Below are 254,246 nucleotides of genomic sequence, written 5' to 3' on the forward strand. Positions count from 1 at the left end.
ATCTGGTTTTCTTGCTTTGGGCGGGGGGAGGGGGGGGTGGTGGTCACTGTTCTTTTCACTTCAAGTTCCTCTAACAATCAACTTTGCCTCCTTAAACGTCTTTTCTAATTAACACTCTTTTGGCTGCAACTAACAAAAATTGCTTGAGCTCCCTTCAGCAGACAGAGAATCCACTGTTCACTATTCAGAAGGATAGTGCCCTCTCCAACCCCAGCTGGCTCATTCCCCTGCTTCATTCCTTCAGCCCTCAGATCATGGATCCCCTACCCCAGGAAACCTCTGGGGGCCCTGCTAGGCTCCACCTCTGTGCTCCCATTGTGTTCTGCACAGTTAGACTATGAGCTCCTTGAGGATATGACAGGAACTATGGCCCCCTGTCTCAGAACTCTGCATGGCTGGCCTTGGGAATTTGATACATGTCTGTTGGACCCTCGTGGCGAGCTGGAGAACCTTAAGCATTTGGTGTTGCTGGTGCATAGACAGGAAAGTTAGGGTGGTGCCAGAGGAAGTGGGCAAAGTAGCAAGGACCACAAAGGCCTTAGACTCCATCTATCGGTGACAGGAAGTCACAGAAACACTTTACACACAGGAACTATGGGGTCAGATTTCTGGGCATTGTTAATTTTTTGTTTTAATTTTAGAAAATTCTTGGACACATGTATGAATTATCAAGAAGGTAAATTCTTGCTGGTGACCTATGTAATGGTTATTAATCATTGCCAACCTCATTTTTTAAAAATTCTTGAACAGCTGTTCTTGGCCCATGGAATCCTATTTCTCAGCAGTCAATGTCAATCAATTTCATAACATCTTGCCTCAAAAGTCTCTGGCACCCTCTCCTCTAGCAAAGCAGATTTTCCATCTGAATTTAGGGTTGCTCCATTGATCAACATTATGTTACTCTGGAATGGAAGGCCACACTCATTATTGTGGACTGGATGTTATCTGGTGACATGAACACTTAATTAGACACTACCTCATATGTTTCAGATCTCAGGATGTTTTTCTTGAAAGACTGAAGTTAAATGCTATGGTTGGCAATTACTTAAATAACAATAATAAACACCTTTTACAGAACCGCACTTAAGTAGCTAGGATTGGGCTAAGCATTTTACACGCATCATCTCACTTTATCCTCACAGCAACCCTGAGGAATTATGGCCATTTTATAATGGGGGGATTGATATCCAGAGAGGTTAAGTGACTTGCTCAATATGACGCAGATGGTAAGTGGTAAAGCCCGCAACCAAGGCTATCAGATTCCAAATCACCCACAGGTCACATCCATGCATGCCTCCAAAAATGATGGACTGAGCATGGATGTGATGAGCACCCAAAGGGTGGTGAGAAAATTGGCTAAGAACAAGTGACTGTGTTTCATTATGTTCCCACGCAACTTTTTTGTTGCCCTAAGAATATTTGTTTCTTTCATTATTCTCTTGTTATGTGTCATAAAGCTGGAAACTGGAACCCGAGGCTAGGAATGATTGGGAGAGCATTATTTCTCACTTCTCCACTGGAATTTGACATAAAACATATATCTAAGACCACATTAGGAATCTCTTGAAAGCAATAAGTTTGCAAACTACATTACCAGCAGCAAAGCAAACCACCTTGGGGTTCATGAGGTCTGCATTCTCTGAGACTAGAATGCAACTATGAATCACCGAGATGTATGAGGATAAGGAAGGTTCCACGAAGGCTCCCTCTGGACACAGTAGACAGGGGCAATGTTCTCTGCCACCCACCTGGGCCTCCAATGGATACGGCAATTCTCTAACAAATGTCCAGTGAAACTTCCATTCAGATTGAATGACATAAAATGGTCAAAAAACAAGCATATCTGGGTCTGAGCATACATCTGCTTGACTGGTTCTCATCAGGGTAGATTTCTCCATTGGGCCAGGAAAAAAAGTTCTAAAAGCGCTGAGTGCAGGTGTTTTAAGTGGATAAAAAGAACATATCAAAATTTAATGGTGGAAAACAGGTCAGCTCCTATTTTTCTTCCAGAAACAAGTCTCAATGGTAAGGCCTTGAATGTGCCACACACTGAAAAATATTGCCATTAGAGGAATTGCTCCTGAGGTCTAAGAGTTTCCTCCATCTTTGACTTTCTGTCTCTATAAGTGACAGGAAATGTGGTTTATTTGTAGAATTTTGTGCAGATTCCTTAAGGAAAGTTGACTTGAAAGAAATATTGAAAAAAGACAAATGTTCTGTGGAAAGCAAGTACACAAATGAGAGGAAATGTCTACATTCCACGGAATTACGGATGATTTTTTAAAATGGTAGCTGTGAAGCGAGGCAGAGCTGGAAATATTACTGTATATTATGCCTTGTCTAATTAATCTTGAGAACCAAAGTGAGTTAAGGTGAGAAAGCAGAGCCATTCCAGGCTTCCCCACTGACTTGTCAATTAACAGGAACTTTCTTCTCTGTCTCCCATAGAAGTGTCATTATTGTTTTGCTGTGTGTACCATGGAATGACTTCCAACAAAGAACGCCACCATCGTATGAGTTGCCACATTAATGTCCTTTCCTCTTGTGTACCATTTACACATATCCCTAGAGGCAGAATGCAGACTGCTGGTTGCCAGGGGCGGAGGGGAGAGAACAGACAGCAACTATTTATTGGGCACAAGGTCTCCTTGTGGAGTGCTGAAAATGTTTTGAGACTTGATAGAGGTGGTGATCGCACAATGTTGTGAATATACTAAATTTTTCACGTTAAAATGCTTAATTTTATGTCCTGTGAATTTCACTTCAATAAAAAAAATTTGCAATAAGACATGGCATTTATTTTATGTCTTAAAAAAAAAAATGCCAGGGCGCCTGGGTGGCTCAGTCGTTAAGCATCTGCCTTCGGCTCAAGTCATGATCCCAGGGTCCTGGGATCGAGCCCCGCATCGGGCTCCCTGCTCCTCAGGAAGCCTGCTTCTCCCTCTCCCACTCCCCCTGCTTGTGTTCCCTCTCTCGCTGTGTCTCTGTCAAATAAATAAATAAATAATCTTAAAAAAAAATAAAAATAAATAAAATTTAAAAAGTACTATATGGAAATGTTAATATGAAAGTAAGAGTTAGGACCGTGTGATAAATGCTTCTAATAAAAACAAAATTATGAGAGCAGGCATCCCGTCCTCCACAGCACTCAAGAGTGAAGCATAAAATCTTTCCGATGGGTCATAATCTTCTGAGGAGAAATGGATTCAATCAAAGAACTGTGGGTTTCATTGAGTGGGGAAAACTCCCAGTCACAATGGTCTACCCACCACCCGCTATGCAAAAAAAAAAAAAAAAAAAATTGCAAATGACAACACCCCTCAAGGTTCTTACTTTCAGGGTGTGATTTGTTATGTCTGCCTCGTGTTGAACCCTCTGGGGGTGGGAGATCAAAGCTGTCCCCCCAACCCAGATGGCTCCCCGGGTTCACGGAAGCTCTGTACTCCAAGGCAATCAGTCACCAGCTTATCTGAAGGCATAAACCTGTTTCCATACTCAGAGGCCAACCTCCCAACAGAGATAGACCTGAGTTTTGTTTAGTTTTTTTTTTTTAAGATTTATTAATTTGTTTGAGAGAGAGAGCACGCTTGTGGCACCTGAGTGGGGGAGGTGAGGGGCAGAGGGGAGAGAGAAGAGTGAGAATCCTCAAGCTGATCCCCTGCTGAGCCCAGAGCCCAACACGGGGCTCAATTCCACAACCCCAGATCATGACCTGAGCCAAAACCAAGAGCTGGAAGCTCAACCGACTGAGCCTCCCAGGCGCCCCTGAGATAGACCTGAATTTTAACCAAACCAGGGAAGGTAACAACACTAGAAAGTTGACCTTGCGCTGTTTTAGGATCCGTGAGATTTGCCTTATTAGCTTGCCCTCACAAAACCTTAATCTGAGAAAAGTGTTAAAAAGAAACTATAGCTACGGGCGCCTGGGTGGCTCAGTTGGTTGAGCAACTGCCTTCGGCTCAGGTCATGATCCTGGAGTCCCGGGATCGAGTCCCGCATCGGGCTCCCTGCTCGGCAGGGAGTCTGCTTCTCCCTCTGACCCTCCTCCCTCTCATGCTCCCTGTCTCTCATTCTCTCTCTCAAATAAATAAATAAAATCTTTAAAAAAAAAAAAGAAAGAAAGAAACTATAGCTAAGGACCACCAGGACTTAATACCTAACCTAACTGTAGTTTCAGCCTTTCCCAGGAATGGAATTTTAAACACATCAGTCTGGAATTTCTTGCTCAGCACTGGTGAGGTTATCTGCACAAGACCCCTGCCCTCCCCACTAAGGGAAGGTGACGTCGCCTGAAACAATCCTTCTTATACAAATAACTTCCTTGTGCCGCCCCATTTCTGCCTATAAAAGCCTTCTATTTTGTACAAGTCCTCAGAGCATGCTTCCGTCTGTTAGATGGGGTGCTGCCTGATTCATGAAGAGTTGAATAAAGCCATTTAGATCTTTAAATTTACTTGGTTGAATTTGTGTTCTTTAACAAAAGATACTGTAATGAGTGCTCTATCCATTTTGAATCCCAGGCCATTTCTCCATCCCCTCCTGTCCCCAGAAAATAATATCCTAGAATGTGAAACTGCTACCAGCCAGACCCCAGGGCCGACCTTTACAGCTCAACTGCTTGTAACCACCGACCTTTGTCCCACATTTTTCCTTCAGCTCTTCTTTCCAGCTTATCTCTTGACTCAGGCAAAAGACCTGAGGGCCTGAGGGGCATAACATCCCAGGATGGAAACCCAAACTACCCCCCAGCAGTAACAACTGCCCCGACAAAGAGTTCTGGTGGGCCCAGACCACCCAGACCAGTTTGAAGTCAACTCCCAACTCACGCCTCCACAGATGGACCATGGAGCAACCCGCGGAGTGACCAGAGTGACCAACAGTTACGTTTACCTCATTATAATACTAAAATCTCCACCCAAGGAGGATCACCAGCCTCATTTACATAACATATGATGTATGTTCGGGCATGTTTCCTTAAGGCACATATGCAACCTTATGCCAGCTTCTACATACAGTGATAAGGCTCCCCTATCTAACTCTTCATCCTAACCCTAAATAAAGGGAACCCATTCACCCTTGCTCGGGGAGTCGCAGCTTTGGAAGGTATCTCCCCCATGATCTCCTTCTATGCTGCAAATAAAAGGAAACTTTACAACTCACCTGGTGCAGTCTCTGTGATTCACCAAGGAGTGAACTCACATTATAGTTCGGTTACAAAACGGCTTGACTCGTAAAATGATTTATCGAAACATGAACATAACTCTGCTGACCATAATCAGAACGGCATGGAATTGGCTTAAGCAAGGTCAAAGCCGCATAGGGGGTAGAAACAGTGAGTGCATTTCCTAGTGCAGCTCTTTCCACATGGGATGATCTAGGAGCGGCATCTGAACACATCGCCATTCCTTTCACCTACTCTTTTCAAGTTAAAAATTTGCACAGGACAGTGGCTGGAAAATACGTGTCTCTGAGTGCACATAGAAAGTAATCCATGAGCTATTATTGTCCTCTAAATCTGCTCTAACTGGATTCTGTCTCATCTCACACAAACCCTGGAGGCACGAGTCAGATCCATATGGGCACCATTCAAAGAACCAAGTTCCAGCACAGAGAATGCAGTTGCAAGTCCTGATCCTCAGGGTGTAGGTCCCACAGAGAGCCCCACTCCCAGTCCCAGTGTATTTCTCTGGTTGGCTGCTGAGAGATTATCTAGGACTTAAAGATGTTCCAGTTCACACAGAAAGCAAGGAGAGCCTGATGGGAACTGGGCAATACTGCAGTTGCAAACCCCACACTTCTAGCCCCAGGCTATTCTGGAAATGTGCCATCCCATGTTACAGATAACAGAGGTACATATATGCCCATACAGCGACTCAGTCATTCAGTGTTCTTCCCATTCTGATGACGGATAGTTGGAAGAAAGGCAGGCAGGGACAAGGGCCCTCCCCACCCTAAAAGGAAACAACCCTTAAAAGGATTTTACACCACCCTGGAAGGAGTCCTCCACCCTTTCTCCTGTGATAGGTAGATGGAAAAAACCTGATTGGGTGGCAGGCGAATGGAGGGTTAATCAGATTAAAACCCCTAGACTTAGAAACTCAGGTGGCAACCGTCTCAGGTCTCCTCCCTCTTCGGGAGCTTTGTACTATCATTCGGTAAACTTTGCTTTACTGTAACTCAATAAACTGCTTTGTTGCCCACCACTCTGTCTGGTCTACCTCTTCGTTCTTTGAAGAAGAGGCGTGCCCAAGAACCTCGGGCACTAAAGGAAAAGAAATCCTGTAACAATTCCTCCATAACTATTAAACCTAGCAACGAGTCATCCCTCAGGCAAAACTTCCAGATCAGCCCTAGGCAAGACAGTGAGGCGGGCCACTTGGGGCTTTTCTTCCCCTCACCCCATCCAATCCCTCCCCTTTCCACTTCTCCACCCGCAGTTAACCATTCTCCGGGAGCCCCTTCTTAAGGCCAGCCCACTGGCCCTGAACCTGCTCCACCCCTCCAGCCCCCCACCCCCAACACCGTGTCCCTGAGGAGGGTGCCTTGGGGCATGTTCTCTGTCACTTCCAGGGGCAGTGGAGATGTCCTCCACAACCAGCCCTTTTCCCTCTCTCTCCCCAAGTAGAATGTGTGCGTCTTCGCAGTGACCCTCGTATTTGCTTCCCAATGGAAAGGAGGGAGGGCGTGGCGAATCCCCTCCCTGCCTTTAAGCCTGGGTTCCAATCTCGCTCCTGCCTGTCTCTCCTTCGCCAATCAACACTAGGTATCAGCTCCTTTTCCTTCTCTGCCGCAGACCCCGCTCCTGAATGGAGACCTGCGCAGAAAGCAGCAGCACGGGCAGTGGGGGCAGCGAAGCTGGAAGCCCTCCAAGGGGACAGGCTCAGCAGGGTGGGGAGGTGGCACTTCCAGGGCCGGTGGGGGGCAGCGCCAACGCCCCAGCGGCCTGACTCCCCGCGGCCCAGCGCTGTCACCCCTGTTGGCAGGCACCTGGCAGAGTTTTGCCTCTCATCAGACCTGCTCCTGGGCCAGAAACACAGGTGACAAAAATAAAAAATGAAGGACAAACCCCCCACCGCCACCAAAAAAAAAGAGAGAGAGAGAGAAAGAATGCAAACCAAGAAACAGACTCCTAACTGTAGAGAACACGCTGACGGTGACCAGAGGGGAGATGGGGGGGGGAATGGGTGAAACAGGTGATGGGGATTAAGGAGTGCACCTGTTGTGATGAGCACCAGCTGATGTATGGAAGTGTTGAATCACTATATTGTACAGCTGAAACTAATATCACACTGTGTGTTAACTGGCTGGAGGGGAGGAAAGGACTGTACCCCAAAGAAGGGAGAGGGGCTCCATTACCAGGGGAAGGGGTAAAGGGAGCTGGGCAGACAAGTATAGCAGCCCCTACATTAGCACACACGGGCACCATTTCTTAGCGGTAAAGAGAAAGGAATACGGTTTTGCATTGCAGAAAATATTTATTCCTTCTTCAAAGACATTACAGATTCCTTCATCCAAAGTCAGGAATTTATAAGCCACTACAATTTGAACAGTTTCATTCTTTAAATAAGGACTGAAATAGCTTAATTTGCCTTGACACTCAGGGAGCTCATGGATTCATTCAGTTGTGCAATTCTGCTGTAAGAAATGTTTTATTAATTACACCAAGGTACATAAAAAATTAAAAGTTATGTTCCTGTGAAGCACATATTCAATTTCAGGTACCTATCAGATTTAACCTTTTATCTTGGCCATAAAATTCAAATTATGCATCAAATATAATAAAGATCTATTCCAATGAATTGAAATTAGTTGTCATTTTAACGTGCTTTTAAACTATTTTTAATTGATAACATGCTTTTATTAAATGGTCAGCTCAAAGATGTAAAAGTGTTACTTATAAAGAGTAATCTTTGAGCAGACACTATCAGATGGCCTTGTATTCAAAGATTCTATTTCAAGGCAAGTCCTGCAGTTAGAATTCTAATGAACCACACAGACAGAATCCTTTAACAGCTTGGGTAGAAAGGAATGTTCTCCACCACCATACTCACTTTTAAAGTGCAGAGCTTGTAAGAGAACTAACATTAAAGGTTAGGGAATTAGCCGTGTGAATATGCATTCAAATCAGTCAGCAAACTTTGAATCTACGGAGACCTTACTCACAGTAGGGAATATGTCATGTGTCATGTGCTTGCCGTATATACTCTGCAGGTACCAACCAAGGTAATTCCCACGACCCCCTGTGGGGTGGGTACCATTATCCCCCATTTTACAGAAGTAAACTGAGAGAGAGGTTACGAGATTTTTCCAGACTACCTAGGTAACAGAGTGTGGAGCTCCAAGATTCTAGCGTAGACCAGAGTCCATGATCTTCACCTGCCTGGGACACACAGACCTGATCTGCCTTTGAGGGTCTCATGAGGCCTTTTTTTTTTTTTTTTTTTTTAAAGGTTTTATTTATTTATCTGACAGAGAGATAGAGCCAGAGAGCACAAGTGGAGAGAATGGCAGAGGGAGAGGGAGAAGCAGGCTCCCCACTTGAGCAGGGAGCCCGATGCGGGGCTCGATCCCAGGACTCTGGGATCATGACCCGAGCCGAAGGCAGACGCTTAACCATCTGAGCCACCCAGGCGCCCCGAGGGTCTCATGAGGCCTTTGATGAGATAAAACCTTTCCACACGAAATCATAGTCAACAGTGCTTGATGGCAAACAGTGAAATGGTTCATACAGAAGTCAGTCCTACCAATCGGCGAGGTGTTTGACGACCACCACAGTGGGCAGGTAGGGTGGGAAAGGAGGGCAGGATTGGCCTGGAAGAACCTGGAGGACAGGATTGGGTTAAGGTGAGCAGGATTTGGATGCTGCTCACCCCCCAGAGAAGAGTCACAGTTTTTCTCTTCTTTGCCACAGGACAGAGTCATCGGTTTCCTTTTTTGTAACTAGGTCCAGAAGCCACAGGTCACAAGGAAACATGGCAAAACCACCCAGATGAAGAGCTGCAAACCCCTGTAACTAGGGTCACCAACTCATCCTGGTTGTTCTCGATTTTCCCAGTGTTCGCACTCAAGTCCCAAGTCCCAGGGACCCTGTGAATCCCAGGCAAACCAGGATGGTTAGTTACCCTGCTTATTAAATTCAAATAGGAGAAAGAGCTTTTTCCAAAGAAACAGTTTAAAACAAAGCTTATGCTATGCACATATTACACTAGATAAGATGACCCCTCGAAACACTAAAACGTTTGAACTTGAGCTCCTCTGGACACTGCTATATAGAGGCTGTGGGATCTTAGGACAGTCACCCATCACACTGGGCCCACTTGCCCTACCTGTAAAATTAAAGGTTTGAAGTTAGGCGCTTTTTAAGGTCAATTTCAGGGCTAATAACCAACCTATTATTCTTTTTTTTTCCCCAAAGATTTATTTATTTGAGAGAGAGGAAGAATGTGAGTGGGAGGGGGCAAGGGGATGGGGCAGAGGGCAAGACTCTTCAAGCAGACTCCCTGCTGAGCACGGAGCCCCACGCAGGGCTTGATCCCACGACCCGAGCCGAAACCCAAGAGTCAGATGCCTAACCAACTGAGCCACCCAGGTGCCCCCAACTATTATTCTTGAGTCAACATCAGTGTTAGGAAAACCCCCTAACCATAAACATACCCATACCTATACAAGTACACACCTATGCACACCTATACAAAGTTTTCTAATTTAGGGGAAAAGATTTCATGTTACATATTATCTTCCATTTGAGATGTGAATTAGTTGGAAATATACTCAGATAAATTTACTACTTGGAGTTGTTTTTTTTTTTTACCATGATTCGTCTAGATTTTTACTGTTTCCTAATTTTACTGTCTCAAGGAAACAATGGAGGGAAATGCCTTCAGAATAAAATAATCGATAAAAATCAGAAGACTTTTTTTTTTTAAGATTTTTTTTATTTATTTATTTGACAGAGAGATTGACAGCGAGAGAGGGAACACAAGCATGGGGGAGTGGGAGAGGGAGAAGCAGGCTTCCCGCTGAGCGGGGAGCCCGATGCGGGGCTCAATCCCAGGATCCTGGGATCATGACCTGAGCCAAAGGCAGACGCTTAACGACTGAGCCACCCAGGCGCCCCAGAAGATTGTTTTCATGAATAGTAACCCCTGTCTCCCAGACGTGTGCCTTAGGAAGGCCAGATGAGCTAGGAATGGAGAGAAGAAACAACAGAAGCCCTCTGGCTCCAAACAGTAAGGCCCTGTTAACAGTGCTACCACATGGCCACTTGAAGGCAAGGGTAGAATTTATGTAATGAGTGATTGGTGAGGAAATGCAGTGTAGACAATACAAGTCAACAGAAATCTATTAGCATGTCGGCCAAAAAGAGACGTGGCTTAGCAAATCTAAGTATAAGCAACTCAACTTTAATATGTGTAACAAAATGGTTGTAAACTCCCCATTTTCCATGTTGATGTTGGGGAAAGGGACAACCTAGGTTCAGATAACTTGCCAAATAGTATACAGCACGTGACCCACTCACCTTTTCCTCTGTGCTTTGCTACGACTCTACTCTTGCTCAGTGTTTTCCAAAGGATCACAGGGCCAACTTGGTTAATCATGTCTTTGTCTCCTGAAATAGACCATAGGCCCTGGGAAATAGATTCGGACTATGAACAGGATACCCTTCTGACCTGACTCAGCTTTGTACTCAGCCCCTGAGTTCAACCTGCTGCTGTGGAAGGCAGGTGGCAAGTAAACACACAATTATGTTGTCCTATCCACTGAAACTGGGATGCATCACAGGGAGGGTCACACTGTCAATCAAAGACAGCAGAATTGCATTTTAGGCATCTGGTAAACCAAGCAATAAATATTTTTACTTTTCATATCAGCAAGAGGAGTACCTCATCTTTCTTTACTTGATAAGAATTCGTTCTGCAAAGAGATTGCAATTTAACTCCTGAAGTGCCATCGCTGATGGGGAGCAAGCACTAACTCCCCGCCATTTTATATCTCCAAGTTCAGTGTAAGTGTCCCCTAAATACAGAGGTACTTCTGAGTGTGGCTGTCACAGAGCATCCTTACAGAAAACTTAACTGAAGGTTTAATCCCAGCCTAGAAATTCTCTTTACTGCAAATGGCATCATCAGTGTGATGTGGGATGCCCCAAAATACACACTTGCCACAAGCCATTCTTTCATTGGAGTTTTATTTCTGAGACACCTGAGGCTTTTTATTCCCCTAATACAGAATCTTCCCAAATGTCAGTCATTTAAGACAACGTGGCATTTACAAAAGGATAAACATAGATAGCAATGAAACAGAATACTGTTCAGAATTAGATGTACACAGATATGATCAGTTGAGTTTTAACAAAAGTGCCAAGGCAATGGGCTAAAAAACAATCTTTTCAACAAATGGTCCTGGAACAACTGGTTATCCATACAAAAAAGAAAAAAAAATTTTCTACTTCAAATTTTACCTCAGAAAACAGAGAATAAAATAACTCAAAATTGATTATAGCCCTAAATATGAGGACTCATATAATAAAACTTCTAAAAGAAAATATGGAAGAAGATCTTAGGGTTGAGCTAGGCAAAGATTTCTTTTTTTTTTTTTTAAAGATTTTGTTTATTTGTCAGAGAGAGAAAGAGGAGAGAGAACACAAGCAGGGGGGAGTGGCAGGCAGAGGGAGAAACCGGCTCCCCACAGAGCAAGGAGCCCAAGGTGGGACTCTATCCCAGGACCCAGGGATCATGACCTGAGCCGAAGGCAGACACTTAACTGACTGATAGGCAAAAATTTCTTAAGTAAGATGCAAAATGCAGGAAGTATTTTTAAAACTTAATAAACTGGACTACATCAAAATTTAAATATTTGGCTGTTTAAAAAAAAAAACACACTGTTAAGACAATAAAAAGGCAAGCCACAGACTGGAAGAAAATATTTACAAAATTCAAACCTACCCAAAATATATAAAGAACTCTTAGAACTCAATAAGACAAATGGGCAAAAGATTTGAATGGACAATTCATCAAAGAAGATATATGGATGGCAAATAAGCACATTAATCATCAGGGAAATACAAATTAAAATCACAGTGAGATGGGGCACCTGGGTGACTCAATCGGTTAAGTGTCAGACTCTTGGTTTCAGCTCAGGTCATGATCTCAGGGTCGTGAGATCAAGCCCCGTGTTGGGCTCCATGCTCAGCTTGAAGTCTGCTTGAGATTCTCTCTCTCCCCCTCTGCTCCTCCCCCTGCTCATGTTCGCTCTCTTGCTCTCTCTCTCTCCCAAATAAAATATTTCTTAAAAATAGAGATAAATACATACATACATACATACATAAAATCATAGTAAGTTACCACTACACACCCACTAGAGTCACTGAAATTAAAAAGACTTGACGATAACAGGTGTTGACAAACAGGTGGAGCAACTTGAACTCTCGTGCACTGATGGGAGAGTATAAAAGGATACACTTTGGGAAAACAGGCATTTTCTTATAAAGTTCATGTACAGCTACTAGAAGACCCAGCAATTCTACTTCTAGTTACTCATGCAAAAGAAATGAAAACATATGTCCACACAAAACTTGCATGCAGATATTCAAAGTACCCTTATTTATAAGAGCCAAGAACTGACAAATGTCCAAATACCCATCAATAGGTGAACAAAGTTTGGTATATCCATACAAAGGAATACCAGTCAGCAATAAAAATGAATAAACTACTGATAGACACAACAACATAGTTGACTCTCAAAAATATTACACACAGTGAAGGAAGCCAGGCACAAAATACATATATCCTGGATGATTCCATATATTTGAAATTCTAGAAAATGCAACTACATTCAGTGGTCAGTGGTTGCCTAGGGCTGGAGGTAGAGAGGTGAAAGCAAGTTGGGCATGAAGGGAGCCTTCTATCTTGATTGTGGTGGTGGTGATTTGTATACATTCATCAAATTCACCACACTTAAAATTGGTGCAATTTATTTGATGTAAATTTACCTCAATAAAGTCAGTTTTTGAATAAAAAGGCGGGGAGGGCGGGAATTTCCAGGAAGAGACATTAAAATACATACCAGCAACAAACTGAAACTTTTTTCCTGAGCTAATCAGAGAACTGAAAAGAAATCAAAAGAGGAAATTTCCCTTATTTGAATCAACGTCTTCAATGTGAGAACATAGTGAGAAACATTGTCCTCTGTAAATTCGACTATCTCTGGAAAGACCTTCCCTTAAACCCATTTTTGGTTCAGATTTCAATGATCAGCTAATGATTTAGCAGGCATTCATTTGCAATCATTTAAGAGGGCAGGCTTTGCAGCCATGAAATGGAAGAGAGGAGAAGGCTATGGTTTCACCAAAACCAAAGAGCACCCCCAGGAGCAATGGCAAAGAGGGAAAGGAAGAATCCAGGGGAACAAAGAGAGAGAAGGCAGAAGGGTCCGTCCTCTTAGGGGCTCAGCCTCTTGGTCATGCTCAGAGAGTTGACTCCTTTGGTTTCCTGTGGGACAACCTGGACACATCGGGGTAGAGGAAGGAACAAGGCAAATGCATAGGGGCGAATAAGCAGCCTTGGCGGCCAAAGATGGTAATATTTTCAGACCCTCCCCTTACACGGATAGGGCTTCAGGCTGCGAGTTCCCACTGAGACTCCTGTTCTTTATGCCAAAACATTTAAAGTTATAAATCAAGCTATCAAACTGCTAAATGAAATGTACGTTACCCCCCTGCTATGACAAGTATATCTTCACAATGACAAAATCTAAAATACTCATAAAGTTAGGCTTTTATGTAATTGAAAGTTGGCAAACTGTCGAAACACAAGTGGAGGGATGCCTGGGTGGCTCAGTCAGTGAAGCGTCTGCCTTCCCTTCGGGTCTTGATCTCAGGGTCCTGGGATCGAGTCCCGCATCGGGCTTCTTGCTCCACGAGGAGCCTGCTTCTCCCTCTGCCTGCCGCTCCCCCTGCTTGTGCTCTCTCTCTCTGATAAATAAATAAAATAAAAAATCTAAAAAAAAAAAAAAAAACCACAACTGAATTTAGGATTGCATGTGTCCGGGCGTTTGGTCAGTGGGCTAGTGCTGTTTGATAAGTAATCAGAGATGCGTCACTCATAGATGATATTTATTTCATAACCTCTGTGTTTCTGGACATCATTTCAGGAAAATCACAATTATAATGTTACAATTAAGATTTTCACATAATTTGTATGTTTGTGATAGCAATGACCTAAATGCTTAAATAATCAAAATGTGATAATCTTCAACATGTACAAAACTGGAAAAAATTCTCATTAAAAATGTCAGTTAAAAAGAAAACTTAAAACTTAGAACTTAAAAATTAAAATGATTTTGGGGTGCCTAGGTAGCTCAGTTGGAAGCCTCTGACTCTTGATCTCAGCTCAGGTCTTGATCTCAGGGTCGTGAGTTCAAGCCCTACACTGGGCACCATGCTGGGTGTAGAGCCTACTTTAAAAAAAAAAGATTAAAATGATTTTTATGCTTTCAAATAGGTTATTTTCTTCTAAAACATTCCAGAGTGTGTGTGGAGGAGGGAGTATGCATGGGCAAAATAAAATGTTTAATGAATGAATATAAAATTTTTAAATCAACAGTACTTAAAACTGATGTTTAATTTTTTGAAAAGGTAATCATAGCTTATTAAATATATTTTATAGAAGCAAAACTATTCATAAGTTTAGCATTCAATTACCATCTAGTTGCCTGTATGAAGAACAAACATCACACTTCACGCATGCTATATTTAGATCCACATATATACAAACTGAAGAATGGTATGCATTATCTTAATATTGCAAAATATTGCTCAGCTGCTGTGTTTGCTACTGCAAACACCGTGCTAATTTATGAGTTCCTCTGGAACCAAAAATTGGAACACAAAGAGAAGCCGGAAAATGAACACTTGGCACCGCTGGGAAGCAATAACTCTTTCTACAAGCATCTATTGTAAGTTAATTAAAGATAAATTAATTAAATTATCTTTTCTTTACCTTAGTGCTCTGCTGCTCAAATCACTCTTACACCCCAAAGCAGCTCCAGCACAGGCAGCCTCACGACCACGACCCATCCAGGGGGCAGCTGCCTTTGGGTCAAGGACACGGACCGAGACATAAAGCATTTCTCCAGGCCTGAACACAGCTACTGACAAAAGCAGGTATTTAGGTTTTAAATTAGCATTTAAACTAGTGTTAAATCAAACTATTGCCGTGTTGAGTATGAGTTCCTCTGTGACAGAGCTGCCCACTTGTTCTTCAGTATGTGGTATGTAGGGTGGTGTGGGGTTGTGTGTGTGTGTGTGTGTGTGTGTGTGTGTGTGTGTGTGTGTGTGTGTGTGTGTGTGTATGCAAGACTCTCAAGCATGCGGCTCAGGCCAGTGTCCCCTCTGTCCGGATCCAAGAGCAGCACGGCTTGGGGTATCTCTCTTAAATTTTTAGTCTGAATATATCCACCTGTTTTTTAAGGATCTGTTAAATTAATTATTTTTACTTTTTTTCCTAAGTTTTTATTTTAATTCCAGTTAGTTAACATGCAGTGTTATGTTAGTTTCAGGTGTACAAATTAATTTTTAATTATACAGGTAATTTGTGAACGTATTTCTTTATTGCAAAAATATTTTAAACATTAAAGGTAAGGCTAGGGCGCCTGGGTGGCTCAGTCGCTTAAGCGTCTGCCTTCAGCTCGAGTCATGATCCCAGAGTCCTGGGATTGAGTCCTGCATGGGGCTCCCTGCTCAGCGGGGAGTCTGCTTCTCCCTCTGCCCCTCACCCTGCTCATGCTCTCTCTCTCTCTCTCTTATTCACTCTCTCTCTCAAATAAAGAAAATCTTTAAAAAAATAAAAAATAAATAAAGGTAAGGCTAAAATCCAATTCTTTCATCCCCTCATCCCACTGTTCTAAGTTTGGCTATAAGTTCAGTACAAATCGTTCCAAATGGGTTACATCATGGTAATAGCTAACCCTTGTGACATAAATTTACATAGTACTAGACATTGTTCTAAGCCTTTTACACCCATCATCTTTTTTTTTTTTAAGATTTTATTTATTTATTTGACACAGAGAGAGAAAGCACAAGTAGGCAGAGAGTCAGGCAGAAAGAGAGGGAGAAGCAGGCTCTCCACTGAGCAGGGAGCCGGACATGGGGCTCAATCCCAGGACCCAGGGATCGTGACCTGAGCTGAAGGCAGCCGCTTAACCGACTGAGCCACCCAGGCACCCCTACACCCATCATCTTTTTTAAATCCTCACAACAACCTCATGAGAGAGCTACCTACATACATTCATATATTTACTTACAGAGGATCTACAGCTCTGTGGTGTGTGTGTGTGTGTGTGTGTGTGTGTGTGTGTGTAACATAAAATGAATCCTACTTAAGGTTTAGTCTTGAAACTTACTTTGTTTTTTTAATAGATCTTGGAGGCCCATTCATGGCAGGACATTTAGATTATACTTTCCTTCCTAACAGCAAGAGGTGCATGAAGCAAAATTTGCTTTGGGAGGGAAAACAAGTTTCCTAAAGTCCTTCGGAATGTTCCATTTGCTGAGAAATCTAATTTCTTGATTTCTAATTAGTTTCAGCTTCTGAGATCCACAGGCAATTAGCCACCAGGTGAAAGGTAAGCTGCACAGCTGGCCAAGGCAAAAGCTTCCCTGGGCAAAAACTCCAGTCTGCTGGGCATCGTTTTTCTCCCCCTAGACAGCTCTATAAATGAAAGCAGTCCCACCAGGCTATTTCAGGATGACTTCCTAATAAATAATAGGAAGGAGCAGAAAGGGTAATGTCCATATAATTATTCCTTAATTGAAAGGCTCCTCCTCCCCCAGACTAAGCTACTAGAGAGCCCAAGGTAATCTCATCTTCCTCTTCGCCCTCCCAGCACCAGGCACCAGCGCCGTGAGCAATTCTCTCTCCAGCCCTGGGCTGTCAGAAACTTTCCCTAACTCCCATTTTGTTCTCCACCTCATAAATCGATAAATCTCTCCCTAAATGTAACTTTCAACTTGGTATTGGAGGAAAATAATCTAAGTATTTCACACTAATGAGTGAGTGGCTGATACCTGCCCCTTGGAACTGTCCAAAATATGTCTTGTTTTAATCCAGTCTCTACTTAGGAAATTGAGGCTCTTTGGGGCAGACATTGAGGGACAGAGCGAACCCTCAGATGGTTACTCCTCTTTATTGTTGTCAGTAGGAAAGACAGATGAGCTCATTAGTATTTACAATGCATCATACAAGCCAGAATCAGGGAGAAGTGCAGAGCGGGGCTGAACATAAAGTGAGCATCATGAACTAACCAAGGCTGTTGGGACCATAAACCTGTGAGCCAGGGACGAAAGGAGGAATGGAGCAAAATATGCAGAGATTTAATGAAAACGGATATGTTTATCCTTTCTTCTTTGCAATAGCAAAGTAGAATTCAACTCCCTTATAAATCAAGGGCTTGGTTGTTAGCATGCTAGAACTTTTCTGTTTCTTCATAAAAATAAGTACCAGGATAATTTTTCTAACACTTATTTGCCCCCAAATTCTCACTAGGGGAGTTTTCCACCATCACCCAGAGTCAGGAAAATAAAATTCTTGCACACCTGGGCCATCAAGGTTCTGTCTCTAGATAATTCTCCATGGTTTTAAGGCTCTCTCCCCCTTATGCATAAAACAGCTTTGTAACATTCACCCCAGGCAGCTCTAAAACATAGATCCAGTACATTTCACGCCATTGTGCTGAGTTTAATCAGCAGAAACGTGATGTGCACAGACTTTGTGGGATCAATTTTGCCAGGGACACCCACACCCCTCCCACAACCACTCTGGCCACCCCTCTTCCTAGAGATCACACACCCCAGTTCTCTGCCTGGTCCTCACTATTTGAATGAACCCGCTGGCTTTGGTCCCCCATGGCCTAGGCAAGAAGGACATGGGTCCATGCTGGCCTGCTTACAGACAGACCAGACTTGGCAGTGGAAGGGAATCCCCCACTCCCTCCAGATGGCTGGATTAGGTGAAACCTTCAGCACTCCGTGAATGAGTGCTGCTCATTATCCAATCAGCAGACAGTCTGGGCAACTAGAACCACAAAGCATCCTTTGATGAATCAAAGGCCCTGTATTCCTGTATCTGGGCCATGGCCATGGGGTCTATGCTAGAAAATGTGATAGGGGGTGGAGGAGGTACATTCCTAAGGTCCTGGACTCCAAACGCAACTGGTACAATGACAAGAGGAAGTATAGCCTGGAGGAGAGGTCATGACCCACAGCACTTCCAGAAGGAGTGGTCAGTTTATACAAATAAAACCCAATTTAAAGGCTAGGAGTCTTCCTAGTCCCAAGTGCCTTGGTCTGTCTTAGAGGCACTTACTGGTGTTTAGGCTGCCTCCAGACAAGCAGGTTCAAAGCAGCCTCTGCCTGGAACATGAAAGGGAAATCTCCTGCCCAATTCCCCCATTCCTACTGGAAAGTGTGTTTATTTTGTATTTAAAATATTAAAGAACTCCTCCTGAAATCTGTGCTTGGGATGCAGGAATCTAAATTATTGGAAAGATGGTGCTCTATAAAAGCTCTTTTTAAAATTCCCTAGAAAAAAATAAAATAAAAAATAAAAAAATAAAATAAAATTCCCTAGAGCGGCGGTCCTCAGACTTGAGCAAACACTGAAATTGCCTGGGGATTCCAAATGCTGGTTCTGAGACACCTCCAAGATTCTGAGGTTGGATCTGCATTTTAACAAGGACTCTAGAAGATTCTAAGCCAAGGAGTCCATGGGTCATAATTTTGAAAACACGTTGCCATGATTCATTAGAAATATCTGAAAAAGCAGCGTATAACTAAAATGTGTGTGGATTTAGTAAAAAAAAGAATCCTTCAATGTGTAAATCATAGAACTGTTACCTAATTATGACAAGAATTTCCATGGTTTCTGGGTGGGGAGGAGATGAACTCTACTGAGTCACCAAACTCTTAGTGAAGACTACCACGTGCCAGAAACAGGGCTAAAGGCAAGAAACACAAAGGTGAGTAAGATGCAGTTCTAGCCCTCAAGAAGCTTGTTGTCCAGGGATGGAATTCAGTTGGGGGACGCTGCTGAGTTATTCACACTTTCTTCCTCACTGAATCTAACTCCAGCGAGCTGGGAAATCTTGGACAAGTTGTTGAGCTTCTCTAGGGCTCCGTGGGAGAGAGAGAAAATAGGAGGGAAAGGATAACTTGACAATCCCTTGGGTTTCTTCCCACTCTAAAAATTCTGTGATTCTATATACAGCCCCACTTAAGTAACTACAACCAAAAACTCTTCCAAGTAAGTGTATATAAAAGAGTTAATTGCAAAAGATTTCATATCTTACAAACCTTTTTGAGAATGAAATTGTATCCTATTCAGGTGGTACTACACAGAATGGAAAACAAAAACTCATTTCCAGGAGTCTTTACCTAGAATCCCCTCTGAAAGTTTCCCAGGAGAAACATAGTTCTTTTTCTGGATACACAAACTGTCATCCTAAAGTATTCCACATACGGCTTGGAATATATGCCTTTGAGAATACTGAGGTAATTTACACTACCTTTCAAACGAACTTTCTTTATGCTAAATCATAGTGAGGACCAGTGAAAAGAAACCCCTTTCAAGCCTTATGGGACTTAAAGGTTTTAAAAACAACCTCACCTTAAACCCATTCCATCCTAAAATACAGCCTTTAAAGCAGTACATTTCCCAGTAATTATTTGCTTCACAATGGGACTCACCAAGTATTTCTCTTAAATAAACTCTTCCCTGGCAACATAAATGAAAGGTCACACATAAACCATGATCTTTACACAATTTTTCAGAGATACACAATAATAACAGCTCATATTTATTCAGTGCTTCATCAAGTGACAGCCTAAATCCTGGATGTGTTTTGGTTTATTAACGTTAGAAAGAAACTCCCAAGCTCGGTACTATTTTTCCCCATTTTATAGGTGGGAGAAATAGGTCCAAAGTGGTGAAATAACTTGTCTGAGTTCACACGACTGTACAATGGGGGAGTCAGGAGCCTAGAGCCTATCCTTTCACAGCAGATGCCCCATAAGAACAGAACCTAAAATACAGCAGATGCTAAAAAGGGAAATTAAGATCAACAGCTGATTTGACATGCTCTTCAGGCTCGTCAAGATGTTGAATCCTTGGGATTATCTATTTTGACCTTTGAGGTCCATCTAATCCTAACCTGATTGACATTTTAAAGTTAAAAACATAGTATCACTCTGACAGATGCAGTCAGGCTCCATTAAATTCAGAGCTGCCCCGGCGCCTGGGTGGCTCAGTCGTTAAGCGTCTGCCTTCGGCTCAGGTCATGATCCCAGGGTCCTGGGATCGAGTCCCACATTGGGCTCCCTGCTCAGCAGGAGGCCTGCTTCTCCCTCTCCCACTCCCCCTGCTTGTGTTCCTGCTCTCACTATCTCTCTCTCTGTCAAATAAATAAAATCTTTAAAAAAAAAAAAATTCAGAGCTGCCCAACCTCTGTCGTGTCTGTACCCGCGCTACAATTTTCGCCATATTCGTGTTATTGCCCAAACTACTTCATACTTAATTTTCCTTAATATTTCCATTGAAATCATCTACTTTATTTCAAAAGGATCATTTCATATCTTTGAATTCACTGGCTTGGTGCGCCAGTTATATTTTTTCCAACTAACTTTAAAATGAATATATAGCCACTTAAATTCAAAACCCATTCTGAGACGGTTTCTTATGGTACTGGTGGCAATATATACCATGGGAGAGACACACTGCCACACTGTGGCTTCTTCCAGAACAGTGTGAGTTAAAAGATATCAATGACAAGGTCTTTACTGGAAGCCAGTAGGAACCTTGTATTTTTTTTTTTAAGATTTTATTTATTTATTTGAGAGAGAGAAAGAGAGAGAAAATGAGTTGGGGGCGGGGAGCAGAGGGAGAAGTAGACTCCTCGTTGAGCAGGGAGCCCGATGCAGGACTCGATCCCAGGACCCCGAGATCATGACCTGAACCAAAGGCAGACACTTAACGGATGAGCCACCCAGGCGCCCCAGGGACCTTGTATTTATGAAAATGTCTTTACCGATAGAGACAAATGCAAGCACAAGTTTCCCCAGCCATCTGTGCCTTTTAAACTCCAATCAGTTGTCATGAAGAACTATGAAGAAATAAATATGCTCCCAAGGAACAGTATTTGTGACCCTCCAATGTACAGTTTGTCTTCACGTTAAATGTAATATGGCATATTATGAGGAATTAGATCTTATTACACTCTATTCCCCCCCCGCAAACTAGCATTTTTTTCTAATTGTCAGATACTCGGGATGACTTTGGAAGGAAAACTCCCACTGTTCAATGGAAGGCAGGGTTTTAAAGTCTCCACTGGTCTGGGAACTAAGTTACTGACACTTGGAGCCTCCAGATTCCTGTGAAAAGCAATTCCCATCACAGAAATGGCTTTTACCGTACTGTGTCATCCCAGCGACAAGAACATGAAACACTGAAAGCAGCAACTATGGCCAAATTCCATTCACTCATTTTTCTTATCACCATTTTTTTTATTTAAAAGATTTTATTTATTTATTTGTCAGAGAAAGAGAGAGAGCACAAGCAGGGGAAGTGGCAGAGGGAGAAGCAGGCTCCCTGTAGAGCAAGGAGCCCGATGCAGGGCTCCATCCCAGGACCCTGGGATCATGACCTGAGCCAAAGGCAGACACTTAACCGACCGAGCCACCTAGGCGTCCCTTTAGCATCCTTATAGAATCAGACTTATTCATAGTTCCTAGAGTCCTGAGAGCTGGTTAATCCCTGGAAAGAAAAAGGTGATGAGCCAGAAAATGGATGAATCACTAGTTAGGGCTGATAGCCATGAGGCCACATTTCCTGTTGACCTGGTAGGCAATTTTAGAATGTACTGAAGAAGCAGGAGAAAGCTATGTATCAGGGAGGATAGGGCAAGCATCTGATATTTTTCACTATAATTGTCATCTTTATTTCACATTTTAAAAAGGAATTTTGGACTCTAATAATGGAAAAAGGAGCTGCACAACCTTTTAGTTTTATAATTTATGCTACCATTTTACTCTGTTTCAGAGATAAATGACATCATAACTTTCTTAAATCAATTTAGGCTTAAATTTATGTTAGGAAGGTAAACGTGATCACTGATTATTCCATAGTAAGTTTAATTTCCACTCAGCCTCTCTTTACAAGACCACAGAACTCATTCCTTAAATTGAAATCCCATTAGCATCCGTTAAAATTACATCCAGAAGAACAGTCACCTTTTGCTTTAAGTGTTTTAAGTCAGCCTGTCAGTACAGTTGGGGGGTAAGCTCAAGGGAGTTTAATATAACTACTCGGCAGATTGGCCCATAAATCACATGATGTAGGCAAAATAACGACTTTGGGATTTCAGAGATAAATTGTAAAAACCTAAGGAAAGGGGCGCCTGGGTGGCTCATTCGTTAAGCATCTGCCTTCAGCTCAGGTCATGATCCCAGGGTCCTGGGATCGAGCCCCGCATCGGGCTCCCCGCTCTACGGGAAGCCTGCTTCTCCCTCTCCCTCTCCCCCTGCTTGTGTTCCCTCTCCCTCTCCCCCTGCTTGTGTTCCCTCGCTCACTGTGTCTCTGTCAAATAAATAAATAAAATCTTTAAAAAAAACAAAAAACCTAAGGAAAGACAATGTAACCTGATGGATAGACAGAATTTTGCCCCCACCTACAGTGCCAGAGATGCCAAATGTAGCCCACAGAGTGGTTTTTTCCCACCTGCATGGAGTTTGGGAAAATTGAGTTCATTGCTTGCATTTAAAAATTGGGAGAGTTCACAGAAAATGTGGGTTTCCACCTACACTTTGTTGTTGTTGTTGTTGTTGTTGTTTGGGCTTTTTTGTTTTTTAAATTTTTTTTTTTTTTGAGAGAGAGAGAGGGAGAAGCAGACTCCCCACATAGCATGGAGCCCAACTTGGGCTCGATCCCAGGACCCCAAGATCATGACCCAAGCCAAAGGTAGACTCTTAACCGACTGAGCCACCCAGGTGCCCCTCCAGGTACCTACACTTTGAAAACACATTTCTGGGGGCACCTGGGTGGCTTAGTAGGTTAAGCATCTGCTTTCAGCTCAGGTCATGGTCCCGGAGTCCTAGGATGGAGCCTGAGGCCAGCTCCCTGCTAAGCAGGGAGCCTGCTTCTCCCTCTCCCTCTGCCCCTCCCCCCATTCATGCTCACTCGCTCTCTCTCAAATAAACAAACAAAATCTTTTAAAAAGAAACACACAAACATTTCTGTCAACACTGAGCCCACCTCCCACAATGTCAAGGACAGAGGGAGCCAGAGAAAGACGGCAAGTCCAGCTGGTGACAGAATTAAGAGAGCCCCTGGGAAGTCACCAATTCTGTCAGTGGTCAGACCAGTGCTCATACTGGCCACCATCCTTCTTAGGAGATGGGTAATGTTTGCAAACAACATGTTGCCAGATTAGATTGTCCAACTCTCCCGCACTTGCAGACACCACCAAAACTTTTCAAACAAGTTAGAAGCCAACTCAGAAGCTATCTTCCAGAGTTCCTGAGAGGCTGTTCAAGGGCAAGTTGGGGACACGTACGAATGGGCAACTACAAATGCTGAGATTCGAGACACACCATATCTTTCACTTCTTTAAATCAACTCAAACGCATGTAGCACCTGCTAAGTAAGCACCATCACCACACGGAGTATCTCTGTGACAGAGTAGGAATTTTCAAGCATGATGACAGTGCACGGGGTGGCGGGGGGACCAACCTTGCCCAGAGGTCCTCTACAGATATCACCATAAGTCCTCTCTCCCAGGAAAGAAAGTGGACTTTTGCTCCCATCTGATGTCCTGGAAGCCATCCCACCCACATTCAGGGGCCACCCAGGGGGACTGCCATCATGGACTGTGATTCAAAAGGGCATTAGGTGGGTATTGAGCCAGTGGCCTCGGCCTGTGTAGCATAGTGAACTCATCAACTAATCAGGCAGCAGCACAGGGAACAGGAAGGAGATATTGGAAATCTATGGCCAAGGGCTGTGGGAAGGAGAACCGAAGTGAAAAAAGCAACTTGCAGAGAGTACACGTGTGAAGAAAGTATCCGGAAGGAGGCACACCAAATGTGAACACTGACCCTCTGGGAGGGGTCAGGGAACACAGAGGCATGAAGACAGCAACTCTGGCTCACTATGCGAGCTTACCCAGTCTGTTCGGCTTCAGTTTCCTACAGCAAGCATGCATTGCTTTCATAATTATAAGAGCTTTGGGGCACCTGGGCAGCTCAGTAGGTTAAGTGGCTGACTCTCGATTTCAGCTCAGGTCATGATCTCATGGTCCTGGGATCGAGCCCCGCCTCAGGCTCTGCACTCAGCGGGGAGGCTGCTTGAAGATTCTCTCTCCTTCTCCCTCTGCCCCTCCCCCTCTCTCTAAAAAAAAATACATCTTTTTTTAAAAAACATTATTATAAAAGCTTTTTGAATAAAATATTTATAAAATATCAAGTATAAGATATTCTTATATAATACATGCTGTAGGTAGGAATATAGGCATTAAAAAAAGCTTATCTCTGGGTGGTGGAATGATGAGTAACTGTTTTCTTCTTTATAATTATCTATATCCTCCAAATGCTCTACTTTTATTATCCATAAAAAATAACAAACATTAACAGTAAATTTGAAGATAAATTTTGTATCTTAAATCATCCCTCACCTTCATCCACTCACCCCTAAAAATTGTAAATAAAACAGAAAGCTCCCATTGGCCTCCCTACCCCACCCTGCTGATTTCCCATATGTTGTTCCCCCCCAACACAACATTTTGTCACTCATAGCTGTCCATCTCATGACAACATCTGTTGACATGGTCAGTAAGTGACATTTCAAACAATCTCAGCGTTAAGACTGGCTCAGAAGAAAACCTGTAGAGGGAGCAGGCTCCAGTGGGCCTCATGTCCCAATGTCTACGAGCAGGTCAAGTTCACTGTGCTCCCTCATTGCCCCAAATGTCCACATCCACTGTGTTGAGACGAGCTTCCACTCAAAGCACATGTCTTTGACTCAAAGCATCGACCATAAGCATATGAAGATGAATACAGACCATCCGGTAAAGAGCAATTCCCACCCAAGAAAAGTCCTATTTTTCTATATTCCCAGACTGGGGCTGTTGGAGCTTCCAATAGCTTTATGTAGAATAAATTCTGGGTAAAGATTGTACAGCAAATCTGCACGAGACAATGAGGCCGAATAATGCACCACCCCAACTCATGAAACTTATTACTGGGACTTGTCCTAAATCCTATAAACCTCTCATGAATGTTCTTGATATGAGTGGCCTACAGGTGCTTGGGAAATTTTCTCAAAAACTCTTAAACTCAGAAAAAATCACATGTGCTAAGTCCAAATGGTTACCAAGTAACAGAAACATGGAGTCACAATACAGTTTCTGTACAAAGTTGTGCAACTTGGTGGAATCTGTCTCATCACTTTAAAGATACATGAGGCAAAGGAAGGATGCAAACACACACACACACACACAAGCTCGTGCAAACAGGTCCCCAGCAAAGAAATGCAGCAGAGTGACATTGTGAGATAGAAATCATTGGAGCCCCTGGGTGGCACGTGTCAGTTAAGCATCCAACTCTTGATTTCAGGTCATGATCTCAGGGTCATGCGATCAAACCCCTCACTGGGCTCCATGCTGGGCGTGGAGCCTGCTTAAGATTATCTCTCTCCCTCTCCCTCTGCCTCTCCACCACCAACAACCACCTCCCTCCCCACACACTCATCCTCTCTCTTAAAAAAAAACAAAGAAAAGAAAAAAATCGTGCACTCTGGCCCCATCCTCCCTCCACCGACAGTCCCTTTGGATCATGAAAAGTGGGTCTCATGTCCCAAGGTCTGTGACCAGGTCAAGTCCAGAGAAGAGAGTCAACAAATTATTTGTTTCTAAGCTCAAAAGGCACAGTTCAAGTAAAAGACAGAAAATATCTAAAAAGAGGTGCCATCTGGCAGAAGCAGCTCCCCATCCTGTGCCCTCCCCAGCCCGCACCCATTCCCTTACCCCAGAGCTAGAAGAGGAAGGAGGCAGAGAGCAGAAGGGGAAGGGAAGGGGCTGAAGCAGTCTGTCTTTGGGCCCTGCTCCCAGAAGAGAAGGTGTGAAGGCTGGTGGCAGAGACCCAGATGCATCGGAAATCCCAGAGTGGAAAGGATCAAGCATCATCTGCCCCACATGGAACCCTATGTTGTCTCTTGTGCCACAAAGACCAGGAAGTAACAGCACAGGGAGGACAGCAAGGATGGTTTGGAACGAAGAGGGTCCTCATGTCCCAACCATCCCAAAGCCCCAGAAAGTCAAGAGAAAGAGAACCATTCTTTCAAGGAACTCCTGAAATGTGGGGTCAACTCAGAGCCCTCTTCCCGACAACTTCAATGCCCGCCCCCCGGTATCACAAGACTGGGTGTACCCCACTCCGGCAGACACCGCAGTAAGAGTTCTACTCTAGCTGAGGAGCAAAGGGAGTGTTTGTCCTTAAAGCATTGAGAAATGACCAGGACCTGGAAGATCCAGCGGGAAGAGCCCCCGAGGGACCACCACAGGGTCTAGGGTTTTCTGCTTGGGGAACATCCGGGATGATCAGAGGCTGTTGGAGGGGCACGGGGCTTGCCAACAACTACAGGTGGGAGGGATCTCTGGGGAGGATATGCCAAGCTCCCATCCACCCCTTGTTTGGCTCCTTGGCCTTCCTGCTGGCACATAAGCCAGAATGGGATTGCCAGGGAGTAGGTACGGTAAGTTCTGGATCTGCCACAGACCGGCTAGGGGATGCTGGACAGGTAAATTACCTTCTCTGAATCACACTTTCCTGATGGTCAGAAAGGACACAGTCACCTCCCAAGGCCTTGGTAAAGCACATAAAAGACCTCAGTAAGTGGTAGATACTCCTATCCCTCTCCCTGACACCAGCTAGAACTCTCCTTCTCTTCGCAGCAGCATCCTCACGAAGACAGCTAACACAGCGGGGCGGAAGGGCCTGACACTTACTATTTGACTTATGCCCACGGCTTCTTCCCTCCTCAAGTCTGCATTTAACAACACGGCACATAACTCTTTATTGGCCTTAAAAGTACATAGGCCATGTGTGGGGAAATACTTTTTAGGGACTTACATCAAAAAGCCCTTAATTATTTATTGACCCTACTGTTTACCAGGCATTTTTGCAAGTGCTTTATAAATATAACCTTATGGCCCTAAGGGGTCCTCATTTTATAAACAAGGACAAGGAGATAGGATTAGGTCTGTTTTATGCATAAGTAAATTCAAGCCATTAAGTTACAAGAAGTTAGGTCCTTACAAACAACAATAATGGGTAATATTTATTAAATATTTACTATACACCAGGCACTATTCTCTTTACAGACATTAAATAGACATAAATATGTATGTGTACCTGGCACATACTAAGCATGAAATGTGTGTTGATGGCTTCATGTATCAGGAGTTCTCACCTGATTTCACCAACAATCCTAACAAGTGGGTAATATCCCCATGAGGGAAGCAGGTCAGACAGGTGAAACCTGGTCACCTGGTTCCTTAGTGGTAGAATGAGGAGTTGAACCCAAAGAGCCAGATCTCAGCTACTACTTCTGCTGGGTCTCACAGCTGGCAAGAGGTAGAGGGAGAATTCAAACCCCACGTCTGTCTGACTCGAAAGCTCTCTACCACCTGATAATTTGCAAGAGCCATGTATCATGTACAGAGAGAAAATTCAGTCTGGTGGGGGCTGAGCCCACATGACCCCCACACACACACTCCCAGGCCCTCTGGAATATTCGTCTGGTTATTCCCAAGTCTGAAGGTGGCAACTCTGTGTCAGACAGACAGACAAACAAGGTAAGCCAGGCAGTTAGGATATAATATCCATGACCATCAGGCTCTAGGCTAATGCTGCTCTCAAAATTCAGACCTCCTGGTTTCTAAAGCAAACCTAGTTCGCTCTCCTAATGGATGTGAATGCTCCCTCCTCCAAACCCGCAGAGCATTTACTGCCGTCTCTCATGGAATTGCTCATATTGTGACTGGCATTATGGTTATTTGTAGAGTCTAGTGACTCGAGAGCTGTATGGTTAAAGATGGACTGGCTGCTGTGTAAGAGCCATCTCCAAATAACAGTGGCTTAGAGGAGGTGGGAGTTAGTTTCTTGCTCACACGATGGGACAGGGGCAGAGTGCAAGGGTGGAGGGTGGCTCTCCTCCACTCCGCTGCTCAGGGATCCAGGCACCTTCCATCTGTGACTCTGCCATCCTCAGAGGGCTGCCTCTAACAGTCTACAATGTGCCAACACCTTGTCTACATTCCAACCCATAAGAAAAGGAAGGAAAGGGGTCAAGGAGAGAGCAAACCCCTGCCTACTAAAGGCAGAACCAAGTTAAAAGTTCTTTTACCATCGAAGAAAGGGGAAGCATACAGTGAAAGAAAATTAGCCATCTCAGGTGACCATTTCGTAGGAAATACATTCAAAACAATGCTGTATGCATGCAGACAATATTTCTGCATCCAACAAAAATGTAGAACATGCCACCATATGTCAAACACTGTCCTAATCGTTGGGAATCCAGTGTGAGGCCTCTTACGAGCATTGGGATGAATAAATGAATGAGCCCTTTTATGGAATAGCAATCGGGAGGTAAGGCCATGAAAATTTCATGAAGGTAAATAATTTAAAATATGGACAAAAGTAAATTCTTCCCATAGAAGGTATTAGATAAAAACAGACATATTTAAAGCTGAATTCTTTGTGGCTTGCTAAAAAAAATATGGAAAATCAATTACAGAGAAAATAAACAAACAGACCTGATTTATTAGGCTGTACTGCCACCAGCGAAATATATGACACAGTCCCAATCCTGAATTTTTGCTTTAATGACTTTTTTTTGTATTTTACTCAAAGACACATTTTTACTTTTTCCCTATACAAAATAAAACAAAAAAATTGTCATTTACAGGATAGATAAATATACAGGTCTAAAATTGAATTCTTTCCTTGTCTTCTATAAGATAAACATTCAAGGGATTTAATCTGGGAGAGGATCCAAAAGTCCAACTCCAATTTATTATTATTTCTAAATTATATATAAAGCACCACATAAAGCCTTTAATAATAATGTCAGTGGCACTGAGACTGGAATGCATTATTGTTTTCAGACATACACGTCACCAACTAGGCTTTTCTCATTTCCCAAATCCCATTAAGATGGAATTTCCCAAATGGTGCCATCACCCCCCTCCACCTCTCATCACCATAAAAAAGTCCAACGAATGACCCACACTTCGCATTTTAACTGAAGTGCCACTGTAATATGAATAGTAATATTAAAAAGTGAAACGTTTCAAGTCAAATTAAGAGAGGCATGAAATTTTTGCACTGAATTAAAATGACCTTATATTTAATTAGTATAAAGTTTTCTGAACCTCGGCTTTAGGTTTCAAAGAGGTAGAGGTATTTGCATTTTCTTCCCTCGTGTTGTTAACTTGTGATGTTTTTCTCTGCACGCACTGCTTCGGAGAACCTGACAGTTTTTCCTTCCTCTCCCTGGCACCTGGACACTGTCCTTACACAGCGTTCCATTTCTGACAGCAACAGCTGGGTCCATTCTGATAGCTTTCTTCCCTCAAACTGCTTTAGACTTGACTCGAGTAATAATAATTCCTATGCACTAAATAAGAGTGTCTCATCAAGAGGAGGCAAAGCATTGTCTCTTAGAACTTTGTAATTCTCACTTTACGTAACTGAATTGTGTGCATATTTATTGAGCTAGTGTAGGGAAACTATTTGGCGGCGTATCTGGCACATAGTTACCGTCTGTTTAGGGCTTACTAAATTAAGGCACAGTTCTAAGTCCTGTGAGGAATACTGAGACTCATTCATTCATTAAAAATACTAACGGATCATTAACCATGTATGTGTACTTACATATATGGACGAATATATTCATTCAACATATATTTATGGAGCAACTACTATGTGCCAGGCATCAGTCTAGGTTTGCAAAAACAAACATAGTCCCTACCTTTCATGGATTTTACAGGCTAGTAGGGAAGGCAGACAGCCAAGAACATGCACAACGTGCACAGATAAATGTAAAACTAATTATCGAATGGGATAAGTGTTGCAACCCTTCTATTATAAAGGGTGGGTTCCTGTGGTTCAATTTTGTGGTGGTGTCACAGTCAGACAAACACACCCCAACAGACAGAAGTCATTTCAATATAGCTAAGATCTCTGTCAAGGTAATGAAGACAAGGAAAGACGGAGAAATGATCCAACCAGGAGGCTGCAGAGGTATGATAATTAAATGCAATGTGGTGCCCTGGTTGGGATCCTGGAACAGAAAGAAGACATCAGTGGAAAAACTAGCAAATCCAAATAAAGTCTAGAGTTGGATTAATGGCAACGTACCAAGGTCAGTACTATGGTGATGGAAGGTGTTAACAACAACAGAAACTGGGTGAGGTACAGGGAAACTTTTTCTGCTGTCTTTGCAACATTTCTGTAAATCTAAAAGTATCCCAAAATAAAAAGCCTATTTTAAAAAATCGTTCACATCTTTACTTGAATTCTCAAGAACTTGAAATGATATCTAAATACAGTGATAGTTAACACTTCTAAAAATCTCCATTTGTGATTTACTTCTTATATTAGCTATCTGTTGCTGCGTAACAAGTCAACCCAAAACTTAGGAACTTAAAACAGCAAATATTTATTAACTCACACAGGTTCTGAGGATCAGGGATCTGAGAGTGGCTTAGCCAAGGGAATCTTTCTCAGGGTCTCTGATGGGGCAGCAGTCCAGCTGCAGGCTGAGGCTACTGTCACCTCAAGGCTCAGCTGGGACTGGAGAATCAGATTTCAAGGTCACTCATGTGGTTGTTTGAATGCTTTAGTGTCTTGCTTCGCTATTGGCTGAAGGAGTAAGTTCTTCACCACACCAGCCTGTAAATCTAACTGTTCCAAAAAGAAAGTATATTTAAAAAGAAGAAGAAGTAGCTAGATTCCCTAGATGCTCTCCTCAACTTCATAGTCAATCATGCAGGCCACCTAGGGGTGCGTTTTATCCCCTAAATAGGGAAACTCCCCTTCACACAGGAAAGTGATGCTATCTGATGGAGTCAGTGTCTTATTTTTACTTAAATTTGTGTTTTTCTGATTGAGGTTGAGTACCTCTTCATACACTTATCATTCATTCAGTTTTCTCTTTTGTAATTTGCCTATTCATATAATTTTCCTTTTTTTCCTAATTTGTTTTCTAATTTTTTTCCATACTGATTTTTAGATATTTGTCTCTGCATCCTAGAAAGTGCTTTTTGTTTTTCAGTCATAGATGTTGCAAACAGATAACCAGCAACCAGATTACCACTTTTAACAGTGGTCCCTAAAAGTCCATTTTTAATGCATTCAAGTCTATCTCTTCCTTTATTGTATACAGTTTAAGGGTCCTGTTAAGAAATACTCCCCCACTCAAGATCACAAAGAATAATCTACATGTTTTTCTATAGTGGGGCAATTTTATCTTTAACTTTAGGTCTTTAATCCACCAGCATATGGTATGAGATGAGGATCCAATTTTGTTTTTCCTCCCGATAACAACCCAATTTTCCCAAGATTATTTACCAAATCCTCCATCTTTTCCCTATCTCTATAAAATATCAGGTTGCCATATATATAAGGTCTATTTCTGGATGCTCTTCTGTTCCATCAGGTCTGGGGTTTTTTGCCTCATTCTGTAATACATGTTACTATCTGGTATTATAAGTCTCCCTTCTTTGCTCCTTTTTTTCCTAAAAATGTCTTAACCATTCATGAAGCTTTATTCATTTATCAAATCTGTAGACTCAGTTTATTAAGCCCCCTTAAAATACTCTTGGAATTTTAATTGGAGTTGATTGCATTTATAGACTACGTGAAAATCAACAGTTTTATAACGTTGTCATCTCCTCCCTAGCTCTTCATTTATTTACATCTTATTTTATAGCCCTTAATAGAGTTTCAGATTTTTCTTCGTAAGGGTCTTGAGACTTTTTATTATGTTAATTCCTAGAAACTGTATAGGGTTGTGGGGCTTAGGGTTTTTTTCTATTTTAATTGGTATCATTTTTAATATTTTATAATGAGTTATTTATAGAATATGTGTTAAAATCTCCAATTATAATTCTTGATTTGTGCCTTTTATCAGCATGTAACACCTTGCTTTGTCTTTGAGATATATTTTTTCCCCTACATTTGTTTTGTCTGATACTAAAATTGCTACTTGAGCTTTATTTGCCTGGTGCATCTCTTTTCATCTCTTTATTTTCAATTTGCCTGTGTCCTTTTGTTTCAATTGTGACTTGGTAGATAACAGCAAATGAATATGTCTCTGGATCTCAGGATTCTCTCAGTAGCCCATCCCAGAGTCCTTGACCTTTGGCAGCCACCCTTCACAGAGTTCCTGCTCCTCAGATGTCTCCTAACTGTTCTGGGTTCACCTTACTCCCTTAAGTCTGACTGTTCCTTGGCTGGTGATAGCTCTCCAGTAGAAAGAAGAGGCCCTACCTGTGCCGCTTCGGGTGAATTGGGGTATGGAGACAAAAGTCCCTACCTAGACTTTCCAGGTTCAAGCAATTCCTGCCCGGATACCCTCTGGGGTGGGCAGTGATAGCAGCTCTGGTCTCATGGAGGTGGGCACTCAGATCTATCAGTGTGTCTATTTGTCTGCTTATTGATGAGCTGCCCCAGATTGTAAGCTTTTGAGCAACCCAAGTTCTGGTCCAGCCATACAAGCTAAGCTTTGCTATTGCACCGGGGAATGCCTCCCAGCTACCCACCTGGTTCACCCAGGGCAGTGTGAGGAAGGGAGAAACCCCCCTATAAATCTCAGTCCTAGTCCATCCTGGCTTTGGTTTCTTGCCCTGCACAACTGCAAACCCCATGCCCTGCACCCAATGTTCCCCTTTCTCCAAAGAGTTTAGGGTCCGTTGCTGAGTGAGGCTCTGAGTACTACCCTCTGTCCATCTCCTCTTGGTCATCTCCAGGGGTAGGATCAGAAATTGTTGGTTTCCTTGACCAGAAGACAAACTGAAAAGCCTGTAAGAGATGTATTTTTTTCTTGCAAGAAATGGTGCAACTGTTTGTTGCCTATAAATCAACTTAATTTAGGTTTCAAGCCTATGGTCAGGCTAGTGGGAAAATACAAGCCCTTTCTCTCTTTATTTTCAATAGGTGATATATTTATATGGCTCAGAAATAAAATATATATAAAGTAATGCTGTGAAAATCTCCTTCCTACCCTGATACATAACCACCGATACTGGTTTCTTACGCATCTTTCCAGGATTTCATTATATATATATATATATATATATACACACACACACACACACACAAGCAAGCATAAGAATGCACTCGAATGCGTCCGCGCGTGTACACACACACACACACACACAATTCTGATTTGCTCCCCTTTTCCACAAAATATGGCATACTGCACAATCTACTCATCATTTTACCTTTGTTATCTCCCTTAAAATATCTGTAGATATTTTATATTTGTAGATCTTTCTCTACAGAGAGGTTGGCCATTCTTTTCTGCTATCCAGTATCCCATGGCACGGAGGACTGGGGTTTAACTAAACCATCTCCCACTGACAACCACTGAGGCTGTTCACGAACTTTTGCCATGACAACGATGCTGTACTGAATAATACACAGAGTTTAAACAATGAGGGGAAATGTAAAAACCAGCCTAGGCATTTCATTATGTGTTTCCCAGTGATTTCTTTCTCCCGCTGATGTTTCTTCCTGCTGCATTTTTCTCTTCCTGGAAGCCAAATGTTGATGCTTTATTGCAGTTTGCACATGGCTCAGGGTCATTTTAGCAGTTGGAATTACACAATAAAATAGAAAAATGTATATTTGTGGAAGTCCTAAAAGTAGCGACAACAGCAGCAAATGTCCCACTTGTCCAGCATTTTCTGCAGCCCTGAGTGCTGATGGGGCAGGCCGGGGAGGACAGGGAGGCTCAGCACACAGGCACACAGTCAGATGCAGATCCCTCCATTCTGTCCCAGCAGCCTAAGAAGCCCAGGGTGTACCAGTCCGGCTGCTCTTCCCACGGCCGAGGACCACCCAGAAGGCACCCAGGAATTTTTTCCTCCACCCACTGATGCAGAGACTGAAAAGAATGAAAAGCAGGGACTCCAACTGATACCTGCGGCCAGTGTTCAACGCAGCATCATCCACAATATTCAAGGGGTGGAAGCAAGCCCCGTGTTCCCTGACCAGTGAATAAATAAGAAAATATAGCATATGCATACAAGGGCATGTCATCAGCCTTTTTAGGAAGGACATTCTGGCAAATACTACAATAGGGATGAACCTTGAGGGCATTACAGTACATGAAATAAGCCGGTACAGAAAGACAAATACTGTGTGAGTCCACTGATGGAGGTACCCAGAGGAGTCACACTCATAGAAGGTCAGGTGGCATGGCGGGCAGCTGGTGGGAGGGAGCAGGGAGTTACTGTTTGATGGGTACAGAGTTTCAGTTTTACGTAAAAAGAGTTCTAGAGATGGATGATGGTGATGGTTGTAGAATAATGTGGATGTACTTCATGAGACTGAATTGTACACTTAAAAAATGGTTAGGATGGTGAGTTTTATGTGTATTTTACCACCATTTAAAAAAAATGTTTAAGAAGTAAGGAAAAAAAAAAAAACATTGGCAACCCCTTGATTGAGGTCAGTCTTTGTGGAAGCAGCTGTAAAAGGGAGCCTTTTCCAATCAAATCCTGATTATTGAATATAATTGAAAGGAAATTCCTTTTTACTTTTTTTTAACTTGAGCCCTTCTAAAGCTATGTGGATCCTCTGGCCATATTTCTTGTCTCCACAATTCTCTGGAACCACTCAGGAGGCACCTTCTCCCCAGGTCCCCCCTCTGCTTCCAGCCCCTGGAGCCTCCTCCTTTATATAATGCACCGACTTACCCCTTCTGATAACAGCTTCCCCTTCTCTCCAGTCTGGCCGTTCTCTGCCCAGACTCAGAGTTAGCCTTACACCTCTTCTCTCCCACCCAAACCCAATCTCACTGAAAATCCTCTGACCTCTACCTTCAAACTCGGTCCTCAGGCTAAAAGTCAAAATCCTAATCATGGCTGCAAGGCCCCAAACAATCTGCCGGTGACCTCTCTCTCCCTTTGCTCCCTCCCTACAGTCTCCCCAGCCTCCCTGCTGGGCTGGATATGCCCCACCTCGGAGCCCTTGGAGCCTTCCTTCATACTCATGTGCTATCTGCCCGCCCGGCTGTGGCCCAGCTCCCAGCGAGGCTCATGCCCTCACCTCCCTCTGGTCTCTGCTCAGCCATGGCCTGTGTGTGAAGCCAAGTCTGACCACCCTTTCAAGGTAGAACACTCCTCCCAGACTGTTCATCTCCCCTAGCCTGCGGTTTTTTCCACTGTAGTTACCATATTCTAGAATACTCTATATCTACCTATCACTTATTTATTATGTTTATTGTTTATTATCTACCACTCCTCCCACCAGAATGTAGTTCTCAAGAGAAACAATCTCTGTTTTGTTCCAGGCTGCATCTCGTGTGCCTAGAATAGAGCCTGGCTCAGACTAGGCTTGAAGCAAATCTTTGCAGAATGAACAAGTGAATGAATCCAAACCTGCATCACAGGAGCCTAGATTCTCCCCAAAAGGCAACAGCAGGGCTCTTATGTCAGTCTGGGAAAGAGGAGTATATCTCTCCCAATGACTTTTATCCCAGCATATGAATGCACTCTGGGGCATCTACCTTATAACACAAGTCTACCTAATAAGTGAAGATTATACCTTGTAAGTGAAGGAGTATCACCAATTTCAGTACCCAATTGATATCTCTATTAAAATCATATTTCTGCCTAGTGAAGAAACAGAGAATAAAAGATGCACTTGGCCCAAGGGAATGGCTTCCCCAGGTTGTTGCAAGGATGAGGTGAGAGCTTGCATGGCGATGGCTTCTTCTGGTGCCTGAAAGATATTTAGTGCTCTCTGAAAGGCAGATTTAGTTAATTCTTTCAGTTCTCCTGAATGCTCCTCAGTGCTAATCCAGGGAGCACCAAAATATCAGACAGGTTGATGCTAATGGTAGATGGGTTTAGTCTTTGATATTAAACAAAATTTATTTTCCGATGTTCTGCGATGTAGCTAAAGTTACAATATAAATTGTATAAATATGCATTTACCTAAGGAGAAGGAGGAATACATTGTGAGTAAAATAAATTGGAGTAAGACACTAGTGTGTGCATGGGTAAATAATTACATGAATATATATTTTTTTCAATGCATTAACCAAGAAGTCAACAGTAGTCAGGTTAACAGACAGTTGAATCAGGAATACAAGATTCAACTAATGGAAATTGTTATTAAAGAATTTTCTGATAGAGAGAATGGTGCATTCAATGCATCAATTTTTCTTAAAAGGTAGAACTAGGAAGCAAATTTAAATGGGTGAGGGTAGTAAGAGCAGTAACCTTTACTATAAGAAAAAAATCCTTCAGCCAATCCAGGTGGTTTATTTGATCCTATCCAGGTGGTTTATTTGATCCTATCAGGGTCTGATTTCTCTGGCTTTTTGGAAACTTTTCAAACTTTAATGTTCACTTCTTCCTTTGAAGGATGAAGTTCACCAACTCTTGTACATACTTAAAGAGATTAATTTTTAAGCTCTCTCCTCTGATCTAAAATGTACACCACCTCCTCTCCTTTCATGTACAGTTCCCACAGGGGCACAAAAGGTTTGAAGAAGCCTCAGCTATTATTAAGGAAGAAATATATGGCTGCTGATCAGGCTAAAGAAATAAATGGGTCAAGAAGATTTAAAAATAAGCCCATCCGTTAACTGTCTTCTATATGTCAGACACTTTACATCCACGAGCTCATTTAGATCTCTTAACAACCCTTAAAAGTGTAACTGTTATCATCCTTACTGTGCATTTTGGGACACGAAAGCTCCAAAAGGTAAGATTATATGATGACTAAGTGGTGGAAGGAAGGAGGTGAATGAGCATAGCAATCTGTTCCCAGAGCCTGTGCTCTCAGCCATGACCCTGCGTACCTTCCAACCCCTCAGGGAAAGGCCTGCCCGGGCAGATGAGGCACTGAGCATTTCTCCCCTGGGATCAGGGAGAGGAGGAGCACACCAGCCCTGGGTGCACAGGGACCTCACTCAGGGTAAATGCTGGTGCTTGGAAAATGTTCCCCCCAAAGAGAGATGTGTCTGGTAAGACTTCTAAAGGCAAAGGTGTGGAAGCAGTTGTGGAAATGCATAGCAGTGGGCTTGCCCATGTAGGCGAAGGTCTCTTCAGTAGAAGACATTCTTGCCAAGTAGTGACTTGAGTGATTTAAAGCCACTCAGCATTTTCCATGATGTGCCTTGTGTGTGGTTTTCTCTGGATTTCCCCAGCTAAGGGTTTATGATGCTTCTTGAAACCATTGTCAGTTTTGGCAAGTCCTCCTTATCTCTTCAAATACTGCTCCTGCCCTAGTCTCTGTCCTCCTTGCCTTCAAGGACTTCAAATACACGTGTTAGATCTTTCATGATATACCCTATGTGTCTCAGACTCTTTCCTGTGTTTTCTATCCTTTTCCTCCATGTGCTTCAGTCTATTTCTTTCTAACCTAACCTTCTAATTCACTATTCCTCTCTTCAGCTACATCTTATCTGTTATGAAACCAACTATTCAATTCTATATCTCCAATTCTCTACTCCAAATTGTCATCTAATTTCTTTCTTTTTTTTTTTTTTTAAGATTTTATTCATTTATTTGACAGAGAGAGACCCAGTGAAGAGAGGGAACACAAGCAGGGGAAGTAGAAGAGGGAGAAGCAGGCTTCCTGCTGACCAGAGAGCCCAATGTGGGGCTCGATCCCAGGACCCTGGGATCATGACCGGAGCCGAAGACAGACACTTAACGACTGAGCCACCCAGGCGCCCCTGTAGGTGTGTTTTTTAATTTTGGTTTTCAGTCATGCAAATTGGACATTGTAAATGAAAAATTACACAGAAAAACTGAAGCTCTGGGTGATAGCATCTTCCTTCCAAAAGGACTTGTTTTGCTTCTTGCAGGCCATTGACATGGGGGCAAATCACCTTAACACAATCAGGGATTAAGCAGATTTAAATCTTCAGGGGTGCCTGGGTGGCTCAGTCAGTGGGTGTCTGACTCTGGACTTCAGCTCAGGTCATGATCTCAGGGTCTTGAGAGTCGGGCTCCGCACTCAACGGGGAGTCTGCTTGAGATTCTTTACCTCTGCCCATCCAGGCCCCCGCCCCCACTCTCCCTGCCCCCCCCAAAAAAACAAATAAATAAATCTTTAAAAAAAAATCTGGCTTCAGTCTTTGTCAGGGCTGCTCTACTTCTGGTTCATCCCTATCTAAAGGAAATCCTGCACTTTTTATCAGAATCCCTCCTCCTTGGTGTGCTGTAAACTCTAATTTTGCCCCCACGGTCTCTTAAAAATGCCGAGAGCTCTGCTGTCACCTTAGCAGTATCTCAGCCACCACCTGCTGCTTTGGCAATTACTTCAAGGGGAGAAGTGACACCAAGTGTCAGACTTACTTTGCTGCACTTCCTTCTCTCTGGAATCTTGGTCCCTCGAGTCCTTGCTTCTTTGGTAGGTCTCTGCTACTGCCAGACATTATTTTCTATATATCGTATTTTCTAGTTGTTTTTAGTAGGGTGGCCGGTGTGCAATAAGCTAGTCCATCATTACTGAAAGTGGAAATCCCCCTCATGCCACTGTAACTGAAAAATGTGATGAGTTGGGCACTGAAAATGGGGGAAGGGAGAGCAACAAGGGAACAAGTGTATTCTGGAAGACAAGATTGTTCAGCAAGAGGAAACACTGGATGGGCTACTCTGCTCTCCCTCTTCCCCTCTGATGTGCATAATTTGGATTTAAAAGCCTCTGGAAGGTAGATTAGAGAACCTGGACAGGTTCATGAGGAAGCAGTACCTACAGCCAATAATTGTATTTTCTGAAATTAGAGCTGTACATTCAAGGGCAAATTTCATTTTTAAATAAGAGTAAATAAATGAAATGCCACAGATACTACAAAAGGAGTTTAAAATGTTGTTAACACTGGCTACATGAATCAGACCAAGTACTAAATCTTGATTCACTTGAAGGAAAACAAATGAATGCAACATAAATCATATACACCACACACATGGGATAACTAAAAACATTCTGAAATATAAAGCCTTTCCAGAAGATTTGGAAAGGCTCAGAAACTGTATCATGAGGCTCCCATGACCATATGGGCAAGTCACATTTAAATGATATCCACCGGTCAAAACAGTTTGTGGATTTAAATACAAAATGGCACCTTTTGGTAAACATATCCCTTCTAGGTGAATCGGACTTGGAAGTCACTGTAGGTATGTTAAATGGCCACTGGGTTTAACAGAGGAATGCCTTCTAGAATTCACATTTCCCACAACTGTCTGTTTCACTTTTTTTTTTTTTTTTTTAATTTGGTTCTTCAGTAGAATTAATTTTTGGCTTGAAAATAGAAAACCACTTCACTACCCAGCTAAGTAGCTGAGGTTTAAATCTACAAGTAATGTACGGTTTTGGTGGATACCAACACTGCTGTTCACGGAACAGAATCTTGAGGATGATTTTAAACCTTCAAAGAGGGTGTACAAAGACAAAGTCAAGTGAGGAACGTCTTATTTCCTGAGCAACTTCCTGTTTCACCTGGCCTTAGAGAAATCTTACCTGTTCAGTGATTGAATTTAAAACTTCCCTCAAATGTTCACAAAACTTTCTTTGAAAGGAGGCTCATCAAAAGGTTGATCTGACATGTCTGTCTTTCTATACACACACACACACACACACACACACACACACACACATACATATCTATTTGGAAATTTGGAAACAATTCAAAAATCATCTAATATGGGATTAGTTAAGTAAAAATTGATTTAATTTTATAGAATATTTTTAATAACACAGAAAAATTCAAGAAATAATAAATGAAAAAAGCAAGTTCTAAACGTTATCATGTGATTCCATTTTTATAAGGAAAAAATGGTGTGATTTTTATTTTCTCATTTATGCTTCTCTGCATTTTCCAAATTTTCTAATCCAACACGGTAACAAGAGCTACTTCATATTTATACATTTCAGGGCCAAGCAGAGTTGCCAATAATATATTGATATAAAATGTGTTTCCGGGGCACCTGGCTGGCTCATTGGTTAAGCATCCAGCTCTTGATTTCAGCTCAGGTCATGATCTCAGGGTTGTGAGATTGAGCCCCACATTGGGCTCTGTGCTCAGTGGGGAGATTCTCTCTTTCCCTCTCCCTATGCCCCTCCCCCCCCACTTGTATGCTCTCTCTAAAAAGAGAGAGAGAGAGAAAGAGAAGAGAGAAAAGGAAAAAAATCTTTCCAAGGAGAAGCAAATGGTGCCACAGAAAGAGGTGTGGTCTAGCATGGGAAGACGTGAGTTCCAGTCCCAGCTTCATCACCCACTCCTGAGTCACTGTGGACAGGTCACATGGCCTCTGGGAACCTCGATTCTCTCATCTATAAAGATGGAAATGATCACCCCGTCCTGCCTTCCTCCCTTAACTAGCACAAAGATCAAATGCAGTGAAGTTCATGAAAGCATTCTGCCACGGGGAAAGTGAAAGCCAAGAAAAGAAATAATTGCAACTTTATTAAAGATGTTCTTAACATTCTTCTGGGCCTGACTGAAGCTTATAAAGTTAAGGCTCTGTATTTTACATCAGATAAGACATCCATCCCTACAATGCACCTGTTCCCTCAGATATAGACATGGGATCCTGCACAGAGCACCAAAGCGGGGGACAGGTAGGTAGCACCAGCCAATAAAGAAAAAAAAAAGATATTTACAAAACCCACTAAAGTGAAGAAACAGCTGTCCCTGGCCCCAGTAGCACATTATCAACAGTTACATGAGGAAGGAAAAGGTAAGAATATTGTGGGAGATACATCCACATATGAAGGATAGGATAATTTTTTAGATGACTAACATACTCCTCTCCCTTCCAAATCCACTAAAAAAAAAAAGAATTTTTGATCAACACTTTGAGAGATTTGTCCAAACATGGGAGGAACATAAGAAAAGCCAGAAGTAAAATCTTGAACTTTCATCTCATTTTTCCATTTTTGCTTTCTCTACTCCGACAGATCTACCACTCAATCACTGTGTGATCTTAGACAAGTCACTCCACTTTCCTAATCTCAGTTTCTTTATCTATAAAATGGGCCTGTGCCATTCCTATGCCACAAACACTGAAGTGATGTATGAGGCTGTCATTCAGTTTTTGGGTTCCAGATGGACACAAATGGACTTGGACTCAGGAGACAGGGCTCTAACGCTGGCTTTCTTGTTTTCTGCAACCATGACCAAGCCTACCCCCACCCCCCACAATGCTCAGATTAGTTAGGACTGGTTAGGAGGATCCTGAGTCCCCAACTCCAGCCATGGTTCAAGCTACACACATCCTTCGTCCACCCAGACTGGTTTATATATAAGTGACCACCCAGCCTAACACCAACAGGGATGCACATGGGTTGTTGTTGTTGTTTTTTCAAGGTTTTATTTATTTATTTGACAGAGACAGAGACCACATGAGAGCACAAGCAGGGGGAGCACCAGCAGAAGAAGGAGAAGCAGGCTCACTGCTAAGCAGAGAGCCTTGCGGCTCCAACCCTGGGATCATGACCTAAGCCGAAGGTAGACGCTTAACAACTGAGCCACCCAGGCACCCCAACATGGGTTGTTTTTATACTTACAAATATAAACACAGTGCATTAAAAGGATTATTCACCACAACCAAGTAGGATTTATTCCTGGGCTTCAAAGGTGGTTCAACATCCACAAATCAATCAATGTGATACACCACATTAATAAAAGAAAGGACAAGAACCATATGATTCTCTCAATAGATGCAGGAAAAGCATTCGACAAAATACAACATCCTTTCCTAACAAAAGGATAAGGATAAAGGGGACATACCTCAACATCATAAAAGCCATATACAAAAAACCCACAGCAAATATCATCCTCAATGGGGAAAAACTGAGAGCTCTTCCCCTAAGGTCAGGAACATGACAGAGATGCCCATTCTCACCACTGTTGTTCAACATAGTGCTAGAAGTCCTAGCCTCAGCAATCAGACAACAGAAAGAAATAAAAGGCATACAAATTGGCAAAGAAGTCAAACTTTTGCTCTTCACAGGTGACATGATACTCTATGTAGAAAACGCAAAAGACTCCACCCAAAACTTGCTAGAACTGATACAGGAATTCAATAAAGTGGCAGGATATAAAATCCATGCACAGAAGTCAGTTGCATTTCTATACACTAACAATGAGGCAGAAGAAAAAGAAATCAAGGAATCATTCCCATTTACAATTGTACCAAAAACCATAAGATATCTAGGAATAAACCTAACCAAAGAGGCAAAGGATCTGTACTCTGAAAACTATAGAGCACTTATGAAAGAAATTGAGGAAGACACAAAGAAATGGAAAAACATTCCATGCTCATGGATTGGAAGAACAAATATTGTTAAAATGTCTATGTTACCCAAAGCAATCTACACATTCAATACAATTCCTATCAAAATACCATCAACATTTTTCACAGAGCTGGTACAAACAATCCTAAAATTTGTATGGAACCAGAAAAGATCCCGAATCACCAGGGAAATGTTGAAAAAGAAAAGCAAAGCTGGCGGCATCACAATTCCGGACTTCCAGCTCTATTACAAAGCTGTCATCATCAAGACAGTATGGTTCTGGCACAAAAACAGACACATAGATCAATGGAACAGAATAGAGAGCCCAGAATTGGACCCTAAACTCTAGGTCATCTAATCTTTGACAAAGCAAGAAAGAGTATCCAGTGGAAAAAAGACAGTCTCTTCAACAAATGGTGCTGGGAAAATTGGACAGCCACATGCAGATGAATGAAACTGGACCACTTTCTTACACCATACACAAAAATAAACTCGAAATGGATGAAAGACCTAAATGTGAGACAGGAGTCCATCAAAATCCTAGAGGAGAACACAGGCAACAACCTCCGTGACCTCGGCTGCAGCAACTTCTTGCTAGACACTTCTCCTAAGGCAAGGAAAACAAAGGCAAAAATGAACTATTGAGACTTCATCAGATAAAAAGCTTTTGCACAGCAAAGGAAACAGTCAACAAAACTAAAAGACAGCTTACAGAATGGGAGAAGATATTTGCAAATGACTTATCAGATAAAAGGCTAGTATCCAAAATCTATAAAGAACTTATCAAACTCAACACCCCCAAAACAAATAATCCAGTCAAGAAATGGGCAAAAGACATGAACAGACATTTCTGCAAAGAAGACATACAGATGGCCAACAGACACATGAAAAGATGCTCAACATCATTCAGCATCAGGGAAATACAAATCAAAACCACAATGAGATACCACCTCACACTGGCCAGAATGGCTGAAATGAACAACTCAGGAAACAGATGTTGGCAAGGATGCAGAGAAAGGGGAACCCTCCCACACTGTTGGTGGGAATGCAAGCTGGTGTAGCCACTCTGGAAAACAGTACGGAGGTTCCTCAAAAATAGAGCTACCCTGGGGCACCTGGGTGGCTCAGTCGTTAGGCGTCTGCCTTCGGCTCAGGTCATGATCTCAGGGTCCTGGGATCAAGCCCCACATCGGGCTCCCTGCTTGGCGGGAAGCCTGCTTCTCCCTCTCCCACTCCCCCTGCTTGTGCTCCCTCTCTCACTGTGTCTCTCTCTGTCAAATAAATAAAATATTAAAAAAAAAAAAAATAGAGCTAGCCTATGACCCAGGAATTGCACTACTAGGTATTTATCCAAAGTATACAAACATAGTGATCCAAAGGGGCACATGCACCCCAATGTTTATAGCAGCAATGTCCACAATAGCCAAACTATGGAAAGAGGAAGTACAGATTGATACTCCTATTAGCAATGTAAGAAGTTATGTGCCCATCTTTTTTTTTTAATTTGCCATTATGAGCGGTTAAAAAAAGGTCCTACTTTTTACCTTCTAATTTGTATTTTTGAGATAAGTAACAAGGATGAACGTTTTATTTCAAGTGTACTAGTCTTTTTTAGTGAATTATCTGTTCATGTCCTTTTCATATTTAAGTTGCTAAAAGTTCACCATAAGAAAATCTGTGAAGCAATTTCTTCCATAGCTTAAAGGGGTGGGAGACTTAATTTGAGGCAGGAAACTAAAAAGTGACCACTTTCTTTTAAGTTGGTTGGGATTCACACTGTGCAAAACAAAACAACATCTATAAAATAAAAACGACTTTAAATATTCATTTCTCTTTGAGGCTTGGCCATAGGAATGTAATTCCAGTTTTCCGTGCATGATCATTCTTGCTATTCAAGAAAGCTTTCCTGGGGCGCCTGGGTGGCTCAGTTGGTTGAGCATCCAACTCTTGATTTTGGCTCAGGTCATGATCTCAGGGTCATGAGATCGAGCCCCATGTAGGGCTCCACACTTGGCATGGAGTCTCTCTCTCTCTCTCCCTCTGCCCCTACCCCCACTTGTATGCACCCTCTCTTTCTAAAATGAATGGATGAATCTTTAAAGAAAAAAGAAAGAAAGAAAGAAAGCTTCCCAGAACTTTAAGATATGCCAAGAAGACTGTTGATGTTCTCTCAGCACCAAAGAAAGCAGATGTTCTGAATTCTGACCAGCAGACTGGATTTCATTCTCTGCATAAGATGCAGCACATGTTTGACTAGAGATGCCCAAGGATCAGAAAACTTAATCTTCATGTTTTTTTCTGGGACTGAGACTTAAAATCACCAATTCAGAACTCATTATATTTGACAACAGTTGAGGTGAACTATCATTTTCAAGTAACAAGACATTGTCATCTTATAGAGGATGAAACTCCAGAGGGCGCAGGCGACAGAAAGTGGTGACAGAGGAAGATAATGATACACAGTCGTCATCGAGAGCCCACAGCTGTGCGAGATGCAGGTGTTGACAAAGCTGATTTGGGAAAAGGGAAAACAACATAGGGCCATCTAAGGTTTGATTCTGAAACTTGCTGGAAAATAAAAAGTGGCATCAGAAAATGAATTTTGAAGAAAGTTCGGAGAAAGGTGTTTGAGCTAAAAATAAATAAGGCAGGCATAGTCTCAAGGGGTAAGAAAGCAAGTGTACATTACAGCCGTGTTTCAAATACAAGACTAAAGAGTTGCCTGCCCAAATGCTGAATGAAGTAACAAAATCCCTCCCACTCACACACGTGACCAAAACATGACCTAAAGGAAGCTCTCAAGAGAATGACAGAAGAGGAACACTTCAAAACAGGCAAATGAAGGAATTTCCAGATGGCATCCAGAAAAGTCTACCTAGCAAAAGGGATCATGGGTCCCACTTAAAGAAACTGGTTTTGACACCAGATGATACCTTGGGGGCAAATTTTGTATCTTTTCACAGGGAAAAGTTTCCTCTGTATTCAGAGGAACCCAACACATTAAATCCAGATCCTTGGAGTGAAGGTGAAGTCCCCTAACAGGGACACCTCATGGGGTAACTGAATTTAGAGGTTGCACCTGTGGCTCTGAGCGGCTCGCTGACCTCCCCTCGCCAGGTGATCAGCCACACATGAATGCTGGAGAGCAGAAGGTAAAGCCATTTACCCTCCCTTCTCTTAGCTGACGGATGTTCAGGTGAGAAGCCATACTTCTACCATTGCTATTGTGTCTGGGGCGGGGTGCCAGGTCGAGGACAATGTGGCAGAGGCTGCAGGTGCCAGCAAAGAGGAACAGAGAAGGGTCTGCATTTCTGTTTGCCTCCCTTGAACATCAGTTGAGGGCAAAGGATGGAATCCCGTTAGTCACTTCCCCCTGTTGAACTGTGCTTTTTGAATAAACACCTGAGACCAAACTGAGGCACACAGGCTCAAGGAGGCAGGACCCAAATGGGGCGGAGGCAGGTGGGAGCAGGTGGGATGGGGCTCTGGTTCCACACAGAGGCGGGAGGCGCAGCTCAGGGCAGCACAGCCCACAAAGGAAAAGTCACTGAGGGGAATGAATAGCTGGCTTGGTGCATGGAGGGAGAGAAGGCAAAGCCGGAGAGAGGCTGGGGAAGATGACCAGGAGGACATGAGATTTAGAACGAAGGAAAGGCCCTCGGTGGGACGGGGGAGGCAGGGATGGCATTTGAGGACAAGCTGGGATGGCCAAGGTTTTGGGATGGACTGCGGAGCCAGGGCAGTGTCCAGGTGGCCCCAGGCAGAAGGAAAACTGGTAATGGAAGCAAGAATGGAGAGCCAGCCCAAGGAGGGTCAACCAGGCCATGGTCACTGAGAAGCTCAGGGTGGGCACACAGACTAGGCCACTTTCTCCACGCTAAGATCAGATAGACCATCTTGCATTTATTCCTCCCTTCTCAATTCAGAGGGGAGTTGTGCAAACATCTATGTCCTACTTAGACCAAGATTTGGGAATCTTCATTAACAAGAGGTTTTTAGCCCTAAATCAAAGAAAACAGCACTTCAGGAGAAAACAACAAAGCAAATTATAATCCACAGCCCCTAAAACTTACCTTTTTCTTCCATAGGTATCGTTTCAAGATGTTTTGGCTTTTGCAATAATAATGAAATAAGCCTCGTGACTGCCTGGGCATTTCCAAACAGAGGCAGGCAGCCAATCCGCAAGTATTTGAAAGGACTTCCCCTATTTTTATTTTTGAGGTTTAGATGCACTTTTTTCAGCCTTGCCACTAACTGTGTGGCCCTGGCAAGACGGCTCGCTTCTAGAAGCCTCAGTTCTCTCATCTGTAAAATGGGGTGGATAACACCCACCTCCAACAGGCTCCTGTAAAGACTACAGGAAAGAGCTAGAGCGTGGACAGCACGTGAACCGCAAGGCGTCCACACCCCGCAAGTGCCCACCCCAGCTCTAGGCCGGGGAGGATCGTTCAGAGATCCACAGCAGCCTCGTGCACCTGACGCTTCTCCAGCAGTCAGAAGTACCCTGCAGAACCTCACCAATAAAGACACCCTGGGAAGAGAAGCAAGCGGGTCTCCGAGAAGCAGCCGGCTCGGATCTGAGAGGCGGGGGAAAGGAATACAGTTGAGCTGGGAGCGAGCATTCGCCAATATTCCAGACTGTGCTGCTTTCAACAGGAGTGAATGCTATTAAATCACTACAGGAAGAAAAGGCGCCCCGAGAATGCTGTCTCTAAAACCACTGTAATGAAAATCATACTCAACACACTCATGTAGCTCTTTTTGCGCCTTTCACGCCTAACAACCTAATTTCTTGCAGCGCCCCGCGCGTGCGATGCCCTTGCCCACCTGACATCCTCCCACATGTCCTGAATGCACTCCCCGCCCCTTGTCACCTGGCTGCCACCACTTACCTGTCCATTGGGCCATCTCCTCGGGAGTCCGTCCCTGACAGCCCCCTGAAGCGAGGGGAAGCGAACGCGGGGACGCATTACACCATTCTCCATACTTCTGAGCATGTGAAAACTTCCAGGACGCCTGGGTACCTCAGTCAGTGAAGCATCTGCCTTCAGCTCAGGTCATGATCTCAGGGTCCTGGGACGGAGCCCCACGTCGGGGTCCCTGCTCGGGCGGGGGGAGCCTGCTTCTCTCTCTGCCTCCGCCCCTCCCCCTCCCCCTGCTCATGCGCGCGCTTGCGCACTCGCATGAGCTCGCTCACGCTCGCTTTCTCAAATAAATAAAACCTTAAAAAAAAAAAAGAAAGTTTCCATAATACAGTCTCTTAAAAGTCACTTTTTAACATAAGAAATGACAGAAAAACACGGTGGGCCATCCCAAGTATACCATTTCCACCTGTCCATGAACCCGAACTGCAGCTCACCCTCTAACCAATCTACTAGCTCATGGCTGGGCCCTCGAAAATCCCTGGTGTGTTTTACGTGTCATCATACAGCTTCAGACATGCTGAACATATTTTAGGGTAATTTCCTAGAATACTAAGCATGTATACTGTCCAAATTCGCTTCCCTTGACCTGAGACTAAAAGAAGGAAGTATAGGGGCGCCTGAGTGGCTCAGTCGTTAAGCGTCTGCCTTTGGCTCAGGTCATGATCCCGGGGTCCTGGGATCGAGCCCCACATCGGGCTCCTCGCTCCGCGGGAAGCCTGCTTCTCCCTCTCCCACTCCCCCTGCTTGTGTTCCCTCTCTCGCTGTGTCTCTCTGTGTCAAATAAATAAATAAAATCTTTAAAAAATAAAAAAAATAAATAAAAGAAGGAAGTATATTATCTCATGAGCTCCCACTGGTGTTAATGTGAAGTCATTTTCTAAGAGTTCTGTGGGGCTGATGGGTTTGGGGAAAATCTAAAAGGGTTGGTGTTTTAAAGCAGGAAAACAAAATGTCAGGGAGAAAAAGAATTAAGAAGGAAAGACATGTTTTCTGGATCCTTATCCCAAAACGAGCTTAGAGAATCAGGGCATGCAGAGGTTACACACAGGCACCAAGCGAGCTGAGCTGCGTGAAGCAGGCAAATCAGCACCAGCACCCCCGCCCTGCCATCCCACCCCATCCCACCCCGACTGGCTCCACCGCCCCTCATCCTCCTTCCTAATGACCGCCACCTCTTCCAGGCTGCCACACTTCACACACCCGCGGAAGCCGCTAGCAGCCCTCAGCTTGGAGCAACCTGGCCCAGGGACAGGAAGTGGCAGCGAGCCGGCCACCAAGGCCTGGGTCTACCTGAGTGCTCCTGGTGACACGACAGTAACAGCGATCAAACAAGCGGCATTCTGGGTGTGGCTACGTGCCTGGCGCTGTCACACGCACGTTACTCATATTGCCGTTTGGTCTCACAACTCTGAGGTCAGGGAATTTCATGGCAGTGAAAATGGACAAAAACCAAAAAACACTTTGCCTGCCGAGGCATTAGGGGGAAAATGTCTTGCACAAGGAGCCACAGCTAAGAGCCCGGACATAAAGAAAGGCAGGTGGGCACCAGAGGTCTTTATGATGCTATCAACGTTTTATCAATTTAGAGGTGAAATGCCAGGACAGGGGCTCCTGGGTGGCTCAGTCGGTTAAGCAGCTGCCTTCGGCTCAGGTCATGATCCCAGGGTCCTGGGATCGAGCCCCGCATCGGGCTCCCCACTCAGCAGGAAGCCTGCTTCTCCCTCTCCCTCTGCTCTGCCTACTTGTCCTCTCTCTCTCTCTCTCTGTCAAATAAATAAATAAATAATCTATCTTTAAAAAAGAAAAAGAAATGCCAGAACAAGGCTGATAACCTGCCGGAAGGAGGACAGACATCTCGGGGAGATGCTCTGCAGGGAGATGGACAACAGCAGGAACACCGTGTTGGCACCTCAGCTCCTCAAGGAGCTAAATTCTATCAACTCCTCTTAGAGGACCCACCTGCGAACTGACTACTACAAAGCCAGAAGGCCAACCTACCAAGTGACAAGAACTATAACTTCAAAGAAAACCAAACACTCAGGGTCTGCAGTTCAGTTCACCCTCCTCCCAGATGGCAAAATCTACACGGGAAACCAAGTCTCCACCCAAGTATTGTTTGGTGAACACTGAGGTAGTGGGATGCCTCACGACACAGAAACCTAAAGCAATGGCAAGACAAATACCAAGGCCAATCATCCTGGGTTTCTGGACAGTCCTGATCACCAGCACCCTACTTATGGTCAGACCGTATGTCATGAGTGACTAACTCAGCACATGTGATCTTCCTGCCAGGATGGTGGTTATCTACCCTCTACCTCATTGCCAAGGCTCTGTGTGGATCACATCTTTCCAATAACATACTTACCTAAAAAATCAATATAACCTGTGTAGTTTGTTCTAATTATACTCTGGTTTTGAGAAAACACCCTTACTTGGTAGACTCAAGAAACACACAGGTCTGTCAGAGCTGCAAAGTACTTTCCCCTTGTTACACGTCAAGTTAACCAGCCACGTTACCATCATCAGTGTTGTGAGGACTCCAACCACCAACTTCAGACCCGGATGCTTTTTTTGTCCCATACTTCGCATATGAAACCCTTTCAGAAGGAGAGATTTGACCTTCCGCACCTAGGGAAAGTGAGGGTGTTATCCCAGATTAGGGCCTGGAGTGGGAGGTTCCAGGAGGGGATAAGCTCTTCCTGGGGAAAGAGGGAGGTCAAACTTGACTCAGATGCTCACATCTAGATTATGTTCTGGAATTTGGTGAAAGTTCTCACTTGAAAAAGGGTTCTGCTGCTTTTTAAAAGTGAAAAAGTTTTTTTAAAGTTTAAAAGTTTAAAACCACTGATCTGGATGGTCTTCCAAGGTCTCTTCCAGGTGTTAGATCATGTTTTGATTCTTAAAATTCTCTTACTCAGAAAATATTTGGAAAGTGCCTTCCTGTGTAACAAGACTGTGCTAAGCATGGTGGTATCAGTAGTGAACAATATGCTAACAAGTGCAGATTCTGCCCTCATGGGACCTACTAACATTTTGCTTTTTTGTTTTGTTTGAAGAAATGGAAGAGTAGGGCGCCTGGGTGGCTCAGTGGGTTAAGTGTCCGACTCTTGATTTCGGCTCAGGGTCATGATCTCGGGGTCGTGGGATTGAGCCCCGAGTCAAGCTCCGTGCCCACTTGAGATTCTCTCCATCTCCCTCTGACACCCCCTGCCCGTGCACGTGCTCTCTCTAAATAAATAAATAAAATCTTTAAAAAAAAAAAAAAACTGAAGAGGAATATAAATTCATGTCCACAGGCAGAGTCACCAAAAAACTAATTTATGTTTCAAGTGTTAAAATAAAATTCCACGATTCCTGAAACTCAGCTGGTATACATTTCTTCTTTGGACATTGGCTCAAGTATTTCTTCTCCTCTGCCCACAATACTCAGAAGACATAGGCTGAATGATGCTGCTGAAACCAGCTGTAAGTTGAAAAATCAAACTAGACTGGATTTTATTAAGTATATATAGATAACGTTCATTTTTCTTTATTTCATCACTTTGGGTTAAGTGGAAATGAAGTGAAAAGCAGTAGTACTAGGTGTAGAGACATGAAGGCCAAAAGGGAGTCAGTGAAACTGTATTCCAGCCCAATCTGCCACTAGATCTGCAGCCAGAGAAAGGCAAGCACTGTTGCGTCCTCAGCGATCGAATGAGGTGGCTGGCATGAATTATGTTGCCTGAGATCACGTGCAGCTCTAAAATTGTTCTGTCCTAATTCAATTATTAGGAGCAAATGCTACGAATTAACTATATACAGCAGGGACTCCCAGTGAAAAGTAAATGAACGCTGAACTCACAGGCATATTTTTAAGGAAGACGAGAAACGTTTGCTGCTTTTTAAAAATGCAATTACTATTTTATTCACACTAATTAGAATATATACACAAAAAATGTGTATCATATGTTGCTTTCAAAAAATTCTATGTTCCATGAGAACTATGTAATAAACAGTGTAAAATGTTTCTACCGCATAACAAAAGAAGAAAAATCAGCATTCCCATGTATTAGGAAAATATTTAAGATAATTTGAAGTTATAATAAAACAAAGTGAAATATTACAGAACAGTCTTTTCAGGAAGTAGATTTATAGTCTAGAAGCAATACATTTCATACTTTGAAACACTTTGGTATAAGTGAAATTAATACAAAGCAAAAAAAAAAAAGAAAAAGAACAACAACAAAAAAAAACCAAGAAACTCTACTTTGGTTCTCACATTAATTGAAAGTTTAGCCACGAGGCAACTGCACAGCTAACTCAGATGACAAAATGGAAAGCCTCCCGTTTGCCCCCCCACGACCCCACGAGCGGACATGGATGTGCCAGGAGGGCACCTCCCAGGACTTCTGTGCTGCAGGAGCATCTCACCTCCACAACTACAGGCTCAGCGAGCGCGTGAAAGGCTTCATAAGGCCTCAGATTCAACCTGGAATATAAGCAATCTCGGCTCCTTCCTTAGACACAAATGACCCCTCAGTAAAGCAGCTGGGAACTACAACTCACATTTAAAGTAGAACATAAATTTTTGGAAAATCATATAACTATGGTTTCTCAAGAAGTCCATACTTGAATAAAAGAACATACTACATTAATAAAAAAAATGCAAGTTTAATAGCCCATTGACAATAGGTCTTTAAGAAACAGAAATAACCGTCTGCATGCCACAAGTATTTCTTCATTGATATCACGCATTACTTTGACAGCTGTACAACTAACCTGATCTGAGGAATTTTTAACTGCATCATTTTTAAAATTACATTTTCTTATCTATACTGTCCAAACGTGGTACTGATTTTCTTCATTGTCTTTTTGTTCTGTAGGTTTTCTTTTAAATGACTTCCTACTTGTGAGAATTCTTTCTGAGCCAATGTTGATGAACCACTTTTCTGTCATCCATCACAGGAGCAAAGTGGGAATGTCCTCTGAGAGTTTTCTCAGCAATGTAATTTCTACTCCAACTTTCTGGAAAGACAAGAAAGTCTTTAAGAGAAAAAAAGAATCCTTGGTGAACTTTGCAAACTTATAGTAATAATACACGATGCACTGTTGTTCCTTCCTGAAGTAAAAGAATATTCTGTCAGGTGCTCAGCTTTACCACACCTGCACCATTAACTGCCTCCGAAGAACCAGGCCTGTGAGCACAAGGCCTCGGGGCTTCTGAAGGGACAGAAGTGCGGCTGGGAGTGTTCAGTGAGATTAACTAGTGTGGTAGATCTTCAGAACAAAACGAGTATAGAAAGTGAAAGAAAAAATTTCTGTCAAGTTCATGTGAGGCTTTTTAAAGAACAATTCTAAAAAGGACTAAGGGAGATAAACATAAAGAATTATTCAACAGAAGTGCTCTCCATTTACACGAACCATGCATAGAACTGTCGATATTCTAAATTAATTATTTTATACTATTAAAACAGTATCAGGAACTTAAGTTCTTGCCCAAATTTTATAACCAAGTATAAGAAGAAAGAAAACAATGAACAGTGAACAATTATGTGTGAAATTAAAGGTTCTTAGTTTTCTTATTAGGTGATATTAAAATCCTAGAACTACACTGTTTGGGTTTTGTTTTGCTTCTGTTTTGTGGAGAGAGACTGTCAGGGGTACTTGAGTCATTTCAAAATTCATTTGGAACAAGAGCCAAGACTTATGGTATACTGACAACTTGCACTGAGACAGTAAAATCTATCAAGTGACAATCACTAAAACACCGTATTTCACTATGTGTAAGACACCATCAAATGTAAGATGCACCATTATTTTATGTACCCATGCGAAGAAAAGGAAAGATGCTCAGGATACAGAGTCTAAAAGGCGACAGAGACCACCTCAAAAAGTGGGGACACTGGATGGCTACAGCCTCAATGAGGGGTAGAAAAAAATAACCCTTCCTCTACAAGGGACAGCAAAGAAGTCTGCACACGTCTTCCCTGACAATGGGAAGAGGGGGAAAAATATTCCTTGGTATTTGAACTGGTCCCCCAGCCCTGCCAGCCCACAAATTTTGTGGTCTGAATTCACACTAGCAGCATAGTCCAAAATATGTCAAGCAGAGAAATTAGTTTAAGAAGACCCAGGTTGGTAATGACCCCTCCCTCCCGCACCCCCCAACCCACCCCCCCCACCCCAGTAAATGGCAGAAAAAAAATGCAAATCATCTCGGGAAGAACTCAACTGCCATTCAGGCAACAGCTGATTAGAGGACGGAGTCCAAATTTAAATATAAAATGTGGAATTTATATGACTTGAAATCAGTGAAATATGGTAGGCAGATAAATAAGTCTATAGAAGAGATGTCCCAAAGCCCAGAAAACAAATACTGGGTACACTTATCGTGATGAGCACCAAGTTATGTTTGGAAGTGTTGAATCACTACATTGTACACCTGAAATGAACTTAACACTGTATGTTAACTACACTGGAATTAAAAATTTTTTAAAAATCAATTTTCCCATCAAAAAAAAAAAGAAAGAAAACAAATACTAGGCATATAAAAAAATGTCAAACCAGAGCATTTCATAAAAACATCAATGACAAAAGGATACATTTCAATATATGGCACAGGCAAAAAAAAAAAAAAAAAAAACTAAGAAAAAAGTTAAATCCCTCTCTATTCTTCTAAACTATATTCTTTTAAACTTTAAAGTTAAGTGAAAAACAAAACCATTTAAGAACAAAAAAATTTAACCGTAATTATTGAAATAATAAAAAAAATTTTTTTTTAAGATTTTATTTATTTAGTTTTACAGAGAGAGAGAGAGAGTGCGCACAAGCAGGGGGAGTGGCAGGCAGAGGCAGAGGGAGAAGCAGGCTCCCCACTGAGCAGGGAGCCTGATGCGGGGCTCGATCCCAGGACCCTGGGATCATGACCTGAGCCGAAGGCAGTTGCTTAACCAACTGAGCCACCCAGGCGCCCCAGGCCTACCTATTTTTAAAACATGCTCTCTACCCACCCAACCCCCAAAAGCCAAAGCATAAGCAAAAATAAAAGGCAAATGTCAAACTGGAAAACAACTCTGCAGTGACGAAGCGTTAATACCCTTAAAATATCATAACTATAAATCAGAAACAAAAATACCCTACACCACACCTCCACACCTTTTGCTCAAAGGCCAAGACTAGACAACTGACAAGAAAGACAAATGGCCACCAAAATATACCAAAAATGCTCCATGTCACTAGTGACGGAAATATAAACTAAAACAATGATAAAAATTCATGGCTATCAAATCAGCAAAATTTTAAAAAATGGTAATACCCAATGTTGGCAAGGATACAGGAAAACCAGCACTTATATAGACATGAAAATTGAGCAACCTTTCTGAAACACAATTTAACAACAGGTGTAGATCAAAATCCTTTGCAAATGTGCAATATTCTTAGATTCAGCAATGCGACATGTAGGAATTTATCCCAAACAGATATGTGCAAAAGGTACATGCAACTATATGTCAGATTTATAATAAAGTTGGAAAAACACTAAACACCCAACAATGGTAGAAAACTTAAGTACTTTAATAAATAATAGAACTATAAAATGGAATACAATGCAACTATTAAACATCATGTATCACCAAAGCATTGTTTGTATTAGTAAAAGATTAGAATAACCTAAATGCCCATCAACAAAGAACTGCCTAAAAAAACTATAGTGCAGCAGTCAATGGGATACTACACAATCATTACAAAGAATGAGACAGCTCTTATGTTCTGATAGATCTACTTCTCTCGGTCTGAAATGATCTTCTTTCCCCAGATACCCACCTGGCTTACTTGCTTCAATGACACGTTACCAGTGAGAGTATCCCTCACCATCTTATATAGAACAGCAACTTGTCCCATCCCAAGTGCGCTCCCTCTCTCCCTTACCCTGCTGCTCTATTTGTACCACCTGGCACACTGCAATGGTTTGTTTACTGTCCATCCTCCCCCAGGGGAAAGAGGATCCTATCTGTATCAGTGCCCATACTCCCCTCCTTCATCCGCCACCGGGAAAGACGCATCCCTGCTCCTTTCTTAAGGCTAAACGCTTCACTTGGCCTTGGCCCCTTCCCACACTACCTTTTCAAGTATTTCCCTCCACACCTAGCCCCTTTTACTCTTTCCTTATCAATTTCACCCCTAATACTGGATCATTCTCAGTAGCAAACAAACACACCTTAAAATCATAAAATGTCCCCATCTTATTTCTATTATCCTTCACAGCAAAACTCTTTCCTCTCTGACCCTTACCTCTCCTCCACCCACTTTACCTCTGCCATGACATGAAAACACCTTTGCTCTCAAGGTCACCAATGATATCCTATGTTTGCCTCAAGCCAATGGCCAAGTCTTGGTCCTCTTCTTCCTTAGCCTCTCTCTCAGCAGCACTTGGGACACTGCTGACTACTCTCTCTTGAAGCAATCTTCTCTCAGCTTCCCTGAGATCACAAGCCCCCAAATCTTCTTTCACTTAAATGGCTCCTCCTTGTCCACCAGACCTCTTCTCTTCTCCACTTACACACTCCAAGGTGATCTCATCCTGTTTCTGGTTTCAAATGGCCACATATATGCTGATAACTGATTTTAAGGTCATTACCTTTAGCTCTGAGCTTCAGACCATCAGCTCCAGGACATCAACTACTGACTAAACAGAACAGAACTACAGATCCCCATCCCCACATCTCACAAAAAAACTATGCTCTGTCCACAAGCCTTCTCAGGAAAAGGTACCATAATCCACCCAGCTGCTCACATCAAAATCCTAGGAGTCATCCTCAACTTCTTTCCTTCCTCCTTCATGATGAGCTTATCTGGAAGTCCCGGACTTCCCTCCCTCCAAAACATACCTATGCTCAATCATCTCTCACCACCCCTACCACTAGAGCACCAGTCAATGTCACCACCAGCCTCTTAACTATTCTTCCTTCCTCCCACTTGCCCAGCAGTCTGCCCTCCACCCAGCACTCAGAGCATTCCTTCTGAAGTCTAAGCCAAGTCATATCACTCTTCCCGTTAAAACCCTCCATGTTTCCATTATACTTTGAGTAGAATGCAAAGGCCTTGCCAGCTTCCTCATAATCAGACCCACCCAACCCTCACTCCTCTACTCCTGTGTTCCTCTTCATTTATTACCCCCAGCCATACTGGCCTGCTTTCTGTCCCTCAAACGTGACATGTCTCTTCCCATCTCATGACCCTTGCAGGTGCCCTTCCTTCTGCTTGGATCGTTCTCCCCAAATCCTCAGATGTGCACCTCCTTCTCATCTTTCTAATTTCAACTCCAGTGTCATCATCTCAGCAAGGTCTTCCCCAGAAGCAACCCATCACTCACAATTACCTTCCTATTTTATCTCCACAAGACCTATCAATATCTGAAATTTACTTACGGATTAGAGCACAGGTGCACTATTGATCTCCTCCCGGCAGAAGGTAAATTCTTTAAAGGTGAGAATACTATCTTATTTTCCACTTATCCACGGCATGAAAACTGGTGCCTGGCACATAGTAAGTACCAATAAATATTTGTGGACCAAATGAGAGACTATTTTGTAATTGAAAATCTGAACTGGGGCAGCTTTTGACATTACCTTTAATTTATTTTAGTACTGTAATACCAGAAATGGTGAGAACAGATAAAACTGTATCAAGAGTCTGATTATAAAATGGCTTTTCAGACCTCTTACCTATCTGTTGACTAAAACTCCCTAATATACATTAGGAAATGATCTAAGTGTACATTAATGGAAAATCGGCTAAAAAAGATGGAATATAGCCACATTACATTACTATGTAGCCATGAAAGAGAATGAAAAAGATACAAGCCAATATGGAAAGCTGTGCAAGTTATAAGGCTGATCAAGAACATCAAGTTGCAAAATAATACGTTCAATGAGATCCCTTTGTTTTTATGCGCACGTACATTTAATTGGATGTACATGGGGCAATCCAAGGAAATCCTACTGAAAGTGGTTATCTCTCCAAAATAAGAAGGTGGAGGCTGAACTTAACATTTACTATTTGAAAATTAAAAAGTGGGGCGCTTGGGTGGCTCAGTCGTTAAGTGTCTGCCTTGGGCTCAGGTCATGATCCCAGGGTCCTGGGATCGAGCCCCGCATCAGGCTCCCTGCTCAGCAGGAGGCCTGCTTCTCCCTCTCCCACTCCCCCTGCTTGTGTTCCCTCTCTCTCCGTCTCTCTGTCAAATAAATAAAAATAAATTCTTAAAAAAAAAGAAAAGAAAAGAAAATTAAAAAATGCCAGGAACGGGGCACCTGGGTGGTTCAGTCAGTTAAGCGTCTGCCTTCGGCACAGGTCATGATCCCAGGGTCCTGAGATCAAGCCCCACGTCAGGCTCCCTGCTCGGCGGGGAGCCTGCTTCTCCTTCTGCCTGCCGCTCTCCCTGCTTGTGCTCGCTCTCTCTCTGACAAATAAAGAAAAAAAGATTTTATTTATTTATTTGACAGAGAGAGACACAGCGAGAGAAGGAACACAAGCAGAGGGAGTGGAAGAGGGAGAAGCAGGCTTCCCGCTGAGCCGGGAGCCCGATGTGGGGCTCAATCCCAGGACCCTGAGATCATGACCTGAGCCGAAGGCAGACGCTTAACGACTGAGCCACCCAGGTTCCCCAAGAAATAAACTCTTTAAAAAATAAAATAAAATAAGTAAAATAAAATAAAGTAAAATAAAATAAAAAATAAAAGGATTAGATATAACTGCCAGTGTCCTTTCCCCCTTATTCGTGTCTTAAATGTATACACAGTGCCTGGAACCACAGGAGCCATCTTATAATTATGGATTAAGAGCCGACATGCAGATAAAAAGATGCCAACAATGTGTGAATGTCCAATGACATCATTCAACAGATGAACCCTTCCCGTTACACAAGAAAAATAAACCTCTATTCATTTAAGGTACTGTGAGTTGGATTCTGTTACCTACAACCAAAGGAATTCCTAACTGATATTCCTGGGAACATCTTTTAGAAAAAACCGAAAATAAAAGAACTCAAAATTTTATGCAGAATTAGGAAGAAAACTGTAACATGTCAGAAATATAGCTTGCAAACCAATTTCCCTCTTTAATGTCTCTATTCTGAATTTTTTTTAAAAAGAAAAAATAAACACTAGGAAGAAACAGAAAGAAGAGAAAATTCTAGTCAACATCAACTCCATAAAAAAGACTTCAGAGGGGCACCCAGCTGACTCAGTCGGTGGAGCGTGTGACTCTTGATCTCAGGATCATGAGTTCCAGCCCCACGTTGGACACAGAGATTACTTAAAAAAGAAAAAAAAAAAAGATTTCAGAATGAAACATTCAGATTCTATGCACACAATAAAGATAAACTTACACAGTGACACTGAAGTCCAATCAATGCTGGGGCTGTTCTGGACTAATGTTCATTGTTCGATAAATTTCTTTAAGTAACAACAGGGCAGTATCTTCAGATTCCCTATCACAAAGAAAAGAACATTTTTACTTAAGAGACCTCTATGCATAAAGGTGGAAAATGCAGACTTTGTTCTATTCAACCCTCACTAAGAAAGGCAAATGACAATACAGTTAAGTGTAGTTTTCAAGCTGTCCTTATAAACTGGATGGATACCGATCAGCTACAAAACAGCTATGTTGCAATCCTCCATTGGTGACAGGATGGCTTTTCAAAGTCCCTACCACTCCCACTCTGTGAAAGGTATCCCTACAAAATCAGTGTGCGAGCACCAAAGGCCTTTGGTCAAAGAGAGATGATACACTGCCATCTTGTGGATAATAAAGGGGGAAAATAGATTTTGAATATATGGCAGTTGTAATTAATATTCCATCATAAATGATAAATCAGTTAAAGAGTCTCCCTAAAACTGCTCTATGTGCTAGCACCTAAAGGCTATATGAATGTTATCAAAGAAGAAACCACTTACCAATAGCATAAATGACTCTGAAGAGCGAAAAGATATTCATTAAAACTCTCTATTGGCTTTTCTTGAAGAACGTAGTCAATTCGGCGGCCTCCGTTTAGCATTCCAACCTTTCCTAAGTAGTCCTCATCCTTGGAAAAATCTGGACTTTCAACAATCTTTTCTGCTAGAATTTAAACCATTTCAATATCAAAGTCAATCACTTAATCATTATCCTTTGACTTTAGCTGACTTTCTGGGCTCAAGAGAATATCGCTTGACACACGTAGCAACCTGGGGAACTACCAGGCTCACTTCCCATTCCTCCAAAGAGCCAGGGGAAGGAAGAGGGGCTGGTTACCCGAGAGAGAGGAGAAAGAGCCAACGAGCTGAGAGAAGTTTTGAAGAAAAGGGGTGAGAGAGCATTGTAGAAAGAAAGGAAACAGAATTAGAATCTGAAAGAGTCAAAAACATCATGGCACAATGACCTAACAACGCAGATAAAGTCTATAATACAACAACACAGGGAAACAACAACATCAGGAAGATAACTTCTTACAGTGGGTCTTTAAAATGCTTCAATACAAGCTTAGCTCTCAACACTGATATTCCACTTTGGCCTTGGAAATCTCAACAAAAACTTAAGATTGCAGAGTAAAAAGTCCAGCAACTAACAGGCAAAAACCCAGAAAAAGACTGACATGCATTTTGAAGTAGTTTATCCTAACAGATTTTCCTTTATAAAAGAACCTCTACATTTTAACAAAAAAGACCAGAAAGGAAAAGCATCATTAAATAATTCATAAGTATTATGTTTACAAATAACATTTGTACTAGAAAATGCGTCAAATGTCAAATTTACCTTCAACTACTTGTTTTTCTTCTTCTTCTTTGATTTGATTGGCCACTTTTTCCAGTTCTTCTTGTAGCTGAGTTGAAGAGGTGTGAGCGCGGGCAAACTCGTTTAATGTCTGCCAAGCACTTTTCAGGGAGCTAATAAAACCCTGCTTCAAATCAGATCCCATACGAGAGAGACTGTCTTTCAACTCTAAAGAGATTAAGATGACACATCAAGTCAGTTAGTCACTGGATAAAATTCTGTACCACAAAAATTAAAACAAAAGTTAACACTCTTCTCAGACAGGATAAGTCCTCTCTTAAAAGCCAAACACACAGAGTTTCTCAGCCAAGAACTCTCAGCATATTAAAATGTTTTGTAGAGGGACGCCTGGGTGGCTTAGTCAGTTAAGTGTCTGCCTTGGGCTCAGGTCATGATCCCAGGGTCCTGGGATCGAGCTCCACATCAGGCTCCCTGCTCAGCTGGGAACCTGCTTCTCCCTCTGTCTGCCTCTCCCCCTGCTTGTGCTCACTTTCCCTCTCTGACAAATAAATAAAATCTTTAAAAAAAAATTTTTTGTAGAGTCTTATTCTGTCATTTTTTTTTAACAACTAAAGCCAAACCACCCAAAATGTATAAATTTCCTCTCCACAAAAGGGAAAAAAAAAAAAAAAAAAGGGTGGGGAGGAGTTCAAATACCATAAAAATGTAGGCATATTCATGTACTTTTTTCCTGTAAGTTAAAAAATATGTGCCCACAGGATTAAAAAGATGACAACTCTTCTAATCTGTAATGGTTTCGACAATTTGAGATTCTAATACAACCACGATATAAACTTCTGATTTAAAAATGAAGAAACCCCTGCCTTTTCTACTTTTGTCTAATAAATCCTATTCGAATTCAAGGTACTTGAGCATCAAATTTCCCATTTTAACTCCAAAAGAGTTAAATATTTTTTAAAAGCACGATGTAAGAAAAAAAAGAAAGGAAGGAAGAAAGAAAGAAAATCCAATTTTCAATAAAAGGGTATGATCAGGGGCGCCTGGGTGGCTCAGTTGGTTAAGCGACTGCCTTCGGCTCAGGTCATGATCTTGGAGTCCCGGGACCGAGTCCCGCATCGGGCTCCCTGCTCAGTGGGGAGTCTGCTTCTCCCTCTGACCCTCCCCCCTCTCATGTACACACTCTCTCTCTTTCTCGCTCTCTCAAATAAATAAATAAATCTTTTAAAAAAAAAAAAAGGAGGGGTATGATCACTTTCCTCCTTCTTCTCCACTACACTCCCATCCTTTCTACCCAAACCTTTAAACCTATGGAAGATACATACCATTAACAGGCAAAAGAGAAACATAAATCCCACTTGGAATTATTACTGATCCATTATGTTTAATGAACATTTTTAATTGGGAAAGTTTATCTAGTTAACAAGGAAGTAACAGCTCATTTGACTTAGCATCAAGTTTATTTCTTGTTGGTCCTTAGTTCATGTGTTACTCTGCTTCCCAACTCCAAACATTATGACGAAATTCTATCAAAATCCAAGCATCTCATCACTTTAGTACTGACTTCCCCCATTCCTAAGTATCTCAACCATTAGAACGCCTTATCAAGGAGAAAGTCATCAAGGAGAAGCAACTCATTCAAAACTTTCTTTATAGCTCTTCTGAACATTTAATAAACAGGTTCTAAACACATCAGGCACTTAAATAACATTAATTTTGTCAGAAAGGATCTAGTGTTAAAATTTTCATAATTCAATTACAAATGACAGGAAGGACATAATTCATTAGGACTAACAGATTACAAAATGAGAGGAAGGAAACAAGTTATTATAGTATTTGCTTCTTACCTAAATGAAGTCTTTTTCTGCCTTTGTGATGTGGAATGAGAACCGCTTTCAGGTCCAAATCTGGAACAATCATAGGCTCTAATCTATACGCCACTGGATCAAGCTGTAAAAAAAAGAATTGTAAATTTAGCAAAAGCTCTTTTATCTTGAGTTATGTATCTTGATTGGGCAACAAAACAGATAACTACCAAACCAGAGATTTTTATTTTTTTCACAAGTTATTCAGCTACTGGTAATTATAAGACGACTTCTAAATTTGTGAGTAAAATTACTTTGCAAGCAAAGCAATAGAATTATTTCTTTGAACAAAGGCTTTCTGGTAGAAAAGTTTATTGGACAGTATCAGACTATTCTCTGTTAGGACAAAGAGTTGAGTTGTACATCAAAATCAGAGTTAGTTCCTAAGAAATAAGAATCTGAGAATCTGGGGCTCCTGGGTGACTCAGACGGTTAAGCGTCTGCCTTGGGCTCAGGTCATGATCCCAGCGTCCTGGCATCGAGGCCCACATCGGCTTCTCCCTCTCCCTCTGCCTGCTGTTTCCCCTGCTTGTATACTCTGTCAAAAATAAATGAAATCTTTAAAAAAAAAAAATCTGAGAATCTTAGGATTTACATAGGTTTCTATGTAGGTATTTAATCTTCAAAATAAAAAGTAGTTCAAGTCACTCACTGGATGATAAATATTGAAGAATCCTTTACACGTAGGAAGCCTGTAGTTCTCATCTATCCTATCCACTCCTCGAATAGTGAGAAACATACCAATTGGAGATCCCAAGGCAAAGAAAATCTCTGGTTCAAAGTCTAATGAGTTGTAAACAACAGAAACCTAGAAAGAATCAAAAAACAATATAAGATCATCATTCCAATGTCATATAACAAAAATTCAAAGTTCAAGCTGGAACTGCACTTAATTAAAAGCATCTCAACACAGAGGAAGCCACTCCAGGTGTGTCCTATAATGCTTATAATCACTGTCAGCTATTTCAATGGGAGAAAAAATTTCTCTTTAAAATCTTCATAGACTATTACATCCCCTGTCTATACTTTTACTTGTTGTCCAGCATAATATACATAGTATACAGTAAGCATTATATTTATTATAATCATAAATACCATTAAAACTGCAGACTCTAGATTCAAACTGCCTGGGTTTGAATCCTGGCTCCACGCCTTACTGTGTGACCTTGGGCAAGTTTCTTAACCTCTCTTGCCTCAGCCTGATTCCTCATCTATAAAATGGGGATCATAACAATGCCAAACTCATAATGGGGTTGAAAAATAAATAACCTAATCCACATATAGTGCTTAGCACAGAGCCTGGTGTATTTTAAGCATTCAACAACTGTTACTTCTCTTATAACTACCATCTTTGTTTGTTCAAGCAAGTTTCTTTCCAGTAGAAAAATGCTTTGTCCCAAGAAAGCCTCTGTTTTGGCAGCTTGCATGTAGCCCCTCAGCTCACTGACAATTGCCTAGAGTAAGAGAAAGCACCTACATTCGTGGCACTCTAAAGTTTACAAAACTCTTGTTTCTTGCTCAGTGGCAGGATAGAGGTCTTTGTCACTTGAGTATCCTGAGAATGAAGAACAATGAACGGCATAATCCAAGAGCATGACAGAAGTCCCCTGAAAGGGGAGGTACAGCAAGATTATCATGTCCACTTCTCATATGATGACACTGAGGCTCAGATAGATGACGTCACTCACCAAAGAGCACTCAGCCAGTGAATGACAGAATGAGGACTCCCAAATTCCAAATCCAATGCCTTCTACTACACTAGGCTGCCCCTTCTAACAAAGTCTAGACTGTACATCCCTTGGCTTGCCCTCAGATTTGCAAATTCAATGGTTTCTGCTACTGATGAGGGCCACACAGGACACGCTCTCAAGATTATGCATTTCCCCCAGCTCCAGATTAAAAAAAGAAGAAGAAGAAGAAAACACAAAGAGAAAAATTACCAACTGGAAAAGGTATTTACAACATAGATGACAAAGAGCTAATATCCTTAACATACAGAAATTCTTAAACATCCGAAAAGAAAAAAAGAAACTCAGTAGAAAAGTAGGTAAAATCAACACTTCACAAAAGAAAAATGCCTAGAAGATATATGAGAAAGCATCTAACTTCTCTAATGCTCAGGAAGACAGTGAGACACCATTTTCCCTACAAGGTTATCAGAGAGATAAATGAAGTATTAAAAAGAAAGTAAAAATCTTCTGTTTCCATGAAAAAGTCATTTCTTCAGAAGAAAGTGATGAAAGTGAGAACACTACCTATCTGTAAAGGAGAATGATAGCACCAGTGTTAGTGAGGAAAGAGAGGGGTCAGTCTTATAAACTGCCTACGAGAGTACAAACCGGCACAACTTTTTCGGGGGCAAGTAGAAGTAACTACCAGAATTTTCGTGTATACATTCTTGGGCCCACCTATCCCACTTCTACTTATTTAACTGAAGGAAATGACAAAGAATGTGCACAGAAAATTGGTTTAAAAGTGTTCAGCACTGGATTGCTTAAAAGAGTGAAAATCTAGAAACTGCCTACATGTCCAACGTTATGGGTGAAACTGTGTCCCCACAAAAAAGACACACGTACCAGGACCTCAGACCTTATTCAGAACTAGGGTCTTGACAGCAGTAATCAAGCTAAAATAAGGTATTTAGGTGGGCCCTGATCTAACACGATTGGTGTTCTACAAACAGGGGAAATCTGGCCACAGAGACAGACACACAGAGGGACGATGATGCAGACACAGGGAGGAGCACGTGAAAACGGAGGTCTGGAGAGCTGCATCTACAAGCCAAGGAGTGCCTGGCAAACCGCCGGAAGTGGGAAGGGACCAAGAAGGGTTCTCCACTATAGGTTTCAAAGGGAGCGTGGCCCTGCTGGCACCTCGCTCTTGGACGTCTAGCTTCTAGAACTGAGACAATAAATTTCTGTTGTTTAAAGCCACCCAGTGTGGGATACTTTGTCACAGCAGCCTGAGCAAACTAATACATCCAGTAACAAGTAAATGACAAATCATTATCTGTCCAAACAGTAAAACAAAGCAGTCATTACAAATGACAGAAATATTTACTGACATGGGAATATATGCATAACACGGTATTTGAAAACAGCAGTATAATGTTTTGGTAAAACATTTTATGTAGGATTTCCCCATTTTTGTTAAAACATATAAATACATGCTTAAATAAAAGTCTAGAAGATCTTGTTCAAACAGTTCACAGGGGTTAGTTCTGGCGAAGGAGAGTATGATCTTTTCTTTTCTCTTGCTTAGGCAGCTTCTTGGCTTTCTGGCAATGAATGATGCACACAGGCTATTATTTACACTGCCCCACAACCCTCTGGGTAACAGACCCTATTTGCCCACACTGGCCTACCCACCGTGGAGGTGGCATGTGACTTGGGCTGGCTCAAACAACCCTGTGCCCCATTCCCCAGGCAGTACAAATTGGCCAAAATGGACCTGTAACTCAAACCAGGTCAAGCATATTTTCCTAACTAGACCTACCAGGGGAGATTTCTGTTCCTTTGTGGTCATAAAGCTATAAGGAGATGAGCATACAGACAATGACAACCATGATTCCAGGTTCATGGAGAAAGCCAGCTCCCGGACAGGGACACACAGTGACAGTGTCCTGGTCACACGGAGCCCCTGGCTCCACAAATCCCATAAATCTCCTTCTATACTCTGATCCTTCACAGTTAAGCGAGGAAATATCTGCCCTTTATTTGCTAAAGTATGTTCAAGTTGGGGCACCTGGGTTAAGCATCTGCCTTCAGCTCAGGTCATGATCCCAGGGTCCTGGGATCGAGCCTCACTTCAGGCTCCCTGCTCCATGGGGAGCCTGCTTCTCCCTCTCCCTCTGCCTGCTGTTCCCCCAGCTTGTGTGCACGCACATGTGCTCTCTGTCACATAAATAAATAAATCTAAAAAAAAAAAATGTTCAGGTTTGCTCGTATTTAAAAAGAAAGACATTTTAAAAATGCAATCTTTATCAATGAATTGGGTTTAAAAGCTTGAACAGACTATTACAAACATCCTGTTCCATTTTCTGCCTTCTTTAAATCAGTCATGAATTCACTTAGGATAATGGAACCTTACAGACACAACTATAAATATACTGAAAGTAACAATGTCTAAAAAGATTTTAATACTTCTAAGCCATTGAGATATAAGTGTATTAAAGTATATTATTAAATGTAGCACTGTCGACTCCTTGGTCGATTTTTATAGAAATCTTTCTGAAAAAGAAAACAAATTTTTTCTTCAAGGGGAAGAATTGTGAATACTAAAAAATGTAAGGTAAGTGAATGCAGCAAGTTTCTCTCACAGAAATTTAAGTATATAATAGTCCCCCCTTATCCAAGGGGATACATTCCAAGATCCCCCGTGGATGCCTGAAACCTCAGATAAGACTGTATTCTATGTACTTTATCTCTGCTGATACGTACCTACCTATGATAAAGTTTAATTTATAAATTAGGCAGGGTAAGAGATTAACAACAACAATAAAAAAAATAAAACAATTACAATAATATACTATAATAAAAGTTATGTGAATGTAATGTGTCTCTCTTGAAATGTCTTCTTGTACTGTACTCAGCCTTCTTCTCGTGATGATGTGAGATAGAAGGCCTACGTGATGAGATGAAGCAGGATGAATGACATAGGCTTTGGGATGTAACGTTAGGCTACTACTGACCTTCTGACCATATGTCAGAAGGAGGATCATCTGCTTCCTGACCACAGACGACCATGGGTAACAGAAACCACAGAAAGCTAAACAGCAGGTAACTCGGGACAACTGTGTTCACATGATTTTCCAACTATTGCCACTCTGTTGCTAGTAGCTATGAGAGACTAATGTTATAAAATAATGAGTGGTGGAAAAAATAAATTTCAAAATAAATATTTTTTTATTGAGAGAAGTATACAATCTTACTGAGAGAAAATGTTTTCTCCACCCCCCCATAAATGTTGACTATTTAGAGCCAACTCCAATAATAAAGATATGTGATTCCAACATAAAATATGCAACCCTAATCAACATGTCAACTTACCTGTCCAGTGCCAACTTCAAAAGACTCATAATCAACATGCACAGAAGACACATAAGCACCAACTGGAAGTTTCCTCTTGGACTCATGAGATTCTGAGGGGAGGGAAGCCATTTCTTTAGCTTTCTGAGCACTTTCCTCTTGTCCCTTTGTCGAAGCGGCCATCACTGCCTTCTTTTCTAATGCTGCTTTTTTCTGTTCCTGTGAAACACCAAAATTTTGTAACACAACCCTGAGGAAAAGTTAATCAGCTATCTCTATGGAACATGCTATCTCAATGCTAAGGAATGATCAGTAATTTCTTAGGCAGTGTGGTGATCAGAGAAATAGCCTTCTAAATATTTAGGGAAGAAATGCCATGATTTCTACTATTTACTTGAAAATTCTTAAGAAAAAAAAATGATTAAGAGACTAAGGAAAAACAGAAAAACAGCTACAGTTAAATCTAAATACTGGCTATCATTACACTATTCACTCTACTTTTCTATATAACTTAAAATTTTAATACAAAATGCCAACTATCTTCCTTTATGAACTCAACTTTAGACAGATTAAAGTACCATATAATTGTGAAATACATACTTCCTAGAAAGATGTGAATTTGGGGAGAAATTTCATCATTCAACATGTTTACACCCGTTATGTCTGCTGGAGCCACTGACAAGTCTTCCTCAGAACCATTTTGGGAAGAACAGACGAGCACACTGTGGTCAGAGTCCCACAACGGGATAACGACTCAGAAACAGAAAGGAATGGACTGTAAATGACACAATAATTGGATGAACCCCAAAAACATTATTTTGAGTAAAAGAAGCCAGATACAAAAAAGCACAGGACGCTGATCCCATTTATATGAACTTGCAGAACAGGCAAAACTCCACGGTGACGGAAACCAGAGTAGGAGTCGTACGGTGGGAGGAGCGGACTAGAAAGAAGCAGGAGAGAACCATCTGGTGACAGAAATGGTCTAACTCTTGTTTTAGGTGGTGATTACGCAGGTGCAAAAACTTTCAAAACTTACTACGCTGAACACTTAAGATCCATGTATTTCCATAAATAAGGAAATAAACCAAAGTTCTAGGAGCCTCAGTGGAACAGGTGTATCCCTGCAATAACGAGATCAAACCCACCCCCACAGACCACAGCCTGACACGGCAGCCACTACGTGAGGGGAATGTGACCAGCTGCCACGGGTGGACTTCCCCGTTCGCCACAAGCCCTCACTTCAGGGTCCTCACTCCCCACACTGCGGGGGACTGCGTCGTCTCGGTTTGAACAGTCACCCGTGGCCCCTGAGCAGAACAGTTGGCCAAACCGGGCTGTCTACTAACGACTTCCAAACACTAGGCAATCAGGGAAACAAGTCTAATTGTTTAATTCAGTAGACAATAATACAGAAGAAACAAAATTGTCTGCCAGCCTTCTTTTCCACTTCCTTTTATACCCCCATCACCTCTCACTGAGTCACTGAGTAATCACAATGAGTGCTCTGAGACTGCTAACAGCCTCTCAGTGCCCCATTGCCCTGCGGCAGTGGTTCTCAAACAATGTCCCCTCGGAAACTGAAGCAAGAGGTTTACTGCGCTAAAACGAAACTATGGTCCAATTCACACAAAAAAAAATTTTAAATTAATTCAATTAAAAAATGCACAGAGGATTTGAATAGACATTTTCTCAAAGACATACATACACATGGCAAACAGGTACATGAAAATATGTTCTACATCATTAATCATCAGGGAAATGCAAATCCAACCCACAATAAGGTATCTATTACCCAACACCTGTTAGAATGGCTATCACCAATAAAGGCAATAGATAACTAGTGTTGGAAATAATGTGGAGAAAAGGGAATGCTTGTGCACTGTTCATGGGAATGTAAATTGGTGTAGCCACTACAGAAAACAGTATGGAGGTTCCCCCCAAAATTAAAAGTTAAATATACCATATGATCCAACAATTCCACACTTCTAGGGGTAAAACCAAATCAAACAAAATCATTGTCTTGAAAAGACATCTGTGCCCCTAATTTCATTAGCATTATTTACACAATAGCCAATATATGGAAATAACCTAAATGTCCATTGATGGATAAATGAATGAAGTTTTGGTGTGTGTGGATGAATATGTTTGTGTGTGTATGTGTGTATACGTACATACACACACAGAGGAATATTATTTATCAATAAAAAAAGAACTCTTGCCATTTGCAACATGGATGGACCCTGCGGACATCATGCTTTGGGAAATAAGTCAGAATGCTCTATGATCTCACTTAAATGTGGAATCTAAAAATCAACAAACATAAAATGGAGAACAGATTGGTGGTTGTCAGAGGTGGGGTTGGAGGGTATAGGAAATGGGTAAAGGGGGTCAAAAGGTACAATCTTCCAGTTACAGGATTTTAAACAACTTTTTGTTTTTTTTTTAAGTAGGCTCCATGCCCAGAGTGGAGCCCAACGTGGGGCTTGAACTCACAACCCTGATATCAAGACCTGAGCTGAGATCAAGAGTAAGATGCTTGACCACACCCAGGCACCCCTAAAAAAAAACCTTTTTAATCAAGTTAATAAAATTGTCTCAATTTTAAGCTTAGCACCTTTTTTTTTTCCTTTTTGCCTCTAGCACTCCGTATCAGCCAGTAGGCCCTAACCAATAGCAAAAGAAAGCAAATGTTAATGGGAAAACCAGGAAGGAACCAATATGTTCAAAAATTCATTTATTATAGACACATTTGCTCATGGCTGAAATTTTATAATGTAGTTTATTGCACATATTTTTAAATTTTAAAATTTCTAAAGTTAAAATTGAGACTAAACAGATGATTTGGTACTAAACCGTAATTTGTGATAGAATAATAAGCAGGTGAGCATTTCACAAGGTTTGTTTAAAAGCACCATGACTCTAATGGCCATAAAAACATTCTTGAGAACCACTCCCTTACAAGAGAAAATACAAGCTCCTACACCTGCCATTCCAGCCTCCGGGACCCCTTGTCCTACCCTATTCCCAGCTCACCTGCTGTTTCAGCCATAGGTAAACACAGCCCACTCCTGGAAGGCCATTTCCCCTGATCCTACTTCTTTTTTTTTTTTTTTTTCTTTTTAAGATTTTATTTATTTGACAGAGAGAGAGAGAGAGAGAGAGAGGGAGAAGCAGGCTCCCTGCTGAGCACAGAGCCCGATGTGGGGCTCGATCCCAGGACCCTGGGATCATGACCTGAGCCAAAGGCAGATGCTTAACCATCTGAGCCACCCAGGCGTCCCCCCGATCCTACTTCTTCAAGCTCAAACATCAACACTTGGGGGAGTCTTCTCTGATCCTCCCCGGCCCCTTCTCCCCAGGCCAGAACTGCCACCCCTCCCCTGGCTCTGGCAGCATGGACAGCACTCTGTTACAGGACCGATGGAGTCACCTGTAGTCCAATCTCTGCCCCTAACTAGACTACATACCCTCAGTTCATCTCCAAATCCCAAATACTGACATCGTGCCTGAGCCAAAAGATACTAATAAAATCTTAAATAATTCAACTGCTTAAGCTAATCAAAACAAATCAGTCCCAACTTTATAGTCCTTTACATATAAAGTGACATATGCTAAGTTGTAAATACATAACACAAATAAAAGAACCACAGAAGTTCAAAAGATGGATCAACAAAGACCATGTTAACAACAAAAAATAAAGTAGTCACCCTAAGTACTCATATTTCTAAGTACTTAGAAAATCTCTGTAAAATTAATTCGATTAAAAAAATAAAAATTAGGGGCACCTGGGTGGCTCAGTCGGGTAAGCATCTGCCTTCGGCTCAGGTCATGATCTCAGGGTCCTGGGATCAAGCTGCAGAGCCTGCATTGGACCCCTGCTCAGCGGGGAGTCTGCTTCTTCCTCTCCCTCAGCTCCTCCCCTCCCCCTGCTCATACTCGCTCTCTCTCTCTCTCAAATAAATAAAATCTTTAAATAAATAAATAAATGAAAATTAAATGAAACAAGTGAGTTTTTCCCAACTGCTCTATTTCTTTCTACATGCTTTTTAGTTGTTGCTTTGTTTTGTATTATTAAGAATTTTTGCTTTTTGGTTATTATTTAATGAGATTTTAGTGGCTCTATTCTTATCTCTTTAGATGGTGAGGACTAAGAAGGGAGCAAATGAGCTAACATTTACCGGGGGCTAAGCCTACATGCATTAATCCAACCCTATAAGGAAGGTAGCATAATTCACATTTTGGAAATTAGGGAAATCAAGGATCCAAAAAGTTGAGCAAATTGCTCATGAATAGGGAGTTAATAAGCAGTTGAACTGGGATGACCAATTCATCTACCTATCCAGGGCTTACCCAGTTTTTACACCAGGAAATCCCCAAATACCAATTTTAAAACTGAAAGTCCTTCATCCTGGGAATTCTCTTCAGTCCCAGGAAAACCAGGATGGTCAGCTACCCTAATGGGATTGGAATCCAGTTCTGGCTGACTCCAGAGTCTGCACTTCCGGCAGCTCCACCACTGCGCCCTTGACTAACCATACTGGCATTAACAAAAACTTCCAAAATATAAACAAGCTAGTAAAAGATGAGTTTTGGTTTCTGTTTTTAGGGCACAAATGAACTTTACCAGTTTAACTGCTTTCTGTTTTACAAAGTTAGCGATCTTCTTTCTGGGTCCAAGGGGTATGCCCATTTCCTTCAGGTCATCAACTGTACACATAAGCTTTAAAAGAAAACAAACAAACAAGCACATTAGTTAATCGGTCTAATGATCGATAAGTGAAACTGAAACCAGGAAATGATAAAAAGAAACCATACCATCAAAAGCAAGCTAAGATCTAGTCAATTTTTTAAAAGTTAATTTGCTTTTAAATCCTGGATTAATTTAGGCTGTAAAATCTGAGCCCTCCACATCTAAACCATTCTAGTCATGTTTGGCAGAAAATATATGCATGTTGTACAAAATTCAAAAGCTACACAATCAAGCAATGAAGTCTCTCCCCTCCACTCCCGTTCCAACCACCCAATTCTCTCAGCAGCCACTGCAGTGTGTTCTCGTTCCAGAGACACCTTCGGGATACACAGCACCGACATGGTTTCCCTGTGTGTGCAGCCTGCTCTGCAAATGGGACTGAACTGTGCTCTTCTCACGTAACGTATCTTAGAAATCATTGCCTACCATTATCTCTGACACTGCCTCATTTATTCAACAGCCGCATTCCATTACATGCATGCACCATAAACTATTTCACTGGTACCCTACCAGTGGACACAGAAGGTGTTTCTAAGGTTTTGCTATCATAAACAGTGCTGTAGAGAGTATCCTTTTAGATACTCTTGTGTGAGTATTTCTATATTTGGAATTACTCCTGGCAAATTGCTGTGGCAAAAGATTCTTGGTATTTTTTGTATTTTAAAAGGTATTACCATCTTAACTATAGGGAACAAACTGAGGGTTGCTGGAGGAGAGGCAGATGGGAGGTATGGGGTAACTGGATGATGGGCATTAAGGAGAGAACTTAATGTTATGAACACTGGGTGTTATATGCAACTGATGAATCACTGAATTCTACCTCTGACACTAATAATGTAGTATATGTTAAACTGAATTTAAATAAAAAATTTTAAAAATAAAATTTCCAACCCTACTATCATTTTAAATAGACTAAAATCTTCATCAAAAAGAAAGTTAATCCTCATTAAAAAGAAAAAAATAAATAAAAATTTTAAAAATAATAATAAAAGGGATTACCAAATTGCTTTCCATAGAGGCTGTACCAATTTACAGTCTTACTAACAATACGTAAACCATGCCCACTTACCCTCATCCTGGCCCCATAGTATATTAACAAGCGCCTTACTTTTGCCAAACCGAAAAGTTATAAAAAACTCATTGCACTTTCAATCTGCCTTTTTCTCAAGAGTTTTCATGTGACAAGAAGCCATTTGTTATTTCCTTTTCTGTATATCATCTGTTCATAGTCTTCACCTATTCTACTGTGTTGATGGTCTTTGTGTAACTAATTCATAGGAGCTTTGAATAATAAGGAAATAAGCCCCTTTGTCTCTAATGTGTGTTCCAAATATTCTTCTTAATCTATCACTGGCCTTTAGATGTTGTTTAAGGCATCTCCTGCTATGTAATTTTTCTTTTATGGCTTCTGGGTTTTGTGCCATACTTAGAAGCCCTTCCAGATGATACTAAAAAACAAACAGGGCGCCTGGGTGGCTCAGTCGGTGAAACGTCTGCCTTCGGCTCAGGTCATGATCCCGGGGTCCTGGGATCGAGTCCCACATCGGGCTCCTTGCTCAGCAGGGAGCCTGCTTCTCCCTCTGCCCGCCACTCCCCCTGCTTGTGCTCTATCTCTCTGACAAATAAATAAAATCTTTAAAAAAACAAACAAAACTCCTGTGTTTTTCAATTTTTAAACATTTAAGTCTCTGCCTTATCTGAAATGTATTATGATAGAAGAGTATTCAAATGATTCTTAATTTTTGATCTTATACACAGGAAAAACAATTTTAAACGAAAATGAATCAAACTGGGGCGCCCAGGTGGCTCAGTCAGTTAAGCATCTGCCTTCGGCTCAGGTCATGATCCCGGGGTCCTGGGAGCCCCGCATTGGGCTCCTTGCTCTGCAGGGAGCCTGCTTCGCCCTCTCCCTCTGCCTACTGTTCCCCGTGCTTGTGCGCACGCTCTGTCACATAAATAAATAAAATCTTTAAAAAAAAAAAAAAGAAAATGAATCAGGGCAACCCTCTCAGGTCCCCTTCCTCTTCGGGAGCTTTGTACTATCACTTTACCATCACTCAATAAACTTTGATTTGCTGCCCACCAAAAAAAAAAAAAGAATCAAACTATCCTTAGTACCAGAGATTCCATATCAATCTTTTCCTTTTCAAAAGTGCTAACATATTCAGAGAGGCTAAGTGCTTCCAGAGTTTCCTGCAAACTTAGGACTTCTTCATTTTCAATGTCAAGGTCACAAGACTCATCCAAAGTCAACTTTGGCTCGTCAGGCATCTTAAGGAAAAAGAAAAGAAAGTCAGGGGAACACTGCAAACCTCAGAAAAACTACCATAAAATGTCTCCTGATCTACAGCAAATCTTAAACAATTTTGTTCCACACAAATCATAACTTTAGGTAGCTTATCATCCAAAATCTGAATATTCTAAAAAAGTATATCAGTTGAAAAATAAATCACTCTTGCTCCCATTTCCTACAATAATTTACTTAGCATTTTTTTAAATAATAAACTTTCTCTCACATTTAAATTTATAATCCATAAGGAAGACAAGTGAGAAACTCAAAGAAGTTAAATGATTCTATCACACATATAAACCTCAGGGTACTTTGATTTATAAAAACATTTCAGGGGCACCTGGCAGGCTCAGTCAGAAGGGCATAGGACTCTTGATCTCAGGGTTACAAGTTCGAGCCCCACATTGGGTGTAGAGATTACTTACATAAACTTAAAAAAAAACATTCAGGAAACAGTTCAGACTTTAGAAAACCGTTTGACTTCATCTCTAATCTAAATATGTAACCAGGCCATACCTGCTTTTCCTGAAAACGTGGCTGCTTCACAACTCCATTAGCAACAGCAAAAGCCCCAGGAGACTTTGACAAATTCAAATCCTTTTGATTAGACAGGATGTCAAACAATATTAAAGAACCTAAAAAAAAATTATATTTTGTTTTATAATGACTAATACTTTTATAACACCAAGTAAATTCTCCTACTTTTTTCCCCAAAGTCCCTAGGCAGAAGTCATACAAAAGTTAAATGTCAATCAAGATCTGATCATCAATATTCTTGTTTTACCAAAACAGCAGAATAAATTAAAATATAAAGCATTCCTAGGTAATTGAAAAGCAAAGGCAGAACCTAAATGCATTCATGTCTACCCTTTATAAAACTTAAAATCCATAATTCTAAATCTTGTACTAACAATGTCACCCTCACTAAAAGCAGCGATTACTCAACAAAAATTATGTTTAAAATGTGGATATTTGGGCGCCTGGGTGGCTCAGTCGTTAAGCGTCCGCCTTCCACTCAGGTCATAATCTCCAGGGTCCTGGGATCGAGCCCCACGTCGGGCTCCCTGCTACGCGGGAAGCCTGCTTCTCCCTCTCCCACTCCCCCTGCTTGTGTTCCCTCTCTCACTGTGTCTCTCTTTGTCAAATAAATAAAATCTTTAAAAAATAAAATAAAATAAAATGTGGATATTTGACAGTTTTACCTAAACTGTGACCAGCAACAGAGACTCCTCCTTTGAAGTCTGGATTCCGACTCATAAAAAGTGCATGCAGACGGTTTATCTCCATTCCCACTTTTTCCACGATTGTCTGACAGTAGGTGGGGCTATTGTAAAATAAAATATCTAGCAAGGTCTCATTGGTAAAATGACGAAACCGACCAATACTTGGTAAAGTGATTTTCTTAATATTCCTGTTTTGGAAAAAAAAAAAAAGTATATTCAGACCTAGCCCCCTTACATCTACAGACTTTTTAAAAGTTTAGATAGTGACTTCTAAATATACAATGAGTATAGGAATCCCACAGACTAATTATGAGTTGATTCTATAGACAAAGTTCTTATAAATGAATCAAGCAAAACAGTCTGTGTGCTTACAACTGTACTGTGAGTCTGGGGATTCTCCGAAGAGTTATCACATAAAATAAGGCCTATGTAAAAATTTTTATTTTTATTTTTAAAGATGAAAGGCTGCTTGTCCATTTTTCTTCTACTTAATTGGAAAGCAGGATACCTGACCCAATTCTTGGACAACAGGGAATATAGCAAGGAATGAGAAAGGAGTTTCATGCACTGAAAATCTTCCTTGATTTGAGAATGGATATAGTCAAGTTCACGAACATCCACAGAGAAAGATCACCCTCTCATCCTAACAGGACCTACCATGGAATAATATACGGAATAACACAGAATGCTATTTGTAGAATTAGTTTTATTAAACCACGTGCCCTGAAATATTATGATCTTCACTAAAATCCAGATATGTTATTAGCCCTGTGTCCTAGAATAAGTATTATCTAAATCTGTGTTTCTCAATTGGGAGCATTCAAAATTGAGTGGAGCACTTTTGGTTGTCATGGTGCCTACAGATGTCGCTGGCCTTTAACAAGGACTGGCGATCTTTTTGGCTGTTGGGGGTTTGGGGTGTTGTCCAGTGGGTAGAGGCCAGGATGCTCCTAAACATCCTACAATGTACAGGACAGCCCCCTGTCTAAACTACTATAGATTAAAACAGTATTCTAAAACTGGCTTACACTTCTCAGATGCCCTTAGATATTTATAACAGGACTGCAGACACAGGCATGCACACATGTGCGCACACACACATGCACGCACAGAAAAGCAGCATATGAACGTTAACAGCCAGTGTTTAAATCATACGTCAGAGCAACTGTATCGTTTAAATAAAGGAATATATTTGTTGAACACATTTGTTGAAGTTACAACAAACTATTTCATATTATGGCTTAAATTTTGAATCTAAGTCTGACTAATCTGAACGAGCTGTCAAAGTCCACACACCTGTCAACACCTGTCGCGTCCCCACCCAGGGAACTATGCCAGGGAACCGGAAGGAATTCCACTCTGCTTACTTTCCGGTCGTCTAAAGATTTCTTGAAATGTGTCTGCAGCAATTTCAGGGAAACCACCCTAAAATCATCCACTTAAAAAAGAAAAATCAGAGAAGACAAATTAAATTGATTAAATTTCCTGGTTTGATGGGTAGTTAGTAATTCCCTCAAATACGCTAGTACTTTTTATATAACAAACTTTCTAAGAAAAAAAATAAGAATGACAAAATCAGTCCAAAAAGGAAAAAACCCAACCTTTAGGAAGCTCTTTTTTTTCAATGTTTTAGAGGAATGTATAAATGACTGAAAAACATTTAACTACCATTCCTGGAAGGCAGCTATGGGTACAGACTCTGGAATCAAACTGTCTGCCACAGGACCCCTGCTCGAGAACCCACAGACCATGATACAGGAGAGGTTAACTTATGCCTATGGACTTCGGTACCTCACCTAGTAATGGGGGGAACAGCGACAGCACCTATACCCCCAAGGTTTATCGCCAAGAGGTGAGTAATATGCCAAGCAAAATGCCTAGCACAAATCAGGTATTCAATAAATATGAACTATTATTATACAGATATAAAAATAAATTAAAAATAAAACTTCAAAAATTTAAGTAAACCAGGCACATTCATTGTTCCATTAAACAACTTCTTTCAACTAATTCACTTTAAATCAGTTCAATGCACAGGTATACCTAGTTGCCGCAAGTGCCTAGGCAGAGGTTGTCTGTCAGAAAAGCTAAATTATTTCCAAGATTCCTTCTAATCCTTCAGTCTAGGATTTTATGAGTTACATACATCATAAGAGCAAATCAAGTATAAATTATTTCCCGGTGACCATTTAAATCTCCTCTTACAGTTCCTCAGCCAGTAGTAAACATCTGGAAACTATCTTAAAAATGAACATTTAGAAGTTCTTCTATTACTTCTCAATTCATTCCACGAAATAAAATGACTAATACTTACCACATTCAATAATGCTTCTAAAGCGCAAGTCACACACTGGTCCAATACCATGTACCATGAACACCAAATGATCAACCCGAGGCATTTCCCCTACAAAAGAAATACATACATGCCTACATGCACACATACAAGCTGGAAAATTGTTTGGGTTTTCATATTTAAATAGCAATATTCTAAATATCCCTTTTGTCATCACAAACTAGGTAAAGAAATTTAAGACCCTTCCAAGCTAATAAGCTTCATTATTCTCTATGAAATGAGAAGAACAAAGCTCAAGGTCCATCTTGCCAAATAACAGTGAACTAGACCAAGAGGTGGAGGAAGCACAACACCTCTGGGATCCCAGAGGCTATGAGCGTATGATAACCAGCAGTTTTGTACCTACTGAGGCTCCATAACCTTTGTGATTTCTTCAGAATTCCCCAGGAGACTAAGCCCCACATGGAGAAGCAATATGCCAACATAAAACATTAAAATATTTCCCGCAATAGGGCGCCTGGTAGGCTCAGTTGGAAGAGCATGCAACTCTTGATCTTGGGGTTGTGAGTTCAAGCTCCACATTGGATGTAGAGATTACTTAAATAAATAAATAATGAATGAATAAAATATTTTCCCCAAATCCTTCCCTTTCCCTATATAATATATATTCTACATACTGGAACATCTTCAAGTTATATATAGGAAAACCAAGTTAAATCTATTATTTTACTCTGGCATACAGAAACAACTACAAGTTAAATCTGCTATTTTATCTGGTTATTTTGTTCACATTCATAATATGAGAACATTAATTTATATTTGTAGTTTCATAAGACAATGAAACAAAAATGAAGTATGTAATCGTCAAAACAAAATCTGTATTTTCAATGGTGTAACAGGAGAACCAAAGCACATACACTGGAGCAGGGGTTGGCCAAATAGGCCAAATCCTGCTCACTGCCTGGCTTTTATAAAGCTTTACTGGAACACAGCTTTACTGGAACACAAACTATACACACCGTCAGGTATCTCATCAAGGTTATCATCAATTCCACGCTTTACAACCCTGGGCCTTGTCTGTCCATCTTGTGTGGTTCCCCATTCATCTGGCACTGACGAAGGCTGGAACTGAACAATAACCTTCAAGACACGACAGAAGGATTATGACAGACCTCATGACCAAGTTCATTTCCACTACAGGCTAAATAATTTATTTCAATACATAATAAACTACTTCACAGTATCAATAGTTCACAAATCAAGTACTAGTATTGTTCTCCCAAAACAATTTTATAACAGTCCTGCTAGTGTTCACATTAACCATTAAAATTAGGCAAATCAATACCATTATTTCCAATGTTTATACTGGAAAATACTACAACTAAATCAGAAGTAGTACACCTTGATTTTAAAAATGTAACATAAAAATCCAGATTTACATATAAGAAATTAAGAAAAATTACCTAGAACGGAGGAATCTTCATCTTAGAAAAATATTTTAGGCATAATTCTTTAAATAGCAAGATTCCCAATTAATTTACAAATTCAATTTCAATTCCAAAAACTGATTTACCCACCATTTTTTAGGAAAACATATATTCTGTTAAATCAACTAAATTTAGTCTTATGTTACCCAGAAATTTTTCTTTAAAAAAAAAAAGGAGGCATGCAAGATAGTATGCAAAATTTCTGTGTTTGCATCAAAAACAAATGAAAAACAAAAGTTAAGAATAGTTACCATCAGGAGAAATGGAAAATGCAGAGGTAAGAGGCTTTTATTTTTGATTTGACACCTTTTTATACTGTTCAAATTTTGTTGGCATATAAATGTTTTTATTTTATTTCAATATCAATAAGGACTACAGAAGTGATGAAAGTAAAATTATTTTTGTTTTCTTGTACACTTCTCTTAAAATAAATACCCTATGTTCTGAAAAATTACCATATGCCAAGCACTATGCTGGATGTTTTTGTATAAATTACTTCATTTTATCTCAAATATGACCCTGGGAGGTACTTACTACAGGTGAAGAACCTGGAACTCAGAGGGATTAACTATGGTAAATGAAAGAACACCTCTAATATCTTAAAAAAAACAAGTTCATGGAGACAATACAAATAAGAAAAGGAAAGACATATTTTTAAAAGTTGAAACAAACCACCATCAAGGGCAGGGTGGACAAACTATGGCCTGTGAGCCAAATCTGAGCTACCACCTTTATAAATAAAGTTTTACCACAACAGACACACCTACTGGTTCATATAGTATCTGCAGCTGCTTTCAGGCTACACAGGCAGAGCTGAGAGCTGCAACAGAGATCACACAGCCTACGAACAATTAAATATTTACTCTCAAGCCCCTGACAGAAAAAGCCTGCCAACCTCTGATCGAGTGCAAACGTTTATCAAATAACTTCAATGGTGCATACTAGGCTTCAGCTAACATGCTGCCCTAAGCAGAAACTTCATGAGAAAAATTACATTTTATTTTTGTTTCTATGATCAATGTGAACAAACTACAGTAAGCTTTTAAAAACAATGCACCTCTTATAAATACATCCCTACAGAAGTTAATTAAAATGAACATTTATCAACCACACTCAGCAAAATAATTATTAAAATGAACCTAACATTTTAGTATCTTAAACTATAACATTACCTTTGGATTGTGCATAACGATTGTCTCTCCACTCGGGAACTCTAACCTACGGTGCCACTGATTCGTGGTTACTGCTTTTTTATATTCAGCCTAAAATAATGGAAACATACAATCCAGCAAGATAAATTTATACCACATTGAGAAAGTGTGGAACAAAAGTATAACTACGATGATAATAAAAATAATGTAATAGAGGCTCTCATTTACTAATTAATTACCACACTTGTCAGTCCCTTTATATACATTACCTCATTTAATTAGTTACTCTCAATCACTCCTAAATAAGATTATCCCCATTATATAGAGGAGAAAACAAAGGTTTACACAGCCTATTAGTTTCCTAGGGCTGTGGTAACAAAGTACCACGAACTGAATGGCTTTACAAACAAATGTATTGTCTCACAGTTCTGGAGGCTAGAAGTCTGAAGTCAAATGTCAGCAGGCCATGTCCCTCAGAAACCTACAGGGAACTCCTTCCTTGCCTCTTCCTAGCTTCTGGTGGTTTACCAGCAATCTTTAGTGTCCTTTGGCTTACAGATGCAATGCTCCCATTCTCTATTTTTACATGGTCTGACATCAAGTCATACTGGATTAAGGGCCCACCCTTCTCCAGAATGATCGCATCTTAATCGTATCTGCAAGCATCCTATTTCCAGGTAAGATCACATTCGGAGGCACCAGAGGTTCAACATATTTTTTGGAGGCTAGAAAGGACACAATTCAACCCTCAGTAGACATTTTAAGTTCACAGCTGCATGAGATTACACTGTCAAGCTGCAACGGAAGAACTGCAGTTCACTCCCACCCTCAACTTTCTGACTCCAAAGACATGACTGCTGAGGGGCGCCTGGGTGGCTCGATCAGTTAAGCATCTGCCTTTGGCTAGGGTCATGGTCCCAGGGTCCTGGGATCGAGCCTTGCTCAGCAGGAAGCCTGCTTCTCCCTCTCTCACTTCCCCTGCTTGTGTTCCCTCTCTCGATGTCTCTCCCTCTGTCAAATAAATAAATAAAATCTTTAAGAAAAATAAAAATAAATTAAAAAGTAAAAATTAATAACAATGATTATTTGACAATCGTGTCAAAATAGACGAGTTTCTTTTTGTCTCCCGGACAGTGATTGATTAATGATTCCTCTCCGTCAGTCTCTATCCCTTTGACTCTTCCTCACTTGTCTTTTTATAATTTTTACCATATTTATTTATAACTTTTAAAAGCAAGATTACAGGGGCGCCTGGGTGGCTCAGTCATTAAGCGTCTGCCTTTAGCTCAGATCATGGTCCCAGGGTCCTGGGATCAAGCCCCGCATCGGGCTCCCTGCTCAGCGGGAAGCCTGCTTCTCCCTCTCCCACTCCCTCTGCTTGTGATCCCTCTCTTGCTATGTCTCTCTCTGTCAAATAAAGAAATAAAATCTTTAAAAAAATAAAAATAAAAAATAAAAAAATAAAAGCAAGATTACAAATAAAAATGTTTAAAGAAAGAAAAGTTTCACCATCTTAAGAATTATTTGCACTTTTTCATATTCCCTTTCAACCCATAGCTTTAGAATAAATGTTGTCTGGTACAGCAAGTTTCCACATGCCATTCTTCTAAAGGATCTTGGTTATTCTTGACACTTTGACCCTCCATATAAAATTCAGGAGCAGTTTGCACATTGTACCTTAAAAACCCAATGTAATTTTGATTGGGATTACATAAAATTTATAAAATAATTTGGGAAGAACAGAAAACTGTGCATCGTGAACATATTTAGCTCCATTTCTTGAGATCATCTTTTATTTCCTTCAATTCTGTTTTATAGTTTTCCTCCACAAGTTCATATAGGTATCTGTCAGACTTTTTGCTACTTAGCCTATAGTTTTGTTAGTGTTACAAATAGCATCTCTTTTTTATTATGGGTGCTAGTTATTTCTCTATTTTTTTTTTTTTTAATGTAGGCTCCATGCCCAACGGGGGGCTCAAACTCATGACCCTGAGATCAAGAGTCACATACTCTACCAACTGGGCCAGCCAGGCACCCCCCCGCTAGTTAGTTATTTCTATTATACAGGAATGCCATAATTGGTATATGTTGATTTTATATCCACAGACTTGCAGTGCTAATGGTATTTCTGAAAGTTCTCCTGACTTCCTATGTACATAATCATGTCATCATCAAAAAGAAGGTGTTTTCTGTTTCCAACTCTCCTGTTTTGTCTCAGTGCTCTGATAGTACGGGATCACCTACACAATATTGAGAAATATGTCTGCTTCTCTTCTTCTCGTTCGCTTTCTCATTTCCTAGCCTCTTCTGCATCTTCCCTGATCTGGTCTAAGCATCATGAAAGATGCTGAAGAGGAGCTAAGATCTCCCTAGATTAAGAACAGTCGTGTGCTGTTGAGATGGTCAGTACGTGGACAGCTATCCCACCCACAAAGCCTGTGTCATCCATTTATAACCAAATACAGTTGAGATAAAGTGAATACTTTCAGATACTGCTTAGACTTTATACTTAGACTATGTGCCTTAGCTTCAAAATAATAGGACTAAACTTGGGATGTTATACCTTCAGTAGGGTCCTACCAAAGATACCAAAAATTATGGTATACATTTGCTTAATAATTTCAGTCTAAAATTAAGCAATCCTTAATTTTAGATACCAGCATTCCTTTACACATTTTTTTTCCTCATTCAAGTAACTAAAATTATATTTTAGGAGACTCGTGCCTCCTGTACATGATATTTCCAAGAACAAAATTAATTTTATGCCTTCTTTTCAGTCTTTGCTCTTCTTAACTGTGTTCTGACTCTGTTCTAAATCAGTATTTTTCAAACTGTGGGTGATGACTAGTAATAAACTATAAAATCAATGTTTCAAATGAAATAAAAAATATCAGAGTGGCACCTGGTAAGTGTAAGTAGTGTTCCACGGGCCTGTTTTCAGTGGTGTGTGAGAGCAGGCCCACGCCAGCTCACGAGCGCACATCACAACTCTTCCCAACTGTGTCTAGTAACATCCTGTTGATAGCTTAAAATTGGCCATGGAGGGAGTACTTATATCATGGAAATCAGCAAATGCTATAAATCAGGGGCTTTTATTCCCCAGAGAGTCAGTTACCACACACCACTATTTCTAATAATTAAATATATGTTTGTGTGTATATGTATAAAATGTGTGTACTAAATTTCAATGTCAAATGTATTCCTTAATAGGTTGAAATGAAAAAAATTTGAAGCCTGTGCTCTCAACAAGCTTCTTTTCCAAATTACCTTCCCCACTGTCCTACTTTAGGCCAACACTTACCTTTCAGTGTCGATTTGGTTATAAAATTATATTTCATAGTCACTACTATAGAGATTAGTTGTTTCCAGAACAAGTACAATTGGTAATACCTAAGAAATGCATTTACAGGGGCGCCTGGGTGGCTCAGTAGGTAAAGCATCTGCCTTCGGCTCAGGTCATGATCTTGGGGTCCTGGGAACAAGTCCCACGTCAGGCTCCCTGATCAGCAGGGAGTCTGCTTCTCCCTCTGTCCCTCCCCCTGCTCATACTTTCTCTCTCTCTCTCTCTCTCAAATAAATAAAATCTTTCTTAAAAATGCATTTATATTTTTTTAAAAAAAGCAAAGTATACTACAAAAACTCTGTACTATTATAAATGTTAGAAAAATACATATACAGATAGATAATTGTCTAAGAAAATATTTTTTAAATGTAGAGGTTCAATTTGAAAGGATGACATGATTTGACTTAATTTTTTTATCTCTATTAAATATTACGTTCTCCGAGCACAAAAGAAATTTAGTAATTAATAGTTAGCTGTTAAACTTGACTGTCAGCTCCTAAACAAAACATAAGGTCCAGTCCTTACTTGAAGCTATTCAAAATATGAACTAGGGAAAGTTAACATTTTAAAGGCCCCTTTCACCGGTAACATAGTATTGTTTTAATGTTTTCTGTTAGCACTGGTTATCCAAGTTTTAATAACTGCAACATTAAACAACAGTAACTACAGTGTTCTGTATCTCATTTCCATGTATGCAAATTGAATTCATTTAACTTATTTCAAACATTTAATTCAACCAAAAGTAGAGTAATCATAAGAAATTAACACAAGTACATAAAACTTTACCCAGCAGTTTTAGAATGGCTAATAAGTCTTGAGACATTTGTTCCTATTCTGTTTTCTATTTATTTTTCAAAAATCAGAGGTTAATCTCAAGCCTTTTACTGAACAGTAATTTGAAAAGCATCCATAGGCTTGGAATGTGCTGTTAACAACAGATCCCAGCAGACTAAGATGATTTGAAGGTTTGCTAAAGTACCTTTTTAGATTTGTGATATGTCCCCAAAAAACAGTCTACCTTCAGACACGGAGGCCACGATTATCATCTCATGAACAATGGCACCACTTAGAAAGCAATCCTCTTTGTGAAAGGATCAAAACAGGCTCTTATAAAGCTGGCTCTCAGGGCGCCTGGGTGGCTCAGTTGGTTAAGCAACTATTTCATGACTTCAGTTCAGGTCATGATCTCAGGGTTCTGGGATCAAGCCCCAAGTCGGGCCCCGCGCTCAGCTTGAGATTCTTTCCCACACGCATGCGTGCACGCGCTCTCTCTTTCCCTCTAAAATAAATAATTCTTTAGAAAAATAAAGTCGGCTCCATTGTGAGTGGTGTTATACGGGGCTCCGATATACACAGGGCCTATGTTTTTTAAAGAAACAGGTAAAGGAATAAAGCCCACATACCTCTAGTTTTTCACTGAACTCCTCGGTATAGGGAATAAATCTGCTGTCTGTGTCACCTTTATAAAACCAAGTACAGCGTCTCACTTCAGCGGGCTCCTCCTCCCAGTACACAGCCTTCCTCACTCGGTCATAGAGATACACGTCATAGCGCCCTCCATCCGTGCCTAGAACCACGCTCTCAGGGTCTGGCTGGACTGGAGCACAAAGTCCACATTTTAACCCAATAGTAACAAGGCATGTTTAAAAGTAATAAATAATGAATATGGTGACTGGATGATCCTAAAAGACAAAGAACTAAATTCATTTTTGTTTAAAAATAGAATTTTAAGATTAATTTGTGCTGCTCAAAATTAGGACTCTTCTTAAGTGAAGAAAAAACAGCCAGAACAAAGTTTTAAAACATAATCATTTAAGGGGCTCCTGGGTGGCTCAGTCAGTTAAGCGTCTGCCTTCGGCTCAGGTCATGATCCCAGGGTCCCAGGACTGAGCACTGCATCAGGCTCCTTGCTCAGTGGGGAGTCTGCTTATCCCTCTCCCTATGCCCCTTCCCCCTGCTCATGTGTGCACATGCTCTCTCTCTCTCTCTCAAATAAAATCTTAAAAAAAAATGACCATTTAAAAAAATCATAATTCAAATAACTGATGTTTACTTTTTTTAATCAAAGCAGCAATGCTCCATAAAGTATATTTCTAGGCAGTACGAACAAGTGATTTTTAAGTGCCATGATGAAATATCATCAGGGTAGGGATGCCTGGGTGGCGCAGTCAGTTAAACATCTGCCTTCAGCTCAAGTCAGGATCCCAGGGTCCTGGGATGAGTCCCGCATCAGGCTCCTTGCTCAGTGGGGAGCCTACTTCTCCCTCTCCCTCCCACTCCCCCTGGTTATATGCGCAAGCGCGCTCTCCCTCTCTCCGACAAATAAATAAAATCTTAAAAAAAAGAAAAGGAAAAGAAATACCATCAGGATAAATACAAACACATATTTCTATACTCTAATTCTCAGAGGCTTAAGACACTACAGTGCACTATCTCAAAAGGTGAATGGGATTAAATCACTTCCAAAACTCACCTGACCACAGAACACTTTTCAGAGCATCTTCGGGAATAAGAGTTCCAAAGAAGATATTTTATAAGTGCCCATTAGCTACAAATGAATAAGGGAAATAGAAAAACTGACACCCACATTATATGAACTACTCTATTTCGCTAACTTAAAACACCATTAAGCAAAGAAGAAAATTATTAAAACATTTCTTTAAACACCTTGCTCAAATAACTCAGGACTTACGTTAGTATCACTGTCTTAAGGTGCAGAGTCTGGTGAAGTCTACAAGGCCTAAGGAATTTGACATTCACAAAAAGTAAGCCATGGATAAATACTCTTTATTTCTTCTCTTCCTAAAATCAGATACAAACGATGCATGATTAGTACTTACCTGAATTATAGATTTCTTCAAGATTCAAAGAGTCAAACATACTGAAAGGCATCCATAGTTGTTTGTATTCTACCTCCTTGCAGTAAAACCAGTGGGGCTGAACAGGTTCGTATTGGTTTTGAAGTAGAAAAGGAGGTGGCACTTGCACAGAGGGACCTGCAGGTCTAGCAAGGGCCTGCTGTTGCGTTGGAGGGGTCAACCCTGATGGCACTGAAGAAGGAATCTGGAGGACACAAAAAAGTTAGAGGACTATGATGTCTGTCCAAAAAAACAATTCCACATATGCCTCAGACGCAAAGTGACATTAGTAATGATTATCCTACATGTATTTCTAGACAACTGTTTAGTTTAATAACTAGGCCTTAAAGCAACTAAAATTTTTTAAAAATCTAACAAAATTCAACATCCGTCTTAAAAGTAAACTGGGCTTTCTCAAACTGATGGCAAAGTAAACTAGCACCTTCACAGAAATCAATCTAGCAGTATGTCTTCTATGATTTAGTTAATCTTTAAAACTTGCACATCCCTTGACCTGGCCATTCCATTTCTAAGAACTCATCCTAAAGATGTAATTAAGAAACAAAAATTTACCTACAAAGATGTGTACAAAAGGTCATTTATAATAGAAAATCACTGGACACAATCTAAATGTCTAACTGAGACCTGATTAAATAAATTATGTTACCTAAATGCTAGAATTCTCTAGAGCCATTAAAATGTTTTAGAAAAAATCTTAACATCTAAAAAGGGTTCACAGAAATGTCTGTCTAGAAAAAATTTAACAAAGACATATAACAAAATGGAAAGAGCGGTTACCGAGGGACAATTTTTAATCATTTGACTATTCTGCATATTTTAAATTTTCTGTACTAGAAATACTTTTAAAATCAAAATACAATTATTTTAAAATTTTTTAATTGAAAATCATTTTGGAATGTATCAATGTTAAAGTTACCAAGGTGTTAACTGTACTGTGGTTATGTGAAAGAACTTTCTTATTCTTAGGAAATATGCACAAGGGGCGCCTGAGTGGCTCAGTCAGTTGAGCGGCTGCCTTCGGCTCAGGTCATGATCTCAGGGTCCTCGGATCAAGCCCCACATTGGGCTCCCTGCTCAGCAGGGAGTCTGCTTCTCCCTCTGCCTCTCCCCCCGACCTGGCTTGGGCTCTCTCTCTTGCTCTCTCTCAAATATATAAATAAAATCTTAAAAATAAAATAAAATAAAATAAAGGAAATATGCAGGAAAATATTTAGGAGTAAAGAGTCATCAGGTATTCAACTGACCAAGTGTTTCCCAAAACAACTGCACACATACGTGGTGAGGAGAGAGAGGGTGCCCAAATGCATGTGAGTGCACACATGCACAAGTGACAGAACAGGGTAAGATGTTAATGACGGATAAATATGGGATAAGGGTACTGGGGTGCTGTTTGTGCTATTTTTATTTTTGCAACTTTCTCTTTTTTAAGCAGGCTCCATGCCCAGTGCAGAGCCCAATGAAGGGCTTGAACTCCTGACACAGAGATAAAGACCTTAGCTGAGATCAAGAGTTAGACGCTTAACTGCCTGAGCCACCCAGGCACCCCTGCAACTTTAAGTCTGAAATTACCACTTTTAAAATTCTTAATTAGATACCTTTTCAAAAATTTAATCAGCAAACTAGTATGTTAACTATACTGCACACTGTGATTCCGTTTACATTCCAATATGCTGAAACCTAACATTATCAAGAGTTTGTATGTTGATAGGATTTAAATTAAACAATAAAACAGAGCCCATTCTCTATCCCCAAGAGAGAAGTGAGGTTATACCCTGACTATAATACCACTATCCCTGCCACACTGGGTGGGGTTCTTAATTCTTCCTTTTAATCATTTCCCTTTTTTTGATTCAGTTGATTTCCCTGTGGAAGTCAGTTGAACAATTAGCTGGGAAAAGAGCATAGGGAATTTCATAAACTTTACCCAATGCAAATGTTGTTCCATCACCCTCCTGAGATAGAGTTTGACTGTCTAGACCCAAACTTCATAATGTAAATAAAAGAAATTATTGGAGTAATCAATTTTAGTCCCTGTAATTGAGTATTTTGATTGAGTAGGATAATTAAAAAATGAGAAGCTGGCAGTCTGTTAATAAATGCTTCAACTCTCACATATCTCCAGATGACATTTATTATTGGTATCTTACACTAAAATCTGGAAATATTGACATGTAGTTAACTCATTAAAATCAAGTACTACTAAAAAAAAAAATCAAGTACTACTCCCATAAACTGATAATATAAACTAATATATGAACCATTTGATGAGCTACCTTTGAAAGAATGTTTACTTCAAAGCATGTAGCTTACAAAGAAGGGCCTCTGAAAATAATTTGTCATCACAGTGATTATATTTTTTTAGTTATTTTTTTATTATGTTATGTTAATCTTTTTTTTTTTAATTTTTTTTTTCATCACATTGATTATTAAAAGTGCAGTGTTTTTAAAAACATAGGCTAAGATGACAGAGAGATAAAAAATCAGAGTGAATAGCTAGGATATAAAAACATGTCTCATACCGGTGGCAAAGATCCTCCAGGCATCTGGTACATCTGAACAGGGGGCCCAGGGTGGGGAGGATGGGCGGGATGGCCTGGTGTTTGGCACTGTTGCAGCTGTGGTGGTGCAATATAAGGATTGGCCCTGCTGCTCACAGGAGTATGACGATATGGATTGTGTCCTTGTTGTGGTGTTCCCTGTGGTGGGCTCCCAAAATTGGAAGGAGGGAGACTACTCGGCTGAGAAGGCAGGTAAGTATTCATTCCCATCTGTGAAGAAGGTGGAGCACCATACTGAGTCTTCGAAATGGGTGGTGAACATGCATTCAACACATCTTGGGATCCAGTTGTAAAAGGGAGGTCAGCTGGGGACTTGGAGAATGCTGAGTGTCCAGCTGACGCTGCCACTGTTGTTAATGGTGACTGTCCAATATTCCCAAAAGGATCACTACTGCTTGATACCTGAGAGAAGTAACTAAATGTCTGTGGGGTAGACGTGTGAGCAGAAGTCTGACCGAGAAAGCTGTCCTCCTCACCAACATCTGTGGAATCCTCTGAAAGGGAAGGGGAGAGCAAACGGTTTAAAGGATAGTCTATTGCTCTGCAGATAGGATCCTATATGGCAGATCTAGCAACTGCACCTCTTGTTTTCTTGTCCTATTTCTGCATTACAGAAAAAAAGGTGAAAACCTTTTTTTTTCTTTGAAATGAAAAACCAGAAAATATGGATAAGAAACAACAAAAGGAGGGAAAAATGAGAATTCATTCATAAGCCCACCTCCCAGAGACAATCACTGTTAACATTTTGGCACACGACCTTTTATGTTTTTTGAATAAATACAAATAGTTAAGTATTTATTTTGTAAATATACATAGATTACACCTATTTCTACAAGAATGTTTTCAAAAATAGAAACAAAATTTGTATCTACCATTTTTACATTTCATTTTGAACTTTTTCCTGGTAAAAAATAATTCAAATATTATTCCACTACCAAATTACACATAATTCTATTTCTACAGTAATAAGAAACTTAAGTACAGATATGACTCTGTTGACAAGAAGGGTGTGTGTCAGGGCTCTTACCTACAAGGCATTCATTGTACAAATGAACATGTGGTATTTGTATTCCCAAGGCAAAGTAGGTCAACCATTAATTGCCATCCCTAAAATCACATAGTATCACATCCAGATAACTAGTCATTAGAGAATGCCAAATCATGAGAAAAGTCATTTTCTAACCAAAGGAAGTTCTCTTTACTTCCCTTGCCAAAAATGATCTTCACTGCAGGTATTATCAACCTCAAATTATCCTCTCTTCTGCAACCAAGCTGTAAAATAAAAGCATGTTCCCTGGGATGCCTGGGTTGGCCTTCAGCTCAGGTCAGATCCCAGGGTCCTGGGAGGGAGCCCCACATCGGGCTCCCTGCTCAGCAGGGAGTCTGCTTTTCCCTCCCTCTCTGCCTGCCGCTCCCCCCTGCTTATGCACGCTCTCTGACAAATAAATAAAATCTTAAAAAAAAAAAAAGAAAGAAAAAAGCATGTTCCCTCTACACAGCCTCAAAAGTCCAGCCTACTTCTCCTTATTAAGTTTTTTATAGCCCTTAGTTTGGAGAAACTTTCCTCTTCCTAATCTTTTCCTTCTCCAGTCTCATTCCCTCTTACCTCCTGCTGCGGGAGGCACGGAGCCCAACAGAGGACCCACACCCAGCACAAAGCACGCTGTGATCCTTGCCCCGAAGTGGACTTTCAAGCTCCAGGATCCTTTTTGACCTCTGCTGAAGGAGGCCACCGGGCTCACAGAGATTCTGGCTTGAGCTTCTAGGTTGTTCCCACTATATTTCTCACACATCAATTTAACTAAAATACTCCAATATTCAAAATACTCCCCTCAGTTGTTTCTTTGTAACTAAAAATAAAGTATCACCTCCTGCACAAAGCCCTCTGTGTGCTGGTTCTAATCTCCTTCTCGGATATATTTCCAGTTCTCACTCTCTCTTTTCAGCTGCCTGGACCTAACCTGTCTGTATTTCTCAGTTCATCTCTCAACAACTAAAAACATGGAATGGAGAAAGCCCCCGTGGTATCCTTCGTCTTTTAAGACAACTTGGGATCAACGTGATCCAAGAAATTCTCTGATTAGCATCAATTGTAAATGAAATGCTGATCCCAACGTGCTGCCAGCTCACCTCAGGGGCACTTTCTAATTACATGTGGACACATTTGGTAAAGACACCTACAACTTTAATGAGCACTTGTACACTTATGACACTCCCAACTCTGTCTCAAACCGAGACTGTTCTCAGGTGTTCCAGAACCTATTACCCAAATGCTTCCTCAACACTTTTGGCAGACTTAGCCACATACACCTCAAACTTAGTAAGCCTGAAAATGAATTTATCATCTTAACCATGTCCCTTCATGTGCTCCTTTTACTACACTACACTATCTCAACAGATGTTTGCCAACATCCATCCAGACACTCAAATCAAAACATTGTCTCTTAGACGCCTCCTTCCTCCCCCCACCCCTTAATTTCTCAATCCCTTCATTTAATCATTCAGACACTCATTCAAGAAATATGTACACAGTATCCATTATATGCCAGTTAGGGAGCTAGGCCTTTGGGCTAAAACTGAATGAAAAGAAGTGTGCTGACAGAGCTGACAGTATGGCCTCCAGTGAGTCACTAAGTCACTACAATTTATAGACTAAAAAAACCTCTCACCTCTCACCCCTGCTCTTCATACCCAATACGGCTGGGGAGGGCTAGGGGGCCATCCACTCGTACCTGACTCCCAGTGGCCTCCAGACTGACCCCTCTTGCTACAGTCAATTTCCTCTGGGGCAATTTCAGAAAACTCCAGTCTTTCTGAAACACACCTCTAATTTCACTGCCTTGTTAACTTAAAATCTACCGACTACGTGAGCCACTCTTCTAGCACATACTCTAGCAATAGCCACAAACTTCAAGAAGCCCACAGTCCAAACAGAGAGGCAGATATGATTTCACAAACATTTATATTACACCAGGTGCCAGACACTACACTCAGTGCCTTACAAAAATCAATTCACTTCTCCTTAACAGCCTTATGAGGTTGTACAAATATGGAAACTGAAGCACAGAAAGGTAAGGTAAGGTGCCTGAGGTCACACAGCAAGCTAATGGCAGAGCCAGGGCTGGAACACTGTCTGTGCTCCTAAATACCATGCTCTGGGTTATACCACACAATCATTAAAAAGCAATACCCCTAGACAATAATAAATAAGTGAAAGAGCTAGGGTGAGCATAGGAGTGGGGGGCAAGAAGAACAAGAAAAAGCTTCTTAGACAAAGTGAAGCACTGTCTTGAAAGATGAGCACTGCATTCTGTACCTCTACTTTCCAAATATTACATGTCTATCCCAGGAAAGGGAAGCTGTCTATCCTAGGAGCTATCCCACCGTATCCCAGTTGAGAAGCACTAATTTCTTTGCATTCCCTAGCACACCAATAGGTGTTCGACAAAAACCTGGGTAATGTCAGTGCCAGTGTGGAGCGTCCAGCCCTCGGAACAGAGGGTTCCTTGGACGAAGACCAAGCCTCCTGATCTGGCCCCCGCTTCCGATATCTCAAAGCCCCCGGGCCATTCAAACCTGGCCACTGATGGCCCTGGCAAGCTACCCAGAGAGTCGGATCGAGACAGAAGGAAAACCTCCCATCCGACCCTCGTCGCCCCACGTCCCCCGCCCGCCTCCCCACACACACTCGTCCCACCAGATCCCCCTCTCCCTACTACCTCCGGGCAGGAGCAAGGAGGCCGAGGCAGCGGCGGCTTGGGTGACTGGGATGAAGGGCACGTTGAAGCTGAATTCCGTGGCCGAGGAGGAAAAGAGTAAGTTAGTGCCCGATGAGGAGGTGTTGGCGGCACCGCCGCCCCCGTTAGGTTTCCTCTCGGCCATGGCTGCGGCCCACCGTCCGTTACACGTCTCCTGGCAGCCCGGGCAGCACCACCGGCCGGAAACCGGTCACACTCGGGGCCAACACACTTCCGCACTTGCGCACAAAGCCCGGAACTCCGGAAGGCTGGTCTGCGGCCTTCCCCTTCCCCTGGAAAGCGCCGCCAGAAACCAACATGGCGGCGCTGGCTTCAAGCCCGAGTCCTAGCACGTGACACTCCCAGGTGCTGCCGGGGCCGAGGCTTGGGCTGGAGTGTGGGAGTGGCAGTGCCGCTGGCTCTGAATCTAGGCGCGAGCTGACGCTGAGGGTCACGGATTGCGTGGGGCGTACTGGGCTTCCTAAAAGTACGCACAGGAGAGCGTAACTGGAAAAAATTTTGAAGGAACAGCGGAAGCCTGCAGGAGCAGACAGCAGAGTGCTACCCGCGTTGGGAGGGAAGAAGTGGTGTGTGAGCCATTTGTAGCCAAAGCTGAGCCCGGTTCACCCACGCTCGCACTCACATCCAGCCCGCCCACGTGTCTTTCTGGACTGAACTGAACTCTTTTTGTTGGCCCAGAAATAGAAATGGCAAACATTTTTGAAGTTTTTAAGCCGTGTTTAAAAGAGGATCCGGGGAATTGAAATTTAGAGGTTAAAATAGCTTTCTATATCTGTCTGCAGTAATCTGATTAGTTGAATCCCGAAATGCACTGTGGGTGATTTGGATGTAATTGTCATCTTTCATGTAGTTAGAGATTATGAAATAAAAAATAACAGATAAGTAGCTTTTTGGAGAGTGGGAGAGGAAGACAGACCCCGAAAGAAGCTTTGAAATAATGAAACTCCTTCCCCGCAGCTGTTCACACTCCTGTATAGAACCTGTTTAATTCAGTAACTATTTAGTGTGCTTACTGTCAGAGATAAACAAAGCCAGACACTGGCTAAAGCAGTAAGGATAGATTTTACTCAGTAACAACTATTACAACAGGAAAGAGGGTACATCGTGAATTGAACTGAACTTCCCCAAAACAAAAGACTGGAGACTTTTTAAAGACTGGAGTGCTAAGGGAAAAGCACTGAGAGGTGCCAAGGGTGTTGGTCCATGTGACTAGACCACCTGGGCTTGTTAATTGGCACTTATCTGGAGGAGAAACAAACTTCTCCTATCTTTATGATAGGCAGTTATACAAGTTAGAGCAATACACCACCAGGCTGGGAGGAGATGGGCCTTGAGAAGACAGTTCTGTGTGGCAGATTTGCATCTCAAAATTATAAGGGATTTATAATTGCAAGTTTTCTAAAATAACTACACTGAAGGGGAGCTCAGGGCCCTATATGCCTAGCACCAAGTTTTGGCTGGAACAAACAAATTCTCCTGGCAGTGTTGAGCTTTCTCAGGGCAGGCATTTTTAAGGAGGACTGGAGTCATTCTAGGGACATGACCTTAAACTGCTAGAAGGCATGCTGAATTTGGTCAAGGAGAGTATCTTTGTCATTCCTATGGGGTGGGAAAGACGGTATACTAAACACTGGTGTATAAGATAGACACAAGACCCTTCCTTCTTAGAGTTTATACTTCGGTCGGAAAGACAGAAAACTAAACACATACTGACAGTAAACTACAGTGTGATGAAAGCTGTAATGTAGAAATTCCCAGAGTGTGTCATGTGGAATATTGACACCATCAGGGGAGGGAGGTCTAACCCTTCTGTAGGGAAAGACAGCAAATATTTAGACCAATCAGACCATCAACAAAGGACCTGCATAGTGCTGAGTGACATGAAAAGCTTCCTTGAAGAAGAAAAATTAAAGTAGAGACCTGAAAGACAATGAGGAGAAGTTAACTGGAAAATTTGGTGGGGAGGGTTTGGAGGAAGCCGTAAGAGATCATTTCAGTAAAGTCGCAGTAGGTAGGGATACCCTGTGATGCCACATTTGGGTGTGAAAAGACACATGGGTTAGAGTCTGGCTGGAGCCCAATGAGCACCTGGGAGAAAGTTGGAAGATGAGAATGAAAAGCTCAGCAAGGCCAGATGATGCCGGTCTTAACAAGTTAAGAGCAAAAGGGAGTCAAAGAAGAATTGAAAGGAGGGTGGAGAAATAACATTTGCTCTGTAGAAAGTCCACTCTGACTTCAGTGTAATAAAATAGATAAGGAAAGAGCGAGCTGGAAGTAGGAAGAGCAGTTAGCAGGCTGCTACAGGGGACCAGGCAAGCAGTGATGGTGGCTCAAGTTAGACCAGTTGCAATAGGAATGAACAGAAATAGGAGTTACTTTGGAGGAAAGACGTCAGATTGAACAGAAGTGTCTTCATTTTTTTCCTCCTGAAGCCCTATTGAAAACACAAATAGGTGGGGGCACCTGGGTGGCTCAGTCAGTTAAGCCTCTGCCTTCAGCTCAGGTCATGATCTTGGGTTCCTGGAATCGAACCCCACTTTGGGCTCCCTGCTCAGCAGGGAGCCTGCTTCTCCCTCTGCCTCTGCCTTTCCCCCCTTTTGTGCTAGCTCTCTTGTGCATTCTCTCTTTCTCTCTCAAATAAATAAATAAAATCTTTCCCAAAAAAAGCCACTAATAGGTGTGTTTGTTTTTAAACCCATAAGGATGAGGAGGATGGGAGAGGATTTGACAGCAACAAGATTTTGCATACACACAAAAAATGGACCTGGAGTAGGTGATTTAGCAAACCAGTAATGGGAAAAGCGCAAGGGCAACTTTATTTGCATCATTAACCATTTTAAGGTTTAGGGCCTGATAACCTTAGGCACCTCAGGAAGTAGCAGAGAAGCTAGAGAGAGGTCCTGTAATTAGGAAGATTGGTTAAAACTGTTGGAGAAGAAGTTAGGTCCCTTCCCCCTACTCTGAGTAACTGGACCACTAACCATCCCCCTTCTAGAAAAAAGACTTAAGTTTTCCCTCTGGAGTGGGTAACAGAAGGAACATCAAGCAAATATGTGCTTACTGAATAATCAAATAATCTCTCTGACAACCCCAGTCCAGTTTCTCCACTCAGCTCCAAGAACACTGGCTGCCAGGTCTTCAACCTCTAGGCAGAAGATTAGAAGAATCTTCTTTGGGGCATGGGAACGAGAGATGTAGAGATGCTGAAGTCAGGATTCCCCAGGAAGACAGTCCAGCCAGATCACTTCATAATTAAGCTCACAATTGACAAGCCCTATTTATATGTTCTGAGCTCCAATCACCTTGTTAGTCCCCATGATGTGCAAAACAAAGGCAGAAGGAAATGTAGATAAAATTAAATTTCCTTATAACCTGCAGACCACTGACAAATACTTGAGATAGGCAGATTATAACATTCCTCCAGGATCCTAAGTCTTCTTTAACACGTGAAAGTCCTTTTGGAACTTCCTTTATCATTACTTCTCCCAACCCCAAGGTATAATCAGTTGCTCCTCACAGTCCTGGGGAAGCAGAGAGTAGCAGACAGCAGCTCCTTCTGCCCACGGGTCCTGTCCCTGTGCTTTAGTAAAACCACCGGAGGTATCTCAAGAATTCTTTCTTGGCCATTGGCTCTGGATCCCACCAACAACAATATTCAAAAAAACTACATCACCCAAACTTTATTTTTTCATTTTTATTTTTGCTAAGTATGCTCTATGCCCAATGTGGGGCTCAAACTCACAACCCCAAGATCAAGAGTTGCATAATCTACCAATTGAGCCAGTCAGGCACCCCGAGTCCCCACACTTTAAATACGACCACCACATAGTTGAGAAGATCCTTTAATGTGAAAGAGACACAAAAGGAAGAAATAGCAATTTAGAAGGAACAACCCACACAGGAAGAAAAAGACTTACAAAATCTATCAATAATATCCTCATGGGGGTAAGAAGGTCTGTAACCAAGAAACAAGACCAGGGTGTTATTTTAAAAACAAATGTTCAGGGAACAAACAAGAAAATCAGTAGAAGGAAGATAAATAATGAGGAAATTTCCCGAAAAGTGAAGCAAAAAGACAAACAGATGGGAGCTAAGAGAGAAACATAAGAAAATTTGAGTGCCAGGCAAGGAAAGCCAATATCTGTATATTAAGAGTTCTCCTAAGAATAGAGACAGAGAAAATGCAGGGGAGGGAATCATCAAAGAAAAAAAATTTTATTCCCAGAAGTGAAGGATACAAGTTTCCAGATTGAAAAGGTTGAGAACCCAGCACAATAGTTGAAAATAGATACACACTGGAACACTAGAAACAAACAGAAGATCCTTAAAGATACCAGAAGGATAAAAACAGGTCAAATGCCAAGGAATTCAGCTCTCAAAATACTTACCCCCCAAGCACACCTTCTAAGAAAGCAAATGGAGGAGGTGCTCCACCAAAATAAAGGAATAAGCTAAGAAAGTCTTCCTATGTGGGATAGAGGAAACACGGTGTCCAACACAGGTGTACAGGGGAATGTAAGGTGTTATAACAAAAAGACCCAAAAATGCAGTGGCTCAAACAAAAGTTCATTTCTCACTCACATAAGAGTACATGTAGGTAACGAGCTTTTCACCTTTAACATAAGGCTTCCAAGGCTGCTCTCGTTCTTACCAGCTACAGCAGCAGAAAGAGGTCAGAGGAGTTCAGGCACAAATGTTTCATTTGGGGGCGCCTGCTTTTCCCTCTGCCTGCCTCGCCCCGCTGCTTGTGCTCGCGCTCTCTTTCTCTCTTTCTGACAAATAAATACATAAAATCTTTTTTTTAAATGATGATAATGGGGCGCCTGAGTGGCTCAGTCGTTAAGCCTCTGCCTTCGGCTCAGGTCATGATCCCAGGTTCCTGGGATCGAGCCCCACATGGGGCTCCCTGCTCAGCGGGAACCTGCTTCTCCCTCTCCCTCTGCTGTCCCCCCTGCTTGTACACTCTCTCTCTCTCTGTCTTCATTCATTCATTCATTCATTCCATCCAAAATTTACTGAGCACCTGCTCTCTGCAAGTCATGGTGTTCAGTGTCATATGGAGGACAGGTCTGTCTCTTTCCATGCCATTCTCTGTGCAGCATTTCTGACATGTACCTCTCTCCAGTTGGAAGCAGGCTATCCCTGCTCCAGACTCCACATTACTTTGATTGGAATCTTTCTTCCAAAAGGCAGCATTTCGGGGCACCTGGGTGGCTCAGTCGTTAAGCGTCTGCCTTTGGCTCAGGTCATGATCTCAGGGCCCTGGGATCGAGCCCTGCATCAGGCTCCCTGCTCTGTGGGAAGCCTGCTTCTCCCTCTCCCACTCCCCCTGCTTGTGTTCCCTCTCTCACTGTGTCTCTCTCTGTTAAATAAATAAATAAATAAAATCTTAAAAACAAAATGTCTCATCTTAACAAATGAGGCAGCCCTTGCACGAGATGCTTCTGTTCACATTCCACGAGTGAGAACTTCAACAAAAGGCACTCGGTGCAAGAAGAGCTAGAAATAGCGTCCCCACCTGAGTAGCTACATCCTAACTACAATTCTGTAATTGTTCTGTATGGAGTAAGAAGATTTTAATGGGCACATGACCGTCACCACAACAGTCTGTCCCTCTGGCCACCAAATACCAACCAATCTTCCCAAAGGTAGAACATACTCACTCCCCAAAGGAAGCAACCAGCAGCATCCAGCTTAAAACCCCAGGATCTCTGGGTGCAGCTCAGCCTTTTCCATGAGGTCTGGATGAGGCTCCTCCTGAGCTATGATGATAAGGCACAATAGACAGATGTGGAGCCCAGCAGGGTAACTGCCGTGGAGACTCCCACTGTCACACAGAAATGATTAAATCCTGCTAGGCAGAAATTGAAAATACTTCCTGCCCTGATAGTGCAGAATATTTATGATTAGTCCTGGCTGCCTCTGGTTCAGGGCTCTGGAACTATTTCCCCAGTCTACAGTCTTCCCTGGCCTCAGCTTTGCCCTCAGGGAGGTTTCTCCTTGTCCTGAATCTTCCATGGCCATATCTGAAGTGGAATTGGGAAGCATGTCCTCTTTGGGAGCCATACAGCTTTGGTAGCCCACTTCCTGCTCGTATGAGTGCTGGGCCTGAGACTCGCTTTAAAGCTTGACCAGTTGCAGACTTTTTCAGGCCAAGCTCCTGGTGTTTTATTCCTGATAGCTCCGTGCTCTTTACTTTCTTGTCTGACCTGAGCTCTTTTTCTGTCAACCTAATAGGCATAGGTGGGAAAGCTACATCCTTGATCTGACCTTTGCCATAAGGCTAGATTCTTTAGTTTACCTGAAAGATCTTATTTTTTTAATTTTTTAAAAAGATTTTATTATTTATTTGACAGAGAGAGAGCGAGAAAGCACAAGCAGAAGGAGCAGCAGAAAAAGAGGGAGAAGCAGGCTCCCTGAGCCGGATGCAGGGCTCGATCCCAGGACCCTGGGTTCATGACCTGAGCCAAAGGCACACACTCAACTGACTGAGCCACCCAGATGCCCCCACCTGAAAAATCTTAAAAGACCCTTGAAAATGCCTTTGAGCAAGATTCTTTTTTTTTTTTAAGATTTTATTTATTTATTTATCAGAGAGAGAGGGAGAGCGAGCACAAGCGGGGGAGCAGCGGCAGAGGGAGAAGCAGGCTCCCTGTTGAGCAAGGAGCTCGATGCGGGACTTGATCCCAGGACTCTGGGCAGATGCTTAACCGACTGAGCCACCCAGGCATCCGTTTGAGCAAGATTCTTACCTCCTGTGATCTGAAAACAGAAGGCCCTAATTTCTCCTGTGCGGCCTAATCTGGTCGCACTGGCCACCTGTGACTATTGAGCAGAAATGTGGCTGTCTGAATTGAGATGTGCTGTAAGTGTAAAATACACACCAGATTTCAAAGAATCCGTTTAAAAAAAAAGAATGCAAAATATCCATTAAAAATCTTCATATTGGGGTACCTGGGTGACTCAGTCGTTAAAGCGTCTGCCTTCAGCTCGGGTCATGATCTCAGGGTCCTGGGATCGATCCCCGCGTCAGGCTCTCTGCTCAGTGGCGAGTCTGCTTCTCCTTCTCCCTCTGCCTCTGTAATCTCTCTCTCTCAAATAAATAAATAAAATCTTTTAAAAAAATCTTCATATTGATTATTCAAATTATAGTATTTTGGATATGTTGAGTTAAATATACTATTAAAATTAATGTTATCTGGGGCACCTGGGTGGCTCAGTCAGTTAAGCCTTTGACTCTTGGTTTTGGCTCAGGTCATGATCTCAGGGTCATGAGATTGAGCTCCACGTCGGGGTCTGTGCTCAGCATAGAGTTTGCTTGAGTTTCTCCCTCTCCTCCCTCTGCCCCTTCCCCCTTCTCTCTCTCTCTAAGGTAAATAAATAAAATCTTTAAAAAAAATGTTATCTGTTTCTTTCTACTTTTTAATCAACTTTATTGAGGTATAATTTACATGATAAAATGCATGAAATGTGAATATACAATTCTATGAGTTTTGGCAAAAATATGTATCAGTGTAGAATAATTCCATCACCCTAGACTATTCCCTTGTGTTCCTCTTTCCAGCCAATTCATAACTTTGTAAGTTCTACTCCCAGCCCTACTCAACCACTGATCTACTTTCTATTTTTACATTTGTCTCTTTTTTTGGTGGTACCAATTTTTAATTTAAATTCAATTAATTACTCGGTATCAGGGAAATACACATCAAAACCACAATGAGATATCACCTCACACTAGTCAGAATGGCTGAAATTAACAAGTCAGGAAATGACAGATGTTGGCAAGAATCCGGAGAAAGGGGAACCCTCATACACTGTTGGTGGGAATGCAAGCTGGTTGCAGCCACTCTGGAAAACAGAATGGAGTTTCCTCAAAACGTTAGAAATAGAGCTACCCTACGACCCAGCAATTGCACTACTAGGTATTTACCCCAAAGATACAAATATAGTGATCGAAGGGGCACCCGCACCCCAATGTTTATAGCAGCAATGTCCACAACAGCCAAACTATGGAAAGAGCCCAGAGGTCCATCGACAGATGAATGGATAAAGAAGATGTGGTATATATCTACAATGGAATGCTACTCAGCCATCAAAAATCGAAATCTTGCCATTTGCAATGACATAGATGGAACTAGAAGGTAGTATTACGCTAAGCAAAATAAGTCAATCAGAGAAAGACAATTATATGATCTCACTGATATGTGCAATTTAAGAAACAATAGAGAGGATCATAGGGAAAGAGAGGAAAAAATAAAACAAGACAAAACCAGAGAGGGAGACAAACCATAAGAGACTCTTAATCATGGGAAACAAACTGAGGGTTGCAGGAGGTGGGGGGGGGGTTGGGGGGTGGAGGAATGGGGTAACTAGGTGATGGACATTAAGGAGGGCATGTGATGTAATGAGCACTGGGTGTTATATAAGACTGATGAATTACAGGCCTGTACCTCTGAAACCAATAATACATTATATGTTAATTATTGAATTTAAATTAAAAAATATTAAAAAATAAATTCAATTAATTAACATATAATGTATTATTGGTTTCAGAGGTAGAGTTCAGTGATTCATCAGTCTTATATAATAACCCAGTGCTCATTACATCACATGCCCTCCTTAATGTCCATCACCTAGTTACTCCATCTCCCCACCCCCCTACATTTGTCTTTAGTAAGTTTCATATAAATGGAATCATATAGTATGTATTCTTTTGTGCCTGGTTTCTTTTGATTAATACAATGTTTTTGAGGTTCATCCATGTCATGTGAATCATAGTTCATTCTTTTTTCCTTGTTAAATAGTGTTTTATTGTATGGCTATACCCCAATTTGTTTACCCATTCATTTGTTGGTGGACAGTTGGGTTGTTTCAAGTTTGGGGCTATTGTTATTAAAGCTGCAATGAACATTTATGTAAAAATCTTCATGTGGACATGTTTTCATTTCAGCTAGGAGTAGAATTGCTGGTCTTACGGTCAAGTATATTTAACTTTGTAAGAAATTGCCACTTTCTTTTCTTTTTTATTTTTAAGATTTATTTTATTTTTTTAAGATATCATTTATTTATTTGACAGAGAGAGAGAGAGCACAAGCAGGGGGAGCAGCAGACAGAGGGAGAGGAAGAAGCAGGCTCCCTGCTTCTGTGGGGCTCCATCCCAGGACCCTGAGATCATGACCTGAGCCAAAAATCAAGAGTTGGCAGCTTGACCGACTGAGTCACCCAGGTGCCCCGCCACTTTATTTTCCAAAGTGACTGTACCGTCTTATTTTCCAACCAGTAATGTCTATACTTGGTGTTGCCAGTATTTTAAATTTTGGCCATTCTAATGGGTGTGTAATAGTATCTCACTATGGTTTCTTGTTTGTTTTCACTTTTTAATTGAAGTATAGTTAACATATAATATTATGTTAGTTTCAGGTGTCAAACATGGTGATTTGACAATTATATACACCATGAAATGCTCACCACCATAAGCGTAATTCTCACCTGCCACCATACAAAGTTATCACAATATTATTGACTATATTCCCTATGCTGTTCTTTTCATTCCCGTGACGTCTTTATTTTATAATTAGAAGTTTGTACCTCTGAATATCTCTTAATGTAACTACTAGAACTTTTAATTTACATATGTGGCTTCCATGTTATTTCTGAGAGACTGAATATACAAACAGTGGCCAGACCATATTTAACAGTAGAACTCTGACCCACAACATCTGCAGCAATTGGCCTAGAAAAGTCAGGACTTGGTCAATGAGTCCAACTTCCCTGTTAGTTGCCCCCACTTACTCCTCAGAAAACAGGGATAGTTAAGAAATCCCTTCTCCCTTTGTGTTCCAAGAAAAGGATAAATGCAAAAGACCAACTTGCTTTTGCATATTCCAACATAAAACTCACCTCTACCCTTTCTCAACGACTCCCTTGTTTTACAAAACCTCAAAATTTAACCCTCTTCTTTGAGATGTTTCTGGATGGAAGTTCTCCCTCTTGCAACAGCCTGGATGAAAGCAATCTCCTTCATTGTCTGAGGCATTTCCTCTTTCACCTATTGCTACCCACTCTCCAACCACTAACTTAGAGCCAGATTACTTTCTGTTTGTATGATAACACCCCACTTATACCAGCTTTCTGAATTATAGAATAATGTTAGCAGCTGTAACAAAGAGGCCTCAGAATGCAATATTCCTATCAAAATCCAGGCTGTCTTTAACACAGAATCATTCTAGTCATCAGCATTCTATCCATCATGAAGGAGGAAAGAACATACCTGGGCCAAAAGTTTTCTAAGAAATTGAAGTAGAAGTTCCAGACACCTCATTTGCTCCCAGTACGTTGGTAAGAACCAAATCACACAGCCCCACCTAGCTGCAAAGAGGACTGGGAAATGTAGTCCCTAGTTGGGCAACCAGCCTCAGCTATACCTCTGAGACTAAGAATTGCAGTTCTTCCCTAAGCAATCTATCTATAGGTATGGAAGAAGGAGGGAACAGATTTTTTTAAAAGTCTCAATGAAAACATGAAAGGAAAGAGAATCTTTAGGATAATGGTGGTAGGAGACCCTAGGAAGACAGTTTTATACCAGAGGTAGAGGGGAAGAAATCCAGATTGGAACAGGTCAAAGTCTCTGGGAAAGATATCCAAGAAAATGTGTCTAAATACCTAGAAAGGAAATTTAGGCAACTGATGGAAAATGTGCATTATCCATTAGATAACCATTTATTGAGCACCTATGCTATGCCAGGCACTGTTCTAGGTGCCAGAGAATAAAACAGCATATAAGTACCAAAATCATTGCTTCATGGATCTTACAATCTAGTGGAAATTCTAGAGCAGGTGGGGTTGAATTAATAAGTATGTAGAAAACTAGCCAATGTTTAAAAAAAATTTTACCCCACCCTGAAGGCAAGTACATTCAACTCTTTCAGCCAATTCTTTTAGTATTTCTGTTTGTAAATTAATATGGTTACATTGCCACTTCTGAAGTTTTTCCCATTTGCATTACATGTTGACTTCCCAGATGAACAATGAGGATTTTGCCCCTTTTGATCTTTGTCCTCATCACATATATGAACCCTTTCCCCCGTAGCCTCTCACTAAAGCTAAATTACAATGTTGGTTAGATTGACATTCAAATTTTAACATTATTATGATTATATAAACACTATAAAATAGCCAATCATATAATAAATTGTCATTATTTTAATTTTTCTTTGCAAGCTTTATTTTCCTAGGCTTGGGACACTCTTCCCTCCCACTTTTTGCCTAGTTAACTCTTGTTTGTGTTTCAATTCCTAGTGTAAATGTCACATTTCAGGAAAGCCCTCAAGCATTCTTTTCCTTTACCCCACAAAAGTAAACGGGATTACTTAATACCCTCCTTAAAAATACAGGCTTGGAATGGGGGCAGAAGTGCTGTTACTGGTGGCGGGGGAAAAAATCCTGTCATAGAGATGTACTCTTTTGGACCCTGCCCTGGCCACTTACATTTTCATAACTACTTATTAGTAGTATCAAATGTCTTCCCACAGAAAAAATTAGATGTTAGAGTTATTCACATTATAGAATAATGACATCTCAAAAACATCAGTGTGTCTTTAAGTAAATCTGAGCAACTGGTTGTTTATAAGTAATTAAATACACAGGGAGAAACCTAAAACTAAAGTGTCCCTAGCCACTGCTGACTTGGTACCCATCTGCAATTTCTTATGAAACAAATCTTTGCTTATTATGACTTAAAAGCCAACATTTTCATGTCTGCATACATTTAATTTGCATGTTACTGGTCACGAAGCTAAAATATGGGATTTCTGCATTTAATATGAGGGACTTGGCAACGCTCTCTGCTAAACAAATGAATAAATGAATGAAATGTGGTAGTGCCCTGGATTTGAAACTCCGTTTTCTCAGCTCACCCAAACTCACAGAGCCAGATGTATAATCCAGTATGCCAATTAATTAGTTCACAATAAGAAGTACAAATGAGCTCCCTTTGTCCTAAGTAGGGCTTGAGATCTGAATTCAGTTCTTGTTCTTGGACTCCCCACTTTCCAGACTCCATTCAAATCATCCTTCTGTTAACAAGCTCTATTTTCAGCTGCTGATACTGCAGTTTTCTCAGGTACATTCCAGGCCTAAGAGAAACATGCTATTTCATTGCTGAACTTGGATATTTTCCAAATTTCCTCCCTAAAAGGTTACCCCTAGATCTGATCTTTTGTGTGTAGTGATGCCCCCACCTTCATTCTGAGGCTATCTCCATTGTTTTACTATGCTTTATTGTACTTCACAGATACTGCTTTTTTTTTTTTTTTTTTTTTTTTTTTTACAAATTGAAAGTTTGTGGCAACACCATTCGGAGCAAGTCCATTGATGCTGTTTTTCCAAAAGTATTTGCTCACTGGGTATCTCTGTGACAGGTTTTGTAATTCTCGTGGCATTTCAAACATTTTCGTTATTACTATATTTGTTACGATGATCCCTGATGTGTGATTATGACTTGCTGAAAGTTCGGATTACCGCATCTTTTTTTTTTTTTTTTAAGATTTATTTATTTGGGGAGGGGAGGAGCAGAGGGAGAGGGAGAGAATCTCAAGCCCACTTTCCACTGAGCGCTCAACCGGATGTGGAACTCCATCTAATGACCCTGAGATCATGGCGTGAGCTGAAAGCAAGAGGATGCTTAACTGACTGAGCCACCCAGGCGCCCCCTGAGGACAGCATCTTTTAAGCAATATTTTAAAATTAAAGTATGCATCTTCTTTTAGACATAATGCTATTGCATGCTTAATAGACTACAGTATAGCATACACATAATCTTTGCGTGTATTGGGACACCAAAAAATTCATTTGATTCACTTTATTATGATTTTCGCTTTATTGCAGTGCTGTGGCACAAAGGAGCAGTATCTCTGAGGTAAACCTGTACACACCTTCTGCAGGAACCTGCCAAAGCAATCTGGCTGTTTCCAGCTTCCAGGCAGAGGCAGACCAGGTATGTTTTCAGGTATGAGCTTGCCTCTCAATTAGGAACTGGTCCCTCTAACCGAGTGCTGGAGATGACAGCAAAGGGCGTTTGGGGTTTTTCACAGTGCCCCTTATCTAAATGCATACCTCCTTCAGTGGGATAAGACTTTATGCAGCTGAGGGAAAGTCACTGCATGGGTTTCAGGCAGGGCTCCAGAGAAAGGAGCAAACAAAAACAAAAACAAAAACCAGCACCAAGAGGAGGTGGGTGGACTCCAAGGGCTGTTTCATCCACTAATTTTGCCCAGATACGACCACAAGTTCTCCTTGGGCTTATGCTTTCAGGATGCTGCGGTCTCTGACCTGGGCAAGGTCTCCTACCACGAATTAATAAACCGGACATCGGCAGTTTCCTCCTTCACACTTGCACAGCGTGATAAACTGCAACACGCCAACCTCGGCCACGACGCCAGTCTCCCCGAAGCCCCGTATGCCCTTCCTTTTGCCCATCTCCAAGATGGCGGCCGGTCCGCCGCCGCGTCGCCGCCGCGTCGCGGCCCCGCCCCGACCCGCCCCCGCGCGAGCCGACCCGCCCCTCCTCCCGCCCGCGGGGCCGCGCCGCGCGCTCCCGCCGCCCCTCCCCGCGCGAGCTCCACCCAGGTCGCAGGCAGCGCGGTCGGCGGCGCCTATTTCCCGCCATTGTGCGAAGTGGAGGCTGGGGGCCCGCACGCGCCGCCTGCCCGTGGCCAGCTGCTCCTCGGCTGTCGCCGCCACAGCCGCCGTTCCCTGGGGCGTGGGGAGGCCGGGCGGCCCGCGCCCCGAGGCTTGCCGTGCGTGGGAGGGCGCGGGCGACCAGCGGCCGAGCCCCCGAGGAGGAGCCGCGGCGCGGGACGCCGGGCCGCGCCGGCCCCGGCCCGTCGGCGAGATGCCCTGCGGGGAGGATTGGCTCAGCCACCCGCTCGGGATCGTGCAAGGCTTCTTCGGTGAGTGGCGGCGCCGGGGGCGGGCCGCCGAGTTTGTCGAGCCCGGGGCCCGGCCCCGCCGCGCGGCCTCACGCGGGGCTCCCCCGAAGGCTCTCGCGGTCGGCCGGGCCTGCGCGGGCGGCGCTGAGGCACCCCGGTGCGGGTGCCCATGCCCGGGCCCGGGCCGCGGCTTCCCCCGCCGGCCGCAGGTGCCTCCCACCTGCCCGATTCGCGATTCGCGAGCGGCCAAGGTTACGCGGCCAGGAGCCGGCGGTCGGCCGTGATTGCCGGCCTCGCTCCCCTCCGTGGCGCACCGGGGGCCCGCGCCCCCCGTGCGGCGGTTCGCGGAGGGGTCCTTGAACCTTCGGGGACCCGCTGAGACGGGGCGAGGAAAAGCACTTTGCCTACGGGGAGCCTGCAGGATATTTCAAAACTTCCGGTGTGTCGGGGGAGTGCTCGCTCGGAGCAGAAGTTGGCTCTCACTACTGTATTACACACATCCTCTCTTTTCGAGATAAGATTGGGTATAAGAGCTTAATTTTTCTCTTACGATGACTTTAAAACCTGCCTGGTAGACGTCTCCTCTCGTGTCAGAGCTAGCAAGAAATGTGGAACTACTCAAACGAGCTCCTACGTAGAAGAGCTGAGAATGCTGCAGGCAAGCTTAGTAAATTGTAGTGCAGTTTATTTGTAAATGGTACTTTCCATGAGGGCAAATTTAGGCTTGTGTGTGGTTAACTGGTCATTTTGGCCCCCTCCCCCGTTCTTTTTGCACTTAGGAGTGGTGGAGGCAAACCAGGAGTCACTTAGGTTGTAGCACCTGGAGATAACTTAGCGTTGTAGGAGTGGCCTTAGCTCATTTGAAAACACCGTGGGATATTGGTGACATCGGCTAATGAGAAGCTAAATAGTCTCCAGCAGCCAAAATCAGTGGCGTGAACTCCATGTATTTCTTGTAGGAGGGACTCAGCGACTCTCTTCATTTTCCCTATAATTTGAACTAGTTTAGTTTTCTGGTTTCCCAGGCCGAAACTAGAAGCAGCAAATTAGAAGAAGGCGTGGGTAGGCATCCGGATTGTAGTCCGTGAACATTGACAACCTGATAAAGAAGAAATCTAAAACTATGTGTATGTATATTTTTAAAAAGGCAAAAAAAACCACTACTATATCCATAGGGTGCTTTGAGGAAGGGGCACATTTACCTCCACTAAATCCTAGTAATTGATGTTTACAAAGAATACTGGAGCCCATAATTGATGTCTAAAATAATGGCCCCAAAATGTGGCCTGAAGATTAAACTGCACAGTTGGTGGGTGTAGATGCATAGGTACTTTTTAGGGAAAATCGTCAAAAGTAAAAAGTTTTGGTGCTTAAGGGCAAAGTTCCAGTTACGGATATTTAGAAAATTTATTTATGAGAAATACCCCATACCTTAGTCTTGAAGGATACGAGATGATTTTATATTTGATGTAGTTTTGAAAGTATTTGTCAGATTTTGTGTCCTGAGTGTATGATCCTAAGGGGCACATCTCTTTATAGTACAGAAAGGGTATGTTTGGGTATAAAATGCTGGCTTTATGATATTTTGTAGATTTTGTAAATTGTGGGCACCTGGACCTTGTTGATGTTTCCCCACAGGATGTCTTCTTTTCCCATATAGATTGTGTTACAGAGAAGAAAATAACACTGCTTTGTAGTCAGATTTTTTTTTTTTTTTGGTAGAAGCTGTTCTGAAGTACGTATTTTTACTGTTTTTTTTTTTATCACCATGAATATGTTGAAAGCCTTTATAATAACAGCATTACAGGTATGTTTCTGTGAGATGTAAGTCAAGTGTTAAACTTGCAGATTTTCTTCGGTTTTGTAGTAAATTGTTTTAAATTGATTTTTCACCCAGATAGAGAAATGTCTCTTGTGGTTTATGGGGCCTTTCTTGGCTCCACCCCTACCTAGCTCTCAGACCTCATCATTGCATTCCCTCTCCTGTTGAACCATACTTTTCTTTCGGGAACGTAAGTTAGGTACTCCCTGCTTCGATCACTACAGGATCCTGCGTCCTGCAAAGGACACATGTGTTAACCTTAAAAATAAAACTGCCAGTTACTTTACCAGTAAAAATGGGTTTATTGGGAAATAGAGAAATTGCAATTTGGGACATGCAAGCTATGGCAAACCATAGACAAGTCCCACAAAGGAGAGGAACTTTATTTTACAGAGAAGAAGTTGGGATGGATTATTTTTGAAGGAAAGCCCATTGGAGAAAAGCAGGAGTTGAGGGTGATGCTGGTTTCTCAGTGGATGAGTTGTAGGGATAGTAGACTTCTTGTAGGAGATGCAATGTACATCTCACCCTCTTGGGGCCTGTAATTGATGATTCTTTCCTGTTGAAGCTTCTTCTTGTTAGGGGTCTGTAATTGATAGTTCTTGTAATTGTCATTGGGTGGTACAGCTCCCCTTTTAAGCCTCTCCTTGTAGCATCCCAGGTCCACTTTATTTATTTTTCTTAATTAATTACTTTTTAAAAAAATTTTATTTGCCAGAGAGAGAGAGCAAGCACAAGCAGGGGGAGCGGTGGGCAGAGGGAGAAGCAGGCTCCCCGCTGAGCAAGGAGCCCGATGTAGGACTCCATCCCAGGAACCTGAGCTGAAGGCAGATGCTTAATGACTGAGCCACCAAGGCATCCCTTTTTTTCTTAATTTATTTTTAAATATTTTATTTATTTATTAGCACTTGACATGCGTGAGCAGTAGGAGGGGCAGAGGGAGAAGCAGACTCCCCGCTGAGCAGGGACCCCCCCCCCCCCCCCCCCAGTGCAGGACTCCATCCCAGGACCCGGGGATTATGACCTGAGTCAAAGGCAGATGCTTAACCAACTGAGCCACCCAGGCGCCTCCTCCAGGTCCACTTCAATGAGGTTTCCCTTTAATAATTTCCACATAATACAAAGCAAGTTACTGAAAGAACTTGTTTCCTGGGTTCCTTTTGCTACATTTTTTACTCAGGGAATTCAGGGCCTGTATCTGACTTATTCACCAGTATATCCTCATTGCCTGGAATACACCTTGTACATTAAAAATGCTCAGTGAATATGTGCTGAATAGAGGCAGTGAAAAGACTGATTAATCAATCAGAAATGGTGTGAATTGGGCTGGTTACTGTGACCACAAGTCTCAGACTTAGGACAGTCCTGGTGGACCTCAGTGATTTCAGAGGATTCATGATCCTACCAGGTATGACTTATTTTCACATGCAAGTCCTAATTCTTTCTTCATCATTCAGGTAGGAAACTTTGAAATTCGGTGAGTGGCCAGTCATAACTACAGGGTCATAATTCATCTTTGTGAATCAATCTGTATTTTGATTTTGTATTTGCCATATTACAATTGTTCATATGTAATTTTTTTCCTGTAAGCCTTCATAAAATATCTTTAATGTTTCCCTTGGAGTTTCTAAAAAATTTTATGTACAGGACGTTGAGATCCAAAGGCTTAAATTATGATTTAGAAATACTTTAGTTCAACATATCCTTGTCGGTCTGTTATGTGCATAGTGCTTAGTCCCTACAGTGATGTTCATTTAGTGATCCACATCAAATCACTTCCTTTAAACAAAGGCAGGAATCTTTAAAAAAAAAAAAAGTCCTGTATGCTTTTTTCTCTTAATCATTTAATATTTAAAATAAATTTTCTTTACTTGAATTAATAACTATTGTTAATTTTGGAAAAGGAACACGTATCGACTCTGATTTCTTTCACTATTTTCTCTTTAGATTGTTGGTTGGGTCAAGATCATTATTATTGGTTATAGTCAAGGTACTTTGGTTCTATCTAACAACTAGACTAGCTCATGCAAAAGGCAGTGGTGTGTGGAGGAGGGTAGGGAGTATTTGATCACCAGCATTTTATTTATTTATTTATTTATTTATTTATTTATTTATTTATTTATTAAAGGTTTATATATTTGAGAGAGAAACAGAGAGTCCCAAGCCGACTCAGCACTGAGCACAGAGGCATGGGACTCAATCCCAGGACCTAAGATCACGACCTGAGCTGAAACAATGAGTCAGATGCCCAACCGACTTCGCCACCCAGGTGCCCCTTGATCACTAGTATTTTAGAGAATTTAAAGCAGTAGTAAAATTGACTAAAAGTCAGTCTGCTTTTTTATTGTCACCATGATTCTAGACAATTTGTCACCTTTTGTTTATACCCACCTTAGATCTCTCCTATCATCCTGATCTTGGTAGGCCACTAAAAAAAGGTACTTGTTATAAGGCTGTAGAACCCAAAGATAGGGAGGGTGTCTTGGCATCCCAAGAGACGAATCAGGACCTGGAAAGATAGCAAGAATCTAAGCAACTCTTGTCAGTTTTTTCCATTAGGCCACATTCATCTCTGTACATGAATTTAATTCTCTCTACTCCACAACTCCCAAATTCCCTTGTTCTCGGTTCCACACCAGATAGCATCTTTATCTTCATCCCAGATGCTAGGGCTAGAGAATCTGATTGGCCCAGCATGGAGTCAGGAGTCCACGCACGCACCAACAGCTATGGCCAGTGCGCAGAGTTATGTAGGACAGTCCTGACTATTGAGGCCCACACCTCAGCAGTGGGGCAAGTTCTCTGAGAAGAATGGATTGGGCACCTGCGGCAAAATGTATAAATATGTATATATGAATTTTTAGGTTATTAAATAATAACTTGCACATGGTTATAAAAAATAGCACAGTGGTATTAAATAATGAGTAAAAGGATGCTCTTTCCCCACAGAAGTAACCACTTTTGTTTCTGCTTTTAGTGCCTTTATTTATTTATTTTTAAGATATTATTTGTTTTAGATAGAGTGCGAGCACAAGTGGGAAGGGCAGAGGGAGAGAATCTTTTTTTTTTTTTTTTTTTTTAAGCAGGGGGAGTAGGAGAGGGAGAAGCAGGCTTCCCCACAGAGGAGGGAGCCCGATGCGGGGCTCGATCCCAGGACCCTGGGATCATGACCTGAGCCGAAGGCAGACGCTTAACCGACTGAGCCATCCAGTCGCCACAGAGGGAGAGAATCTTAAGCAGACTCTGAGCTGAGTGCAGAGCCTGATGCAGGGCTTGGTCTCAGGGCCCTGATATCAAGACCAAGCCAAAACCAAGGCTTGGATGCTTAACCGACTGGGCCACCCAGGTGCCCCTTTGTGCCTTTATTTTTACAAATGTTATTATTGAGCTATAACTCGCATAACATGAAATTAACCATTTAGAAATGTACAATTCACTATCATTTTCATCACCCCAAACAGAAATCCTGTGCCAGTTAGCCAATTACTCCCAATTACTCCCTCCTCCATTCTCTGGCAATTAGTCTACTTCTGTTTATGATTTACCTATTCTGGACATTCATGTAAATGGAATAATACTGTGGACTTCTATGTCTGGCTTTTCACTTAGCATAATATTTTCAAGGCCCAACCATGTAGTAGCATATATCAGTACTTTATTCCTTTCTTTGATTGAAAATAATATTCCATTGCATGGATATACCACAGTTTGTTTATCCATTCATTCATGGATTGGCCCTTGGTTGTTTCCACTTTTTGGTTATTGTGAATAGTGCTGCTGTAAACATCCGTGTGCAAATTTTTGTGTGAATGTACGTTTTCAGTTCTCTTGGTAATATACCTAGGAATGGGCTTCCTGGGTCATATGGTAATTTTATGTTTAATTCTTTGACTGCCAAACTGTTGTCCAAAGGGCTGCACCATTTTAAATTTTCACCAGTAATTTGTGAGGTTTCCAGTTTCTTACATCTGTCTAATGCTTGTTATTTTCTGTTGTTTTATTTGTTATAGGCATCCTAGTGGGTGTGAAATGGTAACTCCTTGATTTGCATTTCCCTAATGACTAATGATAATAGCATCTTTTAATATGCATGTTGGCCATTTGTATATCTTTTTTGGAGAAATGTGTATTCAGATCCTTTGCAAATTTTTTAATTGGGTTTTTGTCTTTATTGTTGAGATAAGTTCTTTGTATATTCTGCATACAATACTTGTCAGATATAATTTGCAAATATTTTTTACCGTGTTTTGGATTGTCTTCACTTTCTTGGTAGTGTCTATGTAAGTTTTTAAATTTTTTGTGCATAATACACTAATTTATGTAAAGGACAGAAAACAGAAAAACTTTCATAACATTTACTTGTGTAAGTTTTTAATTTTGACAAAGTCTGATTTATCCAGTTTATCTCTTTTCCTTTTGATTGCCATATTTAAGAACCCATTGTCTAATGCCAGGTCATAAAAATTTATACTTGTGTTCTAAGAGTTTTGTAGCTTGAGCTCTTTGATTCATTTTGAATTAATTTTTGTATAAGCTATGAGGTAGGGATCCAAATTCATTCTTTTGCATGTGGATAGTTGTCCCAGTATCATTTGGTTTTGGTTTATTTTTTACACTTGCCAGTTTATTAAAAAGGATATTATAAAGTATACAAATGAACAGCCAGATGAAGAGGGACATAGGGTGAGATCTGGAATGGTAGGTACCTCATGCTTCTATCTTCAGGGAACTGGGGTATGTTAGCTACCTCCCAGCAGTGGATGCAGTCATCAACCTGGAAGCTCTTGCACTATTTGTTGAAAAGACTATTCTCCCCTCAGTGAATGGTTTTGACACCTTTGTCAAAAAATCACTGGACCATAGATGTGTAGCTTTATTTCTGAACTCTCAATTCCATTCTGTTGGTCTATGCGTTCATCCTTATGCCAGTACCATGTTGTCTTGATTACTGTAGCTTTTCAGTAAGTTTTTATTTTTTTTTTATTTTTTTTTTTTTTTTTAAAGATTTTATTTATTTATTTGACAGAGTGAGACACAGCGAGAGAGGGAACACAAGCAGGGGGAGTGGGAGAGGGAGAAGCAGGCTTCCTGCGGAGCAGGGAGCCCGATGCGGGGCTTGATCCCAGGACCCTGGGATCAGGACCTGAGCCGAAGGCAGACGCTTAACGACTGAGCCACCCAGGCGCCCCTCAGTAAGTTTTTAAATCAGGAAATGTGAGCCCTTCAACTTTGTTCCTTTTTGATGTGGTTTTGGCTCTTCAGAGCCCCTTGCATTTCCATATAAATTTAGAATCAGATCGCCCATTTCTGCAAAAAAAAAAACAGTGAGCATTTTGGTAGAGATTGCACTGAATCTGTAGTGCTTTTAGTTCTTTTGATAATAGAGAATAGTTAAGATTACAGACTCTAGAGCCAGACTGTTTAATCAGGACCGTACCCTGGGTTTTTGGCTCCCTGGATCATTTTTTTTAAATACCTCCCTTTTTACTACAGAATTATTTTCAGTAATAATCATTAAATGAAGCCATATACAATTCTTAAGGTATTCTATATTTCAAAATAGTTCTGGACATTGCTTCTATCACCTTCTTCTGTCCCTTGTTCCCCCATTTTTGAATATTTTTTTGTTCAGTTCCACTGTATTGATGATGTTTCATGTTAGTGGGTACCACACAGGAGATTTGAAGATTTTTGTTTTAATTGTATAATGAATTCTTTGAATAAAAATAACTTCCCAAGTTCCTGCAGTACAAAAAAGAAACAATTGTCTGATAATTAATAAGTGAATTCTAATAGAACAAACAACTGCAAAAGACATGTTAGGCAGTTACCAAATTGTGCCACTGATGTTTATGTATTTTCTTGATTCATTCTTTAGTTACAAAGCAAATAACTGAGAAGAATACATTTCAGTATTAAATCTGTTATTCAAATTCAGTGAAATATTTCACGTATGAGCTAAAATTTGCACTTATACCTCTCATTTCACACTGTTTTATATATTAAACACAACTAAACACTCCCAAGTTACCTCACAGAAGATAGAATTGAGTATTCAAGTTTTGTTCCTTTATCTTTATAATCACCGTGTTGTTTATTTAAAATCTGTTGCATGCGTGTGGGACTCTAGATTGCCACACAGGGTTGGGGGATACTAACTGCCCCTAAGCAAGTTTGGACTGTTCTGGACCATTTAAGATTTACTGTCCAAACAAATGCACTTAACTGAGTCTTTGTTGGGACGAACTGACATCTTGACAATATTGAGTCTTTCTATCCATGAATGTGGAGTATTTCCCCATTTATGTGGTTCTTTAATTTCTTTCATCAGAGTTTTATAGTTTTCCTCCTACAGATCTAGTATGTATTTTGTTAGATTTATACATAAGAATTTCCATTTGGGCGATGCTAACGTGAATGGTATTGTGTTTTTAATTTCAAATTCCACTTGTTCATTGATAGCATGTAGGAATATGATTGACTTGTGTATATTAACCTTGCATTTTGCAATCTTGCTATAATCACCTACTAGTTCCATGAGGGTTTTTTTGTGGATTCCTTTTGGGTTTTGTACATAGAAACGTCATCTGCGAACAGACACTTTTATTTTTTCCTTCTCTGTCAGTATACCTTTTATTTCCTTTTTTTGTCTTATTGCATTAGTTATGACTTCTAGAAGTGTTGAAAAGGAGTGGTGAGAGGGACATCCTTGCTTTGTTCCTATCTTAGTGGGAAGCTTCTGGTTTTTCACTTGTTTTTAATTCTTCGATTGCTTTCCTTTTGAATGTAAAGGCATATTCTAAAATTACTTCTTCCCTCCAGCAACTTTAGATACTATTTCAGGGTTTCTGTTTCATAAGATGAGAAAATTAGTGTCTGTACAACCTTCCATTGCTTCTGTCTAGTTTGTGTCATTGTGTATTACCAAAGTTACAACACTTTAGTGTTTTATCTGATCATATTATAAAGGTCAAAAACCAGTGAACAGCATTTACATTATTATGATTGTATAATTGCTTTCCCTGCAGGACCGGCTAGTGTGTTTGGACCAGTAGGGAAGGAAGTATAATCCTGTCATTAAATTATTTTGCTCTAAGGACAGTGTTTCAAGAATCAAGGTCAAATGGTTTCTCTCACACTTCAGAGTTTACTATCAAGCTGTAATTTATAATTTTTCATCATAAAATAGGTTTTGCACTTTATCAAATACCTAGTTTTCTATCCCCTGAGATGTTTATATTTTTCTTTTAATCTTTTTTTTAAGATTTTATTTTTTTGACAGGTAGGGAGTGCATGCGGGGGTTGGGGGGGAGCGGCAGGTAGAGGGAGAAGGAGGAGCAGTCTCCCTGCTGAGAAGGGGGCCTGATGCGGGGCTTGATCCCAGCACCCTGGGATCATGACCCGAACCGAAGGTAGACATTTAACCCACTGAGACACCCAGGTGCCCCTTTTCTTTAATCTTTTAATGTCCTAGATTATATTCAAAGATTTTCTGATAATAAACTATTTTTGTATTATTGGGATAAGTACTGTTTGGTCTGTTTTTTTTTTTTTTTGAATACTCCATTGGATTCAGTTAACAGTTCATGTAGGATTTTTGCATCTTTTGTGAACTTTACTTCAAAGTGTGAAATTATCAGGACTTGGGACTTCATGGGCTTGAGAGGAAGGATCAGCAGTTTTTTTCCTCTCATATCGATATTAGACATACAGTGTTCTTTGACCAAATTGTGGTAACAGTATGAACTCTGCCAGTCTTGTGGCAGTTCTGGCAATTTATATTTTCAAAATGTATCCATTTCTGGGTTCCTGGGTGGCTCAGTTAAGCATCTGCCTTCTGCTCAGATCATGATCCCAGGGTCTTGGGATCGAGTCCCAAATTGGGCTCTCTGCTCAGCGGGCAGTCTGCTTCTCCCTCTGCGCCCCCCCCCCCCCCCCCCCCCGGTGCTCGGCTCTGTTGCATGCTCTCCCACACGCGTGCAAAATATAAATTAAACTTTTAAAAAAATGTATCCATTTCACCTGAATTTTCAAATATGTTAGTTTATAATTCATAATATTTCACACAGTTTTTAATATTTGTTATCTATATAGCATTTCCCTTTTTCATTTTGTTTTTCTACAGTTCTTTTAGTATTGTGTGCTGTTTGTATCTTGTTTTTACTTATTTGTATGAGTCTTTTGGATTTTCTTTGTTTTTATTCTGAACAGGCTTTCCAGAAAATTTGTCCATCTTAATGATTTGTACTAGTGTTTTTGTTCTCCATTTCACTGGTGTTTGTCCTTTATTATTTTTCTTATTCTTTGGATTTGCTCTATTCTCTTTTTCTAGCTTCTTAAGTTGAATACTAATAAGCTCATCCATTTCCATTCTTTCTTGGTACTTGATTAATGTATTCAAACCTGTAACTTTCTCTTTGAACACCACCTTAGTAACCCACAAACAACCCTGTAGCTTTCTTTGTTATCCACTTGGGAGAATTTCGTAATTACCCCTACAAATTCCTCTCTCAGGATTATTCATTAGTATGGGCTTCTTTGTTTTAAAAAAAATCATTGTAGGGGGCGCCTGGGTGGCTTAGTTGGCTAAGCGTCTGCCTTTGGCTTGGGTCAAGGTCTCAGGGTCCTGAGATCGAGTCTGGCATAGAGCTCCCTTCTCAGCAGGGAGTCTGCTGTTTCCTCTGTGTGTGCGCTCTCTCAAATAAATAAATAAATAAATAATAATCATTGTAGACATAAGCGTGCTTATATGTTAAGCTTTCCTTTTGTCATGAGTTCTTGTCACATTTTGGACAGAGAATATACACCTGGCATCTACTGAGGTTTCCTCTATAGTACATAGAACTTTTTGTGAATGTCACATGTACTAAAGTGGTACCCTGAATATTTATATTTATTGGAGAGCTTATTGTCTTCATACCTGTTGTATACTTACTTTTGTGTTTTATGCTTGATACATGTTTCTGAGAGGGCTGTGTTAAAAGTCTCTAATTGTGATTTCTGTTTAGTTTTTCTCTTTAGTTATGAAAGTTGTTCCTTTATGTATTTTGAGGCAGTGCTGTCAGATACATTATGTATTTTCTTGAGCAGTACTGTGTTAAAACTTATATTTGTATTATTGCATTTCTCTTTCTTATTGAACAGAAATTTGGCATTTTCACCAAGTTCTTCCAACATTTCATTCATACTATTTATTTACTGAGAACTATGCTTTCTTTGTGGATGTTCTTCAACTTGCCCTCTGAATTATTCCTCTAATTTCTGCCAGTTGCTTTTTAGGTTTGTTGTTTAATTGTTATGCTTGGATTTTTTTTTTTTTTCCATTGCATTCATGAGTTAATTTTGTTTCTTGGACCTCGGGTCTTCCTCTTTAGTGGATTCTTCATTTTAAATTAAAAAATACATACTTTTAAAGATTTATTTATTTTAGAGAGTGAGAGCACGAGCGGGAAGGGCCGTGGGAGAGAGAATCTCAAGCAGATACCACACTGAGTATGGAGCCTGACACAGGGATCGATCCCAGGACCCTGAGATCACAACCTGAGCGGAAACCAAGAGTCGAATGCTTAACTGACTGAGCCACCCAGGCGCCCCTTAAATTTAAAAATATTTTTAAGAAAGGTTGTGTGAGAAGAGAACAAGAGATACATCACACAATGATAAAAACAGTTTGCTAAGAAGACGTAAGTGTAAATGCACCTAACAGCAGAACTTTAGAATGCATGAAGTAAAAACTAATAGAACTAAAAAGAGAAGTAGAGAAATCTGTATTGGAGATTTTACCACTTCTCTTTTAGTAGTCTGCAGAACTAGTGAACAGAAAATAAGCAAGGATATAGAAAAACTGCACAACACCATCAACCAAGTATATCTAATTGCCATTTGTAGAATGCTCCACCAACATTAGCAGAATATTATGTTTTTTTCAAGTGTGCATGGAACATTCACCAAGATAAACCACATCCTGGATCATAAAAAAAATATTAACAGATTTTTTTTTTTTTTAAGATTTTATTTATTTATTTGACAGAGAGAGACAGAGAAAGAGGGAACACAAGCAAGGGGAGTAGGAGAGGGAGAAGCAGGCTTCCCGCTGAGCAGGGAGCCCGATGTGGGGCTCGATCCCAGGATCCTGAGATCATGACCTGAGCTGAAGGCAGACGCTTAACGACTGAGCCACCCAGGCGCCCCAATATTAACAGATCTTAAAGAGTTGAAGTCATCAGGTATGTTCTCTGACCATAATGAAGTTAGATTAGAAATCAGTAACAGATGACAAGAAAATTGAAACTCGTGGAAATATTTCTAAACAATCCATGGGTCAAGTCTCAAAGGGAATTTTAAAATATTTTGAACTAAAAATAACACAGCATATCAAAATTTGTGGGATTCAGCCAAAGATGTGCATTAAGTGCACTTATTAGAAGAAAAGATCTCAAATCAATAATTTAAGCTTCTACCTTAAAACTAGAAATGAAGACCAAAATAAACCCAAGTCACATAGAAGGAACTACTACAGATAGGTCAGAAATGAACGAAATTGAGGGGCGCCTGGGTGGCTCAGTCGTTAAGCGTCTGCCTTTGGCTCAGGTCATGATCCCAGGGTCCTGGGATCGAGCCCTGCATCGGGCTCCCTGCTCTGCAGTAAGCCTTCTTCTCCCTCTCCCACTCCCCCTGCTAGTGTTCCCTCTCTCGCTGTCTCTCTGTCAAATAAATAAAATCTTTAAAAAAAAAAAAAAATGAATGAAATTGAAAACAGAAGAAAAAAAATCAATGAAACCCAAAGCTGTATTTTTTTTTCACAAAAAGATCAATAAAATTCATAAGTTTATAGCTAGACTAGCAAAGGGAAAAAAAAAAAAAGGAAGACACAGATTACCAGTACCAGGAATGAAAGAGGAGATAACACCATAGACTGTATGGACATGGAAAGGATAATACAAGATAGCTCTATGGACATAAGCTCAACAAGTTAATGGAGTAATTCCTCAAAAAAAACACTATTTGTTTCCTTTTTTTTACTGTAACAAATCACCACAAATTTAGTTGCTTAAAACAACAAAGTTGTTATTTTACAGTTCTGGAGGCCAGAATGATGTGGTCTTACTGGGTTAAATCAAGTTGTCAACAGGACCACATTCCTTTCTGGAGGCTCTAGAGGAGAATCTTTTTCCTTGTCGTTTTCCAGCTTCTAGAGTCTACCAATGTTTCTTGGCTTATGGCCCCCTTCGAGTTCTTTTCTCATCACTGACTACTAGTTCTGTCTCACTTTTCCGCATTAAGTGCCCTTATGATTATATTGGACCCACCTGGAAAATCTCCCTGTTTAAGGTCCGTTGATTATCAGCTTTAATTCTATCTTCTACCTAAATTCCTCCTTTGTCATGTAACATATTCACAGTTTCTGGGGATTAGGATGTGGCCATCTTTTGGGGGGGGGGAGCATTATTCTGCCTACCACAATCACATGTTATCCACACCCACCCAAGATGAAATAGATACCCCTCCCCACCAATTCCCCCTCATTCCCCTGTCCCCCTAAGAGCCTCTGTTCTAATTTTCATTTCTATGAATTTGCTGATTCTTGGTACCTCATGTAAGTGGAATCCTATAATATTTATCCTTTTGTGTCTAGGTTATTTTAGCATAATGTTTGTAAGGTTCATCCTTGTTGCCTTCATTGTTTGACAGAGCACAAAGGTAATTCAATGGAAAAGGTTATTTTCAACAAAGATATTGGAACAATTAGATACTTATTTGCAAAAATATGAACTTTAACCAAAAATCTCATGCCTTATACAAAAATTAACTCAACATGGGTCACAGATCTAAGTATAAAACCTAAGACTATAAACATAAAAGTTACAGAAGTAAACAGAAGATCTTTGTCACTCAGGGTTTGGCAATGAGTTTTTAGACATGCATAAAACAAAACTTTGATAATCATCAAAACTAAAAACTTTCGTTCTGCAAAAACTACTTTTAGGAGAATGGAAAGATAAGCTGTTGACTAGAAGAATATTATTGAGAATCCTAGAGAAGACTTGTATCCAGAATATATAAAGAAAGCATGATGGTAATTAACCCAGTTGCAAAAAGAGCCAACATTAAATAGATGCTTACCTAATTCAGCATCATTAGCCACTAGGGAAATGCAAATTTGAACCATGATGAGATATTACACACCTATTAGAACAGCTAAAATTGGAAAACAGTGACAGTACCAAATTCTGTCAAGGATACAAACAGCTGGATCTCTAGTATGTTGCTGGTGAGAATGCAAAATGGTACAGCCATTCTGGAAAACAGAATCTGGAAAGCAGAATCTTAAAAATTAAATCATTCATTTACCATATATACCCAAGTGTCCCATTCCTAGGTTTTTACCTAGAGAAATGAAAGCTTATGTTCTCACAAAAACCTGTACACAAATGTTTCTATTTGTTTTGTTCATAGTTGTTAAACCTGGAGACAATTCAAATGTCCTTCAACGACTAAATGGAGAAACAAATTGTCATTCAGCTATACCATGGAATACTATTCAGCAATTAAACGAAACGAACCATTAATATACTCATGTGTTGGGATTCCCAGGATCACTTCTATCTTTAGAGATTCACTAAAGGATTTACTGTGACTCCGTACATATTTGTATTCAAGGGTAAGATTTATAACAGCAGCATAGTAAAGACACACAGCTGGATCATAAGGGAAGAAGAGACAGATGGAGTCTGGAGGAATCCGTGTGTAGGTCCCTTTATTCTCTCTCCCATGGGAGAATTCATAGATTGGAAGACTCAGTTTTGTTAAGATAATCAAGACAAACTTGAAGTACATAAGTACTTGATTTTAAGACTTAAGATCAAGCCATAGTGGTTAAGACAGTATGACTGTAGTATTAAGACGGCATAAAGATAGACAAATCAGTGTAACATAATAGAGAATGTAGAAATAGGCTAACGTAAGTACAGTGAGTTGATTTTTTTTGACACAAGTGCCAAAGCAATTCAATGCTAGAAAGAAAGCCTTTTAATTAATGCTGGAACAAGTGGATCTTTTTGGGAAAAAATGAGCCTTGACCCCTATGTCACAATATAAACAAAAAGATTAATTTGTTGTCAGTTACAGACCTAAATGTGGAAAATAAAAAACCTAGGAGAATATCTTCATGACCTTGGGGTCTGTAACTGAAAGAAAAACTTGGCAAATTGGACTTCATCAAAATGAAAAATCAAAAGAGTATTAAAAATACAGATTAGCAGAAAATAATGTGCCCTACATATATATCTGACTTAATAAGACTTATGTCTAGAATATACAAAAAATTAGTGTAATCATTGATGCCACAACAAACCCATTTTTAAAAAATGGGCAAAATCGTGAATAAGCACTTCACAAAAGAATTTATTGAAATGGTCAATAAACATGAAAGGTGTACAGTGTCATTAGGGAAATGCATATTAAGACCACAGTGACATACCAGTATGTATCCAGCAGAATGACTAGGATTAAAAAGATTGACAAGATCAAGTACTGGTGAGGTAGAACCAACTAGAAGCTTATACACGGTTGGTGAGAGCCTATATATTTTTTTCTTACTCAGTTCCCTTGACTCTTAAACTAGATCAAGATTGAGAGCAGTGGTGCTCAAATTCAGATGGCCAAGAATTCATAGCAAATGTGATAAAGTGATATATGTGTGCTAATAAGCAGGATTCTTGGTTTCAAGTGACCCAACTTGGTCCTACTTAAACTCAAAATGATGAATACATTATCTTAGGTAATCGAATGCATGAGTGGGTTAGGTCAGGCTCTCAAGCCAAATAATTAAACCGTGTCTACAGGAATCTGCTTCTCTGTTTTTCTCTGGAATGGCTTAATTTCGAGACAGAACTTAGTCATAGGGGCCACATGCAGCTTCCGGCACTGAGTGCTCTGTGTACTTGAATATCTGGTAGTGCCATCCTTGTCCTTGATTTATGTCTGGAATACGCTAATTCCTTATACCTCAGCATGTTTCAAGTCTACCGCCCTTTCAAGGCCCGGCTGAAGTACCACCGCCATCAGAAGCCCTCTCTCAGATTATTTGACCTGCATTCGTTTCTCTTCTTTGCTTTTGGCTGTTACTCTCTGTTCACCACTTTTCTTTGCTTTAAGTTCTTCAGCTCTTGATAACCTTACTGAACCTAGTGGAGTGCCGGACACACTGTAGGCTTAATAAATAATGGACAGTTATTGCATGCTTGATTTTTTTTTTTTATTATCTGTTGAGTCCTTTAATTGTCTAGCAGTACCAGATATTTGTAAGATGGCCTTAGGAAAATCCTGTCTGCATACACATACCTTACTGCCTCCCAGTCACTCTCTGATGGAGCTTCAGCATCTGTTAGGTGGCATGGTCATGTTTGTTTGTTTTTACTTTTCTTTCTTTTCCCTTTCCCTCCCCTTCCCTCCCTTTCCTTTCCCTTTCCTTCTTTTCTTTCTTTCTCTGCACCCAGTGTGGGGTTTGAACTCACCACCCTGAGATCAAAGTCGCATGCCCCACCAGCTGAGCCGGCCAGCCAACCCACCAGCACTCCAAGCGTGTTCATGTTCCTTACACAAATGCAGTCACAATAGCAGTGTTGGTGTGCTGTCGTGACTGTGTGTCAGCCTTTTCTTTAATACCCATTTTCAGTGGAAGCAAAAACACCCATTCTTTTTTTCTTTTGATCTAATTCAGTAATCATTTATTGGCACTCATCTAGTATAATAGTCGTTCTCAAACTTTAATGTGCGTCAGAATCACTTAGAGGGCATTTTATTTATGTCTTTATTTTTATCACAATTTGCCAATGGCACTTTATTTTTTCTTCTCAGCATCCTGTTCTGCAGCTTCCTTGGCCCTTTTTGCTTGCCCGGGCACCAGAGCCGAGCATGGGCACGGGCCATGTGAACACTGGCCAAACGCTTGCAGTCCTCCTCCTCCATTGTGACTGCGGCTTTCTCCTTCTCGTAGACATTCCATGTGGGCATGACTGGTCCTGTCAGCTGGGTAGCCAGTTTGAGGTCTTCAGCAGAGCTGTCTCTCTTCTTGGGGGCCAGGGGCTTCCTGGGAAGAGGGTGGGCTTGGGGTAGTACTCCTGTGGCGCTGCGTGCCAGCCTGCGGGAACGCTGCGGGCTTGTTCCACCTTCTTGGATCCACTGAGATCGCAGTGGTCTGTGCCACCTTCTTGTGGACGCCAGTCACTCATAACTCTCTTGAGCTGAAGCCCCTGCCAGCTTGCACTTTGGTGTAATGCCTCACGGTGGGGCACCTCACTGTGCCCCGGGGTCCAGACAGGGCCCAGGTGGATCTGTGGATCTTCCGTGCTGGCTGGTTGAACTATGTGGCCATGCACCGTGGCCAGTCCTTGTGCAAGTGGGGCTTCGGGGTCATGCCGTTCTGGCTAGGTGCCATGGCTGCTCCAAGGGGAGGGGACGGCCAGCAGAAAGGGACTGGCACTGCAAAGCCACTTACTAGGCATTTTAAAACATGAATTGCTAGGCCTCACCTCCAGAAAATCTGATTCGGTATGTCTGTGATGGGCTGAAAAATTTGCATTTTAACACCTACTCAGGTGATTCTAATGCTGGTGGTCAAGGAAACACACTTTGAGGACCAGTTTACTGGTGAACTTAACCCTCATTCCACATCAGAATCACCTGAGGAGTTTATTTCCCTCCATTTTCAGAACTAGACTTTGCTCAATTATGTAAAAGTGTTTGGAAGCCCTGCTAATAAGCATGGTGTTAGTGGGATTTTATGAGTATTTCTAACAATCAGCTCTGTAACAAATAGAGACAATTGCTTTACTTCACATCTACGTAGCACCTAGTGATGAATATAAATGGTGGAAGTATTGGCTAGCGATGTGGTTTGCTGGTTCTCCCAAAATAGGTATTCCTAATTCTGGCAGTAATTTACTTTGGTCTTGGCCAATTCCCATAATTTTTTTCCCCAAAGCCTTGGTTTTCTTACCTTTTTTTTTTTAAGGTTTTATTTTTAAGTAATCTATACACCCAACGTGCAGCTTGAATTTACAGCCCTGAGATTAAGAGTCATGCTCTACCAGTTGAGCCAGCCAGGTGCCCCAGTTTTCTTATCTTTAACATGACATTAAAAACACCTTTCTCATCATTTTGCAGTTATCATTGTAAGAGTTGTCAATGGATGCTAAATCTGGGGATTGGGGCAAGATCCATAAAAATTTTTGCATGGTCTTGAAGTGTCTTCAGATTACTTAATAGTTGCAAAGGGGGAAAAAGTAACTGTACTGTCGAGAGACTGGCTATCAATTTGACTGGGTGATTAAAGTGAACATCATCAGGGGTGCCTGGGGGGCTCAGTCGTTAAGCGTCTGCCTTCAGCTCAGGTCATGGTCCCAGGGTCCTGGGATCGAGCCCCGCATTGGGCTCCCTGCTCCGCGGGAAGCCTGCTTCTCCCTCTCCCACTCCCCCTGCTTGTGTTCCCTCTCTCGCTGTCTCTCTCTCTCTGTCAAATAAATAAAATTCTTAAAAAAGTGAACATCATCAGTGAGGGGAAGGTGGTCATGGTGTCTCTAGATGGTACCATTACAAGGACGCAGCATCACTAAGGGAACAGCCTGACTGATAGTGCACAGCTGCAGTCTAATCATAAGTGAACATCAGACAAACCCAAAGTGAGGAGCATTCCTCATGTTTTTTTTTTACAGGTTTTGTTTTCCTCTTAAATATGTCATAAAACACAGATAAAGATTGAGGGACTGTTCCAGATTAAAGGAGATTAAAGGGACATGGTAGCTAAGAGCAATATGTGATCCCAGACTGGTTCCTGTACTAAAGAGGAAGAAGTGCAGTCAGGGATAGTGGTGGAATATGGTGATAGGTTAGATAAAAAGTATGGTATCAGTTTTGAATTTCCTGAGGTTGGTTACAGTACTGTTATGTAAGATAACCTCTTTGTTCTTAGGAAACAGGCATTGAGGGACGCCTGGGTGGCTCAGTCGGTTAAGCGTCTGCCTTCGGCTCAGGTCATGATCCCAGAGTCCTGGAATAGAGCCCCGCATCGGGCTCCTTGCTCGGCGGGGAGCCTGCTTCTCCCTCTCCCACTCCCCCTGCTTGTGCTCTCTCTCTCTCTCTCTCACAAATAAATAAATAAAATCTTTAATAAAAAAAAGGAAACAGGCATTGAAATACTTAAAGGCAAAAGTATATGATGTGTGTAACAATCTCAAATGGGTCAGGAAAATGTATATATGAGGGACTAGATAAAGCACATGGAGCAAAGATACAGGTATTCTTTGTACTATTCATTTGAGTTTTTTGAAAGTTTGAAATTATTCCCAAATTGAAAAAAAATTTTTTTAGAGCACCTTTTTTTCATTTCAGGGTAGTTATAAAGAAAAAAAAAATCTGTATAAAAATGTTTTCAAAGAGCATTGTGCTTTGTCCAGGTGGCTTCATATCTCATTCTGTGGGTATTCTCAACTAGGTTGCTGGCTTCTGAGAGCCTGCGCGAGGGCAGCGCTGCCCTGCATCCTAATACGCACCCCCTCTTAGGGCGGCTTCCTGAGGGCCCAGTGCGGCGGCGTGCCACTAGAATGTCACCTGACCCTAGTCTGTTGTTAGGCATTGTCCCTTTAGCTCTGAAAAGTATATTTTTCTTTCAGCCCAAAATGGAGTTAATTCTGACTGGGAGAAGAAAGTAATTGAATATTTTAAGGAAAAGCTGAAGGAAAATAACGCTCCTAAATGGGTAAGTTTATTGCTATTTGCAGGGGAGAGGGTTGGGCCGACTTTCAGTTTCTCTCAGTAGAGTCGTAATCCACATAAAATTTTAGTATATGTGCTTCCGAAGCGAGCACTAAAATTTAAAACTATATACATTAATGTGTACTGTCTTCTGCTTTAAGTGCATATGTATTGAAAGATTTTGCCCTCTTCCGACTGAAATTTAAATTTAAGCAATTCAGTGCTTCTGTGTTGGTGCCTCTAGGTGGCAGTAATTGACCATGTTACTTTCTAAGACCCCCCCCCAAAAAAATCAGTAGTTGTGAGAGTCCCAGATATCTTTGTTTTATTCCGTTCATTTAAAGAGAATTGGCATGTACTAGTCTTAAGAGAAGAGCTCAACAAAGCAAATGACTTTCTGCTACTTGAGAAGTATTCTTAAGGAAGAGCATCCTTTTACATTAGAGTCAGATGTCATGATGCAAACTTGGAAGAACATAAAAAATACTTTTGTGCTTAGCACTTTTGTTGTGTTGACTGTTGAGATCACTGGCTTCCTAATGGGGCTGGGTGTGTGTGTGTGTGTGTTTGGGGGGGGTGGTTCTGGATATACCGTCTCTGTACATGTGCTTAACGTTTTACAGATACGAGTATTTTATTGACTTGTTTTCCTTTAAGGTACCATCACTGAATGAAGTTCCCCTTCATTATTTGAAACCTAACAGTTTTGTGAAGTTTCGTTGCATGATTCAGGATATGTTTGACCCTGAGTTTTACATGGGAGTTTATGAAACGGTTAACCGAAACACAAAAGCACGTGTATGTATTGCTTTTCTTCATGAAACTTTCTGTTTATAAATATTGGTATTAATTTTATCCTTGTGTTGTTTATGGTGGTTTTGATTCAGATATATGATGCTGTTATCCTTTGTTTTGGATCATAGGTCCTTCATTTTGGAAAATACAGAGATGTAGCAGAGTGTGGGGTATGTATCCTTAAGACATATAAAATATTTTAATAAGAATTTCTTCTTAAGCAGTGAATTTCTTTTGGTTGATCTTAAGTGTATTTTGTGTGTAAAGTTCTAAGAAGTCATGTGAAATGTTTTATTTACCTTTTATTTAAGTTTCTCTGGTATGTTTTTGATCTTTTAAAAATCTCTTAGAAGGTGGAGTATTGTAAATAACAAAACTAATTCCTTTTCCTTATATCTCTATACTTGCTTTCAAAATTAGAGGTTATGATAAATTCTTTTAAAATAAAAGTGGAAGATTAACTTAGGGCTTAACACTTGCTTAATTAAATTTCATTAAATCCTGCCGCCTTTTCCTAGGAGGAAAAAAGTTTTTAATAAATTTAAACTTTCTTTGATAAAGAGAGGTAATGGAAACTTACGTATCAGTAATGGGAGAGGCAAGAAGGCAGAGGACACTAGATATAATTATGGTTGTGAAAGGGATAGTCTTGAGGTAGAAACTTACTAGAAAAGCAGTTATAGAGGAACTACAGTATATCTACATTTTTTAAAATTGGTTTTTCATGTGGTTCTACTGAAACTGATGGTAATTGTCAATTGTTGGGGGGAAAAAACAAGTATCACAGGTGGGGATTGATCAGGCAGGTGTTTAAGTAGAAAGGTGGCACCTTAGTTTGAGTTACCTTCCTTCTGGGTCTAGTTCTCTGCTTTGGTGATCCAGAGTCTTAGTTTAATCAGATTATCTGGGGCTTTTTACGTTCTGGGAGTCTGACTCCCACTTACCCAAACCTCAAGAGATTGATTTATAAGCCCTAATACCACACCTTAATTCACAATGGAAGCTGTGCCTGATTGAGTAAAGTGTTCTAGTTCAGGGCCAATCTGGACAGAAAAACAGCCCTAATTTGGAAGGTTGCTGCGAAGATTATATTAAACAAAAATGTAACTTCCTGTAATTATTTAGGGGGACTTGTGAAAGATGGATTTGCTTATCTTAGCACATGATGAACTTGAGGTCTCCCAATGTCTTTTTTCTTTGAGAGTGTTTCTATGAAGTAAAATGTGGTGCCAAGTCTAATGAGTCAACTTTATAAATACTTGCTGTGTCCCTTGTTTGAGGAACCCTAAGTCATATTAGCCTAATCTATCAATACACAGTAATGTAGTATCACCATAGGCTAGTAATCTCAGCATCTGGAAATAGGAAAATAGGTGAGTCTGTCCATGTGTGACACTGCTGAAGGCCGAGAGTTCGTATTGTGTTGCTAAAGATCGTAAGTAAAAGCACCAAACCAGGAAAACTTTGGGCCTGGAAAGAAAGAAACACACAGAAAGCCCTGTTTGTGTATATACTAGCTCAGGCTGAGACTTGATGTCTCTTGGGTCTTTCCCCCCGCCCCCAAGATGGAATATACATTTTATTTTACTTTTAAGAGATTTTTTTATAATGTATGTACTAAAAGTAGTATATGCTTATTAAAGTAATATTTTAATATTACATCTTGAGTTCTTTCTAACTCAGGATTTTCTCAGTATATTTGAAATGGGGAACATTCCTTTTCTAGGGAATAATATCTGACTCAAATCTCCTTTCACAGTTACTGCTAATAAATATTTCATTAAGTTCCTATTTTATAGGCTGATACTGATGTGGTCTATGAAAGAGACAGTGCTTTGTTTTTGAAAAAAATAAAGTATACTGTTTATTAAAAGATTTAATTTTGTAACAGGGTGCTGTGTATTATGGACTTGAGGGAAGGTAGTATATTGATGGTTGCATGTGAAATGATTTTATGTCCATTTTCCTTTTTAAAAAATGAGTTTGGATTTGGTATTTGCTTGTTAATTCTTAACGTGAAATATTTACTATAGTTTTGTAAATAACATGAATATGTGGTTTGCTAATTAAAATTTTTGTTTTTCTTAATAAAATTTTAAATATACTTTTTGTATATATCACAGCCTCAACAAGAAGTTGATTTAAACTCCCCACGAACTACCACTTTGGAAAGACAGACTTTCTATTGTGTCCCAGTGCCTGGGGAATCTACATGGGTAAAAGAAATATCCTTTATCTGAAGTTTCTTCTGTGTTGAGTGGTTCCTGATTATTTTCTTAATTGAAGAAACCACAATTAAATTTCGAGTTTTTAGAAACTTAGTCTTTTTACACCAATGAAGTTAGCTGGAAAAAAATTGTTCTTCATTTACAGAGGTTGGCTTTATTTTAATGAAGTGTTTTTGGTTTGTCCTAAACAAGAAAGGTTATAAAACAACCCAAGTATGCATCGTTGAGAAATGATAAAATTGTGGTACATTCCTATAGTGAAATACTGTTAAAAAGATTGAGGTGGATTTAAAGGTACTAAAAAAAAGCACCATAATTAAAAACATAGTTTCAAATTAGAACTAATTCTGCATTTCTTAAGGGAAAACAACATGTTGGCTCTTTTGAGAGATGTTGAAACATCTTGGTATCCTTTTTATTTTTTTTAATTTTATTTTTTTAGTTAGTAATTTTTTTAGGCATAGTTCACACATACCTGAGATGCATAGATTTTAAGGGTGCACTTCAGTGGACAAGTGCACACCCATTTAATTCACACCCGTAAAAGTAAAGAACTTGTGTCAGAAAGTTTCCTTGTGTCTTTTTCCAGGCCCCTCACTCTCCTTTTGTAACCACTGTCCTGATTTCTTTCACTGTAGCTTCATTTTACCTTTTCTGTGTGCCAAAAAATGGAATCATACAGAGTCTTTTGTGTCTGATATTTGTTCTCCATAACACATTTGAGATTCATTCTTGTGTGTGTGTGTGTGTGTGTGTGTGAGTTGCTCGTTCCTTTTTATTGCTGATTTTATTTGTTTATATCTTTTCCACTTGATGAGCATTTGGGTTGTTTCCAGTTTGGGGGCTGGCATTTTGTGAGAAGATTTTCAACTAGGTTTTTTAACAGTTTTTTCTGTGCATCAGTTGTGATAAGTTGTATCTTTCAAGGAATTGTTTCAAAATCATTTAGTCTCAGTTACTGAATTTATGTCAGTAACAAAGCTTTTCATAGTATTTCCTTATTTTCCTTTTCATGTCTGGGGGATATCTAGCAGTGATCTCTTTTCATTTCCAGTAATGTTAATTAATTTTTCTTTTATTCTTGATCAGTGTTGGTGGTGGTTCGTCGAAGAACCAACTGTTTAATTTTCTGTTTTCTATCATTGACTTTTGCTCTTATTTTCTTTTATGCTAGTTTGGCTTCAGTTTTTCTCTGGCTTCTCAAAGTGGATGCTCAGATCATTAATTTCAAATCTTCCCTTTCTTGTATTATCATTGAAGGCTATACATTTCTTTCTAATCACTGCTTTGATTGCATTCCACAGACTTTGATTTGTTTTCACCATCATTCAACTCAAAATGTTTTCTAATTTTCATTGTGATTTCTTCTTTGTTCCTTTATCTTTACAACAGTTTACTTCCATTCATCCCCCTCATTCTTTGTGCTGCTGTTGTCATACACTTCATTTGTACTTAAACTGTAGAGCCCACAATATATTATCCTGTTTGCTTTATTTTTTTTTTAAGAATTTATTTATTTGACAGAGAGACAGCAAGAGAGGGAACACAAGCAGGGGGAGTGGGAGAGGGAGAAGCAGGCTCCCCGCCGAGCAGGGAGCCCGAGGCGGGGCTCCATCCCAGGACCCTGGGATCATGACCCGAGCGGAAGGCAGACGCTTAACGACTGAGCCACCCAGGTGCCCCTCCTGTTTGCAATCCCCGACCCTGAGATCATGATCTGAGCCGAAATTGAGAGTCAGATGCTCAGCCAGTTGTGCCACCTAGGTGCCCCTGGCCCCCATTGCTTTTTGATGAAATGGTAGCCATCATTTTACTGTATCCTTGTGTGTAACATCTTTGATTTTTCTCCGGCTGCTTCTGATGTTCTCTCTTTCTCTCTGTGGTTTTCAGCAGTTTGACTGTGATGTGGCTGGGTGTGGGTATTTTTGTGTTTATCTTGCTTGGGTATTTTTGAAGTTTTGGATCTGTGGACTGGTATTTTTCATGTTTCAGCTTTATTTCTTCAAATGTTTTTCTGTCCCAGTCTCTTGTCATTGTCTCATTTTCTGGGGATTCAGTCACATAATCATTAGATGTTACTGTCCTCCAGGTGACTGAGATTCTGGGGTTTTTTGGTTTTGTTTTTCATTTCAGATATCTTATTTTTCAGTTCTTGATTTTTCATTTGGTTCTTTTTCATTGTTTCCATTTCCCTGCTAACATTCCTCATCTTTGACTCCTCTATCTGTTTTTAAGATTTTAACCGTTTATTTGAGAGAGAGAGAGAGTGAGCACGAGCATTGGGGAGGGGCAGAGGGAGAGGGAGAAGCAGACTCCCTGCTGAGCAGGGAGCCTGATGGGGGACTCCATCCCAGACCCTGGGATCATGACCTGAGCCAAAGGCAGATGCTTAACCAACTGAGCCACCCCAGGTGCACCTCGTCTATCTTGACTTTTAAAATTGTAAATTTTAAGGTTTAGAGGGAACGTACCTCAATGTAATAAAGGCTATATATTAAAAAAATGGTGAATTTTAGATTGTCTTTTTAGTGTCCTTGTCTGCTAATACCAATATCAGAGTCATCTCTGGGTTTGTTTTTATTGATTATTTTTAATCCTGATTGTAGGTCATATTTTCTTGCCTCTTCATATATAACTAGTAATGTGTTCTGTATGCTGATGTACAGCATTGTAGAGTTTGGTTTTGTCTTCCAAGAATGTGGCATTTTGTTCCGACAGGCAGGTGATTTGAGTGGATCACTTTGACGTCATGGCTTGATTTTGGGATTTGTTAAGGTGGGTATGGAATAGCCCTTGACCTGTAGGACGTAGTCCTTACTCATGAGATATGCTATTTCTGGGTCACACCTAAGTGCCCAAGATGTTCATGAGGGTCCAGTTCTAGTATTGTACAAATCCAGAATCTCCACTTAACTCCCAGCCAACTAGCAGCTGTTCCCTGCTAGCCCTCAAGGACTTATAAATCCATGGTTGTATGTTCAGCCAGAGACCCAGATGGAACCTGCACAGGTTTCTGTCTTTATCTGCAACTCTTGCCTCTCTGTTACTGTTTTGCAACTTCCAATTGCTCAGTAGCCCTGAACTGTGCGGTCGGTTTCTCTACCCAGCAAGGGCAGGGCCTTCACTTCTCTTTGTTGCAGTTTGGGAAATGTTCCCAAGAGAAAACTGGGAAGATTGTGGAGTTTACTGGTGTGTTTCCTTATTCAAGGATTATAACCTTATGTTCCCTTACGGTGTTCAGTGACTGAAAACAGTTGCTTAAGTCTTTTGTCCAGTTGTACAATTTCTTTATAGCACAGGTAGGGGGCATGAGGTTAAGCTGCTACTCTCATGATCAAAACTGGAAGTCCAGTCTTTTAAAAGGATGTTTTAATTTTAACCAAATTGCCAAACCAGTAATCTTTTATTAGCTCTGTAATTAGGATATTCCTCAATTCATGGCAGATTTTCCTTAACTTTTCATTTAACGCCTATGTTAATGCAAACCAAGCTCGAGTTAGTCCTTCAACGTCCTACACTCCCAGTCGTCACAAGAGGAGTTACGAAGATGATGAAGATATGGACCTGCAGCCCAGTAAACAGAAAGACCAACATGCAGGTGCCAGGCAAGCAGGTAGTGTGTGCCAACAGGCTTTCTGTACATTCCTCTCTCAGATCCATTTTCAGAACTAATTGTTGTGTAATTTAGCTCTAGATTTAGGAATTGACAATGATTTGACAACCTTGCATTCAACTTCATCGCTGTTACAAACAGTTTTGAGGGTTTCTGCAATACTCTTTGGTCAACTGTGTTTCATAACTGAGCAGTTAGGCATCTCTTAGTGAGAAGTGTCTGCTTTCCTATTAGTTTGTAAGAGTCTCAGGTGGTTAGTTGAGAAGGGTCTTTTTCTCATTTTTTATATTTTTATCTCAGCTCCTAAGTAATATGAAAGCCTAGTACTTTATCCTGAAAAATTTTTTTTTTTATCTGAAAACATCCTTTTTTTGTTTTCCTTTTGAGATAGTGGTACTTTATTTTTTATTTTTATTTTTTTTAAAGATTTTATTTATTCATGAGCGAGAGAGGCATAGAGAATGTGTGCACGCATGCACACAAGGGGCAGAGGGAGAGGGAGAAGCAGACTCCCCGCTAAGCAGGGAGCCTGACCCTGGGATTATGACCTGAGCCAAAGGCAGATGCTTAACCGACTGAGCCAGCCAGGTGTCCCAAGATAGTGGTACTTTAATTTATTGAGTTTGAAAACATAGAGGAAAACCATGAAATTGTGATGTACTAGGTAACTTTGTCCTCAACTTCAGAGCAGAGAGCCCTTAGAATAGTCACAGTTCTGTTTGTTCTATTTACACACATTTGTAGTGGTTTGATCTCGAAACATGCTGAAAACCCAATAAATTCTGATTAACACAGGGGGATCAAAAGTTGTAATATCTAAGAGCATGAGACAGTTTCAGAATTGGCATATTTCATTCTTGATTTCACCAATCACGGTGTTTAGGAACAGTGAGTGTCTTTATTGTGGCAGGTAGATAAGTTTGTCTTTATTCCTACCTTTGTGTCCAGTCACTTACTTCTCTTTAGGACCATCATCAGAGGGCAAGTTGAAGGGTGAGGGGGTCAAACAAGTCAGTCTAGTTAGGGGGCATCTGTAAGATTGGGTTGAGAGTGGCAAACAAAGAATTACTAATGAATTTCATTTAACCATATATTTTCCTATTTTATAAGTTAATATTACTATATTTCCTTAGAGCTAAGGCATACTTTAATGTTTTTAATATCGGAATGTTTTATAGTAAATCTATACAAATGTGGGGGTGTTCTTTTTCTTCACCCACCCCCCAAATGTTTATTAAAATTAATGGTGTATCATAACAAGTAACATTAGAATCCAGGATATATGGTAATTCTGTTATCACCTAAGCAACTGATGCTCTCTCCTCTTTTTTGCTTTTATTTGGATGTTAGACTATAGGGTTTTTTGTACATTTGAGTGCATTATTTACAGCATAACTTGTTTGTCGGTTTCTAGGTAATCTTTCAAGCTATATATATTCAAAAAAATTTTTTTGAGATAAGTGTAGATCACATGTAGCTGTAAGAAATAAGTTTCCCCTGATGGTAACATATTGTATAATTCTAGTAGAATATCATAACTAGGAAATGGACATTGCTACCACCCACTGACCTTAGATTCACATTTCCTACATGCACTTATTTGTGTGCGTGTATTTTGTTCTGGGCAGTGTCACCATGTGTAGACTCATGGGGCCACTGCCACAGTCAGGATCCAGAACAGTTCATTGCCTACATCTTTTGAGTTGTCCTTTTAGAGTCCTGCCCACTGCTCTCCTGCCTCTCCCCTCCCCACAAGTCCCTAACCCCTAGCAAACACTACTACATTCTTCATCTCTATACTAATGTTATTTTATTGCAAGAATGTTGCATAGTCAGGTATACTTCAATTATAAAAAAAAAAAAAAAGATTCCGGTCTAGCATTAACCCTAAAAAAAAATAAGTTACGTAAATGGGATCATATAGTATGTACACTTTGTGGATTGGCTTTTTTCATTCAGCAAAACTTGAGATCCATCCAGGTTGTTGCGTGTATCAATAGTCTATTCCTTCTTATTGCTGAACAATATTTTATGGTGTGGCAAACTATCTGTTGATTCTAATTAGTTATAAGCCCTAAGCTATGACCACTTCAGGGAGAGAGGGCATTTTTAAAATCATCTTTGTATCCCCAACAACTAGTCTGATTCCTAGTTACACAATGGATATTACTAAGTATTTGGTAAATGAATTAATTGCTATATGGTTTTATTCTGCGTAATAAGTAGAAAAAGTATGTTCTACCAAGGTGGGTTTGTTATCAGTAGACAATGTATTTCTTAGGTTAAAGATGTCAAAGTAACTGTATTAAATATTAACTTTTAAAATACTTACACTTGAGATTTGAAGGGGGGAGTTTTTTGCCATTTTATTGTATCGGAGAAATGATTAAATTTTTCAGATCTTTATAATCTTTGTTCTCTTTTAGGTCAGACAAAGGCTTTGTTAGCATATGTACTTCCCTAAGAACTATAACAGCTTGAAGTTTTTGAGTTCAAAAGCATCATTTATATCAGACTTGAAAGGCTCTTTAGGAATGTTCTTTCTCTCCAGGAAGCCTTAAAAATGACTAAGTACAGTGCTGTTCTTTGAATTTAGGGAGTGTTGGTGGTCTTCAGTGGTGTGGAGAGCCAAAACGTTTAGAAACTGAAGCTTCTACTGGCCAACAGCTGAACTTCTTGAACCTCTCTTCTCCCTTTGACCTGAATTTTCCACTGCCAGGGGAGAAGGGCCCTGCATGCCTTGTGAAGGTACTAAACCTTTTATACACCTGACCTTAACGTAGATGTGGATTGTGTCTTGGAAGTTAACCTGGAGTACTCTTAGCATTTGTGTTTGTTTTCTGTGGCTGCTGGAGCAAATATTCACAACTTTAGTGGCTTTTAAAACAACAAAAATTTATCATTTTACAGGCTTTAGGTCAGAAGTCCAACATGGATCTCACTGAGGATAAAATCAAGGTGTCCTTAGGGCTGCATTCCTTTCTGGATGCTCTGGGGGAGAATCTGTTTTCTTGCCTTTTCCAGCTTCTACGAGTGCTCACATTCCTTGGCTTGGGGCCCCTTCTTCCATCTTCAAAGCCAGCATGTTTTCATAGTCACCTCTCCCTCGGACTGTAGGTAGGAAAGATTCTCTGATTTTAAGGACCTTCGTGATTAGATTGGGCCCAACCAGATAATCCAGGATAATCTCTTCATCTCAGGGTCTTGAATTTACATACATCCCTTTTTGCTTGTAAAGTAACATTCACAGATTGCAGGGGTTAGGATGTGGACGTCTTTGAGAGGCCATGTTCTGCCTACCACGGCATTCTTGAATTGAAGAATATGGGGCGCCTGGCTGGCTCATTCAGTGGAGCCTGTGACTCTTGATCTCAGGGTTGTGAGTTTGAGCCCCATATGTTGAGTGTAGAGCTCACTTCAAAAAAAATCTGAAGAATATTTCGAAAACAGAAGTGGTACAGTTTTTTAATTCATGTGTACCTCCTATGTCATTTCCAGCTTCCAACAATATCTAACATTTTCAACATTCTTCTCTCATCAAAATCCATTTCTCATTTGTATTTAAAATAAAATAGAAGGCAAAAAATCTGTTGGTAGTTTGTTCTATCTTGCTTACCTTGTTTTTTTGATCCTGATAGGTGAAACAAGCAATGTAAGTTTCAGAAATGATCGTTGAGAATTTCCATTCTTTTATTTTGTGGTTTTAACTTAAATGGCCCTTCAGTTCTTTACCATGGAGACCAGAGTGAGGACAGCTTTCCTGCCATGCTTCAGTTCAGCCTCACTCCAAGGAGGCTTCGACAGTTACTAGAGTCCATCAAAGACAGACAACTTTGAAAGTTTTATTGTGAAAACCCTCATGGCCTGAGTTTTGTGTTAATCCTCCTAATGGTGCATAGTTGGTGAATAAGTCCAAAGTTAGTAATCCTTAGTAATCCTGTTTTTTTTTCCCCTTCTTTTGGTGTACTTAATAGATTTTGAGGTAATGCAGGTTTTTCTTTCTTTTTTTTTTTTTTTTTAAGATTTAATTTTTCATTAATTTGAGAGAGGAAGAGAGAGAGCGTGAGCACGAGCGGAGGGAGGGGCAGAGGGAGAGGGGAGAGGCAGACTCCCTGCTGAGCAAGGAGCCCAACGTGGGACTCCATCCAGAATCCTGGGATCATGACCTGAGCCAAAGGCAGACGCTTAACCAACTGAGCCACCCAAGCGCCCAGTAACGTGTGTCTCTAATGTTAGTTGACCATCATCCTTTGGGAAAGCCTTTCTTCGAAGTAATGTGGTGTATTGACAACAGACCTTGGTATGGGAGTCAGGAGTCCTGTGTTTTAGTTGTTAATTGCTAACTAGGAGAATGACTTCAGGCAAGTATTTTACCTCTCTTGGTTTCAATTTATGAAATAAAAGAGTTGCTTTAAGGTCCATTTCCTGACCTAAAAATCTAAGATATTATTACTTTAACCTTAAAACTAATATTTTAGATTTTTTTGGTGTTATTTAGTCCTAACAGCGTGATTTCTTATGATCTCCTATCAGGTCTATGAAGACTGGGATTGTTTCAAAGTCAATGATGTTCTTGAGTTATATGGTGTCCTATCTGTGGATCCTGTGCTAAGTATACTGAATAATGATGAAAGGTGAGTCTGTTCTTTTTTGGGTAACTTTATTTTGATACAATTTCAAACTTGCAGAAAAGCTGGAGGATAGTTATAAAGAACTTTCTCCCTTTACCCAGACTTACCCGTTAACACTTATGCCCCATTTGCTCTGTCATTCATTTGTGCTCTTACATATGCACATTTTTGTATACGTATGTGTTTATCTGAAATGAGAGTAAGTTGCGTACATTATCCCCTAAATACTCGAGTCCATATTTCCTTTTTTTTTTTTTTTAAAGGTTTTATTTATTTATTTGACAGATAGAGACATAGTGAGAGAGGGAACACAAGCAGGGGGAGCGGGAGAGGGAGAAGCAGGCTTCCCGCAGAGCAGGGAGCCCGATGTGGGGCTTGATCCCAGGACCCTGGGACCATGACCTGAGCCGAAGGCAGACGCTTCACGACTGAGCCACCCAGGCGCCCCTCGAGTCCATATTTCCTAAGAACAAAGACTTTCTCTTACACAGAGTACAGCTATCAAAATTAGGAACTTTGCCATAAATACATAGTACACTAACCCACAGTCCATACTTAATTTTACCAATTATCTCAGTCTTGTTCCTTCTGGTGTTTTGTTTTTTTTTTTCCTTCCTTCTTTTTCCCTGATCCAGGATCCATAGGGTCACATGTTCCACTAACCTGGAACAGTCCTCAACTTTTGTCTTTACTGAACTTGACACCTTTTTTTTTTTTTTTTTAACTTAACAAAAATTCGTTTCTCACAGTTCTGGAGGCTGGGAAGTCCAAGAGTAAGGTGCTGACAGATCTGGTGCTTGTGAGGGCCCATTTCCTGGTTTGCAGATGGCTGTCTTCCGGTGTCCTCACATGGCAGAGAGCTTTGACACCTTTGAAGAGTACATCCAGTCATTTTGTGGAATATTTCAGTTTGGATTAGTGTGATGTTTCGTCATGATTAGATTCAGGCTGTCATATCAGGAGGCAAGTGAAGTCATTGTGCCTCATTACTGGTGATGTTAATTTTGATTGTTTGGTTAAGGTGGCATCTGCCAGGTTTCTGTCCTATAAAGTTACTGTTTTTCACTTTGTAATAAGTAATTTGGAAGGAGATACTTGGAGACTACATTAATATCCAGTTTCTCATCTTAACTTTCATCAACTTTTTTTTTTTTTTTTTTTTTTTTGTCAGCGAGTGTGCGCGTGCACAAGCAGGGGGAGCGGCAGGCAGAGGAAGAGGGAGAAGCAGGCTCCCCGCTGAGCAAGGAGTCCAGTGTTGGGCTCAATCCCAGGACCCTGGGATCGTGACCTGAGCCAAAGGCAGACACTTAACTAACTGAGCCACCCACGTGTCCCTCATCCACTTATTTTAATATCCATTGATGATGTTTTTTTTTTGTTTTTTTTTTTTTTAAAGATTTTAGAGTGAGCATGAGCGGGAGGGGCAGAGGGAGAGGGAGAGAGAATCTCAAGCAGACTGCGCTGAGCATGGAGCTCGATACAGGGCTCGATCTCACAACCCTGAGATCACAACCTGAGCTGAAACCAAGAGTCGGACGCTCAACCGACTGCACCACCCAGGTGCCCCTATCTATTGATGACTCTTGACTCAGTTATTACTAGATGGTGATTTTCTATTTCAATCATTCCTTCTACACCTGTTTATTGCCATTCTGTTAGAAGAGAGATTTTCCTTCTCATTTGTTTATTTAAGTAATTTGTTTATATCAGTGTGGATGTTAGTCTGGTGCTTGAGATTCAAATTTTCTCATTTGGCTAGTGGGAGTCATTGTAAGCAGGCTCTGGGTCCTTGCTGACATAACCTTCTCATTTTTAACGTATCTTTTCTGACACATTATGCTGTTTCAGCCTCATCTTGTCCTTCCCATGCTCCAGCTGCAGTATCAGCCATTTTTCTAAGGAGTATCAGTTTCTTTTAGTGAGGGATTTTATTTAAAAGTCAAGATCTGAGTGCTTGTGTGCTCATTGGTACCAGGATTGGTATTGCTTTTATTCCCTTTTAGTGGACAGGGTTAGGAAATACATATATACATACACTGTATGCATACAAATAAATGCACATTTATATACCCACACACATATATCTTCATGTATTTTCAAGTGTCTCTATCACAACTGTGTGTTCACAGTGTTTCTAGTTCCAATTCTGCACGCAGATGCTCTCCCTTCTCCCTTCCCATGTTTGTAACTCCTCTTCTAACAGAAAGAAGCTTGACTCTCATTATTCTCAATATATTCCACAGTGCAGAGAAGGTAATTTCAGAATTGGTAATCCATACCACTGCAAAAAACAAACCTGGTGTCCACTTCTTTTTATTTTAGAATGAGGTGTATAGTCAGAGTGCTATGTCTAAAGTTACTGGGGTGAGTTTTCTTCCCCTTTGGTTCTTTCGCTCATTATTCATTTTATGTAGTTAGCTCATTTGTTTCCATTGCATTTCACTTCAGAGTTTTTCTTCTGTCCTTATTGTTTTGATTTTTTAAGTATAGAAAACATTGACATTGTTGCCCAAATCACAGCTATACACAAAGAATGTAGGGGTGTCATCCCCCCTGCCCTGTTCCCACTTACCCTCCATAGGGAACCAACCTGTTTTCTGCTTTCATCTTTCCTGTATTTTTTGCAAAAGTAAGTAGACACGTGTATGTTTTATTCCTGTTTATTATACAAAAGCATGATATATGTATTCCTGTACACTTTCTCTCCACATTTAACAATATATCCTGAAAATCCAGATCTTCCTCATTCTTTCTTATTTTGTTTTGAGTTTGCCAAAAGAATGGAGTCATATCCCCCTACACAGTAGTTTTCTTGTTGAGTATTGGATATTCATCTTGGTTTCCCTATAAGAACTCACTTTTCACTATTAAAAATAAAGGAGGGGGGACAAAAATTTTAAACAACTCTAAAGAAATTTAAATAGCATTCCCTAATAATAGTATAGCAAATTGCTTGTCTTGGCTGTTTCTGGTGATGATGCTTTTCCTGCTTCAGTCACTTCACTGGTTGAAGCCGCTTAGTGCACAGAGTGAGCCAGATGGCTCAGGGTGCCAACCTGGTGTGGCCATTTACTGGCCATGTGACTTCCGTAGGGCCTTGGTCTCCTCATTGGAGACCAGGGTAGGTGAGGCGTACTGAATTGGTGTGTGCACAGTGAAGGACACTGCCCAACATGTGGTCCAGACCACATAAAGGTTGTCGCCGTCCTTGTGTGTAAGGAGGGGAGCCGTGTGAATGGGTGACTGTAGAGCAACCTGTGAAGTCTGAAGTTCTAAACACATTTTAGTGATTTGTTTCAGTTGTATCACAATAAATCCATTGTCTGCTAATTTATTTAGCAAATCTGAAAAACTCACACTTTTTCACTGCTTGACTACTCACTATTCAAGGGAGGTGTCGTGGAGGAATAAAATTTAGGAAAAACAATTAGCAAGATAAGAGATGAATGGATCTTCCACACTGAATAATAGATACCTAATGGCTTTTCAGAAAAAGACCCTGGTTTTTGAGGCATGCTATGAAGTATTTCATGTTTCAGCTGATAAGGTGATTTCAAAACACAGATATTCTTTATCAGTGATGTGTTCTATCCCATTAATTGCAGTTACAACATACTCAGTAGAAGTGTTCTTTTTCTTGAAAAACACATGTCCTTGTATGACGTAACTAGCCTGAGATCTGTGTGACCTGACAATTGAGAAAGGAGCCATTTTCCAGTCTTTTTTTTTTTTTTTTTTAAGATTTTATTTATTTGACAGAGAGAGACACAGCGAGAGAGGGAACACAGGCAGGGGGAGTGGGAGAGGGAGAAGCAGGCTTCCCGCAGAGCAGGGAGCCCGATGTGGGGCTCGATCCCGGGACCCTGGGACCATGACCTGAGCTGAAGGCAGACAGTTAATGACTGAGCCGCCCAGGCGCCTCCCATTTTCCGTTCTTTAAGGAGTTGTACGGGTGGAACCATTCTTGGCTTGAATTCTCCTCAGAGACGTGTCTGGGAATTGAAGTTCCCTGCTGTCTCCGTAGGGACGCCTCTTCGCTCCTGGATCCGATGGAATGCGCAGACACAGCCGAGGAGCAGAGAGTGCACAGCCCTCCTGCGTCGTTAGTGCCGAGAATTCATGTGGTGTTAGCCCAGAAGTTGCAGCACATCAATCCTTTACTGCCTGCTTGCCTTAACAAGGAGGAGAGCAAAACCTGTAAGTGTAAGTGCTGACGCCTCGGGAGCCAGAGACCGTGAGCCCCTGCGCGTGCGGGAGCTGCCTGCCCCGTGTGCTCGCGGGGGGCTGAGCCGGCCACATCCTCGAGCCGCAGGTTAAGTTTCTCTAGTAGTTGCTGTGACTCTGGCCCATTTTCCTTTATGTTAATTCTCTTTATTAAAATGAGGCCAAAAAAAGTTTACAAGCTGTCTTATTTTGAAGATTGGCATCACTTAATGACCAGTATTTACGTCTACACTTGTTGTCTACTGACTTTAGTGCTATGTTCCACTTGGGTTTTTTTGGGTTTTTTTTCCTTCTGAGCCTGAGACACTCGGGAGGAGCTGGTATGTGTGTTCTGAATGTGGTTTCCCTTCTCCAGTCGTTTCAGGTTTCATGTCTGAATTGTCTCCTGTCCGAGCAGAGCTGCTTGGGTTCCTCACACATGCCCTTCTGGGAGACAGCTTGGCCGCTGAGTACCTGATACTGCATCTCATCTCTACAGTGTAAGTGCCGTGTTCCCGGTGGCAGGCAGGGCAGGTGGGGGTGCTGTTGAAAGTGGAAAAGAGCAGGAAGGTTGCTCAGGTAACTCTGTGTTAGAGTTTATTAGCTTCATCATCAGATGGTTTTTATTTGTTCAGTGTGACAAGTGTTACACGAAATCACAGATTCCTTTGTCCACCTTTTTTGTTTCACATTTAACCTTTTGTTTATGTCTCCCTTAAATAGAAGAGCCACAGTCAAAGAACCTGGCTGATGAGTAAAATGAGCTATTTCATTATTTTTGCATTCTTTTTTTTTTTTTTGCATTCTGAAATCTCTATTTATACATCCCAAGGCTCTGCAAGGCCCGGCGTGCACACATCTAACTTGTATGCGGAGTTGCTCACCTCCTTTCCACCCCACTGCAGGTCTCCGCTTCCTGATTTCAGAAGTAACACGTGTTTTCAACGAGTTCCAGGAGCATAAAGAAACTGGAAATCGTCTGTGATCTCACCCACTTAGAGATGATCTCCATTAGCACATTTGGCTCATGTTCATTTCGTCTTTTTTTGTTTACATATATGAACATCCCTGCACAAATCTCCATTGTACTCTATAAACACCGATCTTCTTTTTATCATTTCATATATCTTAAACATTCTTCCTTTGTAATTCTTCATGAACTTTTTAATGGCTGCATGGCATTTCATCATAGACTGTTGTCCTAGTTCTTTAAATGCTAGGTTTCCTAGTTTTCCTCTATTACATATGACACTGCAGTCAGCGTCTTTGTACTCCACATCTTCCTTGGCTAGGACTTCAGACCGCAGTACATAATGGTTGAGTGCACAGGCTTTCGAGGCAAACCCTGTAGGTTTGAATCCAGCTCACCTACGTCCTGCTGACCTGCCTCAGAGAGTCTGGAAATCAAATGAGACGTTAAGCACTCTGAACAGTCCCTAGCACATGCACAGTGCTCATGTATGAATACTGGCTATTATTTTTATTGCTGTTATTTTGATAAATGAACTGGTCAGAGTAATTTGCTTTATTTTTAATGACAGTATTGTGCTAATCTTTGGTTGCTTTTCGTTGGAAATGAGGAAATAACCTGAATATCTTACTGGTTGGTATCTTTTTATTCTAGGTATACAAGAAGAGATGTTCTTCCACTGGGAAAATTCACAGTTAACTTGAGTGGTTGCCCACGGAATAGTACCTTCACAGAACACTTATACCGGATTATTCAACATCTTGTTCCAGCAGTAAGATCCATATAAATATTTATTAGAGATCTGAACACAGTGGGGCACCTGGGTGGTTCAGTCAGTTAAGTGTCTGCCTTCGGCTCAGGTCATGATCCCAGGGTCCTGAGATCGAGCCCCACGTTCGACTCCCTGCTCAGGAGCCTGCTTCTGCCTCTCCCTCTGCCGCTGCCCGCTCCACTTGTGTTCTCTCTCACTCGCTCTGCTCTCTCTCTCAAATAAATCTAAAAAAAAAAAAAAGGAAACCTGAGCACACTTTAAAAATCCATCTAATTGTCTTTTGTTCAACCCAAGTATTTAGATTTGAGATTTTAATAGATCTTATTAAGGGGAAACAAAGCCTGCCAGGTTCCATAATTTACATACTCACCCCTAAACATTTCACTTTTACTGCCTTAGCACGAATTTCTGTGAGTCTAATGACATGATTGCAAGTAAATCCCTTAAAATCATGCTCTCTCTCAATGCCAATTTGTACAACTTGGTATCTATCCTTTGTGTGCATTAAAATCTTAAATCTTTAAGTAAGCCTTAATTACAGGAGCATAATTCATTTAGCTGAGGTAATAAAGATCTTTATCTCCATTGCCCCAGTTTTAATTCCTGTTTGGAAAGTTGAGCTGCCTTGTTTGCCAGGGCGTGTGGAATGCAGGGTTTGTGTGGCGGTGAGACATTGGGAATGAGCATGTGACCGGCAATGCTGATCACTTCTTATTTTGGAGATTTAAGAGGTTAAAATAGATCATTCATGTGACCATGTCATTGGAGGGTAAATGCTAGCGCTCTTCCAGGCCCTTCAACAGCAGTGGACCAAACAGACCAGCATTTCTCACTCCTTGACTCACTTGACACTCTGAAAAAATTATCAAAGACTTGAAGAGGTGTAGTTTATCTGGGTTGTTGTTATTACCAGTGTACCATAGTAGAAATTAAAACTGAAAATATACTAAAATATTCATGAAGATCAATTACATATGAACATAAAATATTTTTGTAACAATAGCTATTTTCCCAGTTCAAAAAACATTAGTGATAAAAGTGACCTGGTTTTAAATTTTTCCCAATCTCTTTAATATCTGGATTAATAGAAAAGACCACTGGATTGTCAAATCTGTTTCTGCATTCAGTCTCTTGTAATAGGATGTTTTGAATGAAGTATATGAAGGAAAGCTGGCCTTTTTTGGATAACTGGGTATTTGATACTAGACTAAACTGCCCATCTGACATTTTCTTGAAGGATAGTTGCAAGTGTGAAATCTGTAATCTCCTCAGTGAACTTTTTATACTCTGCTGTAGTAAATTCTTTGGTCTGTCTTGTATATCAAATGGGTCTTTCATCCATGCATGATTTTGACCGCGTGGATTCCATAAAAGTGAATCAGCAACTCCTTGGGAGTTCCCTGGACCACATTTTGGGAGTTACTGAAATAGTCAGATTTTAGATGATTGTGGTAGACAAATACAGAATATGTCGTTGAAGTGCCATGGGGGAAGAGTTAAGGCCCAGGAGAAGGGGACTGGGGGCGCTGGACTAAGTTGGGAGTTGCTCATGTATACAGTGTGGTCAGGGAAGGTCTCCCCTTCCGGGAATTTGGGGAGAGATTTGACATAGGTGGGAGCAAGCCACATGGCTCTGTTGGGGGGAATGTCCGTCCTGTGAGAGATGGGAGAACAGGCACGGGGGCTCTGAGGCAGCGGTGTGCTCGGCAGGTTGGAGGCACGCCGGACAGGGGCCAGTGTGGCTGGTGTGGGATGATTGTGGGGAGAAGGGGGTGAAGTCCGAGCAGCTGCCTAGCGCACTTAATTAGGACACGAGTTACGTTTTAAATGTGAAAGTTATCTGTGGGAGGTATTTCCTTTTTGATCTTTTCATTTTGCTTCGCTTCGTAGTGGGTTTGTGTTACTCTTTCATGGTTACGATATCCCACTCCCTTCCATTCCTCTTGTGTGTTTATGCCTAGCGCCAAACTCTTTCTGAACACTTGGCTCGTTCATATCTTGTTTAGTTTTCACAGTGGGTTCAGTATGAGCGACCTGCTTCTGCTTTCGTGGAGCTAGACCCTGCCGTAGGCTCCCTTGTGTTCTGACGACTGCTTCTGTAGGGCTGGTTTGCTTCTGTCTATAATGTGGTCCCAGCCCTCTGCCCATTTTCTTTGAATCACTGAGCCACAGTACAGTAATCCTGTAAATTCTGAAAGTTTCTCTCTTCCTCAGCACCCTTCTCCCCAACGCCGGTCTCCACCCTTACCACACATACTTCTTTTTAGGCTGGAGTGATAGGAAGGGAGAGTGGAGTGTGAAGCAGGGTGCAGAGGGCCTTGAGTGGTGGGCGCGGGGAGGCAGAGTGGCTGCAGAGGGGTCTAACAGATCCCGTGCTGAGATCGGACTAGGAGGCAGCCTGCGGCACGTTCTAGGACCCGCCGTGCCTGGGCCTGGCTCAGTGTGCTCTCTTCCTCGGCTCTCCTCGGGACAGTGTGTTCCCTGGTCTGCGGGTGTCTGAGGAATGAATGTGATTTTAATTCGAGGAGCACCGAAGAAAATGAAGCTTTTCTTTCCCCATCTTGAATAAATAAATATTTTCTGTTTTGCTAGCCTGTGGTCGTGGTAGGTAAAAGAAGTTAAGCTTTTTGAACACTTGGTAAATGTATCTGAAGTATCTATCATTCGTTTCTGGTTCGCTGGTAAAATAGAAATTATTTAAGAATACTGAACAAAACAGTTGAGAATAAAACAGCTCATAGAATTAGTGCAATTCTTATTTAAGATGTAGGTTTATTATTTAAGGTGTATATGTAAGATTTTTGCTTTAAGAGCTCAAGAAGCCAGGAAACTACATCCCTAGAAATTGATAAGACCTTTTCTTATACACATACGGAAAGTATTTAACCCCAGATATGTATTTTCTTAAAACAGGGAACCTTTGTTCCTTGCTCATTAAAAAATTTCTCTTTGCAGTCTTTTCGTCTGCAGATGACTATAGAGAACATGAACCATTTGAAATTCATCCCCCACAAAGACTATGCAGCCAATCGCCTGGTCAGCGGGCTCCTCCAGCTCCCGAGCAACACTTCCCTTGTGATTGATGAAACGCTCCTAGAGCAAGGGCAGCTGGACACACCAGGTATGGGCGGGGGCGTCTCCCTTCACGTCTCACCTGCCGTGAAGGCCAGATCTGGTAATGACTTTTAAAAGCATCACCGATCCGAGATACATTCACATTTCACAAGTATTTAAGATCAAGGCTTGCTGTATGAATTTGTATAATGTGGGGATTAGAAACTTACAGACTGTGTACATCAGCTGTGTTTTGTCAGAGTATGAAGATAGTACAGGGACGGGACAAGGACGTCACAAGGAGCTCTTGAGAGGCTGAGGAGGGAGGAGATTTTGCCTTCAGTCCTATGTTAGCTAAAAAAAAGTGTTAGCTAAAAAGAAAAGTGTAGAGAAGATCTAATAAAATATTTTTTACTGCCCATTGTGAAGTTTAAAATTTGTTTTTCGAAGAATCTCTGAAAAAAAAAATAGGTTGGAAGGTTTGAAGTAACCTCAGTTATGGGAACTTGTTATAAAATGGCAAGGAAGCAGATTGCTTTATTTGTGCTCAAATGAGGATTGAGAAGACACTTTGCTGGCGGTAAGTTCAAGAGGTAAAGGTAGAAGAAAAAATAGTGTGGACGGGCTATCCTTAAGGCACAGGTGAGTATAAAAATCAGTCATCAATTCTACCATATCGTTGCAGACCTGTGAACACACCACATAGAAAGTGATTGTGCTTACTGGGAACCTGTCTTGTGCCCAGTTGCATACCAGATGCTAGATTAGATTTGGAGGGGTCTTGGCCCCAAAATACATTTGTTTGGCTTGACCAGTATTGTCTGTGAAGCCTATTACTTAGTGAACATTTAGCTTAGGAAGTTGAACAGTGCCTGAGATACTTTTTTTTTTTTTTTAAAGCAGTAGAAACCTCATGTCTTATATAGTCAATGTCAGTAAAACCAATTTGTTTAAGTGATTAAAATCAACTAACCAAAAAAAATTTTTTTTTATTTTCTAGGTGTTCATAATGTGACTGCCCTGAGCAACCTAATAACTTGGCAGAAGGTGGATTATGACTTCAGTTATCACCAGATGGAATTCCCCTGCAATATTAATGTTTTTATTACTTCAGAGGGGAGATCACTCCTACCGGTATGATGAGACATTTTAAGATGGAGGGAGGTTACATTAGAAAGATACCTAAATTTTTATTTTGTTTCTTGGTACGGTTTATTATTGAGAAGTTAAACTTGTTTCAAAATTGGGGCTGCTGATTATCAGTAAGAGAATTAATTATTTTGTTCCTGCCTTGAGGATGAAAAACTATCTGTGAAGAACCAGATACGGCAAATCACCAGACAAGCGAAGGAAAGGTGTTGGTGGCAGCAACTCCCACATCCAGGCATAGAAAGTAGAAGCTGTCTATAAATTGTCTGATTCACATCTAGATCTTTGTTCTTACTGCCTCGGTCCCATTGTTTTCCATCAATCTTATGTGAGAAATATTTTAGAGTTCCTTTTAAAATGTTCCTGATGACATGGTAATTATTTTTATGCTTTATGGTGAAATGCTCTGGTAAATCATTAGAGTGACTGATGAAGAGAGCTTTTAATTGAGTTTCTTCATGATGAGAAGTACACCCAGTTGCTTAAAAGGTGTATAGTTCCTCTGTAAACTAGCGTTCACTGGTGTGGCCCACGTGTAAGTTTTCTGCCGGAAAGTGTGATTTGCTTTATGTGGTTTCTAGAAAGGCAGATCAGTAAGACATAGAGTACATATTCCAGGATTAAAGAAACCTTGAAAACATTTTAATTAGCTATTGTTTAGAGGTTGGCTACCTTTTTATGTGTTTACTCATCCTGTTGAGGATGTGTAAGTAACCAAAGAAAGGCTCGCTTTTGTAATTATCACTGAGGGAGTCACGGTGCTTATAAATTAATGTTAAAAAGTGACCTCCCCCCAGTGACCTCCTGATTCCTTCACCCCTGATATGGACAAAGCCTCCTCCTGAAATTTCGGATTAACTTAGGAACTTGGAAAATACTGTGTCCTGGTTCTCTCTCCAGGCAGACTGCCAGATCCACTTGCAGCCCCAGCTCACCCCCCCAAACATGGAGGAGTACGTGGACAGCCTTCTGTCCGCAGTGCTGCCCTCCGTGCTGAACAAGTTCCGCATCTACCTGACCCTTCTGAGGTTCCTGGATTACAGCATCTCCGATGAGATAACCAAGGTGTGTGTGGGGTCCAAGAAACGATTTCCCTGTGTTGATTTAGACTGTTTAATCACCTTAGGTTTATTGTGACTACTGGTGAGGTAAGTTTGCTATTTGGTCTCTGCATGTCTTTTGTCTATTGTGCACCATCAACGCATTTATAATTCTTATTTTATGGTGTTGTCTTTTTTACTTTTTTGACTTGGATCAAGTTCTTTATTATATGCAGAGAAGCAGCCTATAAAGTAGGAACATATAGAATGATGAAGTTTTGGGGGATGGAGGCAGGGGGAAATAAATATGCTGTTGTCTTTAAATCAGAGGGAAAAAGTTACAAGGAAAAAGACCTTTACACTGCTTTTTATATTTACCCATGTCGTTCCCTTTACGGGTCATCTTTGCGTGGATTCAGGTCACTGCGTGGTGTCCTTCCATTTCAGCCTGAAGAACCCTCCGTGGTCCTTGTAGGGCAGATCTGCTGTGACAAGTCCTGTTAAGTTGTTGCTTATCTGGGAATGTCTTAATTTCTCCATTTTTGAAGACTAGTTTTACCGGATGTAGAGGTCTTGGTTTGTAGACTTGCTCTTTCAGCACTTTTTACGAATGTCCTCCAGTTGCCTTCCGGCCCCTGTGGTCTCTGAGAAGTCCGCTAGTTTCTGAGGAGAGGCTTCTTTGGGCTCAGGGTCATTTGCTCTTGTGCTTTCAAGACTTTTCTTGGCTTTGGACGGTTCAGCTGTGATATGTCTGTGGGTGTGGAGTGCTTTGAGTTTGTCCTACTGGAGTTTATTGAGCTGCTTGGGTGTGCAGACTAATGCACGTCTTGGGGAAGTTTTCAAGAAATTTGGTGAAGTTTTGACCATTATTTCTTTAAATTTCTTTCTGCCCCTTCCTCCCTCCTCTCCTTCCAGCACTCTGTATATGAGTGTTGGTGCACGTGCTGGTGTCTCAAAAGTCGCTGAGGCTCTGCTCTGTTCATTTTTCCTCCTCCCTTGACTTTCTCCTGCACACACTGGACATTTGCAGTTGACCTTTCTGCACGTTTGCTGGACCTTCTTCTGCCTGCTGCACAACGCTGAGCCTTGTAGTTCTAGTGAATTTTAAGTCTCAGTTATATTGTTCACCTTCAGAATTTCTATTTGCTTTTTATTTTTTTTTTTTAAAGACTTTATTCAGAGAGAGTGAATGAGCGAGCGGGGGAAGAGGGGCGGGGGGGGAGGGGGAGAGAATCCCAAGCAGACTGCGCTGAGCGTGGAGCCTGATGCCGTGCCCCTTCCCACAACCCGCAGGTCGTGACTTCAGCCGAAACCAAGAGTTAGATGCTTAACCGACAGAGCGACCCAGGTGCCCCCTACTTGATTTTTAAATAATTTCTATCTATCTTGATATTTTTTATTTAGTGTGACATCATTCTGCTACTTTGTTTTAGCTCTTTATATGTGGTTTCCTTTAGTTCTTTGAATGTATTTAAAGAGCTGATTTAAAGTCTTTGTCTAGGGGCGCCTGGGTGGCTCAGTTGGTTAAGCATCTGCCTTCGGCTCAGGACATGATCTGCGGGTCCTGGGATCGAGCCCCACGTCAGGCTCCCTATTCGATGTGCAGCCTGCTTCTCCCTCTCCACCGCTGGTGCTCTCTCGTGCACGCCTCTCTCACCGTTTCTCTCTCTCTCTCAAATAAATCTTAAAAAAAAAAAAATAAAGTCTTTGTCTAGCAAGTCCAATATTTGGGTTTCCTCAAGGACTGTTTCTGCTGACTTCTTTGTTTCCAGTGAAGGGGTGCAGATGTTCTTGTTTCTTTCTATGTCTCCTCATTTTTGTTTTGAAAACCAGATATTTAAGTGATAGGATAGCTCTGCTCTGGTGGATCCTCCCTCTCCCTAGGGTTTGTTGTTGTTGCTTATTGCTTAGTGGCTTTTCTGAATGAACTCTATGAAATGTATTCTTTGTATGCGGTTCCTGGAGTCTCTGCTCTGTTAGCTCAGTCAGTGATCAGATAGAAATTTAATTTCCTTAGATGCCTGGAAACAGGTCTCCCAGTCAAAGCCAAGGGCTCTGTGTCTCCATGGGGGCAGGCCTTCAACACTCTGGCAACTCTTTACAGCTGTGACCCACCCTTCTCTTACTGCTTGCACAGAGAAGGTCACTCAGGATGGCTTAGGGCCTGCTCCGATCTTCTGAGGGTGTGCACGCCCCTTTGCACGCACGTGGCCTTCTGCGTTGCTGGGGAGATAGAGACCATCCTTTGGGGGCTTTTGGGAGGAGAAAAGTTCTCATTCCCTAGTTTTTTCTTTTAAGAGTTTTGGTTAGCTGCCTATTTGCCCCAACGACTATCCAGTGCGTGAAGCAGCCAGGATGATCAGTAATTGCTTCTGATTGTTTTTGCTAAGTTCCCTGGGAGAAGAGGCTGTTCACACTGGGTAAGCAGAGTCGGGCCGAATAAACACAGCCTTGCACGTGGCTTCTCGCAGGGAACCACCAGTCACGAGAATGACAGATCTCAGGAATGGTGCTTTGAAAGAACCCTCTCTTGTGATGGCCAGGCTGTCCCTTTTCAGGGCTGCAGGGGTGGGGTGGGGGTGGATAGGGAAACTAAAATGCCTCAAAGCCCAGTGTTCTTTCTTGAACAAACACTCCCTGTATTCTGGTTAGTTTTCAGACTTTTGAAGAAGCAGATTCTGAGAGTTTTTGCTAGTGTTCTTGTACCCTTCAATGGATAAAAATTCACTGGCATTTTCTGTGGCCCTCCCTCGCTCTGCCACTTCTGCTGACACTATTACCCTGCCCTGCTGGCCGTGCACATTGCTGGACCTAGATGTTTGGCCGCCCCCCCAGGTCTGTCAGCAGCATTATCCCTGCGGGTGAGGCATGGCTCTGGTACCCTCCTCGTCTCCTAAGAAGCCTGAGCAGCAGGGCTGACTTCCTTGTTTTCGCATCAGCCGATGGACTGTGTTACTTTGCTTCTCCCTACATAATGCGTAGCGTTTCTTCGTAAGCGGTAGTGTTGCAGTCCACTTACTCTCTTCATACAGGCAGTTGAGGAGGACTTCGTGGAAATGCGCAAGAACGACCCTCAGAGCATCACTGCTGACGATCTCCACCAGTTGCTCATTGTAGCTCGGTGAGTAGTACGTGTCCGTAATTGCTGTTTTAGTAAGCTCTGTGTGAACCTCCCAATTTTTAGGAGTAACTGAGGCAGATTTCTACCAGTGGAAATGTTTTTCCTTTAAAATACCTTGTGAAAGGGCTTAGTGAAGGGAGATTGTGTTTGGCCCGTGACCAGTGGAACAGGCTTGCTTTTTGTCTCTAAACTTCAAAGATCCCTCTGTGGAAGTCTAACTTGGCTCTTGACTTGTATGTAGCAACCAGATGGTCTTGACCCCTAAGCCAGTATTCCTAGGTTCTTTAAAAAGGAAGAAAGAAAGAAAAAGAACGAGATCCTGTCCTAGGTCTAGACTTAAATCCGTTTCTGTGTTTCACGCCAGGTTCCTGTCTCTCAGTGCCGGCCAGACAACACTGTCCAGAGAGCGGTGGCTCAGAGCAAAGCAGCTGGAGTCTTTAAGAAGAACCAGGCTTCAACAGCAGAAATGTGTGAATGGAAATGAACTTTAAAGATCTGACACCTAGGAGAGTAGTGGGCAGATTGTAGCCACATTATTGTAAAATTCAAATACCATTTATACCACATTGTTTTGTAGATAATTTGTATCAAAAACCAATGACTTTTCCTGAAGTCAAGCCTGGTAACATCTGAAGTTTATATAATATTCAGTAAGGGCTTTTACCTTACTGATTTTATGGAGCTTTTGATTGTTTTATAATTATATAAATTAGTAACATGTACAAAAATGTATTTGATATTAAAAGTTTAATATTGATAATGTTGCTGATACCATTTCCTTAGTTTCAGCCAAGTCATAGGTCAGACTCTGTTGAAATGCTAATGTCAACTTCATTTGAAGAAATTTGTTGGAATTCCAAAGTCAGAGGAGTTGTTCAGATTTTTACAATGTCTTTCCAATTAATGGTGGGTCTGAATGTGTTTAGTGGTCCAAGTTTGGGGAATGGGGTGTAGCTGCCATTAATTCACATGACTCTGTGAAATTCTGTAGTATCATTTCCCAGACATTTGACCACAGAAGTTTTTTTCCACTTAACAGTTGTTAATAACCTGCAGAATTAGTCTTTACATGGCAGTGGTTCCCAGACTTTTGGATTTCATGGACCAGTAACATTTCCAAAAATTTGGGGGAGAGGGTTGCCAATGTATTTTGCCAAGTAATCTTAAAGAAACCACTGTATTATCACCATTTTTTTTTCCCATAAAAGGACACTCTCCGAATAAGAGAGTCCTTTAAATGGAATAAATACAGCTTTTTTGGAAAAAACACTACATTGTCCTTTTTTTCTCATTTCACCCCTGTGCATTTGGGAACCACTGTTTTATGGGACTTAAGGGAATGCTGTCCTAGGATAGGTTGTTTTGCCCAAATAGGAAGAAAGCAAACAGTTAACTTTTTAAAATATGCCTTCTGTAGAAAATAAAGTTTTAAATTGTTTTCCTAATAATTGTCATTTAGTTGCTTTGATGATTGTATTGGATTTTAAACTTTTGTGTAAGTTTTTCCATTAGTTCCAGATGTGTTAACGAACATACCTACTAATCCAGGAATACCCAATAAAGCTTTAGGTAAGTTTTTCCCAGACCAATTACAGATTTAATATAAAAGTTTTTAGTTTTTTTTTTTTTAAAGATTTTATTTATTTGACAGAAACGGAGAGGGAGAAGCAGGTTCCCCGCTGAACAGAGAGCCTGATGTGGGAGCTCCATCCCAGGACCCCAGGATCATGACCTGAGCCAAAGGCAGATGCTTAACCGACTGAGCCACCCAGGTGCCCCTAACATAATAGTTTTTAAAGTAACAAAAATATCATTACCGATACCTAGAAAGCAGTTAATACAGTATAGTGTAATTGTGACATCAAGAATGTTTGAAAAGTTTAGACCATTACTTTTTTTAAGCTGTCAGTGGTTATGTATGAAGATTAATGTGTTTTTTTAGCCAGTAACTTACCTAGTGGGAAAGAGGAGATCAGTTAAATGATTCTGTAAGTGCTCTTTTGGCACCCCCCCCCCCATTGACATTGCTAAACAAGGAAACAGGGTTAGCCTTAAAAACCAAGAAATTCATTATGCCTAATGAACTGAAGTGAAAAATCCTAGTTGTTTAACTTTTCCTAAACTCAAATCTATTTTTATAAACTAATAGAAGTAATCTGTTTATATTTAGAATTCTAACTGGTTTTCGTTTTTATAACTGGTAGACTAGACTTCCTTAACCTTTTAGAAATAAAATCAAGACTCAACTGGATTTGTGAGAATAAAATTCGAGCAGATTAGTTATCATGTGCTTATTGTGCCAATGTGAATTGTAATTTACCAAAGAGAAGTACGTAATTTGCTTGATCTTGCAGAAAAGTTCCCTTGAAAGGAAAACCCTCTTTGAAATAAACAGAACTTCCCAAATTATTAGTACTTTGGGTTGTTTTTCATGATTGTAAGACTTATCCCATGATGTGTGGGAAAAGATCCCATGCCCTCCTGGTGGGAAATCTTCACTGAAAGCTGACTGTGGGAGGTGGTTCAGCCTGGTGTCGTCCTGCTGGCAGCCCACTTGGGTAGGAGACTGGAACCGTGGGCTGCAGAACCCCTTTCTTTTCTCCTTCGCCCACACACTGGACAGTGAAGTTTGAACACAGTTCCCTGACTGGAACAAATTTCGTGGAGCTTAAAGATACATGTATCACCTGACCTTTGCTTATATTTTCTCTCCCGTTGTGCAACACTTTAATACTCTGAAGACCCAGAAGAAAAGAACAGAATAAAGCATTCAGTTTCCGTGTTTGGGTGTTTAAAATTTGATGGTTTGTGATGGACTTCATTTGTAAAGTCATATAATCACTTAAAAGAGGAAAATACTGGAAAGGCTGAGACCCAAGTGATCAGTTACAGTTTACCTTACGAATTTTTTAATCTGATTTAGAAATCAACATTATCTTTAAAATATTAATTCTCATACACATTTGTCATTTTAAATTACAATGGTATTTTATTTTAAATAGTCACAAGATTTGACACTTCAAAAAAAAGATACCACTAATAAATAACAAATGTGGAAATACTTATCAAAGTTACAACAGACATAATGTTGAGCTGAGAATCACTTCAACAGAGTAAGGCTCTAAAGAGACCGGACAAACCAATACTTGTTTGGAATAAGATGTGCAACGTTCTCGTATGGGCTTTTCTGAGGCCATGGTTCCATGGTTCAGGATTCTAGTCATGTCAGTTTTAGTACAACTGTGCTTCAGACTAAGTTTTCAACAACCCAGTTACAGTCTGTACAAGATGTTAAGGAATGTTCCCCCGCAAAAAATTACAACTTCAACACTCATTTCAAGAATTACCAGTATCCGGGAAATGTAGTCTTCCATTCCTGAACACAGCAAAATAATTTAACAGGTGCTGGTATGCACATCCAGTGTCTCAGGTTTTATGAGTGACCAGTCTTAATTCTAGACTTTGGGGTGTACAAGGGGCAGAGTATTTTAAGCAGACTATGGGGAAAATTAGGATCAAATGGGCATACCTTTCTTGACTGTAATGCCAGTAACCCTCAATTAACTCTTAATAGGGAATGGTTAAGCCATCAAAGCTAAACTAGAAGTTTTTAATATTCAAATGCTTCTTCGTACTAGTAACACTCTAAAGTCACTAAAAACTAAATGTATTTACACAGAAATGAATGGACAAACAGAAGACAAATTATGAAAAATGCTATTCTCCTACATGTGTCCCCATGTTCATCCTTTATGTGTTTCCTTCCTACACTTCACTTATCCACCCGACTCCACAAAAGGTTCAGGTTATTACTGTCTCAAAGTAATTCTCCCCAAATTACTTTCAGAGACCAACTGCTCTGTAGTGTATAAGCTACTCACGTTCACACCTTCTAGGGTGACGTACTCCTGTCGTCCTGGCTCTCAAATCTGGAAATCTGCTCAGCTTCAGACTCCTTTAAAAACCTTTCCCAATAAACATAATTAGAATTTGTGATCCCTAGCTTCAAAGACAATACAGGTTAAAATAGCCTAATCTTTTTGGATTAAATAAAAGCCATAGGATTCTTTGTGGCTAAAAACTAAATCTGAATTATTCGTGTCTGGCATTGTGTAAACATACTTTTAAGTTCATTTTGCTGGACTTCATTAACCCCTTCAGGTTCTGCAGGGCTCTTCTGAACCTTTGCCACTGCGAAATGGATCCCTTGGGTGAAGCCAGCTTGAGTGATACTAGCAACTTGGACCATGGAACTTCGAATCTTTGCAAAGGGAGAGACTGCTCTGCTGCTACCGCCCTCTGAAGGAGAAGGAGTTCCATGAAGCCCTGTCTCAAATTCAAGCGTGCTGGGTCCAGAGCCAGGGGTCTTTTGAGATACAACTGGATGCACTGGTTCAACTGACAAATACTGGGGACCTGTTGCAGAAAAAGACACATCTAACTGAGACGGCCGGGAAGGTATCCGTTCTGTTGATTCTGATTGTGTTTCTTCACTAGAAGCTTGATTGGCCATTTGATTTCCCTCCTCACTAGCCTGCTGACAAACAGACCCTGTTTCTGACAGCTGGGTCATTTTGTTTTGTGCATCTTGTACAAATCTGTGGCAGTAAATATCCACAGGCTTGGCAAAGCTAGTCAGTATGTATATGTTGTCAGCAGAAGGACTCTTCTTCAAAGGAGACTCATGGCCTTTTCCAGACCCACTTCCATGAGCAACAATCTCTGAAGGAGCATGAATGCTAATATCAGTGCTGCTAATGGACTGGGACCGACTGCCTAACCGAGGTGCTGAAGCGATAATACCACAACTAGGAAGAACATAGTCTCTTGGCCCTACGTTCTCTAAAGAGTTAGCTAGCTGTTTGTCTTCATCAGACTTGGAATTTGTAAGGAATTCATCAGAGTGGTAGGAGTCATTCTCTGAAGACATTTCCCCATCCGACTCTGCCTGGACTTTGTTATCCATTGCACCTGTGGTTTCCATAGTTTCAAGACTACTATCTGACTTCCAAAGATTCACTTTTAAGTTTGGTTTTAGAAAGTTAACTTTCATTTCAGGTTTGGCAAAGTTTCCTAGCTTTCGGAGATTGCCAATATTTACATTGGATTTGGTCTGTTTCACTTTTTGATTTAGAGATGAAAATTTGCTCATTAAAAAATTCTTTCCCTGTGCCAAAGAGCCTTGGTTTTGAGATCTGATGCCAAGGATGTCTTCATGAGGTTTACTGCTCTTCCTACAAATTAGAAGAGAAAACAGTTAACTCCCTCTGAAATCCAATATGCCATTTCCAGTTACTGTTAAGTGAAAGCTGTTACTTAAATTGGGCCCAATTTCTGAAACCGTGCACTGCTAATTGGTAAAATCAGATAATCCCTTGGAGTTGATGCTAGAACAGTACTGTACAATAGAAATGTAAGCTAGATGTAGTTTTAAATTTTTCTAGCCATATTAAAAATAGAAATTTTGATTTTATTTAATCCAGTATATACAAAATAGCTCAACATATAATCACTACTAAAAGATGATTAATGAGGTATCTTACTCTTTTTGTTACTAAGTCTTTGAAGCAATCAGTGAGTAGTAGTTTACAATCGGGCAGCAGAAGCCTTTTAAAACATTGACAAGCTGTCCCGGGGCACTGAGTGGGAAGGGTGCCCTGGCTGTGCGACTTTAACCCCCAGTCCGGTAAGCAGTTTCCTGCGTGTCCTGTCCTCAAGCAGCCCGTGCACTGAAGAGCCAGCCTGTGGAAATGCTACATCTGTAAATCGTAATCCTACTCTGTCAAGATCCTCACAGTAGTTGGATTAATCATGTTGAGTTCTTCTGGATCAAAACTGTGTCTTTAGATTTGATCATTATTATTGCATGTTTCCTTCAACTGGATTCTCTTTGGCATTCAGAGGAGGGGGAAGCAGCAGAGGAAGGGAGATAAGCCTCCCAATGGTTGCCTCAACCTGCATTTTTGTGTATTCTAAGAATTAAAAACACCACACCCAAAATTCAGACAACAGTAGTTTCCCCCCTTACCTGTGGGGGATATATTCCAAAACCCCCAATGGCTAGCTGAAGCCACGGATAGGATCAAACCCTGTATGTACTATGTTTTTCCCTATACATATATAATCTGTGACAAAGTTTAATTTATAACTAGGCAGAGTATAAGAGATTAATAATTTATAATACCGTAAATAAAATTTATATGAACGTCCTCTCTCTAAAAATCTTATTGTACTGTACTCACCCTTCTGGTGAGGATGTGAGATGATAAAATGCCTGCACGGTGAGATGAAGTGACTGAGCGTCAAGAGGAGGATCACCTGCTCCCAGACCAGGGCTGACCACAGCTAACTGAAACGTGGATGGGGGAGGAGGAGACTACTACAGTCACTTTCGGGGCAAGTGGCTACCATTTAGGGCAGGTCTACTACATGGACAACCTAAACACCAGCCAAGCCAACACAGACTATAGATGGGAATGTACAGCATCTTAACTAAAGCTGTCTGCACCCATTCCAACTTGGCTGAATTCAGGTGGGAGGGGGGCAGAATGTTTATGTTTCCTGTGGATTACCTACAATTATTTTAAAAGATACGGGATATGTAATAAAGGGTTTTCTCATTTGGCATTCCCTCATGACAGCTGTTAAGTATAAGAAAAAGTGACTGCTATTTGCCACATGTTTCAGTACGGATATTTGACTTTCTGGTCATGAGCATATTTCGTAAAAATTAGGAATGTTAAAGAGCTACTGAAACAATTCTCTCTACTAACACAAGACTGAACAGTTTTTCTCTAGATGACCAAATGGCTCTTCTCTAGTCGAATGTGGGCCATGAAACATAATCAGATGGGAAATCCAAATTTTAATGTGAAATAATCTCTTTATAGGCATTCCTTCCCCAAATTCAGAACCCACTGGCACTTATAGAGAAAATGACAGCCAGTATGTTTTAAAGTTGTTTAAATTATGGCCACAGAAATTTGACATTTCCCAGTCTAAATACCAATATATTACCAATAATTTGATTTCTCCCCATTTTGCAGATACTTTTAAAGAAATAAGACTTTGGATAATAAGGTCTTTATTCTTGAGAAAATCAAAGTAGTATACTTACCTCTCAAGTTTTTTCTCAATTATAGGTACATCTAATCCCATGGCTTGCTTGGTTATCTGCAGCATCTCTGCAATGCACTGAAGGGTATCTGAAACCCAAATACAACTGCTTGCTAGTTTCTCCAAAAACATACTAAAATAGCACTTGTAATTCAGAACCCTAAATGAAATTTGTGATCTTAAATTTAAATACAAGTTTATTTGCTACAATTTACAGAAAACTGCTTGTTATTACTCTCCCCACTAATTCAAAATGTTCTGAAACAAATTTTAACAGAAGAGTTAATAAAGGGCAAATGAGCCAAATCAATTGGAATTAAAAGTTTATTCTCATTTGTCCTGTGTTAGTCCTGTGTTAGATGCCAAGGCCACAGCCGTGAACAAGACAGCAATGTTCCCTGACTACTGTCCATGAGAAGCATATGTGGTGGTAAAAAGCGCTAGGACCCCTATGACCAAACACACTGAGATATTTCCCATTACAGACACCCTTGCCCCAAGCTAGATCAGTTCAAATAAGTTCCCTGCTTTCTGGACACAGAGTAGCTATTTTAAGATTACAAAGCTATGTTCCATTTGTAATGGTATGTACTGTCCCCACAAAAGTTACCACTGAATACTGTCCTCTCTCCATTACCTTTCCCGTCCTCTTCTGGATTGCGCATTACAGCTCTCAGTGTGTGGAAATAGCCACTTGCTTCTTTATATCTGTAGTGCAATCGCATGCAGGAGAACTTCGGCTTACCAAAGAGAGTGGGTTCAGGACCTAAAACCCAAACGAATATGGTTAAATCTTTAACATAAAATTTACTTTTTTCTGTATCTTCGAAATACTAACACTTATTCGTTGGTTAGGTACTTAGCACATTTTTCTTATTCTAAATGAGAGTACACAAAATACAATCATGACAATAAGATGATTTGGTTTGATGAGACTAAAAAACTCTTCTTTAGTCTCAAATATTTAAACTTTCTTGATCCTTGGTTAAATCTTCACAAGGTAAGTAATAAAAGAAATAGTTATTAGACTCTATCATCCACCACTAATCTCTAAAGAATAGAGTCCTAAGAAATAGACCACTTGCAATATCAGTATCCTTTTCTGGTTCTATTAAGTTGTAATGCTTGCTCAATGTGGCCCACTCTTGGGAGAACAGTATTTGCTTTCTAGGACTTGGTTAGCATGTTAAAATTTACCTATTTCTATTTTTTCCAGGTCTTCTAGACTTAGTCGTTGATACTGGTTTACTTTATCAACTTCATCATCATAACTGGATAAAGGGAAAGGAAGTAAAAAAATAGGATTAAAATCAAAAGCATATTTGGCTTGTCAGCTGAGATATAATAGTAGCAACTTCTATGCAGTTAAAATCTTCCAGGGCTCAATACACTCTGGGATAGAGTTAAACATTTTAAAAACTAGATGAAATGAGATTAACATATATGTAATTCAGTAGCGAAAGGAGAATCAGCTTATAGATCTTACACTAAAATCAATTACAAAATATAATTTGTTTTATAAAAACTTTTACAAAATAAAATCAACAAACCTAAAACTTAACCTAAAAGGAAGGCAAACACACACATACATATACTGAAGGTATGTGTTTGTGAATAACACAGCAGATAAACCTGCTGTCCAAAATCAAGAATAAAAAAATCCATATGATCAATGCCAACGGGCACCTGGGCCAGTGACTTAAAAAAATGACTGTTCATACAAGGCCAAAAAGAAAGTATTTACTTAGAGAAAAAAATTGATTTTGGTAAGGCAAATGAGAAAGTACTTGTATTTGTGCTAGTGGCATTGTTAATTAGTAGTCTTTCTGGAGATCTGGCAATAAACCACACAATTACTAGAATTCATCATACTCTTGTAACCAAAGAGAAGCATGTGTGTGCATGCATGTGCACAAAATTATCTGCACAAAGACAAGTGTATCATTGCTAATAGAAATAAAATGGAAGTATCAGTGCTAAACAATGGGGAAATGTGTACTGGATAGTAATAAAAAATGTATACTCATTAACAAAGGATATGGAGTACATCAAAACATGGAAAATATATAGGAAATAAACTAAATGCTAAAAGAATATTATATAAACACTGATTACAACTCTAAAATCACATTTTCAAACTGATAAGAGGAACAGTGATGTAACAGTATGTAAAGTTCAGTGAAGTTCCATATAGCAAAACCAGATTCATTAAAGAACAATTAAAAGCTTTAAATCAATAAGCAACTTACTAGGCCACGTAGTAGGCAGAGTTAGAAAGCAGTAACAGCACATCCACATCTCTGTGAGTAGCATCAATGAGGCTAAACAGACATGACACAGGGAATAAAACATTTTCATTTTCATCTGCGTTCTCACCAAAATTCTTTCTATAGCAGAACCACTTAAGATAAAAGATTGGTTGGGGTGGGAATCAATCAGTGAGTCCTACTTTTAAAGTCAGATGTATACAATCTATCCATTTGGAGGGGGGGAAAAAGGAACCCAGTTTGAGGAGGGGGGTAGGTGTCAGGAAAGGACGGTAGCTGAGGAGAGGTCCCTTCTCAGTGGTGGTCAAGGAGGTGGGAGGACTCAGGAAAACAAGATAATTTGCAGGGGGAGGGGATTGGGAAGAAAGGAAAACCCTCAGGTTCAGAAGGGAGAAAATGTCTAGATTATCTCACAAGACCTAACTTCACATTAAGTATATTTTTACACACGTGTAGAATGCATGCATCTTTTGGGGGAAAAAAATTACAAAGAACATTTAGGTGCAAAAATGGGACCAAGCCCAAACCACTTTGTATGTTTCTTACTCCAGATTTATTTGGCTTCTAAAGAACGGGTAAACACTTCCTTAGTCTAAGTCCGTTTTGCTGTACTTTCCCTCCACTCACAAATCAAATATCAAACTAAGGGTCAGAAACAAGGTGAGTGTTGATGAATCCATTAAACCTACAGCAAAATAGTGATTACTAATAAAAAAATGGCCCACGTATAAAATCTACAAATAACCAACAGATAAAGCAGGCAAAATGTGAACTTGAAGCTTCTAATATTCATCTAATATAAACAATATGAATTTCCAATCAAAAGGTGGAAATTAATCTATGTTCTAATATTGGTCTCAAAATTCCACTGTACGAGTGGGTATTGCTCCCTTAGAATTTCGTACCTATTTGCCAAGATTTACCAAATGCTACTGAAAAACAAATGGAAAACAGGAGGGAAGAAAATCATTTGTCGATGGAAGTCCCGTCCTCCGACTGCGTCAGAATGAGGTCATGGTTTAGTGCGTGCTGCGGCGGAAAGCGCACCAGAGTCTGAACCCGCAGTAATTTACAGCCGCAGCACCTTGTCGCAGCGCACGTACCTCGGACGGTCTTAATCTAACAACAAATACGCCTCGATTTTCACCTAAAATAATACCGAAAAATACGGCGACTGAGATGCCAGGACCCACGACCCCACAGCCGGACCCCAGATGTGCGCCCTAGCTGACCCGGCCGCGGAGCCCCCGCCGCCGTACTCACTCGCGCGCCGGCCGCGGGCGCTGCCGCCGAGCCACCGCGGTGACGTCAGCGCACATCCCGCGGGCGAGAAAGTCCTCGTACGCGTCGGCGCGGCCGCAGAGCAGTTCCGACCCGGGCGGCACTATTTACATCAGTCCCCCAGGATCCTCAGTCACTAACACTATGTCTCTAACAGAAAGCACTGGGCACGTAACAGGCGGTCAGGAAAAGCCCCCCCCCCCCCCGCGGTTTTACTGGAGTCTCCGCTGCAGTAAATAGAGTCCCTCCCCCCACCCTCCCCCGAAGCGCACAACAGACACGACTGTCAACACGGACGAGAAAATTAAGGCCCCCCCCGAACTCCCCCGCCCCCCGCGCTCGCAGCCTCCAAGCTGCTCTACTCGTTCTTGTTCTCCTGCCAGTCAGGCATGCCCTCCTTCCACACGATGAACACAAACACCGCCAGCACCACATGCAGCCCCACCACCGCGACAATGGTCGCGTAAAAGCCACTGTCGTCAGGAGACATCAACAGGAGACTTTGGAAAAGCAGCAATTTGCAGGAAAAATACAAGCCCACAGGAACTTTAACCATCAGTCCTGCAAAGAGGAGAAAAATCTTGAAAGTCGTGGCCAGGCTGCCGCCTTCGGGCTTGGGCTCGGCAGCGTTGCCGGTGGCATTGCCGGTGGCGTTGGTGGGCCGCTGGGCGGTCGGCGGAGGCCTGTGGGAGCGCGGCATGGTGTCCGTCCGTCAGTCAGTCGGTCCGTCCGTCGAGAAGTCGAAGCTCAGTCACAGCCGCCTGCACCCAACCTCGCGCCTGCAGCGACTGCGGAGACTGCGGCAACTGCGGCAACTGCAGCGCCAAGCCCCGCCCAGGAGGCACAGCTCGCTTCCGGCCGCCCCCGCTGCCGCGGCACGCACCCAGCGCGCATGCGCGCCCGCCCCCGCCAGCCCGCCCGCGCGCGGCGCCTGGCCCACGGAGGGGCGGGGCGCCGAGGTGCCCGCAGTGCCCGGGGTCCCCGCCGGACCCTCGCCGGACCCCCGCCGGACGCCACGGCGGGGAGGGGCCGTCACCGCCACTGGAAAGGACGCGGGCGGCCGCGGCACCGCGAGCGTCTGTCCCCTGCGCTCACATGCCCAACAGCGTGGCTGCTGCACTGAAACGGGTGAAGGGGTCATCTACTCGGGGTAGAAGAAGCGGATTCAGTAGAGCTGGGCAAAATAAAGAGTGTGCTGGTGGTGGTCCCGCAGGGCACCTGGGCAGGACGCCTGGCGTCCTTCCTCTTTTTAGGCTCCTCTTGCCACCCGCGGCGCGCCCCCAGGCACCCGTCATTCAGGGCCCAGCGCTTTGGCGGCAACGGGGCGCAGGGCTGGGGTTGGGGGGGGGCGACCGGGACCGGCAGGCCTTTGTGCCGGGGGCTGGCCGCGGGCGGTCCAAACAGCTCGGGGCTGCAACCCAAGAGGCGGCGGCGGTGGAGCGGGGGAGGCCCGCGGGCGGTTCGGGGGCGGTGCAGGGGCGGTGCGGGAGTGGGGGGAGAGGAGGCGCAAGGAGGGGGCCGTTCCTGTGCGGCAGGGCTGTGTATTTGTCAACTGCGGCCGGAACTGGTTTTGTGCCGGAGAGTTAAGCGGCTGGGACTGCAGTGCAGCAAGTCTCTGGCGCAAAATTTAAGGGGACGTCAAAAACACCAAGCAATCAAGATAATTTTTAGTGCAGTATTTTAAAAAATCAAAATTAATTCCAAAATATGAGGAACAAAACACCAGCGTTTTAGATAAAGATAGGATCCGACCCTGCACCTCTACAACCTTAACCCCTGTAAAAGTTTATCAAAACACGTAGCTCAACCCGACAACAAAAAGAGCCCAGTTTTTAAAATGGGCAAAGGATTTCAACATTTTCTAAGGAAGATAAACAAATGGCCAACAGGCACAAGAAAAAATCCTTCACATCCTTTGTCAATAGGGAAATGCAAATCAAAACCACAGTGAGATACCACTTCACACCCCTGAGGAGTACAATTTAAGAAAAAAAAAAAAGGAAAGCAAGTATTAGGAGGTGGAAAAATTGGAACCCTCATACACGGCCGGTGAGAATGTCAAATGGTGCAGTCACTGTGTAAAATAGCTTGATGGTTTCTCAAAAGCACAGAATTACACATGACCCAGCAATTCCCACTCCTAGGTATGTACCCCCAAATAAAAACTGGTGTTCAAACCAAAACTTGTATGTGACTGTTCAGAGTATTACTATTTACAATAGCCAGAAGCTGGAAACAACCTAAATGCCCATCCATGGAAGAAAACAAACAAAATGTGCTATCTCCACAGGACGGAATACCATTCAGCTGTAAGAAGGAATGACGTTCCGATACATGCCACAGCATGTGTGAACCGTGGAAAAATGATGCTGAGCAAACGAAGCCAGTCACAAAAGGTCACATGTTACATGATCCCATTTATATGAAATGTCCAGAACAGAGACATCTATAGAGACAGAAAGTAGATTAGTGGCTGTCTGGGCAGAGGGACAGGAGAATAGGGGGTGATCGCTAGTGGGTACAGGGCTTTCTTCTGGAATAATGAAAATGTGAATATACTAAAAGCTATTGAATTGTATGCTTTAAATGGATGGATCATATGGCATATGAATTATATCTTAATAAAGGTGTTTTTAAAAACATACACAGAACCCGGGAGTGAATGGCTGAGGCAGACAGGTACCAACTGGTGAAGACCCCAAGCCCCACGGCTGGCTGGCTGGCTGGCTGGCTGAGCTGGCGCAGTCATTCCCAGAGCTGCCTCTCCCTGTCCTCCATCAAGGTCTGCCTGCTCTGGGTCCACTGCTCTGGCTCAGCTGGTAGACTGTACAAAGGTTCTGCAGCAACTCAGCTAGCCAAAGAACCAGTTTCCAAACATCTCCCTTCAGGGGCAAACTGTCCACCATCCAGAAGATCTTCAAGCTTTGCAAATGAAGAAAAATACCAGTGGCGAATTTAAAGAAATTTTAGCAGTATTATAAAGGATGGCAACCACAAGACAAAGTAGAGAGGAGCTAACTAGGAGGGTTCTTAAAGAAATTCCAATGGACACATGATACCCATGAGAGAATAATCCACCTGAGAGGAAAATGTAGTGAATCTGAAGATGGTACTAATTCTGTATCTGAAAAAGCATCTCCTCTGGAATAAAAGGCAGAAGAGAAGACAAGACTGTTCTGAAACAATGCTGATTCCTGCTCCAGCTCCTCTAGAGCCCAAATCTAAGGCTCCAGATCACCCGTGCCTCCCAAAGGGGCCAAGACTGCGGCCAGCCACAGGGTGGCGAAGTGTCTCCTATTACCACGAAGATACTAAGACTCTTGATAGGCAGGTCCCTATCCAGCCTGTTTTGCAAGCCAACAAGCCAAAACATGACCTTCAAAGTCACCGACTCCAAAGCATCAGCTTCACTATCTACTCCATCCACATCAGCTTGTCTCACAGCTTCAAAGGCAGTAGTTTCTAGTAAAACAGTAATAGTGGGAAACACAAGAGGCAAGAAAAAAACTAGCAAGTGCTAAGAGCTCAGCCACTGGCAGATGCAACCACTTCTGGTATGGTCAGCCTTAGAGGAGATCCTTCTGAGACCAGAGTGCAGAGTCTCAGACCCAAGTAGTCTGTCCCTGTCACCCAGGAGCAGACCACAGGCAAATGCCACAAGTCTGTTCCCCCACACACACACCTTGTCCTCCTCTTGAGAATCAATACATCACTTCCTCAGACACTCCCATTGTCCTGTTTAGCAATGAAGCTCCTTGCCCGTTCCTCCTTAGACCCAAGTTAGTGTCTGTACTGAAGAGACAACACACAGAACCATTCTCCATCAGGCACTGATGTGTTAGCACCAACAAGAGAGGGAAGACAGCACGTCAGCCAATGAGATCTAAGCCGAAGGGACAATCTTCAGAATCTCTGTGCCCCATAGGACAAAGGACAAAAGGTACCATTAGGTGCATGACTCTGACTGTGATGGGCCTCTTTTGGCCACCACCAACCATGAGGAAGAGGAGGAGGAGGACAGTGGTGGTGAATGTGCTTTGGCACGTAACACAGGCAAAGGGACGCTCTCACAATAAAACTTAGCAGTAGACCATCTAAGAAAGAATGAGAAGACATAACATCTTGCAGTGGTGACATGTGAAGAAGAGAGGCAGGGAATCCAGGAACAAATTGGAAATTAGGAGACTTAGCCAGAGGCCCACAGCTGAAGAATTCGAGCAAAGAGCTATCCTAAAACAAAGGCATGAAGAAGTAGACCAGAAAATACAAATGGAACTACAAGGCAGAGTCCGCAGAAAGCCTGGGCAGAGACCCACAGGGGCAGAGCTGGGAGCATGAAGCGTTTTGGAATCAGGAATACATAGAGGTCACTGACTCCCCTGACTATGATCATCAGGCACGTAAGTCCTGGGCCAGGTTGAGACCTATAGACAAGGGAGAAGTGCAGAATTAAATGAACTTAAAGGCCCAGAAAGGTTTCATCATCCATCATGAAATGTGAGACTGTTTGGAAATAGCCATCGGTAATCTTTGGCGGTAGCGCCACTTGCTAAAAATGTGATAATGTGCTGGAATGCAAAAGCTCATCTTGAAGAAGAGAGGGCTCTGCTTTTTTTTTTTTTTTGGACAGCGCTCCTCACCTGTATAACCCAGATGAGGCCACCAAAGGGAAGGGTGCAGTGACACTTGCTGTCTAGCATGTGTTATCCGTGTAAGTTATGCTTCACGAGGAGCTTTACCAAAGAAGATGAGCAGAACACAATCACTGGCTCCCAGTTATCCAAAGTCAAATCGTACAGTGCAGGCTTAAAGAAAAATGAGGAGTTCGATTGCTAGGCACTAGAAAGGGGTGGGAGTCAAACAAAATCAGAACAAAAGAGAAGTATTTCATCATGTGAATGAAGAAAAGAGAAAATTGGAGTAGGCATTTGGCATCTGGGACGTTATTATGGATTTGGGAATCTCACCACCCAACAAGTTTTCTTAAAGACCTGATCCCAGGAAAGGAGACCGTCTGGTTTCAGCCCTGAGAGGGTTCAGTTCATACAGCACCGGTACAATACAGCAATTTTGGTTATGCCAGTGAGCCCAGTTTCCAGAAAGACGTCTGAGTGTTTTTATACATGTTGTTCTTAAATGCAAGAGACTTCTAACAAGAGACTCTAACAAGAGTGCTTATCCCAATTTTGTAGCAAGCTTTAAATAGCACAGCTAAACACACTTTACGTAGTTTGAAACTCCTCATCCAGGATACCAACTTTACAGGAGAATTACAGGATCAGAAATCAAGTCAGGTGCAAGGTGACCTTACAAAATGGGAGTCAGCTTTAGAAATAAACCTTCTGGTCTTTCCCTATTTCAATTATCTCCAAAGTAGGAATAAAAATACTTGATCTAAGGAAGATGATACTGACCATCACGACACCTTTAAAAATCTCAAGTGCAAAGTTAAAACGCAAGCAAAATAACCTGCAGTTATTTCTGAATGGGAATTAAAAGTACTACCTTTTTTGGGGTGCTGCATTAAGTTGAACTGCTATTAAAAAAAATTAAGGTACATAAATAAAAAATTTTTACCAAATGGCTCATAGGAGCATAGAATTTTTCTGCTAATTTGTATGTGAGGAAGACCTCATCTCTTATTTTAAGAGTCTGAAAATTGCATCCATACATAAAGTATTGATTATCAAAGTGAAATAATCCATGAAATTAAAGTCATGGAAGGTTTCCCAATGAACCCAAAGCCAATATTGTTTTTTTATTTATATATATATATATATATATATATATATATATATTACCTTGCATTCAGTTGTTCTTTCAAGCTTGTTTTATGCCCCTTTTATTAAAATCACATGAAATGTAATATACAATAAAATCTAAATAGAGCCATTTATCCTCAGAGCTTGGTCTAAAACTTTCTGCAATGTTTCTGATTCATAATACTGAAGATTATAATGTTAGATTTCAGCCTAGAAGCAAACATTCAATCTGGTGAATAAATTTAGATCCTGCCGTTCACTTTGAAGAATGACTTGAAACTGATTTTTGTTTCAAATATGCTGAGCATTAGTTGGCCTATTTATTTTGTGAAAGGCCAGGATACTTTACAACCAACCAAAGTAACTAGCTAGCATCACCGCACTTTTTGCTGCACTGTTATGTGCTTCAGAACAATAAACCTAGATCTGGGAGGCGGGTGAGGCCCAGCTGTGAACTGTAGTTCTACAATTTGGGTTTTTAAAAAATCAAATATTCCTTTAAAATATTTCTCTTCATTACTGAGTTGTTTTAATGCCCCTTTAATTTTGCACCCAAGGTGAGGGCCTCAGTCAGCTTGCCTTAGTGACCAGCCCTGTATTTGAAAACTGCCATGCATCACGCATGCATGCCCACAGCTTTATGGACGACCACTAGTACTAACTAGGACAACAGCATCAGAAATTTAAGTGCCATTAGTTACCAGGACATCACTCCAACTCACCTGGGGTCACAGTCAATGAGGGCCCAGCCCCCATGGAACTTCTCATCATCAGGCAGCAGTAACTTCATATAACTTTGTAACAGCTGGTTAATCAGTTCCTGGTGGCCTCTCTGATTCTCCTTATGCAAAGCTTCATGTTCTTTCTCCTTGGTAAATATGGAATAAAGATCTTCTGTCACTGGAATGCCTTGCATCAAATCTAGAGTAGAAAGTGTTAATATCTATCATCATCTTAATTTGCTAATACATTTTTAAAAAACAAAAGAGAATGTAAGACCTAAAACAACAGAACTCATAAGAAAACACAGGCATGAATCTTGGTGATCATGGATTAGGCTTTTTTGTTTTAGATAGGACACTAAAATCACAAGCAACAAAAACAAAAAATCGACAAAGTGGCCATCACCACAATTAAGAACTTTTGTGTCTCAAAGGGCAAGATCATGAATGTGAAAAGACAATCCACAGAATGGGTGAGAGTATTTACAAATCATCTGATATTCTGTATTCAGAATATATAAAGAATTCCTACAACTCAGTAACAAAAAGACAAGCCGATTTTCAAATGGGCATAGAGGGAGGCCTGGGTGGCTCAGTCAGTTAAGCGTCTGCCTTCAGCTCGGGTCATGATATCAGGGTCTTGGGATCGAGTCCCGTATAAGGCTCCTTGCTCAGTGGGGAACCTGCTTCTCCCTCTGCCCCTCCCCCCTGCTTGTACTCTCTCTCTCTGGAAAATAAATATTTAAAAATAAAATAAAATAAAACGGGCATAGGATCTGAACAGACAAGCTAACTTCTTCATGGTGTGGCCTGTAGCTCAAGCTTCAGGAAGCACTGTAATCCATTCCCCACAGACGGGCAGGACAGCGAGACTGTCAGCTTCTGGGACAGAGGTGCCGACCACTGGCCTTACACGGGGAAGCAGTGAGCCCAGACTGCTACTGGCCTCTCTCTCACCTTTGAAGAAATCCAGCTTCGAGATTCAGGTGAAGCTGATGCTATGGATGGTCAGAGTGAGAGAGGGACAGAGCCTGGGTCTGCAGTGACATAACTGAGCTGCTAGATCCATCAAGGGAGGAAAGGTATCTTATTTTTCCTTGATTAAACTGCTGAAATCCAGTTTTCCAGTCAACACACACCCTACCTGTGGCAAAAACCAAACTTCTTTACACCAGACATCACAAATTCCTAACTGGCCTGTGTCGAGGCCCTACTATTTCATGTATGACAAATAATCAGATTAAAAATAGGATTTAAAAAATATTCTCAGAGACCACAGGACAAGCTGTTACTTTGGTTCTAATCCAGTATGCTCTGCATTTACTTTAATCCTATGAGGTAATACTTTCATGCAAATTCAATTTACAAAATATGCCAACATATGAATTCCACTAGGCAAGCAACCCTCCATTTCCTCTTCCAAATAATAATAAGAACTGGTTAGGATAATCCCTAAATCTGATACCCTGATATTATGTTCATTCATTCTTTTTTTTTTTTTTTTAAGATTTTATTTATTTATTTGAGACAGAGAGAATGAGAGACAGAGAGAGAGAGAGCACATGAGAGGGGGGAGGGTCAGAGGGAGAAGCAGACTCCCTGCCAAGCAGAGAGCCCGATGCGGGACTCGATCCAGGGACTCCAGGATCGTGACCTGAGCCCAAGGCAGTCGCTTAACCGACTGAGCCACCCAGGCGCCCTGTTCATTCATTCTTATCGGAAAGGATGGTGTGTTGCCTACAGCAAGAACGTACGATAAATGTCATATGGGGGAAAGAAAGACATCTCATTACATCTCTCAGCCTTGAGTAATGGAAAAACAAATAGAATGTGGGGTTTTCAGTTGATGAGGTTTTAGGCTACCTCATTCCATACTCCAGGAACCTCAACTCTGCCTTCTGTGGCAAGAACAGCAAGCTGACAAATACGTATGGGAATGAGCTGTTGCTCTTGTTGCTTCACCCTAAAAAATTCGTCAAATTCGAGTCTTGTAAAAATGTGAATTTGATTTCTTGGGTAAGATGCTGAATATAGAAACACAAGTGTATTATAAAACATGAACTATGTCAATGAAGTTGGTTTCTGTAAAACACTCATCACAGAGGAATAACAAATTTTAAAGAAAGAAAGGCATTTAGGTTCCTTACCTATAACAGCTTGCCTATAAGCATCCTTAAATCGATTCAGGTAATACCTATTTGCCGAGTTAACACCATCTTTCATAACTCCTGCTAACTTCCTTTCTCCTGTCCTTGTAAAGTCACCCTGTCAAGGAAAAAGTCATTTTGACAATTGATTCAAACACAAGAATGTTCCCAAAGTCAATGTGGGCTTTCAATACAAGACCAAAATTCTATAGGCTTTTATAATTTCTAAATAATGTAGTTAAGTTAAAATATCTACTAGTATTTGGCTGTGACCCAAGCACATCAAATCATTAGAACGCTGTCCGTGGCATCAAGTCTTCACAGTTGGATGGTGCTTCAGAGTAAATCCATTCCTGGTAATCTGTAGAATTTCTATAATTTACAGGTCAAAATTTCCTATATAACAAATAACAAGATTTTCAAGCCTCAAACTGGTATGATACTCAAAAATCACAAATTTCTGATGAGGGAAAGTGTGGACAGTTCCCTAGAGTTTATTACAATGGGATTTAACCAGTGTACGTGGATGTGTGTGTACAGAGAAAGAACAGAGATTTCTGTACCTTGCTGCCCATTACAATCACTGTAGAATGATCCAATGAAGATTTAAATTGTTTTGTTTTGTTTCTCTTGCTTTTCACAACAGAGGTGTCAGAGCAAGTCCCTAGAGGGCACTGACTTAGCTGGAGGTTTGTGCCCTTTGATCATCTCTCCATTTCCCCCAACCCCTGGTAAGCACCAACCTCTTGTTTCTGAGTTTGATTTTTTTAGATTCTACATATAAGTGAGATCATACAGCATTTTTTGGAAGAATGTGAGAAGGAATGGCATTAATTCTTCTTTAAATATTTGGTAGAATTCACCAGTGAAACCATTTGGTCCTGGGCTTTTCTTTCTTGGGAGGTTTTGCTTATACTGATTCATCAAATCTCCTTACTCATTGGTCTGCTCAGATTTTCTATTTCTTCGTAAGTCAGTCTTGGTAGGTTGTATGTATCTCTTTCTTCTAAATTATCCAATTTGTTGGCATATGATTGTTCAGAGTAGCCACCTGTGATTCTATGTATTTCTATGATATCAGTTGTAATGTCACTTTCATTTGTAATTTTGAGTCCTTTTTCTTTTTGATTAGTCTAGCTAAAGGTCTGTGGATTTTGTTTATCTCTTCAGAAAACCAACTCTTGATCTTTTCTATTGTTTTTCCTACTCTCTCTTTCAAATATTTCTGTTCTAATCTTTATTATTTTCTTCCTTCTGCTAACTTTGGGCTTACTTTCTTCTTTTTCTAGTCCCTTGAGATGTAAAGTTAGGCTGTTTGAGATCTTTTTTTTTTTAAAGATTTATTTATTTATTTGACAGGGAGAGACAGAGACACAGCAAGAGAGAGAACACAGCAGGGGGAGTGGGAGAGGGAGAAGCAGGCTTCCCGTGGAGCAGGGAGCCTGATGCGGGGCTCGATCCCAGGACCCTGGGACCATGACCTGAGCCGAAGGCAGAAGCTTAACCACTGAGCCACCCAGGCGCCCCTCTTTTTTCTTTATGTAGGCATTTATAGCTATAAACTTTCCCTTTAGAACTGCTTTTGCCGCATCCCATAAGTTTTGGTATGTTGTTTCCATTTTCATTCGTTTCAAGCTTTTTTTTTCATTTTTTTTATTTAACCCTTTTTGATTTCTTCTTTGACCCATTGATTGTTCAGGAGTATGTTAATTTCCACATATTTATAAATTTTCTAATTTTCCTGTTATCGATTTCTATATTCATACCACTGTGGTCAGAAAAGATACCTGATACAATTTCTATCTCTTTGAACCTTGTTGAGACTTGTTTTGTGGCCTAACCTATGATCTGTCCTGGAAAATGTTCCACGTGTGCTTCTGAAGATGTGTATTCATTCTGCTGTTCCTAGGTGAAATGTCCTATATATGTCTGCTGGGTCCAGTTGGTCTATAGTCCTATTCAAATTCACTATTTCCTTACTGATTTTCTGCCTGGATGATCCATTGTGGAGAACGGGTTATTAAAGTCCCCTACTAGGGCACCTGGGTGGCTCAGTTAAGCATCTGCCTTCGGCTCAGGTCATTATCTCAGGGTCCTGGGATCGAGTCCCGAAACAGGCTCCCCCCTCAGCAGGGAGTCTGCTTCTCCCTCTCTCAGCTCATGCTCTGTCTCTCTCAAATAAATAAATAAAATCTTAAAAAAAAAAAAAAGTCCCCTACTATTATCGTACTGCTATTTATTCCTCCTTTTAATTCTGTTAGTAGTTGCTTTATATATTTAGGTGTTCTGATGTTGGGTGCATAAAAGTATTTCTCTTTAACCAGTAACTTGTACAAGGACTTCTAAAGTCCAATTTCCTTAATTAATAAAAAGCTTTTTGATATTTATCACTCAACTAAAAGATGGACTATTTGATGCTGGTTGAGACCTTGATACAATTTTTTATAAGAAATATCCTGAAATGAACTATTAACCTTGAAGGAATATTAACATAAAACTAATTTAAACTAATTCCACCATTTCTTACTGCCCACAGAAGGAGTATTTGGTGACCAGTAACTACAGTTTATATTTAAATTCTGTGAAGATCCAAGCTCTGTAGGATCTTCAAAAGACTTATTCGTAACAACCACAAAAAGATAATAAAACATTTCTTCAGCATTTACTGTGTGCCTGGGAATGGTCTAAGCCCCCACATGCATTAACTCATATAATCTCATGACAGTCCTGAAGTGTGTCTAGTATTATCCTGTTTTACAAATGAAGACACAGACACAGAGAGGTTAAGTGACTTGCTCAAGGTTGCAGAGCTAGTAAGGGGCAGGGTTGGGATTCAAATTCAGCGGAGGCAAATTATCATACTAGGGACCGAATTCTAGCAACAGACATGTTTTATCTGTGTAACATTTTAAAAACCAACTATTCCACATGAAATTCCAGATTTCTAAACGCCCTTGAAAAGCTGGAAGATCTAGCCACACTGGGCCTCCGTCCCCATACGGAAGCAGTAGAACAGCCCCCTCCTGAGACAAGATACACTCTTCCTTAGGTCTGCCCCCATCTTCCCCTTTAAGCTAATGGGTGGTCACATTACCTGGCCCCAGGAGAATCTGAATATGTGACCGCTGCCTGAGCCAAACGTTCCAGAAAGGAGTCAAATACATAGACTACCATCTATAGCCCCCATATCTTTCTCTCAAAAATGAAGTTGGTTTAAAACCGCATCCTGTGTCCCACAGAATGATCCACAAAAGCTGGCTGTCGGTACTTGCCTTCAAAGCAGCTGTCCCAGCATACTGTCTGCTAATGGAGTCCCCGTTGTTGGCCCACATTATCTGATAGATCCGATTGCACTTCACTGGTAGGGGCTGTTCCGGGGGCATCACACCTAATTTTTTCAGCTAAAATTAACACACTGGTGGATTAGCTACATATTAGGCAGGAAACCATAGCATAAAATATACACTGCAGAAAACGGAAGCATGTTCATGTACAATTTCGGACCCTTAAATAAAAGAAATGGTGTTTCTGGACTTCTCCAAAATAAAGCACAATTGAGAGAGAGTTTTATCAGTTGCTACACATGATTAAGTAGAATGAAATATTTATACTGTCTTGGTGTAATTTTTAATGTGTAGGCTATTATATTTTGTCTTTGTTTTAAATTTGCCTATGAAATGAGACTATCAAAAAAGCCTCCTGAAACAACAACAATATTAGCGGGAGAAGAGCAGTAAGCGTCCGGTAAGTGTGAACTCTGCGCTGAGGCTAGGGTTCTAAGAGCTTTTCTTATACAAATTATCTCATTTACTCCTCGTAACAACCCGCTGCAATCAATACTCTTATTACGTCCATTTTAAGGATGCAGAGACAGAAGTTTAGAGAGGTGGAGCTTTTGCATGGGGTCAACCCCTAATATGTGGTAGAGCCAGGGCTGAGACTCAAAACCTGGCTGCTTGAGTGCAACATGCGAAGGAAGAGACTCACCACCTCAAAAAAACAGTCCCCAGGTTCTATCAAAAAAGCCCGGACACGGTGCTAAGAAGGTCCACCTGGAGAATTCATTACTCAGGTGTTGTGGGGTTGAAGATCTAAAGGGGGACACTGAGTAACAGATGTTAGGACTGGAGGAAGCAGCCGCCACCAACTGGGGTGTGCAGGATAAAGGCTGGTTCTGTGGTGCCCAAGGAGCCAACAGCTGCCGAGAAGGCGCCAAGACGGCTACAACACAGGTGAAGCAGCTTGTCCCTTCCTGCTCCTCCGGCCTCGTGGTCTTCCTCTGGCACCCCCTACTGGCAGAGCCTGGGACAGCGCCAGCCGCCTGAGCAGAAGGCGCCGCAGACTCCCAGCCCCAAATACACAAGGCAGGATTTGGAGCTGAGAGAAAAAAGGTGTATGGCCACACACTGCCACCTGATCGACGCTGAAATGTTGGGCCTCACATTTTTGAAATGAGTACTTAAGAAAATGCCACTTAATTCAACTTATTTCTAGTGAAGGTTGTACTTTCCGGGTTTTAATGCAACAAGGACATCTGTCTGTATGCTGTAAATGTTCTACAGAACAACGATCTTACTTGTTTACATGTGGAAAAAAATTAAAAATGAATACTTACAATGCAGTGAACCCCCCAATTACCTGCTGTTCCATGACCACTCGGGCGATGGCGGCTTGGACCACATTGGTGCGATCCAGGCAGTCCATGCAATTGACACGAAATATCCCTTCTTGTTTACATATCACCCCGGCTTGATCGACCCTTTTCAAAAAGAGATTGGGATTATTTTACAATATGAAATACTTTAATAAGGTTTTCCAAAACCACAATTCTTCAGAGTATAGCAATAACACCAGTAGCACTGGTTATCCATCTGTCTGGAATACTACGTGACAGGCACTAATGAGTACTTTGTAGACACTGTTAATTTACACAGTAACTTGATAAGAAAGACGTCATTATCCCCATTTTGAAGAAAAACAAAACAAAACTTGCCTCAAGTCTCACGACTACTGAGTAGAGCTGACACAACCCCACATTATGCTCTTCTATACACTGAAGCCAGAAGGCACTTTAAAACACCATCCTGTCCCTCCCTTTTGACTGCAAGGAGAAATGCATCTAAATGCATCTAGCTTGAACAAAGTCACTTCACCACTCAGTGAGGAGTCCTGCAGCACACCTTGCGTGTCTAATTTCTCTGGCCACCTCTGGTCTTAAAGTCTAATTCGATGTTCTCTCCTATTCTTTAAGCCAATTTCTTCTTCCTATATCTCCCTCCTGCAGTCTGAGAATCATCTTCCTTCCCTGATAATTCTCTGATAATTCTGAAATGCCTGCAAACTGAGACCAAGTACCCTGAAGCCATGTTAGGGATGATGGGAGAGAAGAAGGAAAGAGGAAATGTAAACCATGGAACATTAGATGGAATTAAAGAAGAGTCATAGAGCATGTCACTCCATCTTGCCTGACCACCTAACACTTTTTCCCTGTTCAAAGCTAACGCTGCCTGATGACGGACACTCTCTTGAAAAGGAGAACAGGAATTGGGAAGCAAAACAAGAAAAACAAAAATGGTTTTTCAGCTTGCTATTATTTTAATACTTAGTAGTACCAAATACATATGATTTCACAGACCAAGAGTTTATATCAAATTGACTTCTTATGTAATACCTACCAACACCACTTCATGTCAAGAATAATGTCATAAATGGCATCTGTTAGAGTTTGAACATTCTCAAACTTCATTCCTCGGCTAAAATACATGCCAAAAGAAAAAAAAAATCTTTAATAACAGTTTTTTTTTTAGCTTAAGATACAATATTTAAAGTAGCTTGGAAAAATTAAAGAAAATTACTGCTTTAAGTACATGAGGTTAACACTACTATAAATTATTTAGGCAACTATATAAATGCTTATAATTAATCTGCATTATGAAAGAAAATATATTTAAGAACACACTGAAACATATCACAGGTATCAGAAGCTTCTTTCCCCACCAAATTTTCAATACATGAGTAGATGAACCCACATCAGAGCCAGGATTATGACAAAAGAACCTGGCTTTCAGAATACACACAGGTTAAAGTTACCATCAAAATGATTCACCGATTATTGTTTTTCCAGAGCAAACTCTAGTGAAGTTGATCCATAGGGAAAGAAGTATTACTAATACAGCATAAAAATGAGACAACAGAATGATGTTTAAGTAAAGGGACTCAATTACGTTTGCCAGGCTTGGACCCAAGCAGAAACGAAAAGCTCCAGGAGTTCTTTGAGTGATAAAAGGAAAAATGGAACTCTCCATCTCCATGTTGTTTTGGGAAAGAAAGACTAAATATTTCAGGAATAACTAAATTTTTAGCCAAAATAAAGGTCATCTGAAAATCAAAACTAAGTAACCAGGAGAAGCAGAAATGTTTCTTCCTGATAGGAAGACAAGAAGTTAAGGGTGCAGGGTAGCATGTATCACAAACACCGGAACGGATCAGAACTCCCGTCAGGAAGCCCTCTTACCAGTGCTCATGGAAGTCAAATGAGACATAAGTGAGGTGTGAGCTGTTGAAGAGCAACACTTGCTTCAGGTAAGCATCGCCAATAATTTTCTCCCTGCCTGCCTGGTCCACCAAGTTAATAATAACCTGTGAGAGTAAGGAAAAACAAATTCAGTTTAATCAGATGTTAAAAACTCAATGTAGTTTTTAATCATTTTATGTGGTATACTGTTTTAGACATATTTTATAGCCATAGTTAGAAATTTATCTCCTCAAGCATCAGCTTTTTTCCATGAAATTAGACTTTCACTTGTTACATTTAGGTTTATGAGAATCATTTACATCAATAGCATTAATAGCTATTTTATGCATTATATATTTGCAATAACCAATTAGAATATGTAATAAAAGCCAGGTCCTTTATCATAGCAAATACATTATTTAGAATAATTTTTAAAGAAATATACAAGACCTACATATGGACACTATAAAACTTTGCTGAAATACAAAAAAGAAAATCTGAGTAAATGGAAACACACTATGGTGCCGGATAGCAAGATTCAATATTGTAAAGATGTCAAGTCTCTCCAGATTAATTTAAATACCCAACAATCCCAATTGAAATTTGATCAGATCTTTCTATGGATGTGACAAGTTAATTCTAAAGTTCATCTGGAAGGATAAACATGCAGAAAAAGTTCTGAAAACTAATAATAAAGGAGTACTTGGCCCATTGGAGAGCAAAACATACTTTAAGTCTATAGCAGTTAAGATGGTAGTACTTGTGTAGAAACAGATGAATGAGGACACAGAACAGGACAGCCATCCAAGAGACTGACCCCATGTACATCGAGGAATATAAAATATGGTAACAATATTATTCTGGGATAAGTACAGAATATTCAAAATGGTACTGGAGGGGCGCCTGGGTGGCTCAGTCATTAAGCGTCTGCCTTCGGCTCAGGTCATGATCCCAGGGTGCTGGGATCAAGCCCCGCGTCAGGCTCCCTGCTCAGTGGGGAGCCTGCTTCTCCTTCTCCCTCTGTCTACCGCTCTGCCTACTTGTGCTCTCTGTCAAATAAATAAATAAAATCTTAAAAAAAAAAATGATACTGGAATAACTGTCTGTCTATATAGTTGGGAAAAACTTACTTTAGCTCCCTACATCTCATTATACACAAATTATAGATACATTAATGACCTATGTTTTAAGTTATAAAAAAAAATAGAAGAATATTTGGGGTGATGTTTCCATAATTGTAGGATGGGACATGACTTTCTAAACATAAGATAAAAACCAGAGGGCATAAAGAAAAAGATGGACAAATGAGACAATATGAAAATTTAAAACCTCTGTAACAGATGACAATACAAATAAGGAAAGGTAAAACAACAAAACAAAAAGAAACAAAGAACAACCTGGGGGAATATACCTGTAACATAAAACCAATAATATATAAGAGTGCTATAAATTTCGTAAGAAAAAAAGAATAAAGGATACAGAGGAAATTCACAGGAGAAAATATACAGAGCCAATAAACATGAGGCTACAACTTTGTTAATAATCAGAGAGAGACAAACCAAGAAAGAGACTCTTAACTATGGAGAACAAACTGACGGTTACTGGAAGGGAGGTGGGCGGAGGATGGGAGAAATAGGTGATGGGGATTAAGGAGTGTACTTGTTGTGATGAGCACCGGGTGTTGTATGGAAGTACTGAATCACTATTTTGTACACCTGAAACATTACACCGTATGTTAACTGAAATTTAAATAAAACCTTTAAAAAAAACAACAAAGAAATACAAATTTATAACAGAAAACCAGTTTTCATCTATACAGAGACAAAAATTGAATCCTAAATAGAGTCAGCATTGGTAAATATATGGGGAAATGAGCACTGACTCCCACTGTGGCTGAGAGTATAAACTGGTGTGATCTTTTATACTGAGAGTATAAACTGTTGGGAACAAGAGTGCTAGGTATCAAGCTTAAAGGCATACTGTTTGATCTAGCCATTCTACTTCTAGAAATGTATTCTATAAAGCACACAGTGTCCCAAAATATATGAACGTTGCTTTCTGGAAAATTTTTACAACAGCAAAAACTATATCCGGAGGGTCCATCAGTAGAGAAAGAGAGAAAAAACAGCCACGAAATATTAAGTGAGAACAGCTGCAGGACAGTACACATGGTACAGCCCTCTACGGGCTGAATTTTACAAATGGGTATGTATGCATGTGTCAAGATGGTTCTTGCTGCAAATGACAAACCACTGACTCAGATCTTAGAACAGTAAGTCTGGGGGTTGCATGGTTCCAGAATTGCTTAATTCAGTGCTACCAATACGAAATCTTTCCGTCTTTTCCGCCGTCTTCGGCTTATGGGTCAGTCCTCAGGCTGGTTCATTCACAGTTTCACCAGGGCCACAGCAGTACGTCAAGTCCAGACACAAGCACCACGGAGGGGCTGGTGGTTCCTGTATCTCTTTTTATTAGAGCAGGAAATTGTTCCCAGAAGCTTCCCAGCAGGCTTCCCTCACATCACACCGCATGGCCAAACTGCCAATGCACACACACAGGCCAGTGCCTGAACCAATCACTGGTGACAGAAGAGTGGTGCCACCCTGAGCCAGACCGACCTGCGGGTCCAGCTCTGAGAGAGCAAGTACCCGGGGAGGCAGGTGGGTAAGGGAACGTTATTGGGGTACGGCCAGAAAGGAGGAGGTGTCCGCTCAGTGCATACACAGACACAACTGATATGTACAAACACATTTTGAAAGTCAACACAGAGCAGGGAATGAGGGTGCTGAGGTTATTCTTCTTCCTTTACACATCTCAGTATTGTTACAATTCTTACAATGATTATGGGTTACTTTTTTTTAAAGTTTTTATTTTTTAGTAATCTCCACACCCAACATGGGACTCGAACCCACGACCCTGAGATCAAGCATCGCAGGGCTCCTCCGACTGAGCCCGTCAGGTGCCCCTGTGTTACATCTAAATTGCGGTTTATTTACTGTAATGCTAGTTAGAATTACACACAGTGCTGATACAGGAACTTATCACATTGTAAGAAGTTCAAATGTAGATAAAGGTCAAATCCTTCTTCACTGCAACCCAGACCCACAGCCTTCCTTGGAGGTAATATGGGTTAGCAGCGTGGTGTGCACCCTTTCAGCCCATATAAGGGTATGCTGATATACATGTGCACGCCATATATGTGTGAGAGCATATACATGGAAAAGAATTACATGTATATATGGGGCGCCTGGGTGGCTTAGTCGTTAAGCGTCTGCCTTCAGCTCAGGTCATGATCCCAGGGTCCTGGGATCGAGCCCCACATCGGGCTCCCTGCTCGGCGGGAAGCCTGCTTCTCCCTCTCCCACTCCCCCTGCTTGTGTTCCCTCTCTCACTGTGTCTCTGTCAAATAAGTAAATAAAATCTTAAAAAAAAAAAAAAAAGAATTACATGTATATAAATAACACGGTTTTGTTTTGTGGGTTTTAAATGGCAACACACCATATGCTGTTACACAGTCTTTTCTCACTCCACTGTGTGATTTTAAGATCTTTCCACGCTAGTACACACAGATCTACCTCGTTTCTAAGCAATTGTATCCAACATTTTAAATATGCCACGCTTTATCCGCTGACCTCCCGATGAACAGTCAGGTTACTGTGATGCTGCAGTGTTCTTGTACAGGACTCCCGCAGTGAACACGTGTTTCTCTCAGGTAGACTTAAAAATTTTTTATATTAGAATTCCAGTTGTTCCACTTCCTTAACAAAGCTTGGCATATACTATCTTTTTATTTTAGTCATTCTGGTGTGTCAGTGGTTTTAATTTCCCTGATGGTTGATGAAATGTAACACCTTTCTTACGTTTATTGGCCTGTTAAATATACCTTTTCATGAATTCTGCTCAAGTCTTTTGTCCAGTTTTCTTTTAGGCCATACATCTTTTTTTGGGGGGGGTGGTTTATAAGAGTTGGGTTTTTTAAAATAACTCCAGATATGAGTCTTTTGTCCTAGATATATATTAAAAAAATCTGAAATATCTTCTCCCACTTTGGTGGTGCCTTTTAATAAACAGAAGTATTTTCTTTTTTATTTTTTTAAAAGATTCATTTGAGAGAGAGAGAGAGTGTGCATGCCAGCAGTGCAAGTGGGGAGAGGGAGGAGAGAAACAGAGCCTGACGTGGGGCTCCTTCTCACCACCCTGAGATCATGACCTGAGCCGAAATCAAGAGTTGGAGGTTCAACCGACTGAGCCACCCAGATGCCCCTTTTGTTTATTTTTTAAATTATTTAATGTAAGTAATCTCTAAACCCAACATGGAGCTTGAACTCATAACCCTGAGATCAAGAGTCACATGCTCTCTGGACTGGGCCAGCCAGGTGTCCCCAGAAGTTCTTTATTTTAATCAAGTCTAATTTATTAATTTTTTCATTATGGTTGGTGATTTCAGCCCTATCTAATATTAATACAGTTTCAATAAATAAATGATAAAACTTCAATAAAAGTTAAAAATTTAGTAAAGTCAAATGTATCAATATTTTTCATTATGGTTAGTGCTTTTTATTTTTTTATGTTTTTTAATTTTTATTTTATTTATTTTTAACATTTAATTGCATATGTTAGTTTCTATGGTATCAGCAGCAAAACTGATCAAACTTGTTCAAGTTTGATCAATTATACAAACATATAAAGATTTCTCAAGTAAGAGTGGTGTGGTCTCCCTGAAAGCAAGGGGGTAGGCGTTACTTTAATTAGGCCTTCATATTCTAAAGTCTGACCCTAGAAATCATAGATGAATTTCAAATTGAGAGCTCATAGATGATTGGGTTAGCTAACTCAAAAAGAGACTGAGGTATTGGTTGGCACTTTTTAAGTCCTGATTAAGACCCGAGGTCAAAAAGATGTTCTGGGGCACCAAAGAGAGGCTGGGCTAAGGCCTTGGGCTTTTAAAAAGGAAAAAAAAAAAAAAGACCTTCTATGTTTTCCTTTAAAAGGTTTATGGTTTTGGGGCGCCTGGGTGGCTCAGTTGGTTAAGCGACTGCCTTCGGCTCAGGTCATGATCCTGGAGTCCCTGGATCGAGTCCCGCATCGGGCTCCCTGCTCGGCAGGGAGTCTGCTTCTCCCTCTGACCCTCCCCCCTCTCATGTGCTCTCTCTCATTCTCTCTCTCTCTCAAATAAATAAATAAAATCTTTAAAAAAAAAAAAAAAAAGTCTCAAAAAAAAAAATAAAATAAAATAAAAGGTTTATGGTTTAACTTTTCACATTCAGATCCACATCCACCTGGAAATGATTTCTATATATAATATGTAGTATAGATATCAAAAAGCAAAACTACTGGACTAATAGTCTAAGCATATTTTATTTTGATTGATAATACCACCTATAACAGCTGTACCAACTTGTTTCCACTAGCAATGTGTGAGAGTTCTCATTTCCCCAATTACCTGCCTTTATCTCTTATTATCAAACTTTATACTTTTTTTCAATCTGAGGATTTACTTTTTATTTTCCTGCTCAGCCTTTCTTTGCAAGGATTGCACAAAACTTATAGATTACTTTTGGAAGAACTGACATCTATTCAGTATTAGTCCTTCCTTCCGGGAACATGGTATTTTCTCTCCATTTATTCAGGTTTTCTTTTGTGTTCTTAGTGATTCTTTCTCCCATTTCCCGCCTCCAAACACATGCTACCTTTTTTGTATGTTTATTAGGTTATTTTGTTGTTGTTGCTGTTAGAAAAATGCATCCTATAACATTACACATTCAGACTGGTCATTGCTCATGGGTAAGACTTACTGATTATTCTATATGAATCTCATACCCGAAATCTGGTCATCTTATTGAACTTGGAATTTTACTTAAGAGTTTTCACTTGATTTTAGTCTATATGATCACATTCCTACATATGAATACATAAGAAAGATGGACAGAGAAAAAAAGATATTGAGAGATACATATCAAATTGTTATCTTCAGAAGGCAGAACTATAGGTGGTTCATTCTATTCATTTCTTCTCTAGATACTTCTTGGCCTGTAATAACTAACTGACAGACTGATATCTAAAAACAGTCTAAAGTAGCTGATTCAGTGATAATTCATCTTTAAGAATACTGAAAATACTCTTAGCTTATGTATTCTTCAACTTGATGACAAGATGCCATTTTGCTTCATTACGAATAGTACATTGTTATTTTCATGAAATTTAAAGAAACAGATACATAACCACGGCTGAATATGAAGGAACGTTTTATTACTACAGATCAAAGCCCACCTGTTTTTTGTAAATTTTCAGCTGTTCTTCGAAATGGGCACAGAAATACGCAACAGTGTCCTTTTCACCTACAAAGAAGTGATACAAAATCTATTTTTCTTTCTAACGTTTGAGGCAGAAATTAGTGTCTATTCCATCTTTACTTTAACGTTTCAATAATTTATTGACAACCAAATGTAACTAAGATGGTCCAAAACCAGTACTTTAAAATAAAATGCAAAGCCAAAGATCTCGGATTCCTTTTCCCCTAATCAGACTGAACTGAACTACACTGGAAGCGCACACTAGGAAACCAGGACCTTTACTGTTCATGCATCCAGCCTATTGTTAGAAAGGGTTCCAGGTAGTTTATAATAAGAGACTAAAACCCTTCTACAAATATGAATGTTAAAAAATGAAGGTTTGGGGCGCCTGGGTGGCTCAGTCGTTAAGCGTCTGCCTTCGGCTCAGGTCGTGATCCCAGGGTCCTGGGATCGAGCCCCGCATCGGGCTCCCTGCTCGGCGGGAAGCCTGCTTCTCCCTCTCCCACTCCCCCTGCCTGTGTTCTCTCTCTCGCTGTGTCTCTCTCTATCAAATAAACAAATAAAATCTTAAAAAAAAAAAAAAAAAAAATGAAGGTTTACTGGATTTTCACAAATATATATTAAGTTTTGAGAGAAAAATATTCTGTAAACAATTTTTAAAATCAACCTCACTGAGTAATCTGATTAGATTGACATGACTTTGCTATTCCTAGGCTACAGTTAAAATACTGGAAGAAATTAAATCCTCAATATTTAAAACAACAACAAACCTTTCACAGTGAGACATCTGAGTAAAGGCATCTTACCTATTTTTTGTAGATGCCATCTTTAGATATTTCCTACTTTTATTAATATTGACTACATTTACCCTTTTCCAAAAGTAAGCATTTAAGAAAGTATTCTCCAAGGAAACAACGGTTTAAAATCTGTGAAATAAGCTATGTTTTACTCTATTGTTAGGGAGTTTTTTATTGTTAAATAACTTACTTAGATTGTCAACAATCATCATTCCTCTTGCAAATACTCTATCACCACTAAATTTCACCATGGGTTATTGTTTTAAATGAAGTATCTAGCCCAGCAAATCCAAACCTATAAAGTACCTAATATTTAAAAAAATATTCTCTCCGAAATCCTCATTTGCAAACCGAGTAACTGACAAGCTTACTTTTGTCCAGCCGGGGTCGTGGATTGTATCGATACCCGACCTGGCTCCAGAAGACAGGCACAGAGCCTCGTGTTTGAATAAATGACAAAGTATGATTATGAACATGAATTAACTGCTCAGTTTCCACATAATTTGCAACATTCCCATTTTTATCCACTCCTCTCCGTTTATAACGCATTCCTAAAAGACAATTAAAACAGAAAACAACATTAAAAAAAATGATTTAGTCTGATCAGATATGCTTCTTAACCAAGCACGTCTTTCAGGATAGCTTGAAGGATTTAATGTGCAACTGCCAGGCAGAACAGTAACAAGTTCCCCAAAACTCATAACTATATGCATCATTGTTTTTTAAAAGTTGAAGTGAAGATACTTTCTGTGAACTGAAAGGGAAGGGTGTTCCCAAGGGTGCTAGCACTCAGGAAGGATTTATTACCGTAATACAGGCTGTCAGTGGGAACAATGGTATTTAGAAGCATATCCCAAGTGACTCTCTTTTCTTCTCCATATATATACCTCCTTTTCTTTCTGCTTTTGTTAACTCTCCCCCATTCACCTCCCTCCAGAAATTGGTCCCCAATTACATCACACTATTTAGAGTCACTGAGCACTTTGAAGCCAATTATGTTTCCAAATCCATTATTGTCATTAGCATCTCAACACATCTGCAGCTTTACCATTCTCATCTGAATTTAACTTGCACACGATTTCAGCCCTCTACTCACCTGCTCTGTGCCTACTTCGGCGTGAAATGAGAGCCACTAGAAATCGTGGGTGAATGTCATCTACACATGTGGACTCCTGAGGGGGGGTCTCTGGGCTGCTCTTCTCATCATCAGATGATTCATTATAATTAACCACAAGTTCTTCAATCTGCACAAAACCTTGGATAATGGGGATAATCCAAAAGTCCACGTCTGGTGTCTGAAAACAATATGAGCATCATGTTGTTTCTCTTCTGTAGAGCACTGCTGCTTGCTTAAACCCAAACAGGAGCTAGCACATATTTGCGAGTTTATGAGAAGCAGAAACCTTCTATTTTTTAACCATGTTTCTTGCTTATTGGAGGACAGCAGGAAGGAGGGAGGGAGGAGGACAAAGGGGAGAGCCTTCCCTTTTCTCTATGGTGATCAATTAAAAAAGAGCCGCCTGAGTGGTGCCTGGCTGACTTGGTTGATAGAGCACATGACTCTTGATCTCGGGGGCGTGAGCTCAAGGCCCACGTCGGGTGCAGAGATTTCTTTAAAAAAAAAAAAAAAAAAAAGCTGCCTGAGAGGGCCCACAACATAGACACCACACTGCCTGGGTAACAAATTCAAGCTCCACCACTTACTAACTCACTCAGGTAAATCACTTAACTTCACCATGCCTCAACATCCTGCTTTGAGAAATAGGAGAAACTATTACCTCATTAGGCTGTGTGAATGAGTAAAATGTAAAAAGGGTTTGGTTTAGCTCCTCCCTTATCATAAGCATTTAACAAATGTAGCTATTGTGATTATTCCCGTTGGCACAGGAAAAACAAAAACAAAAAAACAACATATAGGTTGATTTTTTTAACTCCCCATTGCATCAAGGCTTTAATAAAATACAACCAACTCTGATCACCTTATTATGAGCACAGAAGACTGACTCTATTTTCTAGTTTAGAAAAAAAAAAAAAACTTGCCTTGCCAAGCTAAAATCCACATAGTAAATGAACCAAAACAAAAAAACCCTTTCCATAAGTATCTTATTTTACAAAGTCACCCAACATAATTAGGAGAGTGTTAATTACACTTAGACATGTCCCCTTCTGTGCCTTTCAGGCTAAGAGTATTCCAATTTCCCAGCTGATTGTCTGCAGGCACAGTAAAGGGTAAGAAGTGCTCCAGGCCGTTGTTCTCTTTCTCTCCCATCTCCACAAGTATATCCAGCCTTAACCTTGGCATGACCTTCAAACCCACCTCACCGTCCAGAGCCACATAAGCCAGGACCTGTCTCATGGTTTTGTTTTGTTTTATGGAGCATGCAGATAGGATCTTAGGAAGGTGGTTAGAATTGAAAATTGTGAAGTGAAGGGTCTATTTGCATTCATTATTCTTACCACCATCCGCATTATTTGTATTTTTGTTCTAGCAATCATGCAAAACCCTTGACAGGAAAAGAGAAATGCACACCGCCAAATGCCGCCTCTCCCGCAAGTCATCAGTTTTAATGGTAATTCCAAGTGTCTGACAAAAACTCTGCCAAACATATTAGAACTCAGCATGTCAGCAAAGAGCAAAAATTCCCATTATAGTCACCTTTATTTTTCTCCCCGTCACTGAATTTCAGTGGTCATAGTTTGATCAGCCTCATAAAAAGGCGAGCACATTTTCAAGCCTCATTCTCAACAGAGGCATGATAGCTATCCAGTGGTAGATAATGCTGAAGTCAGAATCATTTATACTAACGACCGCCAAGGGGGAGAGAGAGAAAGGAGAAAAAAAGGTTTCAGATTTTTGAAAAGTTAATGAAAAGATGTTACCCATTCAGCTATTTGCCCACTTTGTGTCCAAAACTAACTGGCACCCAGCAAGCCTTCCATACATATTCGTGGACTGAGAGAATGAACTGTCCTCGGACGGTCGTAACTCTTTGACATACGTGACAGAGTAAAGGAACAAAGTAATCATTACACTGGAAGGAACCTCATGCAATAATCTCACCATATTCCCTATCTTCCCTGGTTCAAGTACTGGCAGTACTAGAATGTCCTTCGAGATTCCCAGATGAGACAGGAAAGTTAAATGACTGGTATCATTAAAGGAAAATTGGGCTTCAACATTTCGAATGAGTACAAACAAAACCTGTCTTTCATAGGAACTCTATGGACATTAGTTCTGCAGCCCGAAATTACTTCTATCCTATGGGAACCTGCTAAAAAGCTAGGCCTGTGGCTAGGCAGTGGAGTTGTGAATTGCCTTAAATAATGCCTTGGCTTTCCTAACTAAACGATTCCCATTCTAGAGGGGAAAACATTTTAGTGAGATTTTTGAATTTAAAACAAAACAAAACAAAAAACAAACCAAAAAAACCGCTTTTTAAAGTAGGCTGCACACCCAATGTGGGGCTCGAACTCCCAACCCTGAGATCTAGAGTCACGTGCTCTACCAACTGAGGCACCCCATTTTAGTGAGATTTTTAATTCATTTTAATACAATTTTAAAATATTTGCTTAACAACTATAACTCCTGAGGATATTTTAGAAACAATTACTCACACCAATCTCAGTAAGATCTTGTATCATATATTTATTCCAAAAAAATCGGTCATCAACCTGGAAAAGGCAGAGAATGAACAGTTCAGAAACATGTTGTCTGAGTTTTCCTATAGAAGCCAAACGGGTCCATAAATCGTTCTGCTCTGAGCTATGAGAGAAGTACCTTCTGCCAGAGGGGACGGGGGTCCTTCTCCCCAGCACTTTGCCTCTGCACCGAATTGGTCAGGTCATAGGTCAAACTATAGTAAAAGGACTCTGAGTCCATGAACATCTTCAGCAACTCCTCAAGTAATCTCCTCTCCAACTTCTCCTTTTCTTTACTTTCCTTAACCTATAAGAAATTAATCTACTATTACTGCAGGAATTCAATGTACAGCATCACGTGGATAATACCCAACTTCCTAGAACAGAAGTGAAAATAATCCCAAGGACCACGCACAGATAGTGCTTTCACAGGATGAGCAGTTTGAAAACAAGTTTACTGGGAAGAAAATTACCCTTCAATTTAAAACTAATCCAAGATGAATTCCAAGCACATATCAATTAAACTCTTACTTTCTTTTTATTAGGAGCAGACACATTGGATTTAATATGTGTAAAGGTCTTCAGTAGAAACTTTGAGTCATCGGGAGATGGTACAATCTTCTCTGGCTTGTTAATTCCAAAATGATGCTTCTTACAGAGCTAAATAATTAGGAAGAGAAAGAAAATTCATTGTTACTAATATCGGCTTGTTAGATGTTCAGGTATGCGTGCAGAAGGGGCTGCTACTGTTCATGCACTTCGGTCAAAAGAAAACCTCAAGTCTTATTAGTAAAATGACCAAGGAGACAGCTGATCATAGAAAGCACAGCTATGGTTTCAAGGATTAGAAAGCTACCGCAGAGGATAAGCAAAGAACACAGGACAGGATATCCTCAGGATTTAGGGGCGGGAAATTCAGGTTAGGGTCATAATTACAGTAAGTTCTTATCCAATACAACTGAAGAATAAAATCTCTGGTTAGGGTTTATTAATGCTCTGAAAATCGGCATCTAAGATTAAAAATATTGCAAAATACACATTTGCTATGCTCCAGGGGCATGATTTTACAGCTATCTGTGCTAAACATTCATTCATGCTAGTTAACTGAGTGTTTTGGTTGTGACGATGTCAAGAGTCTGCTCTACTGGGAATCTTAAAAGCTGGACATTTCAACCACTCTTTCTCCTCCTATCCTCACACACACTAATGGAATCAGCATGAAAACATACTTTGGGACCACAGATAAGTTAAATTTGAAGAAGCAGTAAGTAGAGGCTGCAGGAAATGTGCAGTCCAACTGACAAGGATGAGGAAGAGGATGGGAATGTGTTAAGACAAGGGCACAGAGGTTCTAAAGAAGGCTACCTGGTTAAAGTCAAGGGTTTTACATATAATTTCATGCGGCTCAACACACAAAGCAAATATTCTGAAAGGTACACAAAGATTCTATTAACCATATCCAGACTAATTCCATTTTTTCAACACACTGGTTATATTACTACACTAAGTGGTAGACTCTCATTAAGAACAGTTACTAAATGCCTATTATAACTGGTGTCTTACTTACTAAATCATTATTACTAGATGGTAAACAGGATAAAAAATCTTAATGAGAAGAACAAAAGCTAGTTCAAACTTTGAGTATAAATTGAATAAAAAGGGGAAAGGCATTCCTGTTCTATCAAATTTGGAAATGGGCAATTCTGTCAATTATCCCTCAGTAAAGCTGGGGGGAAACTGGAAGTAGAGACTGATAATTGGACTGTATTCAGACAGAATGGAATCTTACAGATCTTACAGCCTTTTCAAAATTATGGCCACCAAAACCTCTATTCACATGGGCTTTGCAACCTGATTCCAACTTTATGCCATTCCTGCTCTACCAGTGAACACAAGGGGACTAAAGATGAAGTCACACACAGTCGTGCTGCCAAAACTGAGCTAACGATTTCCCCAAAAGTAAGCAAAACTAACAACATCTCAAGCTGATAGGGGAGGCGAGAACTAAGCAAACGGACCCTGCTCTAGCAGCTCTCTCCTCCCCGCCTTGCACGGGGCACCTCCCATCAGCAGAGAAACACAGTGATGTATCTTCACTTGATGCCTCTTCCTCTGCCAGCTAGTGTCCTGTTCCTTCGTACGCCTCACTGCCCCCAACCCCTTACTACTGCTATCTTCACTGGGACCAATGGCCTCCCCTTTGCTAAGCCCAATGGTGGCCTCTTGGTCCTTATCTTAACCTCTCAGTAGCATCTGACACAGTTCGTTACTCCCTCATCCTGATACACCGTGCACTTGGCTTTCCCTGGTCTCCCTTATCTCTTTTACTGGTTCCTTTCCGACCATTTGAGTTCTTAATGTCTTGGCCACCATGAGGTTCAGGTCTTGACCCTCCTCTCTAACTACATTCACTCCCTCAGTGATTTCACCCAATCTCATGGATTCAGGTATCTTCTATATACCAACTTCTCCTTCCCAAATGGATATTTCCAACCCAGCTCTCTCCCAAAATTCTAGGTTCACAAATCCCAACATTTCTATTTGAATTTCCACCAGGCATCTCAAACTCAACACGTCCAAAACCAGACGCTCATCTTCCCTCCACGGCCTTCACCTCCTACCACTTTCCTCCCCTTGCTTACTCCACTGCGTCCACACTGGCCTCCTTGCTGCTCCTCAACACATCAACAACGCTTCCACCTCGGGGACTTGGTCCTAGCTGTCCTCTCTGCCCACACACCCTCTCCCCACACCTCCTACCACAATCTCCACCCTGGGCACTCCCCCCACCACCCTTACTCTGCCCAACTTTTATTTCCCATCACATACATTACTTCCCAACATACTACATAATTATGCTGATGTTTATTGTCTGTCCTCCCCCCATTATAATGGAAGCTCTATAAGGGCAGACATGTTTGTTTTGTTGATTCCTGTATCTCTAGTGCCTTAGTAGTACCTGGAATAGGAGGTCTCAAGAAATATTTGTTAAATGAATTAATAATCTCTGATGCTAAAATACAAATGGTAACCTCCAGATTCATACACAAGGCATGCATATAAGTAGTCCTGCGAAAAAGTCACTCCCCATCTTCCATGAATATATCCTACACCCCCATCTTCATTGGGGCAGAATCACTGGGAAAGTAGAGAAGCAGTTTTGTTTGTTTGTTTTTAAGATTTTATTTATTTATTTGAGAGAGAGATAGTGAGAAAGCGCGAGCAGGGGGGAAAGGGAGACGCAGGCTCCCCGCTGAGCAGGGGCTGATGATGAGCTGATCCTGGGATCATGACCTGAATCGAAGGCAGACACTTAACCAACTGAGCCACCCAGGTGCCCCAAGAAGCAGTTTTAAAAAGAGGCTCTCCCATTAGTCCCGTGCCCCTGCTTGCAACACTGAGCAACTGTTGGTTGGCAATTTTTATATAGAATGTTAGTAATTATCTATTCATATTAATAACACTCTTAAAGAAATTGAAAACATGCCCAAACCTAGTTATAGACTGTTGCAATTTTAATTTCTTAAACAGGATATTATGCATTTGTCAGACATAGTTATTCCTTAAGAGTATTCAAGCCAGCAAAATTTCCCCCAGGAATGTTTCAAAGCTGATGCTCAAGACCTAGCTATTCTAAATTAACCTTGTAGCAGCATATCCACATGCTGTCTGCACCCAGGCGTTCCTCACTCTCAGAAGGAGGGGAGTCCCTTTTTCTCTGCAAGGCTAGTTTCCTGCTGTGTCCCCTCTAGGACCAGGACCTTCCCTTCATTCATTCCTCTCTCCTCTGTTCCTACCATCTTTTAACACTGTTCGAGTTCACGAGAACGTGTATTTTTTTAATCCATTCCCCAACCCTAGAATCTCCTATGAGCTAGCAGGGTACAAATGGTGTCACGGTCACTTGTGAGAACATGGTCGGGTTGGGGTAGGTCAAAGACTGAAAGCCCAATGGGACCACTCGGGCAGAGTAAAACAAGGACCTCCTCGACTCCAAAGACGATAAACCTTATCTCTAAGAACAGGACACTAACCAATCACTCCTGTGGTCTCTTCCTCTGGTCCCCACAACTCTGGGCTCTTCCCCCACCTCTGACTGCTCCTTCTCAGTCTTCTTTGTTGGCCTCCCTTTCTGTCTCTAAAAACAGTGGTTTCCCCAATGTTCTGCCCTTAGCTCTCTTCCCCTTCTTCATGCAGTCTAGAAAACACTGTCCTCTCTCCTCATTTTAACAACTACCGGTATGTTTTAACTACACATTTTTAATGCCACTCTTTTGCTCTGAGTTCATGATATAAAAATATAACATCTCCCAGCTACTTACACCCTAGTCCCTCAAATTCAGCTTTCCCAAAACTGATGAACATTTGTTTCCCAAATCTTGTTTTTCCTCTGGTTGCCCAATCTCACTGACGACACTACTGGATCCCTTAAGCAAGAAACCAAGTGGTCATTTTCCATTATTCTCCCCTAGTATCTCTCCTATCAACCCCAACTACCTCATGCTGATTGCTGGTGTGTTCATTCATATCCTTATCTTTTGCCCAGATCAGTATTTCTCAAGGCAGGTGCTACTAGCTTAACAGACAGGAGAATTCTTTATGCATGATTATCCCACATAGAGCAGACAACCTAACAAGCTTCCTCTCGTGAGCTGGGGAGTCACACTCCAGCACCAGACTTCCAGCACTGAGCATGGTTCCAGGCCCGCATCTCCCCTGTAGCCCTTTTAAGTTCCCTTTACTGTGCAAGGGCCAAACTTCCTGCTCCCACTCCCTGATTCTAGACCCAGAACCCAGGAAGCCTAGGGTGTCAGTTCAATCTACTGCCCATGTATGGTCCATGAAGATACTACTTATCTCTAGGCCTGGCAATGTTTTTTTCTTTTTTTCCTTTTTCTTTCTTTAAACAAACAAACAAAAACAAAACAAAACAAACAAACAAAAAAAACTATCCCCCTCCTGGGCTTGGAACACAGCCCAATACCAATATCCTTTAACTTCCTTATCTACAACCCCCAAATCTAAAAATCTCTGAAACCTGCAAGTTCATTTTTTAAGTTTGTTACAAATTCATTTAATGGCCAAATATGCTCCGAACAGATATGAGGCTATTGATAGTCATCCTTTATATCCCTTAGTATGAATAGTCTTATGATTCTTCAGGAAATATTAATGTGTTGTATTATGGGGTAATGCCCAGACTCACTGAGTATATATGGAATACAAGGAATAGCCTTTTGAAAACCCCCAAAATCCTGAATTCTAAGATAAATATGGCCTCCAATTTTTCAGATAAGGACTGTGATCTGTATAGCAGAGCCCAAACTCACAGTACCATCTTAATCTGGAAGTCTATTTCTGTGACTTAAAACCAATTTTTCTAAATAGAGATTTAAATTTACTTTAAACAATTCAATAAATATTTCAGAATCTTCCACGTAGTTACCTTTAGAAAAGTATAGACCACTATCATTTTTTAAAGGGTTACATTTTTTTTAAAGCAGGTTACCATTTTTTTTTTAAGTTTTTATTAATAATCACCCAGTGTTTGTCACGACAAGTACACTCCTTAATCCTAAAAGGGTTAAATTTAGTCCTACTAAAAAACAAGGATAGAGAAAATAACTTCTTGGGATCACATCCAGTCCAAAGATGCTTTGTTTAGACAGAGCTCTTGGGATTACAACATACAGCATTGATAGTGGGATCACCTTCCCTTTTCCAGAGGCCCAGCCAGTTCTGTGCAGTATGTGCTTAGGCCCTTATCACAACTTTGATACACACGATCTCAAAAAGAAAACCACCACAAGTACCATGATGCTCCCCTAGTTTTTCTATTACTCTAGCAACTTACGTTTCACAACCAAGATTAAGGGATGTTGCTGCTGCTGTTTAAGAAAAGGGAAATAAATGATTTTACTTTAAAAGTTAGTATCTATGCATCTGGAGCTAAAATTTTATACAGATGTCTAAAGGGAAACCAAATATGGAAAATGATGCAGTTATCTATTAAGGCAATGAGATATAGCAAATAAAATATGCAGACATGGGACAGAGCCTATAAAACTTTAAAGGATGTTTTCTCAAAAGAAAGAACATCTATGTTCTCATCTCTTTGAACTCCATGGATTCTTCATACCCTTGTATAGATCATTTTTTAAAATGGCACACTGCTTTGAAAAACAGTCTGGCAGTTCCTCAAAAGGTTAAACATAGAGTTACCATACGACCCAGCAATTCCTTTCCTAGGTGGATGCCCTAGAGGGGGATGAAAACAAGTGTTCACCAAAAACTTGTGCACAAATGTTCACAGAATTATTCATCACAGCCAAAAAGTGAAAACAATCAAATATCCATCAACTGATGAATGGATAGATAAAATGCAATGGATCCACACAATGGGATGAAACGGTAAATTAAGTACGCTATATACGAATTAACCAGCATGCACCTTGAAAAAACACTGTGCTAAAAAACGAAGCCAGTCACAAAAGGCCACATATTATAGGATTCCATTTATAAGAAATGTTCAGAAGAGGCAAATTTAGAGAGAAAGTAGATCAGAGCTTGCCTAGGACTGAAGGAGCTGGGGTTTGGAGAGAAGGAGGAGTGACTGCCAATGAGCACAGGGTTTCTTCATGGAGAAGAAACTACATGCATATGTTCTAAACCAATTGCAGTGAGGGTCACAAAACTGAATATACTGAAAGCCACTGAATTATATGCTGCAAATGGGTGAACTGTATGGTATGTGAATTTTTTTTTTTTTAATTGGCAAACAAGCCTTATACTTGAGGTAAAAAGGCAACTAAGGCAGAAAACTAGAAAATCTATTAATTCCAGCCTCTGGAAAAAGATTGCTTCTGCTCCCAATTACAGAAGACCGACTAGGCCCTAGCAAATCTGAGGACAGTGACCACACTAAAGAGCCCGAGGGCCCTGCTGGGCAAGGGTGAGAACGCTGAAAGCGATACACAGGCAGCCAAATTAGAAAGATGTAGAAAGAAATAGAAGACTTGGTTTTGTTTAAAAAAAATCTTTTCATGTGCATAAGATATGTATGTTTATGAAAAAATAACAGGAGCTAAGCAGGAAAAATATGTAAAATGCAAAAAATGAAAACTATTCTGAAAATTTGAAAGTAACATTGTTCCTTCAAAGAGCAAATGGAAATAACCGTTAAAACTCACTAGGATATGGAGAATGATTATTCCTAAGTTGTGGGTTTTTTCCCTTCTCATTTACAATTTACTACACCAAAAAAAAAAAAAAAAGAAATAACAAAAATTATCAAGCTTCTAAAACCTCTTCTTAAATGGATTTATATGGAAACTGAAATAAAGATCCCAAAGATTTAAATTAACATGTCAGAAAATAAGCAAGCAATTCATGATTTCAACATAGATGTTCTTTGCCCTTCCTCCCATTGTTCACTGTTGGAAAGTGCTTCTACCATAAAACAGGATTAAAAGAAGGGGAAAAGGCTTAAGTGCAAATTTCTAAAATGATAATCTTTTGAGAGAAAGGTGTGCCAAACTATTCACTAAAACAGGATCTGGAAATATTTTCTCTAGGTCATGTTATTCCCCAATCAACAAGGATCATTATGTATTTTCAACTCTTAACATGAACCACACCCTCAATGCCCCATGATAAGCCCTATAGCTTATACGGTCCAACAGCGCTGTAAAAATACTCAATTATCTCATGTGGGGGGAAATCTCGTTTTCATTTAAAGATAATCTGTTTTACTTGAGAGTATCAAGACAGAAAAATGTTGGGATGCCTGGGTGGCTCAGTTGGTTGAGCATCAGCCTTCGACTCAGGTCCTGATCCCAGGGTCCTGGGATGGAGCCCTGCATCGGGCTCCTTGCTCGGCAAAGGAGCCTGTTTTTCCCTCTGCCTGCCACTCCCCCTGCTTGTGCTCTCTCGCTCTCTCTGGCAAATAAATAAATAAATATATTTTTAAAAAATGTGAAAAATGAAAACCTTCAATTTTTCATAATATTCACATTTTTGTGCTTAAACATTCCATGTAAATGTCATTTTCTAACCACTCCCCCACCCCCGCAGCTTTATCCAACAGTCAGCTACTAATCTCAAAAATATTAGAGATCAGTGGGCAAAAGGGCATCAGAAAACCTCCCTGAAAAATACAACACAGGTCCCAAGCTTCTCTGGACGAGGAGTGACAGACAGTACAGTTCCCCAGGGCTGGGAGTGCGAATGTGCAAACTGATGACTGACAGGTGGATAAAGTGCTAGACAAGCTGGTCGCCTGCTCTAAATCTAACTAGCAGGGTCCCCAGGCTTAATGCTCAGACCAGAATGCCAGCCCAAGGGGTGCTCCCCCTCAAGGTAAAGATTGGTGACAGAAAGCCATGCTGATCTTTCAATTTGTCAGCAAAGCCATCCAAAGACACTGATGACAAATTTATTGGCTTAGTAAACTAACAGAATTTTTGCTAGTCTGGCTGCTCTTCCCTACAATAAAATACAAACAAAAACTACAAAGACCTGCTTTTAATAGGCCCAACTGCTACCTAAGTTATTTGTCCTGGATTAGCAATAATGAATAATGTTCTAGCTCCAATACCAATAAAGGAGAATATGAAGTACTCTAATCTTTTTTTGATTCCTGTAATAAAGAGAATATCAGGGTCCTCTTAAATTCCTGTTTTTGGGGTTTTTTTTTTAAGATTTTATTTATTTAGGGCGCCTGGGTGGCTCAGTCGGTTAAGCATCTGCCTTCTGCTCAGGTCATGATCCCAGGGTCCTGGGATCGAGCCCCGCATCCGGCTCCCTGCTCAGCGGGAAGCCTGCTTCTCCCCTCTCCCTCTGCCCGCTGCTCTGCCTACTTGTGCTCTCTGTCAAATAAATAAAATCTTAAAAAAAAGATTTTATTTGAGAAAGAGAGAGCATGTGCGCATGCGTGTACACAAGAGGGTAAGGGGCAGAGGTAGAGGGAGACTGAGCAGGGATGCTAGATGCCAATATCCGCACCAATAGCAAACACGCTAAAATGCTTTCCTGGGTTACTTCTACCAGGTGGCAGTACAGTGTGGTAAAAAAAATACTAGCCCTTGGAAATATCATTATTTTAGCCTTAAGCCTCTCTATTGTAGGCTTGGTTCCCTCCTGAAAAAGTAACAGATTGGGAGGGATGGGGTGACTGGGTGATGGACACTGGGGAGGATATGTGCTCTGGTAAGCGCTGTGAATTGTGCAAGACTGTTGAATCTCAGATCTGTACCTCTGAAACAAATAATGCAATATATGTTAAGAAAGAAAAAAAAAGAAGAAGAATGTAGCAGGAGGGGAAGAATGAAGGGGGGGAAATCGGAGGGGTAGACGAACCATGAGAGACGATGGACTCTGAAAAACAAACTGAGGGTTCTAGAGGGGAGGGGAGTGGGGGGGATGGGTTAGCCTGGTGATGGGTATTAAAGAGGGCACGTTCTGCATGGAGCACTGGGTGTTATACGCAAACAATGCATCATGGAACACTACATCAAAAACTAATGATGTAATGTATGGTGATTAACATAACATAATAATAATAAAAAAAGAAATACACATCTCCATATGCAAATGCTTCCTTGGGTGCTGAAACCTTGTGTAACACAGACCCCTATTCAACTGGCCGCTTGCCTAGACTGCTGTCCCTGGGATAAACTTAAGAGAGACCAATGGCCTCCCGCTAACAGAGTCAGCTTTCTTGCATCTGATATACTGGATTTCACAGATTTTGAAACAAAGTTTCCACTCCTAAAGTGAAGTTTGAAAACCACAGGATTAAATTACTTTAAAAATATTATCCAGCTCTAAAATTATGATTTTGGCCTATTAGACCAAATCCTCATATTTGTTATTATATTTATACCAAGTTTCCATAAAATTTCCTGAGACTTCCACCTTACCTCTAGCTCAAGATCCTGAGGTTCCATCTCAGAAAGTGATAGCACAGCAATTTTGGTAATTTTACAGACCTCATGGTCTCCTGGAAGTTTGCCCACCAATGCTTTCTGCCGAATTAAAATAAGCCACCATGGAAGATCTGAAAGAGAAAAGTCACACTAATGTCTGGAATCTATAAAGGGCTACTAACCTGGCAAGCTGGAGGTGAATAATCTAACAACAAAATATACATTAGATAAAACCCTTTAAAGTAAAGCACATGACAAAGATTTATAAATGGCCCTCAACATGTGAAAAGATGTTCAACCTCACTTATAATTAGAGAGATGTGAATTAAAATGCAGCAATACCATTTTCATCCATCAGATTGGGGAAAATATGGAGGTAGGACAGCACATTCCCTAAAAAGGCTGTGGGGACACAGGCAATGTCATACAGTGCTGGTGGGAATAAAAACAGATACAACTTTTCTGGAGGGAAATTTAGTGATACCTAATAATAAAACATATGCACTTACTTTTAACCTACTAATCTCACTCTTGTGCGTTTACCCTGAAAATACACAACCAACCTAAAATATATACCCTCAGGTCTATTCATTGCAGCAGTTTGTAACTACAAAATACTGGAAACAACTCGATTGTTCAGACATAGGAGAATGGCTGAATAAACTAGGACACATCCACTCAGTGGAGTACTATGCAGGTACAAAATGGAATTAGACATGGTCTAGGAACTGACAAGGAATGATTCCTGGATATATTACATGGATAAACTGGATATATTTATAGAACAAGGAGACAATAAAATCATATGAGAATTTATATTATCAAATTAAAGCACAAAAGAATATCTAGAGTGTGCCACCCTTTATGTAAGAAAGAAGATCTGAGGGGTGCCTAGGTGGTTCAGTCATTTAAGCGCTGGACTCTTGGTTTCGGCTCAGGTCATGATCTCAGGGTTGTGAGATTGATCCTGGGGTGGGGGTGGGGGTTCTGTGCTCAGCGGGGAGTCTGCTTGGGATTCTCTCTCCCTCTGCCTCTGCCCCTACCCCCCAACATGGACTCATTCTCTCTCTCTCTAAAATAAATAAATCTTAAAAAAAAAAAAAAAAGAAGAAGAAGATATGAGAAAATATGCATACATCTGCAAATTCACACAGAAAATAAGAGCAATAAATTAGAAATTAATGAGACTGGTTACCTACAGAGGGTGGGCAGAAACAGGATAGAAGAAGGGGGATCTGGGGAAATGACAGTTCTCTGAGTATGTCCTTTTGTATAGTTCTGTCTCAGAACCATGGTGATGTTTCACATCTCCTCAAAAATAAATAGTTCCTTTCGACCAGAATGCGTTTGTGGGGGTGGGGAGGGGATGACTCAAAACAAAATGCAAAGAGCAACTCAACTCTGCTTCAAATGGACAATGTAACCACACTGTTAGAAAAAACTCACCTAAATAACTCTGGAAAACAGTATTTAAGGATAAAGACAAAGAGAACTCTATATAATATTGTACTCTGGTTAGTGATTTTGTTGGAAGGATAGGAGTTAGCAATTCCAAAACCACTTTATGTGTGTACACTAGCACTGAGCAAATAATATATGGAGGACAATGGGGGGGGGGGGCTAAAGAAATCTTTAATAAATACAAGAAAGAAGGAAAGAAAACACCCAGAGGCCCAACAATTATCTTTCCAATCCACATTTTTACTTTTCACAAAAGATTTTTAATTAAATGAGAAATGGTTTATGAAAGACAGCATGCAAATGCAATTTTTCAGTTTATGAAGTTACACCCTTAAGAAATACTACCTAATTAGCACCAAAAATAAAAATAATTGAAAGAGTGTTTCAGTAATTTCTTGTGGAAAACCAACATGATAGATATATAGTCACCATGTAAAAAACATTCTTAAAAGAGATATATAGTATTTCAATTTCCCCCAAATATCAATCAACTCTCATTTTAGGGATTGTGCTTTGAAGATGTGCTTTAGGCATTTCATAAATGCAAGAGTTTGGAAGAGTTTCATAATTCTTTATAAAGTAGGGTGGAAATTTACTCCAAAGTTTCAAGGTTTTTACAGGCCATTTCATTATTCATTATCATTAAACATTAACCAAGGACCTACCATGGGCTAGGGAGTATTTCAGGCATGGATCAAGATCAGTTATCAAGCACCTATCATATAATAAATCGAACACATAATAAAGCACGTAACATGATACTTGTTCTTCAGAAGGGTAGGAGCTAGCAACAAACAATATACTGTTAAATGTCAATACATTTTTTTAAAAGGTTTTTATTTATTTTTTGACAGAGAGAGACAGCAAGAGAGGGAACACCAGCAGGGGGAGTGGGAGAGGGAGAAGCAGGCTTCCCGCTGAACAGGGAGCCCGATGTGGGGCTCGATCCCAAGACCCTGGGATCATGACCTGAGCTGAAGGCAGACGTTTAACAACTGAGTCACCCAGGCGCCCCAAATGTCAATACATTTTGTTGAATGAAACAAAACCCTTACCATAGGTTTCCTAACCTCACAGTAATAATTTCTATTTTACACTGAACAAGTTAGAGTGTTGGCAGCTAACCAGACAAGCCAACACGATGAAGACCTTTTCTTACTTTATGCCTTCTTGCTGGAGTTGACTTTGGATACATTTCATATTAACATTGCAAATTATGGTTTTAATAAATCACAACAATGAAAAATACAATGTGCATAATCAAATGCAATAAATAGCTTTCCAATAAACCATCTAATGGCACAGTGCCAAAATATAAAAATATTAACCTTCGAACAGAGGTTAATACATACATAAACTCACTTGGGAAACCAAAAGGCATCATTTTTTTCACAAAACCACTGATACTGCCAATACTGAGATACAACTTACAAATTCAAATGCACTTTAAAATGAAATATGCATATTTTTAGAGTTTAGTTAAGCTACTTCAACAGAAAAAACGTGAAAAACTGAGATGCTTTTTAAAAATACATATATTATAGACTGAAGTTTAATAGATCTGGGAAGTTAGGATGAAGTTAAATCTGAGAAAATATAATGGACATGATCAAACAACAGAAAAAGAATCTGTAAATAGCAGCGTTCCCTTTTCAAGGAGGCTTTAATGTTCTGGACTTTGAGGTCAGAATTCAGACTTGAATTTTAGCTCACCACTTATTTATTTTTTTAAAGATCTTATTTATTTGACAGAGAGAGAGAGAGAGGGAGTACATGAGTAAGCATGGGGGATGGGGGGGTAGAGGCAGAAGGAGAAGAGAATCCCAAGCAGACTCCACACTGAATGCAGACCCGACATGGGGCTCCATCCCAGGATGGACCAAGAGTCGGACCCTCAACCGACTGAGCCACCCAGGCACCCCTAACTCACCACTTTTTCACCCTGTACTTGGCAGCACAATACTTGACTGACTTCCTGGTTTTCTCATCTGTGGAATGGGATAAAACTGCCTGCTGCAGAGAATAGCTACGAGGATTAAATAATTTTTATAATGCATGTGATTGTTACTAAGAGCGAATGTTTACCGGGTAGCAAAACATTCTATAAAGCTATGGTGAATAAAACAATGGGGTACTGGTACAGGAACGGTTAAATGAATACCAGAGTAGGACAGAGCAGACAGAAACAGACCCATATAATATGGGCACCTAGTACATGATGATAAAGAGTGTATGTCATGAAAGTATTGGAATGCATACTGAAGCATTTGTGGATAAACAGGTTATCTGGAGTCCGCTTTGAAATAATTTAGCAGCTGAGAATGTGGGGACCATGGATAAAAAAAAAAAAGTCTTTTTTTTTTATAGTTGACTTCCAACCAGATCTATGAACTGCATTGGTTCTCTTAAGTCTTTTAATTGCTCTCTTAAGTCTTTTAATCTCCTGTCTGTTCTCAGTCTCACACATTGATCAAAAAGAAAACATGAAAAGTAAAGTAAGGGAATAGATATCAACTAGTTATAACCAAAGTAAGTTGGGATGATGAAAATGTTTTGGAATTAGTGCTGATGGTTGTACAACCTTGAGAATATATTGTCCCTTTTTTTAAAAAAAGATTTTATTTATTTATTTGACATTTAGAGACGTAGCTAGAGAGGGAACACAAGCAGGGGGAGTGGGAGAGGGAGAAGCAGGCTCCCCCTGAGCAGGAAGCCCCATGCGGGGCTCGATCCCAGGACCCTGAGATCATGACCTGAGCCAAAGGCAGACGCTTAATGACTGAGCCACCCAGGTGCCCCTATATTGTATACTTTTAAAAGGGTGACTTTTTTTTTTTTTTAATATTTTATTTATTTATTTGTCTGAGAGAGAGGGAGCACAAGCAGGTGGAGTGGCAGGCAGAGGGAGAAGCAGGCTCCCCGCTGAGCAGGGAGCCCAATGCAGGGCTCGATCCCAGGACCCTGGGATCATGACCTGAGCTGAAGGCAGATGCTTAACCATCTGAGCCACCCAGGCGTCCCCTAAAAGGGTGACTTTATTATGGCATGTGGATTACATATAAATTTTTTTAAAGCTCCTTCTTAAAAAAAAAAAAAAAGCAAAAGAACTTGTTAGGAGTTTTAACCAAGTGAAGCAGAGAATAAGAACTAAAAAATGTATTTTCCGCCAAAGACAAAGGTAAAGCTAGGACAGCCTACTAATTCTTGAAATACATCAACACTACTCCAAACAGCTACCTCTTTTCACTAGTTTTCAAAAAACTAATTGAAATTATCACAATGGAGGGGCACCTGGGTGGCTCAGTTGGTTGAGCATCTGCCTTCAGCTCAGTTTGTGATCCAGGGGTCCTGAGATCAGCCCCGCATAGGGCTCACTGCTGAGCAGGGAGCCTGCTTCTCTCTCTCTCCCTCTGCCACTCCCCCTGCTTGTGCTCTGTCTCTCTGTGTCAAATAAATAAAATCTTTAAAAAAATGATCATAATGGAAAGAAAATGAAGATTTTGAATTAGACACAGAGCTATCTCCAGGCAAAATCACTGACTCTAGAAAACAAAGCAAAACAAATAAAAAAACCTCATGGAAAACAATAGCAATGTCTAGTCTATAATTATTTTGCTTTAAGTGAAACAGCACATAACAACCCTAGAAGCCTGGAAAGTCTGGCGAGAATGAGCATGTTAGTAACAGGGTTAAATGACCCAAATGTATGTTTTATAATTTGAGTGTTAAGACAAGAAAAATGCAGAATTATCTGGGCACTAGTGTTTAGCAGTCCCAGGATACATCAGGCATAATTCTGTAATTAAATTTTTAAAAGCACCAAGGCAGGCTATTGTATTAATTTATATCACCCACCAGGGGAAAAAAAACAAAAACCAAAAAACTTGGCTCAATTAAAGCTGCCACACTTGAGATGCGGATGTGTGGTGGAACCAAGAGTCAAAGGTAACTTAGGCTAGCAAGGTCCTTTGGCATAAAGATATTCTTTCACCCTGTTAAACACATTACAGTGGGAGAAAAAATCAGTTTTGTAACCCTGGCTCCTCCAGGAAGAGACAGACAAGGAATTCTGACTTCCCAGTGAGATAAGAAAACTGATTAGGAATGCGTTATCTTGAAAAGCATGACCAGTAGGGCAAGCTAAAACAATAGTCCTGGAAAAGATTCAATTGCTTCCTCTATACAAGAACTGACTCACTTAAAAGGGGATAAACGATTGTGGAATAAAGATTTTCATAAAAAATTTTTTTCATCCAATTTCAGAAAAAAGTGTTTTTAGAGAGACACTCATGACCTCACCTCTAGGAAATATTCCATCTACATGTTTCTCAACATGGCTATCCATCCTACTGACATAAAGAAAAGATAAGCATTTGATCCAACGGTGAGTTTCCAGCAATCCTTTTTATTTTTATTAATGTTAATTTTATAGGGAATATATGAATACATTCTATTTGCTTAAAAATGTAAATGCTAATGGATAAAACTAAAGTTCCCTTTGACCATTAGTCCCCATTCCATGGTTTTGTTTTTTTTTTTTAAAGATTTTATTTATTTATTTGACAGAGAGAGACAGCCAAAGAAGGAACACAAGCAGGGGGAGTGGGAGAGGGAGAAGCAGGCTTCCCATGAGCAGGGAACCTGATGTGGGGCTCAATCCCAGGACCCTGGGATCATGGCCTGAGCCGAAGGCAGACGCTTAACGACTGAGCCACCCAGGTGCCCCGCCATGGATATTCTTTGAATCAAATCCAAACTCCACTTTGTGAGAGCAACTGGTTACCATTTTTGGCATTAGTCCTTTTAATCTTACTTGAAAGCTTAAAAAGGACTTTAAAAAAAATGTAACTTTATTTTTCATATGAAACATTCAAATGTACATTGATTTACTGAGAACTGTTCTTTGAGGATGAGCCACTGATGGGTATTTGATGTTGTTTATTCTTTTTCTTTTTAACGCAACATAGCTTTATTTAGTATTTCCAGAGTATTTAATTCAGCTTCCTTTTGCACTTAGAGTTGATGTGCTTATTTACTATTTAATTAAATTATGTGATTACAATAATGAGTTAAAGAGATATAAACAGGTTTGGGAACAAACACAATCCATGATCCACCAGGAAAGAGGGGGCTTCCTACCCCGTCCCCCACCAGCCACCAGCTTTCAGCCTTCGGAGCATCCAATGTATCCACCAACAGGCTTTGCAGAGAGGCAGTGGGGCGTGTTGGTTACTTTGGCAAATAGGTTGAGATTCAATGAAAAGAGCTCCTGAAACCCTCCTATACACTGTTGGTAGGAACGTAAGCTGGTGCAGCCACTCTGGAAAACAGTATGGAGGTTCCTCAAAAAGTTGAAAATAGAGCTACCCTACGACCCAGCAATTGCACTACTGGGTATTTACCCCAAAGATACAAATGTAGTGATCCGAAGGGACACGTACACCTCAATGCTTATAGCAGCAATGTCCACAATAGCCAAACTATGGAAAGAGCCTCAATGTCCATCAACAGATGAATGGATAAAGAAGATGTGGTGTATATATATATATATACACACACACACACACACACGCACATACATAATGGAATATTATGCAGCCATCAAAGAAACGAAATCTTGCCATTTGCAACAACGTGGATGGAACTAGAGGGTATTATGCTAAGCGAAATAAGTCAATCAGAGAAAGACAATTATCATATGATCTCACTGATATGAGGAATTTGAGAAACAAGACAGAGGATCATAGGGAAAGGGAGCAAAAAATGAAAAAAGACGAAACCAAAGAGGGAGACAAACCATAAGAGACTCCTAATCTCAGGAAACAAACTGAGGGTTGCTGGGGGGTGGGAGGGATGGGGTGGCTGGGTAATGGACATTGGGGAGGGTATGTGCTATGGTGAGCACTGTGAATTGTGTAAGACTGGTGAATCACAGACCTGTACCCCTGAAACAAATAATACATTATATGCTAATTTAAAAAAAAAAAAGAAGAGCTCCTGAAAGACATACATATTCATATGTGCCAGACAATTGAAGTGAACGAAATATTTGTCCGAAAAAGATTTTGCTTTTCTTCTTTTCTTCTGGTTTACATTTTCAAAAGACTGGCTCTGATTTGAACTGATTCAGTAGGATTTTTTGTTAAGACTTTATTTTTTTGAGAGAGAGAGAGGGAAAAAAAGCATTCTGTGGTATACAACCATAACTTATTTTGTAGGTTCTGTTTTCACTGCTCTTTTGGACACTCCACTTTCTCCGTATCTCTCTATAACCATTCACGTTATGACCAAAGGCAAAAATAAAGAGAGAAGGGAAGTCTGCTGTTGACTCTCACGCATTTACCTCCTTTAACTCACCCCCCAACAGCAGACTATATTTCTGAGGATCAAGCACACCCTGCACCTCTCCTGGGTCCACTTCTTGGAGGAGAGGGTGGGAAATGGCCAACCAGAGAGCACCTGCTGCCCTAACACGGTCCACTGTGGACGGAGGGGCCAGCACAGAGTTTGTAACTATGGCCACATGTGAATCCAAAGACAAGTGGATACCTATACTCCAAAGCTGTTTGTAACGTAATATTTCGAATACAGATATTTAAATTCTTGAAGGGCTTCTACAGTTAATGCCTCAGGGAGGGGTCTGGATTCCCACTACATTTATTGGAGGATTGGAGTCATGTTGGTAAAGAAGGAAAATGAGAATTAGAAAAGGGAATTAAGGGGCGCCTGGGTGGCTCAGTTGGTTAAGCGACTGCCTTCGGCTCGGGTCATGATCCTGGAGTCCCGGGATCGAGTCCCGCATCGGGCTCCCTGCTCAGCGGGGAGTCTGCCTCTCCCTCTGACCCTCCCCCCTCTCATGTGCTCTCTCTCTCTCTCATTCTCGCTCTTTCAAATGAATAAATAAATAAAATCTTTAAAAAAAAAAAAAAGAAAAGAAAAGGGAATTAAGTTGGCTCGCCTTTCCTTTCTTCTGTGTCAAACTGACATCAAGAATACTTACGTGGAGGAGCGCCTGGGTGGCTCAGTCAGTTAAGTGCCTAGCCTTCGGCTCAGGTCATGATCCCAAGGTCCTGGGATGGAGCCCCACATCCGGCTCCCTGCTCCCCTAATAGTCTCTTCTCCCTCTCTCTTTGCCCCTCCCCATTCGTGCTCTCTCTCTCAAATAAATAAAATCTTAAAAAAAAAAAAATACGTGTTTCTCTGTCATTTCAAATTGACAGTCCTGAACCAATGAGTCAAATGACTCATTGCTCTTTATTTTGAAGTTATGTTTAGGTTCATACAAATTTAAAATTGTTATGCCTTTCGGGCGACCTAAGCCTTTTGTAATTATTAAAATGTATATCCCTCTATGCTTCTTGCCTTAATTCTGCTTTGATATTAGTATAGCTACATCAGTTTTCAGCAGGTTAGTGCTTGCAAGATTTATTTTTTCTATCCTTTTACTTTCAAACATTCTTTATACATAGACCTAAGGTGTTTGAGAGCAGCTTGTAGATGGATTTGACTGTTCTTCCAGTATGAAAAGCTCTGTGCTTTAGTGGAGTTTTAAATCCATTCATATGTAATTATTGGTATATTTAGAAATCAATCTACTATCTTATTATTTGTCCTACCTGTTCTATATACCTTAATTGCCTTTTGGGGGATTTTTAAAATTATTATTCTATGTCCTCCTTTATTCACATTTTATAATCTTTTATTTTTCTGTTAGTGGTTATATCAAGGGGATGATTACAAGAGCCCTGACTTACAAAAGCCTATGTTTTTTCGTTTGTTTGTTTTTACCAGTTTCAGGTCAGTGAAAGGACCTTAGAACAGCAACCCCTGTCAACTCCCTATCGTTTCTATTGTTGTGTATTTAAATTTATATTAATTTTAACTCCATATGAAGCCAAATTCCTTTAAATTTACCAACTTACTTACACTTTCTGTGGATCTCCATCCCTTCCCACATCTCTGTGCTCCAATGGAGTGTCATTTATCTTGTGCCTGAAGAACTCTCTTTAGTGTTTCTTTTTAGTGCAGATACTACCGGTAACAAATTCTCTCAGTTTCAGTTGTCTCAAAATGTCTTTATTTTCCTTAAAATTTAAAGTTACAAAATGCCAGACAGGCACTTCGACGATATCGTTCTGCTTCCATTGTTTCTATCAAGGATCACTACATGCTTTTGACTTTAATGTGCACTTTTTGTCTGTTTTCAGGGTGTTCTCTTTGTCTTCAGTTTTCATCAGTTTCATTATGAGGCACAGAAGTGTAGTTTTCTTTATACTTTTCCCCTGGTGGTTCAAAGTACTTCTTAAAGCTGTGACTTGTATTTATAATTGGTTTTGGAAAATTCTTGACTATTATCTCTTCAAATATTGCTTGTCTTTTGCTGTCAGAAACAGACTAGTTTCTCTTGATCTCATTTTTTTGAATATATGAAGTCTTTTTAAATGTTCCATAATATTATATTATATTAACATGCTATACATTATAAGAGAAACTAATAATTGGGAAATCTTTTTTTTTAAGATTTTTATTTATTTATTGAGAGAGAGAGAGAATGATAGAGAGAGAGCATGAGAGGGAGGAGGGTCAGAGGGAGAAGGAGACTCCCTGCTGAGCAGGGAGCCCGATGCGAGACTCCAGGATCATGACCTGAGCCAAAGGCAATCGCTTAACCAACTGAGCCACCCAGGCGCCCCTAATTGGGAAATCTTAATGGTTTATCTCAGGATAAATTATGTAGGATCCTGTTTTGTTTTGTTTTGTTTTAAACACAAATCTTTGGTAGGAATTTAAATTCAGTCTGATGTGTGCATAAAACCTGGTTCATTGATACCCACTGCATAAGCTATTAATTGGCTAGTTAGTACTTTTATATGAATATGTGCATGAATCTATAAAGTAGGTTTTATGCAAACTCATACATGAATTTAAATTTCTAAAGATATGAATTTATAGTATATTTAATACAATGTTTTGTTTTATATTTAAAGCCATTTCTGGGGCTCCTGGCTGGCTCAGTAGGTAGAGCATGCGACTCTTGATCTCAGGGTTGTGAGTTCAAGCCCCACATTGAGCATAAAGCTCAGTAAATAAAGCCATTTCTAATTTTTAAACTATATTAGCAGGGCGCCTGGGTGGCTCAGTTGGTTAAGCGACTGCCTTCGGCTCAGGTCATGATCCTGGAGTCCCTGGATCGAGTCCCGCATCGGGCTCCCTGCTCAGCGAGGAGCCTGCTTCTCCCTCTAACCCTCCCCCCTCTCATGTACTCTCTCTCTCAAATAAATAAATAAATCTTTAAAAAATAATAAAAATAAAAATAAACTATATTAGCAAAAATGCTTTTGTCCCCCCTAAGAGAAACAGAGCACTATACATCCCTGAATATATTTCAGGGAGCCTCGTGCATCAGGTAAGTGGAGTTACAAGTAATGCTATCACTACACCAGCACCATTTTTTCCAGGCAGGTACCTGGTAGCTAAAAAGTACATCATATCGGGCTTCTAACTTTCTTACCAACTAAAAAGCCAATTATTAATTTGTTAATCTTTCATACATAGCAGTTACTCAATATTTCTTGACTGGTTTGCTCTGTTGCCTACTAAAAGTTCCCCAAGTCTGGGTTTACAGAAAATTGACAGTGACTCACAAGGAGAGCATCCAGGGCAAGAGGCTCTTTATAGGCACCATTTCAAAAATACCGAATGGTGGAATCAGAAGCATATTCAGGTCAGCTTACAATGCTTAGGATGAATTTAAATCCCTCATAATGACCTTCCATAAAATGAAATAATCTCTTACACTCTATAAAAATATAAAGTCTTTTGTGTCTGTAACAGTTTTAGAAAACTAGAAAAGTCAAACTTAAAGTATCATTGGGCAAAATGAATGTGTATATAAAAGTACATTTTTTATATAACTATAGCTTATCCTCCTTAAAGTGCTAAGATGTTTTCTTATGTTTATTGAAAACTTTAATGTATTACATATTTTCCTACTAAGTATAGTAGGAAATATATATATATATACATATATATAAATATACCTACTATAAATATAAATATACCTACTAAGTATAATTACAGATAAGTTTACGAAGTATAATTGGAAACTTTTTTAGATTTAGATTTATTTATTTGAGAGCAAGAATGGGGGTGGGGAGGGGCAGAGGGAGAGGGAGAGAGAGAATCTCAAGCAGACTCTGCTCTGAGCACAGAGCCCAACACAGAGCTCAATCTCATGACCATAAGATCATGACCTGAGCCGAAACAGAGTTGGACACTCAACCGACTAAGCCACCCAGGCTCCCCATAATTGGGATTTTTATTCATGATGCAGGTCTACCATCATGAAGATAAATTACTGTTGCAGAGATGACACAAGCATGCTTCAAGGTTGGAGACTACCTAAAAGAGGGGACCCCAAGCCCACAGGCGGTAACCAACTTGAGAACCAAGTCAATTCCATCAGTAATCATTTTCTGCTCTAGATGGCTAATACTGGCCCACGTCTAAGTAAATGAGAACTTACGAGATTTACCAAGATTTCTTTTCTTCAACAATTAGACCTCATAATAATTTGATTATAATTACTTCAGAATGTTCAATAAGATAAAAAGTTCAAAAAGAATATAAGGGAGGAGGGCGCCTGGGTGGCTCAGATGGTTAGGCATCTGCCTTCGGCTCAGGTCATGATCCCAGGGTCCTGGGATCAAGTCCCGCATCGGGCTCCCTGCTCCTTGGGGAGCCTGCTTCTCCCTCTGCCTCTGCCTCTCTCTCTGTGTGTCTCTCATGAATAAATAAATAAAATCTTTAAAAAAAAAAAAAAAAAAAGAATATAAGGGAGGAAATATAAACAGCAGCTTTGTAGATGGTCCATACAGAGTGTCACTCTTACCATAACAATCCCTTTCTTTTTCCAAAGCTAAAAACTGTTAGTATCACCACCATAGGAATCACAGAGGAGAACAACTGGAGTTTAAGAACACGTGGGTCTGTAACTGGAAACTGGAATGGTAGTGGAATAGCTAAGAGGCACACTGGCCCGTCTCTAAAGAATCTCTCTGCCTGAAAGTATGAATATCTGCCAATGAGAGATGTGTTCAGGGACAAGAAGCTTCCTTGTCTGACGACCCTTGGGTAAGCTCAGAGCTATGGGTCACACTCGTGGGTCTGGTTCAAGCATTGCCCCCACCAGGGAGTTGGAACCATCTGCACCATGGAGGCTGGAGCTCAGATTGGGGACAAGGGAGGTGATGGAAAATTCTGAAGTGTACAGTAATGATGAGGCTGTGTACAGTAATGAAGAGGCTGATGGGAGCCAAGAGCAGAGGTGAGGGCCACTCAGCACCTACGTACCTGGGGAGAGAATAAAAGGAAGAGGAAGGAAGCAGAAAAGAGCAAGAAGATGCCTGCTTCCCAGACCCAAAGCCATTCCTAGAATAGGTGCCCTAAACTACAAGTAAAGAATCTTTTAAGGATTAGCCAGGAACCTAGTCACCAATGAAAATTTTACCTCCAAAATAAATAATTCTGAGATCCTCATGAATAACAAAATGAATATAAAATGACTGGATTTTAATTACATTTTATTTATTTTTTAAAGATTTTATTTATTTGACAGAGAGAGAGAGACAGTGAGAGAGGAAACACAAGCAGGGGGAGTGGGAGAGGGAGAAGCAGACTCCCTGCCGAGCAGGGAGCTCAATGCGGGGCTCGATCCCAGAACCCCAGGATCATGACCTGAGCCGAAGGCAGACGCTTAACTGCCTGAGCCACCCAGGCGCCCCTTGAATTACATTTTAAATCATTCCTATTTTGGTAGAAATGTAACGTCAGAAATAATACTGCCTTTGAATACTTCCCTCAAAGCGACTTTAGTACATGAAAAAAATCACCAGAAGTTACCTAAAGAGAGAGGTATTTAACTTTTTAACTAAGATAAAATCAGAAGTAATGACAACAGGGTACATCAAAAGCTACCTTCTGACTTAAATGTTTTTCATGGCTTCATTGAGATATAATTTACAGACCATAAAATTCACCCATTGTAAGTATACAACTCAATGGTTTTAATACATGTATGGAGTTGTACAACCATTATCCTAATCCTTACATGTTTGTAATAGTGTGAGTTGTCGGCAGACAATAAAACAATCTACTTCTCTCACAATGCAACCATACGCAGACAATTATACTCGTATTTAAACATAAGAAGCCCCGCCAGCTTCTCTCCTCTTCCCTCCACTGCCCTCAACAACTGGGGTTTTCTAGTGGCTTTTCAGGAAAGTACTGAAGCAAGGCTAGTGACACTCCACTCATTCATCACTGAAGTATATAAAATATTTCATGTCATTACTGTCCTAGCAGAGTCTCCCCAGCAGATGAAAATGGCACTTTTTAAACCACATGCATAATACATTTTACCATGTTAATGATTGCGACATCTTCCAGAGTGGAGAAACAGCAGATGGTGAGCACTATTTTAATGAATGAGAGCTACTTGAGTGAACGGTGTCTCTGGCTGTTCAACACTAGGAGTAGTAACTCAATTACTAAACCAAGAGCCTCTATTGCCAAATTAATCACGATTCCTGACAGTTTTCACACTATTTCTGAAAATATCATGGAATATATAACTTTTGCTTTTTATATTCTGATACTTCTTACCCTAACTGAGCTTATCTTCTTCTCAATCTTTAAAATAGATCTGAAAGAGTTTTTGTGACCCATTTAAAGTCTGCAGCCTAATGCAACCTTCTCATGGATGTTGGAGTGAAAATAACGGCAATCTCCCCAACATCACACAGAAAACAGAGGAAGCATCAATCACGTGGGCCTTTTGCACAGCTGCTGACTCTGCCAAGAACCATCTCTCCTCTCACTCCCCGCCCTTATCCTGGCCTTGTCCAGATTATCTCACTCATTTTTCAGGCCTGGACTCAGACATCATGTCCTCAGGGATGCTGTCCATCCAGGACCCCCACTGCACCCGTCAGGCCCCTCCATCATGTCCTTACAACATCCCACACTCTTCTTCAGAAGCTTAAGCTTAATGATCAGACAGTGTGATTGGGTAATTAATGTCTTCCTCTTGGATCCAATCCTACACTCCTGGAAGCTTCATGTTTTGTTCACCCCACAGTCCCCATCACTGAGTGCAGACCTTGACATGCAGTAGGCATTCCATAATTATTTGTTAAACTCATAAGTATTTGCTGATAATTATGAATAGCCCTGCTGCAGGCCAGCAGAGGGGGACACAGCCCCTGTCTCCCTGGAGCTCATCCTTAGGGGATGGGGGAGGAGGGGACCAAGAGAAAAAAGGAAAAAAAAATTAATGTGTAATTACAGTTGTGATAAGAATTTGACTACCATTCTTAAGTCCTCCTAGACCCTACAGTGGATAAAAAATGTTGAGATTTCATATAGCTTTTCTTTCATCTATTTAGCACATGACACGTTCCTTCTATTTTCTGTTCTTCATATTGATAAATCCCACTGATCAAATCAAAGTCAGACACATTCAAGTTGCGGGAGACAGACTACATTACACCCTAGCTGAAAGTCCACCTGCCCGCAAAAGAGGCCTTCCAAATCCAAGGAAGCCTAACGGTTCTAAAAGGTACTTCCTAGACGCAGGGTTAACAGAAATTTTCTGGCACAGCCTGCTGAAAGGAAGGGCAATTATCAGCCAAGGATACAACTAAATAATACTTTAAAATCCTTGCACCACACATTTTTTTTAAAAGGGGCACATGGATTATGGAATATAACTTTCACTGATGCTAATATTTAACCACTAAAAACATTACTTTTTATAGATCCCCACCATGTAGTCCTTTAATGACATGTTAATATCATTAGTTTCAGCAAATATTAACATTATTGGAAAAAACAATCTAAGTTTAAAATTTATTCAAAATAATATAGCCAGGACTTAAGTGGTTCTCTAGTAGAGTATCTGACACCTCTAAATGACCTTTAATACTAAGGGAAAAAATTAATAGCCAGCATCTATTGAATGCTTACTATTACCAGGAACCATGCTAAGCACTTAAGGGAGTTTTATTGTATCTCACAACGATCATATCAAGGAGGTGTTAGCTTTGTCTACAGTGGGCGACTGGCAGCTTAGATGAAGTAACCTGACCCAAGGCTACTGTGTGATCTTCCAGGTTAGTCCAAATCTGGGGTGGGTGCCTAGTCAATAATATCTGGAGAATGGCCTATCTCACTGTGAAATAAAGGGAAAGAAGTAACAGTGGCAATTCTCTTTGCTATGCATTTGTAATAAACATTCCAGTAGACATTAAGTCCCTATTATGGGCTGAACTATGTCCCCCCAAAATTCATATGCTGGAGTCCTAACCTTCAGTACCTCATAATGTGACCCTATTTTAGAGGTAGGGTCTTAAAGAGGTAATAAAGTTAAAATGAGGTTATTAGGATGGGTTCTCATCCAATGTGGCTGGTGTCCTTAGAAGAGGAAATTTGGACGCAGATGCACACAGAGAAAGGACAGTGTGACCACAGTCAAGACGATAGGAAGACACAGGGAGAAGACAACCATCTACAAGCCAAGGAGAAAGAAGAAACCACTTGCCAACACCTTGATCTTGGACTTCTAGCCTCTAGAAGTTTCTGTTAAGTCCCCCAGTCTATGGGACTTTGCTATGGCAGCCCTTACAAGCTAATCCAATTCCTAAGTCACGCCTGCTTACATTCCACAGAGCTCAGAGTTCAGTGACAGTCAGGAACAGTGGCATGGCTCACCCACGCCGCTGTTAGACTGTCAATGACATCTGTTCAAATAAACTTATGTTCCCATCTCACTAGGCAAGAACAAAAATTCGTGCACTGAAATGTGGAGAATAAGTAGGAGGGAAACAGGAGTGAGAAAGAGTTTAAGTACAGACATGTTATCCCCCCATCCTCTACCCCCAGAAGGTAAGATGCTCCCAGGGGAGAATGCACCTGAAGTGATCCTGTTAGTTCTAGTCCATCCTGGGAGCAAATCTCCCACCAGCCAGGCCAATGGTGTGGCCAGAGCAGGAGCTTTAGCGGGGCTCTGGGAGGGGAAGGGATGAGGCATCCCAGGGCAGAGAATGCAGGGAGCGAAGGGAGAAGGGGAAGATGGTTGCAGAAGGGTGGGGAGCTGGGGGGTGATGTGGGGGCGGAGTGACACACTGGGGTGTGGCTGCAGTTCTCTCTGGTGGGTGGTGGGTGAGGGAAGGAAGAGCAGCAGGGGGCCCAGAAAAGATGTTCCTTTGCTTCCTCCCCACTCCTCTTAAGAGCCAAACCTTAGAAGTGATGTGACAAGAGGAAAAAAAAAAAAAGTACAGAGATTACTTTCCCTGCCTTTCTTTCCTTATATTTTCTTTCTTCACCTCTCCCTTTTCCAAAATGGCCTGCAGACAGGAACCCCCACTGCTCATCAACCACTTGCTCGGAATCCAAAGGCAAAGCAATCAAACTTTGTTTTGTGTATGCTGGTAAGTTTGCATTTGCAACCAAAAGAGCCTTGATAAAATAGTGGTAATTTATTAAGGACCTTCAGTCTCATTTAGACTCACAATACTGTAGGGGAAAAAAATGAGGGCAGTTATTTTTACTCTTGTTTTACAGCTTACAAAGTAGAGGCTCATGGGCATTGTGGCCCCAGTGAATCAGCCTCCTGGGATGCAAGCCTTTGTGAAGCCCCCTCTGATGTTCACTGTGGGCTTGGGTACGTGACTTCCTTTGGCCAATGGAGTATTAGCAAGCTCAGTGACACAAGCAGAGGCTTGATAAAACTTTGTACACCGGGACTGGTCTTCTTGGTACCCAGCCCCCACCTTGAAAAAATGTCCAGGTGTCCAGGATAGAAAGAGGACCCAAGGGGAGGCCTTGTGAGATGAGTTACATGGACAGAGACGCTCCAGGCAAAGTCCCAGCTGAATCCTGCCACACAAGTGACCTCAGACAACAGAAGAAAAAGGGCAAAAGAGCCTCTAGGTCAGTCCATAGAGTCGTGTGATATTATATGTTGTTGTTTTAAGGCGCAATAGATAAATGAAAGCCATGTTAAGTATCCCCCTCTATATCTTGAAGCTAATAAATAAAGTTTGGATTCAGATCTCCTTACTGATTTCAGTGATTTATTCATTGCTCCAGCATGTGACTGAAACTGAAGAAAAATAACTCAAGTTTCATAAGCTTCATTTAAACAATAGAAAATGAGTTTTAGCTCAGAACACTCAGCTATGAAATTATCCTGTCAGCATATAAATGAATTAAAAATATATTTATGTAAATGTGGACAGGTAGGAGAGTGTTACTAAAATACTTAGCATGGTTATACAATGTCTAAATGCTTTTCTCCTCATACCAAAAGAATTACAAAACTACCAAAGACAGAATATATAACAATGTTTATAGCGGTATTATTTCTAATAGCAAAAATAAACCCCCAAACAATTACACACTGACAGAAGAAAGGACAAATTATGATATATTCATACAAAAGTGAAAATAAAGAACTAAAAGCTTCATACATCAACATTGGTAAATCTCAAAAATATCAAGTTGAATCGAGGGGAAAAAAAGAAGTAGAAGAACACAAACAGCTTAATACCGTTTATGTAAAGTCCCCCAAATACAAACCTTAGCATCATATTACTTAGGAATACATATGTAATAAAAGCACTAATGAAAATCAAGGGAATAAAACGCAAAATTAAAAATAGCAGCTGCTCTTGAAGGGAAGAAAGCAGGACACACGTGGAGGAAGGCACAGTGAGGGATCCAAAGACATCGGTTATGTCTCATCTCTTAGTTTGGGTGGCAGATGGATGTGTGTTTTACAACAACCTATACTGTGTATCTGTGGTAAATAGCTTTTTGTATCTATGAAATATTTCATGAAATCAACCCAGTTCTCAAATACACAACAATTTTAAAGATTTTATTTTTAGGGCGCCTGGGTGGCTCAGTAGGTTAAGTATCTGCCTTTGGCTCAGGGCATGTTCTCGGGGTCCTGGGATCGAGCCCCATGTTGGGGCTCCATGCTCAGTGGGGAGTCTGCTTGAGATTCTCTCTCTCTCTCCCTCTCTCCCTGCTCCTCCCCCTCCACTCGTGCTTGCTCTTTCTCTCTCTCAAATAAATAAAACCTCTCTCTTTTTTTTAAAGATTTTATTTATTTGACAGAGAGAGACACAGCGAGAGGGAACATAAGCAGGGGGAGTGGGAGAGGGAGAAGCAGGCTTCCCGCAGAGCAGGGAGCCCGATGCGGGGCTCGATCCCAGGACCCCAGGATCATGACCTGAGCCGAAGGCAGACACCCAACAACTGAGCCACCAGGCGCCCCTAAATAAATAAAATCTTTAAAAAAAAATTTTTTATTTCTAAGTAATCTCTACACGCCACGTCAGGCTTGAACCCACAACCCTGAGATCAAGAGTCCCATGCTCTCCCCACTGAGCCAGCCTGGCGCCCCACAACGATTTCGTTTTAGAAGAGTCAGAAAGGGCACACTACAGAGGCAGCCAGACTCCCCACTACACGGTAATAATGGTAAAGCTACCTATAGTTCATAACTCATTAGAACTGATGCCAAAGGAGAAACAGATATTTAAATACAGTGCTTAAAATATTTCAGTTAGTACTTTTCAGGACTTTCTGGAACCCGCCTATATAACGTCTCTTTTCTCATCATCAAAATTCCTTCTGAACCCCAGACACAAGTGTCTGTCTTCTAAGCAAGGGCCTGGTGAATAACCTAGACCTTTCATCCATTTGCCTGCCCTGGTGAGGGCACCTGGAAAGGGCCACACTGCATGCTAAGAGAACCTTACTCTTCCCTGGCCAGAGTTGATTGTATCCAGAATGGACAGCCGACCCAAAGTTGGCCAGTCATGGTCTGCCATCTGCCTACCTCACCAGCCTTCTTCTTACCACCTTCTCCCTCGAAATCAGTGCAGTTGGTGTCTCTATCTGCCAGAGCACATACCATAATTATCAAATAATCATACAATTATTTCAGTGATTACTTACTGATATCTGTCTTCCTAAACTGTAAGCTCCACAAGGGTGAGAGCAGGTCAGTTTTCTCTCACTATTGTGTTCTACCAACTAGAATAATTCCTGACACATAGTAGGTATGCGATACTTAATACCTACTTTGGGCAGACCTAAAATTAGGGCAAAGGAATCAAAGCCATAACAGAATCCACATTCATCCTCAAAGAAGAAAATGCCATAGAATGCCGCATTAAATTTGACAAACTGAAGAACTTTATAGAAACATACCTGAATGAAGTTGAATTTTCCCAATAACACCTTCTACCAATCCCAAACAAATGGGATTCCAGGCAAGGAGTAGATCAGTAGCTAAAAGAAAACAAGAAGCAATCATGAGAAAATATTAATCAGAAAATTTATTAAGACAATATCTTCAGCAGTCTATTTTAAACGATCAACATCCCCAAAGGGCAGTTATGAACAGCCAGAACTGAATACATTACTATAAAGCAATTTGTGGAAAAGTATTAAATCCGAGGCCTGAATAAGGTCTCGGCTACAAGGACAGTTTTGGGGCGAGAACTGACAAGCCGAGCCTCTCCTCGGATGGGAGGCAGTACTTGGGCGCCCTGCAGTGGAGGAAAGAGGCTGGTACACTGCAAGAGGGCAAATCAGAGAAGTCCTCCACGGTCCCAGCCAGTCCCAGATTCAAAGACAGGGCCTGAGAAACAGCCAGAAAGAGGTCTACTTACTGGATCACACCGTGGAAAATACCCTTTCCCAAAAACGCTTACACCAAGCAAAGAAATCCAGAAAGCTGGTGCTCTTTTATGGGACTAAGAGCCACGGCTATTTCTTGCGGGCCTAGTCTGTGCCAGGCATCCCAATGAGGGTTCCTCAGAACAGAACAGAATGCTCTGGGTGACTTCTCGCAATTTTCCCCAAGAACGGCACATAACTGATACTATTCTAGCCGACCAGGCAGGAGGCTAATTCATTACACTCAGTGGATGTGCGAGGACTTCAGGACTTAATTCTCTTGCAAAACCCAGGGTGCAATAGTCTGTTCTATACATGGAGATAAATGTGACGCTAGTGGTAGCTCAATACCTGGAAAAAATTACCAAGGATGAAAACACTATTTCCCTTAGTAGAAAATTAAAATTACATTTTAATTATTACCATTTAAATTTTATTTTAGGGAAATTTATAATCAATCTGTAACTCATGGGGTAATTACAGACTTAATAATTCATAGTCTCCAAATTCATTTGAGTTTTGACTATTGTATCTTGAATGTCTTTGTTGTTAATGATACATTCAGTGGGAGGCAAATAAAGTTGATTTCTCTTTGGGCAGAACTGCAATTCAAAGCCAGACCTGCATGACTCATGGCCTGTGCTCTTAACCATTGTGCTACAGAATCCATACGTGGAACTAACCCAATAAGACAATATTTACATTTTAAGTAATATGCATTCTTATTATAAAAGTCATACTGTATAAAATTGGAAAAAAATATTTTATCACTCCCATCCCACCAGCCAGAAAACTTATTTTGCTACGTTTCAGGTCATATGTCTGTGTGCATTCCACATCACAAGACTGCAAATACAGCAGTGTATACTAATTTTTTTCTTGTAACATTTCTTGAGTATTGTGTCATGTCTTTAAAATACTCTTCAAGGGGCACCTGGGTGGCTCAGTTGGTTAAGCATCTGCTTTCAGCTCAGGTCATGATTCCAGGGTCCTGGGATTGAGCCCTACTTTGGGTTCCCTGCTCACCCTCTTCCTCTGTTACTCCCCCTGCTTGTGCTCTCTCTGTCTCTCTCAATCTGTCAAACAAATAAAATCTTAAAAAAAAAAAAATTAAAAAAATAAAATACTCTTCAAAATTGTAACTTCATGGCTACATAATTTTCCACTAAAGGAAGTTTCCTTACTCTTGGACATTTAAGTGATTTCCAGTTTTCCCCCATTGTTAAAAAATACTGTGATAGGGGTGCCTGGGTACACAGTCGGTTGGGATGGTGACCTCAGGATCATGAGATCCAGCCCTGAGTAGGGCTCTGCACTCAGCACAGAGTCTGTTTAAGACTCTCTCTCCCAAAGGGGAGCCCTCTTACACTGTTGGTAGGAATGCAAACTGGTGCAGCCACTCTGGAAAACAGTATGGAGGTTCCTCAAAAAGTTAAAAACTGAACTACCCTATGACCCAGCAATTGTACTTCTAGGTATTTATCCAAAGGATACAAAAATAGTGATTCGAAGGGGCACCTGCACCCCAGTGTTTATAGCAGCAATGTCCACAATAGCCAAACTATGGAAAGAGCCCTGATGTCCATCGACAGATGGATAAAGAAGATGTGGTGTGTGTGTACACACACACACAAATGGAATATTACTCAGCCAACAAAAAGAATGGAATCTTGCCATTTGCAACAATGTGGATGGAACTAGAGGGCATCATGCTAAGCGAAATAAGTCAGAAGAAGACACCATATGATTTCACTCATATGTGGAATTTAAGAAACAAAACAGATGAACATAGGGGAAGGGAAGGAAAAATAAGATAAAAACGGAGAGGGAAACAAACTATAAAGGACTCTTAACTATAGGAAACAAACAGGGTTGCTAGAGGGGAGGTTAGGGGATGGGGTAACTGGCTGATGGGCATTAAGGAGGGCATTTGATGTAAAGAGCCTGGGTGTTATATGCAACTGATGAATCACTAAATTCTACCCCTGAAACTATGAATCTATTATATGTTAACTAAATTGATTTTAAATTAAAAAATTTTTAAAAAAAGACTCTCTTGGGGCACCTGGGTGGCTCAGTCATTAAGCGTCTGCCTTCGGCTCAGGTCATGATCTCAGGGTCCTGGGATCGAGCCCCACATCGGGCTCTCTGCTCCGCAGGAAGCCTGCTTCTCCCTCTCCCATTCCCCCTGCTTGTGTTCGCTCTCTCGCTGTGTCTCTCTCTGTCAAATAAATAAATAAAATCTTAAAAAAAAAAAAAAAGACTCTCTCTCCCTCTGCCCCTCCCCCCACACACTTGCTCCCGCTAAGATAAATCTTTCAAAAAAAAAAACAGCGATAAATGATGGATATTATGCGAATATTTTATTGCCTCTGTAATTAACAGCTCTAGGACAGATTCCTAGGAATGAAATTAGTAGGTGAAAACATAAGAAAATTTAAAGCTTTCAGATATTACTGAATTGCTTTCCACAGAGTTATACCAACTTAGACTTCTGCCTGAAACATAGGAAAATGCTTGTTTTAAAGTACTCTTGCCACCATTTAGAATTTCTTTTTAAATTTTTCTCATTTGCTGGTATCCATTGCCTAAATGATGTTTCTTTTCATTGCAGGTAAAATTTAACATTTAATTATAAAATCTGCTTATGTTTTCTTCTTCTAGGATTTTCTCATTCATATCTAACACATCTTGTATATTCCTTATTGATTTGAATCCTTTTATATTAAAATGTCGACTCTGACGTGTCTGCACCTATTTTCAATTTTTGATTCTTGTACCGCTCCTTTTTCCATTATTTTTACACTTAAGAAGTTGTTCTTTACCCAGTATTAAGTATTTATTAATTTTATTTCCTTGTTAACTTTTAAAAGTCTAACTACTCTACTGGAATTCATGTTAGTGTATAGACTAAAAATACCCTGATTTCTCTTCGAACAACGTGCCAGAATCTCTGTGTCAGGCAGGCCAAATCTCAACATCTACAGATACCCCTCTAAGGAAAGAGCTCCAACTACCCATAACCCTGTACCCTGACCTCAGATGAACAGACCACAGTTGTAGGACTCTACCCTTTGGGTACCGAATGAGCTCTAGAAATATGGAAGAGGAATACAACGTTAGAGGTAAAGCAGCCAGGAACAGTTACATTTAAGCAGAAGGAAAGTGGCAAGAAAAATAATGCAGAGGAAAGTGCAAAGTTTGTTTTCAAATTTGTCCCTTCAGTGGAGAAACACTTATCAAGTACCTGCCAGGAACCAGGCGCTGTACCAGGCTACGAAGATATAAAAGTAAAGGAGCAAGCTGTCTAGAACAGAAGACCAGTGGCTGCAGTGGAGATGTGGATTGATAAGATTGGAAAAAGTAAACTGAGGCCAATTATAGAGAGATGTGAATAAAAAACTAATGAGCGTGTGCTTCCTGGAGACCAGGGCAGGCAGATAATGGCATAAATAAAACAAGACTGCAGCCAGGGATTAGCTGACAACATTGACGGGAGGTAGAGCCTGAAAGAAGGGAAAGGAACAACTACAAGTGTGTTCTGAGAGTCTTAGCCCGTAATGACCCGGAGCTACGTAGCCCAGTGGGTGGTGGGAGCAGTAAGTGAAGAATGCATAGGAGGTTAACATGAACCACCACAAAGGAAGCCAGGAAGGACAGGAAGAGAGTAAGTAAAATAAAAAAATGCCATTGAAATCTCTCTTCTCTCCAGAGTGGGAGAAGGAGAAGAGACAGGGTATACAGTAGCTGAAAGAGAAGGTGGGTGAGAACCTCCTAACTCAATAGTCTTTCCCACCTTTGGCATTTTGGGCCAGGTGAATACATCAGCCATTCAAGAAATTAAAAACTTAAAAAATAAAAACTAGAAAAAAAACTATCACAATGACCAAGTTCTGTGCTCTAATGACTAAAAAAGAATAGTCACAGATAATCTTTGAGGTCCAGAGAGAGCCAGTTAAACTCATTAAGACTGAGTTCCTACTGGTATGATCAAGGAGAAGTAAGAACCAGAGGAGATATTCAAGGAGGAAAACAGAAGATGATGAAGTCAAAAGTAGGGTGTAAAAGTTGCCCTTGGAAAGGGACGACACTACCTTTTTCCAGGTCTGGAAGGTGAAAGGCTAAATATAGCAATGGAGAAGCAGCAAAGGAAAAGATCAGATGGCCTTGACTCAGTAAAAACAGGAGTCAAAGTCCTCTTCCCTTTGCAGGGAGGAAGGACAGAGGGGGACAGAGGGGTACCAGAGGCTTGGCGTGGTGAGGGGAATCCAGAAAGTCAATTTTAAAAAGCTCTTTGTGTGCTTGAAACTCAGTGTTTTCAAGAAAAAAGGTGTCAATCCGTTAGTGGGTCATGAAATCAATTTTGTATAACGAGATCAGCATTAACATCAATGAAACAGAATAGAATAGAAAACGGGAAAACTGCACCAGGTAAAGAGAAACATTCCATGAAACTTTCTTGCTTCTGGTACATACATACAGGTATTTGTTCACCAGGACATAATTTAAAAAGTATTCTTTATTATGGATCTCAAACATTTGAACATACTATTTAACTTTGGGGCTCATTATTTCAACTTTGTTGATTATTTTGCTCAACTCCTGTATGTACTTGCTAATATTTTCAACTACTTAACTGAAAAGTTTTTGAGAGAGGGCTTATTTTTTTAAACCTCACACTTTGTGTACATTTTTCCATTTCTCCTTAATTTTTGCTTTAGATTTTGACACTGCATTGTCAGGCACATACACATTCAGGATTCATGTATCTTCCTGGTGAACTACTGTTTACCAGGACGTAATAACTGCCTTTATTTTAAATAGTGCTCTTTGCCCTGAAGTCAAGTTTGTCTAACATTAATACTGTGAAAGGAATACAGTAGGCATTAGAAAAGGATAAATATGGACATTGCTAATCCGAATACATCACTTCTACTCGCCACAGCCTTAGGGACAAAGTCCAAATTCCCTGGAAAGCTCTGCAAGGGGGCTGGCCCTACCCACCCTCCTCCTGCCTCCCCCCACCCCCAGCATCCTGGCCTTCCTGCAACCATCCAGAAGTGTGCGCAGGCTGGGTCTGGAATGCTGCTCCCCACCCACTTCTGCCTGCTTTTCATTCCAGACTCAGAACAAGAGTCACTGGTGTGCCCTGATATATTCCCCACTCCACCCACCCAGTAGAATTCATCAGGCACTCTTTTGCGGCCCTCCTGAACCTTGCTCATATCTCCATCATGGCACCTTATTTTGGTTTCTAATTATTGGCATCTAATTATTGACTTCCCTATCTCCCTGACTGAACAGGAAGCTCATCGAGACCTAGTCTCATTTAGCTTTATGTCCCCAGTACATGGTACACAGCAGGTTCCAAAATGCTGAATGGACAAATGAAGGTATGGCATGGAATTGGAGAGGCAAGTTGAGGTCAGGTAATTTACACTGAATCATAGAAGGGTTCACTACTTATGGTGGCAAAGTTGAGGTCACTTGGTCTATTTCAGATAAAGACGTCAGGGCTGGCTGTGCCCAATACAACACAGGCTTGTCAAAATCAGAACACCACTTCCCACTTAGTCCAGGGCTCTTTTTAATATACCTCTAACACCATAAGGTTCCTTACAAAATGTTCTGGAGTGTAATACCCTCATCTTACATTTGTATAGGGCTTTCAGCTCACCAACATCATTCCAGCTGCATAAGCCAGAACCTGGGAGACATCCAAAATGCTTTTCTTCCTCCCCAAGTCCTATTGATTTTCCCCTCAATATCTGATAAATGTTTCACTTCTCTCCAACCCCACTGCCACTATCCTTGCCCAGGGCAAGACCTCCCCCATCTGGATCATTCAAAACACTGTCAGCCCTACATCTGGCAGGCTGCTTAACACATAATAGGCACGCAAATATGTACTGAATGCAGGGAGGACTCTAGACAGTTTGGTGCTGTGGGGTGGAGAGCTAGCTGTAAGGAGGAAGCTGAAGAACTATACAGGGACCACTCCGGGGGGACAACAGAGAATAAACGCAGCAGCCGTTCTGTCCAGACGGGGCAGATTTGCACAGGAGATTGAATGTGAGGACCAGTGTGTAGAGGATGGACATAAGAGGGCGGGCCTAACGCCAGAGATCCAGGTGACAGGACAGGGCCAGGTGCACAAGGGCAGCCTGGGCAGACGCTGGAACCAGACTAGACAGAGTCTGCAGATGTGGGCACAGTGAGGGTACCTACCGCCTGCTCTCTGTGCCCCAGGTGAAGAGCCTCAGCTCCACTGCACTCTCTGAACGCCTCTCGGCCACAGCTCCTCTGCTGTAAGTGGAAATTCCATCTAACTTGCAGGGTTTGTAATAAGCATCAAATGAGAGAATTATGCAAAAGTGCCCAACACAATGTCTGGCACATAAACATTCAGTAACCTTTAGTTCAAGTTGGGAAATGTATAGGTGTTTAGAATTCCAGGTTCCCACCACTCAAATATCTCCAAGATATTTATTTCAGGGGTCTACATATGGATTTTGTTAAAGAGGAAAGGAGAAAAGAAAAACAAAACTTCAAAATGTTTTTACTTATTAAATCTTATGGCAGGACCATAATTCCTGAAAGCCTTCTCAGAGTAATAGATGTTTTATGAAAATATCTCAATGCCTAGATATGCCCCAGAATCCCGTTTCCTCAGAACATGAAACACGGACCCATAGGTCTGAGCAGCTCACAACTAGGCATCCGGTCTCGGTCCCAGTAACCCATTTGGGTCCAAACGGCAAACTGAGCACGAGAGCCAGCTTCCTCCCTTCCCCTAGATCCTCTACACACAGGAGAGAGGGAGAATCTAGAAGAGGTAAAATCTAAAAGGAGGTAAAAATATACTCGGGGAAAAGACACGAATATTTGGTACGCTTTCATTATGTATGTGAAAATAAGTACTGGGTCCTAAATCATGAGAAACCACAGAAAAATAATAAACAGAATGTATAACTTTTAATTAGCAACAGAAAGACACCTGCCGAAAATTCAAGCTATCCAGTGGAAGATGAAGATAGTGGTAGGAAAAAGAAAAAACAACAAACCACATACACACAATAAATGGAAAACATAAATAAAAGGTAGAAATAACTCCTAATATACTAATAACTAAAATAAATGTATAGTTTTGGGGCGCCTGGGTGGCTCAGTTGTTAAGCATCTGCCTTCGGCGCAGGTCATGATCCCAGGGTCCTGGAATCAAGCCCCGCATCGGGCTCCCTGCTCCGCGGGAAGCCTGCTTCTCCCTCTACCTCTCCCCCTGCTTGTGTTCCCTCTCTCACTGTGTCTCTGTCAAATAAATAAATAAAATCTTAAAAAAAAAATAAAAATAAATGTACAGTTTCAACTAACCACTTAAAGGAGAGACTTAAGTCTCAACCTCTCAGTTTATTTAATTCTATGCCTGTTTTATTCATCACTGGTAGCAGGCACTCATTTAATAGTTATTGAACCAAATGAATGAATAATTAAGTAAAAGTAAGCATGAAAGATTGAAATGGAAAATGGATTTCTCCTACCAACTGCTTATCTTCAATGACATTTAATAAGCCTAACATCTTGTTTTTACTGTTTTTAAAGGAAGCCCCAAAAGACCAGTCTTTTCCAATACGGCGCTTTTAATACTAAAAGCATTTATCTTTCAATAAATATAATAAATAATGCAGTGTGATTTCTTGCAATGGAAGACTTACCTGAAAACTCGAGGAAACTTTAAATTATCTTAAAAGGTCTAGCAGGGGCACATGGCTTCCCTTGCCCATATAAAGACGAGACAAAACAACAGAGGGAGGCCGAAACGGGCAATGTAACTGGCACAAGAAGGGAGTGTAGTGTCGTCTCTCTAAACCGTTGGGACTCTGTTGCCTGGTACAGCACCTTGCACACAGCTCGCTTCAAAATGTGTGTTTTTTTTTAACCTGTTAACTCTTCACTAAGGAAATAAAAGGTGGTATTAGCAGAGTTTGTGTGTACAGAGGACGCATGTAGATATTAGTCTGAGCAGACATGGCAACTACACTCGGTAATGGACACCTTGTGACCAGTATTAATGGCCACTCTGGAGGCAGAAGGCAGTGGCTTGGCAGAGAGCGGGACCAGTGGGCTTCTAGCATCCTTCCACAAACAACAGCCCTGTAATGGATCTGCTCCAACAACATATTGCTTCCTAATCTTTCCTTCAAAAGGTACAGTCCCATGTGTCATGCGAATTTGAAAGAGAAACATTTCAAATTTGCAAATAGGTTTTAAAATTTAGGAATTTCAAAGTTATCTAGTAGAGTTGCTTACAAATTACTAAAGTATAGCACTTTAGAAATAATGTCAAATTTGGGGCGCCTGGGTGGCTCAGTCGTTAAGCGTCTGCCTTCGGCTCAGGTCATGATCCCAGGGTCCTGGGATCGAGCCCCGCATCAGGCTCCCTGCTCAGTGGGAAGCCTGCTTCTCCCTCTCCCACTCCCCCTGCTTGTGTTCCCTCTCTCGTTGTGTCTCTCTCTGTCAAATAAATAAATAAAATCTTTAAAAAAAAAAAAAAGAAAGAATGTCAAATTTAAATTAATGAAATAATTAAAGTAACATACACCCGAAGACATTTGGGTATTTTGTCATAGCTCAATTGTTTGACCCATTAGGTCAACATTTCCACTCTTATTTCGGACCCATTTGGCAGTACATGGCTTCTATTTTCACATGTCCTCCTCTTCCTGGTACACAGAAAACAAGTGATTAAATATGGTACGCCTGCAGAGCGCATGAGTCATTCATTCCAAGAGCCCAGAGTGACTGGCACTCCCTCAGCCCAAGATAAGCCTGGGGTCTCACACATCTACTGAAGTTTATGGGCAGTTTCACTTGTGTCTTTAAGAAGAAAAAAAAAAAAGCTGCTAGAGTATGCATAAATAATCAGACCCAAGTTTCACTTCCTGCTAAAGACAAAGGATATTATTGCTCTGAAAAGACAATCACCAACACCAAAGTCAAATAGATGAGGACAAGGGTTCTAACACGAGGAACTGAAAGTTCCCATCGTTAGTTCATGCTTCAGTTCTTAAAATTTAATTAAGCAGGGAAAACAGGTTAGGGAATCATTTGACTCAGGTGCCATCTTATAAATGCAAAGTTTGATACACATTTTTTTTTAACTCTCTAATGGTAATTATTTTCCAGCATTCAGCAAGCTAAAAAGCTAACCCAATTTAGAAGTTCTAGCAGCTGGTGATTTCCCAGTATGAATTCTAACTCAATGGTTGCTGATCCTGGCTTTTCAGGATCATCATCTGGGAGATTTAGAAAATGCGGATGCCTAGGCCCCACCCCTTCAGAGAGAGTGACTCAGTTGGTTAGGGTGGGGTCCTGGCACAGGTATTTTGTTAATCTCCCCCAGGTGATCTAATGTGCCAGCAGATTGAGAATTACTGGTCTAAGGGATTGTAAGTTACTGGGTGGAACCTGCATTAGTAATTTTATCAGTTTGATTCATAGATGATGCCCGCGCCATGTAGGAGTTAAAACACTTTCATGAAATAAAGTACTATGAACTGCATAAAGATCTCATAACATAGTTGGCATAAAAGCTGATCTAAGGGGCGCCTGGGTGGCTCAGTCGTTAAGCGTCTGCCTTCGGCTCAGGTCATGATCCCAGGGTCCTAGGATCCAGCCCCGCATCAGGCTCCCTGTACTGCGGGAAGCCTGCTTCTCCCTCTCCCACTCCCCCTGCTTGTGTTCCCTCTCTCGCTGTGTCTCTGTCAAATAAATAAATAAAATCTTAAAAAAAAAAAAAAAAAGCTGATCTAAACTAGCGTAAAGAAATATTTCAAAAAATAACCCTAAGAATACTTAAAAGATGAGAGCCACTATTTAGTAAAGGGATCTTAAGAATTTCTACACTTTTCTATTAAAACAGGGATCTAATTATGGTGCGGTGACAGAGCTACAAAGTTTTGACCATGATCATGAAGGATATCAGAAATTGTTTTTTAACCTCTACAATAACCAATCTAAAAATTGTTATGATTCTCTGACATGTAAAGTCCCAATTGTCACATCTCAAGAAAAGGCCAGTGCAACTCAAAAAAGAACAGAGGACAATCAAAGAAAAAAAAGACTTTTGTGAAAGGTCAGATGCTATAATCAGGTTCTGAGAGGACCTGCTGGAAATGTATAAAATTATGGAAGGCATGGACTTCACAGTGCATTCAGAATACTAGCACAGGAGACACATGTTTAAAAGACATGGCTTGAGAATAAATGAAGGCAAGTACAGTTTAAATTACAATTTTCCAAACTCATTACCTTAAGAAGCTGACAATATAGTCAGTTCAAATAAGGATTAGATAAATCCTCAAATAAAAAAACTCATAATGCATTACCCAAGGGTTGGGATAGACCCCTCACCTTCTGTGCTCCCCAAAACTGCTCTTTGATAGATCTTTCAAAAATAGGATCCTGAAAGCTAAATCAGAGCTAACAATTGGTATTTTCTTTCCTCATTTTAAAACTCTCAACCAAGATGCATAAAATTAGCACTTCAATAATTAAATAGATGCAAATTTCTCCCAGCTGGTGTTTAATTTCCTAGCCTTTCCTGAAAACTTTGTTTAAAACTCTTACTCTCTTCTATCTAGGATGGCTTGTATAGTCATTCTGCCACCATTTGTCCCCACCAACAAAAAGCTCAGCCTTCAAACCCACCATCAGGTCTAGGATTTGCCCTTCTAATTGGCCTCAGATGAAGATGCTTCTAGATCAAACACAGAGTGTGCTGTGGGTGGGAGGTAAGGAGGAGAACCTGTACTATTTTAGTCTGGCCATTAGGCACGACTCATTCTCATAAACCTTTTTTGCTTTTTTTCTTTTTTTTGAGTACCCAATTAGAATGAAGTCATGATGCACACACAGAGTTACGTCTGCCAAGAAAAAAAAGTCCATAAAAGTCTACTAGTGTATACAGCTAGTTTTTTTCCAGGACTTTCCACTCTTACAGAGAGAAGCAATCAGACTATTAAGAGCTGGAAGAAACTTCGCAGAATCAAATAAAAGAGCACCTTTCTTCCCATTTTCTTTATTAGGAAGAAAAACGGATTTTCACCACCTTGAAAAAAAAGACAACACTAAAACCTCAAACTTTAATACCCAACCCAAGCCTCCCAGCAGAACTGGGCCTTAAGCTCTGTCACAGCATCTGTCACTCTAGAATGCTGCGTATGTCTCTCCCCCACTGGACCACAGCCTCAGCTACAGGGTACAGTGCTTTAGCCACCTTTTTCTTTGGCACACTGCCCAGCAAACAGGTCTTCAATAAATGTTTAAAGAATAAACGACTTCACAGAATTTCAGACTGAATAGAATTTGGAAGGAGAAAGAAACAGAACACAAAATTACAGGGAGGAAATGAGGCTGCTTCTTTGCAAAAAGGGAGTTCAGGTGGTCCCCCACTCACAATGGTCTGACTTATGACTTTTTGACTTTACAATGGTGCAAAAGCAATATTCATGCAGTAGAAACTGTATTCTGAATTTTAAATGTTGATTTTTTTCCTGGGCTAGTGTTATGCCAATATCATATGCTCATGATGCTGGGCAGCCCTGGCTACCTGTAGCTCCCAGTCAGCCATGTGATCCCAAGGGTAAACAACCCACACCCTTAACAACCATTCTGTACCCATACAACCATTCTGTTTTCACTTTCAGTGCAGTATTCAATAAATTACAGGAGGCATTCAACACGTGATTATAAAATAGGCTTTGCATTAGGTGATTTTGCCTAACTGTAGGCTAACTGAAGTGCTCTGAGCACATTCAAGGCAGGCTAGGCTAAGCTATGTTTGGTAGGCTAGGTGTGTTAATGCACTTTTGACTTACAATATTTTCAACTTACACTGGGTTATCAGGATGTTACTCCATAAGTCAAGTGAGATGTGCACTGGAAAGAGGTAAAGGGGAATAAATGAAATAGCTACTAGAGATGAATCCTGGAAGCCAAGAAGCACAACTGCCCAGAAGGAAGAGTAGCAAACTATTGCTCTGCTCAACAATTTGGTCTGTCGCCCGAGGGTGGGGGGATGTATATGTGCCTGAAATAAGAATGTATATACCTGGCATAAAAACAATGTATAATGATATTCAGAAGCGTCATTAATATTACACATGCAAACTACTAAAATTAAAAAAAGCATTATGGCAGTGTTTACATTTCCTAATACTTCTGATCTTGTGACTGTTCCAAATTATATATATTGACCATTGCAGAAACTGTGAAATTTGAAGTTCAGTGTAAGTGAAAAGTGTTTAAAAAAAAAAGCCTGGGGCGCCTAGGTGGTTCAGTCGTTAAGCGTCTGCCTGCGGCTCAGGTCATGATCCCAGGGTCCTGGGATCGAGCCCCGCATCGGGATCCATGCTCCGCGGGAAGCCTGCTTCTCCCTCTCCCACTCCCCCTGCTTGTGTTCCCTCTCTCGCTGTGTCTCTGTCAAATAAATAAATAAAATCTTTAAAAAAAAAAAAAAAAAAGACTCATAAAGAAAATGTACTTTTAAATATCCCACTATCAAGTTAAAGACATGCATGGTTAAACTTGAATGAACCTGAAATAAAATGAATTAACTTAAAAGAAAAAACAACAAGAAACACTGACCTAAAATCAACCTGTATTTCATTCAACCAGCCTTACCAAAGAAAGCACACAGGAGTGGATGCTTTTTTTGTGAATGAGAGCAGTTTCTTTAAGGGTCTCACAGCAACCGGAAAATGAGTCATCCTAACAGAGCATGGGATTTAATTAAGATCCTACCAGTATGTGTTGTGATAGTACTATAATGCTAAACGTTCAGTGTTTATCATCAATTCTAAAATACTACTTAACATATTATCAACAGCTACTGATAATTTTAAAAATGTATTATTTCTTTATTTTGTTAAATATACTCCCAATGTTCTTCTCAGCTCAATTATGGTCAGTTAATACATAATGATTATAACTTAGACTAGCTAACAAGTAATTATTTGCTAGGGGTTCTAGGACATTGCTGTTACTTCTCAGGGCTCGTGTTTGCAAGGTTAGATTTTTAAAGGTTACATTTTAAAACAGTTGAACAGAAATAGACCAGTTTACAGTTTATTCATAGAAAAATAGTAATACATCTTACAAAGATCTAACACATTTAAATCCCCATGAGACCACACCAAAGTCAGACTACGGCTCTGAGAATCCACACAATCAACGGCACAAACTAGTTTGATTTTCCAATAGTCTAGTATCTATCTGCAAATACATCAATCACCTAATTTTGTTATAAATCACAAGGAACAAATTCAGCAACAAGTGGTTTTGTTTTGTTTTGTTTTTGCTTAAGGGCCAGTTGGAGAAAAATAAAAATGTCTTTATATCCCATTTATTTTCATTCAAAAAGAGATTTATTGAATCCCAGACTTAAAAGTTAGATTTCCCCCCCTTTATGAGTAAAATGAAAATGAGAACGGGTTTTTTTTGGTTGGCAAGACAGGCAGTGTTCTGGTTTTCAGTTCTTACATTCTCTGTTTAATCCTCCCAATAGCCCCTTTGCTGCTCAAGATACACAGGGTTGACCAGGGACTAGAATCATTTCAATTCATTCAATACAATTTTTATAGAACACCTGCTACAGGCCAGGTGCTAGGGAAATGGTGAAAAATCTACACCCCCTTCTCCTTACTGGGGCTGAGGTAGGCTGGGCAGTTAGGACAAAGGGGAGTCATGCTGCTGGGCATCCGGGAGCTGCACGAATGCCTCCAAATTTCTGAAACACCAAGCTGTCAGGGCTCCCTGGTTTCTGGCACCTGAATGCTCTGACCTAAAAGGCCTTGACATGCCTCTTCTCTGACCAGACTTTGGCAAGTCCTGGCATCTGCTGGCTCAGGCCTGGTCGGAACACAAGCGTCTAGGAACCAGTGACCCTACAAAGGTTCTGGCCCGCTTTGAAGGTGGTTGTCCTGAAGACCTTCTCTCCTCCACTCCCTCTCTACTTTATGTGCTCTGCAAGGATGCCTGTGAAATTGGATCCAGGACTCTTTACAGACTGGGAAAGGCTTCGGGTTGCTCATCACTGGCTGAACTAGTTACCAGTCAGTACATATCAATGTTTCTGCTCCAAGATCTACCCTGTATCTAGTCCCTTCCCAAACTGCATCTGTTCTAAAAACTTAAGAGAAACCTGATAAACTGACCATAACTTGGAAAAACCACTGGGCAATCTATTCTATAACAACATTCCCTGTAACTACGTAGACTAATTTTGCAACAAGGAGTCAGGGCAAGGGGTAGGGTCAAAGAACCAACCAGGAGTCCCTTTATCAGCCTTTCGTTCTATATAGATCCTTTCTCAATATGCATGCTTTGACATTTGAGGCTTTTTTATTTTCTCCATACACTACCCTATAATGAATATGATAGCTAAAGGTACATTTCAGATATTACCCATAAAAATATAAATCCTATAACTGTAGTCAAGAAGGTAGAAAGGTTTATAAAACGTTTTTGTCGGAAAATTTGGCTTTGGAGTCATATACTGGATTAGAAGCCTTATTCTCTTACTCTGTGAACCTGGACAAGTCACTTCTCTGTGCCTCAGCTTCCTCACCTATAAAATGAGGTTAATAATAAAATCCTCCTCCTGATGTTTATTGTGGGGATGAAATGAAACAGTACATATCGAGGGCTTAGAACAGTATCTGATTCAGAAAAATGCTCAGTACATAAAAGCTATTGCTATTACTACTATTAATCTCAGTTGACAATGTAGACAACAGAATATACACAAAAACTTCCCCGAATCTGTACTACTTGATTGCAAATGTAATCAGTCATGTTAGACTGGTTTTTTTTTAAGCTAAAGAAGGTGGGGGTTACTTTAGAAAGAGGGGTCTTTTCTACCTTGCATGCATCAATGTTCATAATAATAAATGTACAATCAACCTAACTGCTATCCTGTTAGAAATAAAAAATATGGGAGAAAAGCAGTTTGGGGTATAAAACTGCTAAGCCATTTAAAAGAAACTGAAGACTAAAGACACCAGGAAAAAACCTAGTTATTCAACAAAATGGTTAAAAATATTTTTACAATAGATTTAATAATCAATTTTTAAAAAGATTTTATTTATTTATTCCAGAGAGAGAGAGAGAGCACGCGCTCGCGCTAGCGGGAGTAAGAGCAGAGGGAAAGGGACAACCAGACTCTGCACCGAGCACGGAGCTTGATCCCACAATCCCAAGATCATGACCTGAGCTGAAATCAAGAATGAGTCGCTCAACCAACGGAGCCACCCAGGCATCCCAATAATCAATTTTTAAATTAAAATGCCCTAGGGTGCCTGGGTGGCTCAGTCTGTTGGGCACCTGCGTCTGCCTTCGCTTCTGGTCATGATCTCAGGGTCCTGGGATCAGGGTCCTTGCTCAGCGGGGAGTCTGATTCTCCCTCTGCCCCTCACCCTGCTCATGCTCTCTCTCGCTCGCTCTCTCAAATAAGTAAATCTTAAAAAATAAATTAAAATGCCCTATTATGTTTTGTCATGGTAATTCGTGAATTTTTAGTAAACATGAGTTTTTAAAAAGATAAAGTTCAAAATCATTTTTTTCTAAAGTAAATACCAAATGACACTAAAAACTTTAAATAAACTGAATCTAGCTTCATAAAATACAATTCCTGAAAAGAGATAAAAGTTCTATGTGGATTTCAATTCTGTAATTTCTCACTCAGAAAAAGTTAACTTCATATGACATACTAAAAATAATTTTCATCAAATTTTTAAGGTTTCTGTGAATTCTGAGAGCTACTATTCCCTCCAAAAAAATGTTCTCTGGTATTCATCATTCAGAGTATCATATCTATAAATATAGTTTACATGCTTATGAATGTTATGTATATGACAGATGCTTTGCCATCTTTTTATGGTCACTCAGTCTCAGAATAGAATGAAGCAATACTCAGCAGGAAATTACATAACACCATCATATCAGACAAAGCCACAAGCACTTAGTGGAAGCAATTTTAAGACTAAAGAGATAAGACCATATCACCCTTCCCCAATAGTAGACTGTATTATATTCCTTTTTAAGTCTTTAAATTATAATCCTTATTCTCAGATAGTAAAACACCACTCTCAGGAGTTTATTGAATATTCACACAGAGTTTTACCATTTTCCCTGGTAGAAAATAAAACAATCTCCCGTAGTTATTACCCTGCAAAGGACATAAGCATCCACCAAAAAGCAGTTGCTATATATGAACGCAGACTCCTCACTACCCTTAAGAAATGGAAAAACCAGAAAAAAATAACAGTACTCAAGTGTTTAGCTAGAAGAAAAAACTGAAAAAATTAAAACACTATTAAAGAAGAAAATAAGGAATACTACCACAAAGATTAAAAAAAAAAGTGATGCTAAATCAGAAAAATAACACAAGTGGAAATTCACCTTTCCTCATATTTACTTCCTCACCCAGCTGGACAGAGATTTTCTGCCCCAATTAGAAGATATTCTAAAACAGGGCCTAAAATTAATATTAAGCATAACACAACATCCTACTTTTATGGCAATGATACTACTGAGAAAAAACTTGGACTTTAGCTCAACTCACACAAAAAGGCCTTCTTCCTCCTAACCACTCTAAAGCCCAGATACCAAGATGAGTACATACGGTCCTTGCCTTGGAGAATGCATGAGCAAGCCAACTATTATCATAGGATGATGCAGTATGGGCTATAAGTGTGCACTAGGCATAAAAAGCACTTGGAAACACGATAAAGGTGACCAATAATTCTGCCGTAGGGATGTGGGCTAGGGTGAGCACAGTATCTGAGCTGGGTCTCACAGAATAAATTAGGCAGGAAAAGGGGCTGACAAACATTCCAGGCTAAGGAAATGGTCTATAAATATCAATAGCGATTCTTCCGATATCTCTAGGAAAAAGAAAAGTTCAACAGCCACAAACAAAAACCACAATGCTCACAGGCTTTTTGGTTTTGTAATACTGCCCTTTGGAAAACAAAAGGACTTGGTCAGTAATCTATTCAGTTAAATAGCCAATAGAAAGCAATGAGATTTTAAATGCTGTCATTACAAACAATAGCAAAACTGTCCATGAAAGCAGAGGGAAAAGATCCAATAAAATGAAGACAATATTAAATGATTCTATAGAAAAAGATCTGAAAAGCACTTATCCAATTGAAATACCATTATTAATAGTCATTCTTTAGAAAGGATCTTGAGTACTGGACAGGAAAAACTATTTGGTAAAGTTTAATGCATGGGATCCTTTATTCACTGGCTACACTTGAACACTAAAGATCAAAACAGGCTGTTACTTCAGAAACATAATGGCCTCTTCCTTCCTCCAGATTTTTGGTCGACTTCTCTCTGTGGTCTCCTATATCCTCAGAAGTGATATAAACTTAATTGCAAAGACTATAGCCATTTTATTCAGAAAAAATTTTTTAATTTGCCTTTTGATATGGACTTTGGATATACAAACAGTAATACAAATCACATGGCTTAATCCAAAATCTAGGCCCATATTACCCTGTGAATATTCCTTAAAGGCTTAAACCTGTGACTCATCTGAGCTTCTTAGCTCAGAAGTACGGGTTTCAGTAGCCTTCCACTGAAAGTTGCTAGCCAGCATCCAAGAAGAGTTGATTTACTTCACTTGAGGGGAGTAGTTTATCCCCAAGCAACCAGGATTGGAGAGCCTCCTGGTACAAGAAACAAACATAAACCAAAGAAAATGACAAATAATTCACTTAAAACCCCTCCTATTCAGAGAACTCCTGTGACCTTACCTCATTGCATGTAATTCCACTAGCTTGGTTCACCTCTGTCAACCTTAGAGGCTAAGAAAGGAAAGACTGGCCCTAGAAATGGAAATAACAAAGTCTTCCCTATTTATGTCTTAATCAACTGCCCAAATTCACAGGTGACCACCTAGAGATCTCCTGTTTCTTTACAAAACACAGTAATTCTTGTCCTCCAAGATGTACACTGAACAAACACTGAATTGGTATTGTTTTAAAAACATTTTTGTGATGTACAAGGACTCAAAAGCCCAACCCTCATTTTATAGTTGAGGAAATGAGGCACAGAAAAGGGTTCTTTCTGTCCGATGAACTGGAGATGATCTCAAGTTCCATCCAGCTGTCAAGCCCTAAGAATCTAAAGAGTTGGCTCTTTGGCAGCCTGGAGAATTCTGCAATCTACCTTTCTTCAAGGAGCATTTGAAGCCTTACCCCAACCTGGGGGCAGGGTGGTGGGGGGTGTGCCAGGCAAATGGTCAAATCAGGAAAAACAGAGAATAGAATGACTGGAGACTGGCCAAAATTATCCTATCTACAACAACTTCTGTCCCAAGATCATCAGGAACTTTATCAGGGTGCAGTCATTTCTCTTCCATTCTGAATAGAGGAAATAAAATGTAATAGCTAGAAAATACACCCAGAGCCTAGGAAAAAAATAATAAGTTCTCCTTCACTACTCTCACAAATCAACTAGCAGGTCTTCATAAGAAAGCAGTGGAACCTGCCGGAAAGTGTTCTGGAGGCTGTGAGCTCAGGCAAGTTACTCAAGTTTCACACCTGTCTTCTCACCTGAAAAAGAGAATACCACCACCTGCTTCTGTAAGGCTGTTGTGGGGATTGGGAATATATTAGGGAAAAGGTCCTTGGAAATCATCTTATACACGGGTAACAGCTGTGACGAAATGCTCATTCGGACTTTCTATACTTTTCAGTTCACAGCATGTAATCCTTGTCTCCATTACACACAAGAATTACAAGTAAGTTTTCAATGTTCTGGCCATTTCTTTAAAGAATTCTATTCTCTCACTTCTAAAGTGAAAGCTCTCTGAGATGATTAGGAAAAGGACCGGCAGCCTCAAACGGGGAGGTGCTACGGAGTCCCCCCCACAAAGGAAACCGCCCCCTGGACCCATGTCAGCTCTCTGAGGGCAGGGACTGCTCTGTTCGACTCACCGCTGTCGACCAATTTTCCTAACGCAGACTCAGGCATCTCCTAACAGCTTACATGACACCCAAACACGGCCCCACGATACACCCTGTACGACAACACTGAGTCATACGAAAGTATTAAAAGTTTAACGTTACAACGCAGTTCAGTTATAATACTAAAATCAAAGAAAAGGTGCTTTAAGTCGGGTGCCTATGAGGTAAGCAGGACGAAGTCACACCTTTAGCAATAAGGGACCTGAAACACACAGATGTCAACAGGGAGTGAACCTTCCGCAGGACTTTCCACTGAACCGGCGCGATCGTTTCTGGCCCGAGATTGGGATGGGATTCGAACCCAGAACTTGTCTCAGAGGACGTGCCAGAGCCGCTCCAGAGTGGAAGAGGCCTCTAAGGCCAGGCGGCCCTCGTCCGAACTTTCCGGCTCGGCCCCGGTCCGCTCCCCGGGGTAGCAGAGCGGATCTCGACGCGGAGGCGCGCTCGGACGGACGAGGGTCGCCGGCCCTTTGTCCCCCGCGGAGGCGCAGAGGCGAGACAGGAGCTCCCTCCCGTCAGGAAATAATGACAGCTCGAGCGCCTCCGCTCGCGCCCGCCCCGCCCCGCCCCACCCCGCGCGCCTGGGCCGCAGGCGGCGCCCGCCCGGCTGCCCCCGCCGAGGGGCGGCCGCGCCCCCTCCTCGCCCCCCGCCCCGCCCAGCCCCGCCGCGCCGGGCCGGGCCCAGGGCCACCCCGCGCCGCCAGGCTCACCGGGTCGGAGCTGGAGGCCGCCGTCGCGGCGGCTGCACCACAGCGCGCGCTCGCCCTGCTGCAGGATGTAGTGGTCCTTGGCTTGGAAGAGCTCCATGCCGGCCCCGGGCGCCGAGGGAGGAGGCGGCGGCGGCCGGGCGCGTCCGTGTCTCCGCTGCCCCCGGCCCCGGCGGCGGCGGCCCACGGGGGGCGCGCGGGGCGTCCTAGTCGGCCGGTGCCGCCGGAGTCCGCGCCTCGAGGAACAGCGACTGAGGGAGCGCCCCAGCGGCCAGGCCCGCTGGAGGAGAACGCGCACCGGCGGCGGTGGCGGCGGCGGCGGCGGCCTTGGAGGCCTCTCCCCCAGCTCCGCCCCTTGCCCGGCCCCGCCCCTGGCACCGCTCCCGGCCCCACCCCCTTCAGTGGCCACGCCCTCCGGCTTCAACCAGGCTCCTCCCCTTCCCTGTCTCCTCCGCGCGCCTCTTTCTTCTTTCCGCTCCCCTTTCTGCCTTTTCCCGCCGCCCTCTCCTCCAGCTTCTCCCGGGTTTCTCCTCCTGGCTCCTCCCCCACAGGCTCTTCCTCCCTGCTCTCCTCCTCCCCCAACCCTCCTCCCGCTCTTCCCAGGCCCCGCCCCTGGCGGGCCCGCCTTCCCTCCAGAGGCGATGGCAGGCCGAGCCCGGGCATGGCTGAGTCAGGGGCCAGCTGCCCTCATGCCCTGTAACCTATGGAGCAGAAGCTCACTCGTGGGGTCTTCCCTCCCATGCCGGCGGGTTATTCGCTCCTTTCACCAGCCCTGAGGAAAGCCCGGCCGACTCCCTACATCCAGCCTGAAACTCCCTCCTCCCCGGGCCTGAGCTGCCCGCAGAGACCCGGACCAGGAGAGCCGGGAAATGCGACCCAAGACGCTGGTTACTGGGGTCTAGCCCCAGCCAGGCTCTCCTCAGAGCAGGGCCGTCCTCTAGTTTGTATTTACTCTTAGAACCTTGTGACGTTTGACAACAGCAGGTATTCAACAAATAGACATCAACCAGGAGCATGTTAACAATAAAAAACACACAATTATTAGCACAGGGCTCTGACTAGCGAAGAAGAAGGGAGCAAAGTCCAGAAGCTATCGTGTCCCAAATTAAGCAAGATGGGTCTGAGAAGACGTCAAAAAATAAGTCATCAGTGAAGTGGAAGGGATGGAGTTGGACAAGCCCCCCCCAATATCTTTGAGCTGTCTATTTTGAAAGGCCAGTTGGTATGTTGAACATAAAAGAATATGACTTGGGAGTCAGGTCCGCAGTTCCAGGTCCAGCTCCAGGTGTGATCTAGTGCGTGATCTTGGGGAGATCTCCTGGTCTCAATGGTGGTTGAACTAAATGGCCTTTAAATTACACTCTCAGTTTTATTTATCAGTGAGTCTTGCTACTCCTATCTCTTGCATTCTGTAATGTTTTAGAAGGAAAGGAAAAAAAAAATGAGGTAGGAGACAAGAAAAGGAAGGCAATACTTTTAAGCTTCTCCTTAGATAAAAGTGAGAGAGCCCCAAAGCAGCAAGGAATTCCACATTACTAATTATTCCAGCCCACACTGATTTCTCTGCTGAATTTCCATAGCACAGAAAGACCCACGATGACAAACTGTCCTGGAATCTCTGATAAGTACCAAGCCTCCTGGACTGCCCAGACATCTTCAACATAAAGATCAAGACGAGTGATACTATATCAAATCTCTGTGATGTGACTTGGACACAGAAGATAATGGAGACAAGATTCAGTGGAACCATCAGTTTCAGATTTACTGTTGAAGTGAGCCGTATGTTGACTTTCCTCAGCAAAAATGAATAGGTAATGAGAATGACGACTGTATGTTCTACAAATTATTTTGTTACTTTTTAATGAATCACATTGCCAGATGTGAAGAAAACAATGCTATTGTAATTGTTTGAAAACAATTGGCTAGTTGATTGAAACTTTTCCTGATGGTTTCAATCAATGATTCCAACCCTAGCTACCTATTAGAATCACCTGAGGAGTTTTTCAAACCCACCAATGCTAAGACCTCAGACCAATGAAATCAGAATCTAACTGGGTTAGGCCGTGGCAGCAGCATTTTTTCCTAAGCTACCCAGAGGATTCTAATGTGCAACCAGGGTTAAGCAACACTTTTTAAAATGAAATTAATTGGAAAAAATCTGCCTGATAGCAGCTTAGCAGAAAACAGCAGTAAGTCATTAACTAATACCACTGTATGGGGGTGGTTACCTATAAATCCGGAGTTAACAAGCAGAATCTTTAGGAGAGAGAAAACCTGAAGAAAAGTTTCTCCTGGACCCTGACTTTCTCCCCCCTCTCTAAATGTATGCCTGGCTGAGCAGAATGAGTGAAAAGAGGAAATACTCTGTTCTTGGCAGATTCAGGTTCCCCAGTCCCCAGCCACAGCTGCCTTGCCTTGCTCCTGCTATGGAATTCTTGAACCTTAGACCCTGCAGCTTCTCCATTCCCTGGCTGGCCTCCCCATCTCTGGCCTGTGGCTACCTGCTAGCCGCCATCACTCTCCTCCAGCTTCCTAATTCAAGGCCCTCCTGCCCTTGAATGGTGTCACCCAAGTTGTACTAGAAAGTCCATGTGATGCTGTTCTGCTTTTTTTTTTTAACTTTTTCCCCTATTTTATTTATTTTTTTTAGATTTTTTATTTATTTGACAGAGAGAGAGCACAAGTAAGCAGAGAGGCAGGCAGACGGAGAGGGAGAAGCAGACTCTCCACTGAGCAGGGAGCCCGATGTGGGACTCGATCCCAGGACCCTGGGATCATGACCTGAGCCGAAGGCAGCCGCTTAACCGACTGAGCCACCCAGGCGCCCCCTGTTCTGCTTTTTAAACAGGGATGACCATCCTGCATATTACATATCTTCTTTTACATGTATGGTGTCCTTATACTCATTTAAGCATATTCACTAGGGAGTTAGGTTGTAGGAGCCAGCTCTGGGTGACCTCAGTCAAGTCACTAAATCTTTTTTAGTCTGTTTCTTTATTTATTAAAAGAGATGATCACTAAGGGTTCTCCCAGCCCTGAAATCAATGAATGTGAGGAAATGTGTCCACATAGTTAAACCTACGCAAATAATGGTGGTAAATGAGTCAACTCTGATTATTGATTTGACCTTCAGTGTCAAGTTTACTATTTGTCTCAGATTTTTGGGTTCTGATTGGACTCCAGTGTCCTCTGGTGAAATTTGACTTTTAACATCATTTCCTTGTCCACAGTCTTGTATGCTGTTCGTCGATGAGAACTTTCTTCAGTCTTGTGTGTATGTGAGAAACCTCCCAAAGGAGGGATTTTTTTAAAAATACGTATTCTGCCTGCCAGGAGGCTGCTCATTCTTAGCTCTGCAGTGGAGGTGGTTAAAGGCCCAAGGCGCTCATAAGCCAAATGTTTACATTTGACCAATCCTCAGCCAGTTTCTCATAGATTTATCTGCCAGTAAACTTCTGCTACCTCCTCCCATAACTTCATCAGGGACGATTGGAAATTGTGACAACCATTCTGGAGCACTTTGACATATATAAAATTGTTTGAGAAGCACCACAGAGGCAAAAGGGGGAAGGCCTCTCAGGAGACTGTCACATTGGTCTAAAAGAAAGATCATTTTCTTCACTGGAGAAAACCATCTCCTTCATTTCTATACTTTGGGGAGTTAAAAAGTACTCGGTGTTTAATTGGCCCGATAAAATTGTCCACCCAAGTCATTGTTTAACCAGCTATAATAATTCTTTCATGTGTGTTTAAGAGAGAAAAAATGAATCTAATCTCTCTGCATCTAATCTCCTTCCAGAGGGAAGATAATTAGCCTTTATAGTGATGATTTCATATTTGTCTAAAGCCAGCTGTCTCTCACTTCCTTTCTGTTACGCATTTACTTTTCAATTAAAAAAAAAATAGTTAAAAAGTTAGTTCTAAAAAAGCTAATTTGAAAAAAATGTCCAAGATATACTGTTAAAAGAAAATGTCCAAATTGCAGAATAGTATTTTAAAGTATGCCATTTGGGTTTTTAATAGGGGAGAATGAGAGATAGATGTTTTTATAAGCCCAGAATATTTCTGAAATAAAATACAAAAAAGTATGGTTACCTCAGAGGAATGGGAAGGGGGGGCAGATCAGAAATGCAAGGGGGGCAGAAACTTCTTTTCACTTTATATTCCTGTACAGTTTGGTTTTTTAACCATGTGTTTTTAATGCTTTAAATTAAAAAAAAAAATGCTAGTTAAATGTGTGTGTATAAAACTCATTCTTCCACCACACACAAAAACATTTTTAGGTAATCTATTGCCTAAGGGTCTAGAACCTTTGTCTTGACAAACCAGGAATCCAAGGCATGGGTCTTTTTATTTTTCATATGTTGCTTAGTACTTTTGAGCTTTCCTAACATCTTAAATGCTGTCAAAGCGAGGTATGGTTAAGTATATAAGCCATTTTTCTGCACTGTATACTTTTTTAAATGGAGCGTAAGGAACAGAGTTTTTTCTTAAGCACATTCTTTAAACCACAGCAATAACTGTGGCTTGTTCTTCCTCTCTGCCAATTATAACTCTCAGGTGGATGGCCTATTGGGGTTGGTACCATCATAAATCAATAACAATTGTCAAAAATGCTGTCTGTTAGATAATCATGTTAGAGATTTTTTTAAAGAATGCTTTGTACTGCACCAGAAAAGAACAGGGGGGACTTGCTCCTACAGAAACTTGGTACATCCTTGGAACGACTGCCCAGTAGATTTTAAATCCACTGTTTCTTCTCCTGGTGAAAGAAAAAGAACACGTCACCGTGTTCCACCATTTTGTAAGGGTAGCACTTAGTGACAAGGAAATAGAGGGTTGTGGTTTTCCTATTACTGCTCCATCCTTTCCCCTCAATTTTCCAGCCATTCCCCAGCGAGCCTGAGGAAGCAGGGAAGGTGTGTATTGGGGTAGGGGTGTTTGGACTGCTCCTGACTGGATGCGCAAGGGGGTGGGGTACACAGCTGGGGAGAGTCAAGAGTGGAATGGGATTTGCAAAGTCTCTAATATGATGTTTTTAACAAGGCCCATGATGAGTAACCAGAGACCAGCTGCAGATGTGGCAAACATCTTTCAAAATTTGGTCCTCATCTAATTTTAGGATTAGAGTTATGCTGCTGCTGATCTCAAATAGGGCAAGCCCCTAACATTTAAGTTTCCCGTAAGCAGTGCATCGTTTCTCACGGTTTTTCCCATCACTGTTCTATGAATTAATCAAGATTCTAGGTTGTAGGTGTGATGTTTATAAAGCTACAGCCCAAGGGGCTCAGTCCAGGGCAGTATTGAACTTAAAAAAGGACCCATTCCATACAATTAAAAATAATTTAAGGAAATGCAAGTCCTTTGTGTGTATTTCTCAACTACTATAAAGCCCTCTGTAAGTTGTTTTTTTAATCTTACTTTTCTTCTTATCATTGTCATCATACAGCACAGATATTCCTGTCCCTTTCCTTTCCAGGCTCCTTCCTCTTTTTCAGCTCTTTGCTGTGAAATCTGACCACTTAAGGCTATCTCCTTTCTTGGAGGATGGGAGGGGGAAAGAAACAGCAGAAGGTAAAGCTCTCCAGCTGTGCGGCAAAGCGGACAGACTGGGAACACTGACATGAACACGCTGTCCCATCCCTGCTGCAGGGGCCTGTTATTCCCTTGGGATTCAGCATAATTATTTTCATTTTGAATTGGGAAAAAAAAGCATGCCCTGTAAACAATTTGGGGGTGGGGCTTACATTCAAAGTCCGAAGCCAGGATCTGGACTTTTCTCCCTTTGTGAGTTCATGATGAGAACTCGAAAGTTTGGCTCTGAGGAGGACAGCAAGCTTCAGGGACGGGTGTCCACCTTCAGAAATAGACAAGCTCCAGATCTTAAAGCACTTGCCAGTTCACCACCAGCCCCTTGTTTCCTGCTGGCCCTAACTATGAAGCACATTACTTACTGTTCTGCCTGCTGAGCTTGGAGCTAAGAAATCCAGGGGAGATTGGAGAGAGACAGGAAAAAGCAGTGTAATGCAGGCAGTTCTGATGGACTCTCTTTTCTTCTTCTCCCCTGCCCACCCCCCTACCAGCCCTGCACCCTGCTCCAGGCCCAGTAAGCGGAAGTGTCTGCCAGTTGCATGTGACCCCATCAGTTCTGGCAAGTGGGGAGCCCCAGTCTGGCCACCTCCTCCATTCACCAAAGCCATGTGGGTGGGCAAATCTCCCAATTGTCTCTAAGGCTGGCTTCCCTCATGTAAAATGTGGAGAAAATATAAATTTTTTTTTACAAGTTTCTCAGCAGGATTCAGTGAAGTCTGAAAGGGTGTTCTGAGCTATAAAGTGTTATAGAAATGTCATTTTATGATTTTGTAAAAATCTACTTTATGTGTAAAGCGTCCCCACTAGATTTCAGGTTTCATAGATTCCATATAATATATATTAAATAATGTTGTATATATATTATATATATATAATGTTAATATATATTAAAGAAGAAATAGGGGTGCCTGACTAGCTCAGTTGGTAGAGCATCCAACTCTCGATCTCAGGGTTGTGAGTTCAAGCCCCACGTTGGGTGTAGACATTACTTAAAATTTTTTTTTAAAAAATTAAAAAAAGAAGAAATATGTTAATATATACATGATTCAGATGCTTTTAGCTCAAATCACATTGTTGGGAAATAGGAGTGATTGATGTTAATCATATAACTAGAAGGTGGATGTTGGCCTTGATTCAAATTAGAGACAGAATTCGCCCTGAGGCAAATGATATATAAGCTTCGGGACTTCTGGATTTCATCCAAAGTCCTGTACCAAATTCTGTACTCATTCTGTATTTTCCTTTCTAAAGAGTACCCTCCATATTTTAAAAAGAATTAGGCGTCACAAACCTTGCTCCCAACACTAGCATGAAAGAACATTCTGTGCTTCTACATTCCAGGAGAATTTTGTGCCTCCTCTTTTTTATTTTTTTAAGATTTTATTTATTTATTTGAGAGAGAATGAGAGAAAGAGCATGAGAGGGGGGAGGGCCAGAGGGAGAAGCAGACTCCCCACGGAGTAGGGAGCCCAATGAGGGACTCGATGCGGGACTCCATCCAAGGACTCCAGGATCATGACCTGAGGCAAAGGCAGTCGCTTAACCAACTGAGCCACCCAGGCGCCCATCTCTTTGTCTTGATTTGTCCTTCCCTCTTCAGATATTTCTCAGGCTTTATTTTAGCCTCTCCCCCCTTTCTAAACTCAGATATACTTTCTGCTACCTCCAATTCTCTAATCCACTAACAGTCACGTAGCTGGGGGAACACATGTACACATACACCCACACACTCACTTCTATCAAGAGATAAATTTGGAGATCGGAAACAGCGTGTTCAAGAATAGCACCATTCATCCCAAATGACTCACAGGGAGCTATTCCAGTTAATGTGGAGCCCTTCTGGTGAAAATGGAGCTGGGAAGAATTCTTTGATTCGATAATGCTAGGCTTATAGATTTTCCAGGAGTGGATTCAAAAGTACTATTAATAGGAAGAAAGTGTTTTCATCATGTGATATCAGACTAGGCTGTCTCTGGAAGAAATGGAACATTCCTCGGGGCAAGGTATGCTTGCCCTTGAGTGATTCAGAAGGAACCTGGTCACACCCTTTCCTGGTCAAGGAACTCCCAGAAGGTACGCCAGGGACCACAGTCCTCTCCTAATTCATGGAACCCAACCTCACCCCCCAGTCTCCAAAACACACACACACACACACACACACACACACACACACACACACACACACTCCAGAGCCAAGAGAGGAACACCCTCAAGAGCAGAGGCTGAAGCCCAAAGTGGTAAATACTTGGGGAGACAGAGGGTAGGGGTAGGTCCTAACCTGTTGGAAAGGTTGGAATTTTCTTTTTCTTTTTCTTTTTATAAAGATTTATTTTATTTATTTGAGAGAGACAGAGCGAGAGAGAGAGAACGCAAGCGGGGGGAGGGGCAGAAGAGAGGGAGAGACAGACTCCCCACCGAGCGTGGAGCTCAACCCCAGGACCCTGGGATCATGACCTTAACCAACTAAGCCACCCAGGCACCCCAGGGTTGGAATTTTCAAAAGAGGGGCTGGGAGACATCAGACTGGGTGGAAGATTGAATGAAGGCAGGAGGCAGACACTCAAAAACTGGTGAGAGAGAATTGAGGACACGGGTAGTATCCATTCTATATTCTCTGAAGGCCTAGACTTCACCCCACCCAACCCTCAGTGGAGGAGGAAAAGACTAAGTCAGATGAAGGCAGAGCTTCCAGCCCTTCTACTGGACTGCTTTAGGTGGTTCACTGGACATTTCACTAAAAACACAGCACACCCCCCACCCTACCGGAGCCAGCTGAATAATAGCCCTCAAAGGTATCAGATCCTAATCTTGGAACCTGTAAATGTTGCCTTATAGGGAAAAAGTGTATTTGCCAATATGATTAAGGACCTTGAGATGTGATGAAGGGTCTTATCCTAGATTAATTGGGTGGGCTCTAAATGCAATCACAGGTATTCTAATAAGGAGGCTGAGGAAGATCTTAAAAGTTCTCATCACAGGGGCACCTGGGTGGCTCACTTGGTTAAGCCTCTGATTCTTGATCTCAGCTCAGGTCTTGATCTCAGGGTCATGAGTCGGGCTCCATGCTGGGTGTGGAGCCTACATTAAAAAAAAAAAAGTTCTCGTCATAAGAAAAAAATTGTAACTGTGTGTGGTGATGAATGTTAGCTAAACTATTGTGGTGATTATATATATATAATGTATATATCCGTCCCTATATCAACTCATTATGTTGTACACCTAAAACTAATACAATGTTATATGTCAATTATATCTCAATTTAAGAAGAAAAAAAGGAGGCTGAGGGAGATTTTACACACACAGAGGAGAACGTGATATGAAGACAGAACAGACACTTGAAGATGGAAGTGATATGTCCACGAGCCAGAGAATGCACAGGTTCTGCCCAAGAGCCTCTGACGGGAGCAGGGCCCTGCTGGCACCTTGATCGTGGCCCAGTGAGGCTGACTTAGGACTTCGGAGCTCCAGAACTATAAGGGCATGAGGCTTGTTATCTTAAGTCATCACTGGAAATGAATACAACCCCTATTAGAATTCCACGTGTGTTTGGTCTGGCAAAGATGGGCAGCACTGGCTTCTAATCATCACGGGAAGCCGCGCTTACTCGTGTGTCACCAGCAGAGAGCCCCCCCTGACCTGTAGGGGATGGCATTCATTCGCTAGGGCTGCCTACAAATCACCACACACTCGGTGGCTTAAATCAACAGAGATTGATTCTGTCCCCATTCTGGAGGCCTGAAGTACAAAATCAAAGAGTTGGCAGGATTGCTTCCCTCCGGAGGCTCTGAGGGAGAACCCATTCTGTGCCTCTCTCCTGCTTTCTGGTGGCTTCTGTGATCTTGGGCACTCCTTGGCTCGTAGCTGTGTCCCTGCAGTCTCTGCCTCTGTCTTCACATGGATCTTCATATGGCCTGGTCCCCTGCATCTCTGTGAATCTCCTCCTTTTCTGTCTTTTATAAGGGCAGGGGCCTTTGGCTCTAGGGCCCACCCTAATCCAGGATGACCTCATCCAGACATCTTTAAATCAATTACATCTGCAAAGACCCTATTTCCACATAAGGTCACATTCACAGGTACTGAGTGTTAGGACTTGGACGTATCTTTTGAGGGGACACTCTTCAACCTACTACAGGGCCAATGCCCCTCCTTTCCCACTCAGTGAGGGACTTACAGAGAATTCTAGCAATCATCTAGCCTAATGAAGACTTGGCAAACTAGAGCAACTTGTCTAGGATCAGGCACAAATTTCTGACATCAGACCTCATAGAAACCAACCTGAGATTTTCTAATCCAGCGTGATTCCCAACACACCACCTAGCCCCTCGGTAATTCCCTACCGAGGAACGATTTCATTTACAATCAGCTTCAAACGTATACCTCACTAATCTCCACACAACTCCTTTTGGCAGAAAAGACAAGCGTACCATACACTAAACATTAAAACCAGGGCTTCATATTTTGAGCTTACATCTAAAAGATTTAAGAAGACACTGCAGTTTCTGGGGCGCCTGGCTGGCTCAGTCAGTGGAGCATGCAACTCTTGATCTCAGGGTTATGAGTTTGAGCCTCACGTTGGGTGTAGAGCCTACTTAAAAAACAAAAAAGAAGAAACATTGCAGCTCCAATACTTACCTTTCTGTACCTGTTGCTAAATGATAGTGCTTCTCATAAAAGGGAAAGATTTCTTGAAATTTAGCTGACTTTACATCCCAAAGCAGCTCTTCTGATGTTTCAGAATATAGAAGATTCTTTACACTGGAGGTACAATAATCGCCTCACAGTTCGCCAGGCATTCTCTGGTTCCAAGCTCGTTATATGTGTTATCTTATTTGAGACAATGGACACCCTCAAGGTGTCTCGTGGAACTTCAGTCAGCAGTGTCCAATCACCGCAGGGTGTGTTTGGAAGGAAGGGGAGAACCATTTTCTGAGGTCTGTGCTAGCCCCTGCCACTTATGTAATACTCACCACAGGGTTGAAATCTCTTATTTGGACCTGTCACTACTCTACAACACTCACAAGCTGTCAAGCACTTGTCAAGCACTGTGCTCGTCCCTGCCCTGCTCACTTCTTGTGTCACCTTCCTGGGGCTGCTGTAACCAGCTCCCACAAACTAGGTGGCTTACAACAAGAGAAATCTATTCTCTCACAGTTCTGGAGGTTAGAAGTCCAAAATCAGGGAGGTGGCAAGGCCATGTCTCTCTGAAGGCTGTAGGGGAGGATCCTTCCTAGCTTCTGGTGACTTCCAGCCATCCTTGGCACTTCTTGGTTGGCAGCTGTGTTCCTGCCGTCTCTGCCACCACTGTCACATGGCCTCTCCCCCTCTTTAACCCGGTATGACATAATCTTAACAACTAATTACATCTGCTAAAAGCCCTATGTCCAAGTAAGGTCGCCTTCATTGGTTCCTCATGGACATGAATTTGCGGGGAACACAATTCAGCCAAGTACATTTGCCTAAGGAACATTTGTAGGTCTCTTTGGATGGCTTGATTTTCTTTCACTGCCCCTTTCAATACACCAACCAATTCCTTATGTCACTTAGGAAGAAAAAGCCACAAAGAGTGAAACAGAAGCCTATGTGAATTAATTGTCTTGTTTCCTTCTATTTCTAGAGAGTAAAGCTTTTTCTCTTAAGGAAAGGTAAAACATCAGTCATGAGGTCAGCCACATTACTGAAGTGTGGATGTCGGCAGCCATCTCCCTCTGTTCCAGGAGTCTCTGCTGCAGGTGTGCTGTTCCCTGAACTGCTTCTCCTTCCCTGCCCTCAAGAAGGGCCCCATCTCAGCCAGCCAGCCTTCTATGATGACGTACCTAGAGCTTTCAGGGTTGTACCAAGCAGATCTCCAAATTGATGGCTCTGCCACCCGTCCTTCTCCTCCATGCCCGCCCACTGCCCTTGAAGCTGAGCTCCAGCGTAGGGAAGGGCTGTGGCCAGTACCCAGCAGTATTAGCAACTCAGCCTCCCATAAGAAAGTGCCACTGACTGGTTGGCTTAACCAATAGGAATTTCTTTCTTCACTGTTGTGGAGGCTGGAAGTCCAAGATCAACATGTCCTCAGGGTTGATTTCTTCTGAGGTCCCTCTCCTTGGCTTGCAATTGGCCACCTTCTCACTGTGTCCTCATATGATGATCTCTCTGCCATGTGTTAGATGTGTTCTAATCTCATCTTCTTATAAGGACACCAGTCATATGGGATCAGGGCCCACCCATATGACCTCATTTTACCTTAACTACCTCTTTAAAGACCCTATCTCTAAATACAGTCACAGTTTGAGGACTTCAGCATAAGAATTTGTGGGGGACATAATTCAGCCCATAATAACACTCAAAGATCTCTTCAGCTTACCTATTCTTCTTCCCATCACCCCTAGCCCCGCCTTGGGGGTCCATCCAATCACCCTACAAGATATGGAATCTTTTCTCTAAACATGTATATATATAGACATATATAAACCAGATACTTGCAACAATCTACCCATGATTAATGTATTCTGTGGAGTTCTTGGATCATCAAGAGTACCTATTAAAAATGATCATTTCAGAAACATATTGCAAATATTTTATTAACTGAGAAAATGGAAAAAAAACAGAGTCAGGAAATTTAGTTCCATTATTAATCTAATTGAAAACAACAGGTTTGCTGTGTGCTAAAAATAGCACCAAGTGTCTGAGCGAGCCAGATGACTGAGAATAATCACAGTTTTTTAGAAAAATCATAAAAACCTCAATCATAACCAAGACCTAATTTGAGAAAGAGTCTTCTTCTTAGAGCACACAGAAAAGGTAAGCAAAGGGCAACAAAACATCTAAATTTCAGAGACAGAATGAGAGCCAAAGGGTTGCGTGCATAGAAGAATAAGACATACCAGCTATTCATATTTTTCTTTAGGGCTTGAGGAGACAGAACACTGGTAATGTTCTAGAAAAGAGTTAACAGTGAAGCTGCAATGTTAGCATGCAAACAATATCCCTAGCACCAGGACAGAGGATTCCTGTTTCAACAGGTAAAAACAAAACCCTTTTTGGAGTTAGAAAGTATGAGACAGGCAAGCTTATCACTAATGATGATGTAATTAAGCAATGGATCCTTTTTCAGGTCATCAGTTCCAGGCTTTATGTGACTCTCAGTAGCAGTAAGAGATATAAAACAAAACAAAACAAAACCATGAGGTCAACAAGATTTATGTCAATTTCACATATTAAACAACAAAAACCACAATCTATAGAATTGTTGAATCACTATATTGTACACCTGCAACTAATATAACACTGTATGTTAACTATACTGGAATTAAAATAAACACCCCCCCCAAAAAAAAAACCCCGCAGTGCTAGGGATGCATGCCATTTATACTCATCTTTACAACCTAACAAGTAAGGGAATATAGTCAATCAAAATACCCTTCTTTGCTATAAGTCTATGCATGGATTGAAATAAATAGCTGAGTTCCTGATAGAATGGGAAAATAACACCTTTGCCTAGGTGAGGAATCACCCATGACATCAGAGCAAGAATTATTGTCAGGTACCAAAGGAAAGAGGTGTTAGAACAAGTTCTGAGGAAAGTCCATTAAAAAAAAAAAAAAAAAAGAGGAGCCAAAGGAAGATAATAATGCTACCTCTGATGATTGTCCACAGTAGCCCTGAGAGCTCAAATTACTTAAAAGACATATTTTTATTCTGAGGTAACAGGAGGTGAATATCAGCAGCATTTACAGATGGTTTCCGTGGTGCCTGGGTTCTTCTGGCAGGATCTCTAGTCCTGGAGGGAGCAGCACAGAACAGGACCTGTACAGAGAAGGTCTCTCCTTGTTCTGGAAGCATCTCCACATCCAAATACATATTATTTTAACATAAAAATACTATACAAGTATTAATTATATTAAAATTTCTATCAGAAATCTCAAAGCTATTGAGAACAAGAATTAGTCCTACTCTATAGGTTAAAATAAGAAAGGGGACAGAAAGATGTGGTCATTTGGTCAGTGTATTCGTTTCTTAGGGCTGCCAAAGTACCACATACTGGGTAGCTTAAAACAATGGAAACTTATTCTCTCACAACTTCTGAAGGCTAGAGGTTCAAAATCAAGGTGCTGGCAAGGCCCCCCCTCTAAAGGCTCTAGGGGGGAATCCCTCCTGGCCTCTTTTAGCTTCTGGTGGTTGCTGGCAATCCGCAAAGTTCCTTGGCTTGTAAGATGCATCACTCCACTTTCTGCCGCCATTGTCCCCGTGTGCCTGTGTCCAAATTTTCCTCTTCTTATAAGGCCACCAGCCATTGGATTAGGCCTTCGGTATGACCTTGTCCTAACTTGATTACATCTGCGAAGACCCTATTTCCAAATAAGGTCATATTCACATGCACCAGGGGTCAGGACTTGAATATATCTTTTGAGGGGATATAATTCAACCCACAACAGTCATTTTAAGAACAGGATATAGCTATCCAGGGGTAAATACACTCAAAACCACCAAAGGCCATATCTCTCCAGGCAAAAAGGGAGACAACACCATGTTTACTGGTGAAATGACCCAGCATCTCTCTCTGAATAAGCTCTAGGAGTTCTTCCCATCTTTAAGATTCATGATTCTGTGACTTGAAACTTATTGTCTATAGATAGATAGGATCTATCTATAATGTCTTATGTGACTTTTCCATTACAAAAATTTCACATTCCTATCCCTAAAGCTGATAACAGTGTTTTTCCGAGGAAAATTCTTCCAAAATGGGATGGTTTGCTCTAAATGATTCATCTATTCTTTAGAATGAAAGGAGAAGAATGTCCATAGAGGGAAAAACATAAGAAAATGGACGTTTTGAGCTTCCATTCTGCATAAGACTCTGTGATAGGCACCACTGGTCTACTTAATGTCATGTACACAACCATCCCCATTAAGGAATGTGGCAGATGAGAGGCAGAGCACACAAGACCTTACCAAGGTCTCATAGGCCCTAAGAAGGTAAAGAGTAAGCTAAAGACAGGTGCATCCTTCTTTTGACCTCAAGAGCAAGACAACTGGGGCTAGAGAGAAGAGGAGAGAGAATGGTGTGGGAAGGGCCTGGAATGGAAGCGTCCTTCCTTCCCTCTGAACCAAGCAATGGTTTGTATAGGAGCTGCTGTTTCCATTTGTGCAGTATTGCCGCTGACCGACCAAGAGAGCCAGAGTAAGCCACCCACACAACACCCTACAATAGGGGCCCATTGTCATGTGAGTCACGTGGCTGTGAGCTGAGCATTACTCTCCTCAACTGTACCATGCTTTGTTGTGAGGCTGGAGGAAATCATGAAATGTAAGCATTCTTTCTTAGTCTGGAGGAGAACCAGCAAAATTGAATGATTCATTCATGGGTGACCCCACATTATTTCATTCTACCCCCACAACATTCTTTGTCCACCTTCTCATTAAAAGCATTTATTCTCTCAATAACTACTATGTGCTAGTTTTAACAAGCTGATGATAGCTTAAAGCAGCTACTAGATATCAGCTCTTTTTTTTTTTCTCTAGAATTGCTAAACCCTAGAGAGGCAAGTCATAATAACTCCTGAAGAGTTCATCTTAATGCAAGAGAAATATAAATGACCAGATTTCTTCTTTCTTTTCAGGCTTAAATATGAAATTTCATTGGGTTTAACTTATTTTTTTTACCTTCCACTTCTCCTTTTTTACTTGTTTTACTTTACTTCTTCACTTTCTGCTCTTCCGAATTATTTTATATTGCTTTCTTTGTCCGTGGAGTTTTCCTGTGTCCTCATTTTCTTTTTTTCTTTCTTCAAACAGTTTCCAAATCATGCCAGATGTTTGATTCTCTCTTCCTTCTGGTTCTCCGTAGAATCATAAAAACAGAGAACTTAAGGAAAAAAAGAAATTTTCAGGTAGTTTGATGGCATCATTTTACAGATGAAGGGCTAAGATCTAGGGAATTTAAGAAATTTCCCCAAAGTGCTGCAGTTAATTTGTGGAAGGACCCAGCACTACAACCCAGGTGTCTTGATTACCACAATGCGGCACTGATTCTTTCTCCGTGCCTAATTCCACATTCATATAAGAAATCTGCATATCCCTGCCATGTTTACTGATCTCTTGTGCTGTACAATAATGTCAAATCATAGGGTCTGGGCCATTAAGTACAGATTTTGAAAAGTTATTCTGTGCTTAAAATGTCTGAGTCATTCCTAGGTAGATGGCAGAAGTACTCGTAAAAAATTGTAAAATGTGACATCCTTATTATTTAGCTTTACAAAAAAGAGAAATACAAAGAAGAAAA

The 254,246-nt window shown here is 41.1% G+C and overlaps 3 protein-coding genes, 1 long non-coding RNA gene and 2 pseudogenes across 11 annotated transcripts; 3 read left to right on the forward strand and 3 right to left on the reverse strand.

Annotated features, from left to right (window-relative positions):
- Positions 1–52,144: 52,144 nt before the first annotated feature.
- On the reverse strand, positions 52,145–93,090 carry SEC23IP (SEC23 interacting protein). 3 transcript variants are annotated; one of them, XM_036123804.2, is made up of 19 exons: positions 92,847–93,090; positions 89,089–89,621; positions 86,531–86,753; positions 85,094–85,287; positions 80,369–80,458; positions 78,729–78,849; positions 77,731–77,820; positions 76,713–76,854; positions 75,396–75,604; positions 74,710–74,828; positions 74,022–74,174; positions 71,778–71,873; positions 67,172–67,369; positions 62,776–62,931; positions 62,106–62,208; positions 60,283–60,468; positions 59,445–59,604; positions 58,877–58,978; positions 52,145–52,518 (listed from the first exon to the last, which is right to left on the reverse strand). In XM_036123804.2, the coding sequence occupies exons 1-18, from the start codon at positions 93,007–93,009 to the stop codon at positions 58,897–58,899; spliced, it is 3,018 nt and encodes a 1,005-aa protein (XP_035979697.1). In that variant the 5' UTR covers positions 93,010–93,090; the 3' UTR covers positions 52,145–52,518; positions 58,877–58,896. The 3 variants fall into 3 exon arrangements, with proteins under 3 accessions (XP_035979697.1, XP_077933183.1, XP_035979695.1); XM_078077057.1 differs by having other exon boundaries at positions 52,145–52,514; positions 59,445–59,607; XM_036123802.2 differs by having other exon boundaries at positions 59,445–59,607.
- Positions 93,091–106,486: 13,396 nt separating this feature from the next.
- Positions 106,487–153,413, forward strand: MCMBP (minichromosome maintenance complex binding protein). Of its 3 annotated transcripts, none has more exons than XM_036123812.2 (16): positions 106,488–106,834; positions 126,308–126,393; positions 127,047–127,187; positions 127,313–127,354; positions 129,308–129,409; positions 132,881–133,025; positions 135,622–135,773; positions 137,559–137,659; positions 141,681–141,859; positions 142,236–142,359; positions 143,484–143,601; positions 146,557–146,722; positions 147,656–147,789; positions 148,705–148,869; positions 151,877–151,965; positions 152,330–153,413. In XM_036123812.2, the coding sequence occupies exons 1-16, from the start codon at positions 106,777–106,779 to the stop codon at positions 152,454–152,456; spliced, it is 1,929 nt and encodes a 642-aa protein (XP_035979705.1). In that variant the 5' UTR covers positions 106,488–106,776; the 3' UTR covers positions 152,457–153,413. The 3 variants fall into 3 exon arrangements, with proteins under 3 accessions (XP_077933187.1, XP_035979705.1, XP_035979706.1); XM_036123813.2 differs by having other exon boundaries at positions 106,489–106,834; positions 141,681–141,853; XM_078077061.1 differs by lacking the exons at positions 151,877–151,965; positions 152,330–153,413 and having other exon boundaries at positions 106,487–106,834; positions 147,952–148,844.
- Positions 123,066–124,782, reverse strand: LOC118555604 (large ribosomal subunit protein eL13 pseudogene; annotated as a pseudogene).
- Positions 153,414–154,927: 1,514 nt separating the features above from the next.
- On the reverse strand, positions 154,928–238,727 carry INPP5F (inositol polyphosphate-5-phosphatase F). 4 transcript variants are annotated; one of them, XM_036123805.2, is made up of 20 exons: positions 238,391–238,706; positions 218,173–218,253; positions 198,424–198,560; positions 189,035–189,163; positions 188,643–188,810; positions 188,480–188,536; positions 185,961–186,159; positions 185,236–185,415; positions 184,045–184,112; positions 177,775–177,899; positions 176,936–177,013; positions 175,899–176,019; positions 174,533–174,661; positions 171,261–171,378; positions 169,114–169,312; positions 161,331–161,402; positions 160,279–160,352; positions 159,719–159,847; positions 159,083–159,170; positions 154,928–157,199 (listed from the first exon to the last, which is right to left on the reverse strand). In XM_036123805.2, exons 1-20 carry the CDS (start codon positions 238,485–238,487, stop codon positions 156,047–156,049), a joined length of 3,402 nt encoding a protein of 1,133 aa, XP_035979698.1. In that variant the 5' UTR covers positions 238,488–238,706; the 3' UTR covers positions 154,928–156,046. The 4 variants fall into 4 exon arrangements, with proteins under 4 accessions (XP_035979698.1, XP_035979702.2, XP_077933186.1 ...); XM_078077060.1 differs by lacking the exon at positions 159,083–159,170 and having other exon boundaries at positions 157,057–157,199; positions 238,391–238,722; XM_078077059.1 differs by lacking the exons at positions 154,928–157,199; positions 159,083–159,170; positions 159,719–159,847; positions 160,279–160,352; positions 161,331–161,402 and adding an exon at positions 164,291–167,468 and having other exon boundaries at positions 238,391–238,727.
- LOC144382517 (phosphatase and actin regulator 2 pseudogene) lies at positions 163,725–167,091 on the forward strand (annotated as a pseudogene).
- Positions 171,563–173,921, forward strand: LOC144382532 (uncharacterized). Its single transcript, XR_013449584.1, has 2 exons — positions 171,563–171,991; positions 173,797–173,921. It is a non-coding gene; the product is annotated as an uncharacterized LOC144382532 (long non-coding RNA).
- Positions 238,728–254,246: the final 15,519 nt, after the last annotated feature.

This window comes from Halichoerus grypus, chromosome 7 (assembly GCF_964656455.1).
Source record: "Halichoerus grypus chromosome 7, mHalGry1.hap1.1, whole genome shotgun sequence".
NCBI classification, from domain to species: Eukaryota; Metazoa; Chordata; class Mammalia; order Carnivora; family Phocidae; genus Halichoerus; species Halichoerus grypus.

Excerpts from the sequence above, each read along its gene's own strand:
- SEC23IP (XM_078077057.1), bottom strand. The coding sequence starts at position 93,009 with ATGGCCGAGAGGAAACCTAACGGGGGCGGCGGTGCCGCCAACACCTCC. Across the intron at positions 86,754-89,088 it reads CTGGAGGATCTTTGCCACCG|ATTCCTTCTTCAGTGCCATC; the intron begins GTATGAGACATG and ends TGTGTCCTCCAG. Across the intron at positions 60,469-62,105 it reads CAGAAAAAGACTTCATTTAG|AGTTGAAAGACAGTCTCTCT; the intron begins GTAAGAAGCAAA and ends TAATCTCTTTAG.
- MCMBP (XM_036123812.2), top strand. The coding sequence starts at position 106,777 with ATGCCCTGCGGGGAGGATTGGCTCAGCCACCCGCTCGGGATCGTGCAA. Across the intron at positions 147,790-148,704 it reads AGGGGAGATCACTCCTACCG|GCAGACTGCCAGATCCACTT; the intron begins GTATGATGAGAC and ends TTCTCTCTCCAG. Across the intron at positions 148,870-151,876 it reads TCTCCGATGAGATAACCAAG|GCAGTTGAGGAGGACTTCGT; the intron begins GTGTGTGTGGGG and ends CTCTTCATACAG.
- INPP5F (XM_036123805.2), bottom strand. The coding sequence starts at position 238,487 with ATGGAGCTCTTCCAAGCCAAGGACCACTACATCCTGCAGCAGGGCGAG. Across the intron at positions 218,254-238,390 it reads CGGCCTCCAGCTCCGACCCG|CTACTGATCTACTCCTTGCC; the intron begins GTGAGCCTGGCG and ends GTTTTCTTTTAG. Across the intron at positions 160,353-161,330 it reads TCTGCCTACTACGTGGCCTA|TTATGATGATGAAGTTGATA; the intron begins GTAAGTTGCTTA and ends CCCTTTATCCAG.